The sequence below is a fragment of the Microcebus murinus genome, chromosome 25, assembly GCF_040939455.1.
Source record: "Microcebus murinus isolate Inina chromosome 25, M.murinus_Inina_mat1.0, whole genome shotgun sequence".
NCBI lineage: Eukaryota > Metazoa > Chordata > Mammalia > Primates > Cheirogaleidae > Microcebus > Microcebus murinus.
The window spans coordinates 13309233-13571311 of NC_134128.1; the positions used below are offsets into that span (position 1 = coordinate 13309233).

The window sequence follows — 262079 nt, forward strand, 5'->3', positions numbered from 1 at the left end:
TCTACCCCGGGTCACGAGAGTCCATGCTTGTGTTCACAGGACCATCCCCCTCGCCAAGTGAAGTTGAATTAATGTCCCATCATTTATTTTGTCAAAAAAGTGACCTTAGGCAAAGCCTTCGTCCTTGATGTTGTTCTTGAAGATGACAAGAATTTTTAAAAAGGAGATGACTTATTAGCTGAGACCTTATGGCTTATGCTGTCAAGAGCCAGGGACTTTCTTACCCCCCTCTCTGATAGCTGGTTCAAACCTAGCTCCTTCCACACTTGAGTCCTAGCCTATTTCGCCCTGTCAAACAACTCCTCCACACTGCCCTGCGTAAGTCCCCACAGAACTTCCAGGGAGCACGCAAGCCCACTGCAGCCAGGAATAAGGACAGCAACCCCTGTGTGAAGCCTGAACCCTCCCCTCCCCTATCACCCCCCATCCTACCCTTAGAAGCACCTGTACACACTGTGGCTGGGCTTTGTGTCGTGCTATTCTGCTATTGAAGCCATTATGAGCAAACCAGGTGGGCTGACTTTGGTAATCACATTTGTTCCTATCAGAAGATGTGTTCCAAGTTCCATTTAACTCATAAAAGCTGAGTTTTGGAGCACAACCCATTCGGAGCCTTGGATCTGCCTCCCTGTGACGTTATTTATTTGCACGCTTTGTATGAGTTTTATCCTCATTAGCTTTAATAGAATAGGGCAGAGATTCAGCCGTTATTTTATTCCCAAAGGAACGAATTTATGCCTATCCATGTCCTGAATGTCAGATACAATAATGTCAAAAGAAATAAAAATGCAAGGTAAAACTTCTAACCACCTCTGTTTTTACCACCGCCGGGAAGACTTAATGTTTTCTTAACAATTTGTTCCAGGAGCAGAGAGAAAAACTGCCATGTTCTGCTATCTTGGGTCAACCAAGCTAATAGGGAAGCTGAAAACATAATGGGATGTCTCAGATTAGAAAGCTAACTCCCCTCCAGACTCTAGCTCCCCATTGGGTAAAAGTTAAGTCTTATCTGCCACAACTCAACTAATTCTTGGTTAGTCTTGGCCGTCTGTCCTGCGTAGGCTAAGATCTCCACGGAATGTTAAATTCGACAGGGAAAGAATATCCTTGGATGTGCACACACACAGACTGCAACTTCCCATGCATTTGAAAGTTCTAATCTAATCACATTGCAGTTCTTTTCGCTCTTAGTGACTAGTTGAGAATGAAGCCATGCTTTTAAATCTTGAGAGTAACGTGTAATAAATTGAACGCACACAGGCTGATGCCTTCCTTCTCACATTATTATAATCTAGTGCTGTCCTGGGGGCCCGCGAAAAGAACAAATGTTCATCACAGCAGGTTCTCTGTGTTTGTGATGGCAAACCTCCAAAACAGTGCTGTTTGGCAAAAACAGGATTGTTTTTTAGCAACAGAATCCAAGACAACTGTACACTACAATCTGAAGCCGGTGGACCGGGGGCCAATTAAGTGAGCATCTGTTACATCTGGCCCCAAACTACTCACTCCCAATCTTGATTGTCTTCATATGTGAAACAAAGCAATCACCTGGGCTATGGGTATTTTATCTTGTGTTTTTCACGAGTCAGAGATCCAATTTTGTCTGCAAATGTTTTCTGGACGTTTGAAGTCCTCTGGATAATTTAGATTTTGTTACTTATAAAATTTGCTTTTAAAAAACCTTAAACATTTAGGGTTCATATGCCTAAAATATATCAAAGTATTTGTATCTGATGGCATGCTTTTGGTGACAGTATAAGAAACTCCAATTCAAAATGACTTATACAACAAAGAGTATTTGGGACTCACATCACTGTAAAGTCCAGAAGCGACTCGGATGGTAAGCGTGGTCCACTTGGAACTCTGGCTCCATTTATCTGGGCTTCTCGCAGTCCTCCTCCATCGTTCCTCCGGGATGGCCGCCAGCAGCTATCAGGAGTATATACGGCATCCCACAACCAGGAGGACAGAGTGTCTCTCCTCCACCATCTCTAGTTGCATAGCTATTTGAGCTTGAGCCAATCACTGGGGCGATTTGAATGCCAGGCACTGATTGGCTTATGCCCAAGGCACTAACCTCATCCCCATCAATCATTGTGGTCAGCAGGGTGGCACAGGTTGTTTGGCTTATGCCAGTCAGAGCCCATCCATAGAACTGATGGTGGATTCATCTCACCTGAGTCATCTCGATTCTTGCCCACAGCATGGGCAGGGAAGGGAGGAAGGACAGCTTCACCATAGAAATAAAAGAGGTAATGGGTGCTACATAAGCAATTAGTGAGTGCCAACTGCCTCATTCTCCTCAAAAAAGAACTGCTTTTCCTTTTTAGAATTTTAATAAGGACACATTACAAATATATTTTTAAAAAGTGGCATACAATTTTTTTTTTAGAGTGCAAAGAGAAAGAAATAGGACAGTATTTATCTGCCCTAAAAGAGCAATTATATCAGTATTATACTGGTTGGGAATCTGGATATTCTGGAACCTGAGTCCTTAGATCTAAATGGTATCTCGTCATCACTTACTAGAGGTGTGACTAAGTCGATAAGCATCACTGTGTCTCAGGAAATGAGAATAACCATAGTGCCTTCATCATAAGCACTGAATGAAATCACATACTTGAATAAATTTTATAAAATAAGTAATCCATGATTGTTACCCATCCATTAGATAGTGACCTTTCTGTGGAAAGAGACTCTGTCTGCCTCCTTTACTGCCAAAACGTCAAAGCCTGGCACTGTGACTGGCATATGGTCAACATTTGTGAGAAGAACGAATGAATCTCCTTTTCCTCCATTTCTGACTCTCAAAATGAGAGTTAAAAAAAGAGGAAAGAGTTAAAGAAAAATCAGAGGGCCAGAACAGCTGGAGCAAGTTCTTGGTGGAAAGCCAGCATTAAAATCCAGGAGGAATGGGGTTTGGAGTTGTAGATCTACTTTGAGTGCTGTTGGAACAGTACAGCTGACAAGGTCTGGAAGGGAAGAGGTAGAAGAAGTGTTTGTTAAATCCCACAGCATGAGCAGATTTTTTTTTAAGCCTCAGAAAAAGCACTGGCTCAAGAGGGATCATCTGGTTCAGTAACATAAAATGAAAAATCTGGGAGTTTCTCTGTGGGAAAAGAGAGAGGACGATTCAAAGGAAAAAGACAATAGGAGAAGTTAATCCAAAACATCTAAGAGCAAATATTGTTTTCAGGGAATTTTCAGAGATTCTCTACTAAGTGAGAACAAAATTTACTACCAAGGAAGAGAGGGATGGAACTATGGAGAAGTTTCACATATGGGGATTGCACCTGCATCTTTAAAGTCTGCCTACAGGACTTCCTCAATCATACAGATATATGAGCTCACTGTTCAGAGGATCCCGCCTGCCCCCAAGCCTTCCTATGTCCAGGGCTTCTGCCAACATGTGGCAGAATATTGACTATAAGAATGAGTCCTGCTCAGTGAGAGGAAAAAAAAAAAGAAAAGAAAAATCTGTTTCCAAGATAAAGCGATGAACTTTATCTTTAGAATATTCAAGAAACATCATAAAGGATAAGTCATCCTTAAGGCATAACAACTACACAATTTAACATGTTGTCTTTAAACATTTTATTTTAAAATATTTTTGGGTTTTCAGAAAACTTGCAAAACATATTATAAGTAGTTTCCATCTGTAGCCTGCCCTCAGTATCCCCTGTTGTTAAGACGGTACATGTGGATGATTCATTTGTCGTAGTGAACCGATATTGGCTCATTATAATCAACCTTATTCGGATGTCTTCAGTTCTGTCTGTGTTCTAGGATTGTATCCAGGCTACCACACAACATTTAGTCATTCATTGTGTCTGGACTGTGATAGTTTTCCAGACTTCGCTTCTTTTTGGTGACCTTAATACTTTTGAGAAATACCAGTCAGATATTGCATAGAGTGTCTCTCAATTTGTGTTTGTCTGATGTTTTTCTCTTGATGAGACTGGGGTTAAGATTTGGGGGAGGAAGGCCGCAGAAGCAAAAGTGCCATTCTTATCACATCATGTCAAAGTGTATGCTATCACTGATGATTCTAATCTTTACCACGTATAGCCCCTTCCACACTGTACTCTTTGGAAGGAAGACACTATGGTGGATAGCTCACACTTAAAAAGTGGGGAGTCATGTTCCATCTCCTTGCAATATCTACATACATTTTTTGAAATTCTTCATATGGGAATTTATATCTTCTCCCATTTATTTTTCAATGACTTATTTATATCAGTGTGGATTCATAGACATTTAATTTATATATTATATTATAATCCACTTCTACATGACTTTGTATTGTTCAAGTTGTTCCAGCTATAACCACTGAAAGCTCCTTCAGTGGATTTATATGTCCCTTTGAAACACCCCATTAGTACATTTCTTCAGCCCTCCCTTATATTATGCATTACAAGATACACCAAGTTAAACTTGTATATTACCTACCATAGCTCTAGAATAAGGGCCTCTGTTTAAGGGGCTCCTTTTTTTTTAAGAGAGAGAATGGTATGAGAAAGATCTGGGTCCTGGCTGTGCCTGTTGCTACTGGGGTGTTGACACTTGTAGGCCCACTCAGTGGTAGCACTTGTTTTAATGCTCCTTATTTTCACTTTTCAGAGTCCAATGGTAGTGTGCTTTGTCCCAAATTTAGGAAACAGAAATGTAGTAATGGAAAAAGTAGATAGACATGCTGTGATTTACCCTCAGGTTTTGCCACTTAACAGCCACATAATCTCCTGCAAGTCACTCAACTCCATCAAGCCAAGCTCTCATCATTTTAAAAATGAGAATATTAAAATTATATTAAAAGAAATTATACATCTAAAGGGTAAAATATAGCATCAAGCTTGTGACCAGTAAATATTAGTAACCTATTAGCAGGAAAGGGTCACCCAATCTCTCTGCATTTTGGATCTTTTAAGCCATAGATAATTGCCTTGGTAAATATTTTTCTACACATGTAAAATCCAATGCAAAAATTAACTTATTTATTGAGATTCATTCCTGTGTTTCAAACCAACTATAGGTTGAGCATCCCAAATCCAAAAATCTGAAATGTGAAATGCTCCAAACTGAATCTTTGTGAGCACCAACATAATGCCTAGAGGAAATGCTCATTGCAGCATTTTGGATTTTGGATTTTGGGGCTTGGGATGCTCAATTAGTAAGTAAAATGCAAATATTCCAAAATCTGAAAATCCCAAACACTTCTGGTCCCAAGCATTTTGGATAAGGACCACTCAACCTTTATTGGACAACTCTACATGGGTGTATGGATATTACTTCAAATTCAACATATCTACAGCTAAATTATTTTCCCTAAACCAAGTACCACATTAGAATTTTCTATTTCCAATAGAAGCCAAATAATTCATTCTAATTATTCAGATTCAAACTCTTTAGTTCCTGGTAATGCCAAACCAGATATTTCAGACTAACACTCTTACTAAGAACAACTTGAAAATACAAAGTATTTTTTCCATGTTCTTAAAGGCACTGGAGCATTTATAAGTCACTAAAGCATTACAAGTCCAATTTCCTTATAATTTCAATGACCAAAGGAAGAAGGAAATTCAGAGTTAGGAGCCAATATTTGTAGCTATTTTTCCTTATAAGAAGCTTCTATGCTTCTGCTGAAATGAAGTACTAGGAGGTGGGGGTGGGAAGGGCTTGTGGGATTAAAGGGAGAAAAATTGTAATCCATGGTCTTGTAAGGATTCAATGAAAACTAGCTCACATTTAAGTTTGAGACACAAAAGGTCTATACTCAAAGACTAAGGATGAATGGGGAAAAAACTGGCCCCTCCAGCAACTGAAGCTCAGGTTCAAACCATCTCAATTCCTGAAAACTGATTAAAGTGATTGAATAGTATTAGTGCTCATAGCAGACTGCCAGAAATAAGTGTTAAACCCTACCTAGAAAAAGAAGGCATCATTCTAAGACGAGGTGGTAAAACTAGGCTATGGACCCAGACATCTGGCTCTGGCATTCATGCTCTTGGGCCTGATACTATGTTGCCTCTGCACATATAAATAGCACTAGTTTCCAAACAGAATCATACCATAACTAAATCAAGCAGAATCTAGAGCTCAAGAGAGACATGTCACCTATGTTTAGGGCTCATCTCTTAGCTCCCATGGCTGAGATGCAAATGAGTAAGACCACACAGTGATTAAAGGCATAGACAAATAATCCTGACATTACTATAAAAAGAACCAAGATTTAGATCCCTACTCTCCCTGGGATTACCATTATTTCCCTGATTTGGTATGATAATAAGTAGTGGCAAATAGTTTTTCAGGGATTTTCTAGGAAGTCACTCTAACATCTACTTTAAACACATCCTCCTCGCAAACCAGTTGAAAAATGGGTTACGCTTAATCCATTTGGTTTATTTTTTCCTCCTTTCAGTAATGCTACTTGGCATCTTTCTTTTTTCTTTATGAGAGTATTTTAACTTTCATCTGCTGGTTTTAATTTAACTTGTCATATTCTTTTTTTTTTTTTTTTTTGTGCATGGGCCCAGAGGCCTTTGGGAAAAGGACACGGTTTTGAATAGGTCGAAACAGTAAAAACCAGAAAGTCCCATTTAAGTCAGTTAGTCACGTTTTCAAAAATCTAAGTAGAAGACAAGAAATTCACTTCCAACTTCCAAGCTGTTCTTCTTTTCCAAGACTCTTAATCCTGGAAACAGGCTGATCCATTCTCACACATCTAGACAGGATTAACATGATCGGGGCCATTATTGTAGATAACTTAGGCAAATGCCATTGTGGACGACTGTTCCGTGATAAATAGAAAGCCTTTTTATGTAAGTTACACACATGACAATATGATAGGTGATGTATGGCATTTTATAGGGGCTCTAAAGATCTTAACACAGTTTGGTGTGCACAGATGAATTCTGCTAAGCTTGGACTTTTCTAAATCAGTGTCTAAATCCCAGACAAGCCATAGAGTTCCTTATTTTCCAGATCTGGGTGAGGAGGGTTATAATCATATATTTTTTTAAATGTCATATCATGAAAAGTAATGTCATGAAAAGTCCATTTTATTCTTTGGCTTTTATCCTCTCTGCTGAAAAATATCTTATTCACAAAGACTTCCCAATCTCAGCTCTACCCCCATTATTTTCTGACACCCCACCGTATAGGTTCACTCTGATATTTATCCATTTACTTATATTTTTATCAGTTTGCTTATGTGTTTGCCACGCCACGCCTCACTAAATCATGGGCTACATGAAGGAAGGACCTACATCTCTTTAGCTCACCTCTGTATTTCATTGCTTGCAGGGTGCCTAGGACATAGTTGGTGTTCATATTTGTTGAAAGGATTAAAATCCTTTGTATAAATAAACCAACAAAATTATGAAGGCAAGTGAGGTTGAGTAGGACATAGTTTTTACATGGATGACAGAGAAATCTAATTTGGATTTTGTCTTTAGGGAAAATATTAAGTATTGTTTTTATGGGACACTTCCTCTCTCCTTCCTTCCCTTCCTTCCTTCTTTTCTTCCTTTCTTCTTCTCTGTCTCTTCCTTCTTCTTCTCCTTTTCACCTGATGATTTGCAAAGCTATAAAAAGGAAATAACCTTAATAAATGTGGGGGAGTTCCACTCAATATTTGGAAACTTTTTAATGAAATATATTTTAGAACTCCATTTGTAAGAATCATCAAAATTTCTGTGAGGCTACATCATTTTTCACAACGAAAACTTGTATAATTCATGGGAAAATCCCACACTTGATTAGGATCACAGACACTAGAGGGCAGTCCTAGACGTTCTTGTGGTTCTAAAGGCAAAACAAACACAGCAACCAAGCCTGGGGTTTTAAACACATTCAGATCAATATAACAGATGCTGGTGGCTTCCACGTGCTCCTGCAGTTGGAGGACTTCCTCCATGGCTGTCCCAACAATTTGTAGGAGACCTTAGGCATCACTCCTGGGTCCTGCAGCCTTTCCCATGAGCTAAAAGAAGGAGATTTAGAAGAGCTTCCTGATCTTCCAGGAACCAAATCCATTGCTGCTGTTGCCATTGTTCAGGGTCCATGAAGTTGTCTACAGCACTCTGTGCTCGCAGAAAGCCTCTGCTTCTGAGTCCGAGTGTGTGCAGGAGTGGGGAGAATGCCTCATTTTCCATCTTCACTGCTCTCTTTCCCAAGGACAGGAGTGGTATTGCTCTGAACCCTAGCACTTTATGACGACTTAAGGTTTTTTTTTTAAGCCTTTTAAATATATTCCTGCAGCCTCTCTTTGCACTGGACTCAAATGTGAGCCCTCGGGGAATTGGGCTCCTCAATTGCCAGACTCTAAATTTAAGACTAAGATGCTATGAGTCCCATTCCCTCCCCGAAATGCCCTGTAGTCATTTGGCCAGTAGTTACTAAAAGGTCCATCCAACTCAGCCACCAGGGGTGTGTAGGGTTTTCAGGATTCTGGAGTGAACTGGCCCTAATTGAAATCTGCAGATCATTCTAGATCCTAATTATAAGTTCAATTACCCTCAACCCCCTAAGGGCTTTGACCTTCAGGAAGATTTACCCCCACATGACAATACTTTGGAAGAGCATAGTTTTTCTCAGTTACCTTCCTTTTAGAGGAAGGATGCTTTGTTTATTTTTGTTTTTGTATAAAGCAGAGCTCTTTTTTAAAAGGCTTGCTCTAAAAAGGAAGTCTTGATTCCGACGAGTGGGAATTTTCCTTCAGCTAAACCAACTGTTGGCTGCACATGAACTTCTGCTAGCACAGAGGTCTCTGCTGCGGCACTTTTAAGTTACAAGTGGCTAATAAAATCATGAAGGGAAATCATAAAAAAGACTTACAAACAAAATCATCAAAAAGAAAAAAAAAAAGATTTTACAATGATGAAATTCATCCTCCAGGGACCAGAATAAAAAATTTGCAGACAAAAGCTTATGTCAGCAGAGACGCTTGATGAATTGAAAGGTCTCCTCCCCCCCAGTAAGTTTAACTAACCCCTATCAACTAATCAGTTGTTTCTAATATTGCAAGAAAGCTGAGTAGAGATGGGCCAAAGAAAAATCTGAGATCACTTCAATTACCCAAAATACAAGAAGAGATTGAAAAACAACCTTCTATTTCTGGTACATTCGTTTTTTTAAAGCTGGTGAACCCTCCAAGAACACATTGCTTTCACACTGGCTTATTTTTGGTAAATAGTTTAGTTAGCATATTGAAAGTGTGGTTAATATTAATGAAATAATCATAGCAGGACTCTCATACATCTTGATTTTAAGACATCATCACATTTCATCATATAAAGATTTAAATAGATTCAGAAATCATAGTTGGTCATTAAGTTATGAATACATTTGGTTAAAAAGTATGTACTAACTGGTTAAATGCTACAGCATCTCTATTTATAAGTGCTTTGTACATGGCTACAAGTCAGAGATCATTTTTTCCTGTGGTGCTCTTTACTTGTTTATTTTTAGAAAGTTTGGGCCCAATCTGTTCCTTCTTTGACCTTTGAGTTTTTTTTTTCTTTTCTTTTTAAGGAAACAACTATGTATACCTTTCCCAGTATTAAACATACACACATACTCACACGCATGATAAACAATTCCCAGGCTAGCTCTTCTGACAAATAAATCAGAGCTAGTAGATCTTTAAAATGTCAAACTTCTCATTCAGCATGAGACCTGTCACACTGTCCATGTGTTTCTTTGACGATTCCCCAGATCTTACCAACTGGCATGGTTCCCAAGTGTCAGAACAGTGAAGTGTACAAGACACCTATTCAGACTTATTCATTCCCTGCAATTATTGTAGGGTGTTTTTTTTTCTCGCTTCTTGGAAGGATCACTACTCTCCCAGGCTTTTGGCCTCCCATGGAGGTCAAAGAGCTTCGAGTTAGTTTGCTTTTCCACCACTCTTTGAACGCCAAGGTGCGACTAAGCCTTTTGCTAAGATCCCTTGGAAAAGTAAGAGTACACGGCCGCCTTGTGCCTTCTCTAAAGCACTACTCACCGGTGTACCCAAAGGGTCACCTGGGAATATCTTACTGCCTTTAGAAAGGTGACTTCTCATTATTATCATGGCTTTAGAAAAGTATTCCTTATTGACCTAACAGCATGAGGAACTAGTTTCGGCATCTGATAGACTTGGGTTCAAATCCTACCACCTACTTACTCTGTGAATATGTATATTATTGTACCTCCCCAGACCTTCATGTCCTCATCTGTAAAGTGGAAAGTGACAATATTAAGAATACAAATTTGAATAAGTCAAGAGTAAGTTGTGTTTTGGAAGAAAGAAACAAGAATATAACCAATGATGTGTCAATAAGTAGAATTTTTTTTCCTTATCTACACTATCTGGAACAAAAAGAATCAAGGTAAGGAATATGCCAGGGAACTAAGAAAGTGGGCACAATGGGGGATACCCTGGTGATATGTTGTCCTATTCAGATCAAAGCATTGTGTAACTAGTTCTGCCCAGTAAGTTGGTACATGGGTCAAGTGCACATCTAGGATCATGCTGTTACTTTCTACCTATTTAGACGTTTCACAGCAACCTAAGGCTTGCATGCAATATGACAAATTGCCAAATGTCAGCATGCCAGTGTCAGGAAATGATCTAGTACAGGTTCTCCTCTGCTTTCAGTGTCCAAGACAGCTCTGAATGTTCCCATGCATAGGCTGCATGTGAATCACTCATTGAAATTTACTGTGGGGAACATCACTTTTGTTAACAATAGTCACTTGACAAGAGTAGCAGACCCTGTGTCCAGTACAAGAAGATAGTCTTCTACCATCTATTCCCAAGTCATTATCTGGGAAAGGACTACCATTTAGGAAATTATCCAGACGTGATGATATACCAGGCAAACTGTCTGAGAGTTTAATATTTTTACAGGGACAAGTAAAGACATAAAATTCAAACCAATCTACCAAGTGGGTTCTGATGGAAGGGAGATGAGAAAGTCCAGCTTTCCAGTGGGCTCAACTATTTTTCTCTGGATAGATTCTCACATCAGCAGGACAGAAGAACCACTCCCCACACTGCAGTCTATGCTACTAATCCCAGGCTACTAACCCACGTTCCTTCTGTTAATGAGGTTGAAGTCCCCATCTCCCAGTGCAATTTGGGCAACAGCTCATTGCTTTCTCCTCCTTCCAACTACTACCCCGGACACACACACACACACACACACACACACACACACCCTCCTTGCCACTAAACTTTCTGAACCTCTGTGTGTACATCCTGTTTCTGCTCTAAACTGACAGATCTTTGCCTCAATAAATGGTCTTAGATCCGAGGCTTCCGGTGATCCATTCGGCCCTATTTCTCGCCACCCCCTAACCCCCCCCCCTTTTATTCCCACCCCTGGCACAACTATTTAATCCCAGACTCTGTGTCTTTAATACTTTCCTTCAATTTCTCCTCCCACAACACCCAAATCTAAGCCCCCTATTCAAATTCCTACCTAAGTCTACATCTGCCACCAAATCTTAAAATGCTTCAGAAACTACTTACCTCTTCTGTGGCTAAATTTCATTTCTACCTAACTCCAGGGCCCTCCAGTTTCATGCTGCCCAGTTTTGTCCAGTGCTAGTGGAAGACCAGCCACGTGTCATGGGAGGGCATCTAGACGACTCTTCTCTTCCCTTTCATCCCCAACACAGGGGATGTGGAAAGAGATCCATAATCCCTGTGGATGGGAACTGAAGTTGGAACTCCTGGAGATTCTAACCTACCCCTTCTCCCCCTGCTGAGGGTAAACTATAAATCCCAACTTTCCTAACTTTGCCAGTTTTCATCACAGTTGCACAGGGGCCAGAAGATGTACTACCAAGTCACTTAATACGCCCAAGGTGCCTTTGAGAAAGACCTAAATAAAATCTGGAGGCTTTCTTTATTAGTCAGCTTTGCGGGGAGGTGGGGTGGCTTCGGGGGCGGAGAGGATTGTTGCATTTCATGTTTGACTCTCAGCCACAGAGGAACAAACGCGTGGACCCCAGGGGTCGTCAGGCTGCGGAGGGGATGCGAACAGATTAACGGCTTTGTCCCCGCCTGCTGGCGGAGTTCGCTTTCCATTCTTGCACCCAAGCCGTGCATTTGGGAAAACTGGAGCAAAGCCTCGCTCCACGTGGGACATTGCTTCTCAAAGTAACGACTTGAGGTGACAGAGGCGAGACTTAGATTGTCCTTGTGATGGGACTGCAGTAGAGATCCGGGCGGCCCCAGCAGGCTCCTGGCGCCGGCCACCAACGGGACCAGGGCAGCCCGGGAGTCTCCGGCTCCGCACCCGCCTCTAGGAGGCGCCGCGAGCGCACGGGTCCCCGCCCGCCACCGGGGAGGGCGAGCGCGCCTGGGCCAGCCCCCGAGCCGGCCGGGCGGCGGGCGGGAGCAGGCGTGGGGACTGTCACCGCGGGCGCGCCAAGCGCATCGACCCGGGACACGGGCATCTGGGGACCGCCGGGCACCACCCCCGCCATTTGCCCCGCCGGGGTCCTCGGCTCCCGCTCCCCAGGGAGCAGCCGCCGGGGCGCAGGGCGATGTCTGCCGGGGCCCGCCGCGGTCCCCGGGGCAGCCGGGCACAGCCGCTCGCGCCCCTCTGGTGCGTCTCGGCCGCGCTGGGAATGATGCTGTGGTCCCCTGCCTCTCAAGCGTTCAACTTGGACGTGGACAAGCTCACGGTGTACAGCGGCCCCGAGGGCAGCTACTTCGGCTACGCTGTGGACTTCCACATTCCCGACGCCCGCACGTAAGTCGCCCCGCCGGGGAGGTGGCGCGCGCGGGCGAACCCGCACACCGGTCGGGTCCCTGGCGCTCTGTCGCGGACCCCGCGCAGGTTCCCGCAGCCTGGGGGACCAAGCCGCCTGGGATCCTGCCCCGCTGCCCCCTGGGGGTCCCGCCCCCTCCTCCGGCTCTCTACTTCCATGCTAGAAGTGCCTTGTGAACGTTGAACTAGAGACATGCCACTTGCCTAGAACACGCAAGTCCTGGGGAGTCCCCGGGACAAAGACTCGCACATCATACAAAGGAGAGAACGGGACCGAGCAGCCTCAAGCCAGTTAAAGCAAAGACCACAACAGGGTGTGTTTATACATACCCTGTAACAATTGTGTCTGGGCGCAAGTGCTGTCGCTACAAGCAGCTGGGCTCTGTCCTTGGCTTTTTCCCCCCACTCCTCTCTCATCTCACTGTATACACATAGCTCCACCTAGAGAGGAATTAGGACCGTTTGCACCCTCTTCCAAACCAGGTTTCTGGCGCCCGTAGGTTTCCAAGAGGAAATCAAGTTTGACAGTCGGTCCCCATCATAAATACATTATTGCCCTCTGTCCCTCCTCCAGTGCCCGCGGGCGTTGTGCTCCGAGGCCGCCCTGCATGCACGCACTTTCCTGATTCCCGAGGAGTGACTTTCTCCAACCCTGTCGCACGCAGAGCGAGTGTCTTGGTGGGCGCGCCCAAAGCCAACACCAGCCAGCCCGACATCCTGGAAGGGGGAGCCGTCTATTACTGTCCTTGGCCCGCGGAGGGGTCTGCGCAGTGCAAGCAGATCCCATTTGACACCACCAGTAAGTGATATTTGTCCTTCTGAACCGTGAGCGCTGGTGTGAAGGAACCAGAGCCACCCTGGAGTCTAAGTCCCGCTTTCTTTGTACCGTACTCATTTCGCCTGTCTGATGTGTCTGTGTTGTGGGTCGTGTAGGTCCCTAGAGAAATCAGCTTTTTCAAGCCTTAGTAAAGGCGAGGAACATGTTTACTGAACCCTAGAGCAGGGATGGTATTTTGATCTTGAGTGTTTGGAAGCATCCTTAGCAACTTCTGTTTCCTTACTGTTCTGAGATGAGCATTTTCAGGGTGAGTGGATACTTTGGAGAAATACAAAAGCTACAACCTAACCTTGAAGATGAAGAGAATTTGTTTGTTTCCCAAGGACAGATCTGGAAAAAGAGATCCCTCTCTAGTGCCCAAACTCCGGAGGCAAGTCTTAGTTGCTGTAGACCCAGACATCGCTCCATGTTGCCGTTTAATTCTTTACAGAAAGAAAAAAATTTCTTTCAAAATATTAGACATTGGATGCAAACTAGTACAGGCAGCGTGTGGATGGATTACATTCATTTCCAAAATCCCTAGACAGATGTTTCTTATTTAATTAAAGGGAAAATACGTTTTAAACAATCCAGTCTGGTTATGTTTCCTCTGGTGTTTTCTCTTTGGGTCCTGAGAAAATAATTTAAACGTAATGCTTTCAAAAACATTAACACTGAATGTTTTAATTTGTACCACCAAAACTTTATGAATTCAAAAGGTATACATTATCAGAAAGCAAATATCTCTTTCCAGAAAAATGTGGATATGTCAGATCAAATAAGTCTTTGATGAACGATCAGTTAAAATACCTTTTGCACTACACAGCTATTTTATGACATCATTCTTGATTTTTATTGTTATATTAGTATGCATATAGAATTTATGTAGAATATCCAGTTTCATGGAATTGTGATGAAATTGGCTAGGTGATATTTACCTGTTACTTTAGCTAATTTGTATCTTTTATGTTAAAGGAGAAAATAATTTCAATTCTATAAATATGGAAATCATTCCAAAGGGAAAAAAAATCCTATGCAAGCATTACCTTGAATTATGACCAAATTAGGAAAGTATTTTTATAAAAGCACTTTAAAATTGTATTTTTCATGCCTATCTATATATGGTCACAAGAGCTTATTTATCATTTTATTAAATGATTCAGTTATTTCATACCAATTTTTATAAGATTTTACTTTTAAAGATAAGTATTTAGCTACTAGAAAAATTAAGCCTTTTGATGTTAATTTGTGGCAGAAATCTTTTAGTTATTTTATCAGGACTTGCGGTCCCTTCTCCTAAATCAAAAGAATTAAGCATTTAAACATAAAATTAATACCATTTTAATTCATGCCCAAATCATTTGTATTTTTTAAAATATTTTAAACTGAGACCTTGACAAACAAAGACTTATTTGAATTTACATTAAGGAAAATGAGTACTTATATTTTGAGGCATGTTTTATGTGTTTTCACTAAGAAGCAATCTATAGTCATAGCAGTGAATTTAATAACCTTCTATGACATTCTGATACCATGTCAAATCAAGATCTGATTAGTGTATTTTTTCTTTGATAACAGAAGAATCAACATCTGCCCACATCGGTTACATCTGAATAACTTTCCAAATACTAATCCCAATAGATGTCATGGTTCAATAGATAAAAATCAGAGAATTCAGACATCAATATTAATTTTTTAAAATGTACCACTCTCAGCCTCAAATTTCCAATATTAAGTTATAATAGGTAATATTTTCCAAAGTTTATTCTGCAACAGTTGTTTGGAGCTTTGAATTTCCTTTTTCATAGAGAACTAATGCTGAAAGATCGTGTTTTGGTTTGAATAGCCCACAGGAATGCACTTAACCCTTATTGTAGCTGAATCACATTTGCAATGAAATAGGGACAAACCAGTAGAATACTGGCAATTAAATAAATAGGAAAGTAATGTCAAGAAAAGATCAGTGTTACTTAGAGAAAGATGATGTCCTCTTTCGTGCAGGTTAGGAAGAAATCTGGATGTCTCAGAGAATGTTAAAGATTAATGTTGTTGGTTCTACACTAAGTCTTATTTTACTTCCAAATGTACAGAGTTTTCTTGAAAGATAGACAAATGCACTCATCCTACCATTATACCTATCAACCATAATTGCAGTAATTTGAGGATTCATAAATGGAAAAAAAAGAGAAAGAGGGAAGGAAATAGATATCCCTGAAATAATTGAACAGGAAATTAAAAGGGGGAGGAAGCAAGGCAGGAAAGGCTACACAAAGTTTGTGAGTAATGAATGGTCCATGACAGAATGGACAAAGCGGTGATCTGTAAAAGACAGGGGAGTTCCACTAAGAGAGAAGACAGGAATAGTTGGGAAAAGAAAGTTCCCCATGTCAGCCATCAGGGGGTACTGTGGGCCCAGAAACCTTGATTGCTAGTGGGAATGGCTTAAAAATGGGTGTGGGGAAAGGAGCCGCAGGACCACAGCTCAGGTGGTTGCTACAGGTTGGTTGCCCATGCTCGCTACCTCATCTCTACCTACTGCTTTATCCATATGCCCTCAGACAATGGAACCGACAGTGGCTGCCATTGGCTGGAAGCTGCAAAAGTGAAGGTACAGCAGAAGCCAGTGTAGTTATTTCCAATCTGAGCATCACTTTTGTGGGCAGAGTAGAATCTTGGAACCAAAAATAAAAGGTGGAAACAGGCATTGCTCACTCTGGGTCTTGCAGTCAGTGTTGCCAGATGCATTTCCTTTCTTACCCTACTGGTCACTTTGTATCATTATTTCTAATCCGCAAACCAAACGAGTAAAAAACAACTAATATGTAAGATACATTTTAGCAATAAGGAAACTGACATCAAAGGTATGCCCAGGACCCACACAATGGTAAGCAGTAAAGACAGGATTGGAATAGGGGTCTGCCCATTCCAAAGCCTGCCTCTTCACCCCACCTTCTTTCCAGAAATGGGGAGAGGATTGGTCCTAATGAAGCACAAGTTCAGGATCACGACTGGGTCCCATGGAGCCCTGGAAGGCACTGTTTGCCTTTCCCCTTGGCTTTACAAAATCTAATTGAAATAATGCTCCAGAGAAGGGTTGAAAAGAAAAAGCAGTTTGGTAGAAACGTTGTAGAAAGCAGAGGTTTAGAAGCAGGCTTTGTCTTGGTAGGAATTATTGCAAGTGTTCCCCTGTAAGGACATCTGTGAATTTCTTGGTCTTTCACCCCATCTACTTTTACTATTACATCTGAATTCAACACATCCTAAGTAAATTTGACCTTTTGATAAAGTTGTTTCAATTTGTTCAGGCCCCTGCGGGTGTCTACAATTTAGTGTTCTGCTGTGGTAACCTACTAAATTCTCTCAGCCTAGACATTCAAGGAAACTGACCTATAATTTAGTCCCTGAATCTGGTTGTGATCCTGTATCTCAGTTTATTTAAGGTCAACTGCCTTTTTAAAAAACTGCCTTTTAGTTTAATTCTTTTCATTAAATAATCATTATTTATTTTTATCTTATCGTATAACTTGGATATTTTTTGTTCACTACTTCTCATGATAAATGCAAAAACAGAGGAAGCTTGGAATAGCCTAGCACTTCAAATGCATGAATACTATTAAATTCTGTGGGCCTTTCAAGTACAGAAAAAGGAAACTTTAAGGAAGCATATGGTGGTGGGGGAGGTGCAAAGAGTAGATAATTTTCCTGCTCTGTTCAAAATCAAGTGGTTCCAAAAAAGCACTTCTCTCATCTCCCTGCTGTCTTTCCCTCTTACTTCAATAGAAGAAAATTCCTCCCATCACCAAATTAATTTCTTTCACTTTTGTTTCAGGAACTCTGTAAAGTATGTCCCATGTCTTAAACAGCTTAAAACATCACATTTGCCAAATTCATGCTTCTCACTTCTAAGTCTACCCTACGGTTCATTTCTTCTTCCTACATTTTCCAAACCAACCAGTGGATTAAATAAGGATTGTTAGATTATAACCCTTCCAGCTACTTGGGGGAATGAAAGAAACAATGAAACAGACACCTTACCTTTCATAATGATGGAAGAACAAATTGCAACAATGCTAACAAAAGCACAGTCCACAAATATTTGTGTTAAATGCTCAAGGGAAACGTTTTGAGAAGAAAGATAACGGCATGTGATAATTAATGATGGCAGTCATCATAGCACTAATAATAACAGGCAATGCAGCTGGGAACCATTCACAATTAGGGAACCACATAAAAAGTGAGCAGGAAGAAGTGGGAGGTGCTACTGAGATTTAGAAGTCATCTGAAAAAGACTACTAGAATTTGCCTGGCCTCAATTTAATATCTTTGTGTTTTGCTTTTTGTTTTTTTTGTTTTTAAACTAAAAAACTTACAATGGAAGACAATTTGGTTAGGCTATTTCAAAGCTATAGAGCGGCAAGATTTTTGTTGGAATTGCATTTTAGGTTGGAGACTGGAAGCCTTTGTTTTGGGGGTCTGTTTTATTTTGTGTCGAGAGCGCCCACAATAAGAATCAGCTTACAGCATCTGGTTCTATGACTGACACAGGGTTGTTTGTTGATAGTGTTGGGTGCACCCTCTTTCTCGTGTGAGGGTTGGGAAACATATTGGTCACATAAGTCTTGTTTCTCTAGCCCCCCAGAAAGAAGTCAGTTTTTGTTTAGCAACGAAGAAAAGAAAAATATAGGTCAGAGCTACCCAAGTCAATGACAGAGGAAATAACAGAAATGTGACAGGACTCAGGGATAGCAGAAATCTGTGCTCTAATAAGTTCAATTGGAAAATAAAAAGGGGCAAAGAGAAGCCAAAGATAACCTACTCCTTTTAAGAATTAATAATGTCATATTTAGAGTAAGCTTTGCTACTCAGAAGTATACATACAGATGTACACACATACAATATATGCAGAAATATTCCTCTGCAAAGTACTGATCCAAATGAGTCCTCCAGAGAGGTTTGGCTGCATGTTTTCCTTATTCTAGAAGCAATTCATGATGGCTACTATGCCTGGATGTGCTAGCCTGACAGGGCGACCCTCGGCCCTAAACGTCTCTCAGTTGGCTTAGACTTCCATATCACAAAATGTAGCTGAATCTTTTTTTTAAGGGAACTTCTGTTTATTTTATTTTATTTATTATTTAAGAATATTATGGGGCACAAATGTTTTGGTTACATGGATTGCTTTTGTACCATTTGAGTCAAAGTTATAAGTGGGCCCATCCCCCAGATAGTGTGCATTGTACCCGTTAGGTGTGAATACACCTGTCCCCACCTCCCCTCCACCTGCTTGATTTCCTATGAATGTTATTTTCCTATGTGCTTATGGGTGTTGATCAATTAGTTCCAGTTTAATAATAAGTACATGTGGTGTTTGTTTTCCATTCTTGTGATACTTCCCTAAGAAGAATGGGCTCCAGGTCTTCAGTTCACCATCTTTTATAATGGCTAAGTAGAATTCCATGGTATACATAAACCATATTTTATCAATCCACTCATGAATTGATGGGCACTTGGGCTGTTTCCACATCTTTGCAATTGTGAATTGTACTGCTATAAACATTTGAGTGCAGGTGTCTTTTTTATAGAATATCTTTTTTTATCTCTGGGTTAATACCCAGTAGTGGGATTCCTGAATCAAATGGTAGTTCTACTTTTAGTTCTCCGAGGTATCTCCATACTACTTTCCATAGAGATTGTACTAGTTTGCAGTCCCACCAGCAATGTGTAAGTGTTCCTATCCACATCCATGGCAGCATTTGTTGTTTTGGGACTTTTTGATAAAAGCTGTTCTCACTGGAGTTAAGTGATATCTCATTGTGGTTTTGATTTCCATTTCCCTGATGATTAGAGATGTTCAGCATTTTTTCATATGCATCTTGGTCATTAGTCTATCTTCTTTTGAAAAGCTTCTGTTAATGTCTTGCTATGAGAGGGGAGGAGCCAGCAGCCCCTACAAGTGCATAGCAGAAAAACAACTAGAAAAAGGAAGTCCTTGAAACTCCAACTAGAAATGGGAAACAGATCTGCTCTACAGCTAGTTGAATCGTATGAGCATTAGACGCCTGTTGCTTAATCTGCAAAATTCTTTCAAGAAGCTGGAAGTCTGTGTAAGGGAACAGGCTTCCAGGTTCTTGGAAAGAATATTCCGTGTGGCAGCTACAGCATTCTAGGAGAAATGTCTTGAAATTATCTTGAAACGGTCTTGAAATTATTCTAAAAGAAGAAAAATACACTTTGACACTTAAACTGATGGGTTGAGATTCAAACTTGACCTGTTGTGTGTAAAGAATCCTGTATCTGTAGATTGTGTGGATGAAGAGAGCTACCAACGTTACTAAAATGTTCAGCTCAGGTGTGCCCTGATGGACACCATCCATGTCCATAAACATAGATTTTTGAGAACCATAGATAAAATACTAATTATTGGTAAAACACTCATTCAGGCCAGGCATGGTGGCTCACGCCTATAATCCTAGCACTCTGAGAGGCCGAGGCAGGAGGATCACTCAAGGTCAGAAGTTCAAAACCAGCCTGAGCAAGACCCTGTCTCTACTAAAAAATACAAATAAATTAATTGGCCAACTAAAAATATATAGAGAAAATTAGCTGGGCACGGTGGCACATGCCTGTAGTCCCAGCTACTTGGGAGGCTGAGGCAGGAGGATCGCTTGAGCCCAGGAGTTTGAAGTTGCTGTGAACTAGTCAACCTAGGTTGAGTTGATGCACTCTAGCCCAGGCAAGAGAGTAAGACTCTGACTCAATAAATAAATAAATAAATAAAAGCACTCATTCATCCTTTAACCAGCAAGCATGTTCAGGGCTTTTAAGAATAACAGTTAAATCTTCAAAATTAAGTTTAAATATACGTTTACAAAGAACATAATTATTGCATAAAGTGAGGTATGCCTCCATAATGAAATCCTAAAATAGATTTAAAATAATTTCAATTCTAGATTACATTATAAGGAGATTTAAGACATGCAAGCAAATTGCTATTCACTAAGTGATTTATACTCAAAACTGAATACACCTAATATACCAGCTGTGGATGCTGTGGAATTCAGGCAGGCAGCCATCAGATGAATGTCACTAGACGGGGAGGAACAGAGCTCAACCTTGACCTTGCAGAAAAACCAGAACTTGGGTCTCTGATATTTGGTGTATTGGCCCAAGTCTGTAAAATTAAGAAACTTTTCTAGATCCATAAGCATTGGTGAAAGTGATCCTTTACCCTTCTAAATATTTTAGTAAAAATAAGGCATAGATTACAAAAATACATCTTTATAGAAATCATTAATAGGCATTGGGAGTGGGGGGTTGCCTCCAGAGGGGCAACACAAAGGAGTTTTTTGGGGGGTTGGAACTTTCTGTATCTTGATTATGGTGGTGAATACATGACTGTATGTATTTGTCAAAACCCACAGAGCTGTATATCACCAAGAATAAATTTTATAAATATATAAATAAAATAAATTATATATAATATATTAATGTGATAATATATAAATAAAATAAATGTATATAAATAAAAACAAAAAAGATGAAGCCAGAAAACCTTTATGGCAAATGCACAGAAGTTACATATTTGATATGATAATTAAATTTGATTATGTGGCCATTGCTGTGAGCATGTGGACAATAAGCTCTTAGACCTAGAAGTATAAGGACACATCTCATCCCTAAGGAGCATAGGTCACTGCCCCCAAATAAAGGTGAACCATTAGTCAGAGCAGCATGTAGGAACTTCTTTAACTTTCTTTAAATAAAGGGTATGTTCAGAGTACCCTTGGTAAAAGAATTGCAAATGAAAACATGCTGAATTAGAAAGCATTTATGCAATGAAGTGTTATGTTTGTGTAATTCCTATATCTTTATGAAACTCATGCATGGGACACCCTCATTGGTAGTCTCTAACCTAAAGAGAGCTCATTTCAAACACACAATTGTAATTATCAAAATTGTTCATAGTATAACTGCACTGCAGGTCATTTACTCGGCAACATTCGGTCAAGTTTTATTCTTTAGCTCTGATATTTGAGATATGGACACGGATTTGCATATGATACTGCAAAGGCCTCTGTGTCAATCTACTCTGATTTCCAAGACATAACAACACTAGAGAGCAGGGCACACATCGTCCCTGCAGGAATAGGTTCATTCAAGGACCCTACAAGGGGGCCCACATTATACATCGCACTTCACCCCAGGTAGAGTGGGGAAAGCCAACCCTCTGTAGCAAGATGATGGGTCCATTCCAGCTACCTCAATTGTCATCTCCTACAATGTCTCCAGATGTCTCCAGCCTGAGCCAGCCCTCTCTTGCCACACTGCTTCCACGCTTACCTCTGCATCACAGCACAGTGCAGCTTCTCTCCCAAACATGGCAAACAACTATTATTAATCCATACATGTCCCCACTCACCCTGTGCTGTGTCCTGGGGCCTCTTTCTTAACCACTCAGAACACTTTTTCTGCCAGTAATGCTTTTTTGGTACTTCTGGCTTCTGTCTCCCTACAATTCCCAAAAGGAAACATGTTTTGGAAATTAATTCTAAAGTGGCTGCAAATACTTTTTTTTTTTTAAGACAGGACGCATAACACTAAAAAAGTAATGTTTTTGAATAGCCTATATATAGTCAATTAAATTATGGCATAAATAACACAATTACATATTTTGTATCCATAAAAAATGAACTCTACAAAGAATTAGTATTAATATGGGCAGATGGTTTTGTTTTAATGTTAAGTGAAAACTATAAAATTCAAAATTGTGTCTACAACTTTTTGAAGAGTACAAGAAAGGAAATGCAATAAGAGGCTGTCATGGGGAAATGTGAATAAAATTGAGTATTTTCTTTTTTTAATGTATTTTTTTCTTGTTTTCAAAACCATGAACAGGTATTTATTTATGATCAGAAAAAATAATGATAAAAATAAATATGCCAAAAATTCAAATTTAAATTACTGAGTTCACTGAAGTGCTGTAAAGATTAAAATAAAAGATCAAAATTAAAGCTATATATTGGAAGATGACAATCTTAGTAGCTCCTTCTTTTGTCTTGGGTGTCGATGGTAGTGTGGTTTAGAAATGTGTTCATTTACATCTAGATGCTTATATTCCAAAGGACTAAAGACCAAGGATATTTTCAGTAACAATGACATGTGTAAAAATAAGAAGATGCAGTGTGAGTCTTACCCACTTTCATTCTGATTGTCTCTAAATCGATAGAAACAGAGACTCAAGGGTCTGACATGGCAGTTTTTGCCGACTTTTAGAATAAAAGAAGCTATTTGTGAGTATAACAGCTTTTGAGTATGCCTGGATAAGGTGAGCATGCCAGAAGTTAATTCACAATCTGTTTATACTGCAATCAGTTTGCAAAACTTGTTAAAGGAGACCATCTGGGAAGACTGGGCAACCCTCATCCTTTCAGTCAGGCTCCTTGGGTGACATGTGATCAAATCATAATGCCTTTTGCCTCTGAAATAACTGTTGTGTTAATTTTAACACACTTTTACTTATAACAGTGTTATCTATGGGGAAAAGCAGAGTTGAAAATAAAGCTTAATATCAGCGAACGGCAAAGTGAAGTTGCAACGACTAGTGTTAGCAACATTCCACAAGCAGATGCTGTTCTAGACACTGGAGGATGACCAGGAGCAAAGCTCAACGTGTTGGCCTTGTGGGGCTCAAAGTGAATAGCCAGTGATGACTGGAGAAAAAGCTAGGTAAGGCCAACGGGACAGAGAGTGGTGGATATGTGGGGGTGTATATTCATTTTAGATTGGGCAGGGTATTTGTTTTCTACTGCTGCCATAACAAATTACTGCAGACATAGTGGCTTTCCACAACACAGATTGATTATCTTACAGTTCTGGAAGCCTAAGTCTAAAGTAGTTCTCCCTGGGCTAACATCAAGGTGTTGGCAGAGCTGCTTTCCTTCTGGAAGCTCTAGGGTGAATCTATTTCCTTGCCTTTTCCAGCCTCTATAGGCTGCCCACGTTCCTGGGCTCATGGCCCTTTTACATTTTCAAAGCCAGCAATGTCAGACTGAATTCTCCTCCCACTGCCCTCTCTCTGCATCTCCTTTTCTGTCTCCCTCTTTCACTTTGAGGTACCCTTGTTATTACATTGACCCACCCCATAATAATCCAGGATAACCTCTCTATTGTAAGGTCCACTGATTAGCTAAACATTAATTCCATCTGCAATCTTAATCCCCTTTGCCATGTAACCTAATATATTCCCTTGGGGGCTATTATTTTGCCTATCATATGTAGTAAAAAAGAGAGAGAGAGAGAGGAGATTCATTGAGGAGGCAATATTTGAGTAAGAGCCTAACTTTAGTAAGGGAAAGCACCAGGTCGTGTCTAGGGGAGAAGTGCTCCATGTCACTGGGAAGTCAGTGTTGGATTCTGGAAATGAGAGTGTGCTTGGGAAATGGAGAAAGGCCACTGGCTAGAGAGAAGCAAGCTGGGGAAAGAATGATAGAAAACTGGGCCAGAGAGCCCAGCATAAGCAAGATCGTATAGTGCCTTCAGGACCAGGCTCAGGATGTTGGATTTTATTCTAAGAGTGATGGGCAGACAATGGTGGATTTTGAGTAAGCAAGTAACATAGTATGAATTTCATTCTTAAAAGGATCAGTTTAGCTTCTATATGAAGGATATACTGTAGTGTAGGCAAAGCCAGAACAAAAGCAAATGTGGTTGGCCATTTTTTCAAGGAGTTTTGCTATGAATGGGACCAGAGAAATGTAATTGTCAAGAAGATATTTGTAGTTTGCAAGGAAACAATGATTAACTTGGAGGTAGGAGGAAGAAAGTGATCTTTTTCTATTGCTTGCATTTGCTCAATGAAATAAGAAGCAAATCCATCAGCTGAGAGTGAAAAAGAAATTCAAGGAGAAGGTTGGGAGAAGAAAATCTGAATAGTAGTAACAGAATGGTGAAATGAATTGAATAGTAAAATAATAGGATTACCAGGCAATGAGTTGAATGAAGACATTTTTGCCTCTGCTCACCCTATAGCATGGTCCTACCTTGTTTGGAGCAGGATTTAAGATCTTCCAAAGAACAATTCTGTCTTGAATGTTAATATTCCAAAAGGATAAATTGCAGACACAGGATTGAATTACGCAGCGCCTATTTTGTATGACATTGGGAAGGGTGATTTTTTTTTAACCACAATATGAAGTGTTTTGCTAGACCAGTGGTTAGCAGCCTTTACTGCAACATCTCTTGGCAGCAGGGGTAGGATCCCAAGGAATGTACAACCATGCAACAGGAGGTAGTGTAAATACATTTCCAAGTGCTATTGGGAGGCGCGTTTACTCAGCCTTCAACCTGAAACCCAACCGTATCCTGTTTTAAAAGCGCTCCTTTGAGGTCATCTTGAAGGAATTTATGTCAGTTATTTGGCTTCCTGAGATGCCCATGCTGAGGGGTTTTCATTACTTCTTGAAGCACATAAATGATGGGGCACTAAACAAAATCACGCTGTACTTCTGAAAATTGGAAGGTAACATCTAAGGCACATGGAGGTTCTCATTTCCCCAGATGTACCTGCAACCAAGATATGTGATCCTAGGTAATTATCCCACGTGGAAGAAAATCTGGGAATGAGAGAAAGTATGAAAAATTCAGGGAGCTGAAAGAAAACCACTATGGTTGAGAATGACAAGGATGATATTGGCAAGGTAAGGGTTTTAGAAACCCGGTTTTGATTTTGAGAAAGAACTCTGGCTTCAGGATAGAGAACGGATTTGAAGGTGGCAGTCCTGGAGGAAGGAAGAGCAGCCAGGACACTGACATGGTAACTGAGACTACAGAGAACAGGGGTCACCACTAGGGAAGTGGCAACAGGAATGGAATGACGTAGATGGACTTGAGGACTTAAGATATTTGAGAAGGAAGAATTAACAAGAATTGAGCCGAATGGAATTTGGGATTGCAGGATTGGTGATTATCAAGGATGCTTTCCAAGCGTCTGGCTTGGTTAATGAGGCTATCATGATATTAGGTAAAAATAACGAACAAGACACACATACTCTCTGACCTCGCAGCATTTAAGTTTGATGGAAGGCAGTTCTAATCTGGGCCTAAGCATTATAACAGCAGAAAGTAAAGAAGACTTTACGTGTGCAAAAGAACTCCTATTCTTGAATAAAGGGGGGGGTGCTTTTTGCGTTTCAGGGAAGTCTTTTCAGAGAGAGAAACACGAAAGGTCAGAACTGAAGAGCGATGTGTGTATGTCCATGTGTGTTTGTGTGTGTGTGTGTGTACATGTGCAGGTGTCTGTCTCTGGCATAGGCAGATGAGAGAGAAAACTGTTCCAGCCAGTGTGGGTGTAGTGAAATGAGTTGTTGAAGATGAGGTCAACATTGTAGTCTCAATCCATACAAGCCAACTGTAACCAGCTCTGCCTTTCTGGCCACTGCATCATAATTGGGAGTTTTGTTTTTGTTTTTAATCCAATCTGCCTCAAATGGCTTATCATTTCCCTTTGAAGAGATAATTCTTTGATCTCTTACCTCCTAATTTCTTGTCCCTCTGTAACACCCACCCACAAATCACTTATATTGTACCCACAGAAGTCCATTTGTATTTCCTGAACAAATCTTACATGTGACATTAGTCAAGGTACATGTGAAAAACATTTCAAATGATATTACATGATGTAAAAGTTCATTCATATCTATTACTGAACAAATGTCTGAAGAACACTGGCTAGGCACTATTGGTTTTTCAAGACAGGAAGTTGGAAACATGATCTCTATTCTCAGGGAAGACAGTCTAGACATGAAAATAATCATAGCAGAAAATTCATATTCTCATCCAGATCAGGAAAAGTATATAATAGGAAGATTGTAATATAATCTGTACTATTGCTATTCCAAACCCATATTTCTGAACATTATTATTACAACTTTAAAAGGATGCACGTAGAGCATGCACTTAACTTTATTACTATTTGGTTATATATGAAACCAAACATTTAAATAGTGATATGAACAAATAATTTAAAATAAATGTTTCATGATTTCCAGGAAAAACAATAGTTTATTTCTCAATAAACTAGAAAAATGATCTGGAAGGCACTTATATTCTGACTGGCTGGAGGAATTTACCAAACTTACCAGGTACTGTGTCCAGGAAGCTGGACTGTAATGGCCTTTCGCCTGCTCCTTGATAGAATTCTTTTTAAAAATTTTTTTAGAGACAAGGTCTCAACTCTGTCACCCAGGCTGCAGTGCAGTGGCATGATCATAGCTCACTGCAGCTGCAAATTCCTGGGCTCAAGCAATCCTCCTGCCTCACTCAGCCTTCCGAGTAGCTGGGACTACAGCCGTGTGCCACCATGCCTGGCTAATTTTTCTTATTTTTTATTTTGTAGAGACAAGGTCTTGCTATATTGTCCAGGTTGGTCTCAAACTCCTGGTGTCAAGTGATTCCCCTGCCTCGGCCTCCCAAAGTGCTGGTATTACACACTCAAGACACCAGGCCTTGCTTTATGTAATTCTTTATGCAAGTTTTGTTATTTATTACTCAGAAATTTTAAAACAACAATCTAAAATAATTTCAATTTGAAAAGAAAGAGTTTTGATCCCTACATTTTAAAAGAGGTTTTTAATGAAGTGATTTGAACAGGGAGGAGAGGAATTTTGCAAGAGAAACGTCCAAAAGAAGGCCTTGGAATGAAACTTAGCAAGGAACAGAAAAAAAAAGTTACCTGAATGGAAAGGAAGCTGCATTCCTAGAGAGTATGCTGCAAGATCAGGATCCTCAGGTGTGCAGGGACGTTATTTAGGTTTGATCTATTAAGTAAAGATAAGAAAATTAAGTATCATATATGCATGTAATTGTATGTAGTATGCATATATGCTATAAATCATAAACCTCAGTTATATGGAATATTAATTTAATCAGAATATTACATTTCTTAAATATCATAAGGAAAAATGAATTAGTGTAATGTTTCCTTAAATATTTGAAAATTCACAAAAGGTGACCAAGAGCATGAAGGCTAATGCTTTTTCGTAGTGGTTCTGGAGTATTGGGCATCATGCATTTGGAAGTTTCATTCTCTGTGACATAAAAATCAATCCAGGTTCTTTTCTTGAATTTGTTTCTTTTGGACAAGGAGTTCTCTAGCCACAGCTATTTTATTTTGAACTTTACATACGAGTATTTCCTGTTCTCAAACACATCATTTCAATTCAAATGAAACTTTTAAAGCATAAATTTGACAATGGTAAAGATTACAAATAAACGTTTAAAGATTGCGTCTCACCTTTTCCTGATTAAAAATGTCTGGGCAGCTCCTAGAACAGCTTTAAGAAAATCCCTAAGGAGACAGACTTAAAGTGATGACTGAAGGTTATACGAAAACCTACTGTTTTCCAGTACAAGGTCAAGGGCTTTATAAATAGTTTTCAAAAATTACCCCGTCTGCCAAAATGTTTGGTCACACCTGTGTCAGTTTTAGCTCTGGTCTTCCCTCTCCCGTGGTGATCTATCTTTACTTCTTGTAATTCCTCCCATGTCTCTAAGCTAAGAGATGAGAAAAATCTGCTGTAGCCCACATGTGCACCATATTCTATGTTGCCTCGCTCCTGCTCTGAAATGCATGTTCTCATGAATAAAGGAACCAAAAGCCAGCAGGTTTGCTACCCACTGGCATTGGTACCTAGACTGACCAGAGAACAAAGCTGCCAATTTCAGGGAGATTGCTTCAAAACCTAGAAATGTAGGGTGAGCTAAATCAATTGTATTGCTACCATCCATCTAAATTACCCAGGCTGGCTTGCAAATCTTCAGATTTTATGTTTAGATTTTCATTTTTTTTTCAGGTCATAGATGTAATAATGCTCACAGTAAAAACTCAAACAATATAGAAATATACTAAATGGAATTATAAAAGGCCATTGAAACATGCATACTCCCTGCCTTCAAGATAACCATCATTCATATGTTAATGTCTATACATAGACACATAGCACATGAGGTTTTATACAAAAAAAAAAAAAAAAAAAATATACATAGACACACACACGCGGAACATTTGATTTTTTTGTTTTTGGAGACAGGGTCTTGCTCTGTCACCCAGGCTAGAGTACAGTGGCATCATCGCAACTCATGGCAAACTCAAACTCCTAGGCTCAAGTGATCCTCCTGCCTTGGCCTCCCAAAGGTCTAGGATTACAGGCATGAGCCACTGTGCCCAGGCTGGAGCTTTTGATTTTTAAATAAAAGTGGGAACATACCGAACCTTGTAGTCTAAATAAACTTTTGAATGAATATATGGGAACTTGGTTGTTTATTCAACAAACACTGAGGGCCTACTATATATATGCCAGGCACTGTTCTAGAAGTGGGACGTGCAGAAGTGGAGCAGAGAATGTCTCTGTTCGTGGAATCTGTGTGTATTCTCAAGGGATGGATACTATCCATATGAATACATATAGATTTTTAACTCCTATATAGTGTTTTTTTTTAATTTCAGCATATTATGGGGGTACAAATGTTAAGGTTACATATATTTTCCATGCCCCCCTCCCCCCATGAGTCAGAGCTTCAAGCATGACCATCCCCTAAACGTTGTACATCTCACTCATTATGATTGTATATACCCATCCCCTCCTCCCCCTCCCACCTGCCCGACACCCAATAAATGTTATTCCTATATGTCCACTCTGGTGTTGATCTGTTAATACCAATTTACTGGTGAGTACATGTGGTGCTTGTTTTTCCATTCTTGAGATACTTCACTTAGTAGAATGGGTTCCAGCTCTATCCAGGAATATACAAGAGGTGCTATACACCATTGTTTCTTAAAGCTGAATAGTACTCTATGATATACATATGCCACATTTTATTAATCCACTCATATATTGATGGGCACTGGGGTTGTTTCCACAACTTTGCTATTGTGAATTGTGCTGCTATAACTATTCGAGTGCAGGTGTCTTTTTTGTAGAGTGTCATTTGATCTTATGGGTAGATGTCCAGTAGTGGAATTGCTGGATCAAATGGTAGATCTACTTGTATCGCTTTAAGGTATCTCCATATTGCTTTCCACAGAGGTTGAACTAGTTTGCAGTCCCCAAACTCCTATATAGTGTTGTATCCTATTGTAGTAAACATGCAAACTAACAAATAAGATCCACTTAGATAGTGGCAAGTGCTATGAAGAAAATTTAAAAGGGAGAGTGAATGAGAATGAATAGACAGAACTGGGGTCACAGGGAATATGTCTGAGGACATGGTATTGGACCAATGAGTTTGATATTGAGTAATAAGAAGGCAGCCTAGGCGAACAGCTGAGGGAAAGAGCACTCCAGGTGGTGGGAAGAGTAAATGCAATGGCAAGACCAAAAAAGCTGGGTGTGTTCAAAGCACAGGAAATCAGTATTATGTCTGCAGGTTGATGAGCATGGGAAAGTGGGAGGGGTTGAGATAAGAGAAGTAGGCAGGGGCCAGATCAAGTCAGCTCCTTAGGTCAAGTCAGGATTTATTATTGCAGAGGTGGAATTGCAAATCCCTGAGAAAAGAGTGCTGTGGGGGCAACTGGCTTTTCGTATTTAAGTAAGATACCTATGCCACTTTATAAATAAGAATAAATTCCAGATGGACAACACTCCCCATATACAAAGTTAAAAGAGTAGAACAAAATAGGGAAAGATACTTACAAGGTAGCTATGGGAAAGACAATCAATACCCAAAATGTAGGATGAATTCTTACTGATCAACAAAACTAATAACCAAACAAGAAAATGACCAAAGGATAGGAACTGGCGATGCATGGAAGAAAAAAGTGGAATGGCCCATAAACAGGAAAAGATGATTAGGCTTACTAAACACTGGGGAAATGCCATTGAAAACAAAATGAGGTGCCATTTCATAGTCATCCAGATTGGGAAAAACCTGGGGGTCCTACAATAACAAGAGCTGAAGATCCCTTGTTCATGAAGTGCTAGTGGGCATGGAAATTGTAGCCACTTTGGAGATAAGTTGGCATGTCTGAGAAAATGAATATGTCATTTCTGGTGTGGGCCGGGGAGAAACCCTTGTACATAGGCAGCTAGACATGAATATGAGGATGCTCAGAGCTCGTGTTGTTTGTAGTGGTGGAAAAACTAGGGAAAAGAAACTCAACTAAATTTGCATATATAAATGGAATGAATAAATAAAATGTAGACAATTATCCAGTGGGATACAATACTATACAGGAATTTAAAATAATGAGCTAGATTGATTGATTCATTGATCTCCCCATCTATGCATCTGTCTTTGTATCTATCTATGTCTTTTCTAACTAGTTAGCTACCTAGCTAGCTATACATGGATACTGACGACAAACACAAAACTGAACATAAAACACAAGTACAGACTGCTGCATACAGATAATATAGTGCTATTTGTTTTAGTTAACAAGAACACACAAAAGAATATTCTATCTATTCTTAGCAAACTACAACTACATCTTGCCCACCACCTGTTTTTGTACAGCCTATAAGGTAAGAATAGTTTTTACATTTTTAAATGGCTGGAAAACAATTTTTTAAAGAATAATATTTTATGATGCATGAAAATAATATAAAATTCAAATTTCTGTGTTCATATATGGAATTCTGTTGGAACACAGCCAAGCCCATTCTTTTACGTGTTGTCAATGAGCTGTTTTTGCTACAAGGGCAGGGTTGAGTAGTTGTGGCAAAGACCATAGGGATTGCAAAACCTAAATCATGCATTACTTGGTGCTTTACAGAAAAAAATTTGTAGATCCCAATTCCATATTATTCATGGACATTATTTTTTGGATAGCCAGAGGCAAATACATTGAATTCATGATGGTGGCAACCTGCAGAGCAGGAAGGAAGGGGAGTAGGACAGGGGATGGGTGTCAAAAGGTACCATAACGTCTGTGAATCTGAAAAAATTTCCCAATTGTCAATTCTGCCTCATGGGGATACAAGTGATTAATGTATTAAGTCCTTCTACTTTTCTGTACTTTTAAAAGCCTCAGAAAAGCTAAAAAGAAAAATATATGTTGTAGACATTATTCTGTATCAATGCATACAAATCTATTACATGTGATTTAGTAGCTGGATAGTAGTCAATTTTATAGATAAATGTCTAAGTCCCTTATTTATGAACATTTAAGTTTTTCCAGTTTCCAGTATCACAAACAGTACAGCAATATCTTCAGATTATATCTTCAAGTGTTTGTGTTATTATTTCCACTGAACAAAATCCTAAAAGTAAAATTTCTCAGCCAAAAGAAAATAAACTTTTAAAATTTTGATACATGATGCCAAATGGCTGTTCCAAAGTTATGCATCAAGTTGTTATGTTGAAAATACAGTAAATATTATTGTTATTATTGCCAGATTGGTAGGTGACAAGAGGTAAAAGTCATTCTTTGTTTTAATTTGAGGCTCAGGACATCTCCATGAATTTACAGGCTATCTGATTTATTTTTACTGCAATGCCTCTTCAGGTTCTTAGAGCTTTTTTCTATTGAATTTTAGTCTTTTACTCATTGATTTGGGGGCTCTTACATATTAAATATATTGATCCTTTTCTTGAAAAAATTTTTACTTGTATTTTCATTGATTAACTTTATTAATAATAGTCTGCCACTTAGAAAACTTTAAATTGGATGCAGTCACTGTAAAAGTTTTTCCTGGTTTTTTCTTTTCTTTTTTTTTTTTTTTTTTTGTCAGAGTCTCACTCTGTTGCCTGGGTTAGAGTGCCACGGCATCAGCCTAGCTCACAGCAACCTCAAACTCCTGGGCTCAAATGATCCTTCTGCCTCAGCCTCCCAAGTAGCTGGGACTACAGGCATGTGCCACCATGTCTGGCTAATTTTTTTCTATATATTTTTAGTTGGCCAATTAATTTCTTTCTATTTTTAGTAGAGACAGGGTATGGCTGTTGCACAGGCTGGTTTTGAACTCCTGACCTTGAGCGATCCGTCCACCTTAGCCTCCCAGAGTGCTAGGATTATAGGCATGAGCCACCGTGCCCGGCCTCCTGGCTTTTTCTTTACTTTCTGCATAGTGTGTGCTCTGCTGAGAGAGTTGCTTAGGTAACTATTGAGCTCTACCATGTCCCAGAACCACTGGTCCATTCTAGAGTTATGTGGGGTTGACAATGCTCTTGGGGTAACGAGATACCTTTCTTCTGCTCCAGAGGACATATGGCCCTACTCCAAATGTTTTGCCCCACGTCATTCAGTGGGTTAGGAAAACAGAAACCACTTTGAATACTACAAGTAGGGAGGAATTTTATACAGAGGCTGAGAGGTTTTCAGTGCCATTGGAAAGGCAGGGATGTAGAGGTCAGGAAAGTTACTGCCTGAGTATCAAGGAATCTGCAAGTTCAGGGATGACAAGACTTGATCTCAAAGCCCAAAGCACCAAGGAGCTGATTGTCAGGAGGCTATTTGGGAGCTGCTGGAAGAATATCACATCTGTCACTGCCGATACCCTTGTGCTGCCCACAGCTGAAAATGATGGCATGCTCTCTTTTCCTCTTCCCATATCTCTCCTGAGCCATTCATTCATCCAGAATCCTGCTCATAAGAGAGTTTGGGAAATGTATTTTCCAGGTTTTTGGCCCTTGCCATACAGAGGAGAGATTAGAAGGGCAGAAGTGGTGCTGAGCACCGACAGATATTTCCTGGAGGTTGTTTTCAGTGAAGGTCAGATCAAATTAAATCAAAAGCATTCTCCATGCATGGAAGGGTCATTGAGCACCCTTATGCCATAGATAGTACTAAGCACTGTTGGATTATTTGGCATGAAAGTATCTTGTTTAGAAAAGGAAAGTGAGAAATTAGGGAAAGGTCATCTTCACAATCAACCCAAATATATCTTACTTATTTAAAATTTTGTGAAATTGCAATGTTAGATTTAAAGTCAGAGAATTGATAAAAATAATAAAACAATTTTAAAAAGGTGATTGTTGACTTCGGAGATCAATGAAAGGATCACACACCTAAGTCAAAACTCATCTTAGTAAATAGAGCCTTGGAACAGTGGACATCTTCTCTATTAGGATCCTTGAGCTGGGTATGAAATTAATGAAGTCCATTCATTTGTATTCTTGGTCCAGAAGAGGTATGTTGCTGAAAAATAACCACAGTTCATCCTATTAATATAATAGCAGAAAAGATGCCTCAGGGACCACACAGGCAGAGTTGTATCATTTTATCTAGCAAAGGAAGGCCCAGCATGGAGCTGGTTTCTTTTTTTAAAATTTCCTCTATAATTTATTTCCTTCCTCACAGAAGACAGCTTTTCTTAAGTCCTTTTAAGATCTCATTTAATGTTTGAAGTTTTGAGGTGCCAATCTTCTTTTCACAGCTTTTTAACAGTTTAGAAATTTCACAACTGCAGTAGTACTTTGTCCCTGTACTTACCAAAGCCACATTGACAATCTCGTGAGGTGTCACTGATTTCATTCCTGAGTGCCACAAATCACTAATAATAACATATTATATGACTCTGTCTGCGAAATCCTTTCTGATTCTTGAGCTTAAGTTTCCAGGTTTATAATTAAGAGATTTTTTTTTTAAGTTATGGACTTTCAGCTGGATTGCTACAAGATTTCTGTAGTGTGTGACTTCCCAGCTTGTAAAGAACTTTCACGTTCATTAACCTCATGTGACCTTTGCAACTTTATGACCACCAGTGAAAGAAGAAGTATTCTCAGCTTCATTTTAGAAGACATTAAAACTCCAAAAGATTAAATGAATTGCCCAATGTTACCCAAGTGGTGGCAAGATTCTTCAGCTCTGAATTCTATAATCTTTCAAGTTGCCTGGACATAAATAGTAATGTTTATATTTTCCATTTTAGGCTATGAACTGTAAAATGGTCTAATTCTTTGCTAGTTGTGTGCACTTTAGGTGAGAATTTCCAGAGCTTGCTTCCTTTTAAAAAAAAAAGTCCAGAAACATCAAAAGCATAAGAGTTTTAAGAAAGAAATTTGTTACTTTATTACTAACATGTCAAAATGTAAATTTTACATTAAGAATGAGGGTATATAATTCGTTCTTTAAAAAAGTATGTAATTGTAACTAAACTCAATTGAAGGTTTAATTACATGTTTCTTTTGGCCTTACTTAATAGGAGTTAAAAGTTAGTTTTGTAATGTGTTTATTATAGAGTCAAGGAAGAAAAATAAAATGCATATCATAGGAAACACATACAAGTAAGATGCCCTAGTGCAAATGTCTTTAGAAATTCATTAGTTATGACTGATAAAGCTCCAGTTAAAACTGGACAGTTAGAACCATATGTGAAATAAGTTTACTGGGAAATCAAGAGTGGAAAAAAAAAGATATCTGCTTTTTATTAAGAGCTGAAGTGTGTTATAATTGTATGGAGTTCTACCCAGATGGTCTCCCTCATGCTGACATCTGCAAAGTATATGTAAGATTGTGTTGGGGTGTTATCTTCTGTGGCTGTGTAGACACATGTTACTCAGTTAAAAATCAATACCTTGAAGTCCTTCTTGCTGATTCGTGCTAATGCACGCTGAGAAGCCTGTGTGTTTCAGACCACAGGAAGTCTCGTGTTCGGGACCAGGGAGAATCTCATGAGTTTCACTATTGGAAAAAATTTGAAATTTTTTAGAAATCATAAATATTTGCTCTTTAATTTGAAACAAAGCAATAACTGAAGTGTAGATTCAAGATTATCAGTGTCTAAATTAAGTTTACAGTGTAGTTATCTCTGAAATGGGAAACTTAAAATCTTTGTTTTAAGTTGTGAAATGTCATGTTCATATACATATTTTAATTTCCTATTTATCTAATGAAAGTCATCTTTCAGCTTAGACTTAATCAAAGAGAAATCCCTCTTTGTGTGAATATTGATTTTCAAGAATGTTTTTAAATTGACAAATAAAAATTGGTCTATAGCCATGCCACCCTGGACGTGCTCAATCTCATCTCATCTCGGAAGCTAAGCAGGGTTGGGTATGGTTGGTAATTAAGTGGGAGACAAATAAAAATTGTATTAATATATATTTATGGTGTACAACGTGATGTTTTGATAAAGGTATATATTGTGGAATGATTAAATCAAGCTAATTAACAGCTCTATCACTGAACACAGTTACATTTTTTGCACGTGTGGGTTAAGAACATTTAAAATCTATTCTCTTAGCAATTTTCAAGTATACGATACATTATCGTTAATTATTGTCACCATGATATACAATAGATCTCCAGAATTTATTAATCCCTACTAAAACCTTGTACCCTTTGACAGACATCTCTTCCCCACATCCCCTGCAACCCTCCACCCCTGTGACTACCATTCTACTCTCTGCTTCTCTTTGACTGTTTTAGATTCTACATATAAGTGAGATCATGCAGCATTTGTCTTTTTGTGTCTGGCTTATTTCACTTAAAATAATATCCTCAGGTCATTCATGTTGTCGCAAACGACAGGATTTCTTTCTTTTTTAAGGCTAGTGTTAAGTGTTCCACAGCGTATACACCACATCTTCTTCTATATCCATTTGTTTGTTGATGGACACTTCAGAAGGTTCCATACCTTGGCTATTGAAAATAATGCAGTAATGAACATGGGAGTGCAGATATCTCCTCCACATACTGATTTCATTTCCTTTAGATATATACTCAGATGTGAGATTGCTGGATCATATAGTAATTCTATTTTTAATTTTTTGAGGAACCTCTATTTGGTTTTCCATAATGGCTGTACTAAATTATATTCTCACCAAGAGTATACTAGCATTCCGTTTCTCTACATCCTCCACAGTACTTGTTATCTTTTGTCTTTTTCATAATAGCCATTCTAACAGAGGTGAGGCGGTATCTCATAGTGGTTTTAATTTGCATATCCCTAATGGTTAGTGATTTTTTCATATATACTGGTTGGTCATTTATATGTCTTTTGTAAAATATCTATTCAGGTCCTTTGTCCAGTTTTTAATCAGATTATTTGATTTCTTGCTATTGAGTTGTTTCAGTTCCTTATATATTTTAGATATTAACCTGTTATCAGATATATGGTTTGCAAATATTTTCTCCCCTTCTGTATGTTGTCTCTTTACTTTGTTCATTGCTTCCTTTGCTGCACAGAAACTTTTCAGTTTGATGTAATCCCATTTGTCTATTTTTGCTTTTGTTGCCTGTACTCTGGAGGTCATAACCAAAAAACTTTGGCCAAGACCAAAGTCAAACAGCCTTTTCTCTTTGTTTTCTCCTATTAGCTTTATAATTTGGGATCTTACATTTAAGTCTTTACTCCATTTTGAGTTGAATTTTGTATAGGACAAGATAGGGTCTAATTTCATTGTTCTGCATGTAGATATTTCCAATTTGGATGCCTTCCATTTCTTTTTCTTGTCTAGTTGTTCTTGCTAGTACTTCCAATACTATGTTGACTAGACATAGCAAGAGTGGGCGTCCTTGCCTTATAGTGAGTCTTAGAAAAACTCTCAGTTGTTTCCCATTGATCATGATGCTATCTGTGGGTTTTTCATAAATGGCCTTTATTATGTTGAGGCACTTTTTTTCTATACCTAAGTGGTTAAGAGCTTTTATCAAGAAAGCATGGTAAACTTTGTCAAATGCTTTTTTTGCATCAATTGAGATGATCATGTGTTTTTTATCTTTCATTCTGTTAATGTGATGTGACACATTGATTGATTTGCATATGTTTAACTAGGCTTGCATGCCAGGGATAAATCACTCTTGGTTATGATATATAATCTTTTTGATGTGTCATTGAATTTGGTTTGCTTATATCTTATTGAGTAATTTTTGCATCAATGTTCATCAGAGATACTGGCCGGTAATTTTCTTTTCTTGTGGTTCCTGTGTCTGATTTAGGTATAAAGGTGATACTGACCTTGTAAAGTGTGTTTAAAAATATTCCCTCTAGCTCTATATTTTTGGGAAGAGTTTAAGAAATATAAGTAATAATTCTTTGAATGTCTGTTGGAATTAGCTGTGAAGCCATCTGGTCCTGGGATTTTCTTTGTTGAAACGTTTTTAATTACTTCTTCAATCTCTATTTGATATTGGTCTGTTCAAGCTCTCTATTTCTTCCTGATTCAATTGTGGTAGGTTATATTTTTGTAGGAATTTATCCATTTTTGCCAGGTTATCTACTTGGTGGGCTCATACAGCCATGCATTGCTTAATGATGGGGACATGTTCTGAGAAATGCATCTTTGGGTGATTTCATCATTGTGTGAACACAGTACTGTGTACCTGTCCCCACCTAGATGGTGTAGCCTACTACACACCTAGGCTATATGGTATAGCCTATTGCTCCTAGGCTACAAACCTATATAGCATGTTTACTGTACTAAGTACTGCAGGGAGTTGTAATACAATGGTACGTATTTGTGTATCTAAATATATGTAGACATAGAAAAGGTACAGTAAAAATAAAGTATAATCTTACAGGACCTCTGTAATATATGCAGTCTGCCATTGACTGAAATATCATCGTACAGCTCAGGATTGCAGTTGTTCATACTCGTCACTTATGATCCTTTTAATTTCAGAGACATTTGTTGTAATGTCTCTACATTCATTTCTGATTTTATTTATTTGAGTCTTTCATCTTTTTTTCTTAGTCTAGCTAGGAGTTTGTTGATTTTGTTTATTTTTTCAGAGAACCAACTCTTGATTTTATTGATTTTTTCCTATGGTTTTTCTGTGCTCCTATTTGATTTATTTCTGTTCTGATCTTTATTATTTCCTTCCTCCTGCTATCTTTGGATTTAGTTTGTTTTTCTTTTTCTAGCTCCTTGGGGCATAATGTTAGGCTATTTATTCAGGATCCTCATTCTTTTACAATGTAGGCATTTATTGCTGTAAACTTTCATTTTAGAACCACTTTTGCTGCTCCCATACATTTTGAAATTTTGTGGGTACATTATTGTTTATCTCAAGATATTTTTAAATTTCCCTTTTAATTTCTCCTTTGAACCATTGGTTGTTCAGGTATATGTTGTTTAATTTCCACATATGTGTGAATTTTTCAAGATTCTTCTTGTTATTGATTTCTAGTTTCATACCGTCATGGTAAGAAATAACACTGGATATGATTTTAATCTTCTTGGATTTGTTAAGACTTGTTTTGTGGCCTAACATATGGTCTATCCAGGAAAATGTTCTATGTTGTCTATAAAAGAATGTATATCCTGCTTCTGTTGAATGGAAAGGTGTGTGTATATATATATACACATTAGATCCATATATTATTAGATCTATATATAGATACTAAAGTGCAGTTCAAGTTCAATATATCCTTTTTAACTTTCCATCTGGGTGATCTATTCATTGTTGAAAGTGGGGTATTGAAATCCCCACACTATTATGGTATCATTATCTGTTTCTTCATTCATGCCCACTAATTGTTTTATATATTTACATGTTCCAACACTGAGTTCAAATATATTTATCATTGTTATATCCTCTTGACGAATTGATCCTTTTATAATATCATTAAATAATGACCATCTTTGACTCTTGTAATAGTTTTTTACTTAAATTCTATTTTATCTGATATAAATATAGCCACCCTTGCTCTCTTATGGTTACTATTTGCATGGAATATCTTCTTCCCTCCCTTCACTTTCAGCCTATTTGTGTCCTAAAAGCTAAACTGGGTTTCCTGTTGACAGCATAGCATTGGATATTATTTTTTTAAAAACTTATTCAGCTACTCTATGTCTTTTGATTAGAGTTTAATCCATTTACATTCAAGGTTGTAATTGATAGGTAAGGAATTAAATCACTTTGTTAATTTTTTCTGGTTGTTTCTACAACCTTTGATCTTTTTTTCCTCTCTTGTACAGTTTTGTTAAATGATTATATGGTTTTTGTCTTTCATCCTGTTAATGAGGTATAACATTTATTGATTTGCATATTTTGACCCACCCTTGCATCCCAGGAGTAAATCTCACTTGATCGTGGTAAATGATCCTTTCTGTGTGCTGTTGAATTTGTGTTGCTAGTATTTTGTTGAGGATTTTTGCATCCATGTTCATCAGGGATATTGGCCTATAATTTTCTTTTTTTTTGTAGTGTCCCTTTAGTGTATCAGGATAATGCTGGCCTTTGGAAGGATTCCCTCCTTAATAATGTTTTGCAAGAGTTTGAGAAGGATTAGTATTAGTCCTTCAAGTATTTTTAACATAAAAATTTATTATTACATGTTTTAATTGGCTGCCATGCTTTACAAATTATTAACAATTCATGTCTTCTTTGTTAGACAACAGAAAGATCAGAGTTAATGGAACCAAAGAACCTATAGAGTTCAAATCAAACCAGTGGTTTGGAGCAACAGTGAAAGCTCACAAAGGGAAAGTTGTGGTGAGTATGAATTGTGTGTTTGTGGTACTGCTTTGGAATACTATGTGCACTAAAATATTTTAAAGCTCATATTTATAAAAATTATTTCATATAAGAATGTGTTAGACTTCCAAAGATAAGCTTGTTGGCATTTAATGCTTAGAATTTAAGAATATGTTAGCATTTAAAGCTATAGGAAATAAAGCTTGTTTTCCAGAAGACCAGTTAGATATTGTCAAGTATTTTTTAAATGATTAATAAAGATAGAAAAATAAAAGCTAAATCTTAAAGAGTTATAGTAAATAATTTATTGCTTAAGATTATTACTGTAAGAATACTTAAAAAGTTAATCTACTGTGATAGCATGATCCTTTCAGAACTAAAGGAAAGTTTTCTTTAGTAATAATTAAATAATTATAACTGTATGATTTTCTGAGTTCATTAATACTTTTTAAAGTACCAAAAAAAAATCTCTCATTCCCAAAAAAGTATCTTTCAGCTTTAAAGTCTATGACTTTATGATTCTATTCTTTTGTTGCTCTAAGCAATGATACATGTCTAAGTTATCCAGAAATAAGTGACTATTGAAATAATCTGGAAGTTTTTTTTTAGTTAGGGAAATTTTTTAACCTATTGGCTTTAATTTCCTTATAACAACAAAGCAATAACTTTGGCTTTTAAGATTTGTTTCAAGCTATTTGAATTATGATTTAATAATAATAAGTATCTAAAGGAAATGCCTTGCTTTATTTAGTCTGTGGTTAACCCCCCAAAGATTTTGACATAAAACAGGTAATGTATAAAGTATACTCTGTTAAAAATCCAGCATTTACAATGTAGTCCCTGTAGAACTGTATTTGCATTAATATACAGTTTTCATATTTCGGAACTGGGAAGAACTATTTTATACTTTAGTGGTGTAGAACTTATTGAAAAACTAAGCTGGCAGTGGTGGCTTACACCTCTAGTCCCAGCTACTTGGGAGGCCAAGGCAGGAGGACTGCTTAAGCCCAAGAGTTTGAGACCAGCCTGGGCAGCATAGCAAGACCCTGTCTCTTAAGAAAAATAAGAAAAGAAAAGAAAAACTAATTCCATCTGATAACTGTTTGGTGTTAAAAACATCTTTTGAGTACTGTTTGATTATTTTTTGTAAGTCTTGAAATTTTATCTGTGACATATATGTAATTGTTATACTTTTATTCAATATTTGTAGAAACCTTCAAAACCATTGCAAATAAAATAATACATCATGTTCATAATAAAAATGGTTCATTTTTGGCATGTTTGCATTTTTTTCAATCATGTGATGGGAAATAGGATAATATAAGTTATATTTTGAGTTAACTTTTTCCTTCAAGTGCTGAACCTTCACAGAATGAATAATTAAATTCTCCCCCATGCAACATAATTATTAGAACTGCAAAATGCTGCCTACAGAAGGATCATTTTGAATATCCAGGTATCATGGGCGTACATGTAAGAATTGGGTCAAAGCCCAAACATATCACATCAGTGTGTTGCACATCATTGTGAAACCGAGCGGATATAAAATGGATAACATTTTAGAGCTGCCATCAGGCAAACACTGGACAGAATTTTCATGGTCAATTTAATTCAACATACATCTATGAAGCAAATTTTATATGCACAACTCTAGGTTAAGAGCTGTGTACGGTTAAATAAATTTGAACAGAGGCTTCCAAGTATGAGCAAATATTTGTACAGTATGTACCATTATTTAATTTGCCACTCTATATGGTAGCTGGAAATAACTATGGAACATTTTCATTCCTAACCCTTTGGGTTTTTGCCGCCTTAGAACTGAGAAGGCATTTATAGAATGATTTGGATAAACTCACCTCCCTCAAAAAGGTTGTCTGAGGTCCTTGGAGTTTATCTCAATAAATTTCTCCGTAACAAGCAGAGGCAGAGTCTTGGATGACTTCGCATTTAGTGTTCAATTCCTGGGAAATGTTTATAGGTCATTAACATGCTCTTTTAATGACTTCCTGATCATCTCTTATAAAATTGCTAAGATAGGCATAAAATGCAGTCTTTTCCCTTCAGCTTTGCCATGACTAAAAACCATGAAATTAAAAAATCAAGCCAAAAACACCATGGAAATGCGGTAGCATGTTCAGATGAAAGTCGTTTAAAGAATCATAAGATGCAACTTCAGTGATAAACTAGGAGCATCCACAAAACATGTTAACTCACTTGTCTACATCCTTTGATTTGAAAGTCACTTTTACTTTAGCAACAATTAGACAAAGAAAGGAAATATTTCTCACTTTAAGACATCACACTGATTCATTCACTGTTGGAATGATCATTTGCTTTTATGTAGGTCCAATTTAAAAAAAGAAAACAAAATATGAGTTCTTTGCTTTTAGAAACTATTTTCCTTTTCTTTGGCAAAAAATTTTGAGATTCTATGGGGGGAACTCATTTTTATGTACATATTTAACTTTTGCCAGTCTAAGGTGCATTAATATTAAAAATTGGCTTTGGAAGTTTAACTTAACTCTGTTGACCATGGTACTCATTAGCATGCTGAAGGCCAATTAATTCACCGAATAATTTAACTTGATTTATCATAAATTCATATACATGAATTAATAATTCAAATCAAACTGTAGTATAAGAAACCTACATCAAAAACACATTTTCTGTCCTTAATGTTTCATAGGCCTGTGCTCCTTTATATCACTGGAGAACTCTTAGACCGACACGAGCAAAGGATCCAGTTGGCACTTGCTATGTAGCAATTCAGAATTTCAGTGCCTATGCTGAGTACTCTCCTTGTCGCAACAGTAAGTTATTTTTATTCCTTGAAACTGAAATTCAGCTCAAGAGCTTTTCTATTATAGACAGGCGTGCAGGATGCTTGAACTCCCATTCATACATTGTAGGGTTACGAGGAAAAAAGCGTTGGAGGTAGGTAAAGATCGGTGACAGCTTTGCAGGTGTCTTGATATGACAGCAGGGCCAAGGCATGGAATTCTGCTCATTCTCCTGCATGTTTTAGAAAAGTTCTGGTTTTAGATGTTTTGCAGAATTGATTGGTTCCTTATTTTATGCTTTAAATCATCAGTCTATTCAAAATTCACACCCTGTGTTCTAAAGAATACTGACTGCCTACTTTACTTGTTTATTGCAGGAATGGTATTAGCATGTTTGGACCTAGGGATACATAATGCTTGAGGTTTCTGTTTAACCTGAAATCTGTGTTTTCAACAGCGGTTGCTTTCTTTGCCAGCTGTGTACTCAGGTTATCTGTACAATATGGTTTTCTGTTTAGGTGTTTAATCCCTTTTTCAAAAATACTCCGTACACTTAGAGTCCAAATCTCATCTGGCAGTTCTAGGAACTTTCCAGCAAAGCATCCTTTAAAGCAAGCCTGTGAGTGCCATCTGTGGGACACTGCTGTTCAATCACTTCATCTTTGTGGAATACCCAAGGACTTGGGGATAGCATGATGGATGGATGGATGGATGGATGGATGGATGGATGGATGGATGGATGGATGGACTGATTCATCTACTCAGAGCCCTTTTGTTAACTCCTCCAGTTTTCTATGTGCCAGATAGATCGTGGGGATTTGTCGATAAGCAACCAGTGGATTTTTATTCTTATTTCTGATAACTCACAAGACCACATTGGGGGGGAAATGTTATTAGAAAGAACATTCTAGTGACTGATTTCAGGATATTGATTTCTTTAAAAAGTTCACTCCCAAACTGGTTTGATCCCTGAGATTATAGGTAAATCTTTCCCATTGTGTGTGAATTATTATAAAATTCAAGATTAATTTAGGCAAGAAAATACCAGAAATATTCAGACAACTGACTTGTTTGGAATTAAAAAAGAAAAAAAAAAAAGAAAGAAAATACCAGAAATAAAACAATGAAGAAAGTGAATGGATCGGGGATATTGGAGGGTTAACAAAGAGGCCCTGAGAGTTAGAGATCTAAAGAACTGGAAGAGGAACATTTTAACTCTCATGAGTTTGAGTGAAGATTTTTACAAGGAGAAGATTATAACTTTTTGTTTAAAAATACTGACGTAAATCAGACACTTCTTCACATTAAGACAAATGTCATAATGAATAGTCTACGGAATAAGGATTTTATTTTAAATAGCTTTAACATGGAGGTTCTTTGCAGATAATGATTTATTCACTTGACACAGGTTTTTTTGAACACATTGAGCACTAACTATTCTAGTTTAGGGAATACAGCAAAAAACAAACCTGTGTATTCAAGGAACTGACATGCTAGTAGGGAAGACAGGCAACAAACATGTAAATAAATAAGTTTATAATATAATGTCAGGCAGTTAAAAGGGCTACATATAGTACTATAGCAAGGCAAGAGAGGACGCAGTGACTTATGTTGGGGGAGTGGGGAGAGGAGAAGCTTTTTAGACGGGATCATAGGAAGAGATTCTTCTAGCAATGACCTTTGGCGTAGGGAGAAGAGGCAGTTCCCAGGCACAGGCAGTAGCCAACAATAGGCAGTTTGTGCATGTTCCATCCAAAGTGCTGTGCTCTTGAGTTTGGTAAGGGGTCAGTACTATTGTGCTAATGACAAAATTCAGATAAAGAGGTAAACAAAATCCCAAATTTACTCAGAAAATGAATAGTAGATCGATTATAGAGTATAGAGATTCAATACTGAAATTGTTTCATCAATGTTAATACCCATCCATATCATATATTTCACAATTGGCTAATGATGCTTCCTTGTAACAGCAAACTATTGAAGCTAAAAATAAGAACCTTCCTTCACATGTCTTTTGCCTTGAATATATATATTCTACTCTTCAACTACCATCAAGGATGATCATTTATAAAACCTGTCACTGCTTCTGCTTCTGCCTTTTTGCTTGACTGCCTGTGGGATGTGAAAGCTCAGGTTAAAATGCAGCACATGGAATCTAGACTTGTGGGGAAAAATAGTTTCAGTGTGAATTTGAACCATTATCTAAAAATATAAATTATAGTACGCTCCCATCTTGAAGTTACGTGGATACATTATCATGGCAATTTGCTTACTCTTTATTTTCCTAAATAATAAGAATAGCTCAATACAGTTAAAGTGGAGCTCACGTTGAGTTGCAGACTAGCTCAATAAATGGCCAACCATTCTTTCAGCTCTGGTGTATAGCCACAGTTTTCACAGTCTCACCATCTCCCTATTCCTATTAATACTTCTCCCTCAAATCCTCTAAGAAGCAGACTTCCTGGCATGGCTGGGACATTCACACCTCATTAACACAAAGCCAGCTTGTTCATGAGCACATGCTCAATATCACACAACAGGGACATTAACAATATTACTTTCAAAACAAAATTTAAAGAAGCACCTCATGTTAATTCTACAAACCTATTCCACCGATACTGCTCATTCATGTTAATGACATGCCTGCAGCTCTTTTGGCCATTCATAATTTGGGTGGGGATCATTCATCCTCACCCTTCCTCTTTACTGTGGAAGCCAACAAATAATGGTTTGTGATCACATGTTTCCCTGGATTCCTGAGTTCACTCTGGGACATAATTGTAAAATTCACAGATGCTCTGAAGTTCCGAAAGAAAGATTCTTTCAGCTATCATAAATTATAGCTCAACAAGAAAAACAATAACTTTGTAAAGGAAAAAAACCTCATGCTCTTTTATAATTGCCACTTAAAATAAACACTTGAAGTTGATTATTTTCTCAATGAATTTTATGAAAAATTAGGATTTTCTCTTCACTTTTTTTCAGTTTCCTGTTTTAAAGCAAAATACTTTCAAAGCATGGTCATGTTTCCTTCCTTTTGAATAATTTACAATACTAAAAGTAAAAGGCTAGAGTTGATTTTAAAAAGGATATTTTAAAAAGGTTTATGCAATATCTTTCTTAAATATGCTCAAGGTAACAGATATATGCCCACATAGTAATATATCAGGTATTCACACATATTTCTGGATGCATATAAATATTTACACACATGAACTTCTAGAAAACTGGTACCAAGACATTGGAGCTTATACAGATGAGTTTTTTGAGAACTTTAGAGGAGTCATAACTATAAACCACAAAATGTAGTTGAAAAATAAGGAACAAATTTTAAAATATAGTATATGATGTATAAAAGTATTTTTAAAAACAAAGGGAACATCTGGAAAGAATTGATGGTGATAATGCTAAAATTAGCTAAGTGTTGACCAAAAAAAGAAAGAGAGAGAGAAAAAAAAAAACAAAAAAAACCCAGAAGACATTCTAAGGAAAGCTGGAAAGGCCAGATCTATTTCAAAAAGCTTCTGGAATGGGCACATGCCCAGCCTATAAATTTTTCTGGTGATGATGTGCATTTCCTTTCCTGCCTTCCTACTTTCATTTCCATTCAGGGATATCCTTGATAAGAAAAGAGTAATTATTTGCACGTCGATTTCTACCTATGTAATGGTTGAGATTACCCCTACTTGACCACATTTTGGCTATAATGTAAGCACTTTCGAAGAGGTAGAAACTCTTTTAAAAAGTACAAGTTACAAGTAGTAAATTCCTGATCCTAATGGCCTGGAGACTTTTTATAATAATATAAACACGTGGACTCCATGTGTCAGCCTCCCATAGTTCACGTTCAGTCAGATCTTATTGGACATCCCCTTAGTGAATTAAATTGGACAGAATATAAAACAAGCCATTGCTAGAGAGCTTTCCCTTCTGTGAACACTAGCATTGCAATGTCCCAGTGAGATTAATTGTGACCGGAAATGCAATTTCCCAATTGACCTAACATATCATAATAGAATACTTTAAAATTAACTTCCTATTTCTATGTTAAAGAACATAGAAATGGAAACCCTTGTGGGTGCCCCAGCAGAAAGCATGCACTCTGGTCCTCATGCGTAGGGCTTCCTTTCTCAGGGCATCACTGGTGGTTGGAAATGACAAATCCATCTGCCTTCACTCGGCATGAGTGGGCAATGAAGAGACACATTACTGCCACATGGGGAGTTCGTAACATAGTCTAATGATAAAGATTTTATTTCTTCAAATGAATGTGAGTTATAAAACCCACTATCATAACCCAAAGGAATGCTATTCTTACTCTAGAATCACAGTGACATATGTGATAAGAAAATAGATGAAAAAATGTCTAATAAGTTACTTGGAATGAATTTTAAAAATACACATACAACTACATATTGATCATTTTAAATTTAGAAGCCTCTGGAGAAAACAAAACATCCTGAATTGGTTATTAAACTATATCTTATGATGATGTGATAACATTTATATATTTTGATCATTCTAGGCAATGCTGATCCAGAAGGCCAGGGTTACTGCCAAGCAGGATTTAGTCTGGAGTTTTATAAGGTGAATTCTCTTGGTCTTGCAGCTTCTATTATTTAATCTGATTTTCTTTTACCTTCTACCTCTCACTTCCACACTGCCCAAATGACAATAACCAAAGAACCTTAAAGAACATATCTAGTAGATGCTGGCAACTTCTTAAAATATTTTGTTTTCTCTTTATTTTTATTAATCTATGCCCATAACAGCCTATTAAATAGTACAGAAGTATATGTGATGAGAAGCACAGCTTCCTTCCTTCCCACTCTGTGGCAATCACTTTTAAATGAAAATCTCAAAAATTCAGTGAAGAAATGTGATCTAAACAGATCACAAGAATCTATTAATTGTTTTCTCTCTTAGCTGTGCTTGATTAGATTTCATATTCATATTAAAATTCATATATCCTTTCACAAAATTCAACACAGAGATGTCCAGGAAGAATATCTGTTTACTACTTATCATTGTATTGTTTTTATCATTGCTTTTTTGTTTGGCTTTGTTTTGTTTTCCACTGAGAGTTAAAAAAATGTAGGCTGTAAATAAATGAGAAAAAAATCTTTATATTTGCTAGTGTGGAGTTTCTGCTCTCTCTCCTGAGAAGGAGGAGGGTTTGTGGATGTATGAAAAAAATAGGCATTACCATGGCCTTGTAATAAATTGGAACAGAATTTTCTTTTTATCACAAAGGCTCCAAAGACCGTGTCTGCTAAATTGCACGGCATTAAACATGTTGAGATATTTTGCTTACTAAAGGCAGTGCCAAAAAACTGAATTTATATATTCTCAAGGGAGAGCATTCAACTTACCTAATTGACTCAAATTAAAATTATTTAATATGATAACACACTAAATAATTGAAAGCAAAATAAGAAAGAAAATGACCTGTAGGCCTCAGATATAAGGGTCTCAATTGCTTTTTCGTGAGTAACAAATTGGGAGAGCAATGCTTATGAGCAATAATTTGTCACCCTTTAAAAACTGTCAGTGTTTCTTTTCCAATCATTGTTGCTGTTTCTGTCTTATAGAATGGAGACCTAATTGTAGGAGGACCTGGGAGTTTTTACTGGCAAGGTATGTTCTGTTAGAGGAGAAGAAAAGCATGTTTGTTGTTATGAACAAAAAGATAAAGCAGAAGTAATGTCCAATGTTGCCTTTCTAGTACGTTAATTTTATGTCCCCATTCATAGTTTCTCAAATGAAGCATCTTTTCTTCTCCTATTATTTTTAATTGACACAATAACTGTGCATATTTATAGGACACGTATTTTGGGACATGTATACAATGAGCAATGATCAAATCGGGGAAATTAGCATAGCCATCACCTCAACCATTTATCATCTGTGAGGGGAACATTCAAAATCTGCTCTTCTAGCTATTTGAAAATATGCAATAAATTGTTAACTATAGTCACCCTATAATGCTATAGAACATAATAACTTATTCCTCCATCTAGCTGTACTTTTGTGTCCACTAATCAACCTTTGACCATGCTCCCTGCCCTATCCCGTTCCCCACTTCTAGCAATCACTGTTCTATTCTCTGCTTCTGTGGAATCAACTTTACTAGCTTCCCCATATAAGTGAGAACAGAAGCATCATTTCAACTTGTATTTTGCTATATAAATAATATTTTAAAAAATACTCTTGCCACTTAACAATTCATTTATCCACCAAGAATTTATCAAGGCTCTGCAGGCTTTGTGCTAGATGCTAAGGATGCAATAATGGGTAAAAACAGACATATTCTCACCATTGTGGAAGTTAATATCTGGGGAATGATAATGGCATTAATTGAACATTCACACGAGGACCTGAGACACTCTAAGTGTGATAGACACTCTGAAGGAAAGGCATGTCGTGATGGGGCCATGAGAGCTTAGGAGGCCTCTCCAGGGGGGTTGCACACAGGTGTGTTTCATCCTCTGCCCATTGGCTGACAGGGAGCTGGGATACAACCTGTGCTCTGCTTAAGGACCTATGAACCCAGGTGCAGGACAGCATCTACCTAGAGGGGATGACTTCTGTTATTTCTTATAAAGGTGCTGCATAAGTCTGCTGACCAAAGTATGCAGCCCAAAGGTCAACTCATGTAGAAGCAGGCAACCCTGAACTAAGATCTGGACCTTGAGTAGCAGTTATCTAGGTGAAGAGAGGAGGGATTATGTGCAAATGTTTTATGGCATGCGGAGTGCAGAGTGGGTGAGAATGGAGCAAAGTCAGGGTGACCAGAGTTAAGAGAGTGAGGGAAGAGCAGCTTGAGTGGTGTGGAGTAGGCCCACCCACCCTACAGGACTTGCAGGCCATGGGAAGCAGTTTTGTCGTTATCCCACAAACAATGGAAAAACCACTTTAATAGACTGGAAGTTGGCCAAAGTGAAATATCAGCAAACTAGTGTTATAAGGATATAAACTAATTGAAGTTTTAAAGGTAAACTAGCTGTAAGTTTTAGGTAAAGATGTTTGCTTCTTACAGCAATGATGGTACTGACTGAGAAAGAGGAGAAAGTTGAGAGATACTTTGGGGGCAAAATCAACAGCCTAATGATGGACTGGTATTTTGGGGTGAGAAAAGGGAGGCTGTCGAGGATGTTTCTGACTTGTGCAATGTTTTGCAAGGTAGTAGGTGGGTACCACTCACTGAGATAGAGAACTCTGGAAGGAAACAGGCTTGGGGAAGGTTGGAGAGGGGAGATGATACATTTGCTTTTTGTTTAGTGAGTATGGAAATGTTTGAGATACCCAAACATGTTCACATAAGTAGTTAGGGCTTAAGCTCAGAGAAGACATCCAGGGTGAAATGTACATTTGTATCACTTGCATATTGTTGATAAGTGAAACCACAGGTGAGGATGGGATGCCTAAAGATAGAATATGGAGAATATTTTGTAATTTTGGTTATAAAGTTTAGAACAGAGATAAAGTAGAATCTGAGACAGATGAATAGTTGAGAGAGGATTTTTTTTTAAATAGATCTGATCATGTTTAAAAGCCAGTGGAAAATATCCATGAGTGATGAATTATGATTAAATTTTATATGACCTTACTGTTTAGCTTAATTCATGCATATCCAATTATGAACATCAAATAATTAACATTTTGATTTTAAAAATTACTTTGCAAACTGAAAAACAATATATTTCACACAGCAGATGGATATGAAATAAAAATTATGTTTATGTTTTCTTCTAACTCACTTGCTTAATTTCACATAATTCATTCTTCGCCTTGAGTTGAAACAATGTCTGACACAAATGATTTGTTGAAAGTTTGCCATGGCAATAGCATAGAGAAGCATTTGTCTGAGGTATATAATTTAAAATTGTATTCAGGCCTAAGGTTATAATGTTTATAGACTCAACTAAAGGAAATATGCAAAGGCAGTGTGTATGTGGGAAGGGTATTTAGCTCTCAGGGAAAATTGGCAAATTCTACAGATATTGTTCAGAAATTCATGTGTAAATACCATTATCTTAATATCAGAACAGTCATTTCAGTTCCAATCACTTGGAAATATTTATTACCTGGTTTGACAGTTTTATTCCTTTTTGGACATCAAACAGAAAGACTGTGGGAATTATGTGGGAATTCCTAAAGAATAATTTGGCTTTGAAATTCATGTTCAATGTTAGTCCTTTGAAAGCATTTCTTCAGTTTTCTCCCAAAGAGCATGAGATCATTATTTTTGCCTTAGATGTCCATAAAAAATATGGAAATGCATAGAAATTTTAGTGGAAATTGCTGGCTGTCTTTTAGACAATTGTTCACTCTAACACAATCATATTTCAAGATTTCTGAGAGTGAGTTTATTTGAGAGAGATTAGCCAAAGTTCTTATCGTATCAATGTTGGTGGCCATGGGTTTCTCTTTTATGAAATTCTGGATCTCGTTGCACCTGGCTTCTTTCTACTTTCATAATTTTATGTTCTATCTGTATTTTAGCATAAAAAGCAGATGGCTCAAAGATTATGCAATTCCTTGTTTAAGTAAGCTGATACATCTATTCACCAAGTAAATGATTTAGATTAAATATCACATTTATATTTTGCAAGAGCACAGAAAAGTTGTATTAGAATGCCAAAAGAGACCTTGATTATAAAGCCAAATGTCCTAGTGGCAAAACCATGGGACCTTAGCACTCAAGCTTTTTAGGTCTCAGTTTCCCCAACTATAAGACCCTATATTCGATGAAATGACCTCAAAGTTTCCTTCTAGTTAAAATATTCTAGTGTAAAAATTAGAATAAATATTAAAAATAAAAAATCTAGAATAAAAATTTAATTACAAAAATTTTGCCTGCAAGTGTCTTCACTCTTCAATCCTTTTATCATTTGGAGGTGGAGAGAATATATATGGTGAAAGCAGCAGGAAGATTGACAAAATATTGTAGCTCATCTTTGAACTTTTTTTTTTTTTTTTTTTTGAGACAGAGTCTCGCTTTGTTGTCCAGGCTAGAGTGAGTGCCGTGGCGTCAGCCTAGCTCACAGCAACCTCAAACTCCTGGGCTTGAGTGATCCTTCTGCCTCAGCCTCCCGAGTAGCTGGGACTACAGGCATGCGCCACCATGCCCGGCTAATTTTTTATATATATATATATCAGTTGGCCAATTAATTTCTTTCTATTTATAGTAGAGACGGGGTCTCGCTCTTGCTCAGGCTGGTTTTGAACTCCTGACCTTGAGCAATCCACCCGCCTCGGCCTCCCAAGAGCTAGGATTACAGGCGTGAGCCACAGCGCCCGGCCCCATCTTTGAACTTTTGTCAAAGAGGAAAGTTCTACCCAGCTGTAATCAAGTCTACCTTGTAGTTCTAGTTGCAGGCGGGAAAATGCATCATCAAAAATGCAAGCAGTTAGCTCCATGATAGCTTTCAAGGCAATGTGTGTCGTTCAAGCATCCTGTGTCTGCTGAGGGAAAGTCTGCCTCTTGCATTCATTCACTTAAGGTATTAATTTGTTTAAACGCAGGTCAGGTGATCACTGCCAGTATTGCAGATATCATTGCAAATTACTCATTCAAGGATATTCTAAGGAAACTGGCTGGTGAAAAGCAGACAGAAGTGGCTCCAGCTTCCTATGACGATACTTACCTTGGTAAGATCCATTGCTCAAAATGTTTGCGGTTTCTCAAAAGACAAGCATATTAAATGTAGGTGCAAATTTTATTCCTGACTTATCTGATGTTATTTGGCAACTTATGCAAATTTCCTTTTCCTTGTTAATTTAGAGTTGACTCTTTTTTCCTTTTTAAATATGACTATTATTTCAGCCATGATGTAAACCTACAGAATTGGAGCAGCTCTTCTGTAGGCTCTATAACAGTCTGTTGCACATAGAATATTTCCCCAGTAGCAGACATTATATGTTAGCATTGATGCTACCAATGCTAAAGGGACAGCATCACAGCACCCCTCTCCAGTTCCAGAGCAGCACAAGAGGTTTTCCTGTTGCTGGAATATTCTCAAAATTTATTATGTGCAAACCACACAATGTTATTTCACCACTACTCTTCCCCATCTTTGGTATCCTAGTGGGATTTGATTGCTTGATGAATTTGAAAACAAAAAAACAAACCATGTAGCTATGTTTGTTTCTATTGCTGGCACCTCACTTTAGAACTGAGTGAAATTTGTGGAAACCATCATTAAAAGAATTAGGAAGTAGACTTTGTTGGTGATCAGAACTAGCAAACTGAAAGAGTATCTTTCAGAGTAGCATGTCTGATCAAAATGAATCAGCAGCTCTTAAAATGCAATAGTTTCTATTTACACTTAAAGGTGGATTATTCAGTATTGATGCTTTTAAAATCGACCTCACAATCTGATTTTTTTTTTTTTGCCAAGCTCCTACTTAAGATCAGTAGTAGCAGATTTATTTATGAAAGTGTTTATATTGGTGTGATTAATTTTTCCCTTTATTAACTTTTATTTTATAATGTGTGTAGAGATTTCTAAATAAAGCAGTAGCATGGTTGTTTTTTCTAGATATAACTTATTTGTTAAGTTATCAAGCATAGTTAGCTTGTTTCATTTGTTGAAAACAGGATACTCAGTTGCTGCTGGCGAATTTACTGGAGATTTTCAGCAAGGTGAGAGACACATTGAATTTAAGTCATTTATAAAGCATGGGGGGGAAAGGTAAAATGACATAAAAAGTCCTTTTATCAATGTGGTTTTCTTTGCTAAACAAAATGTATATTCATGGAATCCCAATATGTCTATGAAAATATTTCATAGGGAAAATAAATACACTCTGGTGTAGCATTTTAAAGTCCCAAAGAATTTTAGAAGAATGAATCTTTATAAAGTCTAGTTAAGCAACAAGAATTAGAGCAGTAGTCCCATTTTATGAATGAAAAATAAGCAGATGATTGAATAACTTCGACAATAGCTATGCTGTTAGTGACAGATTGAATTTGAGAAATCAAGATCCTTCTTTTTACTTTAATTTCTAGTATATCATATAGGACATGTCCAAAACTATATTCCCCACCTGACTCCAATCTAACACCCAACATTATTTCCTTTTTTCCCCTTGGACATGTCCAAACTCAAAATAACAGAACCAACTAATCCCTATTCTCACATATGCCCCTCCATGTTTTGTCTTCTGCAGTTTGTTTTGGCTGTCCTCTTTTTTTTCAATCCTTTGATCCTGTACCCCACCTCCACCTTCCAGTGGCCAAATGTTATTTTTTAAAGCCAATTTCAAATTTCATCTTCTCCAGAAATCCTTCTTTAGCTTCCTTCTGTAAACTTTTATATCTTATTTTACTCTTTCCGAAGGCATTTACCATTCATTCATCAAACATTTTTTGTGCATGGTATTAAACATTGAGCATACAGATGTGAACAAATGATCCTTAATCTCAGAGTCTACAATTCCATGGAGCCGATAGACATTAAATAATGAACACAGAATACCTAATTAAATTGTAATAAGTGCTAGGATAAAGGTATCAACATAGAGTAAGGGAAGGTTTGGTGATGATGGAACATTTGAACAGAATCTGGAAGGATGGGGCAGGGGGCAGACATAGAGACCAATTTCTGTATTCTAAGCCATCGAAAAGATTGTAGTGGTCAAGGACCTCAGTCTGACTGGTCAGACTTTGATACTGATATTGCCAATTTTCAAATGTGTTCATGACTTGAAAAGTTTAAGAGCCTCCTTTCCCATTTTAGAGTCAGATGTGGTGAACTAAAACCCAAGAAAATGATCTGGTCTTAACGAATCCCAAGAAAGTGATTATTGGGGTGGGAAGAATGTTGATCTTGCTGTCACTTCTTGACTTCTACTAGCGACCAACTAGGAACTCGACAGTGACTGACCCTTTCTAAACTTCAATTTCCCCATATATCAAAATGGGATGTTAATGCCTCCCATTTTAGAGGTTACATGAAGGAAATACTATAAAGCACATGACACACTGTTTAGTGGACAGAAGACATTCAATAAATGCTAGTCTCCTTCTGCTCCTCGCAAGTCAGTCTGATACTTAAGTCATGTGTTTCCAGGGCAAGGATCTATGTTTTTCCTGACCATATTGGATATTAATAAACTTCTGAAGGTTTCACCAGGAGTTATTTGAATGGATCTAAGAAAAGTCTTGTATTTTCCCTTTTAGCTGAATATGTTTGTACTTGAGTGACAGTTCTAACTTGCCTTAGACCCTAAGCAATTAAACTGTCCTGATCAATTATAAATGATTATGATCATCTTTACTCAATAGCACATTTAATAACTCCTCAGCATTGTGGTCATGTGAGGTTGAAGGCTCCAAAATTACTGGGGGTGATGGCTGATTTTTTTATAGACAAAATTCTAAATGTTTGTTGGATGTGAGAAGTAGTAGTTGCCATGTTTCTCAAATAGTCTAATCCACTAGAATTTGTCCTAGCTACAGGCTTGGCCCTAAAACCAGTCAACTTCATTATATCTGAATGCAGTTTGTTTTTAGTGCCAGGAGAATTTCATTCACACCAAATAATACCAATCCGTCAGCTTCCCTGGCGATCTAGCCAGATGGCTTCATTTTTCTGAACCCTGTTTTATTCTCCAAGAACATGCTTTACCTGCCCTCCCATGTCTGCAGATGAACTATCTGCCCACGCTCCTAAGTCTCACCCTGTCCTTTATGCTCAATCCCATTTGTCCCGTGACTCAGAAATGGGACTCTAGTAATTCCTGCTTCTCTATCTCATATCATCCCTCTCTCCCTCTCCTGGATCATTAACACTAACATAAAAGCAGATTGTTATTTCTCTCTTTTTTAAAAAAACTTATCCCACTTCCCACTCCAGGTACTGCCTGTGTTTTTCTGTGTTGAAAGAGCTGTTGCTCCTCCCTCCCTGTGTGCTCTTTCTGAAAGTTCCTCACCTTCTCTTAAATCCACTTCTGTTGCCCTGTGCCTCTACTGCCCTACTGAAACTACTCTTGTCTAGCAAACCAGTGGCCTCCAGGTAGCTTATCTTCTTTGACTACTGGGAACAGTTGACAGATTTGATCACTCCCACCTTGTGTCTCCACACAGCCTCACAGACCCTGGCAGCTCCTTCTCTACCTCTTCTATGATTCCTTGTTATTCCTTCCCCTCACTGGAGTATCACAGGGCTAAATCCATGGGCTGTTTCTTTACTAGTTGAGTTCTATCTTGGTAATCTCACCCAGTCTCATTTATTTCTTCAGCTTAGACTGGATTCCAGGCTCATGCATCTCTACTCAAGGTCTCTATGTGACCAGCTACCCCAAACTTAATGTGCTGGTAACTGAACACCTGACCTTCCCCCTAGCCATGCTCTACCCTCTGCAGTTATCCTCCCCATTGCTCAAGCCAAAAGCCTGAGAAGTCAGTATTGGGTTGTGCTCTTCCTCTCATGTTCCATATCCAACCCATAAGCAAATCCTACAACTCTCAAAATACAACCAGAATCTGACTACCACTTGCCTCCATAGCCTCTACTCTGATCCAAGCTTCTTCCACCATCTCACACCTGTATTACTGCAATTGCTTCCTACCTGGTCTCCCTGCCTTCACTTTGCCTTCCCGTAGTCTGTCCTAAATCCAGCATCCTGGGTGCTCCTGTAGAAACAGAAGGCACATCGTGTAACTTCTTTGCTCCCAGTGATTTCCCAACTCCTTCAGCCTAAGATACAAGTCTTCCCTGTGGCCTAAAAGGCTCAATTCATTTGGCCTCTGATTGATTTGACCTCATCTCCTGCCCCTTTACCCCTTGCCCTTTCTACCCAAGCCACCCTGGCCTCTTTGATAGACCAATCCTACCTATCTCAGGGCCTCTGCACTGGTCATTCTCTGTGACTACAATATGCTTCCCTTAGATATCCTCAGTATTTGCTTTCTCCCTTTCTTCAATCTTTGCTCCAGTGTTACCTTCTCAATAAGGCCTTCCCTGACTACCCTAATAAATTGCGAGGGGTCTAACTTACCAGTGATATGCAGACCTGAGAAGCCAGGCTTGTCTTCTAGAAGCAGAAATGCATGGAGACTGGTGAAGAAGACTGGTACATCACAAAGTATAACTTTTGTTCTTCTGTTTTCTGTGATCTGTGGAAGAAGCAAAAGCCAATCCAACAGCAAATGCAAAGCCCTGACTTTAAGCCTCCCGCCTTCTACATCAGGGGTCCTCAAACTTTTTAAACAGGGGCCGGTTCACTGTCCCTCAGACCGTTGGAGGGCCATTGGAGAGTGCGGTGCACATTCCACACATGCGCACTGTGGGCCCTGGACAAGTTGGCTGCTAAGCAGGGCAGGCAGCGGTGGCAAAAACACCCGGCAGGCTGGATAAATGCCCTCAGCGGACCGCATGTGGCCCATGGGCAGTAGTTTGAGGACGCTTGTTCTACATGATGATCACTCATTTAAAAAGCACTGTCTATACCACTTCTTTGTTATTTGGCCTTAAAATATATATGTAATTTCCCTTCTAAATGACTATTTTTATCCCCAGAATTGGTTGCCGGGGTTCCAAGAGGAGCACAGAATTTTGGATATGTGAGTACCAAGAACACATTACAAGATATTTTCTTGTACACATGCTTCTCGATTTATGATAGGGTTATGTCCTGATAAACCCATCATGAGTTGAAAATATAGTAAGTTGAAATGCATGTAATACACCTAACTTACTGAACATCACAGCTTAGCCTAGCCTGACTTAATCATGCTCAGAACACTTACATTAGCCTACAGTTAGACAAAATCATCTAATGCAAAGCCTATTTTAAAATAACATGTTGAATATCTCAAGTAAGAGTATCATACTGCATATCACTAGCCTGGAAAAAGTTCAAAATTCAAAATTCAATGTACAGTTTCTACTGAATTTATGATTTCACACCATCATAAGGTCAAACTGTTGTAAGTTGAGGGCCATCTATGAGAAATGTTTTCTTTCGTGCAACTTTTAAGTCTTTTTAAGTTTCCTTTACTAATGACCTCCTTCTACTGATTCATGCTGTTTGCTTACTAACAAGGAAGGAAAACGAGTGAGGCTAGATTCATCTGATCTGCGTGCAGGAGCAGCTTCATAACTAGTGGGGCCTAGTGCAAAATGTAAACAGAGAGCCCCTTGTTCAAAAAATATTAAAAAATTCAGGATGGCCACAGCAGAGCATTAAGCCAAGGGTGGGACCCATCTAAGTACAGGGCCATGGGTGACTGCACAAGTCACACACCCATGAAGCCTGCACCACTCACAGGCATAATTTAGGAATAATTGCAGAGGGTGCCATTGTTATGATCAACACTCTAATCGGTCTCATACAGGAGAAGTAAAATCCATTGTTATTTCACTAGTATATTAATTCAAGTTGTGGACAGGGTCACGCTCCCTTCAAGGCATCTAGAGGAGGATCCTACTGTCCCCTTCCAGCTTCTGATGGCTCCTGGCATTGCTTGGCTTGTGGCAACATCACTCCACTCTCTGCCTCAGTCCTCCTGTGGCTTTCTGCCTTCTCTCCTGTGTATCTAGGAGTGTCCCCTCTTCTTTCTATAAGGACAACTGTCATTGGATTTAGAGTCTACCTGTGATGATTTCATCTCAAGATCCTTAACTAATTTCATCTGCAAAGATCCTATTTCCAAATAAGCTCACATTCTGAGGTGGCAGGTGGACATGAATTCTAGGGGGCACCAGTCAAACCCATTACAACCAGTTACCATGAAATTAGGAAAAGAAAATAAATAGACCTTATGAAAAGAAAAACTTATATTTTAAATGAAGTTTATCTTTTTAAAAAGTATCTAGAAAACATACTGGTTGACTGAGTAGAATTAAAAGGAATGTTTTTGCTATGTGGATAGCATTTTAAAATCTCATTTTTCTTGCAAAGAGCCATAGTTATAAATTTCTTATAGAGCATGAGAACAGAAATGGATTTAGACAAAAATCCTGATTAAACTAAATTAACCATCAGGTTACTTGCTCTCAGCATTATTGAATTCAGCTTTTATTTCCCCACCTGAAATTAATAAACATATATTTTGTCTGAAAGTAGCCTGGACTTAACTATAAACAAATGGTTCAATTGGCTTTTCTTTTAGATCATTCTTGTGGGCTTTTATTTTTGTTTTACATATTGATAACCATTTATCACTCTTCACAAAAACATTTATATGATTCAAATTGTAATCTTTTAAAAAATTTCTCCAATTCTATGTCAAATGCTGTAACCTATGTAATTTCTGTGATTTCAGGTTTCAATAATTAACTCTACAGATATGACCTTTATTCAGAATTTCACTGGTGAACAGGTACAGACATTTTAATAGCAAATAATTAATGTCACTCTGTGCCAATAGTACACTATAATATTTATATCATTTATTCATTAATTCAAAAAATATTTATTGAGCACCTACTACATGCTGGAAACTGTCCTAGGCCCTGGGGGTGCAATAGTGCATCAGATAGTAAGATTCCAGCTCTCAGGCAGCAGTGAAGTGGCAGGGAAAGGGTGGGGGTAGGACAGTTCATTAGGAAGAGAATATAAAGAAGAGAAATAAAGAATATAAAGAAGAGAAAACATAATATGGGAGGGAGGTGGCAAGGAAGCTCTTAAAGTGGGATTTCAGAGAGGCCTAATCTCAGCTGAGATGTGAATGACAAGAAAGAGGCAGCTATGCTATCTTGTCCAGGACACTCCAGGCAAGGGAACAGCTAGTAGGAATCTGACTTTTGAACAGGAACCACCTGGGTATGTCTGAGGAGCAGAGCAAAAGTCACTTTGTCTAGGGACATAGGAGTTTAGGATGGAGGTGGCAAGGGCTATTCACTCAATTTTAGTGGGACCAGGAATTTTGCTCTAAGTGCAGTGGGAAGCAGTCTAGAAATACATGAAAGTACTGGTCTAAGAAATGAGAAGGGACCCATTATGGAAAGAGCCTGGACTTCCACAGTTGATAGATCAGATTTCTAGTTCCCACTGTACCATTCCTGAGTTGTGTGACACCATAGGAAAACCATTCGATGTCTTTGAGCCTGATTCCCAAAACAAGACTATAGTGTCTACCTCCCAACCTCCTTTTGAGAATGAAATAAATCAAGCTTTGTAGATTAGAGGTTCCCTCCCACACAACTCCCTAAGAAATGTTAATTCCCTTCCACCCTGTGTCCTGGCCCCTTCCTTTAGATCTGAAGTCCCCAACTCCTGGCAGTGGACCAGTACCAGTCCATGGCCTAATAGGAACCAGACCTAATATTTACAGCCAAACCTAATCTTTACAGCCATTCCCCATTGCTTGCATCACCATGTAAGCTCCACCTCCTGTCAGATCAGCGGAGGCATTAGATTCTCATAGGAGTGCAAACCTACTGTAAACTGTGCATGGGAAGGATCTAGGTTGTGTTCCTTATGAGAATCTAATGTCTGATGATCTGAGATGGAGCTGAGGCAGTGATGCTAGCACTGGGGAGCGGCTTCAAATATAGATTATCATTAGCAGAGAGGTTTAACTGCACAGAGACCATAATAAATCAATTGCTTGCAGACTCATATCAAAACCCTATCAGTGAGTGGCAAGTGACAATATAATAATAATATAAATAAAGTGCATAATAAATGTAATGCACTTGAATCATCCTGAAACCATCCTCCCTCCTGGCCTGTGAAAAATTGTCTTGCAAGAAACTGGTCCCTGGTGCCCAAAAGCTTGGGGATTAAATGAAAACCACCAAATTTCCATGTGGCATTAAATCTTCTATAATTTGACATGCATGCAAATACATATGCTTACAATGATCATATACTATTGCATATCTATTTCTGTAATATATATATTCCTGGTCTCCATGTTTAAATATAAGACAAATCTAAACTCAATAAATTCCTTGTATTTGTAGCTCATATATGACTATTTACAAACAGAACTACAAATTTAATTTAAAATTAAATGCAAACAAAACTGGGAAAGCAATAAATCTAAAATTAATTGAATTGAAATTGAGGAAGAAAGAAGAGTGGTTGCCCAGACAAACAAATTCAACTCATAGTTGTCTTCCCTTATATGGCAGTACCAATTTAGTGTTTAATCCATTCACAACAGAATCCCAGCTAATGCAGTACGTAAGGAGCAATTTCTAGTCCCTTGGAGGAAGGGATGAGAAGGGATAGCTTGTCAAAATTCCACACATTGAGGATCAGGAGAGGGTTATAGTGACAGTAAGGGAGAGAGGTGGAAGCCCAGGCTTGCTGACTCTTGCCAATAGAGTGGAATCCAGGAGTAGCCAGTGACATCTTAGATGGAGGAAGGGCAGGGACCAAGAGCTCACCACAAGACACCATAAACAGGGCCTGCAATATAACAAGATTGTTCTCAGACCCTGGAACTCAGTGGCATTTTGCTTTTATGGAACGGAATGTAATCTACCTTGATGTGCCATGCTGGCTCATTGGCTAGCGCGTAGTCTCCGAAAGGGCTAGCTAAAAGTCCTAGGCATGGATCACAGGTTCTAGTCTGCCTTTCTGGCATTCTTTCTTTTCCAAAGCTCTGGCAATACACTTGTAGAAGAGTGGAAACCCTATCAGCATTTCTTGATATTTCAGTCTCCTGCTCTGAATTTTGGGGTTCTTAGAGATACATTTTATATGTTTTTCTCAACAAACACTACCCTGTGTTTTCCTGAGTATTGTGACATGTTGAAATTGGCAGACTGAAACTATGAGCCAAATCTGAAAAGATTATAAATCCTAAAAACATGGTTCAAAAACAAAAGCTTCAGAGATAAAATGTGGGGAGATAATGGTACACTACTTACATTCATAGAAAAGACTTAGGAGCTTTTGTTGAGTATGAGTTCAATATAAAGTGATACTGAGATGTGAGGTCCCCCAAAATTAAAACTGCTTTTATGCTTCAATAATATAAAGAGCCCGAAGCAGAGAGCTTAAGTCCTACCTTCCTCTCCTCCATCAGTGCATTCATGAGTATCATCTGTTCTTTGGGATCACATGTGGTTTCACTAAGAAAGAGGGGCTGGATAGTGAACCAAGTGAAAATATTTTCATAGGAGATCTCATGTGGAAATAGAATTAAATTTTTTCTGTGAGATTTAAGATTGCAGAACCAGGTGGGATTAAGAACTAGAAGGGCCTAATTTAGCAAAGAACATTCTAGTATTCGTGTCCACAAGTTGAATGGGCTGACTGTTGAGTATCTCCAGAGGATGTCCAAGCAGATGTCAGGGTTATTATGGGGAAAATTATTCATGGTGCCAGAGGTTAGACTAAATGACTCAAAGACTCTGTCCACATCCAAGAATCTATGAATTTAAATGCAAAAAAAGGTACCACAATGAGATAAATCTTTCAGGAATATTGAGAGGTGACTATAAAAATGACTGTTAAACACAAAATATGTCATCTTAAGGTTTTCTTTTGCAGATGGCATCTTATTTTGGATATACTGTTGTAGTATCAGATGTTAACAATGATGGGTAAGTTTATAAGATCTCTCTCATTCAATGTATATTATATACATCCATAAAAATGTCACATTTTTCATTTGTGCAACATATCCTTACATACTTTCTCAAGATAGAGGCTCTCTTGTTTTAATTTTTTGTTGTTGTTGTTCAGGACCAGACGATGTGTCTATTAAAGAATTCTTTGTCATCTTATTTTATGTCTTTACTGATATTTTCCACATCTGCCACTTTTAGTAGAGGACTATTTTATTTCATTATTTTTTAAATTTTATAAAGTGAATGGTCTTTGACCACTCAAAGTCCATAGCCATTGAGGACATTCATCTATTCCTTTTTTTTCCTCCTAGAATTTTCCCCTTAGCATTTGATATATTCATAAGACATGTTGTTATAAATAGATTATTATCTCTTGACCATTGCTTTAAACAATGTACTGGTAACACCCATGGTGAAGGTGAAATAATAATGTTATTTTTCAGATTGTGGTAGTAAGTTACAGTTGAGCTTGGACCAAATAGCATGGTGAATTATTGTCGTGTTTATGTCATTACTTCAGAAAAAAATTATTATTAAACACCCCTTTGATCCACTAAAAGCATCTGACAGGTAAATTAACAAATTATTAAATAAGAAAACTATTGTTCATCCAAAAAATATTGTTGGAGCACCTCCTATGTACCAAGCTTTGTTCTTGGTGCTCAGAATACAGAGGTGAATAAGATAGAATGTGTCTCTGTTCTCAGGGAGCTCACACTTTCATAGAAAGCAGATACCTAAAGAATCCTAATTATGTTCCAGAATCCAGGCTAAGCACTTTAGATACATCTTTGATAGATATTTTCTGTGACTTCAGTATAGCTATAAATGTACTTTATACATTTTATTACAGCATATGGTTAGAAATAAATTTATTAACTTTTGCACCTTTTGGAAATTTGCATTACTTTTTCATTGAACATAGACTTCTTGCGCATCTGATATGCACTAGCAAGCTCTGTTTAAGTGCTGAGATATAGCAGAGAAATCCTTAACTTTGGGAAGATTATCCTAGAGTTGGGAAGGTGGGAGCTACAAACAAAAATTAAGTTAATTAAGATTATGTTAGATGGTGATAAGAACTATGGAGGAAAAACAAAAACAAAAGGGCCAAAAGCAACCAAGGCGTCCTTCAGTGGGTGAATGGATAAATAAACTCTGGTACACCCAGATGATGGACTATTACTCAGTGCTAAGAAGAAATGAGCTGTCAGGTTATGAAAAGATGTGGAGGAACCTTAAATGCATGTGACTAAGCGAAAGAAGCCAATCTGAAAAGTCCACATACTGTATGAATCCAATTACAGAATATTCTGGAAAATGCAAAACTGTGAAAACAATACAAAGACAGTGCTTGCCAGGGGTTCTTGGGGGGAGGGGAAGGGATGAACAGGTAGAGCACAGAGGACTTTTAGGGCAGTGACACTGGTCTGTAAAACACTGTAATGGTGGATACATGTCATTATACATTTGTTCAAACACTGAGAGCAAACTCAATGTAAACTGTGGACTGATGTGTAATCATGTTTAAATGGAGGTTTACTGTGACAATGTACCACTCTGGTGTCGGATGTGATGGTGGGGAGGGGGAGGGGCATGGAAGAGAGTAACATGAGAACTCTGTACTTTCTGCTTAAATTCGCTTTGAATCTAAAACTGCTCTATAAAAATTAAGCTTATTCATTAAAATTTAAAAAATAAAAACAGAAGGCAGATAGGGGATATTGGGAGAAATGTAATTTTAAATTGAGTAGATCAAGAAGATCTCGGTGATGAGGTTACAGCCAAAGAAAGAGTTAAAGGAGGTGAGGAGCAGCTAGGATGCTCCATGGGGGTGGTGTGTTCCCAGGGAAGAACGAGGGCTACTGGCTCCCAGAGAGTTGACACAGGGGAGCCAGATCCTACAGGTGTGTAGGCCACTGCATTTGCTCCAAACTGCTGCATGCAGTGCCACACACTCTCTGCCACGGACCTCAATGAGTCTGTTTCCAGGAGGGATACAACATCCTGTGAGCCACAGAGATTCCAGGTGAGGCTCCAGGTGAAGCGTGGGCTGCTCACACTTCTGTTTTATCAGGTGTGCCCGCTCTACCTGGTCTAGAGAGTGTGAAGCCTTCTGCAAGCCTATTGCCACCTGCCAGGTAAGATAGGACAGTGACTTGGACTACAGCAAGAGCAGTGGAGGGAAACAGCAGTAGTTGCACTCTGTATGCATTCTGAAGTTATAGTTGAATGCAAATCTTATCTCCAAAGCAATCAATTTAAAACTAAAATTGCCTTGATCTGCAGCTGAGTTGTGAAAAGAAAGTGACCATCAGGACCACCATACAAGATTTCCAATTTAGGTAGACTCTAGTTGTTATCAAAGTCTTTTGGTAATTTAAAAAGAAAATAGCTGAAGAAGAACTTGACGTCAAAACATGGCATGCTATCCTGATTTAGGAAGTCTACTATATGGTGGAGACAAAAAAATCCCACTGTGGCCTCTCAGATAAGCATAGACACATTTCTCTTCACAGATAGTCACATGACAAACACAGGGCTAGTCACTCCCTGTGTTCCTGTGCTTAGGCTGCTCCTGTTTTGAACCCTTGAAATGCCCTGCAGGGGACTCTCTCCTTGCTGGAAACATGCTCAGAGTTTTGTGACAATGTTTATAGTAAATTTGTTTGCCAGTTAAGAACAACAAAAAAAAAGAAAACCTTGTGAGAAAAAAAAATCTCATTGGTTTCTTGCTGATCAAAACAACATGGTAGCAACAAACAGGAATTTTCAAGTGATAATTTGTTCTTTCTTGATGTTCTTAAAAAATGCACACCATTTTTTTCTGAGCTAGTATTTTCTGAATTCTATAGACTGCATTGAAGAATATGTCCATTAAGTTAACATTGCCATTCACAAAGGTAAAGTGCCCATGAATTCTCAGTCTGTATATAATTTTCTTTTTTTAATTACTTAGATGCTATGTAAATTCAAGGTCCTATTATTTGTAAGTATGCTCTGGAAGCAATTGAGATTGGTCAAAGAAAGATCCCATAGAGACATACAACTTCAGTGAAGTCTGAAATTACAATAATGATGATATATATATGTATATATAATAAATTTATAAGGTTCAGAAAATCACTTGGCTAGATTAATTGTTCATGGTTCAGAAGTGAGGACTCTCCCTGCACAAACACATTTATGGGATTGAACCAGACTTTCCTTTCTCTAACTAGGAGATAATTATTACTGTGCATGAGTCTATCCAATGAGCATTCTTTGAAAACATGTCTCTTCTATATCTACTATGCAACAAAAGCAAGACACCCACAGAAGCTCCAAAATCTCAACATCAGGGAAAAAAGACAGTGACAGTAAGTAAAGTGACCAAATCAGTAAATTGGTGGAAATTTTCCCCAATTTTTTTAAAGAAAAGATCTCCCAATATTATGAATGGGCTCCAGAAGTTTACAACAAGCAATTGTGTGCATGCTGGTTGGTGGCTGATACTGTGAAGCCTGTGACATATAAACAAGCTGGTAAAATTATCTTCAGTTTGGTTATCTTAAGACAGCCAGTACTACAAACTCTGTCAATGTAAACTTTGTTAGGAATTTCTGGACAAACTTGTTAACAACAAATGGAGATAGTATTTTTCATCTTGTGCCTAAGCAAGCAAATGTGTGTGTGTGTGTGTGTGTGTGTGTGTGTGTGTGTGTGTGTGTGTGTGCGCGCGCGCGTGCTCTTTCCGTTTTAGCTTTTGAGGCTTATAGTATTTATACTATTTCAGAAATTCACAGAATTACCATTGAATCCATTAGACATTTTCTACACTCCTATTGTTTCTGGCCACTGGAAGTCCAAAAGGAGCTAAATTTAAATAATTCTTAGCAGTTAACTTGAGGGCAATTTAGAGAGAAATATATTTCAAAGAAAACAGTTTTAGATGACTGTTTTTATGCTTGATTTAGTCCAAGTATGTCTATTCCTACAGGATATATCATTATGATTGAATTAGGTAGGAAATCTAGAAAATTAAAACATTAAGAGGTTGGAAATTGATTTCTGTAATGTAATTGGTTAAGTTATATTAGTTCTTACCTCTCACAAAACAATTAGGTTGATTAGGTATCTACTCTACAGTCTACTATTCTGCATTCTTTTAAGAAATAACTACATTCTGAATATTAGCTATGGGCATGAGCATACAATATGTACCACTGGGGAAAAAAAGAAACAGAAAACGTTAGATGTTAAATCAATACATAGCTTAGTCTGTTTTCTGTTGCTATAACTGAATACCTGAGACTGAGTAATTTATAAAGAAAAAAAACTTTATCCCTTACGGTTCTGGAGGCTAGGAAATCCAAGGTTGAAGGGGTACATCTGGTGAGGGTCTTCTTGCGGGAGGGGGAGGGGGGGAGAGGTTATGGGGGGGCACTCTGCACAGTCGGGGGGTGGTGCAGGGCATCACATGGTGAGGGGGCAAGACTCTGTTCCTCTTCTTATAAAGCCACCAGTCCCATCATAGGGGCCCCACTCTGATGATTTTATCTATCTATCCATGAACATATGAATTTAGAGATTAAGTTTCGAACACATAAAATTTGGGGGACACATTCAAAGCATAGCAATACATTAATAACATCCGGCTGCAGAAAACTTAAATTTGGATTCTTTATATTGCATAGTCTCATTGGTGGGTTCTCTCACACTTTGTCACTATATTGATGCTTTGCTTTTAAGGGAAATATTTGTAATGTTCTGTCTCCAACAACATGCTAAGAAAAGATATTGAATCTTGCATTGTATGAGATTATCAGAGTTAATTTAGACATAAAAAGAGACAAAGATAAAACCTGTGTGAATGCTACACAGAGATTTAAAGAAAACTGTGCTTAAACATTTGACATTTCAAATAAAATAAAGTTTAATATATACATTCTACTCCCATGAAATGCCTTTATGTAATAACTGAGATATTATCCAAACTACCAACAAGACCCAGACAGAGAAAACAGATTTTTACCAAACATCATATTGTTAACATTATTTCTCCATCGTTGATCTTTTTTTAGATTAAAATATATATATATATTTTTAATGTCTCTATGCATATAAACATATATTCTCTTAAAATGGCATCCAGCCTATGACACACAACTACTTACTAGGTCAGTGAAAAACATCTTTACTAATAAATATTTTAAAACTCTAAGTTTAAATTGGGTATATTCAAAAAAAGGATTTGACAAATAAATTTTGACATAGCTTAATGGAACACACAGGCTCCTAAAATGGTTCTTCAACCATTTGTTGCCTGTGGTCCATAATAAAAAATATTTTTGACATTGCAATTGAATACAAACACACAGACAACTAAAACAAGTTTCACAGGACAATATATACACTTATTATATATAATGCATTCATTTTATCTTCTATTATATTTTATTTCATCAAAAAATGTTGGTCAAGACCCATTAAATTGATTTCACAATCTATTAATGGGTTACATGTCAAGATTTTAAAACACCAACCTACGCAATAAAATATATTGTGACTCTTAAGTGGTATTACAAATATAAAATAATATTTACACTAAGTGCAAAATATTATGCAAGTATTGCTAATATAAAATAATATTTACACTAAGTGCAAAATACTCTACAAGACACATTATACAAATTGACCCAAGACAGTTAATGTCTCTCAACTCTATGAGAACATAATTGTAAATTAAGAACAAATGTCTCTTTCTCTTTCTGGCATTTAGAACATCTTAGGAGACTTACACTTAAGTATCTAGGGAAATGTATTGCTAAGCAAATAAATCAATGCTGTCATATGACTTCTAGAATCCAAGGATTCTAAGGATGTGCTTTCACAGTAATAGGTCTAACAATTTTTCATTTCTAGAACTCAGTGTTGGCAGCAAGAAATGCATTGAGCCAACTGTCAGTCCCCATGTATGTTCATACCCTCTGGGACCAATTATATCCTTTGTTCCTTCTCTATAGAATGAGAAAATGGCCCTGCTAAATCTCTATAATAGAGAACCAGTGACTTTAGATCTTTTACTTCGAGGCTGCAAGGCAGCCACAACTGGGTATTTAACAAATGCCTCTTCATACTGACAATAACTTTAGAAATAAAGGCAACAAGGGCTCCTCCAAGTTAAGCCAGGGGCTGGAAGAGCCAAATCCCTGCTCTCCTCCCAGCACGCAATGTGACTAGCAATGGGAGATTTTTTTTTTAAAAATAAATGTATTTACAAAACTTTTACAAAAACTTTTACCTAAGTTTAGCAATCTACTTTCTGTTTTGGCATCTGGGACCAAAATGATAGCCATTACTCAGGGCGGCCTTTCTGTGCCACAGTCCCTCGCTTCCTTGTTAAAGTGTGGTCAGTCAGAAATGGTAAAGGTGCTTGTCCATTTTGTGCACTGCTGTGGGAAACAAGTAAGAGCCTATTCTAGAAGCAGCTCTACGGCCCAGACTATCCCAGGGTTACTCTTCTCCTTGTTTCTGTTTTCTACGGACTAGGAGAAGAGAAGGCAAGTGCATTTTGCTTTTTTAACAGGAACTCTTTCTGTTTGCATTGTTATAACGTGTAAAAATATTGTGTATCCCTTTCAACATCTACTAGGACAGTGCCTTGGTAAAAACCTACCATTTATTAAATGCTACTGTGTAACATATGAGAGAGAGAGAAAGAGAGAGAGAGAGAGCGCTCAAGTGATACATCCAGTGAAGCAGCCTATTTCAATACTATTCACATTTTAAATAGGTAATGTAACTTCTTCAATATGACGTGCCTAATTACTAGAAGAGATTTAAAGTCCAGATCAGTATGACACTAAAACTCATTTTTCCCATATTATCTGGACTCAACTTACTTTTCCAGATATCTTTTATTATTAATAGACTTTATTTCTTAGAGCAGTTTTAGGTTTATAGAAAAATTGAGCAGGAAGTACCGAGTTTCCATAAACTTCCTTCTCCCGCTGCTTCAGTTTGCCCTATGAGCGTCATGCAATAGTGTGGTCCATTTGCTATAACTGACGAACCTATATTGATACACTATTAAGAAAAAGTGCATAGTTTACATCAGGGTTCATTCTTTGTGTGGTATAGTTTTAAGGGCTTTGCCAAATGCATATGATCATATTGTAGCATCATACAGAATAGTTTCACTATTCTAAAGTCCCCTGTGCTTGACCTCTTCTTCCCTTTCCCCTTCCCATCCCTTTCCCCTTCCCATCCCTTTCCCCTCCCCTTTCAACCTTGTCAGACTCTGGATCTGTTTACTGTCTCTGTAGTTTTACATTTTCCTGGATGTTACATAATTGGAATAATACAATATGTTGCCTTTTCAGGTGTCTTTCACTTAGCAACGTGCATTTAAAATTCCTCCATGTCTTGTAGCTTGATAGCTCATTTCTTCCAATTGCTAAATAATATTCCATTGGATAAATATTATACAGTTTGCTTATCCACTCACTTATTGAAGAGTTTCTTAGTTGTTTCCAAGTTTTGGCAACTATGCTATAAATGTTTGCATGCAGGCTTTTGTATGGCTATATGTTTTCAACACCATTGGGTAACTGCCAAGGAGCACAATTGTGGGATCAGATGGTAAGCCTATGTTTAGCTTTGTAAGAAACTGCTAGACTGTCTTCCACGTGGCTGTACCATTTTGCATTTCCACCAGCAATCAAGGAGAGTTCCTGTTGCTGTACATCCTTGCCAACATTTGGTGCTGTCAGTATCTTGAATTTTAGCCATTCTAAGAGATTTGTGGTGATATGATGTTTTAATTTGCAATTCCTAATGACATATTGAGCATCTTTCCATATGTTTGTTTGCCATCTGTATCTTTTTTGATGAGGTATCTATGTGGATCTTCTGTCTAATTTTTTAGTTTTCTTATTCTTATTGTATATTATATAATTATAGATTATATATAATATATAGTATATAATATATAATAATATGTTATTGTTATACATGACTTTGTATTGTTGGGTTTTAAGTCTTTGTACATTTTGGTTTTCCAATTAGATTTGTTGGAATCCCTCTGGTACCGAGCACATCTAGACCACTCACTATTCCCTGACTCCAAGGGCATTTGTCTTGGTTCATAATACCACCCCTTGGAAAGCCTACTTCTAGAACCACCTGTCAGAATCCCACTCAGGTCCAATGCCACCTGTTCCATGGAGCCTTCCTTGACTCCCTCCAAGTACCAAGCCTCTCCCCTATCTGGGATCTCTAGCATTAATCTGGATCTCTCATATGATATTTCCCAATCTTTCTTGTTTATAATTATATAAATAGCAATTTAATGTCACTTGTACATTAATTAGGGACCTCATTGGTTTAAATCACATAACACAGCACCTTAAACACAGTAGGCACACAGGATGTCTGTTGACTCACCCGAGAAATAGTAGATAAATACCATAGGAAAGGAGAGAAGTTAGAGGGTGGGACAACACAATGTCTAGAGTGTCTTGCAGACCACTCAGATCATAAAGTTTCTTGCTCTCAGTAACTGTTCCCACCTTATCACTGCATTTTGATATTAATGACATTCAAGATATATATGAGACTCATGATGTAGAATCTATTAATATTATTAATGTTTATGATATTTGTATATAATATATAATAGATTTATTATATTTATATATTATATAATATATGATCAATATATTATTTTATTCATTCTTTATATACTTAATATGTGTTATTAATATACTAATATACCATTGGCTTGTTATTATATATTATTTTCTAATATAAATTAATTTTATATATTGCATGAGTATATTATTAATAAACATTGATATTAATATATACTGATACATATAACTAAATCATATTAATGATAATATTTTAGTAATTAATTTACTTGGCAGACTTCAGTGCATTACTCAATCTACACAGACATAAAAGCCACATACAAATTTGTGTTCCTGCCTCAGGTCACCATTCAAATGATTGTATCTGCCAAAATGGGTGTTTGCAGACAAGCTTTAGTAGATGTCATTAGTATGGATCAAATTATGTAGTTTGGTTGGTGTGACTTTTCTTAAAAATTTTAAAGCAAAAATCATACATACATATTTTCAAAAAATCAAATACCTTAGAAGGCTCATGGTGCAGTTTTCTCCTTTATTCCTGTTCCTGCCCGTCTGGCTCTGTGAACAAAATACCTTTAACCACTTTTGGTTTTTATTCAGTTTGTGTTTATGTCTTTATCTCTAAATAATTTGCTTAGGTGTCTGTTTCTTGAATTTTTTTTTTACCTTTAAGGATTATTTAATTTTTTTCTGCCATAACCTACACATTCAGTGTAGATTATAAATTTTCATTTGGGATGATAATTTGTTTTCTAACTTTCTAGCCAACCATATACATCTCTCTGGCCTCTGTTTTTATTTAAATCAAGTTAACAAAAGAAAAGGGAAGGATAAAATTGATTTTAAACACTATTACTGCAAGAAAATGGCATTGTTTAAATGCACAGTTATATACATTGTAGAAAAGTCTAATTCACTTATAGAAAAACTTATTTAGGCCTTACTTGCTATGCTTTCTTTGTATAACTACAGTTTCTGGAATTTCATTAAAAAGCTGAAAAGGGTGAAATATGCGTGGTTTTCTTAAAATAGTCATTTTTAACATAGCTAAAAAGTTCAGAGTGATAATTTAACAACTCTTATTTTCTTACAGTGTTCTATGCTATAAACATAACAAAGTAGTGAAAGATGTACTATAATTATAAAATGACCCCCAGAAAAGGAAAAACACCAATGGAAATGTACTCATAGAATTGATCACAAATACACCATAACGACTCTCATGTCTGCCAGTATGCTGACTGCAATCTTTGCTCCCTACAGGATGGATGACATACTGGTTGGAGCACCTCTCTTTATGGAACGCGAATTTGAAAGCAACCCTCGAGAAGTAGGGCAAATCTACCTGTATTTGCAAGTGAGCTCTCTCTTCTTCAGAGACCCACAGGTACTCACGGGCACCGAGACTTTCGGGAGATTCGGTAGTGCTGTGGCGCACTTAGGGGACCTGAACCAAGATGGATACAATGGTAATTTAAACTAATGTGGGAAGTCATTTATGTATCATAATTTCATCTTACTATTGCATAAAGAAAATGACGGATATTTTAAAGTAATATTTACCATAGTGTAAATACTGTACACAGTACATAGTGTACCATATTTACCATAGTGTGTGTGGGTACGGTTATTGTTACCAATTTTCAATAAACTATGGAAAATTTCAAGGGAAACTCAAGTTTATAAGTCTTGACTAATATAATACATGGAAATTTTCTCATATTTGATTTGGGCTGTCCTATAACCACTTTCAATAGTGGCAGAAATTATTTTTAAAATTGATGTTTGGATTTGATTCTCCTAAAAAGAACCAGAGAATCTTTTCTATCAAGAGAGTCAAGACAAATAAATAACATGCTGATATATTAGCAAGTATCTGTTTTCTGATTAACTTACATGGGCTATGTGTAGGTTTTTGTAGAGTTTTTGTTGGTCTGTAAACTTCAGCTTAAAGGCACTTTCAATGTTTGCAAAAAAGTAGTGTTAAACTCTTAGCTTAGGCTTACAGTTTTCTAAGTTGGGAATTTATGAAGCCTTCTAAGTACCTCTCCTCAGAAAAACATGCACATTCAAAAAAATTTGAAATATGTTTTCAGGACCTTGAGTGAAGAACTGAAGCATAGTGGGTTTCTTGATTGAAGTCAAGGAGGGAACAAGAATTTGCACTAATAAAGTAGCCTCAGGAGAATTCACATGAGATCAGCATTCATTAGCACCTTTGGTAAATGCTATTGTAGACTTAGGAGTTCTTTGAAAAAACATTTCTCAGCAATGTACAGTTAGTAATTTTTAAAGTACCATAAAACCTAAGTACATATTAAAAGCTTATTTTCCAGAGAAATTGAGAAAAGACAAGGTCACCTTTTAAATGACCTGTTGCATTCCAAAACTGTCCTAGTCCTGATCACCCAAGTGAAATAATGCTAAATTATCTATGGAGTTGTCTTTTTAATCATGTTTTCTTCTATTTTTCTTTGCTCTCAAACCCTTAGTGGTATTTTAAAAAGCTAAGAGAAGCATTTTTAATGGCATAAGAGGGAATCTAAGCCTCTCTGAGCCTTGGCATCCTTGAGTATAAAGTAGGTTAAAATAAAATGCCAAGCTCACTAGGACTAAACAAGGGAACAGAGGCCAAGACAGTGACTTAGAGGAAGTGAAGAAAGTATTCCTTTTGACCCCACAACAGGACAGTATCTTTGTTTTCTACAACAATCTGAGTTTTTAAATCATCTTTACCTGTTAAATGAAAGTGGATTTATAATGCTTATTAACATAATGAAAATTGAATCCAAATTTATTCATTATTATCCATGCTTAGCTAGCAACAAAGAGAAATGACAGAATGACAAATGAGAACATACACTGTATTACACTGTGGGGGACTAGTATGGTAATTGTGTTATCAGAACTCCTCTTCAAGTACAGCTAAGTACTTATGTTTATTGTTCAGGACAAACCTGATACACAGAATATGTGCAAGGTAATAGCGTATTTAAGTGGGAGTCAGGTCGCATGGCTTTCTCTAGGTTTCCCGATATCATCAACTAGAGAATGGGTCTTGCCTACTTCATGGGACTAGGTAATCAGAAAATGATATAATCTTTGTGAATGAAGTTTTTCTTTTTTTTGAAACAAGACTCTCCTAAGTAGCCTGCAAAGGTTCCTAACCTGGCTCACCCAGCCCCATGATCTGTCCTTGCTATCTCAGTCACTCCCTGAGTTCCCACGCAGAGCATCCTCTCTGGCCACTTCTTAACAGGCCACCTTTGGGTCTTTGTACAGCAGTTGTTTCTGCTTAAAGTACTCTTCCCTCTGATTTTCACGTGGTTGGTTCCTTCTTGTCCTTAGATTTCAGTTTCTAAAACAACCACCTGACCGTTTTCCATCGTATCAGTATTTTTAAGATTCTCTACATAGCATTTATCACTTTTGATATTTTCTTGACTATTTCTCTATTCAAACTATTACCTGTACTACAATATCAGATTTCTGAAAGCATGGGCTTTGAATGCCTGTTTCACTGTTGTACCCACTGTATCTGGCACGTGATAGGCACTCGATAAATAATTTGTTGGATGGATAAAAAACAACAAATAATTTACTGTCGTTGCAGTGCTACAGAATTTCCATGAAAAAAGTAATAAGCCTTTTGGACTTAATGGTATTGCTCTTTGATTGTACTTTACTCTAAAACATTTCACTTTAAACAAATATGTTTCCATATCTCCGTTTGTAGACATTGCCATCGGTGTGCCCTTTGCAGGCAAGGATCAAAGAGGCAAAGTGCTCATTTACAACGGGAACAAAGATGGCCTAAACACCAAGCCTTCCCAAATTCTGCAAGGAGTGTGGGCCTCCCAGGCTGTCCCTTCTGGATTTGGCTTTACTTTAAGAGGAGATTCCGACATAGACAAGAACGATTACCCAGGTAAGGTTTTCTTTCTTTCCGCACTTAAGAGTCTACTTCCTGGAAATGGTCCACTGTCTGGAAAACACAGCACATGTAAGCAGTTCTCTCTTACTGATGAAGGCCAAGCTTAAAGATGGAACAGGGTTTTTGTGTATGATTCGGAGTGACTTTCACGAGAATTTGAAGGAAGACAAAATAAATACTCCCTTTCCTGTGGAGAGACTATGATAGAAAGGCAAGATGGCTTAAAAAGCTGCATTGAACATACTACTTCCCAACCCAAGTTTTTGTTTGAAACTCCCGAATCATTTGGCCTCCATTGACAAAAACAGCTTGCATCAGACACCTTTCCAGAGCAATTTATTTTAACCTTGTAATTCCCTTTTGAGCTTGTAGTTAATATTAATTAATGTATGAACCGCATTGTTTCTGTCAGGAAGCTCATGTTTTTTAAGCATAAATATTTTCCAGCCATATTTTGTGAGTTTTCAATGATACACTGGATATTTTAAAGTGGAGGAAAAAAGAACTGGTTCATGATAGGAATCATAAACTATTCTTGATTTCTTAATTCATATTGAAGGCTCATGGAAAGTCATAAAACACAGATAAGATGATTTATGTTTTGTGCATGCTAAATGAAAATATGGATTTGTCTTAAAGGATTATTTCAGTAATCACAGTTTTTAAGCAGAGAACATTAGACTTCTTGGTTTTATGGTTTGATTTTCACTTTTATGTTGGTTATTTTAAGATGGTTTCAATAAGTACTTGGAAATTATTAATAGTTAAATGACAGCTTCAACTGCTTGTAAAAACCTTGTCTCCACCAGCCCCTCCCCTAATTGGGAATTTTTCATATGTAGAGCTTTTTTTCTGGTTTAGGGTATTAGTCCAATAAGCTGACTGCCTAAATATACATCATTAATTTCAATCCTTGGCTTTCTCTTCTCCTCTGGGATTAGGCATAAAGGATACCGCAACATATTCTTTTAAATTTGCCAGAAACCCTTCATGATGCTAACATAGACATCATTATGGACTCAAAGCAGATTTGGTATTATACTGTATACTGTATACTGTATACCACTGTATGCTTTCTACCTGTGGCAATTTCAAGAGCGTTTAGTTAAATTTATTTTCTTAGTTTATATTATAGACATCAATGATGGTTAGTTGGTTTTGGGGGGAGGGGTTCTCATTACATAACACATGCTAATTTAAAATAATTCAAAAATCTAGGTCCCTTATGTGTGTCCTACCCAAAATATGTCAGAGTGATTAATGAAATTCAACTCCTGGTTTGCACTTTAGATAAACAGTTAATTAGAAAAGTTATTGCTATTCATTATGCTTGTCTGTCATAAGCTTCCTTTTCCAACTCTTAAGACCAGGGAACTTGAAAGACAGAAAGGCTATGCCTTCCACAAGGCAAAGGAAATAAAAGAGGTATCTATCAAATAGCCAGTCCATCAACTTCCTGCGAGGCTAAACATGTCCCAAATGAGAGCCAGGAAGGATATTCCCTTCAGTGAGAAAAAAAAATAGTAGGACAGGGAAGAGAAGCTAAATTTTGTGCAATGTTAGTATCGATCATTACTTAATTATGTCTTTTCATCCCTTCTTAATAATCAGAAAAAGTTCATTTGAAGCCATATGCTAATCAATAGATTCATCTGCTGAAGCTAGTCCAATTTATAATAATCAGTGGTGTCAATGCAGTGCATCCCTCTGTCACTGAAGTAAATGTCCTTTACTATGGCCCATCAATGCTGCTTGGTTTGAATTCTTATCCATAAAGAGAGTCGAGGTTTTCAGACTTCATCTGTGCATCTTAGTAGACCTGGGTTCTGGCCCCAATTTTGCCTCTCACGTAGGACTACAGATGTCTTATGATTCATAATTCTATAACATTTTCCCCTGATTTTCTTGGTCCAAAAAAAAAAACCGCCACTCAAAAAAGACTTTTTGTCTTGACACCAAAACTCCAGGGACCTATGGAGAAGAAAACTCCCTGATAGGCAGGTGACTAATATAATGGATTTCAAATCTGCAGGCGTAATTCAGGAATCAGACATGGAATTTTCCTCTTTTCTATAAATGAATTCCACTTAGCTCTCAAGCCTCCATTTCCAACATGGCAGAAAACATCAATCTTAGAGTCACTTCCAGCTTCAAACTTAGTCTTATTTGGGTAAACATTCATATTCAATATTCTCTTCCTCCTCCCTCTGCTGCCACTCTCCCAAGGAATGGAGTAGAAAGGGGTGTATCTGTTGGCCAGGGAGTGGCAAGGGACATCTGGCCCCAGTGCATCATCTGCTATTATTGGTCTCTGGCTGAAGGGCAGGTCTGTCCCTGGTGGTCCTTGAGGTGTTGCTCAAACTTCTGCAGCTACCTCTGTAGTCTGCATGGTGACCCTCTGCTCAAAAGCTTCCTGTTAAGCTGGGCACCTGTAATCCCAGCAACTCAGGAGGCTGAGGCAGGAGAATCACTTGAAGCCAGGAATTTGAGAACATCCTGGGAAATACAGCAAAACTCTGTCTCTAAAGAAAAAAGGAAAAGAAAAAGAAAATTAGCCATGCATGGTGGCATGCACCTGTAGTCCCCACTACTCGGGAGGCTGAGGCAGGGAGATCACTGGAGCTCAGAAGTGTAAGGCTGCAGTGAGCTATGATTGCACCACTGCACTCCAGCCTGACTGAACTCCAGCCTGACGAACAGAGCAAGACGTCATCTCTAAAAGTTCCCTGTGTCCTGCCTGGAGCTTCCTTTTGTTTTGGCTTCTTGTAGTCTACTGTCTCAGCAAGTGCTTCTGTGCGACTCTTGGGACTCAGATACTCACAGGTTGGGGTCTTCAGGTTTCTCAGATTGTCTTTAGGTTTATCCACCTGATTTCCTTTAGCTATTGCCAATTTTCCACCCAGGAATCTTGTTGCTCCAGCACTTAACTGGGTTGCAGTTTTCTGATGCTTTGCCTGGGAAGTAGTGAAAGCTATTTCCCTAATGGTCATTGAATGGAGCACTTTCTAAATGCTGTATTTCATTTCATAAACTGTATGTTCTCATCCTTCATGGTTTGTCTTGTGATTTTTCAAACCAGTCCTTTTTGGAACTGAAAAAGAAAAACAACTTTCTTTCCCTCTGGGGTCCTGCTCTTTTCAATCAAAAGAACTTTGCCTTTTAGATTATTGTGCTTTCTGAGTTTCACAATCCATTCGACAAATTGACTTCCTCCCCTAGGATATATCTAGTCATCCAGTATAAGTGGTTCTCAACCTTGGCTGCACAATAAAATTACTTGGGGAGCTTTAAAAACTCCATGTGCTCAGATCACCCTCCAGACCAATTAAATCAGAATTTCTGGGGATGGTACTTGGGCTATGGTGACATGTTTTAAGTGACCTGGGTGGTTCCAGTGTGTAACCAGGTTAGGAACTGGTCCTCTCTAGAGCAGTGTTTCGCCTGCTAATGGTGCATGCAGATCACCTGCCTCTTTATAAAATGCAGATCCTAGTTCAGCAGGTCAGGTGGGTGGAGCGAGATTCCTCATTTCCGACAAGCTCCCAGGCGCAGCCATTGCTGCTGGTTCTCATATCACACTCTGCAGCGAGTTGTAGAGTGACGAGCTTTACCCCAGCAGTTTTGAAATTTAGTGTGCATGCTACTTACCTGTTGAGCTTGCCATGGTGGCCCACAGGGAGGACACCTGTCCCCGTCTATAGGAAACCTCTGACTTGGACTCATGTGAAGGCTGAGGAGCAGACAGCAGTGGGGCAGAGGCCACAGAGGCAACAGCAGATGTGAAAGGAGCTAGTGAAAATACGCTCATAGGACAGCCAACAGACATTCAGAATCACCGGCGCAGAAACAGAGTATGAGGCCAGAGAGGTGAGCTGGGAGTCAGGTGGAGAAGCAATTTGTGGTTTAGACTTTATGATGAGTGGGCACTTCATAAGTGCACCCTGGCTCTGATGCAGAGAATGGATGGGAAGGAAGCCCTATTGGTGTCATTCAGTTGGAGATGACAGTGACCTGGATCTGGTAGTGGCAGTGAGGATGTAGGGAAGTGGATGGGCACAGGAGCTTTCTGGGAGTGGGATCAAAAGCATTTGGTGACTGTTATATGCAGGGGGTGAAGGAGAAGAAGGATTTTAAATGACTTCCAGTTTCCTGGCTTCAGTGATTAGCTAGAAGTGTCAGTGTCAGTTAGAATGGCAGTGTCATTCATTGAAACAGGAAATACAGGAGAATAGCAGAACTTTGGGGAAAATGAGCATTTTAAACACTGAGTCTGAGACACCTGTGCCTATCCAGGGGCAATGTAGGGTGGCATGGGAGGGCACTCCAAGAAATGGGGGCCCACGGCTCAGTCAAGGCTCTGGGCACTGAGCAGGTGGGCACTGAGGGGGTGGCTTTGTTTGGCACCAGCCTAGAGAGTGATTTGGATTCAGTAAAATTTTGTCGTTGGTGATGTGTCCATGGCACTGTGAACCCTCTTCACAAACTTGATGTCTTTCCCTCAGTTCTACAGAATTACATGTTCAAGAAATGAAGCTCAGGGCTGGTGCCTTCACACAGCATTGAAAAATCATTTTATAGCCTGACCATTTCCTTGGCTTTCTTCAGAGAATCCATAGGCTGTAGGGATCTCCAAATCTATGAAACATTTAATTAAGTCTTTAAAATGCAAGTGTTTTTTTGAAATAGAATAATAATAATACTTGAAAAAAATTCAAACATGGTTACTGAAGATTATGCTTGGGAATTTTAGAAATGTTTTATGAGGAAAACGTTGGCCTTTAGAAATTGTGTAATCATTTGGTCTTAATTAAACGCATTACCAGAAGAAAATGTACAGGCTCTGTAGCTCCATATACTGGCACCTCCAATTCCGCTGATTACTTCCAGAACCTCGGCTAATTCCAGGGTCGGGCTGCTGCAAATCATGTACATATTGTGCCCAGCTAAGGAGCAAATTCATATATCAGGGGGTTCCCTCCACTCGGGAAGGGGCAGGGAACCTTTTAAAATTCACACATGGGCAGGTGGGCTCTCAATGGCCCTATTCCTCCATTGTAAATAGAAACAAAATCCCAAACCTGGTCACCTTATCTACCTGGTCACCCAAAGAATTCATGAGAAAATAAATGCAAAGACAAACATTTGAAATTCTGAGTTGAAACAAGTCAAACTGCCCAGAGTTGTTATGGAACTGAATGTACCTGAAAAACTGTGCTTACCTACAGTGATGATTTCTGGTGAGGTGACACTGGGCCTGTTTTCCCATTCTTAAGATGAACACTTTTCCTTCATTTCAGGAGCAAACATGCTTAGCAGCTATAAGTATAGCAGTGTTGGCTTCCCCTGGTCTTCACTGCCGGATGCACACCCCTCTCTGGGCAGCCTATTATGAAAACTACTCACAATAATGGCAGGGCATACACACTGCCCCATACGTGAATAGCAGCAAGCTCCCTGGTTCCCAGACCCTGGGCTGTGGCCCATTGCCAGGCCATGGCCTATTAGGAAACTGGCCACTCCCGTGACCACCTGAGATCTGCATCACAAAACCTCCCACGACACCAACCCCATCCCTAGTCCATGCAAAAACTGTCTTCCATGAAAGTGCTCCCTGGTGACGCAAAGGTTGGGGACTTCATGCTCTTAATGCAACCTCACTGTTTTTCACACAGAGAAAGAGTAGGGCAATGTGATTGTCATGTTTTATATACACTTATTGTGCATTACAGCTGTTTCATCTTCCAAACTGACTCAAAATAAGTTCACATAGTACCTGGAATAATCCAAAGCACAGACATGTAAGAAGGTGGACTGATTTACATGTCCTCATTGTCACATGATCTGTTTTCCAAGTTACGGATGTTTCCTATGTGAGCAGGACCACTCAGTTTTCTTGTCTTTGGAAGGAAGAATGCTAGAAAAGAACAGGCATGGGATCAATTATATTGTTAACATTTTTGTAACTATAGCAGTTATTCCTACTGATAATTAAGAGTCCAAAGCATTCCAGCCATTGCATAAACCTGCAGTCCCCAAACCCTGGGCCATGGACCAGTACCTATCCATGGCCTTTAAGGGACCAGCCGCCCCTGCGCACCCCCACACCCATCTGTGGAAAAATTATCTTCCATGAAATCAGTCCCTGGTGCCAAAAAGGTTGAGGACTGCTGGTATAACAGACAGACATGGGGATAGTTAGTTACAGAAATATAGAGATTTGGCTATGGAGATGTGTGCAATAATTATCGTAACATGTAGCTTAACCTTACCCAGTATTTTCTTTAGACTTTTTATAATAAATATTGTCACTGGCACAAATACACAAATAGGAGTTATAAGTATTTTCATTTCTAGCACCAGAATTCATTTTCCTATTCAAAATGTAGATGTATTCAGGTTTCTATGTTGTTGCTCACTGGAAAACTGGGATTGACCACAGGAGTGTCTTGTATACATTAATTGAGTGAAAGCATTTCAGAGGAGAAACAGCTGTGACAGTCAGGAATCTTAAAATTCAATGATTTAGTCTAATCCAGTTAAACATGAGTGTATAACAACACCATCTGCTAAATGCATAGCCCAGACATTGCAGGGTGGAAGAGGGGAAGTGCAGATTTCGTCGAGAAGCAGAAATCTTACAGGCAATAAAAACTGGAGAAAAACATGGGCAGAATGCCAAGACTATCATTGTCTCCTTCAGGCCCCTAATATATGATTATATCATGCAGCCATTTCAGACCATTAAACTCAATGAAATAAAATGACCAGCACTCATCTGTCTCAATGAGTGTTCTGTGTGTGGAGGCGGGGGGGGGGGGGGGGGGGCGGATAAGCAAACAAGTGAGCAAGAGAGAAACTACACATGAGAAAAAATAAAGGGGTGGCTTTACCCAAAAAAAATAATGCATTTTAATTAAACTTTGAGCTCCTTGAAATTTGTTGATTTGAAGTTTAGTTGAACTAAGTTCAAATCTTACAGTCAAAGTTTATTTTTACAACTCAAACTGCTACTCAAGTTTGTAGGAAAAGCAAAACATTACATTCTTATGCAGCATGATTTTCATAATTTCATTATAAACACATTAGAAATTAGAATATTATATCTTTGTAAAAATATCTTATGAATTTAAATTGAATTAATTCAACTGAAAGAGTTCTTGGACTTGAATCAAGCAGCATCGTGAATTGGAAGTAAAAATGAATGAAGAGTGAAAGGACCTGGGTTCTGGAATCAGTTCTCCCAAATGTGATGTTAGTAACTCAACCTCTCTGGGTCTTGCTTTTCTCACCTGGAAGTGAGGCAGTATATGGACTGCTTTTCCCAGAATCTTTTTTAACTCTAACATTCTCTGATCCTAAAATCCCAGAGCTAGATTTACTGCCTTCCTAGACTACTCTGTAATATTAGGTAGATTATTAAGGTTCTTAGAAAAAAAGAAGATGGTGGTATTAGAAAAGACCTTCTAAAAATTTGTTTTAATGTTTATGAATATGTAATGGTTGTGCCTATTTATGAGCTACATGTGCTATTTTGATACAAGTGTACAATGTGCAATGATAATCTGCGTAATTGGAACATGCATCATCTCAAACATTTTTCAATACTTTGTACTGGGAACATTCCAGATCTACTTTGTTCTTAGCATTTTCATGAAATTAATTTTAGACTCTCAGAAAAGTTGCAAAAAATGGTAGCATCTCATAAATCCTTCACCCACCCTCCCCTAATGTTAACATTTTATATAACCATAGTACAAGAGTCATTGATAGACCTATTAGAAATCCTACAGAATTTCACCATTTGTCCCTCTACTATTCTTTCTGGTCCAGTATCCAATCCAAAATCCCATGTTGTATTTAGTTATCCTATTTCCTTACTTTTCCAATCTGTGACATCCTGTTGGTCTTTCTTTACTGTCATAATTTGATACTTTTGAAGAGTACTGGCCAGACATTTTGAAGAATGTCTCTGAATTTAAGTTCGTCAGATGTTCATTCACAATTAATTGAGGTATGTATTTTGGCAAGAATATCACACAAGTGATGCTGTGCCCTTCCCAGTACATCATATCAAGGGGTGCATGATGTCTGTTGTCTTTTTGCACTTTTATCACTTGCTTGATGTGATACCAGCCATGTTTCCCCACTGTAAAGTGACTGTTGTTCCCTTTGTGATAATAAATGTCTTTGGAGAAATATCAATAACAAATATCCTGTTTCTTATACATTTGCCCACTAACCTTAGATTTATTGAGTTTTGCCTGCAACAATTATCACTGCCTAATTGTGATTTCCTATTTCCATCATTTCTTTGACATTTATTAATTGCAATTCTAATGTAAGAAAAACATACCTCTTCTCCCCCATTTATTTATTTATATGGATATGGACTCATGGATGTATATTTAACTTTACGGGTTACATAACCCGTTATAGTATTTATTTTTGTTGCTGAAATTGTCCCATCTTTGGCAATTTGGAACTCCTTCTAGTTGGTTCCATTGTTCTTTTGACATTGTCCATGCTTTTATGAGCATTTCCTTACTTTCTAACACTCTTCATTTTTAAAGATGATAATGATGCCATCATAAAATATATATTGATTATATGATTTCAAGAGATTGTGTTTTTGGAAATGCAATTATTTCATTTATTCAACAAATATATATTTAGTGCCTTCCATGTGCCAGGGCACTGTTCTAGATGTTGAGAACACAGCATTCAATTAAACAAAGATCCTGATCTCATGGGTAAGAGTTCAGATTCTGGCTGTAACACTGGCTTAATGTGAAACCTTGACAAGTTACTCTGCTTTCTTGAGCTTCAGTCTTCTCATTGCTAAAATAGGTATTGTAACAATACCCAATAATAGTTTTTTCCCCCAAAGTGGTGTTTGGAGATTAAGTCAGGTAATATATATATATATATATAAAGCAGTTAGCACTGTGAATAGCATCTAGTAGTAGTCATTAAACATTATTTATAAATGACACATTGATACTATATTGACATAATCTTGGCCCGTAAGAAGCAATATAATCATGGATATAAAGCATTCAACAGTTAATTATACTACAAGGCAGCATGTGAGAAGAGTTTTAAGAAGGTTGAAAAAATAAGGAATGAGTTAAAAAGAGAGAATGCTTCTTCCTAAGGTGACAAGAGAAAGCCTCATGGGAGGAGTAAGTTAAGCAGGATCTTAAGACTTATGTGTAATTATAAGTGATCACATGAATAAGGCATTCCAGAAAAGGAACACAGCATGAGCAGACTCAGAGATGTCATGTTAAGTGTTCTTGATACAATAAGAATAATTTTAGAAAGACTTCCCAGATCAGGTAGCATTGAAGGAGTAAATAGAAGGAGTAGATGAGACACAGCATAGAACCATATGTATTCAACGTATTTCAATCACCGTCTGACCAAGGTAATGCCCTACTCTTGAGAATCCTTTATTGTATCAAAGTATACAACTTTGTGAATTGGTACTCAGTGATATACAAGACAGGAGAAAAGGTACCCACAAATTTCTATGACTACATAGTATAGGCAGATATTTTGAAGGAATTTTGCATAAAATAATTTTGACACTTTCAGTTTTATGCAATGAAAATATTGCCTAGTTTGTCTTTGTTAGCATGCATTGCAACATTTTTAAAACATATCTTATTGTATTTTTTGATCATGCAAAAAAAGAAGTGCTATACACAAAGGAAATATTTGCTATCTTTTAAAAAAGGCAATTTTAGAAGTGAATTGCTCTAAACAGATGGAAGCATGAGTGGAGAGAGGTAAAGGTGAAAGGTAAGTCCGGGACCAATAACAAAGGCCCTTGAATAGCATGTTAAATAATGAGGACTTTATTAGAAATATAGTGGGAAAAGATGACATTTCATATTTCAAAATGATGCTTTAAGGACCTCAATCTTTAGTAATGAGCAGGAGAAGCTATAATGAAAAAGAAACGAGGTCAAAAATCATTAAAGTATTCCAGGTGAGGATAATGAACTGACCCCAGATGAGTGCAGGAGCAACTCTGGGGAAAGTGGGAGTGTCTGGGGATTATGAGCCCCAGGGCCACCTTCAACTCCTAGGGCATGAGGACTACTAGCAGATAGCTATCCAGCCTCCTGTCCATCAGAGGAGAGTCTAGGAGCTATTCTGCACACTTCTCAAGAGATCTCACTGTCTATATCTTCAACTTTGAAATGTATCTTTATATTCAGAGATGTGTTGGTAAATGTTTAACAAGCACCTGTCCAGGGAAAAGAAAAGAAAAAGCCCAGATTTGTAGTATTTGCCAATTTCCATGGTGTAAATATCTTCAAAGTGATTGCTTTTAAGCTATAGTGACTCTTATATGGTAAGAGTTGTATGGTTGCTACATGCACTGCTGAGATGAACCTGACATATCTACCTGCCACTGCCCAGCCACTCACAAATACACTAACCTATTTGTGTGATGTTCTTTCCAAAGGGGATTTTCTATTCCTGTTCAGAAATTCACAGATCCAGGTTGAGAGTGACTGTTGGGTACACTCACAACTGCATCTATGAAGGACCAAAACCAATATTAGCTACAGTCATTTTCAAGTCCAATAATAATATAATGACTTTTCCCCCAGCCTTAGATTAAAACATGAAAGTTTGGGAACTTTTATGTCTCTAAAACAGAAATTTCTATTTTGCTTCTTCTGGCAATGAAGACCTATGAGTACCTCCATCTGCCTCTCTCCTGACTGAGCTTTGAAGAGGCAGCCCTATTGAAAAGTTGTGCCTTAGATACTGAGGCGAATCGATGACCTTAAAAATGAAGCTGTGACTCCCTCACACACCCAACTTGCATCCCTCCACATGCTTCACCCCAGATTCTGTCTCAAAGCAGGTTCAAATTATATCCCACCTGTAGGTAGTAAATATAGCACATTTCTCTCACAAGGTAGAAGAAATCTAACTATATGGCTATTACATTTATATGCTACACATCATCTGTCAGCTTAAGTTTGAATTAACTTCCTTCCAAATAGTCATAGATACTGGCTTCTTTCTGAAATCCAGGGCATCAGTGAATATGATTATATATCACTTATACTTGATCTTGCTTGTAAAGATATAGTTAATAAAATCTTGCTTCATGGCCCTGGTTTTTCTTAATGGGGGAGGAGTGAGGAATATGAATTAGTTGAATAAATGTCTCCTGTGCTTAGAACTGCACATTATTTCTGCCCTCCCTCTGCACATTCTTTCTATACATCCCTTTTAATTTATTAATATGCAAAATAAAAGCCATATTTTTATATAATTCACTTGATGCATGCCTTCTGCTTCAAAGTGTTTGTGCACCCTGGCCACTTTCCCAGGAGTTCACTTCCCACTTAGAAACTCAGGTCAGATGTCACTTCCTCAGGAAGCCTTCCCTGACTGTTGTCCTTCCCCTGAAAACAATTATCTCAGATGGAAATCACACATGTCCCTTGATAAATGTTCCTTCTGCCCCACCACACTGGACACTATATTTGTTGAGGCTGGGACTGGATTTAGTTTTGCTCACTTTGGAATCTTAGTGCCCAAGACAGTGGCTGGCACAAAACATACATGGTCAACATGTTTGTTAAGTGAATGAATAAATGTGAATAAATAGACCAATTACCAGCTGCATACCTTTGCATATAAACTGTCATTCTCATCTCTCTTTACCTCCAACTCTGCTTAAATCCAGTCAACTATTTTACACCCATATAGAATGAGTATGGAAACATAAGTAGAGACGATGGTGATGGTGGCCTTTGTTGGTGTGGATACAGAGAGATAAGAACACTCATACACTACTGGTGGGACTGCAAACTAGTGCAACCTCCGTGGAAAGGAGTATGGAGATACCTCAAAGAACTAAAAGTAGAACTACCATTTGATCCAGCAATCCCATTACTGGGCATCTACCCAAAGGAAAAAAAAAAAACACATTCTTTAAAAAAGACACCTGCATTTGAATGTTTATAGCAGCACAATTCACAATTGCAAAGATGTGGAAATAACCCAAGTGCTCATCAATACAAGTGGATTAACAAAATGTGGTATATGTATAAAATGGAGTATACAATATATACTCAGCCACAAAAACAAATGAACTACCTATTGTATTATCCTGGATGGAGCTGAAGCCCATTCTTCTAAGTGAAGTATCACAAGCATGGAAAAAAAACACCATATATACTTACCATTAAATTGGTGCTAACTGATCAACCTTAATGTGCACATATTGGAAGAAATGTTCATAGGATGTTGGGAAGGTGGGAGGGGGGAAAAGGGCATGAGTATTTACCATACCACATGGATGTGGTGTGTGCTATCTGTAGAATGGGTACACTTGTTGGGTGATGCAAAGGCAATTTATGTAACCAAAGTGTTTGTACCCCTGTAATACTCTGAAATAAAAAATAAAGTAAGCATTGGAATTCCTCTCCTGGGATAACAGGAGGCTCCACTCCAAGCAGCAGACCCATTTTTGGCAACCATTTGACATTTGACCTTAGGCATTTAGATGCCAATTGCTTGTCAAGCTGCTAGACCAGAACCAGTAGCCAGCACGAAGTACAGAGCACCAAAGTCAGAGTGAGGGGACCCGATTCTCCTTTATTCCCAGCTCTGCAGTCTTGGACATACATCCTTAACCTTCGAGTATCCAGCCACAGGAGAAAGGTGATCAAACTAATCCCTTCCACTCAGGACTGTTGTGGAGCCAATTTGCAAACTGTAAAGTACTTTGCACATCAATTGTTCCTTTTTTAGATATTTAAATTTTTTTATTGAGACATAATATTCATATGTATTTATTGGAGTACATGTGATATTTTGATACATATATGGAATGAGTGATGATGGAGTCAGAACATTTAGGACATCCATCACCTTGAGCACCTCACTGTTCTTATTTTTAAACTCCGCTGACCAAGTGGAGGTGAGAGGGAGTGAAACAAACTCCAAGGTTGAGGTCCAGGTTCTTTGCCCCAGACGCAGGCATGTGCCATAAGGTGATGACAGATGGGAGATTTTCAAAAGAACTAATATAGTGACAAAATCCTTTTCAGGACTTCTTATTTGCAAACATTGTTCTTAGGATGCTCTTCTTTCTATATGGTAATCATTTTAGATTTTCTTGCTGACACTTTCCTGTGATGATATTAATAGCTGGTTACCTAAAAACCATGAACCCTAAGAGAAGTTCATGGAGTGAGTGTGAAACAGAAAGCTGTCTAGCCAGACTTCAACTGAATTGTGAAGTAGTTGAAGCTCACTTTGGTGGATGTTCAGGCCTCTCATCCTCTGTCCCTGAGGATGGCTGCACAACAACTGCAGAAACTTAACACCATTTCTCAAACATGAGTTGGGGAAAGATCTAATCATCTTACTCTCATCAAGACATGAGTGATCCGGGGGAAGTGGGTCCCACCCAGGGAATCTGATTCAGTGGCTACTGGCCTGTGTTTATAACAAGCCTCCTTGGCAAGTTGAATGACAGACTCTCAGTAGCTGGAGGGCAAGGGAAGGTCTGTTTGCATGCCCAATGCCAAATTCTGGCCACTTAGGGCAGGACTTGGCTCATGGTGGATGATCAGTAAAGAGTTGTTGAATGAGGTAGCCATGTAGGGAACCATTCTCCCACACTGCCCTTGAACTCCATCCCCATTTGTATCTTAGTGTATTCGTTTGCTCATGCTGCCATAACACAGACTGGGTGGCACTGAAAAACAAAAATTTATTTCCTCACAGTTCTGTAGACTGAAAGTCCAAGGTCAAGGTGTCAGCAGGGTTTTTTTCTTCTAAGGTCTCTCTCCTTGGCTTGTAGATAGCTGTGTTCTACCCATGTCTTCACATTGCCTTTCCTCTGTATGCATCTGTGCCCTAATCTCTTCTTATAAGGATTCCAGTCCTATTGGATTAGGGACCACCCATATGACCTCTTCTTAATTACCTCTTACAAGACCCTGTCCCCTAATATGGATACATTAGGAGGTCCTGGGAGTTAGGACTTCAACACATGACTTTTGGGAGGCACAATTCAACCTGGAACACTTAGCAAATGTATAAAGTCCCATAAGGTCTTAATCAGAGCAGTTTGTCTATCAGGCTGGATGTGGGGGGACGTTTCTTGTGAAGTGTTAGCCTCTTCTGTTGACAGTGAAATCATTCCCAACAGGCAACCACTTACAAGTGGCACTGGTCCTGACTTTTCTCTAGGACTTTTAGCAACTGACTGGATAGCACACATACAGTGTGGCAAAGACAGGAATAAAGTTAAATGCCTTTGATCCCGTAACATGGAAAACAAGTGGATCATCAAACAATAGAACGGAGAGGGATTATCCCCACAGCCACAGGATGCTAATAACGTACAGAAAACTATTTTCATAAGGCAGACTCATCGTTTGATATTTCGCTCTTATTTTTTGTGGGCTTTTTTTAAAAAGGAAAATAAACCCTTAGTAAATTAGAATGTTGCAACCTAATACTATGTTCCAACTCATAAATGTTTTTCTTCAGAGTTCATTTGGAAGCATTTCAGACAGATTGTTAGGATTATTACTTTCTGGGATAAAATCATGCATTTTTTCCCCAAACATTTCTTCCTCAACCCATAACCTTCCTCTCAGGAATATTTTGCATGTTGCAATAAAAAAGCAAGGAAGAAAGGCAACTTCCATCTATTTTTAGATTAACAACAATTTGCCAAACTCAAGGAGACTTATCTCAATGCCTGCTTCCCACAGACATGAGCTGTTCTTCCAGTGCCAAATGCTTAAGCCAGTTTTATAACCCACTTATAAGTGGACGTTGCCAAATGCACATGCCATCTTTAACCTCACCATGTCATACATTATCTTGAATCCTATTGTTTCTCTTAATACCATCATCGTTTGAAAGTGAGCCGACCCTGGGTGTGTCCAGGTAAACAATTCTGCTTGAGAGGCTTCACTTGTCTTTAAAATGCTTGGGTGCTGCGGGAAGAGGCTTGGCAGGGGGAATGCCAAGACAGGAGCTGGACATCTGTGGAGCTGAGTCATGCAGGTGAACAAGCTGCAAAGCCAGAAACTGTCTATCTCTCAGTGGTGGCACAAGGAGACCCCAAACATGCAGGAGCAAGGCTGAGTCGAGAGGCAAATGAGAGTCCTGGTGGGAACATCAGAGCCCATACAGTGCAGTCATCTGACCCCAACCAGTGCTGCTGAGTGCTTGACTTTCTCATCTGGAGAACCTCAAAGACTTCACCAGAGATTTGGCAATGAATGGTGACTTGTTCAAGGTTGTTCAGAAGCCAGTGGCAAAGTGAACTGGAATTTAAGATTCTGAATTTCCCACCCTCCATTTGGTAATTTGCCACTTGAAATACAACACCATGTTTAAAAGAAGGCTTCAAAGGTTTTAGAGAGATTTGATGAGAGACAATGTACAAATCAAAATTGGCCTGTTAGATATACCAACACCTGTGCACAGAAGTTTAAAGTGACCTACCCCACAGTAAAAACAATTCAGAGGTCCCTTAGTCAGGGACGGGGAAACAAACTGTGCGCCATCCACCCAGTGGAATCTACTCAGCAATAAAAAGAAACAAACTACTGGTACATACAACATTGTGGATGAATCGCAAATGTACTAAGCTGAGAGCATTGCATGTGTTTATCAAAGCTCTTAGATCTATTATACAACAAAGGATGAAATTTACTGCATCCTTAATTTTTAAAAAATTTTAAAGAGAGGACAAAAATAGTATGTAGATATGCTCCTAGGAGGCAGTGTGGACAAAAGGGAACAGTGTGGGCTTAGTAGATGCCTGGGGTTAAAACTTGGTCTTGCCACTTAGTGTATACAGCCTCTCTATACCTCATTTTGGCATTGTAAAATGGGGATAGTAAAAGTGTCTACTTCATGGGATTTTTATAACAATTAAAGGAGGTAATTATATTTTAAATGTTTAGAATGTTAGCTTTTGATATGTCTTTGCATAATTGTCCAAAATATCCTCAGGATAAATTCCTAAAAGTACAAACACTATTTCAAAGGTATACACTATCATACACATACCAACAAACTACCTTTCATGAAAATTATGCCAATTTCTACTCCCACAGAATGTATGAGTTCTTGGTTCTCTGCTCTCTACCCAACACTGCCTAGTACTAATCTTTTCATCTTTTCCAATTTGGAAGCTTAAAAATGACAACTCATTGTTCCTTTCATTTGTATTCCTTCAATGACTAGTGAAGTTGAACATCCTTTCATGTATGTATAAGTCATAGTTATTTTTTATGTGAATTGCCTGTTTGTAATCTTATTAGAATGCTCGTAGTTTTATTATTAACTTGTATTAATTTGTTACAATTAGGCATCACAATAATTATTAAGGTTTACTTTTTCACTAGGTGCTAGACATTCTTTTAAGTGTTGCCAAATATTGACATTTGATCAGGCATATACATTATAAACATTTCCCCTTCTTTCTTTCATTCCTCTTTCAACCTTGCTTACATTTTTTTTTTTTTTGCTAAAAAAGTTTAAATTTTAAAATTCTTTTGTGATTTCTACATGCTTTAGTCATGTTTAAGGAGGTCTTCCCTTATAATTAATCATACTCTTTTCATACAACTGTGATATTTACATGCCCATGGTTCTCATTGATTTGGAAGTTCTTTATGGCAATTCTCATTGTCTAGAATTACTTTAAAACAGTAATATTTTTAAATTGTAAAATTAAAAAAAGGAGATATCTGATGGCATTTTCAGCAGCAGACTTCAACATTAGTATATTTCTCAACAAGATGAGAACTTGAGAGGTGAGAACAAGGTACCATTTAAGAAAGGCTGATGTAGTTTAGGAAAGGTTGGTGGTCACAGAGACCTCTCTCACGAAATGATTCTGGGTGATTCTTTGTTTTTTACAGAGATGGGGTCTTGCTATGTTGCCCAGGATGGGAGTGCACTGGCTATTCAAGAGCACAACCATAGCACAGTGCAGTCTTGAACTCACAGCCTCAAGTGATCCTCCCCCCTCAGTAAATGGAATTACAGGCACATGCCAACATACCCGGCTGACTCTTTAATCAATTACTGTCACATCTCTTCCTTTTGCTTTCCTCTTCTGTCTGCTTCTTCCCTCGGAAGTTTCCACTCTCTGTCCTCACTACACTCTGCCCACTGAACCCAGACCTCAAATCCACACTCAAAACAATGCTTATGTTTTCAAATAGAACTTCTTCCAGCTCTCAAATTTCCCTCATGGGTTAGTGAAATTACACTCTATAGTCCAAACACCACTTTTAAAGGCTTGGCTCTTTTCTTCATCCTCATTTAAAAATAACAATTTGTGAGAAATAAAATTCAAAGCATAGGTGTAATGCATCCCCTATGACCTCACATTTTTAGGGGTTTTTTTTCTTGCCAACTGATCCTGCATTCATGCTAATTTCCCCTTTTTGTTTCCTTAAAAGTACTTAGTTGTTCCATCAAAAGCCAAAAGAAAAATAAACGATGTTTCTCCTGCAGTGTGAGGCAATAATAACAAACTCCTCCAGCACTTTGAGAACATTTTTGGATTGAGGGGAAAGAAGTTGCCAGTTATTTCTTCAAGAAGAAAAAACCAAAATAGCTAAGTGTCTATGTATAGAGAATGACAAAGTTTTTCATTTGTTTGTTTTCAGCATCTGCCTTTTTTATAAGAAAAAAAAAGTAAGCATTAGATCTCAAAGTTAGGGAGAAAAAGTGTGCATGGTTATGAATCCATATATCAGCACCAGAATTATTTTGTCTCCAGATTACCATTTAAATTCCTAAGCATAGAATGATGTGATATTTTTAAGTATTATTTCTGAGTATTATTGAAGTATTGTTCCATACATACACATATGTACACACTCCAACATAAATGTGTATATAAATGGAACACATACGTAACATATATACTGTATACACACACATCTATATGTACGTATATATATGGAAACTAAATAGTGCTTATCAAAAACAATCTCATAATTTGGAAAGAGAAATTGGTTTAAAGCACAAATCAGCAAATCAATTCTCCTCCCCTAGAGAGATGTGATGATTTTAAGGTCCTGAGTATAAATGCTTCTGGCCTTTCCAGCAGGCACAATACCAAGGTAGTGTCTTAAAAGGAAATAGACTTTTGTGGTAGATAACTGTTTTCTTAGCTTCTGGATAACTGTGACCACATTCTTATGAAGAAAATTGTGGCCTATTTTGCTAGTTACTTTATTTTTCCAGAGTAGGAAAATCCCACTCTAACGCACAGGAATTAGGTTCCTAAAGGAAAGGCCTCTTCGTCATTGCCATTAGGAAGTCATCTCTCAAATTGCCACCTATAGTGGCAATCTAGCTGTGATCTCTATATTACTTTGTAGAATCCGGAACCTGTGTGTGTATGTCTGTCTGTCTGTCTGACAACAGCTTCAAGTGTATTTGCAAAAGCCCAGCAGAATTTAGCTGTGGTTTACCTTAGCCTGTCTTGTCTCGTCTTTTTCATCTCTCTCATCTTTAGTATATTATCACATTATTACTTATCCCCCTATTTAATTAGGCATTTATGAAGTCCCTATTCTGTGTCTGGCACTGTACCTAGTACTGTGGATGCAAAGATTCCTTCTTTATTTATTTCAATTCATACCATTCCATGAAGAATTTGGGATATGGAAACCTAAAGATTCCTGCCCTGGAAGGGCTTACAGTCTTATTTTCTTTGCCATTTCCAGAGAGGCAATTCTGAAAAGTCATCTGCTATTTATAAAATGTCTTATCTTGTTATATAAATATTTCACCTTATTTGGAGCCAAGAACAAAGCACATAAGTCCTCTTGAATCAGTTTTCATAACAGAGCTCTCCTACCAGGCATCATGTCACCAGATATGGATTCAGGCCAGGGCCACCTGTGTTACACTTGTCTAAATATTGGAGTTTGTAATTACACAGGAAGAACAGAGTTCATGTTTCTTCAAGTCAGTAGCTCTATTTCCTCTGACATACCAAAAACGTACTGGTATGTGAGAAGGGACCAATGTAACAGAAGTACATGTGAACAACACAGTTGGCAAAGTTGAAATTCTGATATAATTTATCATTATGATTTTAAAAATCAATAGACTTAGAAACTTTGCCTTCTAGCTTCAAAGACTTAAATGCTTGGAAAAGAAGGGTTTATTCCATAAGCCATGGTTGGCCAAGTTGTATCTCTTTTCTTAATATGATCTTTAATTTCACACATACAGAGCTCTTTAGATGACTTACGTGAACACTGGCATGCACATATTTTTAGATATGGAACACTGGAGTCAAATCCTGAGCTCATGGTCTGAACTGATTCTGTATTAATAAAACTGAAGACAAATGACTGGTCTTGATCCTGAAAATGTTTCAGTACATTTTTTTTAACAAAAATTTTAACAAGCATCATTGTGTCTTAGGTTGGGTCATCCCAGAACAGACATTAAGACAAAAATGATTAAAGAATTAGTTTGAAAAATGATCCTGAGAAATGCTAGTACAGGAATAGAGAAAAGAGACATGGAAAAGAATGATGCAGTAGAGATTGTCAGCAGGTCGTTGCCACCATAGGCAACTGGGGCTCCATGTGGCTGGGGAAGTAAACAGTCAAGAGAACGAACCATAGAGTTATCCCACTTGACTGATAAGGTAGCTGGGCTACTTTCCCATTCCCACCCATAATTGGCTAAAGGTTATTCCCAGGGGTACTGAGCCCTCAGAAGAAGAGTCCTAAGTGCCTGTAGTGTGACTCTGTTTGCCCATACTGGAAAGGTGGGTGCCCCGGGAATATGGCTATAAATCAGTTTTTCTGTGCAAACTCTATTATACTGATTTAATTCCTTAATAAGAATACTAATTCTTATTCATATAGAATAAAATCCTCCCTTTTCTTGTTGTTTTCCATTTTCACTTATGTGTTACTATTAATAGAATTAAGCATTTATAGTTTCAACTATTCTAAGTTTTCTTCCGTGGCTCTTGTTTCTACCAAATCTGATTTTCTTACATCTGAATGTTACTCTGCAGATTTAGGCATTGTCCTTTTTATTTCTGTTTGATTGCTTCCATCAGGAATAACCATTGTAAATTAGATTACAGAAAAGTCGGTATTTTGAGCTATATGTTAACAGTCACTGAGATCATTGGTAGCATTACCCTTCAACTAGTCCAAGATCACTCTATCACTATAACCCAGATCCACCATTTAATTAGTTGTGTGAACATTAGGGAATTTATTTATTATTGATCAATTGATTGAGACAGGATCACGGTCTGTCACCCAGGGTAAAATGCAGTGGCACGATCATAGCTCGCTGTAACATTGAACCCCTGGGCTCAAGCGATGCTCCTGCCTCAGCCTCTCAAGTGCTGGGATTATAGGCATGTGCCCAGCCAACATTAGGGAATTTATAATTTAGCCTTCTCAAGTCTCAATTTACTCATTTGCATAATTGTGCTCATAACAAACTTCCTAACTTCTTTTAGAAGTCAATTAAAGTAAATCCTTTGGAAGAATTTCTGACATAGAGTTAAGTGTTTAATATACTATTATTATTATTTAAGATCATTATAATGATATGTCGATTATTTTATATACTACTGGTTGCTCTGCTGAAAGTATACTCATCATCCATACTATTTGTAAAGAGCAAATGGTTGTGTCAAAATGACTATTAGAATGTCACACTGTAGGGCTAATTATCCTTGCTTGTAGGGTTGTTGCTGGTAAGGCAGTATGTGTGATAAGCCTGGTACCTGGTAGACAAGAAGCACATGCTTTTTCCCTGTTCCTTTCCTTGAGAGGTATACCTTGAGTTGGGAGGATAGGATAAATGATGTTATGATGAGTTTCTAGAGAGCTGGCCTTCCTAGAGGAAGGCCAGTGCATTCTGGCCTAGTGCAGAATGGCTTCAGGTCTACTGATTGACCTATTATATCGGTTGGATATAGTGAAGCATCAATATCCTTTCCAAAATGTCTTCAGAAAGGTGTGATTTCCTCTTCTTATTTTGTGGCTCTCATTCCACAACCAACACGGATACTCTATGTGTTACTTATGAATATGAGCTTAGTAAATTGTTTCTGTAAAGTCTGTGCCTTTGTTTTGTGTTTTTGCTTTTTAGATTTGATTGTGGGCGCATTTGGAACAGGAAAAGTAGCTGTTTACAGGTATGTGGTTGGTGGTATGCAAATATTCTCATTGTTTCAAATGCATTTTCTTTTTATGTTGTTAGTTTTGCCTTAAAAAGCATAGTCCAACTATTTATTCTGGAAAATATTTAGATGCTCTTTTTAAAGCCTAGAAGTATTTGTTGCTCTCAATGTTTAGACCTTTCTTTTCTCCCTTTGTATTTTTATTCTCATATTGCATGACCAAACTTCCAGATCTAATAAACATAACATTAAATAAGATATGAAATTCAGCAGATCTCACAAAATAACCATTTTTAAATGTTACTGTATTTGATTTCTTCTCTTTGCTTTGGAAATGCATTGAAATGTTCACTTGTAAGTAAGAGGTGCAAGATGGAAAAATGTTACTATTTACTCTGGTTTCTCTTATCAAATGGGACTCTAAATTAGGGAATAGAACATATGAAGAATGGGTAGCCTCCCAAAGCAAACATAATAGCTATGGATTCAAAGCCTGGCCATTCCATATACTCACTGATTGGTGATCTTGGGCAAGTTTACATAACTTTCTGAGCCTCAGATTTTTTATCTGCAAAACAGTATACCAATACTTACTTTATAAGGTTACTTTAGTTAATATTCAGTGACAATATTCACATAAGTACACAGAATAGTAACTGGTACATGGCACCCAAAATATTTGGTTCTTTTCCCTTCTAAAAAAAAACAAAAAATTTTTTTAAAACTTCAAGACACTACAAGGTCAGGATTTCCAGACAAAAGGCCAAGAGCATACCTGGATGTACCAGGCATTAATGCTAACCTAGTTAACTCCCAGAGAGATTCTAACGTTAGCTTTCCTCAAATAGATTTTCTTCTTCATCAAACTCAAAGGGGGCTGATTTATACCACCCCCTCCCCACTTCAGGTTCAGAAGAATCAGACAGTTGAAACTCTCAAAGTGTCTGAAGTATAGTGCTTGGATGTGTGGTAGTTAAGAAGGTGCACCACTCAGAGCTGCTTGAAGCAAGACTGACTCAGGATCCAGCTGCCACACTCTGAATCCACTACTATCTTTGTGCCAAGGACATATTTTCCATGAGCTGTGCCCAGCCAATTACTGGTCACAACAAGAACATAAATTGTAGGCCTATTTCTGCAAGACATGGAACTCCACTCAAGGGCAACTTGGGTTCAAAGTTTGAACTCCTTGCCCAGGCTAGTACTTTTGTACCCACCTTCTTTCCTGGCCTCTGTCCCTCTGGGGACCAGAACTTCCAGCCGTGTCTACTCTCTCCCCTTTTTCCTTATAGGCATTTGCCCTCAATAAATCTTTTGCATGTTTAATTCCATTTTATCATCTGTTTTTCCAAGGCCTAGAGCTAACACAGTATCAAACACAAAATTATGTAGCATAAAGGAGCTGAGGAAAAATCCCAGTGGGCCCCACTGTTTCAACTGTTTACAGCAGTGCCCTAAATGACATTCTGCCCCAAGACATATCCCTCCTTTCTGTCGGGAAAACTTGTTATCCAGCATGGTATCATTTCATGCTATCATTTGGGGACTTTGGCTTTCAGCTAAAATATCTTGGAACCAAGCTTTAAAAATTACTTTTTCCCTTTCCCTATGATTGACTCTCTTTTTTTTGTTATCTATACCTGGGTAGCTGGAATTGAGTTTATTCTGTATAATTCTCTCTCTTCAAAGTTAGCTAATTATAATAGAATCATCTGGAGAGTTTGTTTAAAGTGTCAATGCCTGGCCCTTACCATAGAGGTTCTGGTTCAGCTGGTCTGTGGTGGGGTCTGGACATAGAATTTGTTTTAAAGCTCCTTGGGTGATTATACCATGCAGTCAGGATTAAGAACCACTGCCCTGGGTGACATGCAGAATTATTCTGTAAGTCCACTTTCATGTGTTTGGCTCAACCTGCAAAGCTCAGGTAGAAAATTATCACTAGAAATAAAAAATTATCAATGAGGCAACAAAAATTGTGACATTCACGTACTTACAGACACAAGTGGCTGTTACGGGGATGTATCTCTTTAGCTGTGGACAGAGATATTGTAGCAGATTACAGAGCAGTATTTCACAGCAATATTGCCACAACACCCAGAGCCCACTCCATAAAGAAAGGTTTGTGAATGCAACTCTGTTTGGTGGTCCCCTAGCATGCTTTATTTGTACTCATGTGTTTCGAGGTAATTAGTTGATTGTGCCCACCTGTTCATGCAGTGAGTATAATTCTTGTCACAAAGGCTAGAAATGTTGGCAACGGCCTCCGGAGGTGGAGTTCTCCCTGTGGTGAAGTAGGCTTCTGCGCGTCACTCCTGTGCTTCGCAAACCCTGTGTTTTCTCCCTGCAGAGCAAGGCCAGTTGTGACTGTGGATGCAAAGCTTCTGCTGCATCCCATGATTATCAATCTTGAAAATAAAACTTGCCAGATTCCAGACTCTTTGACACCTGCGGCCTGGTGAGTTTGTCCAGCACTTCTCCAACTCTACTGTGAATTCATATCACCTGGTTACTTTGTGAAAAATGCAGACTTTGGGTTCAGTAAGTCTGAAGAGACTTTACACTTCTAGAAAAAAGTTTCATGAGGTTGCTGATGCTGCTGGTCTGTGAACCAAGTTTGAGTAGCAAGGGGTTAACTTTTTAAAAGGCTCTATGACATGATCTGCTCTTTGCCTACGGATGTATCATACAAAGATGACTTCTCCAATCTACAAGCTCTAGGTTAGATAAAGAGCATAAAAGGCATTTGGGAAAATTCCCAGTGAAACATACCTTGAAGATCCCTTTTAGATTCATAGTGTACTAAAATAAACATTAACCAAAGTCAAAATGCCTTGCCTCTTGCATTTGCATATGCTTATAGATACTGCTTTTCACATATGTAATGCCACTTCTTTAAACAGTCAAGGGTTAAATTACAGTTTCCTGTGCTGACAACATATGTCAGTTCTGTAACTTATCACCTACAACTAGACAGAAGAAAAACATTATAAAAGTAGAGATTTTTGTGCCCTCAACTGTATTTTGTAGCCATCATGAAGAATAGCAGAATTCTTCCTTTGCCTGGACCATAGAAGCTTTGCCTAGACTTTGAGAAGTCGCATAAGCCATATTCTTGTGAATCATGTCAGTCGCCTAAACAGAGTGCCACGTGGAACTTGACTGTAACACAGATGAAGAAAATACCTCTTTGTTTCTCAATATGTAGGACCTCAAAGGTCAGAAATCATTATGTTGGATAATATCATCAGGGTACATTCTCTGAAAATTTAACAAATCCTTGGGGTGTTTGAGATTTGCCTTTAATTTCCAGGAGATATGCTCTAACTCAGAAAGCATGGTTCCTGAGAATGTTAGAATTGCACAACAAACCAGTCTTGACCCAAAGAAGTTACTTCCAGCAAATTTTAGCATGTTGTTGATGGCCTTCTGACAGGAGTTCATTGTGAGTCAAAGCTTTTGAGGTGGTGGGTAGGAGAGGAGTAAGGATGACCCTGAAGGATTCTTTGAAAAATATATCCTACTGCTGGGAGATGGGGGTAGGAGGAGTTAGGAGGCATGTCCTGTCCTTTAACTGCTTTTGAAAGTAGTTGGGAAATGCCCCGGGGCACATTTTTAAATAGTTTAAAACCATAAAATAGTATAATGAAAACCTGATCTGAGAAAGTATGTGACAGAGCCAGCATTTTTCCTTACCCTGGCATGATTAAATGACTAGTAAATGAACTGTGAAAGCTGCTACTTGATCATGAGTATTAAAACTCCAGTATTTTCCGCCAAATAGTCTCGTGTTCACACCTACACAACTGAATGAACTTCTATGCTGCATTCTTTGATGCATGTGGCACACTCTGGTATAGAATGTTTTTGTTTTGAACTAGATAATTTTTTCTAAGTGTTTTTAGTTTGGATATTTTTATAAGATTGAAGTGGTTTTAACAGATTATGGGATATGTTTAGTTTTATGGAAAGAATATTACTTTTTAACAAGAAAATGTCTTTCATTTCACGAGCTATTCTCTTGTTGCATTAAATCATATTAAGATAAAATGCAATTTGTTATGTGGACAAATGTATAATATATCCCTTTACAATTATTTGTTTTATTATATTTCATGTATTTTCTGAAAGATGTTTTATTTTCACATGCAAAAGTTTTGAATAGTGCCTCAGAGTATCAGAAAATAGAAAGTTAACAGCTGGTTCAGTCTAGAATATGTCAAACATGTTTCTTTGATTCTTTTTTTTTATTCTAGGAATTTAGCTTAGTTTTTCTGAAATGATTGAAAGGCCTCTGTTGATTTTCTTTGCTGTTATTTCTGTCTATATTTGATATAACCTTGTATTGTACATCTGAAAACTATTATGTAAACTCTAATTGGAAAATAGTTCTTGACGTCCATCAATGTGGATTTCTGTGTCTTTCAAACAGCTGTGTAGTTTTATAAAGTATCTTCTTGGCATTTCTAAGTTAGAAAAAGAAAAAAAAAAGCCAGCTCAATAAATATTAACATAATTGGTTGCTAATCAATTAGAGAAAGAAAAATTATTTAGTGAAAATTTTCATTTTATAAATGTAAAAGTCAGTCACTATCCACTTGTCAAACCTGCTTAAAAAAACCTCTGTGGGTATGAGTGACTTTACATAAAATCTGATATTTTCTATCACTGAAATAGGATTGAATTGGTGAGAATGAAAATAAATTGCTTTGTACTTTTAAGTCATGTTTCACATTTAGCTCATTTCCCTCCTCATCATACTTGGCCATGAGCACACGCACATAACAGAATCATTATTCCAACTATGCTTCTATTAAGACTAGTGGTAGAGGTCACAAGTGTATTGTCTTGCCTTCTGACCATATCAGAAGCACTGACCACAAATAGTTTTATTTAGAATTTATGCAATGAGGGACTTTGATTTCATGTTTTTTGTTCCAATCAGATCTATTTAGACTAATGAGCTGAAGTGAATATGACCATACATTCTAGTTTGAAACTTTAAAATTTAAATACAGATTTATACTGACATACAATTCATAAAACAAGAGTAACCCATCAACTAGAAAATCATTAATCAATCAAATGCATTCTCACAAAGAGGAACTGATGTTTACTTTTATAGTTTGGATTTATTCCTTTTTTAAAAAATGTTATTGCTTTTGAATTGTGTTAAAAATACTCTATATAAAATGATTTTAATTGATATGTGTTAAGTTCATTACACATAGGAATTTATCTTATAAAAGGCAATGAGCTTTGTTTACTCAATGTAATGATAAATAGATTAGAAAGGTCAATGGATGATTTTAACACATAGCCAAGTACTTCCAAAGGAGTTGGATACAGAAAAATTCTAATTGTGAAAGCCAGACTTACTACAGAATTTAAAGATGTGATTAACTATTGGCCTTTCTTGAATAATTCTAATTGAAGGAGAAATAGGTTGGAATTTCCTATTTCTTTGGGGAAGTGGAATAAACACTTGTAATAGCATAGACATTTCAGGAAACTTTTGGCTTAATGGTATGTGGCAAATTATTTACCCTGAAGGGAGACATTGACTGAGGTCATGGTACATAGATGAATCCCAGATGTGACACTTTTTCATTATGGTTGACACAGGAAGCTGACACATAATTAAAGTATGATTAGGGATTATTTACTCCTTTGAATTCTGTAGAAATAGTCAAATCATACTATAATATTTTACTAGTAAAATTTTTAAGACTGTCATTAAATCATATGTAAGTATTTTTACTTTCTCAGAAATATGGAAAGGCCCCATCTCTAATGCCGCCTATTAGGGCTTGGAATTTTTCAGGAGGGAGGTAAGCACATTCATTCAGCAAACTCAGGCAGAGACAACTGGCCATTTCGCATTCCTTCCATGGCCATGGACCAAAGCTAAGTGCAGGTCATCCTGCAAGCTAATGTAGACATTTCCTTGGATTGTGGTCAGCCCATGTTCAAGGCAGAGCTGCAAAGTATATCTCATGGTCCTCTATTCTCTCTTTTTTGTCTTTATACCCATAGCATTCCACCCACCTAGCTTGACACAGATGCTTTAAAGCTCCTTATTTTCTCACTTTCTCCCATTCCTTTTATCCTCTCTCCCCCTACAGGCTTATACCACCCCTAGAGCAAATTTCCACCAAGCTCCATCTCCTTCCAAGCAGAGTGAATGACTGCAGTTAAGCATACCTTGGTGCTCTGTCCTTCTCAGAATTAAACCCACATTCTTTATCATAACTTTCAAAGCTCTCTTCCCACTGATTAACCAAGCCAGCCTTACCTCACACAACTTCCCCAACTTGTTCAGTGCTCCAACCACAATGATGTTCTTACTCACCTTGAGATATTCTCTAGCTATTCTCCTGCTGTGCTGCCTAATTCTTCTTTCCCTGTCAACATAGAAGATATTGATATGTATTTTATTGAATAAAGGCAAAATTAATTGATTAAATCAATTAATCTCTTATGTTTTTAGTTGTTAACTTTTCACATAATAATGTCACCTGTCTCAATTGTATTGGTGTTGTGAAAGATATATGTGTGTATATTAATAATCAGAAGTATAGAGGAAAAATGATGCATTCATTTCATCTGGGATGAAGTAAAGGAAAATTTTGACTTCAGATTCAAAACTTTATTAACTAATAAATTATTGACTATTATTTTCCATAGCTTTTCTTTAAGAGTATGTGCATCTGTAGCAGGCCAGAGCATTCCAAACACAATAGGTGAGCATGTTTTTACTTTTACACTCCTATACTGTACTAAGAAAATCGAACAGCAACCATTTCTCTGCATAGACCATTTAAAACTCAAGTGCTTTATCAATACCAGGATTCCTATTGCCTTTGTGGAAACTTCTACGTAAATGTTACTTCAATAGTTGGTGATATTGTCTATACAAACATAAGTATGAGGAAAATGACAATTTGTGTAAAACCATTATAAAAAATTTTTAGCTTAGAGAGTATTTTATAAAATTTTTTCAGTTCATGTATATTTGATTCTAACAATAAAAAAAAAATTTCCTGAATAAGAAACTTGAAATGAGAATTTATCTGACAGAGCACTGTATTCACTGAATACTCTTCCTCTCCTGATTATATTTAATTTCTTTCTGTTCTTTAGCTATGGTGGCTGAGGTGCAATTAGATTCCCTGAAACAAAAAGGGGCCATTAAACGAACACTCTTCCTTGACAACCATCAGTCCCATCGTGTCTTCCCTCTTGTGATAAAGAGGCAGAAACCCCTCCAGTGCCAGGATTTTATTGTTTACCTTCGAGTAAGTGTTCCAGAAATGACTTTTCTGGCCTTTCACATTCATATCCAAATTCCAACCATTTTTCTCCATTTAACCATCTTACATGTCTGCATAGATCCATCAGTTTATTTCCATTTTTGTAGGAGGAAACTTGATTTGAAGGTCAAATGCTCTCTTCATGACCCTGACTTCAACTAACCTAATGATGTGTTGCTATGAATTTCTAAGGCTTCTTTTTTGTTTTGAACAAAATCTTTGTAAGGGCACTCAACTCAGATGGTTTTCATTTCTAGCCACCTCCTCCCCACAAAACATAAAAGTTCAACATAATTTATTTGAATTTTTCTCCTATGTGAGTCTGTCTTGTTAGATTTTATCAATGTGCATTTCAGAACCAACTCAGGAAAATATTTAGGCACTCAAAGCTTTTATTAAAAGTAATTTACAATTATTTTTTAAAGTAATGTATTTTTCCAATAACTCTAAAACCTAGCATGAAATTTAAAAATTGAAAATATTGATAACATAATGATCTTTCTTCGCCTTGGCAGTTGTTAGGTTGTGATCTTCCATTCTCATTTGCTCTCCTCCTTTAAGGAACTTAGCAAGGGGAACCACAGGTTTACAATCACACTCAAGAATGAAGAATTGGGCACATGAACCTTATGTCTTACAATGGCCTTGATGGGCACGCAATTGAAGGATGACATATCTTCTGTGTCCCTTGTGCTTTCTGCTTGGTACTCAACCCTCTCCCCTGGAGGAGTTCTGTTACTTTTTCCAAGGGAACATCAAGTATACTGAAGGTGTTTTGAAGTTCATGCAAGTAAGAGCTTAAAAAACTGCTAAGAGAGGAAGGGAACCAAGATGTTTTCTTCCTCTGAGCCCAAGAGTCATACAATGTGACAACCTCATGAAAACAAAAATCCAAATTCATTATGGGTTTTGTGACACTTACGGTATATAAATGCAATCTTTTACTTTGCGAATTGACTGATTCTGTGTGAGTTGCTGAAGGTCTGGACAACCCAAAGATTACCTCTGGAAGCATCTTTCACTGAAGCCATGACTCTAAATGATTTCATTGCAAAATGTATATTAATTACGCTGGCTACTATATACCACATAAATCTGCATGCATCTAAGCCTGCTGCAAAGATAATTGCTTCATCATTCACTTTAACTGAGTAACAGCAAGTGTTGCCTACCTTTTCATAGACTGACATCTTGCAGCTATTTCGTGGAGCCTCTCTGGAGTTTGTGATTATTTTTTCTAGGATGAAACTGAATTCCGAGATAAATTATCTCCAATCAACATTAGTTTGAATTACAGTCTGAATGAATCCACCTTTAAAGAGGGCCTGGAAGTGAAACCAATATTGAACTACTACAGAGAAAATGCTGTTAGTGAACAGGTAAGTCATTGGTGATCTTTCTCAAGCAAGCTCTGGGGTGGGGGTGGGAGGATTGTTCCTGTGGTCTTAAGATGAAAGTCAGTTCCTTTTTATTCCTGCACACAGACATGTAACATTTGGGAGTTTTTCCTAACATATTTCCTGAAACACTGCATCATTGTGTTTTTCAGAAGCCCCTCCTCTTGTGCAACCAAGATTTAATTTGTTCAAAATGTGACTGTAATGGAAGCAACACAGCCTGTAATCCTCAAAACATTCCCAGAGTAGCATTCTTTGCAGACATTTCAGACTGCATTGAAATTGGGCTATTATGTAAACTAGCCTATATTGGGAGGTCACCATCTAACATAGGATATATTGCTGGGCAGAGTCATGCATAGTGAAATGAAAGCTTTGGTTTAATTTGTGGAATTGTTCAGATTTTTCAAGAGAAAGGATGTGATTCAGGTTTTCCCAGGTTGTTCCTGATGCATGTTTGCACAACACAGGCTCACATCCTGGTGGATTGTGGGGAAGACAACCTCTGTGTTCCTGACTTGAAGCTGTCGGCTAGACCGTAAGTCTAAATAAATAAACGTGTGCATTATATCTAATGGAATACAGGTGTTTATTTAAAGCTTGTTAAAGGAGACAGTATGCACTTCCAATGACTACAAAAAAATATGCTGCGTGAAATTCTTGAGCTTAGCTACGCTTTAGATTAGCCTGTGGTTTGGGTCAGTTCTTTTTCATTAGTGTCGAGTGACACACCCTAGGATTCTGCCTGGGCCGTTTCATCTTTCACCAAAAGTGGAAAAAAAATGTTTTTGTTAAAAGTAAACTCATCTATGGGTGGCTCGGGTTGTATTTACTTGCCTCAGTCAAGTAGGCAAAGGCTGGTTCCATCTACACCTTAATGAAACTGGTTTTTGCAGCATTCCTTGATTCAAAGTCATCCTTAAAATGGTCAAAATAAAATTTTAATTTACTCAAAAATAATAACTTACATGGCACTCTATGGAGTAAAGCAGAAAGGTGTCACAAAATCAAATAAGAATCAAAGGGCTTTACAGTTGCCAGTAATGGACAGCCTTACTCCAACACTGGAATTTATACTATGTTACATTAATAGAAAGATACAGAACTAAGAGGTAAAATATCCTATGATATAAAAAGCAGAATTGTGCTCCTTTCTTTCCCATGAACTATCTCACTAGCGTGTCTGGAATCTGCTTGGTAACCCCCCAGAGGGACTTTTCCCAAATTTCATTATTTATCAAATGTCATAAGGCAATGGCTTTGAGTAAGGTTCAAAAGTGGACGAGGCATTTCCAAATGCTGATTGGGTTTGTAGTTCAAAGTTAATTAAGTTTCCTCAGAAGACCTCAAAATGCTCTATCAGCTGTTTACGATTTAATTTTATCTATTTCTTCCCTCTTACTACCCACTTTGCATTAATCTCCTCCTCTTGCTTTCAAAACCATCTTTCTTCCTTTTTTTTTTTTTTCCATTGTTCATTTTCTTCTTAAGGTATGTTTCCAGGGATGTGCAGCAGGTGCCTCATTCCAGCTTGTAAGCCAAACGTAAAACTTGTAGGAAACTTGTTAGCAATTATTACACATGTTGGTAGCCTGAAATTGATCACAGTGGGTGGATTTACACCACTGGAATCTGAAAATGCCATATTATGAATCAATACTTTTGGTTTTTGAGAACTGGTTGTTAAAAATAAAACCAGCACACTGGGTGTTTTCCTGCCCTTATTATCCAGAAATGATTCTTTTGATTCTTCCCGTCATCTCTTCATGATAATCCAGCTTCTTTTTTGTCCTGTCTTGTATTTGCCATTTTCCTTCTTTTCCTCCCAGATATATTCTTAATAAAAATATTCAGGAAGCCAGAGAAGTAGAGTTATCTCATAAATCTTTTTTTTTTTTTTTTTTGAGACAGAGTCTCGCTCTTTCCCCCCGGGCTAGAGTGCCATGGCATCATCACAGCTCACAGCAACCTCCAACTCCTGGGCTCAACCTATCCTCCTGCCTCAGCCTCCCGAGTAGCTGGGACTACACGCATGCGCCACCATGCCCGGCTAATTTTTTTTCTATACATTTTTAGTTGTCCAGCTAATTTCTTTCTTTTTTTTTTTCTTGGTAGAGACGGCGCCTCGCTCTTGCAGAGCTGACCTAACAATTCTTTTGAAACTGCATTTTCAGAGATAAGCATCAGGTCATCATTGGAGATGAAAATCACCTCATGCTCATAATAAACGCAAGAAATGAAGGGGAAGGAGCCTACGAAGCAGAACTTCTCGCGATGATCCCGGAGGAGGCGGACTACGTGGGGATCGAACGCAACCACAAGGTAATGCCGGCCAGTTACCTGAAGTAAATAAAGAGCTAGGTACATCTGTGAAGTGAAATGAATGTGAAGTAGGGCCATTTTGACTGAAAGGTGCTTCCTGCATAAAACAGAGCAAAATGGTACCTGTTAGAATGCCGACGGGGAGCGCACGAGGCCCGGGAAGGTGGGGAAAAAAAGTTTACTTCAAGGCGCGCAAACAGACTAACCGAGGCAAAGATGGCGTCAGCTCCTAAAAGGCGGGGGCGGCTGGGGCTTTTGTAGTTGGGTTTGGGCGGGCTCTCAAAGGGGCGGGGTTTGGGCGGTCCCTCTAAGGGGGCGGGGCCAGTTTAAAGGGAAAGTTCCCCCCCATGGAACCTCCCACCAGCCTCTGGGTTCAGCCTAAGGGTACCTCACCTTGTTACATCGTCATAGCGGTGAACCAGGAAGGGGGATGGGCTTGCACAGTGATAATGTCTTTCTTGGCCACAGTGCAAAGATAAATTGGCCTGAGACTGAGAGCTGAAACAAGGAAGAGAACAAAACCGGCTAAAAGAAGCAGCTTACCAGTCAGTGCAATCCATCAGCTAAATTCCCTTCTCCTCCCTGGCTTTCCTAGCCTAGTGTTTTGAGTTCCTTTTCAGTTTCCAGCGGCGAATGGAGGCCTGGTTTTCAGTATTGGCTGGGGAAGAAGATCCAACCAGTCCTGTTGGGCCCTGGTAACAGCCTGGAAGGGAAACAAGTTCATTTTTCTTTCTTCTTGGTCCCCCTTGTCAGAATGGTGACCAGGAAGAGCCTGGCCTTCCTCATGTGCCAGTGCTCAGTGCCACTGTTTATTAGAATGACAGCAGGGCTATTTACAATCTTTGCTTTTATGACCGGAAGAGGAATCTTCCCGCTCAAAGTATATAGTCAGGTTCTGCAGTGTTCTTAATCGCTTGGTCTAGAAAACCATTATAAACACATCATGGAATAATAGAGAGAGTCCCTCAGTTTCAGAAATATGTATAATCACGATTAAGGGTAAAGAGCAAATTTTACCTTTCTTTCACAGGACTAAGAGCATCATACATGCTCCTTAAATATTTGCTGATAGATTTGTTCATTCAACTAAAATGTATTAAAGGACTCCTGGTTTCCAAATACTGCATCCTCTGAGGGCCTTGATGGAATATTAGAATATTAGACATTCTAATGATCGATTACCGTAACCAAATGTTAATTCCTCCAAAGAGATGTTAACTGTTGTGATGTTGGTGGTTTTTGAGGCATTTAACAACTTAGGGAATATAAAATTCTCTAGTCACACATCTAGTCCCATGGTTTTCTTGTTTTAGTTGAATTATCTTCTCAATAAAACAAAACCTAGATTAACAATCAAGTATCTGGACAATCACTTAAAATTATAAGTTTCTGTTGAAGAAATTTATAGAAAAAAAAATCTCCAAACTCATCCAGTTGTATACACTAAATAGGTAGAGCTTTATGTATGTCAGTCATATCTCAATAAAATGGTTTCAAATAAATCCAAAAATCTTCTAACTCTTCTATGTTAGCAGTGATCTTGAATATGGAGAAAAAATCATTCCACTTCTTTTCAAGAGTGCTTGCAACTCTCCATCCTGCTTTTATTTCTCTTCTATTTCAGACATGAAAATCAATTTAAACCCTAATTTCTCCAGTGAATGGTTTATAATCATCCGATTTTCATCTTTCTTTAATTATGTGATTTTATCCTCACTTCTCTATAAAGTTACTTCAAGATTAAAAACATGAGAATCAATGGAGCACTTACACATACAACTTACAAAGATGATGATTAATAATTATTTTGACTTTAGGATATTGTCTCATAATAATATCTCTACCAGCAAAAAAAAGAAAAGAAAAAGGGAAATATCACCTATAAGTACTTCCATGCAAATAATACATAAACAAATGCAAAAATAAAGCTCAAGTATGTAATTTTTAAAAAGTGTTTCAGGGTTCCACTTGTATTTTTATTTCAATTCCCTTCTTGTCATTCCAACCCTGACTTTGTTAAACAAAGCTTCTATTCTAAAATATTCTTCTTTCAGCAAAACATCCAGTTTACTGTTCACTTTTTTGCATGGAAAACATGGGAGAGTGCTTATCATTCTATCTTTGGCCGGAAACATTACAACAGACATTACCCATAATCTCAAACGAGCCCTTAACTATTTTTTTTCCTTCATCGATTTCCCTGGGGCAGAGACTTAGTCTTTGAATTTTACATGGCTAAGCCACATTCCAAGTTCTTCTTTGTTTTCAAGCAGTTTGAGGTTTGTGTACCTTTTTATTTAAACTCAGGTCAAGTTGGTTTTTTACAAACAATGTTTTTCTCAAGGGGAAAAGTCTTAGGAATTATCTGATTGTAAGTTGTGCTGTTCTTTGGTTGAGATTCATCTTTTAGAAAATGTCGATGTTAATCATCTCTTTAGAAACCATAATTGAGCCAGCCTTTATATTTCCCTTCAATGACCTTTCTCCTAAATTTTTTCTAGGAGTAAAAGTCTATGTGCTTTATCTTTATTATTAACATCATCATCATTATTATCTTGGTGACATAAAATGTATCATTTTAACCATTTTTATGGATGCTGTTTGGTGGCATTGCATTCACATTGTTGTGCAACCATTATCTATCCCCAGAACTGTTTTTTTATCATCCAAAACAGAAACTCTGTACTTCTTAAAAATAATTCCCCATTGCCCCCTGTCCCCAGGCCCTGGCAAGCACTCTTCTGCTTTCTGTCTTTATGAATTTGGCTATTCTAGGGACCTCATGCTCATCTCCCTTCAATCTCAAACAGCCACCTCTCTTCTAACACGTCCATAACTAGACTTTTGGTCTTCCCACGGTCACGCCCCTCTTCCCTGCATCTCCTATCTCCGAAAATGGCACCAGCATCCCATTGGTTTCTAAAGCCTAAAGTGAGTCCTAAATCTTTCTAGTTCTACCTTCTCTCCATCCACGTACCGCCATGCCACCTTCACCCAGGCTGGCATGATCCTTTGCCCAGATTGTTGCAAGTCTCCTGCTTTATCTCCCCATCTCTCTGCCTGCAGCCCCTTCCCTGCAGAGACAACCGTCTTTGCAAAATGCAAATCTGAGTATGTCACTCTCTTGTTGAAAGCCTCAATAGCTCCCCATTGCTTTTAGGATAAGATCCAAATCCTTCAGGTGCCTGGGAGACCATTAATGACATCACCCCTGCTCACCGCTTCAGCCTCATGGCTAGTTGTTGATCCTTTACCCCCACACCTTAAAGTCCAGCTGGACTGAATTTCTTTTCAGTGCCTGTAATGTCCCTCTGCTCTCACCACATTATCTTGTTCTGGCTGTTCCTTCTTCCCACCACACCAACTCTACTCCCTCATCCTCTTTATCTACCTTACTTCTTTCGACTTCTTTCTACTCACCTTTCAAATAATAATTGAGACTTAATAATAGTTGAAGATTAATAGTAGTCAAAAATGCTCACGTTTATTGAACAATTACTATGGGCTGGGTACTGTTCTAAGTTCTTGCATGTATTTAATTTATTTAATCCTTATAATGCCCTTTGAGAGAAACTTCTCTCATTATCCTTATTTTATGGATAAGAAGAAATTAAGTAACATGCCCAGAGTTGTATCATTAATATGTAGCAGAAACAAGATTCAAACATCAGCTGTTAGGTCCAGACCCCGTTTTTAACCACTGATCTACACTGCCACCAGCCAAGATGCTACTTCCTCCAAGATGCCTTCTCTGATTGCTTGAATCTATGCACATGTTTTCCTTTTCCTTTGTCATTATTTATTTCTCCTATCATAAAACGTACCAAACTCTACTGTAATTGCATGTTTCCATTGCTTGTTACAATTACTTATAATTACTTGTTACAATTGTTATAATCATTAAAAAACTCAGTGAAGAGAAGTGGTCTTATTTATCAGGGTCTGTAAATAGCAGGCCTGCAGTTGATATTTTCAGTGAATGAATAATACTCTGAGCTATAAATGGATTAGAACAAGAATGTCCCTGGAACTGCAGAAGAAAATAATCTAGAAATATCTAGAAAAACAGCCATTGTTTCACAAGAGAGAGGAAATAAAGGTTAAAAAAAGAAAAAGGCAGAGGGGGTGTGAGAAGGAGAAAAGAGCTTTGATTGATGGCAAAAAAAACTATTTCTATGAATAGAAAGCTGGAAAAAAATATACATTTAACTTTCAGCCTTTAGGTAAAATAAAAATATCTACTGTAGAAACTAAATCCTTGAATTATATTCAAAGGACACATGGGGACTTTTGAAAACTTTTGCTGGGTGATTCTTTTCTGTTTTTGTGATTGAATTAGTAATCCCAACACAAAACATCTCTGTATCGTTAAGGTTAGTTATGGGTTCTTAAGAAGTTGCATATATATGTTTTAAACCTCCCTTTGAGAAAAAAGAATATATTACTAGCTTTTTGAAAATATGCATCTTAGCTCCTTCAGTGTAACTAATATGACATGCAGGGTATTTGGAGAGAGTATTCTTCAGTGGGACCTCCAGACATCAGTGACTCACTCCTTTCCCATTAATTAAAAGAGAACTTGCGATGTGTGCGGCTACCCGGGTGATTCTGGGAGGAGGACTTTAAAGTTAGTCATGTGCTTGTCTGTTTCATTTTAGGCTCTTCTTTAGGGAGGAGTATGAGTTGGTTCTGGTTTGTGTCCCCTGATGTCATCAATTGCTTGGTGCCCAACACTGCTCTAGACACTGGGACTAGCGCAGATGCAAAAACCTCTGCCCTCCTGAATCTTATGTCCTCAAAAACGTGTGACTTACCTACAGAATTCTTTAGCCAGATGTCTGGGGTTTGTTTGGTCTTTGTCTGTTTTGGTTTTAGATCTGGACTTTTGTTAACAAAGTAGAAAGAAAGGGATGGAGGATCGTTTCTGAAACTTTTACTTGAGAAATTCACATTACTTTCTATCTGAAATTTTCAATAGAGCTGATAGGTGGATAGATGGTCATCAAATCGGGAACTCTCTTCCATGAACCTACCAGAGGAACAGAAATTGCCAAAAGGTTGCTCCTTTGTGAAAGTCCTCGTATTGCAAGCTTGTCTTTGGGAATGAGAGTGGCAGGTCGTATACTGATGGCATGTTACAAGTCATAGTGAAATAAGGAATGAGCATAAATAGCTACTACCCAAAGCAGAGCAGGGCCAGGCTTTGAAGTATGGAAAAAGAACCCAGGTGGAGAGTGAGGGGTGGATTTGTAGGCAGCTAGGAGTGCATGAGGACACAGGGTGGATCTGGGTGGGACCAGAGAGAGAACGGCACTTCAAGGACACACCCTGACTTCCCAATCTCTTCTACACAACCCTGAGACCTTATCCAGCATATAGTTCCAAGGACCTCTTCAAACTTGAGCTTTTACAAACTTCAATCAGAATAGATATCGGGGAAGTGGGAGAAGATCAGAAGTACTAGTTAAATATAAAGATGTTCTCTTTAAATATTTGAAGGATTGAACAAAATTGATTGTGTTATCTCACAATGGGACTGTGGCATGTAGAAATTTGTGTTCAAGGCAATTCTCTTGCAAATGGTCTTTGAGTGTTATAATAATCCATGCATATTACTGTCGTTTTGATTTTGCAAGACTAACCTAAAGAAACCATTTGTCTACTCATGTTTAATAATTTGTGGTCTTCATGCCCTGAATTTCATGTTAACACTGGTGAAAATAACGAATATAAATACTGTATTAAGCATTGTCATCCTCAGTGAAAAACTATGAATGTATTTACCATCCTAGTCCATTTCTTCCTAAAATTTAATTTCTACCTTTTCTTCTCAAGTTTCTCTTCTGAGAGAATGGTCTCAAAATAATGGTCACAGGTGTTTGACATCAAAAGGTTCCTTCCCAGGCCCCCAGCATTGCTTTTGTGACCGGATGTAATTGATTCTGGCCCCCTGAACTCCATGCTGGTGTTCTTTCCCCTTGTAGGAATTGCGACCACTGAGCTGTGAGTACAAGATGGAAAATGTAACCAGGATGGTGGTGTGTGACCTTGGGAACCCTATGGTGGCTGGAACAAATGTAAGAGAAAACCAGAAGTACTTGGTGATTTCCTTCTACCTGAATTTTGCAGAGAACTAATGGAAAGCTTCCAATTAACACTCAGCAACTCAGCACGTGGCAGCTAAAACAAATTAGGCAGGAAATTACCAGAGTAGTGGGATTTTGCATTCTAACCTACACAGAGCAAATAATCTCAGGTTAAAAACACAAAAAGATGCATGCTTTTACATGCTTTTCTCTTTAGACATTACCCTTATGTGTCTTTTAGTTGCAACAAATCTATGAAGACTTTCTTTTACTGTAGAATTTTTTTCTTCAAATATTTTTTCTTTGAATTTAGCTACAGATTCTTTCTTTGAATTTAAAAATAAATACAGTGGAAAGTAAATGACTTTTAAAATAACCTAATTAAAGCAAAGAGTCTAACAAAGACAATTAAATTAACTTTTATTTCCAACATACCTCCTATATGAATATCATTCACAGTATTTCCATGTTAAAAAATATTACCACAATCCACTTTTTAAATTAGCTTTATCTGGTTTATATTTTCCATTATCTTACTTGAAAAATAATACAGAAAATTGTTGGTAGCTTTGTAGCAAGGGAAAAAAATGTTAACAATGATCTCCAACATGCTTGTGAAAAAATGTGAGTTGTTTCTCTTCCTCCTCCTCCTTCTTTTTGTTTCCAGGTTTTAAAACTTTCCATTCTGGATTACTTGTGGACAGTAAATTTATTTTATGCAATTGCAGTTTAAATATACTCATGGTACCTTCTTGTATTAAATATGACAGTAGCAATTATTTTATGAAGTCATAAATCAGAAAAAAAAATCTGAAGTCTGAAAGTTCTAATAACTAAATGTTACATAAATTGAATATACATACTCTTTTACTTAAAATTAGGTATTTATTTATGGATGAAATGGCCTGTTTGAGAAAAAAATTCATGAAAAGTTATAATTGTATGCTTGTATTAAAACAACTTCTCAAAGCATATTCTAAAGAGCATTAGTCCTTTGAGTTAAGACTTTCAAAGTGAATTCTGTGGTCACTGCTGAGTATATATCCTTCTCTGGGAGATTCAAGTACACATTTGTTTTTTTAAAGGTGCTGATCAGTCTTCCAGTAAATAAATCTTTTAGCCCCATATTTTACACATTTACTTGAGCATTTGGAGCTTTTTTTCAAGTAATACCTGTTCCCAATTTATATCTTAGGATATTACACTAGAATAATAATTTTATTCTTTTACATTATAACATTACATCAATCTTGGGCATTTAAAAAATGTGCTAGATTGTAGTCCAGTAAACTTACTTCATAGGTCAAAAATAAGTAAATATTTAAATTAAAGGTAAATTCTTCTAACAGATTATAATTGATTACTATGGATTGACTGTGTTTTGTGTTATAAACCCATCACTGGAGGCCAGGAGGTCCCTTTTAATGTCAATTTATTGAATTTTCAAAACAACCCAATGAATCGAGTATTCCCCCCATTTTATAGATGAGAAAAACTGAGGCTAAGAGAAGCCAAATGAATTGCCAAAGTCATATAGGTGATGATGGTAGCAGCCAGAGTTCAAACCAGGCCTGACCACAAAGCCCATGTTCCATGCAGTCTGCAAAACTGTGAAAAGTACTCAGATGAAAACTAACGAATAACAGATGATACTTTAAAATGAAGCCATGAAAGATACAATGGGAGGTGTAAGCTGAGCTATTAGAACATTTTTTTATTAGACTCTTTTTTACCTGAGAGCTAATGAAGCCTTTTGCCAGTTTTCAAGAAGAATCTTACCACCTAATTTGATATGAGGAGGTCTACATAAGGCCAAAGAGGAAAAAAATGCATTGACATGCTAGCAACAAACAGTGTTAGCATCTGTAGGTGACAGGTCACTCCTTCCTTTCTCAGTATTAGAAGTGTAACATTTAGACCGGAGATCATCTAAGATCATCAATAACTAAGGGTAAACTTGAAGCAAAAAGTGGCCACCAGTGTCATTTAGAGTGGAGGAGAAGGGCAGTGTGGTCTTAACCACGAATGTGTTTATGTGAAAGGATGCCAATCCATTTTACCAGCAAATAATCTTTAGAAGTCAGAAAAGTAAATTGTTTATATTCATTTATCTCTGAGGTCTATAGTCGAAGAAACCTAATAGCTCTCTTATCTCACCCTTTAATGCCCTTAAACACATCAAATTTTATTGCATTCTGTTTTGTTATAAAACACTTTGATTTATTTACTTCTTCATTTTGTCCTTTAAAAAGAAGACTCTCAGTGGAGCATAGTAAAATTCCAACTGTAAAAGCAGTCCTCAATATTAAAAATGCCTCATAAATCACCAGGAATATCTATTCCTATTCCAATATCCTTAAAAAACAGTTTCCAAGCGACTTTTTATTAAACTTTCCAGGTAGTATTCAGAAGTTTTTCCTTCTGATTTTTAAATAGTAAAATCATTTTCAGATAGTAGCTATAGTCATATAAAATATTTATATGCCAATAAGATTCATAACAACTTGCAAATTTTCTTAAGCAGGAAAATGAAAGAAAATGATGGGTCTGACAAAGACTTTTTAGAATCTATGGCCCAGAGACTTGGCTTTTGGTACTAGTTAAGAACACATTCACCCATCTAGTATGAAATTGTCATGCCTTCCTTGTGTCTTCATCCCATGCTGAATGGCTCTGCAGTGAAGACGAACATTAACAGTAGTAAGACTCCCATCACTGGAAGTGTGCAAACAAGGGCACATGCTCATCATTCTTTTCACAATTTGTCTTGGACCCTTTCTATATGCCTGGTCCTACACTAGAGTCTGACAAGATAGAGATGAAACTAAACAATCCCCATTCAATAAGAAACTCACAATTAGCAATATCGTAGGTTCAGTGATGGAAGAGTAGCAAAGAAGGAAACCAAGAATAAAGAGGAAAAACATTCTGCCTGGCCCAGCCTGTAGGATCAGAGGATGCATTGCGGGAGATACCTCTTGTCCTGAGCTTTCAAGCATGAGTAGGAGTTCTTTAAATAGAAAAAGCAGGAAAATGCTGAAAGTCTTCTAAAGAAGAGAGAAGGGCACATGCAAAGGTCTGATAGAAAATTGCTTCTTTGGAATTATAAAAAAAAAAAAGTCATGATTGCAGGGGCATGAAGATGCACATGCTTTATAACTAAGACACATCTGGATGTAAACACCAGCCATGCCTTTTATCAGCTCAGATACCTTGAGCAAGTCATGTTGGAATGAGAAAACACCTACTTGTAGGAATATTTGGAGCAATGCAATGATATGAAAAATGCAAAGCCACTAAGGCAGTGCGTGGCTCGTAGCACATTCAGTAATGGCTGGTGAGATGCTGATGATGATTTATGATAAAGATGATCATTTATTATTAGTTCATATTATTACTGATTTATATCAATACAAGTGTTTGTTACTGATTTGATTCTCATACTGAAGGGGCTGTGGTTACAGATTCTGGACTCAACTTGCAGGGATTTAAATTCCAACTCGGTAGTTTATTTGCTCTATACCCAAGGCACTTAATCTCTCTAATCCTCAGATTGCTGCCTGATTGTATAGTGTCAACAATAACAGTACCTACCTCAGAGTGGGAGTCAGGGTTACATGAGATAATGCATGGAAGGTATAGTACAGAGCTCAGGAGAGAAAGCACATCATTTGATATACATGTTAGCTATTTCTTTTACTTCTTTATTTATATCATTGTTGGATTTAGTTCTCTCCCTGTTTTTATCTATTTTCAAATTATAAAGATAATAAGAGCAGTTTTAAAAATTTAGAATGTAAAGAAAGAAAAACTAATCTATATAACCATAAATTTTAACTTAACAATAACGTATTATCCTGGAATATTTTCTTATAGTACATCATCACTCCTGTACAGTAATTTTTCCATTTGTAGACTTTAAAAAATGTAGCTGAAACACATGGCACAAGAACATTGTAACCTTTATTTGTCATTGGTCATTATACATTGGAAGCATTTTCCATATTGTTGCATTGACTTCCCAGCTACAATGTCAATGACTACATGAACGTCCACTGAACAGAAGCATCTTAGTTTTCGAAATCAATCTCCTCTCATATATTTGGGTTGTTTTCAATTTAGCGCATAAGGAAGAGAACCGGAGAAGAGTTGGTACAGTACTAAATAGAGAGACAGAACAAAAATGTATAGCAACCTGAATCTTCTAGGCCCCACAGTGTCCTTGCATGACTTCCTCTCGACTCTCAGCCACCCGATAGAAGCAGAAAAAAAGCACAATCACAGCCATCCAGCGTGGGATTTTGCAGGAATGACTTAGAAAAGAATTTTATGCTGTGTCAAAGGTCCCTCCCATGTAATAACTTTGTGTCTTATGTGATTTTTTTTTTTTTTTTTTTTTTTTTAGTATTCTCTGGGCCTCCGATTTGCAGTTCCACGGCTTGAGAAAACAAATATGAGCATTAACTTCAATCTCCAAATCAGAAGGTTAGAGCGTTAAATGCCTACAGTCTCCACAGCGCTCGATGATGACATTGCGATCCAGAGTGAAATGATGTCATTTGTCAAGGTCCTTCCCCTTCAAAGCTCCTCTGAAATTAGAACCCAAATTTTCACAGCCCAGTTTTTTTTTCTTTGTTTTTCTCAGTCACTTTTGGTTGTTTCGATATGTTGGGTTTTGAAAAAGAGATTCCATTATGGAGGCCAAGTTATGAGATAGTAAAATTTTGTCCTGGGCATTCTCCTACCGGCTTCACCTCTGCTTTTGCTCATTCCAAGGCCCATAGCCTCCCCTAACCCAATACATCATGCCCTCAGCTGGGTGTCAGCCGATTCCTGAGAACAAAATCTCTGCATAGATTTTGCATTTGCAATCTTGGAGTCTCCCAGTTTTCAAAAATGAATGAGTCTCTGACGGTTTACTTGTGAGAACCATGGCAGGATGCAGGTGAGATGTTATATTTTACGGGCAGAACCTTCTCTAGCACCAATAAGCTGAGCATGCAGGTAGCCGCCTTCCTTTTCTGAAGCTGGCCATGTTCGAGGATTCACCCGTGACTTCACCCTCTCGCCATCTGTTCTGTCTGCTCCTTTGTGGCTGGGAATAATATTTCACGAATGCTAAGGCCCACAGAGTGCAGTGTGGCATGCAGGCTGGGATTCCCCAGCTGTGGACTTCAACCCATTAGCTGGTAAAGAAATCAATTGAACCGTTCTAGACCTGTATTAAAAGAAAAGCACAAGAGGCTAAGGCAGGAGGATCCCAGTGTATTGAACCCTTGTTTTGACTGTTAAAATGACTGTGAAGTTGATATCTATAATTTGGTTCTCAAATACTAGTGTACAATATGGCTAATCTCTAAATTTGCCTTGATATTTTTGCAGGAGGTGTCATTAGAGTGTGATAACTTTTAGATTAATTACTCTTTGCATCAAATTACTTTTTTTTTTTTTTGCAACAGAGTCTCACTGTGTTGCCCAGGCTAGAGTGCCGTGGCATGAGCCTAGCTCACAGCAACCTCAAACTCCTGGGCTCAAGCGATCCTTCTGCCTCGGCCTGCCGAGTAGCTGGGACAACAGGCATGCATGACCGTGCCTGGCTAGTTTTTTCTATATATTTTTAGTTGTCCAATTAATTTCTTTCTATTTTTAGTAGAGACGGAGTCTCGCTCTTGCTCAGGCTGGTCTCAAACTCCTGACCTTGAACGATCCTCCCGCCTCAGTCTTCCAGAGTGCTAGGATTACAGGCGTGAGCCGCTGCACCCAGCCAGATTACTTTTTAATAGCTACGTCTATGAAAGGTTAGAATGTTTAAAATATATATAAACTCTGTAAGAATGTAGCAGATTAAAAACCTGCAACCTTGTCACAAACCATTCCCTCTCACCAAACAGTGATAGATTTCTAGGGAGGAAGCTTTTCGAACTTACCTTGGGTGTTCTTTACTGGACTTTGTAAGGGCGGCCTTGCAAAAATAATCCATCCTAACAAACTTCATGAGGTATTTCCTGAAGTTAACATAATAGATATTTTCTGCTGAATCTTAGACATTTTAAAAAAAATTTTATCTGAATTAGCGATGGAGTGCAGATGGAATGAATTATTCTGTAATATTCCTTCATTTTACCAAAAGCTTACTAAATAACTTCTTTATATCTAAAAAATACATATATTTTCCCAAAAGGTTCAGGCAGTCCTAAATATTTTCTTTTTGGAGATCTTCTGTTTATATTTCTAAATTTCGAGGCAAAAAAAAAACCCAAAAAAAAACAAAACATGCCACAGTGAAGGAACATTGTCACTCCATTCAGGAGCCTGAAGTTTCTATTTGTCTCCATCATCATTTGTGCCACTGATGCTGCATGAAGCTTTGTGTCACTTGTGTGCATCTCTCATAAGACACACAGCCTTTATTTAGAAAGAAAGTCTAGTACAAAGGTACAAAGCAAATTCATTGGTATTTCCTCCTTACTCTTGATTGCAGTTACCAGGAAGAGAATGGGTACAATTAGCAGTTCGTTCAAGAAGCAAAAGATACTACCTGATGTTCTAAATGCCTTGCTTAGATCCATCCTATAAATCATCATTTAAATAATGAATTCAGTAATGAAGTGCTGAATTCAATATAAAATACAAATGGTCACATTTTAACATCCCCGTTCATCTAAAAAAATGGGTCATGATTATGTTTCATGTCTACTTATGACTATGTATAACATTATCCTGAAAAACATAAAAATGCAAAAATATAGAACGAACTGCAATATATGGAAAGCATCAAATTTCTAAAACACACATTATAGAGATAAAAGTGTTTGAGAATGCAGTATTTGAGTAGAACTGTTTATATTTATTTGAGTAGAACTCAAATACTAGGGTATTTGAGAAGTAAGCATTTATCTGCATGCTTTGCTGATAGACTCCAAAGATGTAAATAAGCATTTGTTTGCATTAAATGCCTGTTTCCACAAATAAAAGCCAAAAGAGAAATGGGCTTTATAAGTTAGTAAACTTAAAATATTTCCTGTTACCAAATATTTGCATTAAATTGTCTCTCCATGCCCTCACTCTATATGACATAAACATTTTCCTCCCTGTGTACAGCGGGTGTCAGATTGCAATTCCCACGTGCAAACAGATCTTTGCAAACATCCTCAAAGTTGCTTCCTTAGTAACAGTGAAATGAGCACTGTGTTATCTTTACTGGCGTTGCAAAGACCACAGAAAACATAAAGGGAATGTTCAAAACTAGGAAATAGGAAATAGAAAGGAAAAGGGAAATAGCATCGGAGGGATAAAGTGAAAAACATGTTTATCCTTGGTGTATGACATAGGGTTCAGTCGTATAGAGGAAATTCATTGTTTCTTGCATAGAACGAGCACCGACTGTATAAATAGCTCGGCGACCACAGCAGTGATGTATTGCTTGTTTGGATGAAGTGATGCTATCAGTGAGGGAGGTTTCCTTCCAGAAAAGAGGTCAAGGAAGCATTTAAGTTATATAGCAGGCCTGGTTCCTTTCTTACCAGGGGATTTTCTTGCCCCCACCGGTACGCAGTAGCAAGTGTCATGGAAATCTGCATGACAGAAAATGATTTTGATTAGCCAGCTGGAAGGTCTGGACTCCAAATCTGCCATTGTTCTTGCTGCGTTTCTAAACAGCCTCCAGAAGTCTCCTATTAGACTTATGTTCAAAGATCATCTCAATGTTTGACATCTATTTACATATTCAGGGCATTGTGAGTAATGAAAATTGTGTTATTTAAGCTTCTTGGAAACCAAACACAGTAGGATTATGCAATAATTGAAATGTAACTTTGGTGTTTCATAATTCTAATTGCCACTGCTGCAAAGCAGTCGTGAAATAGAAATAGAACAAAATTTGGTTAATCTGTAGAACAATTATATTTAAATTTCTGAATTAAAGAGTTACCTGTAACGTATTTGGAACCATAAACTCTGCAATAAGTAAAATTACTTAAGCACTGCTTAGTGGTTAGAATTCGGAATCCTGCCTTTAAAAAAACCAAACAAAAAAATAACTTTTTGGTTAACCACTGCTGCCCAGATGTGAAAATAAAATGCCCCGGATATCAAGGTTCAAATTTTGGTGAACAAGTCCTTCTAGGCTCAATCACAAGCTTACTGGTGATATCCCATTGCAGGAAATGAGCCTGACATTTGCCTGTTTATATCTTTTATGTATGCTTGCAGTTTAAGTTGCCTTATCAGTGTACACAATGGACTAGGACTTTTCAAAAGCATCGTGCGAACAAATCTGTCTCCTCCTCCTTTGAAAGCAGAACTTTAAAATATCCAACTCCCACATTTGGAAAACTTCAAAAGTTGGTCAGAATTAATTACCTAATTGGTAGGTTCTGACCAATTTAATGATGAAAAAAAAAAAGAGGTTTTCTTTTCTTAATGAGACCTGAAAATAAACATGACCTGCTATTGGTGATGTGGCCACATTTCAATTTTCTAAAAGCTGCCTAATGCTTTTGGTGACTTTGATGGAAGCACAGTAGGACAATAAATGCAGATGGCAGCTGCCTCCAAAGCTCAGTTACTTGGTTGAGCCTCTTGTGAGGCAGGTTAATTTTCCTTATAGCATGAACTGCTTAACACATGCATTTTTTTTAGAAGTTAAGCTCCATATCTAATTATATTTGTTTGAGAGGAAAAACAACCACCAAACTTAAAAAAATAATTTTGCCACTGTTCAAAGAAGTATTATTAGATGCACACCTTCTATCTTGAGACTCTTGATGCATTTCCCAAACTTCCACATCACCTCCTAATTGCCTGTTTATGAACTGCCCAGCTTCCTTGGGTCCTGCATCTAGCCATTGGCCATGTTTCTAATTCACTCTCCTCTCCTTGCCCTCATCAGCCAGGGAGTATGCAGTGAATGTACACTTATTTTAATATTAACTTAAGAAATCATAAGGAAGATAAAATTGCTGCCAAAACAATGTGTGGTATGATGCATTCCAGAGCCAAATGCAAATGCTGTTTCGATTATGGGCTATTCTGGATTATTCGTGCCAGTTCTCCTCTTATTAGCATGGAGAATCAGGAGTTGACTGTCCTGTCGTTCCCTATTTGATGGGCAATGAACATGATGCACAGAGATGTTAAGGAATTTGTCCAAGGCCTGGAAAATGAACTCAGTTTGATGCCTCTTTGGCTTAGCCATCGAAACAAAAAAAGTATTGGGTTCTCTAGATTTCTATTGTATTTCCAGATAAAGTGTCTTCCCATGGAAAGTTGCCACACTGCTGTTGATCATGAAGGATCTTAGCATCTCCCTCTACAAATGGTTATGATATTTGTAGAATGAATAGTCTTGTTTTCTGAATGATCAGGTTAGTAATGTGTGGTTACCCTTGTGCTATACAGAATGTTTTTCATGATCGTGTATTGTGGTAACACGTCAGAGAAAATATGTTGAAATCATTTGTCGCTGTGTTTTAGTTCCAACAAGGACAATCCAGACAGCAATTTTGTGAGTTTGCAAATCAACGTCACTGCTATAGCCCAAGTGGAAATAAGAGGGTAAGTATAATAATAAACAAGGCATTGCAGTAGTATAATACTAGTTTTCTGTACATAAAAAGTTATGATAAAATACTAGTGAAAACTACATGGAATTTTCTTAACGCACTAGAGATCATAGTTCACTCTGTTTTACAATTTTTATTCTTTTCTGCTCATCATTAGTCTTCCATTGGAAAGTAGAGTGAAGCCAGAATAATAATTAACTCTAAGCATATCAGAACAAGAGATCACTTTGTTCCCTAAACTGACAAGGTAATCAAACTATAAAAACAAGTTGATAAGCTGGATCAAATAGATAACCATGTGATTGTGTACAAAAATATTACTTCTTCAATAATTATTATAACATAATAATTTAGCCTCGCCACATCTTGAGTTTAATAAATGGCCCACTGTTAGATGAGAGGGACTATTGGATCTACACTTTATATCTTTCTGCTTCAGTCCTGTTCATTGAGGAGGATGCCAGTAAGAAATTGAATGACAGACAGGAGGGAAGGGTTCATGGAAAAAGGTTAGAATGCCTACCAGCTGGAAAATCTGTGCCTGGGGGGAAAAGGAAATCAGAAAGGGACTGCATGTTATTCTTATCTTGCACAAAGATGGACTCTATTGATTTTGTTCTTAACGATTCCATTTTCTTCAGAACAATCAAGAACTTGGCTAAAAATGTCAACTGGTATTTCGGACCAAATTGTCATTGGGGTTCCAGAATCCTGGATCCCTTCCTTTTCCATGGGTCCTCAGTGGTTCACACTCCTCCAGGGTGACAACTGGAATTTCCCAATGCAGAGCAAGCGTCACCATGGGACCTGCCACTGCTGTGTTGGTGCCGCTGAGCGCCCCCTAGTGGATCAGAGAATAATGATAACGCCAAACATTTTCTGATGCTTTCTAGATGCTACCCTCTAATGCCCACTCATTGTGCGAGTGAGGGAATTGTGGCACAAGGAAATGAAGGTTACACTAGAAAATTGGAAGCAAGAATGTAAACACAGGCAATGTATCTTTAGAACTCATGCTCAGAAATGAACATGCTAGCCTGCCTGGGATTTTTTGAAATCCTGCCTGAGTTTTTTGAAACTTATCTATATAAAACCTTATTTTATGTATGCATCTGTAAACATTTTTTTTATTCATACAAATTTTTCTGAGATTTTCTCATCTTAGTGCATGTGCTGGTAGTTCATTACTTCCATTGCATGAGAGTATTACGTTATAAAAATATACCATAATTTATTTATCCCGTTCTACTATTGATGAAAATGTGAGCTTTTGTTTTTTCCTTTTTACAAACTTTTTGTACATACCTTCTAGCACACATGTGGCAAAATGACAACAGGTCATATGCTTAGAAGTGGAAATTTGGGATCAGAGAGTGTATACTATTTAACTTTACTAAATAATACCAAACTTTTTTTCAAAATAGTTATACTAAATTACACTCCCATGAGAAGTGGGCAAAAGTTTCCGTTGCTTTACATTATCAACTAACTCTCAAAATGATCTGGTTTTTAATTTTGAGCCCGCCTGATGGATAAGAAATATTAATAGTATATTATAAAAGGCTTAATTTGCAGTTCCCCAATTCCTAAATGAGATTGAGCAGCATTTTTTAATGTGTTTGTTGTGTTTTTAATGTGTTTATTCTTCCTATGCAGGGAAATTCTTGTTCATTTTTGACACATATTTCTACTAAGACAGTTGACTTTTTCTTATTAGTATATAGAAATTCTTTTCTATTCCAGAATTTAGACTCTAATCCTATATCAGTTACACAGATTGCAAATAGCATTTCACAGTTTATGGGATTTGTGGGGCTTTTGAAAAGTCAGGTTTATTGACATAAATTACATAAAGTAAAATTCACCCTTTCTAGGTGTCCAGTTTGAACATTCAATATAGAACAGTACCATCATTCCACATAGTTCTTTTGGGCTCCTTTGGAGTCAACCCTTCTCCCGCCCCCAAACCTTGGTCTATTTTTTGTCACTACAGTTTTGTCTTTCCCAAAATGTCATATAAGTCACTGAGAATTAGTTTGGCTTCTTGCACTTAATGTAATGCACTTGAGAAGCAACTGTGTTCTTACATGTATCTGCAGTCTGCTTCTTTTTATTGCAGAGAAGTATTCCATTATCTGGATGTCCAATAACTTGTTCTTCCATGCACCAGTTGGTGAGCATTTGGGTTGCTTCGTTTAGGCTATTGCAAATAAATCTGCTATAAACATTCACATGGAGGTGTTGTTGAAACGTTTGTATTCACAAATGGAGTTACTGAGTTGTAGGATAAGTGTAACTACCAAACTGTCACTGAGCATTGTTGCCATCATCATCTCATTTTTGGTGAAGGGTATCTTCACATCTTTTACCTATATATTATTGGGCTGTCTGTCTTCTTGTTATTGAGTTGCAAAAGTTCTTTATATATTCTGGATACAAAAATCACTTATCAGATATGTGGTGTCCTGTGATTATTTTCTTCCAATCTATCGATTGGCTTTATACTTTCCTAATAGTGGTGTCGAAAGAGCAAAAGTGTACAATTTTGATGGAGTCCAATTGATTTAATTTTTTATGATTTGGGCTGTTTGTGTCCTATCTGAGAAATACATTTCCTTTCCAAAGTCACTTCTTCCAGAAGTTTTATAATTTTAGGTTTTATGTTTAGGTCTATGGTTCATTTTAAGTTAATTTTTGTATGCAGTGTGAGGGAAAGGGCCAAGGTTCATTTTTGCATGTGAATATTCAGTTATTCCTGTGCCATTTGTTGAAAAGACCATCCTTTCCCCATGAATTACTTTGGCACCTGTATTGAAAATCTGTGGCTCATATGTGAGAGTCTATTTCTGGATTTCCTCTTCTGTTTCATTGATCTATATGTATTAACATAATAAGTCTTGAAATGCAAGAGTGCACACTGAGATTTTGGCAAACTCACTTGTAAATTCTAGTAGCCTTTTTGTTCATTGATTTCCTAGGATTTTCTATAGAATTATCAAGTTGTCTGTAAATAAAGACAATTTCATTTCTTACTTTCCAATCCATGGGTACAAAAGTTTATCCAAATATAAAATTTAAGGGAACAGTCTCCACAAGAGATCACACTCACTTCTGACACCAACTTCAAATTCAGGTGGTTTCCAAAACCGCCTTCAGATTCAAAAATTCATTAAAAGTATTTGCAGAACTCATTGAAAGTTATTATATTGACAGTTACAGTTTATTACAGAGGAAAAGGTACAGATTAAAATCAGTCAAGGGAAGAAGTACCAAACACAGGGCTTACACTGTTCTCTCCTGTGGAGTTAGGACATGTTACTTTCCTGGATTGATGTATGTGTGTGGAGTAACACCTAGCAGGGAAGCTTACTCATGCCTCAATGTTCAGGATTTTCACTGGCCCTCCATTACATAGGCATGATTGATCGATTGCCTACATAATTGATCTCCATCTCCAAGTTGACTCATAAGATATAACCAAAGCTCCCACTCTAACTTATATTGTTAGAATATCCAGGGTGATCCAAGGTCTCAGACAAAAAAGACATTCCTATCATGCATAAAACTCCAAGAGCTTAGAAATTACTCCCCAGAAGCTGAATTCAAGGCCAGACAGACCTCTTATTGGGCAAGCTTAAATTATTTGTTGCATAGTTATACTTTTCATTTCATTTTCTCCCCTTACTGCATAGACTAGGACAACCAGTGCAAGACTGAACAGAACTGGTAAAAGGAGACATCCTTGCCTTCTCCTCAATCTTACGGGAAAACCAGTCTTTTACCATTGAGTTTTATTTGTTAAGACATAACTAAATTCAAGGCACCTAAGGGGTTAATGTAACTGTCTTTATTCTCTCTTTTTTCTTTTTTGAGACAGTGTCTTGCTTTGTTGCCCAGGCTAGAGTGAGTGCCGTGGCGTCAGCCTAGCTCACAGCAACCTCAAACTCCTGGGCTCAAGCAATCCTGCTGCCTCAGCCTACCGAGTGGCTGGGACTACAGGCATGTGCCACCATGCCCGGCTAATTTTTTCTATATATATATTAGTTGGCCAATTAATTTCTTTCTATTTATAGTAGAGACGGGGTCTCGCTCTTGCTCAGGCTGGTTTCCAACTCCTGACCTCGAGCAATCCGCCCGCCTTGGCCTCCCAGAGTGCTAGGATTACAGGCGTGAGCCACCGTGCCTGGCCTGTCTTTATACTCACATATACATTTTATGAGATTAATATTTTCAAATGTATTTCTGCCATCACTTACAGAAAAAAAGAAGGAAATTTCATTTTTGCCAATAATCAAAACAAATAATTAAAATTGGGTTTCTCATGTGGGTGCAATTATTTTAGTTGCTGGACTATTGTCCAACAATCGACCACAGTTTATCCTGTAAAAGAGTGTTGAGGTTCTTTTTAGCCATTTTATATAGTAAAACTCTTCGCTTCAAATATACAGCAGAAATATTGGTTCCAATGTTTAATTCTCCAAGGAACAAACAGCTACTGTGTTGAAAACCTTCCATGTTCAGTCTTTAGAAAAATCTAATTTTCTTCTTTGCCAATGGTATTTATTCCAATTTTTTTTACCACACACTATCTTAAACTATTTTTTAAAAAATTATTATTCTTTTTTAATTTAAGAAATAAACTAAAATGGATTTTTTTGAGTGGAGCAAAATACTGAGAATTGTTCCATTTGTTTCAAAGTTAGATAACATCAACATTGTCTTTAAGCAGATTTACATGCTATTTATTGGTACAAAGGATCAATTTAAATAGGTCTGTAAAAAGTAAATTTGGCCACAGGAAACAAGCAGTACCACATATATTGAGCTCACAAAAAGTAATAAAATTGCAGGCTTTGTAAAATAATCGGGATTGATGAGTTTGTACTAAAAGAGACTACAATGTGATAACCAAACATAGAATACTGTCCCAAGCAGATAGAGCCAACGTTCTTCCATACAATAAATGTTAAATTTTGCTGCTTGTGATTAATAGGGTTTCAAAACAAGGTTATGAAAATAGAGTTCACACCATACTACCAAATCCTCATATTTGAACTTCCTGGCAACATTGAAAACCTAATTCTTTTATTCCAGAACAAACTTTTATTCCACATAAATGAAAACTTAATGTTTACATAAAAACCTATACATAAATGTTTATAGGAGCTTTATTTATAATAGTCCAAAACTGCAAACAACCCAAATGTCCTTTGATGGTTGAATGGCTAAACAAACTATGTATACCTGTGCCATAGAATATCACTCTGCAATAGAAAGGAATGAACTATTGATAGACAGAACAACCTGGATGAATCTTCAAAGAATTATGCAGCCTGAAAAAAGCCAATCCCAAAGATTATGTACTATGTGATTCCATTTATATAACATTCTTGAAATGACAAAATTACAGAAATGGAGAACAGATTGGTGGTCGCCAAGAGATTAGGAAGGGGTGGGGCAGAGGGAAGTGGGTGTAGCTATTTAAAAGGGGATCTTTATGGTGATAGGAATGTTCTTGACCATATCAATGTCTATATTTTGGCTGTGATACTATATACAATATCACATTTTGGCTTTGCAAGATATTGCCACCAGGGGAACTGTTAAATGGTACCTAGAATATCTCTATATTGTTTCTTACAATTACATGTGAGTCTACAATTATCTCAGAATAAAATTTAATTTTAAAAAAAACTAATTCCTTGCTTTCCCCAAAATTCCTTCCTAGTGTTCATGGTTACCATTGACAGTACTCCAATCTTCTTATCCTAAGGTTCTCAGTGAAAGAATGTTCTACCCTTCATCATAGGCTGGAAGGCTACTTAGTAAAGTTGTTACATAGCTGCATTGGCTTTTCATCTGAGGCAAATTAGTTGATTATATTCTTCTTTCCTTCTTTCTAAAACGTTCACTTTGAAAACAATGAACAGTATTTCATTGATTTAATTGGGATCTGGAGAGAGCCATTCTTTGCCGTGGTTTCCCCAGATCTAAATCAGTCTTCAGTGGATAAATAACTGAGTTTTGTGAGCCACGCTTTTTGAATGACTTTGCCATGGCCTGTGATAGCTTATATATTCCTGTGTGGATTTCTATTTGATTTTGTTACAGAATTGCACCAGGAAGTATGTGTTCACTAAATATCTCTGCAATTTAGGGGCCCTTACTGTGTGTTGTATATTGCAAATAGAGTAGGTGGTACTTAGGCTGTCTGAGCTGGAGCAGACTTCTCCCCTCCAACTAACCCACTACTTCTCTGTGCATCAATCTTCTTTCATGTATTTAATGAGGGGTTTTGACCACATTGTCTCCACAGTACCTGTCAAAGTCGAAAGATTTGTGATTTTACGATCCTACAGGTTTTATGACCAGTCCTATAGAATTAATGACCATAAGAACAAAATTTTTCAAAGAAAATGTGTTCAGTTTCTGTTCTACATTTGTTCCTTGTGCTAAGGAAAAAAAAAAAAAGTTTCCCTAGAGCCTCACAATGGACAATGGATACTGAGCATGGACTCAACTCTCCGTTGCCAAGCTGAGAATGAATGGAGCTTTGGATGGCGAGGTTGTCCAAACCCCGTCGGATTGGAAGCCGAGCTCTCTGGGCTTCCTTCTGATACAAACAACCTGCCATACATGTCCTGTGCTCTTCTCCTTGCCACATCCTCTCCTATGTTTGATCCAACATGATTTAGTCAAATCAAGTAGGAAAAGGAACCATGGCGTAATGGCAAACCAATATAAAGGTAGACATTTTTGAGATATCAGCCCAGCAAAGTTGTGCCCTGCACATTTTATTTAACAGTTGCACATTCAGGACATATGCAAAGAGGTTCACATTTTAGCAACATTTCTGTGGGTTGTTCATTTCAAAAAAATATACTTACCCCTAGAAAACAGTTCGGTCAAATTAACTTCGACCCAAAGCATTTGAGATGCTTTCCAATCCTTCGTGGTATACAACCCAAAGGGTTTATCACCATTTTCCAGATGAGGAAATAGAGACATACATAAATTAAATTACTTGCCCTAGAGTTAGAATTTAACGCAATAAATTTTGCTTTCTGCTATATAGAAAGAGATTACTCAGATGAGGAGAAAAAAAGATAACATTTGAAGTTACTAGAGGCTGTGTTAATTACTGAATACCTTTAAAAGGGCACTTAAGACATCTGATTGCCAAAAGAGATAGTTTCTGTTGAAGTTCCTTTTAGCTGAATAGATCTAGGAATTCTTTTAAAGATACCTTTTACCAAGAAACTGCTAGAAAACGATATGGGGTATTTTTTTTGAGAATGATCCTTTTTAAGATTCCATAAAAACAGCAATTTGATTTGTAATCAGCTTTTAACATGGAATAATGCCATGTACTATATTTCATTCATCCAGTGCTCACTTTCAAGGTGTCAATTGTAGGAAAAAGTAATTGTATATCGAGTTAATACCCTGCTTACATGATTATAGCACTTAACTCTGTCTATCTCTCACTCTTAAATTATCTATAAGAAAATTCTAGAACTCAATCTCATTTATTTAGTTTTGGCTCTGGGCCTAGCTTTGTGAAAGATGTGACTATACCAAGAGAGAACTGAAAAAATGTGGGAAGAGGACTATACAATGGCCACTTTTCCACTTGAAGTCTTTAACCAGAAACTGTATTTCTTCGTGATTGGACATTTAGCATAACACAGAATCCAAAGATTTTTATCCACAAAAAAAAAAAAAAAAAAAGAATCCCATTTCTTGATATGGCTTAAAGCAGAGATTATATAACATGTACACACACACACACACACACACACACACACACACACCACTCTTACACTTGCACAGGCTAGATAAATAGATGTATATATTTACATACGTATCCATTCAATTATTCATCTTAACTCAGGAATGCTCTCCACTTCGCTCCCTGGTGTCCAAGAGACGAGATGCTGTAAAATAGTCTCTGGGCTCCAGACCAGTAAGTAAGGGCCTAAAGCAGATATTTCAGGTCCTTCACTGTCATTTTAGTCATTTAGCTGGACGTCACTTTCAATATTCTTTCCAAGTAGGCAGCTCCAATAAATTAAGAGCTGCTTTTTCCTTCTGCTGTCGGTGGACTGCCCACTAGTGAAACGTTCTGTACCCAGGCCGCCCTCGGTGGCTAACACAGCGTCCCATGTTTCAGAGTGTCGCACCCGCCTCAGATCGTTCTGCCCATTCACAACTGGGAACCGGAAGACGAGCCCCGCAGGGAGGAAGAAGTCGGACCGTTGGTGGAACATATCTATGAGGTAGTCGCTGCCTATGTTAGAGCTGTCGTTAGGGGTTTATGCTTAAGCTCTGTGCTAATAAACTCTGCATAGCGTTTTAAAAGACACCAATCCAAGGGCTGAGCTTTCTGTGCTGCCTGGATTTGTCCTTGTTCTGCTGTCCTGTCACCTGGTGGGGCAGGTGTCCTATTGGGTAACCCCCAGATTCGGTCACTTGCTTCTCAGTGTCGAGAAGTCATTACATGATGAGCAACATTTTATCTTGTTACTATTCTTTTTTAAAAATGTTCTTTACTTCCCCTCTTATTAATATGTGAATAGCCTAAGCATAAAAAGGGCTAGCTTTCTAGACTTCCATTTTTCCCCACATTTTCAGATATCTTTAAAACCCACACATCTCTTAAAATGAAGTTCACCAACTAGAAGGTACTGGAAAGAAAATGTTATGAATTATTCACTGTTATACTGAAAAAAAAATGCACATATATGAGATGGGTGGGTGGTAGATAGATAGGAATAATTTTACTATTCATTCAAATAACCCAAATTGGAAATGAATAACTTATTCTGAGATTTAAAATAGTCCATTGATTAGTAAAATATCTTCCAAAAGCATGGAAAAGATCTGATACTCTTTTCCCACTTCCAGTGTTGAATTAAAAATAAGGAAAAGATTTGTTGACGTATCACCTGAAACCTTAAAATTTTTACGGTTAGAAACCAGCATATAGTTAAAGGGTTAATTTAGGACTGGATCAGGTGTTTGTTTTGTTTTGTTTTTTGATAAAGTCAAGGCTATCAGTAGAGAGTCGTTATTCCTATTCATTTTCAAGGGACCAAGACTGGAATGTTGGTAAAATGATGTCCAAGACATTTGCTATTCCAGGTCCCTTCTTAATTAATGCTTTCTGATCTTTCCCTGTGACACTCATGCCACTGATTGGGTAATTCTGACCATGACTTTCATCTGAAGCTATAAGGGAGGTAAATAACAACCTCTGAGATTAACAATAAAGCCTTTCCAACACCGATGAGCTGTTTGCATACGTGGGGAAGAAGGCTCAACTCCTGGGCAGTGTCATCATGAAATCCTCTGTCATCTGCCCAACCTGTGGCGCACATTCAGAAGCCTGGTCCAAAGTGGATCAAAGCTTTGCCTTAAGCTCTCTTGATAGCAAAAGGATAATACAGTCTCCAAGGCCATTTGCATTAAGAACCTCACTGGGGTAAAAAAAAAAAAAAAAAGGCTGTCAAATAATTTATTAAAGCTGTGTGTACTGGTTTCCATGTAAGAATGGTGAAACTTTCAAGTTTGAAAACATATTCAGAATCAATCATTCTTAGGGCAGCCCTGCTTCTAACCTTAGCATAAATGGATCCTAAAAGTTTAGGGTAATTACATTAGAATAATCATAAAATGCTTCTTGCATGCTAATCTCACGTCTCACACTGCACTACATCAATGGATACCATGCTTCTTGGATAATGTGGATTAAATAGGTCACCTAATAAACAAACACAATTGCACATGTTTTATAAATCATTGTAATTGTCAGAACTGTGAGGAAAAAAAGAAAAAGAAGATCCCTGCTCAATCTGAAGTTGATTTTTAAAGCCATGGTAATTTTAAACATACTTAAGTGTTTGGAGGACACAACAATTTTGTGTTCTCCAAGAACAGGCTTCGTGTGTTAAAAAAAAAAAATGTTCATCTCTTTATGAGATATGGCCTTTCCTTCCTTGAGATTTGCTGATTGAAACAGACAGAGCTCAGCTTTGAAACGCACATGCAGAGTGAACTGTGGTGAGCAGGCACCAGGTTTGTCATTTGACGGATGGCCGTTTTTCCAGAGGGTGAAACAGAGTGCGTTGCATATGGTTGCAATTGACAAGTCAGTAGTCAGGAAAGAGGAGGCAGATTTCCATGTAAAGTAAGAATCCCTAAGTTTCAAAAGCATATCATTAACATTGCAATTCCAGCGCTGCGATTAAATTAATATAAAATCGAAGTAAGCATCACAGTTATCAGACATGGTTAATATGGTCTTTGCTGATGAAATCCATACTTTGCCTTTTGCTGCACCATTTTATAATATGCCACTTGCTTACAGCTGCACAACATTGGACCAAGTGCCATCAGTGACACCATTCTGGAGGTGGGCTGGCCGTTCTCTGCCCGGGGCGAATTTCTTCTCTATATTTTTCATATTCTAACTCTGGGACCTCTGCAGTGTCAAACAAATCCTGATGTCAACCCACAGGATATAAAGGTAGGAGTCTGCTCTAACCAGCATCTTTATTTGCTTTTTTACGGGATGGAAAATATAAAAATGGTGACTTTAAAAAAAAAAGTGAAGTAATTATAGTAATAAGTTTCTTCAGTGATCATTGGTCAGGCCTTTTCTTCTAGTTTTAGAGTTAAAATGTCAAACCTAATTTAAAATAATATCCCTTCAAGAAAACTTCAATTTCCTTTAGTTTTATATTGCTCATGGTGACTTGTCATTTATTTAGCCCTTTTTAATAGGCAGCTTTTTTATATGGTTTGATAGCAACACAACCAAAATGAAATCAGAAATAGATATGTTTGGGAGAATTGGTACAAAATGCAATTTTTAACATCATTTTTTTTGGTCTATTGCCAAAAGACAGGAGGATCTTTGCCAAAACAGGCTCTTCCAGCTGTTGCCAATAGCAAGTGGTGAAATGTGACAATTTGCCAAGGGCCATCTCGGTGCCCTGAGAACTCCCAGACTGGAATGTTCAGGACCTGATCATTCTTTATGGAAGCTTAAAGAGAAGCCTAGAGCAGAGCTACTCAAACTGCTCTCATTAACAAGGCCTTCAAGTGTCCAAAGAGCTGATCCCATGCAAATTAAGGTCCAAATTTGGCTTTAAGCTCTTTCTGGAAAGGAAATCGATTAATTAGCATAAGCCCTCGAAAATGTCACATTTGTATGAAAACAAAAACAAAACCTTGTTGATCAGATGTTGTCCTCGGAAGGGAACTTCATTTAAGAAGGGACATTCTCCTACTAGCTACGAGGACACAGTGTCTCTGTTAGAAATGGGGCAAGGACAGGCTTCATGGAATACTGACTCGACCGTCCAAGACACAGCAGGTCTGCCTCTACTCCCAGCCAGTGACATGGGGTCACTGCCCGTTATGAAAGGCTTTCTTTTTCAACCCAACATGACTCCTATTCAGACAGGAAGACTAAAAGGGGGTTCAATGGTAAAAGACTTAAGGGGTAACAAGCCTCCTTCTTTATGGGGAAATAATAAATAAGGCCACTTGTATTACATAAAATTATTTAAAATACTTCCTCCCTGGAATTCTTTTCCCATTTCCTCTCTGCTCTTCATTGAGATGATTGTAACATCTTCAAGGACAGTAGCTTATTATAAAATAACATCTTCAAATGTGCATGCATAATGTTTAATTAAAATGTTCGCATTTCCTGCTCTATATTTAACATACATTAATACTATATTTCAGTCTTAGAGTCTTGGAGGTCATGATTACCCAGAAGGCTTCCAACTCTCTTTGAGGGTAATATTTAGCTTATATCTGACACTATTTATGTATGTTTGTATATATTATGTGATTTGTTTAAAGTGCTCCATGTTGGTTGTAATTTATTTGTTTCTTTGTAGCAATTTAACAATTATCTGCAGTGACAGGGACAGCACTAAGATGACTTGCTTTCAATGTCAACAGATTCATGCAATCTCAGTAGTAGTATATACTAAGCACCTGGCATTCCCTGTTACCCAGTTATTTTTTAAAGTATAGACTTTGAAAATCTGTCTGAGCCTAGTGATTTTTAAAAAGCAGTTTAATTTTGATTATTTTCTAAAACTCTCAATCTATGGAAATAGAATATAAGATTTGATTACAATATGAAGTAATAGCTCCCTAAAATAACTAATTATAACAACTTTGTTGAATTCTTGAAATTCTGAATTTATTAAAAAAGTTGAAATATTATTTGCAGATTTTCAAATATTTTACTTTTACCTACATTGAATACATGCCCCAGAGTCTAAAAGGGTTTTTAGTCAATCAATAAATTTCAAAAATTAATAATCAGTATACTTTATCTCAGTGGCTATAAGCAATTGAGAATACTTGAAAGTTATTTTTCTCTTAAGATAGTTAATAATTTCTTGTTGAAGTTGCTATTAACTTACTTGGCAACTTATGAATATTTCTTCGTAGAGAACACAAAAATAAACACTATTCTCTGTCTTAAATACGAGTTAGAAATTAGTGAAAAACAAATTAGTTCTAATCTGATGCTCTCTTCAACAGAATAGTCGGAGAAATTTGTAATTTTAATATCAATTTCAGATTAAATTAGCACCACATCTTGTTGCTGTTTTTTTTTATTAAAAAATTATAGCATAGATAGTTTTATTTTTAGTAAGAAGCAGAGAGAGGCTAGGTTTAGTAAAACGAACAGGGAGGCAGAAATGTATTTGTAAAGGCAGGAATTAAATTCCTGTTTTCAATCTTACTTATCCAGGAGTGAACAAAGGTCCAATTCCTTACTGTTTGATTCTACAATGTCTCTGTAAGGAGATGGTAGGTACCAAGTGTCTCTTAAAACACCTGCAACCTGTGAACAGTTCATGTCTACAAGTCCTTCTACTTTTCTGAGGATGCTTCAGCCCCTACTGGACTAGCCCCCCAAATGTACCAGGCCAACCATGAACCTATCAGGGGAGAGCCCCCATCTCAGCTTTCTGAAGTAGATAAATCTACACAGTTTCCACACTATGTTAGCCTCTTCGACCATTCAGTTGATTTCCTTTTAGAAAAGTCCAGTTTCTTTTATGTTCAAATACACTTTTTTAGTCAACTTCTCCCTTCCTTGTATGTTCTCATGTTTGCCCCAGTTACCACTGGAAAAGCTGTCTTTCTTTCATTTCCTCTTTCCAATCCCTAAGGATCCCTATGGAAACTTGCTTGTGGAAAAGAAACCACCAAGATTTCCTTAGAAACATTTTCTAGGCCACTCATTCCAAGGAACCAGTGCCACCAACTCTAAAGCCTTTGAAATTTCTCAGATATCCCCTGAGAATCTCTACAACATTCCCACATACATTCTCATTCTCCCCTAATGAAATCTATTTCCACCTAAATATCATCATTTGATAAAATGCACTTAACACATTGATTTTTTGTTGTTGTTGCTATTTTTTAAATTACTCATATGGCAACAGTCTTGCGTATTATTATTTTTATTACAAATACACAATTTAACAACATCAAAGCCATATTGTGGATTAAGTAGATTTTCTGCGGACTGGCTTAAGATCTGAACCATCATTTAAAACGCCATTTCTAAAGAGAAATGCATTCTAAATGCCAAACATCTAGCCTAAAACCTTCTGAAATACCACCAGTCTATAAATTGAATATGTATTCCAAATACAACATAAGTCTCCAAGTCTTCCCACATTAGCCTCAGGGTCCAATAAGACCTTTCACACAAGGTTCAGTTTTCACAGTAGGAACTGGCCCACTTTGTCTATCCCACCAACTTACCCAAATGTCCCCCAAAGTTTGAGGAGGTGACACAAGTATATTGTGGTCTTAACATATGTTACATTTGAGCAACTTATTTGTCTTCCTGTCCTAAGTGCTGTCTCACCTTTGCATAGCGTTTTTCCTTGGCATCTCGCACTTGGCTGTTTATTACAAAATCTTGGCAATTTAAAAAAATCCTTTACTCCTTATGAAAATTTTGGCTCCTTAGGAGGGTTTCGTTTTTCAACCTCATCTTATCTAAAGATTGTAGGCTTTGGAGAGTTTGCAGGACTCTCCAAATGCTAGGATAAAGCCCACCAAAATAAGAAAATTGGTAGCCTGAAACAATTATCTTACTGTCCTTATCACACAACCTCTTGTGTTCCCATCTGAGGACACCAAGGCCCACCTGAAGTCAACACAGGGACATGAAAGTATCTGGGGCTTACTCCCATGCTCACTTTTGCCTCTCAGTGAGGCAAAAGTGTGCTGCCTTTTTGGGTTTCTGTTCCTCTCCCGATAGTTTCTGCTTCATCAAGTTCATTTCTGTCTTCTATAAACCTCCAGGCATAAGCAGATGTCCATGAAGGTTACTTCTCCAGGCTTCACGGTCTAGGTCAGAGGTAGACGATTTCAGTGTGGCAATGTCTTCACATCGTACCATCTAAAACATTTTGAAGCATTCAACCACCCGCACCATCCAAACCAACCCATTAAAGCTAATGTGTTCCAGATCCTTCTTGGAATAAAATTTTAGAGTTGAATAAAGTATTTCTCAACTATGCTAAAGGCAGTGAAATAATTGTGTCAAACTACTAGTTTTCTTATTTTGGTGGGCTCTAGCCTAGAGTTTGGAGAGTCCTGCAAACAGGCTACAATCTTTAGATAAGATGAGGTTGAAAAACGAAACCCTGCTAAGGAACCAAAATTTTCATAAAGAGTAAAGGATTTTTTTTTTAAATTGCCAAGATCTTGTAATAAACAGCCAAGTGTGAGATGCCAAGGAAAAATGCTATGGAGTGTGAGGCTGTACCTAGGAGAAGAAGACAAATCAGATGCTGAAATGTAACCCGTGATAAGACCACAATACACCATTCTGGGCCCAAGTTCAAGAAGGAAGAATCCAGAGCTAAAAATGGTCTGAAAGAGTCTATAGACAAGAAAGACTATAACATGAGAGAAAGCCAGTGCTTTTCATAAAAATCTGGCATTAGAGCCATGGAAATCGGGAGGTTGCCACTGAGATCTAGTCTCCTGAACAAGACCAATACCACAGGAAGTCCAAATCATAACCAGACAGTGTAACAGTACAAATATGGGAAGCAGAAGCACAGAAACAGTTCATTCACTGAGGATTATAGGCCAGCGTTTAGAATCAGTGTGCCCCCAGACAGTGGCTTAGCAAATTTGCATAGATTTGTCTTATCCTAAAGACTACTTTCTTCCTCCATAACTGCCTTCATTTATTGGTTTCCATTAATTCAGAATGTGGACATGCTTGTTAACTTCCTAGAACAACAGTTATCAGTCCTCTCTCTTTCTCTCTCATACACACACATATACCCCTTAAAAATCAAAGCACAAAAGGAAGAAGAGTATTTAGCATATCTTTACCATTAACTACTGACTTCTTTTTTGAATCATTTCGAGGCCCTTGAACATTGGAGCCATAATTTATTTCACAGTGAAAGCATTCTTTGATGTCTGTTACTTGCTCCTTTAATACTTGGGCTTCTACTCTAAACTCGCCATCAGGTGGGGGAGGACCTAGCTGTTTATTATTTCAGAAGATCTAATCAGAAGAACAGTATTCAATTTTAATATTCTTCCTCTGCAATTGTGCTGCACGAGTGGCAACTACAGCTTGCTCCTGGGTCTGACCCCCTCCCCCCTGCCAGAGGTCCTCTGCTTTCTCTGTCTTATGGGAATGCTCTTTGACATGGAGGCTTTCATTCACTTTCCACTCTTAATGGTGCTTGTAGACCACCAAAGACAGAAATATACACACTCTGGGGTCCGTTTCTTTTTACCTTGTCTTCTCTTTGAGATGGTCTTTGGGTTCACATGTCTATTTTAAAATGTGGAAACACCATATCTAAAGACTGAGAAAATCTTCAACATTGCTAACAGGAGGGAGTTGATTCTTTTGGTTATGCTTTGCATGAACTTTTCAGGAGGCAAAAGAAAAAAGTAGGGTTTTTCTTTTCCTACAAATTCTCGACATTTATGTCTTAAAGAAAATTACATGGTGGACTGACCTCCTAGGCTTGTCTCCACTTAGGTTTAATTATAGACGAAGAAGTACATGAGTGTAGTCTACCGTTACTTGTGTGCTAGGAATACCTGAAGTCCAAAGACAAATTAGAAACAAGAAAAGAATGGTATGCATTGCTTTTGTTTGGATTCGCAGTGCCCTTAATCTCATTTCATCTAAGCCTTTCCTTCAAATGCTACATTTCCAACTCTATAGCACATTCTGACTGCGCAGTATCCCTTTAATCCATAAATTTAAACCTAGACCAGAGTGAAGAGTTTGGTGAAGAATTATGAAAATAGAAAGCTCTTTTGGGGGTCAAATTCTAAGTACCAGCTGGAAAAAGAAATGTATTTCCCAACAAGTCTTTACTTATTGCAGAAAGAAGCCATTTTCATTTGTTCTAAAAAAGATACTTTAGTGTTTATCACCAGTTTCTGACAGCATTTAACAAACTATACTCAGAACTGAGTGTCTGCCCAATGTGGGTGCTAAGAGGTCAGCCTCCTTTGACCCTAAAGGAAAACTATGACCTGTGGGTTCACGGGCAGTTGTAAAAGAGGTTCCAAATGTTCATCTAGAAAATGGGCTTTAACTGTTGTTTACATTTCTTGGATAACTTCTTCAGTTATAATTGCTTTGTTTTGGTTTTTGGAATAATTTCTGGAATGCCATTTGAGAAAACTGGTTTACAAGCCAGTTGAAGGCCTTTTGACCATGGTGTTTAAGGGTAGCATTCCTCTCTTTTTGTAAAAGTGTTACAAAAAGAAAAGAGCATGTTCTATCAACCCTGACACCGGGACATGCTCATTTTCTGGCTCAAAATAAGCCCTGTGTTTTAGCAAGAAACCACTTATAAATATTTGTGAATGTTATACCCTAATAGGATTTCTTCTTTATTTGTACACAAGACACAGCCAATGAAAACACATAGGAAGTTTGAATTTTCCTCTTTTGGGGATATTGTTTTACTACTACTATTACTGCTGCTACTATAATACTAATAATAGGCTGAGACTGAGGAATAAAGAATCCTTCCCTAGTTCTTTCCAGCACCTCTTCTCTGTGATTAACTGCAAAGTTAACCTCTGTAACATAACTGTCAGCAACTTGTGAAGAAAAGAAAAAGGAGTTGCACATCTGAAAACAAACACTACACATGCACGCATGCTCCCACATGCACACGGATTATATAATAGAAAGCACATGAGAGGTTAGGGATTTTCACAATTCCCAATTTTCTAGACTCACATTTTATCTTTTTCTATAAAGGCTTTTCTATTAGACCCTCCATCATTGAGCATCTATGAGCAACTCTTGGGCTTACCCTCCTCCTCACAGTGCCAGGCTCCACCATGGTCCTGGAATGTTCCAGCACCTATGGAGCTGGCCGGCCCAAGGTGCCATCTCGCCCCCATGCACGCCATCATCCCAGGGCTTCAGCCACTGGTCTTCAACATCGCCTCAGGCTGCCCTGCCCCTGAGACATTCAACCCAACACCCTTTCCCCTCCAATTCAATCCCCTGTTTTTATGTTGTTTCACTTCCTCTCGCCACTGGGTTTTCCTGCCTTAGTTTTCCTTCCCGAATCTTCTTCATCTCCCTGTTTTCTGGTGTGTCCTGGGAGACTCTAAGTGACCCTATGCTTTGCATTTCATGTTTTCTCACTGGGCAGCTCAGCGCAGTTAGCAGGGGGTTTCGGCATAGCCCGATGGGCACAGGTGGGCACAGGGGTAGGCACACAGGACATCGGACAGAGGCTCAGGGCGTGTGCCTGGGCAGTCAGGAGAGGAGAGCAGTTCCGCACGCTGGGAAGCTGGACGTGAAGGCTCTCGGTGAGGGATGAGTCTACAAAAACAAGCAGAGGCCACATCCAGCACGTAAACAGGGGTCCTCAAACTTTTTAAACAGGGGGCCAGTTCACTGTCCCTCAGACTGTTGGAGGGCCAGACTATAGTTTAAAAAAAAACTATGAACAAATTCCTGTGCGCACTGCACATATCTTATTTTGAAGTAAAAATACAAACGGGCAAAAACACCCGCATGTGGCCCGTGGGCCATAGTTTGAGGACGCCTGACGTAAGACATGTGCGTGCCCAGCTCAGGGGTCTGGACTTTGTCTTTCTGTCTGTCCTGTTGAATTTTCCAGACCCTTATGACCCACTGTGCACTATTATTTCATCCTTTTGTGGTGCCTCCTACATCTGCAACGTAGGAATGTCTTTGTTCCATTCCACAGAGATGTGCTGCTACGATTGCTCCCTCGAATATAAAGAGAGCCTGTGAAAAGGAAGACATAAGTCTCAGGCGTGGCAATGAGGAGCAAAAAAATGAGGTTCCTGTATTCAGTGGGTGTAAAATACAGAAGGGTAATGGGAGAATTATGTGTGATTTATCGGAACTCTCAAAATGTTTATTCAGCCATCCGATGAACCCAGCACGGAACCTGAGATAAAATTGTTAAGTTCTAGAACACTTGCAAAACAAACTCAGAGCTGAGAAGGAGGTTCCTTCCAGCACAGTGGGCATGTAGTGTGCTTTGGAAAAGTTATTTTCATTAGGACACGGTTCTGTTTTGAAGGAGCGCTTCTCATGGGCACAGGAACACGGCGCTCAGCCATGGGGATGTCTCGTTTTGGGGCACATCAAGCTGTTTCCCCAAGTGACGCTGGCACCTCGATTTTCTCCCACCTCAGGATCCATGTCCCCACACAGAATGTTCCTCAGTTTACCCAACCCCACTATATAATGAGAGGAAAGTAAGGAGAGAATCATGACTCATGCCTGTCAAGTCGCCTCTATGTTTTCTGTCCTGAAGGGGAAATGACTTCTGCTTGCAAATAACTGAAGTGCCCTTCAACAGATGAAGAGACAAAAAAACTGTGATGCAGCTACAGAAAGGAAAATTACTCAGCAGTGAAGAGGAACAGACTATTGACACACAAGTGGGATGAATCTCAATATAATCATGCTTAGTAAAAGAAGCCAGTTTGAAAAGATGAGGCTCTATGTGACACCATTTATGTGACTTTCTTGGACAGAGACAAAACTAGTAATAGAAAATAGAGTAGCAGTTACCAGTGGACGGGGTGGGAAAGGGTCTGACTATAGCAGATAGCAGGACAGAGAATCTGGAGTTGAAGAAGGGCTTCTGTGTCTCAATAGTGGTAGTAATAACACAAATCTGTATATGTGTTAAAATCCATAGAACTAGACATGAAAAGGTCATTTTTTTCTGTATTTTAATTTGAAAAGTAAAATTAAACAAACAAAAAAAGAAAAAAAAAATCTTCCCCTTACAAGATAAACTCCTTAGGAATGCATTCTCCATGCTTCGTGAGTTCCCGTTCCTTCGAGAGCCTCATTCTTTGTCAGTGCAGGTCATTCTGCTGTTGAATCACACCATGTCTGAACTGTCACGTGAATCATACTTCATTGAGGAAAAAAAAATTGCCTGGAGTTCAAGGCCAATGAAAAGGTAGCCACTGTTAATGCAGTTGGATGCGACATCTCCTGCTTTTTGTCTGCAGCCCGCTGCGTCCCCGGAGGACACCCCCGAGCTGAGCGCCTTTCTGCGAAACTCTACCATTCCTCACCTCGTCCGGAAGAGGGACGCGCCCATGTTCGAGTTCCACAGACAGAGCCCTGCAAAAATACTGGTGAGTTCCCTCTGCGGGCACAGAACTGAGGCAAAGGATCCATCGGATCGGGCAGAACTCCCAAATGCAGATGGTTTTAACTTCGAGTATTGTTTTTAGTCTTCTCTGATGCTCAGATATGCCTAACATTTTTTGGCGGTACACATTGTGAGAAATGAGTGGCTTTTCTCGTGAGGACTAAGGAGCATTTGCAATATGACCTTTTCACTTTTCTGAACGTGCCATAGAAGCCACTTTAGGGAAATAATGGTGAAAACATCAAATGTGACCTTTAATCCATTTCGGGAACATGAAGGCTCAGTTGTTAGCCCATTCGCAGATGCTGAGCTGGTGAGAGTTTGAAGTGACCATTAAGAGGCACTGCCCATCTCGTGGGCCATTGGTGTGTTGCGCTTGTCCCAGAATCTCAGAGTGACCCTGCTTGTGTAGAAGAGGCAAGAATGGTGTGTGCATGTTTCCTGGGCCAAACCTGCTGTAGAGTCTTAGCATTGGGGTCTGTGTTCGTTTGAACTTGAGCTTAGCCCTCAAGTCAAGAACTTGACTTGACTTGACTTGAAGAACTTGAGTCATTATTGTTGATTCAGTTCTCCCCCTTGTCCCAGTGCCCCAGCTTCTAGAGCTTTATCTCCCCCTGTGAACATCCGTCCTCTTCCCTGAGCATGTGGCAAGGGCACGAAGCCAATGTCAAGGCTTTGTCTGTGTTCTCCAGACCATCTCTGTAAACAGTAGGTCGCTACAAGCGTGTTCTCCAGCTATGCAGAAAGAGTCAGAGACCACCTCAAAAAAACGATATCCTCTTCACAAGCAAGCAAACAAACACCCAGGGCTGGGGGCAGAGATGGGCTGGGAACACTGTGTCCCAGTGCCTAGGGTTGGGGCAAAGGCTGGGCAGAAGCTTCCTGCCCCAAAAACTGCAGCGCAGAAGCTCAGTCTAAGAGGCAGTGCTTTGTGGTGATGCCAAATCAAAAGTTGCAATGACAAGCCAAGGGCTGTCCATCCAAAGAAGCAAGAGAAAGGGAGAGACCGTTGGCAGAAGGCCTCAGGGCAAACGAGAAATAAGAGTGGAAAGGTGGAAATAGAACTCAGGAGACCCTGCACCAAGGAGGGTGCTATAGTTATTTCTACAGGGGCAACGGTCACTGCCCTGGCCAGGTTGAAAGCCAATGAACATCCAAGTGCACGCTGCTAACCTTCTCTAGAGGGTTCACCCCAGAAATTTGGAATAGCTCCTAGGCTCAGCCAAGGGCCACAGTGCTCTGGCTCCTTTCTCCTCCTGTCCACCCTATTGAAAGCCCACGAGGGTAGGTGACATGTTTGGTTTGCTCAGCATGGCTTCTCCAGGGTGTAGCATAGTGCCTGGCTCATTTGTTGAGCAAATGTATAAATGACATGGCAGATGAACTCATCACAGCTTTTTCCAAAATGCTCTTGGCATGCCATTCCACCTGTTTTTAATCTGACTCCCTGATCACAAATGCTTTTAACCCTAAATTAAATTTTAATTAATTGATATATCATGAGCAGTTTAAAAGATAATGTTGTCAGTGACTAAATTCACTAGCCACCCTACCTCCTAAATTCAAAATAAAGTGGCTGTTATGACAATGTATGAATATGCTTTGGGGAATATAATTGCTCCAGCCACTCACTAATCTGAAATAATTCAAAGTACCTTTATCACTTGAAAAAAGCAAATCTCTGCTCGAGAAATTGAATTCCCAACTTTTGCATTTGTATGACTGAAAGGGGTAATCATAAGCTTCATTTATAAAATTGGAAAATTGAAGGTCAAAAAAGGATTTGCAAGAGTTAAAATGTAGAATGACAATATGACATTTAGAATGTTAACAATCACTTGCCCCTTCAAGGAAATGTGAATGTCCTTAATGCCACTGAATTATACTCTTAAAAATGGTTAAAATGGTTTTTAAAAAGTGTGTCTTAAACATTCTTTGACATTCATTTACTTCATCTCGACTATAAAAGATGTTTCTAACCTGGAAATGGGCAGAAAAGTACAATGACCAAGTCTTACTTAAATAATCAGTTAAACTTCCAAATGAGGAGCATTTATTCTAATAGGAGTACCTGAAATTACATGGCAAAAAGCTATGACAATTGGAAGATTATGAATCAAGTACCGGTAAATTTTTTATGACACTATACCGTTTTTTGAAAACATAAAAGTAGGGAACTCATACACTACTTTTTTAAAATAAATTTTAAAAACTCCATATATTATCACTTAAAAAAAGGTTCCAGGGGGAACATTAGAACAGAAAACAAAAATTGACATCTGTAGAATTCTAACATGCTGCACCAACAGGGAAAACCCTCTGAAAGCCAGTGTCTAAACCTGTGTAGAACTAACAATTTGAAAAATGAAGATTCAAGTGTTTTTCAATTTCTACTTCATTGGACATTCATGGGTACACTGAGGCTGTGGAGAGCAATAACTAGAATTTTTTGGAAAATTCTATGCACTTGTGTTGCAGGGTCAAATATTTTTCTCCTTCTGTTGTTTCTCATTAAATATTTTTGATGTAAGATACTTTTTTAACTTCTGAATATCACCAAAACATATTTACTCACAGATGAGGGCCAAGGCAATCTTTGATTTCTGTATCTGATTTTAACTCCTATTTTATTTTCTCTCTTATTGGTTCAAATATTGCAAATCATTCACCTCCCCATGTCCTCAAGTCAAAACAGCTCTGGGGTGAGAGTGATTATGCAAAGTTTATTCTAAAATCAAAAGCTAAATAAGACCTCCTACGGTTTCTGTTTAGTTAAAAACAACTTACTGCATCACATTTCTGATTAGGAATCTGAAAGCTCCAAATGCCAACATCCTGTGCTGGGATCATAATTTCCAATTTGCATAAGAAAAATTCGTATCTATAATACTGGGAAATAATTTTTCCTCTGCCTGGGAAGGAAGGAAAGTATATTCTTTCCTCCATCTCCCTCTCTCCAAACTTTCCTGTCCTCCCTCTCACTGCTCAGCTTATAGCAACCCTACCTGTCTTGACTCCTTCTAGACTGAGACAATTGGCCACTTCCTGAAACTATGGCATCCCTTGAATTCCCCCCAAACCATTCTCTTCTGGTTCTGTCCCTACCTTTTGGCTGGCCCCTTCTTAGAATTTCTCTTCTAAGATTTCTCTCTCTGCCCCTTCTTCAATGCCCCTGTCCCTCAGGATAACATCTCTGGCCCTTTTCTATTCAAGGCTTGAAGGGGTCATCTGGATGTCTGATAGCCATCCCAGCCCCCATGCGTCCAAAGCTCGTGTGTCCATAGCTCCCCAAATGAGCCTCTTCTGGAGAATTCCTGGGCTCTGGAATACCATACCCACACCCCATGCAGTGCTAGTGCACAGAGCACCCTCCACCCCACCCCATCCTGACCTTCAGTTATTCACCAATGTCAATTCCACTTTCTATACCTGTGGTCCCCAAACCCCCATGCCATGGACCAGTACTAGACTGTGGCCTGTTAGGAACCAGGCTGCACAGCAAGAGGTGAGCAGTGAGTGAGCAAGCAAAGCTTCATCTGTGTTTACAGCCGCTCCCCATGGCTCACATCACTGACCTGTCAGATCAGCAGCGGCATTAGATTCTCAGGAACGTGAACCCTACTATAAACTGCACGTGTACAGGATCTAGGTTGCAAGCTCCTTATGAGAATCTAATGCCTGATGACCTGAGGCGGTGATTCTAGCACTGGGGAGTGTCTGCAAATGCGGATTATCAGAGAAGTCTGACTGTACAATAAATGTGATGTGCTTGAATCATCCTGAAACCATCTCCCCTCCTGCCCCCCAGCCTGTGGGAAAATTGTCTTCCGTGAAACCGGTCCCTGGTGCCAAAAAGCTTGGGGACTGCTGATCTATACTTTTCCAAAATTCATCTTCCTCTTTCTGGTCCCGCTGCCTCAGTTCAGGGCTTCAGCTTCCCCCACTTAGGCTCTTGCAACAGGCACTTGTCAACCTCCTGCCACCTGCTCTCCTCTCCCCTCTCTTTCGTTACACACAAGCTGTCCCTGTCCAATACAAACCTGATCCTACCTCTTTATTTAAAAGCATCGGGGCTCCCCAACGCCTTTTGAATAAAAGCTAAGCTCCATAGCAGGAGTAAGGAGATTCTTCGACACACAGACTTCCCCTCGTTGCTCTCTTATTTCCATCTGTCCGTCTCACCCCCATATACCCTGCCCTGCCCTCCCCTTTCTTGAGCACGCCTTGATCATGTATGACAGAACCTTGGGTCCATCATCGTATTCTGCTAGGTAACATGTTCAAATTCTTCAAGGTTCATTCCTAGCCTCGCCTTCCCCAGAATCCTCCAACAGAGCCAACTAACCTGGGTCCCCAACTAACTGGGTCCCCACCTACAGGGACTCATGACAACTATTAACCCTGGCTCTCTTCTTGCCTCCAGAGGGTGGGGTAAGCGTGTCAGTCGTGGAGTGCAGGTAAACATGACAGTCCTGCCAAGAGCCACCAACCACAGAGCTTTGAGAATTCTTGCTCCTGCTGTGGGTACAAGGGCAGCTCAGCCACTTGTCGTTGGAAACATCATGCATAATAAACAATCAGTTGCACTGGAATTTATCAGATATACATTATGAACCACTTTGTTTGCAGAGAATTTTGAGATCTCGAAAAAAGTTCTCATGGTAATATGTTCCTTGGGTTATTCTGTGGTTTATCAGTTTTGTTAAAGTGATACGCCTCAGCATTTCTGCTGCTTCCCAGAATATCCAGTAGATTGACCTTTATTGACCTGGTAGGCTAGTGCTCAGTGCTTGAGAGAAGAGAAATAAATAAGCACAGGCTACAAGAATGAATTCTAATCCACGAGGGAGCATAATTGGAGAAGTATTCTGTGCACAGCACATGGAAAATGGGCTGTGATGTCTCCATGATTATTAATGATGGACACACATTATTTTCATGCTGGGAGCTGATCAGAAAATCGAATCTATCTACGGCCACACCACCCTGAACGTGCCCAATCTCATCTGATCTTGGAATCTAAGCAGGGTCAGGCCTGGTTAGTACTTGGAAGGGAGAAAATCTGATCTGATGGATAGAATGTCTTCATGAATAAATGCCTTCCAAGAAGATGCATTTCATATGTTAAAGGTTACTCATTTTACATCAGGCAACTCTAGAAACTATTTTAAAACTGGTTTAGGCCGGGCGCAGTGGCTCACACCAATAATCCTAGCACTCTGGGAGGCCGAGGCAGGAGGATCACTCAAGGTCAGGAGTTCGAAACCAGCCTGAGCAAGAGCAAGACTCCATCCCTACTAAAAATAGAAAGAAATTAATTGGGCAACTCAAAATATATAGAAAAAAATTAGCCGGGCCTGGTGGCGCATGCCTGTAATCCCTGCTACTTGGGAGCCTGAGGCAGGAGGATCGCTTGAGCCCAGGAGTTGGAGGTTGCTGTGAGCCAGGCTGATGCCATGACACTCTATCCCGGGCAACAGAGTGAGACTCTGTCTCAAAAATGAAAAGATAAAACTGGTTTAAAAAACAGCCTAATAAGCATGATTGGCAGAAGGATCTCCTTTACAACTGGATGTAATTTAGACAGAGAGAAGAATGTCATGGAACAAATGCTTGTTAGTGGGTCAGTCACTTTGAGTCTAATACAGACTCAGGGCCTTGCTCTGAAACCCCCCTGGACTTGCCTAATCCAACATCAGGTGCTGTGACTATCTGTAAGAAATGTCTCCCCAGTTCTGAGAAAATGAAATAGAACAATTTAATCACTGCTACAGGAAGATTGTTTTAAAATCCTTGGAAAAGAGCTTAAATTTTGTGTTGTATTTTGTGTTCCATTTTCTCTCTACATTACCGGTATACTTGACGTGTCCTTAGTACCTGTGTTTTCTTGGTTGTTTCAAGTGTATTTTTCTTTATTTAAATCAATATTTTATGAATAAGGTGATGGCCTCTGAAGAAATAAAATGCAAATGAACTGACTTCATTGTTGACTCTGCCACTATTTAAAGACATTGATGCACTCCCGCTGTTGTTGTTTTTTGCAGAATTGTACAAATATCGAGTGTTTACAAATCTCCTGTGCAGTGGGACGATTAGAAGGAGGAGAGAGTGCAGTCCTGAAAGTCAGATCACGGTTATGGGCACAGACATTCCTCAAGGTAATAAAAAAAACAAACAATGAAGCACCTACACACCCTTCCCAGGGAACCGTTTCTCTTCTCAAAAGCCAGCAAGGGCCGGGCGCGGTGGCTCACGCCTGTAATCGTAGCAGTCTGGGAGGCCGAGGCGGGAGGATTGCTTGAGCTCAGGAGTTCGAGACCAGCCTGAGCAAGAGTGAGACCCTGTCTCTACTAAAAATAGAAACAAATTAGCTGGACAACTAAAAATATATAGAAAAAATTATCTGGGCATGATGGCACATGCCTGTAGTCCCAGCTACTCAGGAGGCTGAGGCAGGAGGATCGCTTGAGCCCAGGAGTTTGAGGTTGCTGTGAGCTAGGCTGATGCCATGACACTCTAGCCCAGGCAACAGAGTGAGACTCTGTCTCAAAAAGAAAAAAAAAAAAAGCCCAGCAGGAAGCCTTCTTTATAAAAGACTTTCAATTTTTTGAAAAATTATTTAAATTTTAACTTTAAATCTAAATTTTTAAATTTTTCTATCTTTTTTAAAATTTGAGATTTTTAGAATTTTTTAAACTTTAAAATTGTTTTATATTTTTTAATTGGAAAGATTTAATTTTTTAATATTTTAAAGGAAATTTCTATGGAGGCGCTGAGCCAAGATGTGCTGGCCCTCCTTTCCATGGCGGAAGACGATTTAAATATCCTGAGTCCCTATGACCTTTAGATAATAGATTTAAGCCGGGCATGGTAGATTTTGCCTGTAATCCCAGCTACTCAGGAGGCTGAGGCAGGAGGATCACGTGAGCCCAGGAGTTCAAGACCAGCTTGGGCAACATAGTGAGATCCTGTCTCTTTAAAAAGAAAGAAAAAAAAAAAAGAGATAGTAGGTTTTAAAAATGTATGCTCAGCTCACTACTATATATACCCAGCGCCGGCAACTATTAGTCAATGAAAGGGGAGTGCATGTGAGAACACAGTACAAGCCATGTGTCCAAAAAAGTAAAAATAGAAATCGATTTAGAAAGAAAAAGGAAGATTGTTCTAGAAAGTTCATCTTATCAGGTGGTTCTGCCACCTGGGCTCTAATGGGGACAGCGTGTCTCAGCAAAGTTCTAGGTGCACATGATTGCTCACTGCTGCAGTTTATCAATACTATTGCTTCCTGCACAGCCAGGAATAATTCTACTAATTGTGTAAGTTTAAAATCTTTCTTATATTAAGAAAATGAAAATTTTCCTTTCAGAAAGTGCTGTTTATTTAAATGATACAACTGTGTTATGACCTTGTTGTTTGGGGGGAATATTTAAAAGAAAACACAATGTAAATGAAATCTCCATTCATTCATTACTGCTCATATTTGAACCACTAAAAAAGCTCATCTGGGCGGGTCGTGGTGGCTCACGCCTGTAATCCTAGCACTCTGGGAGGCTGAGGCGGGCGGATTGTTTGAGCTCAGGAGTTCAAGACCAGCCTGAGCAAGAGTGAGATCCCCTCCCTCCCCCCATCTCTACTAAAAAAATAGAAAGAAATTAGCTGGAAAACTAATATATATATTATATATAACTAACTATAAATATATATAGTTATATATATATAAATATAAACTATATATATATGTATATGTATGTATATAATTAGCCGGGCATGGTGGTGCATGCCTATAGTCCCAGCTACTCAGGAGGCTGAGGCAGGAGGATCACTGGAGCCCAGGAGTAGTCCATGAGGAAATGATGGGGGATTAAACTGGAGAAGAACAGTAGAGCAAGCGAGATGACGCATGCGTCAAGATTTGTTTTGGAGGAAAACCTAGCAGCACTTGTTGAATTTGTTGTGAGAGAATAAGAGAAAGGAATCAAGAATGACTCCAACCTTTTTCACTTCAGCCAAATGGTGAGGAAGGCTTGAGGGAAAACCTGTTTTAGGAGAGGAAACCAAGAGTTCTGTTTTAGACACCGTGTCAGTTACCTATTGCCGAGTAACAAATTTCCCCAAAAGCTAGCAGCTTCAACTAATAGACATGCAGCCTCTCACTCTGAGTCAGGGATCTGGGTACAGCTTATCTGGGTCATTCTGGTTTCAGTGTCGCTCGTGAGGTTACAGTCGAGATGTCAGCTGGGGCTGCAGTCACCTGAAGGCTCGACTGGGACTGGAGGCTCCATTCACAAGGTGGCTTAGGGATATGCATGGGACATTAGTGCCGTTGTCCATAGGCGGCCGCAGGGCCTTACTATGTGGGCCTTTCATTGATGCTGCTTGGGTACCCTCCTACCATGGAAACTGGCTTCCCCCAAGCAGATGCGCCAGGAGAGAGCACAGCTTTTATGTTTCTTATGGCCTATCCTCGGAAGTCACGCTCTGTCATTTCCACAGTGTCCTACTGTTGGCACGTATCAGCCATATTCATTCAGCATGAGGGGCCCACATGAAATGTGAGTGCCAGGAGGCGTGAACCCTTGCGGGCCATCTCGAAGGCTGGCTACCACAGATACATTAACCAACTCTTGAATTTCCTCCTTTTGGAGGAAAATTGTCCGAAAGCGCAAACTATAAATCCTCTCTGTTTTTCTCTAAGCTGGGGATAACTTACATTATCACGATCGATAGATTAGTTTCCTAGGGCTGATAGAACGAATGACTACGAACAGAGTGACGGAAAACAACCGAAATTACTCGCTCACTGTTCAAAAAGCCAGAAGTTCAAGACCAAGGTGTCAGCGGGGTTGGTTCCTTCTGGAGGCTCAGTGGATCAACCCACCCCCTGACTCCCTCCTGGCTTCTGGTGGCTGGCGGTAATCCTGGGCATTTGTTGCCTTGTAGACACATCATTCTAATCTCTCTCCTTCTCATCACCTTCTGCCCTGTGTCCTTGCCATATCCTTTTCTGTCTCTTATAAGGACCCTCTTATTGGATTCAGAGTCCACCCTAATCTCCATATAATCTCATCAAACCTTATCTCATTTGTATCTCAAAGACCCTTATTCCAGGTAAAATCATGAGATTCTGTGTGGACGTGAATTTTTAAGGGACCTTATTCAGCCCACTTCAGTCCACAATCTTACAGCCCCACTAGCAAAGCCTGACTCCATTTTGCCACAGTATTGTAATAATTTTTCTTTAATCTAAATAAGCTTCTTAAAATACTTCACTGGCCTCACTAGCATGGTGGGAAGTAATTAATTAGGATTTGACTCATTTTTGTTATGACTCTGTTTTCCTTCTGTTGTCTACACAGTTTTCCCACCTATGTGCAGAAACATCATCACTAATCTTGGGCAAAATTTTGAATCAGAGCAAAGTCAGGGTAGATGCTATTGAATTTTTTGGTAAACATTGGCAAAAGTTTATGTGTGAACATATGGGTGAGCATGTCTTTGAATTTTATATACGTATATCCATGTGTGAAAACTGCCTATTAGAAAAGTGATGTGTAAACTATGGCCACATATTAAAATCAAGTTCTAGGAGCAATGGTCCTGATTGAAATTAAACAGAATCCGTTTTCTCTGCCTTTGGTGGATCAATTCCATTCTTGCCTGGTTGTGTTCAAGGACAGTGAAGTTTCATGGGCTCAGTTTCCTCATTTGTGAAATGAAGAGATTGGATGATAAAGCTCCTTTCATTCCTAAAACTTCACTGATTCTATGGGCAGCTTGCATGGAACCACTTATAATAAATTATTTATGGTGTTTATTCTGCTTAGCCTGTCAGCAATATGCTTTATTAATAGCCTGCTTTTGTATTGTGTCGACACTTCGGTTGACTCAGAACAGACTATGTTCTCAGTGGTTCTCTAAACTTAAGGAACAGCCAGCCAATCTTTCCAAAGAGGTCTGTTTGTCTGCAAATAGCCAGGTTTCTATTGAGTGATTGCCATGGAGCTAGGCACCATGATGAATGCTTGCCTATGAAGGACTCATTTAATTCTTACAGCTATCCCCTGTGATATGTAGTATTATTGTCACCTGCATTTTACAGATGACCAAAACTGAGACATAGAGATTAAGCGGCCTTCCTAAAATGACATAGCTAGTAAGAGAGAGAATCTTGAGCTTTTGTCCTGTGTTTATTACTATGTTATACCATAGCTGGAGATTACTATATTATAACTGCCTTCTGTAGATTTCATACCATGATTACTCTACTACAGATTGCTCAATGGTAACTCCTATATTATAGATTATTGTACTATAACTACTACATAAAAATTGTTTAAATATCATGCATTAAAGATTTATAGTTTTTTCAAGGATTTATAAATTGCATAGCATGCTATTTCAGAACCCAGTAAAGAAAACATCATATAGTTCTTGAATTGGACTGTGTAAAACAGTAGTAGCAGCCACATATGGCTATTTAAACTTCAAGTATTTCAATTTAAATAAAATTAAAAATTCATTTCCTCAGTCTCTCTAATCACATCTCAAGTGTTCAAGAGTCAGTACACTCATGGCTACTGTATTGATTTATGTAGATTAAGAGCATTTCCATCATTGAAGGAAGTTCTATGGGACAGCACTGTGTTGGAATGTTAGAGAAGTATATTTCCCTTCAAAATTGCAGGATTAGATCATATAGTCAATTGTCATATCTATGAATGTAGACATGGATTGTGTTTAATATTAGCTTCATGATTTTCCTCATAGCCCCTCATAAAGTAAAAATGAGCCCCACTTTTGCCTCATGACAGCGTCATCTACCATCTCAAAGGTAAAACCTTTATCAAGAATCCACTTTTTCCTAAGTGCAACTGATGCAGGGGGTGTCCCGATGAAAAGAGGAAAGCCCCCTGAATTTGCCAAGTGGGTCCTTGGCTTCATGCAGGAAAGAATTTAAGTGCAAGCTAACTGTCTGCAGGAAAGGTTTATTGAGACAGACAGATAACAGATCCTACCCTGCAGACAGAGTGGGAGTCCTCTCTCAAGCAGGAGGGGGATTCCTTATGGGACAATGGTAGTGTTTTTAAATGTTCAAAAAAACCCATTGTTTAAACAGCTGTCCCCAACCAGCGTTGTCTTGTGATCAGGCCATAGAGGTTAATCATAAATGCTGTCACAGAATGGTAAGTGCAGTTCGTAAGGCTTCTGGTTTAGTAATTCATCTATCTTTGGGTGGTCACGGGCTGGTGATTTGCTGGCAACTTCCCTGTTCAGGGTGGTCAGGGTCTGGTGTCAGCCAAAATGGCCGCACTCAGGCTCTCTCGACCTGCCCTCTCTGCCTTATCCCTACGTTACGGTGTCACAGGTTTGAACAAACACAACAGCCTCCTGCTTTCCCAAGTAGCCAGCAAAGACAACAAAACAACGTGATATGCAGACCAAGGGGCCAAACGTGTTGACTTTACTTCAAAGCTTAGATAGGAGCATGAATCATACAAGTAAGCTTTTGGATTCAGAACTGCTAAGCAAATAAAAACACTGCAATTCTCGTATATGACATGGAAAAAAAAAAAAAAACTTGTGGTAGTATGTTAAGAAGTTTTTGAGGGGAGAGAAAGGGAGGAAGCTTTCCAGAAAACATATCTATAGTTGACAGCAGAGTGTGAGCTTCTCAAAGGCAGGAGGAATGTTTTCTCTGTCTTTGAATCTTCTGCCCAGCTCCTGTAGCACCTGGCCCAGGGTAGCTAATCATATTGTTTATGAATATCACATATTTAATGAATATAATATCTAATGTCAAGTGCTAGGCTTGGCTGGCCCACAAGTCCTTGTCTATTCAGAATGAAACCAATCAAGCTAACCAACAAACAAAATCATAAGAAATTATCCTTCTTGGCCTAAGCCATATAGCCCTAAAAACAGTAGATATTCTGCAAATGTAAAAAAAAGTACGATACCCAATAACAGGAACAAGAAGTGACTTTTGATACCTTTCTCTGGAGTCTCTGGAAATGCCACCTTGATTGGTCACTTTGAGATGCAAAAGCACAGTGGACTCCAAGGTCGTACCTGCGTGGACATCTGTGTCTAGCCAGCCAGTCTCCTGCAAGGGTCTTCCACGAGGAGCTTCAGCTCATGCTTGTTGTGACGTTTGGCTTTTCTCCCAAGTCCCTGCCACCTCATCCTGCTCTCAAACCACACGCTGTTCTGGTTTAGTGAGTCTGGCAAAGACTTTTGGCATTTCGGGCAGAGGAGAGCATTTCATTTTCTTACTTCTGTCCAACTGAAGCCTTCCAGGTGGAGAGGACAAGATATCCAAACTGAGGAGGGACCATGGATGGAATTGGATGGAAGTCATTATGTTAAGTGACATAAGCCAGGCACAGAAAGACACTGTTTGTTCTCACTCACATGTGGGAGCTAAGAAAGTGGACCTTATTTGGATAGAGAGTAGACTGGTGATTCCCAGAGGCTGAGAAGGGAAGTGGGGAGAAAAGAGAAGTTGGTTAATGAGCACAAAAATGCAGGTAGATAGAAGGGGTACATTCTAGTATTCAATAGCACAGTAGGGAGTTTATAGCTAACAATAATTTATTGTGTATTTCAAAATAGCTAGAAGAGAAGATGTGTAGGGTTCCCAAAACAAAGGTAAATGTTTGAGGGGCTGGATAGCCCCGTTACCCTGATTTGATCGTTACACATTGTATACAAGTATCAAAATATCACATGTACCCCCAAAATATGTGTAACCTTCCTATATCAATAAAAAAATAAGTAAAAAAAATTAGGCTGCCCCGTCTTCTCTGAGCTGCATCCTAACTGGATTCTTTTTAGTTCAATAAAGCAGACAATTCGGGATCCCAGTGCACAGAGACAAAGTCCACGGGGTCATTGTTGTCCCTTTATTTCCTGCCTCAAATGATGGCCAGCACTATCGGGTCTTGCTGGATCTGTTCCCAGCCCTCTTGCAAAGGTGAAAGAGTGTCAAATGTCTGAGCAATGCAAGATCCCTTCCCACGAAGCTGGCGTAATCTATTTAGACTTAACTGGGCAGGGGGTGTGGTCATAAAAAATGTTGCCTGAAAACTGTCAGCTGCAGTCCTTCCAACCAAGTAGGGACAGAGTCCAAGTGAGGAGGTGTTTGATCGCCTTTGTTTCATTTGCTGGGACAGAGACTAGAGACCCTCAGTGACATCCGATCAGAGCCCTGTTACCTTCTTTGAGGCAGTTTCCATGATCGTGGCCAATCATAAATTCCCTCCCACTCTGCAAAAATAAGAAGTAAGTTTCTCTCTATTCTGTAGTTGAAATGTACAGGAAGAGCACGCATGTACTCCAAAGAGGCTTTGAAAAATATTCTGCAGATGTAGTGTAATTTATCTTCCAGGAAAGCTACACATTGATTGTTGTATAATTTATTTCATAACTAGTCTGTTCATTCCCTTATCTTCTTAAGAAAAAGGCGGAAAAATGTTACAAAGAAATAGCAGATGGTTTCTTGAACTGTCTTTCATCAAATTGAGAACTTCAGGTAAAAAAAAAACTTTAGAGTTCAAGAAAAAGCTTATTTTAACAATATAATAATTCAGAGAATCCAGTTATTAGCTTCCTAATGATAAATTACCATCTGAGTGTCTTATCAATTATCTTATTGCATGCATTTATTGGCACTACAGTTTCTTCAAAGACTGAACAATAACAAAAATTATGAATTATGTCATTGTAACACATTAACAATATCATAAATTTGAAAATTGTAATTGGCCTTTTTCAAATTAAATCCTACTTTTCAAGGCCGGGCGTGGCGGCTCACGCTTGTAATCCTAGCACTCTGGGAGGCCGAGGCGGGCGGATTGCTCAAGGTCAGGAGTTCAAAACCAGCCTGAGCGAGACCTCGTCTCTACTATAAAAAATAGAAAGAAATTAATTGGCCAACTTATATGTATAAAAAATTAGCCGGGCATGGTGGCTCGTGCCTGTAGTCCCAGCAACTCGGGAGGCTGAGGCAGTAGGATTGCTTAAGCCCAGGAGTTTGAGGTTGCTGTGAGCTAGGCTGACGCCATGGCACTCACTCTAACCTAGGCAAGAAAGCGAGACTCTGTCTCAAAAAAAAAAAAAAAAAAAAAATCCTACTTTTCATAAAAAACATAGGCGTCTCCTGAATGCCAATTTTCTAACTACACGACTTTTTTTGTTGTTGTTGTTGTGACAGTGTCTCAGTTTGTTGCCTGGGGTTGGGGTGCTGTGGCATCAGCCTAGCTCACAGCAACCTCAAACTCCTGGGCTCAGGCGATCCTCCTGCCCCAGCCTCCCAAGTAGCTACACAGGCATGAGTCCCTGTACAGGGACTACAGGCATGAGCCACCATGCCCAGCTAATTTTTTTTCCTGTATATTTTTAGTTGTCCAACTAATTTGTTTCTATTTTTAGTAGAGACAGAGTCTCGCTTTTGCTCAGGCTGGTCTTGAACTCCTGACCTCGAGCAATCCACCCGCCTCGGCCTCCCAGAGTGCTAGGATTACAGGCATGAACCACCACACCTGACCTACACAACTTTTTAACAGAATAGCCAGAAGGATGACTGAACCACTTGCATGTCATCAATTTGCTGATGGTCACTACTTTTTGGCTGTTACTTCTTACCTAAGAGAGAGAAGAGGAGTGTCCTAATGAATTCCCAAGCCCTTACATTCTGCATGACAACCATAATGAGGAAGAACAACTTTTCAATGAGGCAGGATTCCCATCATGACAACACTACAGTCGAGGGAAGAATGATTATTCTAACCTGCAGGCTTCAGTTCTATGCATAACATTCTATTCCAGTAGGAGGCTGATACAGTGAAAATTACATCTTCACTTTCCTGTTTAAGAAGACTCAATGTCTGGAAAAAGTCAATAGTAATGGAGGAATTTTGGAACAATGAATATTTAGCACAAGTAGAGTCAGACCAGAACAATCTATAGGGACACACTGAAGTCATTCCAAGAAAAAGAGTCACTTCCAGAGATATAGAAGAATGCACGAGTCACTGTGGGCTTAGCCACATCCTCAGGCCAAATTTCTGTAATTCCACAGTTTCTGTTTATTTTAGCCTTGAAAGCCAAATGCCAAAGGGGAATGCATTATTGCAATCTCTCTCTCTCTCTCCTCCTCTCTCTCTGAATATACTATATATTGGGGTCTTTTAACAGCTCTGTCATACAACCCAGAAAAGCATAAACATTTTCTGTCTTTCTAATCCAAGCTAGAAAGGTTACAATTCTTGGTTGACATGACTCCCTTCACGATGTTTGTTTCTGTCCATGTGCTGACCATGCAAACCAGCATGAAAAAAAGTTGGGTAGTCAGAAAAATTGGCATTCAGGAGAAGCCTATGTTTTTTTATGAAAAGTAGAATTTAATCTGAAAAGGCCAATTACAATTTTCAAATTTATGACATTGTTGCAGTGTTAAAGTGACATAATTTTTGTTTTTCAGTCTTTGAAGAAACTGTAGTGCCAATAAATGCATGCCAATAAGATAATTGATAAGAGACTCAGATGGTAATTTATCATTAGGAAGCTAATAACTGGATTCTCGAATTATTATATTGTTAAAATAAGCTTTTTCTTGAACTCAAAAGCTTTTATTTTACCTGAAGTTCTCAATTTGATGAAAGACAGTTCAAGAAACCATCTGCCATTTCTCTGTAACATTTTCCCCCCTTTTCTTAAGAAGATAAGGGAATGAACAGACCAGAAAAAAAAAAAAAGATTTTTATTTAGTTTTATCCTAAATGATCCCCTGTGCTGTGATTATTGCTTGAAACCAAAACCTCCTTTCCAGCTGAAAAGTTGACCAGTTATTGCTTAGGTTTTGTCACCTCCAAAGACTTGGTTTCTGGTAAGCGTTGAGTATTTAAGTATGGGCTACATAAAATGGATTTTTTGCTTAGGAAATAATTACTGAGAAGGAAATAAGCAGCTAGCAGGTGGGACAGTGAGAGCTGTTGACATTGCCAGCCACAATAGGCATGTCACCAACTCAAAAGCCTCATTTCCTTTCCATTGATTGACAGCCCTCACTTTTATTTAGTACCATGACCACAAGAAAATCATTGTGCAAGAAAATCAAGTACAGCATCGAGGCAGCCAATGGGCTACAAACCACGGTTTAAATGGTGCAGAAATGGCAGAAAAACAGGGCATTTTCTGAGGATTACTAGCTAGCTGGGGCAAAATGAAAGTTCAAGATGTTGTCAAGGGATATTAACCCCAGTTGGTTTTTCAGTCCTAAATTGCCTATAATATGCCGGTGATTGCTATTACATGAGTTGATTGCTGTATGGAAGAGGAGATTATTTTTAACGTAAGAATAATACAGTTGTTATATAAAGAGCACAACTGGAAGCATTCAGCTTTGGACAGGGGATTCATATCATGGCTCTGCCCATAATTGTTTTTCTTGAATTAAACACTCACCTATGCCATGCCTTTGACCTACCGTGCAAAACCAGCACAGCCCTGATGCCAACTCAGCTGATCATAGTCTAGTAACCCAGGTTTCCCATTCCTTAGAGCTCCAGGGCACTGTATTTTTTAATGAAAAATATGCTTTTTTTTCTTTTCTTTTCTTTTTTTCTTGATCTGCTGAAAGAATGGTAAAAACCTTGCCTTTTGAGATTTGACTTTGGAAATGGAAAACAATTGGGTGGTTGCCAGTATAGCTGTTAAAAGCTTTATAAGGAATACATTTAAGTAATTTTTTTTTCTTTTTACTTTCAGAGAAAAAATGATCCCTATGCTCTTGTGTCACTGGTGTCCTTCGAGGTTAAGAAGATGCCTTATAAAGACCAGCCAGCAAAGCTCCCCGAAGGAAGCATAGCAGTGAGTATCTTTACAAATATATATGGGCACGAATAATTTAATTGGAATAATTTCTTAAAAATCACTGTCCAACTTGTGTTAGGTTTGAGTGTTTACAATGACTTGAGAAACGTGTCTGTCTTCAGCTCACTCTTTTCTTACTGGAAATTTCCTAGTGCCTTTTGGTCTGGTTTTTTAAATTTCCATATAAATTTCTACCCCAAAAAATTACGGGGCAGGACGAGTACCACTTTTAATCAAGACATTTTATTTCAGAGAAATGCCAGATAGATAGCAATTGTCGTTAGAACAAAATCGTACATTTTAAACACAGCATGATGAGTCAGGTGGGGAGGGAAGAGACTTCTCCTTAAGAAGAGGGTTGCAGACCAACTTCGTGACTTTGGACGGTCATTGTTAATTTCTACAAGAAGATTCCTAACTATGATGGGGGGAGTACATTATGGGTTTCAGTTGAATGAAATGTCATTTTTAAAAATTGAGGCTATTAAATGTTACTGGCAGCCAAATATCTGTCACAGAACAACTTCTCACATCTTCGGCAACCTGGCACGGCCACACAGAGAGGAGGGAGGAATGGGATGAGGGGGTTCAGCAGTCACCGTTACCAAAACTATGCCTTTTCGGTTATTTCTGAAGGTGGTCAGAGACTTCTGAAAAACAGAATGCTCTGAAAAAAAAAAAAATTAAAGATTTCAGCCTTTATCTCTTGGTCGTTCGGTGGATATTTACAACACCCAACTTGAACTCTTGGTCCCCTGGTCCTTGGAACTCAAAGCGTGGTTGTGACCAGTAGCATAAGCATCACCCGGGGGACTGTTAGAAACACAGAACCAGGCCTCTCTCCATTCCTGCCAAGTCAGAATCCAAATCATCAGTGCATTTGCATACGCAGTAAAGTTCGAGAAGCTCTGTTGCTTTAGATGGTATGTGAATTCATATTGTACTCATCCGCGTCTAGCCTCCACCTTAAGACTTAATTGTAATATTTAATCTTTCTAGCCTAATCTACTTGGAGTAGTTTAAATTAATCCACTGATTCGTGATTCTCAACCTGAGTGTGCAGTAGAACCATCACGCACACAACTTTAGAAATAGGTACCTGCTAAGACCTCCCCCCTGATCCTAGGATTAAATAGGTCCAGGGTGGGGCCCTGGTGCTGTGCTTTGAATGTTCCCCAAGTGACAGTTGTGCAGGGGAGCTAGGGCTGAGGACTTCTAGCACAGGCAGGTGGCCTAGAGGAAATCCAAGGTTTTGAAGATACAGTCACCTGGGCTTAACCCTGGCTTCACCTTGCTCTAATTAGGAAACCCAGGAGAAGTCACGTTATTTCTCTCAGGCTGTTAGCCACATCCAACTGATGGAATTGTTAAGAAAATTAAGAGTATTGTGTATATAAAGCAGCTAGCATTGTGTAATACCTAGAACAAGTTAAGAGTCTAGTCTCAAAAAACGTTAGTAACCTTCCCAAAATGTGTCACCTTCTCTGGCCACGTCCAGTAAGCCCAAATTGGAAATGGCCATTAAGATTCACCCAAATGATTTCAGTAAACTTTGGTGATGTTTTAAAGCAAGCCCTGCTGCATCTTTCTTCATTTAGACCACCCCTCTTACCCTCCAGAGACGTCTGCTGTAGGTTGGATTTATGTTCAACCTAGAAAACAGAGGCTTTGGGTTTTTAGTACAGAGAGTTCATCCAAGGAGGTTCAAAGGCTTGTATCTCTAAGGGAAATAAATCTGGGCCCTTTTGTTTTCTCCGAGCACGTGTTCCCTAACAGAAACACATGTTCCAGTCCATTCCATCAACAGGGCTGCATCTTGCTGGGCTGGCCGCAGGTGACAGCCTGCTGTTCTCAACTCATCTCAAAAGAGCCTCAAAACGATCTGATACATGCTTCCCCCAGGCCTGCCTCCCCCGTTACTAAATTGCAAGAAGAAGAAGGAAAAAAAACAGACTTTTTATTTGATGTAGATGATTTACCATGTCAATTATGTAAAGGTTATTGGAAAAACATTCAATGGAGGTGCTTTCAAGTCTCCCCGTATTTGACTCACTGGAGTAGATCTTTCTAGTACAAAGTTAGTTATGTCGTGCGGGAACAGCCTTTCTGCAGCTTGATTCGAGAGAACTCATCAGAGCTCCCTTTTGTCCCTAGAGAAAGTCTCTCATTTCGTTCTTTCACATTGAGATTAAATATTAATACTGTTTGCTTGTTTTCCTCGACTCTTGTGTGGAATGATTAGTTTGTTTGTATGCCTTTTCCAAAATGATCAGAATTCAACCATTTCTTGAGACCTGCATTAGTTTTACACACGGAAGAAAATCATGATCCCCATCTGCTATTTGCATAGTGTCTGTGTTTGTAACAAACTCCTCGTGCATCGTGACTCTTGTCATGTTCAGAGTCGATGGAAAGGTTGCATGATTCGAGGACCTATGACTGAACACTGAGTCACTACAATGCAATAGAAAAAAAAATCATTCAATATTTTGAATACCTTCTTGGCTTACCAATGAACTTTGACATTTGCATGTCATGCAACTAATGCCCGATTCTATAACTTACATCCGTAAGAGAGTAGTATTTCGTAGTATAATTCCAAAGGTGGTTATTGTAAAATAGTTTTTTTTTTTACTATTAGTTTTTTCTAATAGTTTTTTTTACAATATTTACTATTGTAAAATAGTTCGTGGAAATCCTTATTTAAAAACTCATACATAAATGGTGAATCTGATTTTCAGAATTGTTAGCAAAACTTCAGCACCTTAAAATGGAACTCTTATATTAAATAAGGGTTTGGAGCACAAACTTATGATGGATACTACCATTTCCATAGAGGCTACTAAATGTTGTTAAAACGTGTGCTTAGCTGGTCCACTTTATGTTATTATTTTGTTGTAAATGACACTCTAGGTAGGATGTCTTGGTACATTTATTTAAAACATTCTTCTGACCCCACTGAAGTATGTTTACACAAGATTTTGTGATACATAAATACAGATGTCAACATTAATTACTGTTGCAAATACAAGAGAGCTTTTTCCTTCTACCTTGGCATTTTTTGTCAAAATATACAAAAACATATCATAAATGTCAATGATAAAATGTAGGCATATTAAAAGTTTATTTATGGTCTCTCAACCATAATGAAGAACAACAAGATTTATGACATGATGGAGGTAAAGATTAAATGTTCCCTACTTAGGATCACTTTAAAAAATCTAAACCTCTTAAAATTTATAGATCCCACTTCCTAAGATTGTAGATAATTATAATACATGAATTGTTAAAGTTTTATGCCATTACTTTAAATAGTTTCAAGTTCTTGATAAATAAAAATGTGTTAAAACAGTTTGTTGGTGAGTTGGCACACAGTTGGATTTTTCTCCTTTGATTTTAAGTATTTCAGTTACTCAACTTCTTTCTTAAAGCAGTTGAAATATCTAATCACAAGCCCATGTTCTAGAAATAAACCTTTAGTCCTAAATGCACTCCATCTTTTGCCCTAAGACAAGCATTCTTCCTTGGCGATAGAATCTTATAATGAAAGACTTGAGTAATTCAGCTAATTTCACCATTTTGTGAGATTATGCAAAATGCTCTAAATCCACGCAGTCCAATATGGCAGCTACTATTTATGCGGATAATGAGTGCCTGAAATATGGCTGGTGAAAAGGAAGAAAACTAAACTTCTAGTTTTATTTCATTTTCACTCATTTAAATGTCAACTTAGAAATGGAGGAGGCAGCATAAAATATTTTTTTTCTATCAAACACAGCTTTATTGTTTTCATAGGACTACATTTCACTTTAACCATTGAAAATTCAGCAATTGTTACTGCTGCAAGTGTGAAATACGCACTAGATTTTGGAAACTTAGCAAAAAAAAAAAGCAATATATGAATCTTTATGTCATCAATTGCATGTTGAAATAATAGTTTTATCATTAAGAAATAATAGTTGATTAATAATAAGTAATCAGTTACATATTAAAATGATAATAGTCTTACCATTAATGGATAATAGCTGGTAGTTAAGGTTAAATAAAATATATTACTAAAAGGAAATGTCTCCTGTTTCTTTTCACTCCTTTTTATGTGGCTGTTAGAAAATGTTCAATGACACATGTGGCTTGCATTATATTTCTTTTAGGCAGCACTGATCAAGAATAAGTTTGCAACTTGGAGTTGATAATAGCACCCACAGAACTTCAGAGATTGTGTTTAATAAATATTATTTTAAATGAATAAAAGACTCTTACTATAAATCAGCATTTAGTCATAAGAAACTCTAAGATTTAGGACCCATTTTTTTTGTTATTTATTATCCAATGGATCCTAAGCTTCCTGTGGGCTTGTCAAAATGAGCTGTAAGACAAATATAAATATTAGAAGTAATAAAGTTTTGGTATCTGTCAACATTTTATTTCTTGCCCATGCTTTGCCAGACCTAGCCTGCAGTTCCACAACACTAATGTATATCGAAATAACCTTTGGTCCTATAAGAGTGATCATTTAAGTCCTTTCCTTTTAAGCTTGCCTGTGCAGCTCAAGGCTCTAGTTTATCTGTACAGAGCATTGAGTTTCAGAACAAGCTTTGCTTTACCCCCTTCCACCTGCAGGTGGAATACGCCATCACCATTTACAGATTCAGAGACACAGCTATGTCACATGACTCTCCAATCTATTCCCAAAGGATCTCTTTTTCTGAGACATGCATGTGACTCTTGCAGTGACCTGTCACATTCAACCATTTGTTCACCTCTTTCCAGCAACTGTCTGCTATCTTCCCTGCACTAGGCATCTGAAGAAGTGTTCTTGTTGGTTTTCTATATTTCCACTGTCCTCAGTGTAGTGGCTTTTTGACTATGCAGCAAAAAGCCTAGATAGGTTTAAGAAAACACCAGGGGCAAAGGAAGGTCCCTGCAGCTGCACCCATTGTACATCTTTTCTTTTTGAGACAGAGTCTCGCATTGATGCCCAGGCTACAGTGAATGCTGTGGCGTCAGCCTAGCTCACAGCAACCTCAAACTCCTGGGCTCAAGTGATCCTCCTGCCTTAGCCTCCCGAGTAGCCATAACTACAGGTGGGAACCACCATGCCCGGCTAATTTTTTGTTTCTACTTTTAGTTGACTGGCTAATTTTTTCTATTTTTTAGTAGAGACAGGGTCTCACTCTTGCTCAGGCTGGTCTCAAACTCATGAGCTTAAGCGATCCTCCTACCTCAGCCTCCCAGAGTGCTAGGATTACAGGTGTGAACCACCGCGCCCAGCCTGCACCCATTGTAGAGTGAGAAGATCAGGCAGCCTCAGTGCCACGTGGACGCCCTACCGTCAGAGGGCCCAGAAAGCAGAATGCAGGTGCAAGAGGAGGGTCACTCAGGGATCGTCCTCTTTGAAGAGTGTGTGTCACTCCCCCTTGTGAGTTTCCGAGGATGACATGTAGCATATATATATATGACAAGCGCATAATCCTAGCATTTAAAGTACTCAGAGGGTATAAAGTGGTATTTTTTTTAAAGGCACCTAATGTTACTGGAAGCAGACCTGCAACCGTTTAATAATGAGAATTTCAGAATTTTGGAACTGAAAGGAGAATTTCAGAATCTTGGATCACTGCCTGGAGATTTTCTCCTCAGAGACTTTTTAAAGACCTGCTGTCAAAATCTTTGGAAGCAAATGTAAACAAAGAGTCAATAGGTTTTGTAACTATCCCTATAAAGTTGTTCCCTGCTTCCAGGAACCCTAATAAGCATATCCTGGTGCATTTCATGTTTTATTTGTACTCTTTCATCACTGCTTCAAAAACTTTCAAATATCTTTATTAGCTCTTTGTAAGTGACCTTCTGTGCTTATTTCTACAGATAAGTTTTATAGATAATACCTCAAAACCCTGCAACGGCCAAGTAGCAAAGACATAGAGCAAAGCATTCAGTGGGTATCCACTCCTTCCGTCCCATTTCTTTTTATTAAACTAACAATTGGAAGAGTCTATGGTCCCTGTTTCAACACTTTTCAGCATGCTTGGTGTTTGTTTTAACTTAACAAACTAGGACTATGTCCTATGTCTGACACGAAATAGTAGGAGGTGACTTTAGATAGTAATTAGGTAAATCAGGAGAGAGAAGATTCAGCCAACTAAAAATATATCTATATAGAGGTCCCGTCTCTACTAAAAATAGAAACAAATTAATTGGCCAACTAAAAATATATATAAAAAATTAGCCGGGCATGGTGGCGCATGCCTGTAGTCACAGCCACTTGGGAGGCTGAGGCAGGAGGATTGCTTGAGGCCAGGAGTTTGAGGTTGCTGTGAGCTAGGCTGACACCATGGCACTCTAGCCCGGGCAACAGAGTGAGACTCTGTCTCAAAAAAAAAAAAAAAAAGGAGAGAGAAGATTCAGAATCAATGGTTGCCCGTCTTACCACAAACCACCTATTAACAAATTTTGGTGAACTCTGACACACGCACAAAATATGGACGAATGTTACATTGTTTCCTCAGTGGATTTAGATCTTAGGGGTAAGAAACATTTATAGGAAACCTCAGAATTGTGCATGGTTCCAGATTTTCTCTTTCCTGGGTCCCTGTAACTGGTCTGTGAAAAGGTGATCACTTTTGTCCCTTTCTATTGCAAAATTCTGGAATTCTCATTACCAAAACTGTGTCTGTCTGCTTTCAGTAACACCGCATTCATCATGCTATGCTACTTCAGGCCCTTTCGCTTAGTACCTTAAAATGTTAGGGTTGAGCGCTGACTTCATCCATGTCATCAGGTATCATTAACTAAGGGTAGAGGATTTAAAGAGACATAATCTAGTTCCTGATTTGGTCATGTAGCCATCTATGTGCAAAGGATCATTTTTAATTGATACATAATAATTGTACATATTTATAGAGTACATGTGATATTATTTACTTCCATATTGCATACAATGTGTAACGATCAAATCAGGGTATTTAGAATAGCCATCACCTCAAGTATTTAGCATTTCTTTGGATCTCTCTTTGGTTTATTTTGGTGATCTGTAGCTTTTTAGCTTTCTGGGCCTCCAGAGGCACGAGGTCCCAGCACAGGAGTGCTTTTTCCCACGTGGAGTGGAGGGGTCGGTTCATAGACACTGAGCATGCAGTCTGGTTGGGAAGGTCTTATTTTTTTCCAAACTCCCCTGCCACAGTGGGGGGTGAAATAGACTCCAACCCCCAGATGCCTTAATTCTGCATCTGAACATCAGATCTAGGATTGAGGGCAGCTCCAACACATCAGCACAATTACACACTCATTTTTCACATTGCAGTGACTTCCATAAAATACAAGATGACTAACCTCTTGCTCTGGGCTCTCCCTCATTGAGAGAGCACAGAATCTAATACTAAAGACGCTGATTCAATATGTGAATCACTTAGTCCCTCTGGGACTCAATTTTCTCATCTGTAAGACGAAAGGTTTGGATTACGTGATTTCTACCCTTGTGGCACGTAAAACCATTCACGATTGTTCACAAGCTCACCTCTCACTGAGGTTAGCTGAGAAGCACATGTGGAGAGACTCAGTGTTCTGTGGAATCCACTTTTGGATATTGCTGCCATAAAAGGTCCAGCCCAATTTAAGCTCATTCCTTTCTACCTTGTTCATTTCCTACCCACCTCATTTCTATCCTAGGGTTTCTGTGGCTATGAGCCAACCACCCACCAAGCATCTGTAATTATTAGATTATCACGTGACCTGGCAGACCTGGGAATGTGCTAGCTTTTTAGAGTTCATGTTCAAGTGCTAATGACCTCTCAAATCTCCCCTAGGATTATTTCAGTGATTCTATGGATCCTTTCAAAACTACTCCCAATATTGTACTGGTAATTACTGGTTTATTTCACCAAGTAGGTTTCAAATCAGAGCTCATTTGCTTTGTTTTCCATTTCAGATAAAGACATCAGTTATTTGGGCAACCCCAAATGTTTCCTTCTCAATTCCACTATGGGTAATAATACTAGCAATACTTCTTGGATTGTTGGTTCTGGCCCTTTTAACTTTAGCTCTATGGAAGGTAAGTTGATTTACTTTATTTTCCTTTTGGACTAGAGAGCCCATTAAGGGGGTTTAGAAGGATATTGCAAGGGATTTTAAAAGACAATACTGGAGGCATTGTTGGAGATTTTGAACAGTCTAAAGGGCATAAATGGAAAATTGTGTTTGCTTTGGCATACTTAATATGCTCACGTAGCTGACATTTAAGATGACTGGGGGTGTTTAATGTTGCTTTCATCTTGAGATTTCTTGTAAATAAACATATAGAGAGTTAAGCTTTATTAACTGAGACCTGTGATCTTCTTTCCAATATGTTTCGAGTGGTGATGTTATTATGAGGGTTTCTTTTTCTTGTTTAATTAGCCAAGACGTTAAGCTTTTTATTGACATGGTTCTATCATCAACCCCCTGGGATTTTTCTTTATAAGCGCTACACAGATGTAATTGACATAGGTCAGTTCTGATTCCTTATTTCAACTATGAATTAGGTCAAGTATATCATGTATCTTAGAAGATGCTTGGACTTATTTTTAATCTTGCCAATTAGTCTGTCTCCATTAGGAAACCTGAACTTAGTCTTTGATCTGTTTTACCAAGGTTTGGTCTAAAAGTCTACAATAGGAACTAATTTCTGGCCCGACAACCTACACAACTGCCAAGTTTCACAGACCTTTCCATTCCAAAATAGAAACATCACAATTACATGACTATAAGTGACCCAGTCACATCTTAGTTAACTGCTGTTACTGTGGTTCCCTAAAAACATTGTTTATTTTTATTCTGAAACAATATGCAGCATGCCTACTAGACCTATAAACTGAGAAAACCTTGATTTTGAGTTAAAGGCAGACTTTATGATCATTATCAGCTATTTTGTGTCATCCTGAGCCCACAAAATCTATGACACACCCTTGGAATGGACTTTTGTGTTATTCTGTTATTTGTAGTAACTGTATTTCCAGGGAATATGAGATACGATCATATGTGCCAATTGATAGAGTATTCCACTAACCCTGGGAAAGAAAGACAACCTGTTAGTTATAAGCCAAACCCAGTGCATTGGGCTTCCAACATGAAAAACCATAAAAATCGAGGTTCTGGGTTTGTAGGAAAAGAGATATTCTACTTGGCAAAGTACTAAGTTGAAATTCAGGAGGAGGAAGATTCTAGAATCACCACTTCCCTGGGTTGCTGGAAAGTCACTAAGATGTCTGTGCCTGCCTGGTTTTGGCATTGAAATAAATGACAAATGGATTCTTCCTCCATATATTATATATCCAGATCTATATCGTATATATTCCACCAAGTGCAGAGGGTGCACAGTCTCGCTTCTTCCTATGATGCATCTTAAGTAGCCTACAGTACACCTCAAAAGGAGAAATGTCCTTTCCCTGGTCAGCAGTTAGCATTGCTGCTGCTTCCAGCAAACATGCAGAAAACCAGAGAAGGAATCCTTGGGACATGTTGCTGTAACCCCAGAAAAGTATCCAAGGTCCAGAGACATCTGTCACTACCATACATGGCAGGAGGAAGGACATGAACACTCTGCCCTTACGCCCACCTTGCCCTATGCAGCAAAGTCTTCTCCATAGGTAGCAAACACGCCACTTTTACCTCCTAATAGGGAGAATCAGGCTGATTATATTTGCAGAACTCCAAGCTCCTTAGAAAATATATACGGTGAAAACTCTTTAAATGAGAGGTTTCGTGATTTCCCAGAATGACTTGATTCGATAGCCCTTTTTTCTTTTTTGCAGTGCGGATTCTTCGACAGAGCAAGACCGCCCCAGGATGAGACGACTGACCGAGAACAGCTGACAAGTACCAAGACCCCTGATGCATGACAAGGAAATGCAAAAGACCAAAAAGAAAAAAAAAAAAAAAAAAAACTCAAATATTGGTCCTGTTCAAAGAAAAGAAAGAACGTAAGGGTTAAATGAAGGCTTTCCTGTACTTGCAGGGACAGCTCCTGAAACATCACTTCATCTGCACTGTGCTTTGGAGAAGTTGTGATGGGAGCCCACTGAACACTTGGAAAGGGAAACACCAACACTGCAGAAACAATCAGAGACTGTGCAAGATTTTCTTTTGCTTGAGTCATCCTGCATCTGGCAGACGCTTCGAAATGGGTATGGGAACTCGGGTTGTTGTCCAGGCAGGCCAATCCAACTTAAGTCGCTGAGATGAAATGTCTGAATCGCCATAGAAGTTAGAAGGTGAACTGAGACCAAACCGTCCAACACTACTGTATCCCACGGAATATATGACACCTCCCTAGGGAAAATGAAACATTTCTAGTGACATTGTGGCTCAGGGAGACAGGCGATATGTCAATGGGTACTGTGAAAGTACTTTGGAAGGGACAAAAGATAACCTTGGAAGTGAGGAATTAGAGTTTATTTATTTATTTTCCATTCCTCTAGCTTGAAAAATCCGGTCATCTAGAGGATTTGGAAACTAAGATTTGGTTAGCTAGTTTTTGAAATCGCTCACTCAGTTTCCTCCTAAGGTAACCACTGTGTGCAGATAACACTTCAAAGAGCATCTTCAGGAGGTAGACGGTGTTAAGGACAAGTAAATTGGTATTAGGAGACAGCTTCACTTAATACCGTGCTGCCTTCAATCTGAAATTACTTTTATTCACACTGTGCAGGGACTCACAGCTGCTTAATTCAGCTTTGCAAAATGCAAAATATAAATTTCCTTTTATATATATATAAATGTAAAATCTTTCCACTGACTTAGCTAACACATCAATTTCAAGGTACTCTCTACCCTGTCGGGTGTTTAAAAGTAATGGTAAAAATGCCTAAAGCCCATTAATAAAAGAAATTTAATAATAGGAGTAAACATTATTTTTAATAGCTATAAAAAGCAATGCCAATATTTAGCTTGAAATTAAATACCTATTTTCCCTGCTAGAGCTCATACTGGTATATACAGAGAAAGCATTTTGAACCTAAGTAAGATGGGAATATAAATTTATACAGGTGTGAGACAAACCAAGAAAACTGATTTCTAAAGATTTTATTTAAAGTTGTTTATTCTAACTTTATTATTCATTTTTACTGCTAATCTTTATAGCACCTAACTTTGGCAAGAATAATCTTTTATTTAAGCTATTTTCCCCATCACCTTGAATTTAACCATCAGAAATTTTTGATGTCGAAAACTCTTGTAAATAATCCATAATCATGCGTAATCTTATCATTTTTGAAGTAAAATAGAGCAGCCAAATCCATAGATAGCCTGCACAACTTTGTATCCTTTTTATAATGAAAAGTTACTATGAAGAAATGCTGAATACATTTTTATGTGCAATATTTTATAGACCTCTGTATCTGAAGCATGTTTACACTGGCATTAGTTACGTTTTTAATTAATATCCTAAATAGTAAGTAGGATAGTACAAGCCGACCAAACTCCTTAAGTTTACAAAGCCATTGGGGAAAAAAAAAATGTGTGTTCCAATTTCAACAATTACACTTTATTTGAAAGGTGAACCAAACTCACAGACACTAAATTTTAAGTCACGCGGGAACCTGGAGGGAAGCCATTTGGCTGCAGCTGCAGAACTTCCTTGGGAAGCAAATGAAAAGGCACATGGAGGAACACACTGTTGCTGTTCCTATTCTTCCTGCATGGGGATTAAATCCTGCCCTGGTAGTGGTTTCATGTCTGTCAGGAGCTGAAGTCTGGCTCCCAGTTTGTGTCGCTGATTGCAAATGAGGATCGAACTTGCCTCACCAAGTTTGAGGGGCCCCACGCCAGCCTTGGGGGTCTTTGATGTTAGTCCTCTAGGTAGAACCGGTTTGACAGGTAGGTGGCCAGTCTGTAAGACGTGGTGCGCCAGACAAGACGCCAGGCAGTTCTCTCTGCCCTCCGATACTTACTGCCTAACTCCAGTTGTCCTGCCTGACTTGTGACTCATAGAGATTGGCTCCTGAGGAGTTCGAGTCATAAAAAGTCCCTTGAGAAAATGCACCCGTGCCTTTAAGCTAACAACAATCTGGGACAGCATTGAGAACTCTTGGAGCCTGATCAACACAGTTTGCTGTAGAGATGGTTCATTCACATACCAGGGGGGTGCCAGGAGGAAGATGGGGACCCAGAACACAGCATGGCATTAGCATGGTGGCTTCGGAGGTGACCTGTGCCTTCCCAGAGCCTCAGCCAAGAGTGGCCCCCTCCTAGTGGGGTGGACACCTTGCACCTGCCCACAGTTGGCCTGTGGCCTACCTGTGGCCATTGCAGACAGGCCCTCTCTGCCCCTTAGAATATGGAAACAAATGGAGAAAGGGAGGAAACTGAGGTCAGGTGAACTTTCCAGCAATCAGTTCTTCACCCGGAGAGCACTCCAACAACGCACTGGGTGTATCTGCTTCTCGTTAGGGCATTGCCAATCGCTTTCAGAATTCACGATGTGCCGTGCGCCTCTTACAGTCTATCTGTATTTCTCTTCAAAGAATTCTCTTTTTAAATTCTTGCAGCTGGTTTTTTAAGACACAGGAAAATGGGCAAATTAAGTTTTATAAACTTGGAAGTTTTTATGCAGTAAATAAATAACGTACTCGTCACCACCGAAACCCCATTCTTAGAACTCAATTCTTGTTTTATTTAAATACCTGTGTAGATATCTGTGAAGATTTTCGTGTACCTATTTAGCTTGTCACTAATAAAATTAAAACTGAAAGACACGATGGCATGCTTTGGGTTTATTTCACGTGCAACACAAAGCTTTCCCCGTAATGGTCATCATCAAAGGTTTCTGTCTTTACACCTTGATATCTTATTATAAAAATGCTCAACATTGAAAGAAATTTGAAAGGGCAAAAATACAACGTTCTTTGGGATGGTGAAAATGCTCTACATTTAGATTGTGTTGATGGTTGCACAACTCTGTGAGTCTGCTAAAAATGATCAAATTGTGCACTTTAAATGAGTTTTGTGCTACGTGAATCATATCTCAATAAAGACATTAAAAATTCTTAAGTAACTTCTAATACCTCCAGCCTTACATAACTGATTAGTTTTCTCCACATTGACTTTCCAATTTTGTTCATATATACATCTCGGCTCTTTTATGAAGCCTTGCCTTGAATCTTAAGCCAACTTCCAGGCTATTCCTGTCCTCCAACAGCATTTGGTGAATTACCACACTTTTCCATGTGTTCACATAACTGTCTTCCACCTAGACTGGCTCTCAATGAGCACAGAAACCATTTTCTTTTATTTGTATATTTCCTACACCTAGCACCGACACCTGGTATATAGTCAGTGATCAATAAAATTTCTGGAATGAATGAATATATGTATGTGCATGGTAATAATCGTGGTGAACGTGTACTTTTGTAATCTGCTTCAATTGCTAAGCACCAGACAAATGTGTATACACCTATTTACAATGTCCATACAATGTTATTATAATAGTTACCGAATGTTCTATCCAATTAGTAAACCATCGTTTGTTCAGTCATTCCCATCTTATTGGAAATAGCTGTTCACAATTTCATATATTAAGAATAGTATTAAATGGAATGCTACCATAGTCAGCAGAGTGTAAGATTTATTATAAAAACTTCTTTTAACTGAATGCTTTCATACTTGGGACTTCTTTTTGTTTATTTCAATGAATGAACTTCACGGGAGTGAGATTGCTTGGTCAAAGCATATGAAGAGTTTTGTGGCTCTTGATAACATAGTGCTCTTAAGAGAACTAAATCAACTTGCATTAACCTAAATGTACCATTTCCTTCACAACTCTGTCGGCATAGTTTAAATAATTTGGTCATTGTTTTCAAATATAACCTTATCTTAATTTGTATTTCATTAAAATTCAGTAAACTTAATGTACACATTTAATTATGAGTTCTAATATTTACCAGTCACTCAATATAAACCAATCTATTCATCATACCCCATAAGATATTTAAATACTTGTCACTTCTCTGTCTGGCATTCATGAATCCCAGTGAGAAGAACTTATGTCTGGGTTCTTTCCCTGTAGCCTACAGCAAGCAGAAGGATGACCCCTTCTCTTCATATTGTATATCACTCACACTTCAAAACCCATACCTACCTAAAGGCTTATAGTAGTCCAGAGGTGCCTGTGTATCCCAGATGAAAATATGCAAAAGCAAATCTAAGATTCAATAATATTGATGCTGAATATCAAAGCACCCAACCTAGTGCAAAGTTGCCTTAGGCACAGATGCTATCATACATATATCATACATATCACACATATACTATCATAGTGAGGAAGAAGAGGTACTCTTACGAGGTCTTTCATAGAAGCAAAATGCTCTGTAGTTGGACGTACCAAGTGGTAGCTTAGTATGCTTCACAAATTCTGATGATATCTTTGCCTCTTCCTGCCATTTTATATGTACACACTTAACTGCATCAATACTTTCTTTTTTTAAATTCAGGACATTATGGGGGTACTGCCAATTAGTACAACCCCTGTGGAAAGTAATTTGGAGATACCCCAAAGAGCTAAAAATAGAAATACCATTTGATCCAGCAATCCAACTACTAGGCATCTATCCAAAGGAAAAAAAAGACATTCTATAATAAAGACATCTGCATCAATACTTTCTAAACATTGAGTTGAGATTTGGATGCCTAGACTGGGGCAAAATGAGATAAGAATTCTCTGACAAGGTAGAATTCCCTCATGCATTGCGCATTTCCTCTGTTAAATTTGTACCACCTTCCCAGGTTACCCATATCGAAAAGAGCATTCTGTCATCCTCAGAAAGAGCTAAAACATGAAAACCCTTGGTTGATATCTGTGAATGCTAAGACAGTGCTTCCCTAGGGTCCAATGTTCTTTTTCCCAAATACAGCAGATTTTCTTTTTCAGAACTCTGATGACATTAAAATGTTGATTTCTTTAACATGAGAAGTTTTAAAGCATTGAAACTTTAGACTCATTTGGGAGCTGAGTAAAACTATAATTCCTCCCTGTGATGCGTAACTCAGTGGTGCATTCAGACTAACCAACATGCATAAGGTACAACTCTATTGCCATTTTAAACTCTCCTACCCCAACCCCCAAATACCATCTGCCTGACACACTGCATTTTTTACGAGCAAGTTCTCTTGTTATTTATGATTGTTGGCCAAAATCCCTATGGAAGTACAGCCTGATATGAGGGCCTCTTAATAATAAAAAGTCTTGGATTTGACTTCTATTGGTGCCACGATATGATACAGGTAGGAATGTTCTTAATATTCAATAGCTCTGCGCTGTGGCTTATTTTGATCATGGGCTGCTTTGTGGAAACAACTCAGTCATCAGCAAATTGTCCTGCTCTCCAAACTTTAGGCGGGATTTATTGGTAAACAGTAACAGTGGACCTTCCTGGTTTCAAAGTTTTAGATTTCCACTTCCAGTCATTCATTATAATTGATGGTAGGGTACATATATGTTTACAATTTTTATTTCTATAAGGATTTTTAACTTTTAAAAACTCCATGTTTCTCCTTCCATACTAGCTTCCTAGGGCTACCATACAAAGCAAACTCAATGGCTTAAAATGACAGAAATGTACTGTCTTACAGTTCTAGAGGTCAAAATCAAGGTGTTGGCAAGGCCATGCTCCCTCTGAAGGTGCCAGAGAAGCTCCTGTTTTCATGCCTCTCACCTGGCTGCTGGTGGTCTCAGGTGTTCCTTGGCTGGTAAAAACATCACACCTGTACTCTCTCTCTACATGGTGTTCTCATGTGTCCTCACACCATCTTCCCTGTGTGTGTGTCTGTGTCTATGTTTCCCCTTTTTATAGGGACACCAGTTATATTGAACTATGGTCTTCCCCAGTTTTCTCATTTTAACTTGATTACTTCCATAAAGACCCTCCTTCCAAAGGAGGTCCCATTCTGAGATACTGGGGGTGAAGACTTCAACATATCCTTTTGGGGGAACACAGTTCAACTCCTAATCCCTCCTTCAGAAGTATCTGTCCTATGAGACAATTTGACAATGAACCCAAGATGAAAAAGCACTTGAATTAAGAATAGCCCAAAGAGTTTAAACGGAGTATCTTTTATCTATTATTTAGATAATATTTATTATATTATATTTATTATAATTATATTATTATATTATATATTGTTATCAATATTGTATATATTAACTATATATAATTAATTATTATATATTATATATTATAAATGTAATATATAATATATAATAATTAATTATATATTTATATATAATTAATTATATATTATTATAATTATATGATAATTATAATATAATTATATTATATTACAATATAATATATTATATTATATTATGTTATTGTATTATTATATTATATATTATAATATATTATATATTATAATATATTATAATAAGTATAATATTTATCTAATATTTAGATAATATCTAGTATCTAGTATCAGTCTTTTTGATTTCTACTTACCCAGGTAATATGCTAGTGTAGCCAAGTATACAATAGATTTATAAATATTTATGTTTTCTCTTCCCTTACTGCCTCTATGCACGTAGTAGAAGAATAAGATAATTACATGTTTCATATAATTTACTCATCTACTTTGCTCTACTTTTGCGATTTCTTATTATCTAACAGCCACATTCTCATTCTCCATTTTTCTTTTCCCTTCAAATAATCATCCCATTCTCATGGACAAAGGAGATAAATGCGAGTTTTGTGATCTAAGCAAGTAGATTCCTTGCTGGTTAGAAACCAAAGGATGCTGATTACAGAGTGAATAGGAAGCAGAAAGGGCGTCCTTGCCTTAGGGCTATAGGGTTTGGTCCCAAGCCCCACAGCTCAACACAGAGAAGGCATTGCTCAAATCTGCAAAGACCCACAACTGGGAAAAACAGCCACCACCATGGATGGCGGAGCCAGGAAAACAAAGATAACACTGTCATCCTCGGGGCACATATTGTATGTGGCAGTGGGCCACATACAATAGGAGAGAGTTCACCAAACAAAAGAAGGCAGGTCCCTCGGTGCCACTGATGGGAGTGGGACTTGTCTGCCCACAGACATCCATCTGGTCTCACGGGCTGGGCAATAGATGACAGTCACTCTCACTTCCACTCCACTCATCGGCTCTTCTCACCGTCTTTCCCCCTGTCGTTACTGGGAAATTTCCATCAGTTTATACGTAGGGGGTGGCTCCAGCTCCAGGTGGAAGGCACTGAATGTCTATTTCCCTTATAGCCTCTTAGCCACACTCAGGTGGAGGAATCGGTCGGAACCCGTGGGCCCAGGCACCAGCTGCACTGCAGGCTCTCGTTATGGAGGGACAAGCAGCATGAGCAGGAGACACCTCCACCACCCCACATGATGAACTGTTGAGAGACCTGGGGTTGCTTAACCCAGGGAGAAGAGAATGTCTGTGAGGAGTATTGGCCACCGCAAATATCTGTAGACTGTTATGAGGCAGAGGAAGTAAAAGTAGGAAGGTGCAGAGAGGGGAATAAAAACAGCAATACAAATGGAAATGCATGGTGCATTTGCTCTGTGCCAGGCCCTCTGCTAAATGCTAGACGTGCATTTTTTTCATTTATTCCTCGCTACAACCATACGAGGCAGATATTGTAAAAGGAAACACTATTCTGATACCTATGAAAATGGTAAAGCAGCCTTTATTCGGGCCACCATTACAGGTGCAGGGCCCACTGCAATGGGGTTTTGCAGTAGGGGAGAGAGATTTGGCTCCACTTTGAGTACAGCAAAGAAAAGTGGATATTTATAGCCAAGGAGCCAAGGGTGAGGGTCAGTGGATGGAAAACTACTAAGAGGAAACCTCAGAGGTAAGGGGGATTCTGGCTAAGTTGGAGGGATTGAGGAATTCGGTCAAATATGGAGGATGGAAGTTCTTTCTGAACAGACTTAGGATTCTTGCTAGAACTAGACTCTTACAAAATAGAGATAAAAGCCTAAATTCAGCTCTAACTAAGAGCTGCAGGAGAGCCTGACTAAAGTTTGGACAAGGAGAGCATCTTTATCAATACTAGAATTATCCCTGTTTTATTGATGCATTGAGGTCTATAGGGAGTAGGCATCTTGCCGGTTTACACCAGAGTAAGCGGCAGAACTGACATTCAAATCCAGGTCTTCCCTATTCCAGAGACCGGGATCATACAAGCTGCCATCAGCAACAAATACTGAGAGTTCCTGCTGCTTTCCATGCCGAAAGCAGAGAAGGAACCATTTAAAACAATGGGTTTGACGTGGCTTTTCACAACCTCAATGATCCCTTCGAAATTCTCCCAGAATTTGAGAATCGAAAGAGCTGAGATCTGCGAGGGGATTCCAGACACAAAAGCACAAAGCAGAAGCCTTCCTGCAGTTTACAAAGTGTTGGGAGTTAGAACCACAGAACTTTTATTCTCTTCTACTTTCAGAATTCTATGTAGATTCGTGCACATGATGAAGCATTCTCAGCAAGAGGAACCTGAGTCTGCTCTTAACCATTACACTATGCTCTTAACCATTCCCCTGTAGGCTGCCAGTGCAGGGCAAGTAAAGGGAGAGTGGCATGCCCTGAAATCTCAACCCAATGCAGCTTATGTGGAGGGAACAGCATGTCATTGAGGGTCCCCAAAGGAAGAAAGGGCCTGTGGTGACCTGGGAGCTGGAGAGATGCATCCTCCCCTGCCCTCCACCCACCTGTTCATAGGCAGGGTCTTAGGATACTCATGAGAAAATTCTCCCTAACATACACTAGAGGAGGATTCCCTTATAAAAAAGGAAAAAAAAAATCCTTCTTGGGTTATATGTCATGATTGAAGTACAATGAAGTATGTGTGTGTATATATATATATTTTTTTTAATTTTGTGGGGACGTGTATAGGTGTATGGGAATCCATCCATTCATTCAGTCAATTATATCCCACTAGGCTTCCTGTTCTTGAACAATTATCACCCCTGAATAAGCCCATGCATATATTATTTTCTTGGCCATCGAACCAAAGCATCTCATTCTCTTTCATCTTTAATATTACTGTCTGCAAGAGAACCGTTACAAGTAAGCAGTCCTTTATAGTGTAGAACCAAGATTTTCCTTTGGTATGAGTTATCATAGTCTTTAAAAATCTAGTTCTTTTGATCCATCTCTGTTAAGTATTCTTTTTCCCTAGTAATACCATCATCTTTCTACCGTGTTTCCCTGAAGATAAGACAGGGTCTTATATTTATTTTTCCTCAAGAAGACACCCTAAGGCTTATTTTCAGGGGATGTGTTTTTTTAAAGTAGGGTACAACAATCTACATTTATTCAAATATAGTTAACTCGTCTTCTTCTGGAACATCACCATAACTCTCAAAACCCCAAATTCCATCCTGAATTTCTTGTGACTCTATTTCCTTTAGAACCATTGGCCCCAATCTCTCATGTCGAGCAATAGAGCTCTCATGGGGCAGATGAGAAGGGCTCTTCTTTACCACTCTGCGATGAAATGCATGGGTTGTGCAGATGCGCTGGGTAGCTACGCCCATCACTAGGGCTTATTTTCCAGGTAAGGCTTCTATTGTACAAATGCTTGGAAATCCTACTAGGGCTTATTTTATAGGTAGGTCTTATTTTGGAGGATACACTATATATATATATATATATATATATATATATATATATATATACACACATATATATATAATCTCCAAGGAGTAAGAGATAAACACTCTCCTAAGTATCACTGACATTGCAATTCAGTGTCTCCTACTTTTGAGTTTATAGGAGAAAAAAGAATTCTCCTCCAGTGGTTTTACTCAAGACAAAAGTGATGAGGAGGGGGAAGGAGTGAATGGTTCCATCTGGAGAGAGTTAACTTGTGCGGCTGCAGAAGCAGCTCCAAGGAGGCAATGCGACAGCTTCCCTCCGCGACTATTTTGTTTTAGCTTGGAAGTGCGGGTGATACTGGCTTCAGAGAATGACTTGGGTGAATGCCTGCTCACCACGTTCAATCCTCTCCATGACAGTGGCATGTGTGAGCTGCTTCTAGTCTGACAACTTGGCCTCTACCCAAGGTTATTATTTTGCCTACCACAAGGTACAAACTGCATTATCTTCCGCAGTCTCAAGGTGATCTAATGAACCCCACTCTATGTGCCCAGGATTTCTTCATTGTTCATAGTCCTAAGTCCTTATTCATGGATTTGTTCACTCATTCATTTGATAATTAGCTATGGAGTAACTACCACGGGCCAAGCACTACTATTTAGGCACTGGCTACATAATGGAACAGTTAAATACTTAATCATCATTCATTTATTTCTATGGGGGCTTTACTTTTCTCCAAGTTGGCTTGAAAAATATCGATTGTGTCTTGGAAATTCTACTGTTCTGTTTTTCTAACTGTTTTTTTTTTCTCTGTGTCTACGTTCCCTCTAGGTGATCAAAACACTGCAGAGAGGAGATGACCTTCGAGAAAACATGGTGGATGGAAGTGGCACCTCCTGCCCACACAGAGTCTGGAGCTGAAACAGATCGCCACGGCCCAGAAACGGGTGGCCCACGACTCTTCGTGTAAATCTTTAAACTACAAAACCTCCCCCTTTCGTGCCAGAGCAGTAGTTCAAGGATATTTGCAATTGAATAACTTCACATGGGCTGGGTGCGGTGGCTCACGCCTGTAATCCTAGCACTCTGGGAGGCCAAGGCGGGCAGATTGCTCGAGGTCAGGAGTTCGAAACCAGCCTGAGCAAGAGCGAGACCCCGTCTCTACTATAAATAGAAAGAAATTAATGGGCCAACTAATACATATAGAAAAACTAGCCAGGCATGGTGGCACATGCCTGTAGTCCCAGCTACTTGGAAGGCTGAGGCAGGAGGATTGCTTAAGCCCAGGAGTTTGAGGTTGCTGTGAGCTAGGCTGATGACATGGCACTCACTCTAGCGTGGGTAACAAAGTGACACTCTGTCTCAAAAAAAAAATAATAATAATAATAATAATAACTTCACATGTAATATCACGGTGGTTGAATGAGTAGAAAATACCAAACTGCTCAAACCAGGTTAGACAAGATCAAAGGGACAGGTTCCATAAGTCAGTTCAATGAGAAATAAGGAGATAATCACAATTATGTAGCATAGATTTTTGCTCTTTAAATGTTATCTGTCTACAATGAATACACCCTTACATCAGGAGCCTTATGTTTTTAATTCAGTCTTTCTTACTGTATCATCTTGACCAAGTCAATGGCACAGCGTCCTTATTTGCAAGAGGTGGGTAACAATATGGCAATACTCCACACAGCTAGAATGAGGCTATTTTTAAAGGAGTTCACAGCACAGAGCAAGTCTTAGGACACAGGTCAAAGGGTTTTGTACACAATCACTAAAAATTCTTTCAATGCTTCTGTAGCTCAAGCCACATTTTATCCTGGTTATCTCACAAGAATCATAGGTCCCTTACAAACATGACCTTGAAAAAAATCCTTTTAATTATGTGTTGACAGCAGTCCCATCTACTCCCTCCTTCTCCGAACACTTTCCTCCCCCCACAGAAATAACACAAATATTCCTCTTAGAAGAAAATGTTGTGCTACAACACGTAATCACCAACTTCAAATCTCAACTGAATACCTCATATTGCTGAAACAAATAGTTGACATTCTCCCACAATGGGCAAGAAAATGAGTGGCCACCAACTATAGACTTTACACATTCTATTTCCTTATAATCCACGGATTTTTTTTTTTTTTTGGCTGCATTACTAGAAAATTCTATTGTATGTGTCAGTCCTGCATGTTTTCCTCCTATCTAAACCTTTGTCTTTGTAGTTTCACATTTTCATTCATTTCATTTCTATTGCTCTAAGAATCAAAGTCCCTGCAGGACACCTATATAGAGTATTCAGAGGATTGAACTGAAGAGTGTTGAAAGGTGGATTATTTACGGAGGACAAATCTGTGGCCAGTTAGGGAAAGAGCAAAGAGAACAAACACTCTGACGTCTCTTTCATCCCGTTTTCTGGTCTCCCACCAATACCCGTCATCGGCCGGCCCCAAACAGATGACGGAAGACAACACAGGCCATAGTCGCCAGCCTCCTGGGGCACAGGACAGGGCATGTGTGACAGACAATGGGCCATGGGCTGGAGGCCACTCATAGTCTCGACAACGTTGAATTTCCCTCCCCAGGACTGAGTGGGCTCCCACCACTGCAGGGGACCTACCTAGCCGACAGTGGAGACCACGCTGAGCCTCCCAGAGGGCGACATTCCTGAGGAGCTGACCAGCCTGCCAGTGAACACATCATACCAGATGCTTCTCTCATGGAGCAGGCAGACCACTCTCCCACACTGCACACAAAAATAAAATCCACATGGATTAAATAGGGGAGGGGGGGTGAGTGCTACACGAGTATTAAAAGGGAGGCCGAGGCAGGCAGATCGCTCAAGGTCAGGAGTTCAAAATCAGCCTGAGCAAGAGCGAGACCCCATCTCTACTAAAAATAGAAAGAAATTAGTTGATCAATTAAAAATATATATACAGAAAATTGGCCAGGCATGGTGGCGCATGCCTGTAGTCCCAGCTACTCGGGGAGGCTGAGGCAGGAGGATTGCTTGAGCCCAGGAGTTGGAGGTTGCTGTGAGCTAGGCTGATGCCACGGCACTCTAGCCTGGGCAACAGAGTGAGACTCTGATTCAAAATTAATTAATTAATTAATTAATTAATTAAATATACAGAATTTGTTAATAAACTTCACAACACCGGCACTGCCTGTGTTCCTTCCTACTCCCCTTCCCGCCAGCTCCCAGCCGTCCCCCCACACTGGGTGACTTACCCCGCTACCATGACTTTGCCAACGCCATTCCCTGCCTGGAACACCTTTCTCATTCTCCCCCTTCCTCTACTTCTACTTCTCCATCGGAATCAGTTCAGACATCATCGGTTCCTGAAAGGCTCTGGTCATCCCCCCAGCCCCATTCCTAAGATGGGTGAGTTGGCCCTCCTGTGTCACAGGATTGTTGCGGCAAGTGTTACAGCTAGTGTTAACAGCCACTGTGTACAGCGCTTGACCGGGGAAAAGAACCTACCGGCACACGAAGAGTAGAATAGTCTTTATTCTTCCAGCAGGCTCAGCCGACTTCTGACCCCCTTCCTTGTTCTCCTCCTGCTTTTATACCCTTGGTAGGACTCAAAAAGCGTCCAATCAGCAACAAGCTTTAACATCCAATCAGCAACAAGCTTTAACATCCAATCAAGATCGCAGCGGGCTTCGCCTAGGGAGGCCTGGCCCCAGCAGTGAGCACCCACCATGGTCTCCAGTGGGCCACACACAGCGCCAGCCCACGGGGATGCAGAGCAGCCATGTCCGGGCGCCTGAGGGTTTTGCCCTGTCAGTATCACACAAGTTCCTTCCATGTTCATTTCACCATCTCCCCAGTGGTCAGCTCTGGGGACAGAGACTCTGTGTCACTAGACCCTGTCACTGTGTCTTGGCACGTCTAGGCATTCAATGAATGTCTTGTGTTCAGCACTAAGGTAGTGTCTTGTTTTCCTGGGATTTGTACTAAAGACAAGCTCCCAATCAAAGAACAAAACAAACAGAAACACCCAATACACATGGATGCATTCATTGCACACTCAGTCTCATTCCGATTTGGGAAGATTCATTGTTTGGACTATTGATAAGCAAGTTATTTTCCCATACTGGAAGGGTTAAACTGAAAGATCCATTTGTTCCCCTTCCCAGAGGACCAATTGTATCTGAGAATGCAGACACATAATAAAATACAATTGGAAGCTAATGAATTACTCATTTTTATGTGCCTTGGCCGTGCTTCTACATGGGAGTAATTCTGTTTACATCTCCAGAAGGAAATCTGGGTTTCATTTTGTAAACTCGGAGCAGAGATCAGCTGCCTGAAGACATCCTTAAACACTGTTGCAGCATTTTATGGAAATTCCGTGTATTGCCCAGTTTCTGATGACGACACCACTCAAAAATGTGTCATTTCCCAATGGAGGAAGGAGAAACTGAGCCTTATCCATCATCTGACAAATCACCTATGAAAGTTTAGGCCTGATAAGCGCCTAATTCCCGGAAGGACATAGTCATGCAAGTTCTATTTATAGGTTAACTCTGGTCACCACAAAAATGCATAATAACAAAAGATAGCTGCTCCCCAAGGGGATAAGCTATTAAAAGGAAAACCATTGATCGCTAAGAAAAAACACAGACCACAGTAGACTTAGACCAAGTCTTGCTTCAGTGGAATTTGACCTGTGTAACCATTTTCACCTCCTCATTTGACAATTCTGCAACAGGCTTCTTCACGGGCTTAATCTGAACCTCACTTGTTGCTTTTCTAGATCTATGTCCAGTGGATGGACATATTTGGGGGCCTGGGTTGAGTTAAGATAGCTAGACAGACGGTTTCGGTGGCTGGAACACGAAGCTATGAGTGAAGGCGTGGTGAATTCAAGTGCTCTTTTCGTGAATGGGCAGGAACAGGACCCATATAAGGTGCTGGGGTAGAGTCTCTCTTCTCTTGGCCTTAAAAATATTAAAAGAATTTCATGGCCTGAATAAACACCACTTCGTTTCTTCTGGAAATGAACATTTCACACAGTGTTCCGGTCACCCGCGTTCACGTTTGCAATCCGTCATTTCCCACATTCGTATTTTAAGAAGAGCAGAACAGCTTAGGTATCCCAATTTTAGGATTGTGGGATTTTTTCCTTTTATAGGAAAATGCTCAGAAGGTGCATGCCTAATCCCTAGAAACTTCGCTGTTATGGAATATTCCAAACATGCACAGGTCTTCCAGAAGTCTGGCCCAGCACCGAGACCCGGGGACCCTGAAAGTTTCCTGAAATCTGAAGCCATCCTCCAATCTTGAGGATTTCCAAAAGCTCACACCAACCCAGCACATTCAGGCAAATGACACCCCCGGAGGCCCAAGCATCGTCTGGGACTGCGGATGGCTGTGAATCCTTTTCTCACCCCTGGTAGTAAGAGAAAGGTTATTGGAAAAGACTATATAGAAAATAAGACTGGTTTGTTTTTTTTTTTTGAGACAGAGTCTCACTTTGTTGCCCAGGCTAGAGTGAGTGCCGTGGCATCAGCCTAGCTCACAACAACCTCAAACTCCTGGGCTCAAGCGATCCTCCTGCCTCAGCCTCCCGAGTAACTGGGACTACAGGCATGTGCCACCATGCCCGGCTGATTTTTTATATATATATTAGTTGGCCAATTAATTTCTTTCTATTTATAGTAGAGACAGGGGTCTCGCTCTTGCTCAGGCTGGTTTAGAACTCCTGACCTGGAGCAATCCTCCCGCCTCGGCCTCCCAGAGTGCTAGGATTACAGGCATGAGCCACAGCGCCCGGCCTAGAAAATAAGACCGTTGAAGGCTGACTCAATAGATATCAGAATATACCATCATGCCACATTAACTAAAATAGTATAGACCTCTATAGGAATAGAAAGACCAATGGAAAAGAATAAAGAGTCCAGGAACTAGGGACACACACACACTGTATGATGCAAATATTTTAAATTCGTGGTTCATGGGAAAGGACTGTTATCCAACACTATTGAAACAATGAGCTATGAATTTGGGGGAATGGGGTGTGAAATTGACCTTTATCATCTATCCTGTTAAATGTTTTTTAAAAATAATAACAATCCCATAAAAACATTTGTGGAAAATTGAGTAGACTATTTTTTTTATAATCCTACCATGAGGAATGCATTTTTTTTTTTTTTTTTTTTTTTTTTGAGACAGAGTCTCACTTTGTTGCCCAGGCTAGAATGAGTGCCGTGGCGTCAGCCTAGCTCACAGCGACCTCAAACTCCTGGGCTCAAGCGATCCTTCTGCCTCAGCCTCCCGAGTAGCTGGGACTACAGGCATGCACCACCACGCCCGGCTAATTTTTTTGTATATATATTAGTTGGCCAATTAATTTGTTTCTATTTATAGTAGAGACGGGGTCTCGCTCTTGCTCAGGCTGGTTTCGAACTCCTGAACTCAAAGGATCCGCCCGTCTCGGCCTCCCAGAGAGCTAGGATTACAGGCGTGAGCCACCGCGCCCGGCCAGGAATGCATTTTTAAGCATGAAAAAAACAGTCCGATTTTAAAAAGGAAACTGTGGAGATGTGTGACAACACAAAAAGTTTAAACTTCCCTGAGGCAAAAATAAATAAAAGACATGTGACATAACCTAAGCTTAAAGGTAAATAACAAGTTAGGGGAAATACTTGTGGTGCATCTTTTTAAAGGAGAATGTGGAAGAGTAGTTTACAAATCAGAAACTACCCACTACAAATACGGGACAAAAACAGAGGTAGAAATACTGACACCAAGAAGCACTGTTAGAGATCAAAGGAAGTCAATCCCAACAACAATGATATATCATATTTCACCTATCAGATTGGCATAGACTAAAAAGAATGATACTATCCAAGGCTAGCAAGATAGAAGACAACAAGGTCCTTTTATATACTGCTTTTGGGAGTGGAAATTGATACCCCTTTTTAGGGGGCAATCTGGCACTAGGTGTATAAATTCAAAATACACGTGTCATTTGACCAGCAATTCCACTTCTGGGAATTTATCCTAGAGAAATAGCCAGGCATGGAAAGATGAAGGCACACAACATAGCAAGGTATGTACAGGGTAAGATGGGACACACAGATGCCCTGGGGGCCAGGGAGTATGGAGAGGGGGATTCCAGCAGACCCCCAAAAGGCAGGGATGCTGAAGAGCCCACCAGTCTTGAGAGATGGGTGGAAGGGGAAATGGAAAAGGATGAGAGGTTAAGGTAAGGCCAAGAGAGCATTCTGCAGTTGCAGACCTGGGGCTGGCATCATGGGAGAATGGGGCAGGGGAGGAATTGGAGAGAAAACAGGAATGTTTATGATGGCTATTAGTAATGATGCCCACTTTATGGATGAGGAAACTGAGGCTTGCTTGTCCAGCTGAAGCTAACGCAGCTGGTCTCCTAACTTGTAACGAATGGGAGCCCAGGTCCATCTAACTATGGAGCCCGGGCCACGGTAAGGAATCCGGACTCTATCCTGATGGCCCTGGGCCATCACGGAGGGCATGTGACACGGCCAGCTTTGCCCTTTGGGAAGTTTTCTCTGGCAGCGGTGTGTGCAGAGTAGATCAGAGGCAGCCCGGGCAGGAAAAGAGGGAAACCAGTCAGGAGTCAACTACAGGAAGACGGGCTAGGAAAGACGACGTGGGAACAGATGGGTGGTGGGTTTGAGGGCCACTCAGGAGATAACGACAGGGACAACCATCTGGCACCAGGACCCGGCCACTCGCAGCCTTCCTACCGCTCCTCATTAGGTGGCACCTGTGGTCTCCTTGGGCTGCACTGCTCGCGCAATCTTGATTGGATACTTTTTGAATCCCTCTGCTGATTGGATGTTAAAGCTCGTTGCTGATTGGATGTTAAAGCTTGTTGCTGATTGGATGTTAAACCTTGTTGCTGATTGGATGTTAATGCTCGTTGCTGATTGGACACTTTCTGAATCCTACCAAGGGTATAAAAACTGGAGGAGAACAAGGAAAGGGGGTCAGATCCTCTCTGAGCCCGCTGGCGGAATAAAGGCTGTTCTCTGACTCTCCATGGAACTCGGTTCTTTCCCTGGTCAAGCGCTGTAGCACTAGCTGTACCACTTGCCAGAAAAATAAAACCCGCAGGACTTGGGGACTCTTTGAGTGAAGCTTGCAGGTGGTGGAGGAGGAGTCAGGATAACTCTGGATTTCTAGTGCTAATATATATATATATTAGCCATATATATATATATATATGCCTCTTGCTTCTTGAACACATCTTCTGTTCTCATCTTTGCTCCCATTTCTTCCCTCCCCGGGTATCTTCAAGGTGCCATCTCATCCTCAGAGCGTATATCAAGTGCCACCTCTCCCATGAAGTCTTCACGGAAATCTCTGCCTCCACCCAGAGTATGAATCTCAGGGCATTTTGCTGTTATCTCGCACTGGCCCTTATCTGCCTCATAGTTCATCTATCATACAGATCGGTTGTTTTCCTCCCCTGTCAGCCGCCAGATGACACGAGTCACCTCTCCACGTCATCTGCCTTTCCACATTTTCTACAGCACCCCGCAGCGCTTCATATGCACAGCAGACGTCTAAATAGTTGAAACAAAGAAAACAAATAGCTCTCCCCTGCTTTCCCCTCCGAGATTCTGCCCTCTCAGTTTTTAGCACAGACATATCCTAAATGTGTCTTGCTCCAGAAGAAAACCAAAAAAGAGTTGGAAGGAGGTTTTGGAATGCCTGCAGGGGATTTTCTTAATCCTTCACTGGCTGATAACACCACAGGAAACTATCTTAAGGAAAACACAGTGATGAAACAGTAGGCTCTGATTACCTCTTCCTTGCTGGACTGAACATTTTGAGAGTTAATTTCCAACGGAATGTCTTCCAAGTATATATAAATAGTCACGGTCAGCTTGGTGAGAGTGTGTTTCCAAGATGAACCGATAAACTAAGCGAGATAAAGGAGGGTCAAGTGGACAAGATGGATTGCCTGGTACTTTTTACAGATGTGGTTTGCACACTTTGCTGGGATGCAGCGTTTGCACGAGAGCTCAGACACTCTACGGGGCTACTTCATTTTAAGGGAAGTAATGGAAAACTTTACAGAAATAATAAATCAGAAAAAAATAAGGAAAGAAATTAGGGGAGGATTGTTTACTGAACTAAAATATCCCTAACGCTGCAGTAGGTTAAGTACAAGCATATATTCATGCAAGACATTAAGGCTGAGCCCTGCTGAGAACGAGTCCACCCAAAACCCTCTACCACATAACGCTTTGGCCACTGCAGTGACATCGTGGGACTCCTCCTGCAGTTGTCTGTCTTTTCAATCACTCCATGGACCAAACCAGAATTTTCCAAAGTGCATTGCCTGAAACGCTAATCCCAGAAAAGAGATCTGGAGGTCAAGTCCATTTAGGAAATGTTTAATATCATAACATCCCTGGAAGAACCACAATGCACCTTGGCATAGTCACAGCTCTGAAAATTCCCACTATAAATAAACTTTCATTTTCTTTAAACATGTGTTTATACAATGTATTTGATCACGGGATGTTTTGAGAGGAGTAAAAGTAAGACCCAGTAACACCAGGTCGAAATAGCTTTCCAAAACCCCATACCCTCCCCATCTCTGTTTTTTCTTCCTTTCTCGGAACTTCACTTCTTCCCTTCAAAATTCAACAGCCTCATTGCCCATGTCCTCCAAGACCAGAGAGATGACTAGGAAACATGAAGACATAATTTAACTTGTTTGAAATTGCTGATGACTTTGGTATCGCCTCTCCCTGAGAGCATCTACATTTTTACTGATGCCTTCTGGAATAGATTGGCTTAATTCAAAGGAATGGTGCAAATGCCAGGAAGCACACGCTTATATATAGCAGAGGAAAAGTCACTTCCCCTTTTCATGCCTAAGGTCACCACTAGGAAAATCATGAGAAATTACTTCCTCTCTCCTTACTATCAAAGCAATGCAATGACAATGAAACCCCATGCTCAACTCCTCCGTAAACTACATGCTAAGAATCACCTGACTCACTACTTCTTATACTTTAGGAATCAGTCTAAACCCAAGACTAGAATAAAAAATCAGCTAGCCACTTTCATAAAACCCAGTAGTCCTCATCCTTGCTCCTATAGCATTTACTTCTTTGTGTGCAGCAGCTGCCTACTTCTCTGTCTCTATCTCCAGAGCTTGAAGGTTGTAGAGCCAGAAATGCTGTCTACCTTATCAATGTCTGTGCACCCAATACCTGGTCCAAGTTGGAGCACAGAATAGGAAATGAAACAAAAAAATAGAGAAAGTTATTTGCTTGTTTTCAATGCTGTAGAACTAATAACCCCATTTTCGAGAGAAGATGAACGTATGAAAATGGATAAGTTGGGGGGAGTCCAATGGTCCTATTCAGCCCTACACACGAATTGAGCATTGCCATATACGGCAACATAGGAGAAACTGCAGGAAAATAAAAGACATGTTAAGATTCAATTCCCACTTTCAAAGAACTTCAAAATAATGAAGTGACAATAATGACTCTTCCATTGGTCATCAAACATGGCTGACCCAGGAAAGCATTTTGGGGATCCGAGCGTGTCCTGGATGCTGGGTAAGTTGGCCAACGCCCTCTCAATTCTTTAATGAAGGAAACAAATGTTTATTCCATTGAACATTTCACCCTGGCCCCCAGAAATAGGGTAGTTTTCTGTTGCAAGGAGGGTTGCCCAGAGAATTCTAACCGAATGAGTGTGTTTCTGGTACTAAATACGGTCTAGGCATGAACACAGCAGCCCCAAATGCAAGAGACAAGGCTTAAAGAAGGCTGAGAAAGTCGGGGGTGAGAGCCACGCAGCCTCTTCTGTTGTGTGATATCAGCCCAACAGAGAACATCTGGGACCTGTCAGAGCTTCCCAGAGATCTTCTCTGTCTAACTGCAGTGCGAGCAAATTAAGATTGATAAATCGTGTAGCTCTTCCTGGCTTTAAAGATCCCAGATGCTCTGCTAAATTAATGTTCACTCTATCTCTGCTCAATCTAACACCAAAACAGACCCTTGAAAACATACCAGACCCCCACTCCCCCAACTGTCTGAGCGCACCCAGGGCAGTACAACTTTTTTCAGCCTAAATTCCAATGTGCAGACTCATGGATTTAGTTGGTGCCTCTGAGTGTGTGTGTGTGTGTGTGTGTGTGTGTGTGTGTGTGTGTGTGTGTGTGTGATGTATATACACACATGCATTTGCAGACTGGAACTTAGCTTTGCAGTGAGGCATGTGTACACATAGCCCCGACCCACAAATGTGCATCTGGAAACGCAAATTGCTCAACTTACCCAAAGTTCCTTAAACACCAAATTGTCCACTGCAGAATAATTCCAAGAAAGATGAGATCATTTGTATCATTTGGAAACTATCGTTGCACACAAATAGACCACCCTGCTAATAAGGATACCTATGATTCTTCTGTTCTTATTCTCTGGCACTCTGTTCAATAACCCAGTTCTCTACATGGTGGAAAGCATGTTTTGCTTATATCAGAAAATAATCAAAAGTATTTGGGCCATGAGATGCTATGCTAAAGATTAAATGCGATTAGAGAATTGTGTCTTGATGTTCACCAAGGTACCCCATAACCACGCAGCTCCAAATGAAGTATCTCTTAAAAGGGTGCCTCCTTTAGAATGGAAAGAAAATTAGATAGAGTTTTTCCTCTATAATATCATCCTCAAAAGCTTCAAATGTTTCTAAACACCCCTAAATTCCTTTTCAAGCATTGTTAATTATTTAAAACAAAGACTCTGCGTACACAAACTCTTCCTTGCAAAGCATGCAGGATCCCAAGTCAGAAGGCTCCAGCGTGGGAGCCACAATTGCTTCCCTCCGTGGCTTGTCATTTGGTTTTCAAAGTTCACCCATTTCCAGGGCCCAAGGATAACATCAGTGAGCTGGCTTTCACCCATTCATTCATTCACTCATTCATTCATTCATCCATTCATCCACTCATTCATTTATCCATTCAGCAAGTACCTATGGAGAACTTACTATTCTACAAGCTGGAAGACATTTAGATGTACGGCTCTCAAAATGTGGGGCCCAGACCAGAAGGATCGATTTCATCTGGATCTTACTAGAAATGCAAATTCTTGAGTTCCACCCTAGGAGTTTCTCTCCTTTTTTTTTTTTCCTTTTATTTCATTATATTATGGGGGTACAAATATTGTTAGGGTTACATGTATTGCCCTTGCTGCCCCTTCCCCCCCACCATGCCAGAGCTTCAAGCGTGTCCAACCCCCAGGTGGTGTACGCCACACCCATTATGTAAGTATACACCCTTCCCCTCCTCCCTCCCCGACCTGCCCACCTCCTGATAAAAGTTGGGTTTTTTTTTAATATTTGGGCTACATTGTATATCATTGCCTCTCCGTATCAAGGGTTAGAGGTATTCCCTTCCCCCCACAATGCTCACCACATCCCTAGGATGTGGGTCTCCCCCCCACACACACAAATCCCTGGTGAATACTACTGCCATTTGAGCACCATAGTTTTAATCATTCAGTACCAATTTTGATGGCGAGTACATGTGGAGCCCATTTTCCTGATCTTGTGTCGCCTCACTTAGGATAACGGGCTTAAGCTTAATCCAGGATAGCATAAACAGTGCTAGCTCACTGTCATTTCTTAGAATTGAGTAATATTCCATTGTGAGCACATACAAAATTTTAATTATCCACTCCTAAATTGACGGGCACTTGGGTTGTTTCCATGTCCTAGCAATAGTGAATTGTGCTGCCATAAACATTCAGGTGCAGATGTCTTTATAATAGAGAGACTTATGTTCTTTTGGGTAGATGCCCAACAATGCTATTGCTATGTCGAATGGTATTTCTTTTCTAGCTGTTTGAGGTATCTCCAAATTCTTTTCCACAAAGGTTGCACTAATTTGTAGTCCCACCAGCAGTGTAAGAGACTTGCTGTGTCTCCACATCATCGCCAGCATTTGTTGTTTTGGGATTTCTTGATACAGGCATTCTCACTGGGGTTAGGTGGCATCTCATTCTGGTTTTGATTTGCATTTCTCTGATGATTAGAGATGTTGAACATTTTTATATGTTTGCAGGCCATTATTCTGTCTTCTTTGGAGAAGTTTCTGTTCATTTCTGTTGCCTATTTCTTGATGGGGTTGTTTGATTTTTTCTTGTTAATTCTTTTGAGTTCTAGATAAATTCTTGTTATTAGACCTTTATCAGCATCCAAGTTGGGGCAGATGAGAGCAAACTCTTGCTCTTCACCAATGATATGATATTATACCTAGAAAACTCCATGGATTCATCCAAGAGACTCCTAGATTTAATAAATGAATTTGGTAAACTTTTAGGATATAAAACCAATCTACACAAATCAGAAGCATTCATATATGCCAAGAACCATCAAGCAGAAACTCAAATCAAAAATGCAATACCCTTTACTATAGCCCGAAAGAAAATTAAATATCTAGGAGTAAACTCAATGAAAGATATGAAAGATTTATACAAGAAGAACTGCGAAACACTAAAAAAAGAAATTGCAGATGATTTAAACAGATGGAAAAATCTACCTTGTTCATGGATTGGTAGAATCAATATCGTTAAAATGTCAATACTACCTAAAGTGATCTACAGAATTCATGCAATCCCCATCAAAATACCTCCAGGAGTTTCTGATGCACATTGAAGCTGGAAAATCACTAACACAAAGCAAACACACCCACACAGTGTACATTCTAGCAGAAGAGGCAGGCAATAAATACCAAATGCATAATATAATGTCAGGCAATGATCAATGATAAGTTTCTTTAAAATAAATCAAGGGAACAGAGTGAGAGAGAGTAATGGGGTGCTCTTTTAGACAGGGCTTTCAGGGAAGGAACCAAATGAAGTTGGGTGGTGCATATGGCTGTCTGGCTCAGTGTCCTAGTTCTGTATCCTGTTTCCTCTCAGAGTTTCTGGCTAAATATCAGACCTCACTAGAGAGAGGTCTGCCTTACCAGCCATTCCAGAATGCCAGTAGGAATTTGAATCCTGAAGAAAAGTCAAAATCTAATACCTTCTCCAAACCCTCAACTACGTTATGAAATCAGAAGATACCAAAATAGCCTTGAGCCTCGACTAGTTCCGTTACCATTTGAAATAGACATAAGAAAAAAACATCTTGACTGAAGATTATGAAACTTCTTCAATACTCATGATTCAAGGGCAATTCTAGTGGAAGGCAAGCCTGAATAAGATGACACTTTGGGATCACATTTGTCCCCAGAACTAGACACATATGCTGTATCACTTTTTTGGATTTTTTTTTTTTTTTTTTTTTTTTTTTGAGACAGAGTCTTGCTCTGTTGCCTGGGCTAGAGTGCTGTGGCATCAGCCTAGCTCACAGCAACCTCAAACTCCTGGGCTCAATCAATCCTCCTGCCTCAGCCTCTCAAGTAGCTGCGACTACAGGCATGCTCCACCTTGCCCAGCTAATTTTTTCTATTTTTAGTTGTCTGGTTAATTTATTTCTATTTTTAGTAGAGATGGGGTCTCACTCTTGTTCAGGCTGGTCTTGAACACCTGATGTTGAGCGATCCTCCCGCCTTGGCCTCCCAGAGTGCTAGGATCATAGGCGTGAGCCACCACGCCAGGCTTTTCGGATGCTTTTATAACAATTCACAAGCATATTAACCTATCATCAAGAATCCAAATTTGTTAATATTTTGCCAAATTTGTTTTATCTAGAATAATGGGTAAATAGATAAATAGATAATAAATAGATATTGCAAGTCACTTAAAAATAAATCAGACATCATGAAACTTACTCCATCATATTATACTTATGCATTGTCTAAAAATAAAGACATTTCCCCATGTAATCACAATATTATTACTACTAAGAAAATTATCAATACTTTCCTGATAGCTAGTCCATATTCAAATTTCCCTGTTTCAAAGACATCCACTAATGACTTATTTGGGTAATAGCTGCTCTATGTTTGCCTTGTTTGAGTAGAGATTTGAATTCCATTGGATTTTAAATTTAGCTATAGATGCTGACATTGAAATGAAACCAAAATTTAACACAGTAATGATTACAAAACTCAATGGTTATGACTAATACACAGTTTACGAATGTAGACACACATAGAAATGTGAGAAAAGGAAAGAAAAATAAGACTAAGCCTGAAGATGTGGGGATGTGTAGGACAGACACGGGTTCGGGGGTCCACTCAGCCAGAAGATGAGTCTGAAGGAAAGAGAAATTGCTAACGAGGAATGAGAATTGTTTTCATTGGCTCTGCACATGAAAAGACATCGCCCCACAGGCACAACCCAGCAAGCGTTCCAGCTCTCTTCCAGCCTTCTGATCTTCTGAACCCCCTTTCTTCTCCTCCTCCTACTTTTATACCTTTGGTAGGACTCAAAAAGCGTCCAATCAACAACAAGCTTTAACATCCAATCAGCAACAAGCTCTAACATCCAATCAATAACGAGCTTTAACATCCAATCAGCAACAAGCTCTAACATTCAATCAACAACAAGCTGTAATATCCAATCGGTAACAGTGGGATTCAAAAAGTACCCAATCAGGATTGTGCAGCCAGCGCAGCCGGATGACAGGGGCAGGCAGTGAGCACTATGGCAGCCCAGACACAGGAAGTCAGCGTGGGGGGCCGGAAGTGGTGCGTGGGGGCGGCGACATTCCCACATCCAGGGCCCCAGCTGCACGCAGGGTCCTGTTGGCTCAAGGGCCGAGGCTCTACCAGGACCGGACCCCAGCAGCGCGCCACCAACAGGCCCCATGCAGCGCCAGCCCTCCGGGATGTGGAGTGACAGAGACGCAGCTGCCCTGTATGGTGGCCCAGCGTTTTCCAGTCAACAAGACAAAGTACTCAAAGGGGTGAGAATGATGATTTCAATAGTTAGGAATACTTTATTTTTCTCAGAGCTGATCTTTCTTTTCAGAAGTGACTTTATTATAATTTTAGTCTAAAATAATGAAAAGCATATAAGCGGAAGATATTTGATCCTAATCTAATCTTTGGCAGGAAAAAAAAAACACCATTGGAATGGCTGTAACTTCTATAGTAATTCATTGACACTCTTCCCACTTAAGAAAGCAGAAAGAGCCACTTTGGAGATTTTCTATGGCTCAACGAGAAACCAAAGCTCTGTATAGATGATTTAATGGTTCATGTATCACTTGGACAGTTAGCCTAATTGGTATTTAACCCAAAGTAGTATTCTCAATGACAAATACAATTCAGAGACATAATTTCCATTGCTGCTTAAAGCCTTTGGCAACTTCTCTAACTGCTCCTCAACAGACAGTGGGCTTAATTTTTAACTCTGAATTCCCCAAGACACTGAATGGCTTTTCAGTTTTCTCTCAGTTAGAAATAAGCCAGGTATTTGGGATAAACAGTTAATAATTATCAGGACTTTGGAATGCCTCATAGACTGGGAGATAATTTTTATAAGTCTAATAATCATGCAGACATCTCCCATCAATGTTTTTAGTGCTTTGCAATAATTAGAGACATTCTCCGAAGCCCACCGCTTGCTTTAAAAAAAATTATATTTGCAAATATTCAAACACTTTATGGAGATGTTAAGCATCTTTCTGTGCACGTGGAATATCTACCAACAGTGGCCAAAATCTTATACCTGATGTTCCTCAGGGTCTGGTAGAAGACTCCAGCTGAGCTCCTGCCCCTGGCTAGGATCAGTAGAGCTGCTTCCCATGGTGCCATTTTATTAACTCACTCCAGGAAACAGGGAAGGGAACAAGGAGACTTTGTACCTCTGAGAGTGATGCCTTGGCTTTGGTTTACTGGGGCTTGTCCTTTCTCAGCCTCTTTGCTCAAGTCATCACAAATAACCTTTCCTATTTGCCTTTGTGAAGAGTGTGAATGGACTAGAAGGGATTAGTGAGAGCCCAGATCCTCAATCGCTAGACTGGGTCCACTAAGATACCTGGTTCTTTCTCTACACTCCGCTCCTGATCTACCAGTGGAAGTCACTGGCTTTGCTGTCTCAGCGTCAAAGATCCCACAGATCAGTTACCTCTCAGTGTCACGTGGTTTTTAAGAATAAGCAAAGAAGGGGACAGAATTTACAAAAAGACACTATCTGAAAAGCGCAGGAGGCCAAGCGTGATGGCTCACGCCTGTAATCCTAGCAGTTTGGGAGACTGAGGCAGGAAGATCTCTTGAGGCCAGGAGTTAGAGACTAGCCTGAGGTTCACACTCAGATCCACATCTCATGCCCACTAGACCATGCTGAGGTTCACACTCAGCTCTGTCTGATTTCCCGAAACCCATGCTTTTAACCAGTTTTAATTCATCCTTTCCTGAAATTCAGAGTTATTAGGAAAGTCTGGCGTAGGAAGGAGCCAGGGAAGGAAGGTTGGGTGCAAGTGTGATTAACCAAGAGGTCTAGATAGACATGTCTGCATCAAGGTCACTCTTCTCATGAGCTGATCCCAATGACTTAGTCAAAGACTAGGCACAGTAGAACACCCCTGAGAGACACAGCACTTCTGGGAGACATGAGACCCGACTTTGCCTCAAGGACCCTACAGTGGCCTCATTGAGCCTTCCTTGAACTGCAAAGCAGTCTTGGAGGTTTGCACCCAACCTTCCTTCCCCAGCTCCTAGTCCCTGGATCATATCCACAAAAGGGTCTGATGGCTCTCTAGCCTTTCCTGCCTCCCTCTTCATTTTCTCTCTACACAGATATTTCTCCTATACAAGTCACCCCACACTGATCTCATCCTGGCATCTATTTCTCAGAGGACCCAGACTAACCCAGCGCGTTGGTGGTTCCACAAAGTACACCTGTGGATAGAAAGATCAAGAAGGAACCTCCCATGGGACACAGCTCCTCAGAGAACTTGGGCGCTTGGAGTGTATTTTCTTTCTTGTTTTGTTGTTTTCTTCCATTTGAAACAAATGTCAATTACCAGTCCAAACAGGGCCATATTCAATTTGCTTTTAGACCTAAATAAACAAAGAAACAAACAAGCCTTTCCTGGGCTTATTTGAAACTTGCTTGTTTCTTCCTCTCTGTCAGCCATATGTATCTCTTCAGCAAATTCCGACTCCCCACTTCAGATCAGATAATAAAAAGTTCAGTCTTCATTTCTGTCATCTACAAGATGAGGGGAACTTCCTCTGAGATTTAAATCCCTTTCATCTCAGTGTGACACCCCCACACACACACTTCAGATGGCTAGGGAGCCCTTTCTTGTTAAAGCCCTCTATTTTTAACGGGATGGCTTGTGCCTTTCATGGTTATTCGTCAGTCTTTGTCCACCTGAATACTCTCTTTGAAAGTGTCAGCAGTTCAGCATTCCCGGCCTCTCCCACCCACCTCTTCCACATTAAGGATTTTGGAAGCCAGAGATCTTCCAGCCCACCCGTTTAGGTTCTAACTCTTTTGCAAGCTAAATGAAGACAGCCTTGCAAATGTATGTTCATTTATGAATGAACTAATAAATAAATGAACATTTATTTATAAATCTCTGAATCAACATTTCAGAAAAGATACCTTAAACTTTTTGGTAATTAGGGAGGAAAATAAACAACTCTGCAGGGAAGTCGAGTCCTTTCTTTGATGAGCTCTGAGTAATTCAGGAACTCCTCGGGCAGTATTTCCTCCTTTGGGTGAGGGGCAGGGGTCCTGGGGAAGGTTGCTGCCTAGGATGCAGCCAGCACCCCATTTTCCCCCCAAGCACCCTGTGGCTGCAGGTCTCACACAGGGGATGTTACATCTTCCTGGTGACCTAAGACTTGGCTGTGGTTCATGGATTCTTGTGGCGGTGTTTGCATGTGTGCCAAACCACTTAGAGAGCCATGCTCAAAGAGATTGGGAAGGGGAGAGTCCTCTGCATGTGCACAAACAACATCATGCCATCATGGGGAGAGATACTTGGATCTTTACCTTTTCTCCTCCTTAGCCACAGCTGCAAACCTGTCTCCAACCTCACTCTACAGGAGAAATTCTCAGGTTGTAGCAGACAAGGTGGACCAGAGATCTAGGAAATGCAGAACAGCCCTGCCATGTCCCCCAAGGAGCTGGCACAGTCGTGGAGCATGAGAGTGGGTCTCACCCCACCAGATCTAACTCTTAGGCTTTCCAGCAGGTCCTGTCAGTCATCTCAGGGCACTGACTCAGCTCAGGATCAAGTGTCTTTATTCCCTTGTTTAACCAAAATGACTAAAATAGAAGGCTTTACTAGGCGAACAAATAACAGATTTTTTTTTTCTCTACCACCTGTTCCTGTTTCTATTTTACTGTCCATAGGGAAGGTAGAAAAAGCAAATATTATCTATGGCGATTTCCTCTTATCAGAGACCACATGCATGAGGCTTCATGTCCCTAAAGAATTTGTATCCTTTCCCAAGGAGGCCTTCTCTAATATCCTCTCTTGGGTTGTTTATTATGACATTTCCAAAATAAACAACCATACAACCAAAACACAGTCTTGGACAGAGATGCCAAGAGCACAGGGCTGTTGGCCTTAGGCAGCCGCAGGATGTCTGCATGTGGAATGGAGGAGCCCGTCTCTCTAGCCTGCTGAACTCTCTTGAGGTTTTCCAGTCACCCATGAATGACTCAACAATATGCACTACCTCACTTCCCGCCCTACCAAGGGGAGGCCATTGTGCTCCTATTCCAAAGCATAATAGGAGAGAAGCTCCTATTCCAAAGTGTAAATCTCTTGCTAATACCTGCATTCCTCATGCACCATCCAGGCAAGATTTGGAATTTTCTTAGTAAACTTAAACTGAAACTTCAACACTTATTAAGCAAGTTTAATCCTGGGTCATGCATAGCTTCTCCAAGAAGTAAGGGATTCTATCCTCAATCGTACGGGCACAATCCCTTCCTTCCAAAAGTATTCTTTCTAAATCTAAATTCTATGACAAATCCCCTAAAATGGAAGAAATCAAGTGGTGGATGTGGGGGAAAGGGAAATTATGGAGTTAGTGACTAAAAAGGTAGTAAAGCAGACCAAGGCTTTGGGGACTATGAAATTGCCTGAATTTTGCAAAAAAAATGATGAAGGAGAAACAAGATATTCCTAGCCAACTTTGAGGCTTTGGGATACATCACATATTCTGTATTACGGATGGCTCCTCCAAAAAGCAATCTCTTAAATCCTTTTATCACACCCATTTCCACCTCCAGAAAATATTTTGGAAATGATTTGCTGCTTTGTAGATGAACTAAAAGCAATACTCATCTCTGAGAAATCAATGTTAGGTTAAATTCTTTAACCTGGATGATACAATGAAATCAGGTACGATACAGGTTAGTGTGAAATTATGGTATCAATAATTCAATCTTTGGCCAGGCATAGTGGCTCACGCCTGTAATCGTAGCACTCTGGGAGGCCGAGGCGGGAGGATTGCTCCAGGTCAGGAATTCGAAACCAGCCTGAGCAAGAGCGAAACCCTGTCTCTACTATAAATAGAAAGAAATTAATTGGCCAACTAATATATATAGAAAAAATTAGCCAGGCATGGTGGTGCATGCATGTAGTCCCAGCTACTCGGGAGGCTGAGGCAGTAGGATTGCTTGAGCCCAGGAGTTTGAGGTTGCTGTGAGCTAGGCTGACGCCACGGCACTCACTTTAGCCTGGGCAACAAATCGAGACTGTCTCAAAAAAAAAAAAAAAAAAAAGATAATTCAATCTTTTTAAAAAATGTTAAAGGACAATAAAATGGATGAGAAAATACATCACGTAGTAAATCAACCATAAACTCTTTTGAGAAAAGTGTTGGAGTTGACCATTGGGCATCTTTGTTAATGATCTGGAAGATGAAAAATGGAGAAAATAAACAAAATTTGAAAAAAACCCAGACAGAAACAAAATGGAATTAAAGGCATGAAGTTTTAACCCAGGAAAAGTTCTCCATCTGATTGAAAATTACCCAAAATGCAGATCTCTAAAAGTATGAGCCAAACTGAAACGGAGTCAAGACACCTGAGAAGTGTGTTGGGCACTAACAGTGAGTTCTTTCTGTGTAATCGAGGACCAACGACCAGTGTTCTTTGGGGATTCATGACAATGCTCCTCCTAACAAGGTATGATTTTCATACGCTCTACAAGTTAATTCTCACCTCCTATTTAATAAAACAGAAAAACTAAATCCCAGTGACCTGAAGACAATGGATATTTGGGATTTGTTTAGTGTGACAGGTATTGCCTCTGGAATGCTAACCGTATGACACAAACTCGAATGCTACAGTTGTGTTTCAGAGTTTGTGTTTAGATCCTGTTGCATACTCCAGGGTAAGGAAGAAGCAGCCTAGTACTCTAGCTCCTCTGCCTTTAACCAATTACAACAAGTTGAGGGGAGGCTGGGTAGGACATCGTGCACATTTTAAAATTACCCATTGTCTCTGCTTTAATGGCTTCCTGATGATCTGTTCTAGAACATTAAGCAGAAAGCAATAAATGTTATTTTAAGTGCAGTCAGATGACTAATAGAGACAGAGAAGAAGCCATAATTGGATGACAACTGCAGTACCCAACTTCTCTAACACTCAACCCTTGCTTGTAGCCAGGCTGGTTTTGCAATGATTCAGTGGGCTCTTGGAGTATAATTCCTCATTTAATCAAAGTTCACCAGACTGCTCTCAACACACTTCCCTATATTTCCTATTTTTATTACCTATTTTCATGGTCAACTGTGTCAGTAAAATCTCATCTAAATGTAGGACAATTCATTGGGACAAACAAAACAAAGCAAAAACACTATATATGGCATCATGTAGGAAATGGTGGAGAAATCATCTCTACAAATAAATGCATGTTCAATAGAGATTTCATAATAAAATGTCAATGCAAGCATCATTCAAATATCCCTGTGGATTATTCTTCTAGAATATTATCTGTGGACATTTCAACCTTAGGCTGACTGACCTTGGCATATAGGCTATCTGGGGGCCTCATTCCTTCACACTCAGTTGCTATGTGCTCAAAGCTAATTATCAGATTGAACTAAAAAAACATAATTCTGAAGATTAATGTTGAAAAGCAATTATGTGGTGGATTGTTCCTTGCAACTCTCTGCTCATTCTGCTTGAAATATCCTACCCCTCACTCCCCACCAAACCCAGCAAATCCCTGCCAAACCTCTAGAATTCACACCATGTTTGACTTCCTTGGAAACACCTCTCTTGATCCCTGCCCACCTCCTTCCTCCAAGAAGAACACATCAAGCCTCCTTCTGTGAGCCACCATAGACCTTTCTGCCCATTCTCATGATGGTACCTTTCCCTGGCTCTCTCCTGTTCTTCCAATGCCTTTGCCACTCAGAAAACAGATGAGTTCTTATTCTTTGCAGGGAACATTGACCAGCATCTAAGCATCCTTTCTGTTACCTGTGATCTTTCAGCTTCTCTTTTGTCTCTCTGATTATTCTATTAATCTTTCCATTAGTGTGTCCACATCATTTTATCTGTCTTTATAGCAAACATCCGTTACAACCTAAATTGGTGAGATGTGGATTGGTTTATATGCTAGAGATGGATGTTAAGAAAGGAGAAGATGAGATAAAAGAAAGAGAACAGCAAGCTCAGAGGAGGGTAGTGTCCCCACCATTTCTGTAATAAATATTATACCTAAACATGCTCAAGTGGACTAATGGTCTCCTGCATCTTGTTATCAATCATTAATGCAGCACAAGTTCTCTGTCCCTTGGTGCATCCACTCTTGCCTCATGCTTGAGAAAAAGGCTCCTACTTTTTATGAAGACATTTGAGCTTCAATTGTAAGACTGGACATTCTATGCAAACATTTTCAGAGCAAGAAAAAGAAAACTGAGTTTCAAGCATGCATGGAGAAGAGACACAGATGTAGAGGATAAAGTTCAACTTCATTGTCAACTCATTCTTTCAACAAATGCTTGTGGAGATGTGCTATATGTCGGGAATTGATCCAGGTGCTGGGGATACACTGCAAACATGACAAAATCCCTGCCCTTAGGAGCGTGAAGGAAAAGATGTTAAAAATAATAACATAATATTGGTGATTCCTATGAGGAAAACAAAGCAAGAGTCAGACTCTGAAGAGAGAGTAGAAGGCTATTTTAAGATGGGCAAGAAAGGCCTTTCTGAAAAGATGACATTTGAGCATAAATTTGAATAATGAGGAGAAGGAAATAATTAGGTGAGATGGGATGGTTGTGTTAGTCAGGGTTCTCCAGAGAAACACAACCAATAGGATATAAACAGTCAAATGGACATTTACTATGGGAATTGGCTCATGACATTGGGACACTGAGAAGTCCCACAACATGCCACCATGGAAGCTGGACACCCAGGAAAGCCGATAGCATAATTCAGTCCTATTCTGAAGGTCTGAGGACAGGGAGCCCATGGTGTAACCCCTACTCTGAGGCTGAAGGTCTGAGAACTGGGGGGCTGGTGGGCAATAGGCCACTGGTCTAAGTCTCGGAGTTGGAAAGCCCAAGACCAGCATGCCAATGTCCAAGGTCAGGGGAAGATGGATGGCCCAGCTTAGGGAGAGAGAGAATTCTCTCTTTCTCCACTTTTTGTTCTGTTCAGGCCCACCCCCACCCCCCACCCCCACAGACTGGATGATACCAAGATCTACATTGGTGAGAATGGATCTTCTTTATTTAGTCTGCTGGTTCACATGCTGATCTTTTCTGGAGACACCCTCACAAACATTCCTGAAAATAATATTTTACCAGCTATCTGGGCATCTCTTAGCCCAGGCAAGTTGGTACATGAAATTAACCATCACAAAGGCCAAGCTGGAGAAATTGACTTCAAAAAACAACAAAAAGGTAGGTGGGACCAGAGCACAGTGAATGAGGGTAGAGTGGTAAAAACGAAGCCAGAGGCCAGGCACGGTAGCTCACATCTGTAATCCCAGTACTTTGGGAGGCCAAGGTGGGAGGATTGCTTGAGGCCAGGAGTTCAAGACCAGCCTGAGCAACATAGTGAGATCCTATCTCTATAAAACATTTTTAAAAATTAGTTGGGTGTAGTGGGTGCACTTGTCGTCCCAGCTACTCAGGAGTTTGAGGCAGGAGGATCACTTAAGCCCAGGAGTTCAAGGCTGCAGTGAGCTATGATGACACCACTGCACTCTAGCCTGAGTGACAGAGTGAGACCGCACAAAAAAAAAAAAACAACAACAACAAAAAACCATGAAGTCAGAGAGAGGCATCTGAACACCACAATCACAGAATGAGTAAGTCAACAAATCCTTCCCCAGAAAGCAATCATAAAACTGGATAAGATTGCCAGAAACAACCAATCCCAGCATTCTGAAATTTAACCAAAGGCACACAGCACATTGAGAAGCATTTATTTGTGAAAAATATTGAACTTTGGATAAGAACAGTGGAGTTCTTGCCCAGGGCTGCTCCTATCTCTCCCCATTCCCCTCCTCTCAAACTCTTTAGGTGTAGTAGTTCCACCAGGATGGACTAAAGCATGGAAAGTAGCAGCTTCACAATTGCCTTCAGAGTGAGCTTACTTGACCTGAAGCATTGCAAGTTAGAGCGGTCATCATTCACATTGGCCAGTGCAAGGAAAATCAGCCACTGCTGGAGACTGAGGTTGAGGTCTGGCTTGGGGACAGCCACAGGTTGGCAGACTAGCTTGAAATTTAACAGAGAGTTACAAGAGATGATTCAGCTCCTGGGGGTTTGGCAAGTTTTCCATGTATCCCAGGTTGGCTAGAGGCTGTTTGAGTAGAGAATGGAGCCACCCACACATCTCTGGCTAACAGATTCTGTGTACAGGCACAAAGGAGACTTTATAAAAGAGCATGGAGGCCGGGCGCGGTGGCTCACGCCTGTAATCCTAGCACTCTGGGAGGCCGAGGCGGGCGGATTGCTCAAGGTCAGGAGTTCAAAACCAGCCTGAGCGAGACCCCGTCTCTACCATAAAAATAGAAAGAAATTAATTGGCCAACTAATATATATAATATAAAAATCAGCCGGGCATGGTGGCTTGTGCCTGTAGTCCCAGCTAGTCGGGAGGCTGAGGCAGGAGGATCGCTTGAGCCCAGGAGTTTGAGGTTGCTGTGAGCTAGGCTGACGCCACGGCACTCACTCTAGCCTGGGCAAGAAAGCGAGACTCTGTCTCAAAAAAAAAAAAAAAAAAAAAAAAGAGCATGGAGAAATAAAATCCCAGACAGACTTAAGCACAGCCCGAAGTTTGAATTTGCTGCGTAGCCCCACGCAGATCCAACGGTAGAGTGGATGGAAGCCTCATAGTCCTCAGATATTGCAGCAAAACCACTGGCGAATCTTTAGCTGAACGATAAACTGGGCAAACACAGGAGAAATTCCTCAAGAACCAGACTTAGAAATAAAAGCATGAAAAAAAGTAATGTCTGCACAATGCAGGGGAGACAGAATTCACAGATTCCTTCAAAGCAAATTACTAAAGAAAACAATAACAACACCATAATCCTCAGAAAAAGAAAAGTCAAAATAGAGAGTTGCTAAAATATACCATCTAAACTATCAAATATTCAACAAAAAAATATGAGACATGCAAAGAAACAAAAAGGCATGACCTATACTCAGAAAAAAACAGCAGTCAAAAGAAACTATTTCTGAGCACCCCTAAATGTTGGACTTGGAGAAAGATTTCAAAACAGCTGGCATAAATATATTCAAAGAACTAAAAAGAAAATCATGGTTACATAATCAAAGGAAAGTATGGTAACAATGACTTGGTGCATAGGAAATCTCAATAAAGATATTTAAGCACTTATATGACAGAACCAAACGGAAACTGTGAAGATGAAAAGTACAATAACTGAAATAAAAATGTTACCCAAGAGTTTCAGCAGCATATTTAAGATGGCAGAAGAAAGAATCAATGAATTTGAAGACAGAACAATAGAAATTATCCCATCTGAAGGACAGAAAAAAAAATTGAAGAAAAATATTCAGAGGCTCAGAGACTTCATCGATAATGTCAAGTATCAGTATACATGCAGTCGGAGTCCAAGAAGAAAAAGACAGAAGAAAGGGTAAAAAAATATATTTGAAGAAATGATGACCAAAAAAACTTCATAAATTCAATGAAAAACATTAATCTACACATCCAACAAGCTCAGCAAACCCAAGTAACATAAATATAAAGACATCCACATGTATACCTATTATAGCCAAACTGTTGAAAAACAAAAACAAAGAGAATATCTGAAAAGTAGCAAGAGAAAATCAACTTATATACAAGGGTACAACCATGTTATTAATGACTTATTTCTCAATATACACATAACAAATAAAAATAGGAGGTGCGGTGGCTCATGCCTATAATCCTAGCACTCTGGGAGGCCGAGGCAGGCAAATCGTTTGAGCCCAGGAGTTCAAGACCAGCCTGAGCAAGAGCAAGACGCCAACTCTACCAAAAATAAAAAAATTAGCCAAGCATGGTGGCGCATGCCTGTAGTCCCAGCTACTCGGGAGGCTGAGACAGGAGGATCGCTTGAGCCCAGGAGTTTGAGGTTGCTGTGAGCTAGGCTGACGCCATGGCACTCTAGCTGGGGCAACAGAGTGAGACTGTGTCTCAAAAAAAATAATAACAATAAAAACAAGAGACTTTGAGATTCAAGTAAAGTCCTTTTATTCACAGATCACTTCATGTCAGTTTCCTGTGACATAGGACAGTTTCCTCCCCGTAGGACAATGTAATGAAAGCCAGATGTTACCTGCAAAGAGATTTATACCTCAGGAGAAAAATCCCAAAATTATGAAACTTGGAGCTTATATAGAAGCCAGGTTTGAAAGACTGCCTATTGTTTGAGCCCACGTATAAGAAATGTGCAGAAAAGGTAAATTTATAGAGATAAAAAGCAGATACATGCTTGTCTTGGAAACTGGAGTAGAGATTGACCAGCAACTGGTCTTATGATCATTTTGTAAGATGATGAAAGTGTTCTAAAATTGTATTGTGGTGATGGTTGCAAAACTGATAAATTTATAAGAGTTATACATTTATAAAAACTCAAAACACAAAATATTTTTTAAAAGTAAAGCCAGAGAGACAAGCAGGGGTTGGATCAGATAAGAGTTAGCAAGCCATGGTAAAACAAAAATTTGAATTAAAGTATGGTGGAGAGCCATGGGAGAGTTTTAAGAAAGGGAATTACATAATCCAGTTTTCTATTTATTTATTTATTTTTTTACTCCTTCTAAAAAATTCTCATCCTACTATGTAAAGAATAGACTATTGGCAAAAAGAGTAAATATAATGAGACTGTAATAAAGACTCTTACTCATTTGGGCAAGAAATAATGATAGCTTGGATAAAGCCAGAATACCCCTAAGGAATTTAAACTCATGAGGAATCATTACCATTTAGTACAGGTAAATGAACCAGGAGACCAGAGGTTGAACAATACCCAATTTTCCCACCTCTGGACACACACATTTAGTGAAAAAGAAAAAAAAAATCACATAGATGACTCTCAAAGAGAAGTCTAAGGAAGTAGATAACTTATTCTTAATCTCCAGGTTCAGTGGTTTCTAAAGTAATGAGTTTAGAGTAAACAGAAAACAGAATGATTTTTAATCATGCAGCAGCCAGACTGGTATTCAAAATGTTATTTACATTTTCAGAACATTTTTTCTTTTCTCCAAGCATTTTGTGTTTGTTTGTTCTAAAGAAATCATCATCATCAAAAATCTGGGGATCTGTATATAGTTAGAAGTCGCATATTTTAGCAGTGCACGCATGCCTGCAGACATATGCAGCCATCGATGGAGTGCTTGAGTTGGGAAAACAGAACAGAGGCATTGCTGATGAGAGACGCCAACTTCACATTTCTGCACTGGCATTCAGAAGTCTCGATATTTCTGCGTGTGTTTGAATCTCCTGCTTGTTTTAATTACGTTCATCCAATTCTAAGTGATGCGTGATATCAAGCATGACCAAGAGTGGAAATATTTCTTTGTGGAATTTCTAAAATCTTGATTGCTGCAAGGAAAAGACCTTCAAGAACACACAGTATCTTTCCAAGCACAGAAAAGATTCCTGTAACTTAGACCATTCCCAAAATGGAATAGCGTTAACATTATGGCCTATTTACCCCATCCCATTAGTCACGATGATACACCCCAAAAGGACAGAAGTCAGAAGGGATGTATGAACACAGCACAGGAAACAGGAACGGCAGAGCAACGAGGGGGACCCCAGAAGTATTCTTAATGTCTTGGTTTACGAGAGGAAAGAGCTGTTTATTCCAAATGCTGCTCCAGGGGACAGGAAAATAGAGGAGAACAATGACCCAGTGACCTCCGTGAATTGCTGGCGATAGCTCAGCCTCTCAGCTTCGTCTGCAGGAAGCCAGCCATCCAGACTCCAAACTTCCAACGCTAATCAGAAGAGGTGATGGGGCAGGCCTCGAGCGAGAAGGCCATGAGAATGCTATTAGGCACGTTCAAAGTTCAGGCCACTGTTTCCTCCCAGAACATTCAGAGAGCGCCGTGCAGAAGCTCTGAGGCCAAGAGGCCAGGGCTGCTGCTTCCAGGGTTGGGAGGCAGAGACTGTTGCTTCTGTCCCCAAGGGAGTTGATGAGAGTGGGTGGTCAGCTTTGGCTCGGAGTCCTGGTTTTACAGGAAATCCTTGTTGTATCTGGGTCACTAAGTCACTGAGTCACTGTGTCTTGGAATCGTAAGCCAAACAGCAACCTTACAGGGTCTCTGAGTCCATCCTTCGGCCCTCAGGTTAAGATCACCTTGACCAGTCAGTGACATTAGTGTGACATCAAAGCCTCCACAAACTGTGCTGTGTCACCCCCTGCTGCCCAGCCCAGTGACACACCCAGGAAAATGGCATGGACAACACACAATCTGTCCTGACCTTAGTAGGATGTCGAGCCACCATCAATAGGACGTTGGTTTCTTTAGCTATTCCTGGGACTGAGGCTATATTGCCCTTTTCCATTAGTACTTTCTTTTTATTTTTTTTTAATTTCATCATATTATGGGGGTACAAATATTGTTAGGGTTACATATATTGCTCTTGCCACCCCTCCCCCACCACAGAGTCAGAGCTTCAAGTGTGTCCATCCCCCAGGTGGTACACATCGCACTCTTACATAAGTATACACCCATCCCCTCCTCCCCCCCTCACCTGCCCGACACCTGATAAATGTTTGGGTTTTTTTGACATCTTGGTTACATTTTATATCTTTGCCTCTCCCTAAGAAGGGTTAGAGGTATGCCCTTCCCCCAAACAATGCTCACCACATCCCTAAGATGTGGGTCTACCCCACCCCAAATCCCTGGCGAGCACTACCACCGTTTGAGCACTATAGTTTTAATCAGTCAGTACCAATTTGATGGCGAGTACATGTGGAGCTCATTTTCCTGATCTTGTGTCGCCTCACTTTGGATAATGGGCTTAAGCTTAATCCAGGATAACATAAACGGTGCTAGCTCGCTGTCATTTCTCAGAATTGAGTAATATTCCATTGTGAACATATACCAAATTTTAATTATCCACTCATGAATTGACGGGCACTTGGGTTGTTTCCATGTCCTTGCAATAGTGAATTGTGCTGCCATAAACATTCGGGTGCAGATGTCTTTATAGTAGAATGTCTTATGCTCTTTTGGGTAGATGCCTAACAATGCTATTTGCCCCTGAGTAAAGTACCTGATCAGTGAATTTGGAAGACGAATCAAATGGTATTTCTATTTTTAGCTGTTTGAGGTATCTCCAAATTCTTTTCCACAAAGGTTGCACTAATTGGCAGTCCATCATTAGAGAAACACAAATCAAAACCACAATGAGATACCACCTAACCCCAGTGAGAATGGCCTGTATCAAGAAATCCGAAAATAACAAATGCTGGCGAGGATTTGGAGAGACAGGGACACTCTTACAATGTTTGTGGGGCAGCACTTTCTTTTAATACCCATGGTGACCTGCCCCTGAGAACGTGGCTGGGTGTTTTTGTCAAGCTATATTTGGGAACTGCAGACATATCTCATCCAATCAAGCCTTTGGCTCCAGTAAAAACCACAGATTCTAAGGATTTTTAAAAACTTCAAAGGACATCGAATTCCAATATGTATCCAGTACTCACATTCCCTCTAGACCTTCCCTGGGAAGTATCCAGTCCACCTGCGTTCAATTATCTCCAGGGTAGGAAGCAGTCCTTTTCCTTCTGGGGCGTTTGCTTCTGCCTGAAGAGTCTTAATGTTAAGCTAAAATAGGTTTTCCTATGACTTCTGCTTGACTGTGAGTTGTACAGTGTAGAAACCATATCCCTCTTATATTTTGCCATGTCCCTCCATTTCATCCATGAGGATATTATGAGCAATGCCATCAAATACCTCGTTGAAATCCGGAAATCCGGTGTCATGCCCCGAGCTGGCAGCCTACAACCACTGCCACTGAGAGATGTTAGTGTGACCAACTTGTTCTTAGGGAACTGAGGCTGGTAAGCACTACTTTCTTCTTTGGGAACTTATAAGTCATCCCTTTAATAACCCACTTCCAAATCTTACCCAGGGTTGACATAAAACTCTCTGGCTATAGTCTCAGGATATTTGAGAATGATGACTATTCCCTAATATATACCTCCAAACCATCCTTTTATTGAGGAGCTGATTACACCTTTGGTACTCATAAGCATGATCAATCAGTGTTCATTCTTCTAGATCATAAAATCCTTTCTTTTTTTCATTTGACAGTGTACTGCATAACAAGTTCCGAAAGAAATATACTCTGGAAGATTTTCCACATTCTACCCAGAAACAATCCATTTCTTTATTTATTTCTCTCCTATTTGTTGTGGTTTAACAAGCCACCCAAAAACGTAATGGAGTAAAACCACCATTTTATGATGCTTACAAATTCTGGGAGTCAGGAATTCAACAAGAGCACATGGCTGATCTCCGCTCCGTGATATCTGTGGTGGCTTCAACTGTGAAGACTCACGGATTAGGGATGACTGGACGGCTCGAGGCTGGAACCAACTGTGGCATCTTCAGTCACCCTAAAATTTAGGTTTGACACTTGTGCTCTGTTGGGGCTCAGCTGGGGCTGTTGACTGGGACACCAGTCAGGGCCTCCCCCTCTGGCTTGGGCTTCCTCACAACATGGCGGCCTCTGGGCAGTTACACTTTCTACATGGCGGCTCAGAGCTCCAAAAGCAGATGTCCCGGCAGACAAAGTGAAATATGCATTTCCTCTTATGACCAAGCCTCAGAAGTTACAAGCATCATCTCCACTGAATTCTATGGATTGTAAACAAGTCATGAGGTCTGCCCAGAATCCAAGGCAGGGGACAGAGACCTTCCCACTCCCACCCCTCAATGGGAGGAGTGTCAAAGAATTTGTGGACGTATTCAAAAACTACCACAACTTCTTTCTGTTTGATTTCTGTTTTCTATGTTCTCTTCCTCTCTGTGATTTCTCTGTTCATTTCTACAAGGATTCCCTTAACATCTATAAGCCCAACAAGCTATTCAGTCATTCCACACACATTCCTTGAGCTCCTATGATGGACCAGATATTAGAGCCCTTTTCTCAAAGAGTTTAAATAGGGTCTTGGAACCCTAATAGAGGTCTCCCCTCAACCAGAAGGCAATTGGGGTGGCAGGATTTTAGACAGACTATTAAGCATAAACTTCAGACGTTGAGGCATTATTTCTTAAACTCCATTTTGAAAAATACATGTTTCAGAACAGGAACAAATGAGTTCATATGACTCCAGTGAGTGCCTCTTAAGAATTTTGAGTTTAAAGGTTAAATTAAATGACTTTTAGGAAAAAAATAAAATAAAGTCACAGAAAAGGCATTGGATCTCCGTATAACTATTGTTTGATTAAGGAAATTACAGCAAGGGAGGCTTCCTTCATAAAACACAGAATTATGAACTTCCTTTAGTTTAACAAATATAAATCCAATGGCCTGAGAGACTCCAGACATCATCTATCATCTTATCTCATACCACTCACTCCTGGTGACGCTAGACGCCCTCACAACATTAAATGCTAATTTAGAAAGTGACATAAAAAGATTCCTGCTAAGACTTTATAAAGATAATTCTTTTTCTTAGCTAAATGAAGATAGGGAAATGTTTTCCTTCATGAGGTCAGTCAGAAACCTAATAATACAATTTATGAAAAGTGAAAATTAGCTAAGGAAAGAATCACCATTCATCTCAAGGTGTCCTTCTAGCCCTAGTGGCTTAATGGTGAATCTAGGATGATGACCCAAGAGTCACTCAAAGTATTGAGGCACCACCAAGACCACTCTTAGATGGAACCCTTTTCCCTCACTCTACATGTTTCCTTGTGGAGGGACCTCTATCAGAGGAGCACTCCTGGCCACTTGCCCCCAACCTTTGTTCATTTCTCTCCATGGAAAGAGGGTACATACTTGTGGGTGGCACCCATTGGTCCACACTCCTCATCTGGAAAAAGTTTTCTACTAGAAACACTGGGGATTCCATCTCTTTTCTTCTCTCTCTGTCTCTCACTCACTTTGCCCCTGAGTAAAGTACTGATCAGTGAATTTGGAAAACGAAACTAAGCATTCCATCCTATGCCCTTCCCTTCCTCTCTAGAGACTTGTGTTCTGACCTGCTCTCTGCTAAGGGGCGGCAGTCTACCCTGTGTGGGAGTTCTACCATTGTTGAGAAATTGGACCCCTTCTACAGGTGGGGATGTTAAAAGGTACAACCACTCTGCAAAACATTTTCACAGCTCCTCAAAAAGCTAAACATAGAAGCATAGAAACAAAGAAGTCCTCAAAAAGCTATACATAAAAGCAAAAACCTAAACATAGAAGAAATATATGACCCAGAAATTTCACTTCTAAGTATATGCACAAGAAAACTGAAAATCTATGCTCACACAAAAACTTGTACATGAATGTTCTTCACCCTGGTCTTATTTATAATAGCCAAAAAGTGGAAACAATCCAACGTCAGCCAACGGATGAATGAATAAACATATGTAAAAGTCAAATATGCCAAACACAAATAGCCACATATTCCTTGATTCCATTTGTATGAAATATTAAATGTACTTATATTTCTGAAATTCATGTATTACTCAAAAAATGCAATGTTAGGAGGCTTTGCATAACAGGGAATATTTTCCAATTTTAACAAAATGACAAAATTTCACCAATAGTCTTCCGGAAACTCCTCATAGGAATTTTGGGAAGGAATTTGACTCATAGGAATTATGTGCTTAATGATTGAACAGTCCTTTTCATTGCAACTAAGTCCAGCTTACTCTAGGGTTAGCAATTCACATCTTCTTCCTTCAGGATAGAGAATCATTGGGGGGAAAAAACTATTTAGCTATCTTTGCAGTGAACCAACCTGTCCAGACAGAGCAAATGACCACCCAACCAAATCAAAGATCTTTGAAGAGTCTCTAAATTCCAAATCGGAGGTAAGTGATGAGATGAATGAAGCCCTCACAGCACCCTCCCATGATAGCAACAATTTTCCAAATAAAGAGTTTCTTAACTAGAGTCAGGTGTCTGTCATTGGATTAGTCACAGAGAAAACAAACAAAACAACTCTAAAATCACAACTGTAAAAAATCAGACCCATGGCTCAATACAGTCTCTACAAGCTACCAAGACTATTTCACTAAAGTTCAAAAATGGCCGGGCGTGGTGGCTCATGCCTGTAGTCCTGGCACTCTGGGAGGCCGAGGCGGGTGGATCACTCAAGGTCAGGAGTTCAAAACCAGCCTGAGCAAGAGCAAGACCCCATCTTTACTAAAAATAGAAAGAAATTAATTGGCCAACTAAAAATATATAGAAAAAATTAGCCGGGCATGGTGGCGCATGCCTGTAGTCCCAGCTACTCGGGAGGCTGAGACAGGAGGATCGCCTGAGCCCAGGAGTTTGAGGTTGCCATGAGCTAAGCTGATGCCATGGCACTCTAGCCTGGGTAACAGAGTGAGACTCTGTCTCAGAGAAAGAAAGAAAGAGAGAGAGATAGAGAGAAAGAGAGAGAGAGAGAGAGAGAGAAAGAGAGAGAGAGAAAGAGAGAGAAAGAGAGAAAAAGAGAAAGAAAGAAAAAGAAAGAAAGAAAAGAAAGAAAGAAAGAAAGAAAGAAAGAAAGAAAGAAAGAAAGAAAGAAAGAAAGAAAGAAAGAAAGAAAGAAAGAAAGAGAGAGAAAGAAAGAAAGAAGAAAACAAACTTAGTGACCCGACCTGGTCTAAAAGCCAAATGCTCGCCCATCTGTGTCCCCCAAAGAAAAGGCCACCCTGTCCTCTAAGGGACAGTTGCCAGAGCTGGGTGCTTCAGGGCACGTGCAGATGACTTCAGTTCCACTTCATGAAAAGGAGGTTACAGGGCTACTCTTCACCGCAGGAGACAGGCAGGGAGATTTTCCTGTTGATTTACACGAGGTTATGCTCTCAAAACAAGACATGAGGCAGCTGGTTGGGAGAAAACCCTATCTGCAGCGTGTCCCTAATGCACGGCGTGTGTTGGTGTTGGCACTGCAAGGAATAAAACAAGAGTCCAGTTATCATAACAAGTAGGGAACTGGGGACTGGGAAATCAGGCCAGAGAGGGAAGCAAAGCCTTTGATTTCTGGCTCCCTCTCCCAGAGGGTTGTGCTTCTTTCCTGCTAGTGTTTCTAGTCCCCACGACCAATGAAACTTTTCCAACTTTGCAAGTGTGTCTTTTTGTCTTACATTTTCCATGTTCCTGTCCCGTTCTGCCCCCTAACATACATGTTCATCTGCTGAAAATCCTCCCTGCCTCTTTTGCTTCCTCTAAAATAAATATGACCTGCCCTAACTCCATCCTGTTCCTTCCGGGATGTGGCCAGCTGCCATAAAGTCAAGGGTTGAGATCAAAGGGAGATTGCTCCCACACAAGAGAAAACATAGACTGTCAGCTGTACTCTCGTCTCTACCAGACAAAGTGACTCAGAAGAAGGGGGCAGTAAAGATCTGGGGGCATCCCACCTCTTAATGGTCTGCATAAATGAAGCTGGCTGCCAACAGAGGGAAGGAAACCATTTCTTATTGAGATTTATAACCGGAGTCTAATGTCATCTGCTGGAAAATTACTAAACACTGGGTGTGAATCTCCAGCTCAGAGATTTCTCTGTTCCCTTTTGATTAAACAAACAAAAAAAAAAATCAGAAATTCAACCACCCAGGATTCCCCTCATCACACCTCTGTACCAAAACAAGAAGAAATAAAGTCACTTCAAAAGAATCTTTCCCAAAGCCACTGAGATTCTCAAACCTGTGTTTGTTTATCTACAGGATATCCACACTCTATAAAATGACCTCACCCAAGGTCTCTTCTAAATTGCATGTGCCTTAATTTTATAGGCTGGGAGACCAATCCCTTTACAGGGAAATTTGTATCAGAATAGTTTCCTCTGACTCGCAGCTAAGGCAAAATATTTATATCATCCCTTCTACGCTTCTTCGGTTGAACAAATCTGGAAAGAGAGTGAGAGAAAGAGAAAATTGAATCAATACACAAAAAACTCAGTAAAAATGACCTACATCCACCAAAAGCGATCCACATTTAGAAAGTCCTACAACACAACACCTCCAAGAAAGGTGCTAAAACCACGCAGCATACATACTTGAGGATATAAAATAAAAGCTACTCATGTTTCCAGCCCAATTTGGAAGACCAAGTCCTCTAAGCAGCTTCCAATCTCTTATTGATGGACATTAAGTCAATTTTCGATTGTGTTCCTAAAGAAAGGTTTTCAAGAAATAAAAATATTAATCCTCATTGGAAAATAAGTAACAGTAACTGCTTTAAATATATAATTTGTCTCACTTAAATAAATTAATGATATCTTAGCCTTTTCAACAATTAAGTTGATGACCCCAATCTTCATTTAATCAGGGATATTGCTGCCGTTACGTATTTGTGAAAGAATAGTTTGTTTTCAGCTAAGCATATATCGAATGACCATATTGAACTGGAATTTGAGACAGAGCTTTACCCAGACAGACTGCCTAAAATATTGGCAACATCAATCCCCGCTTTCCTAGAGTTTGAATGTACCCATCAAAATTTCATATTTACTTCCAATTAGAGCTAAGTATTTTACCTTGTTCCATCGTGAGCAGATAAATCTTCATATTTGTGTAAGAATGGCTTTTCTCCATGAAACAGATTCTCATATAGAATCAAAATTTTCATTTTCATACAAGGTTTTTTTTTTCTTTTAACAACTCAAGGGCTTCATATTTTCAGTGCCAAGGTCAATCCTGGTACATATAGGAATGTAATAAATGTTTCGTAACAGATTATAGCCCAGACGATTGCCAAAAACAAGTGGTATTTTTGTCGACTTTAGAAAATTTATTTCAGTAAAAACTTTTTTAAATTAAAAATCATCAATTCACTGACAACATATTTTATAAGTAGCCACCATTGCATTTATCTTAACATAGGGGGGGGAAAAGCAACAATTTTAAAATTAAAAAATAAAAGGTTTCAATGACTTAATGATGACTTCAGTCCATGACAAGGAATGCTTCTCCCTATAGTGTTGTTGTCACACTATGCTTATTTCAGTTTTTTTTAATTGTGCTAAAATACACATAATCTAACATTTACCATTCAACTATTTTAAGTGTATGAGTCAGCGGCACTAAGTACATTCGCAATGTTGTACAATCATCACCACTATCTAGTTCCAGAACATTTTCATCACTCCAAAAGGAAACTTCCTACCCATTAAGCAGTCACTCCCATTCCCCCACCCCCAAGGCCAGCTAATCTACTAAACCCTAATCTACTTTCTGTCTCTAGGGATTTGCCCATTCTGGACATTTCACATAGATGTAATCATGCAATATGTGGCCTTTTATGTCTGGCCTCCTTCACTTTGCATTACGTGTGTGCCTTATTTCAGCCTGGTAGAGGAGCATCAATATCATTTTTGCCCTCACATTAATTTTTAGATTGGATTTCCATTGTGAATTTGAGAATCTTTCCCCCAATTTCTAATATTTAGTCTAGAAATTATTTTTTTTTCTTTGATGAAGCTTCAAATCATACTAGAGCTAAGAAGACCAGTTTGCTCAAGTTTTTAGGGCATAGGACTTCTGTGTGTAACACCACATTGGTTTCGTGCTTGTATCTGTTAGGATGCTTCTTCTCAGCTGCAAGTTGCAGAAAGCTCGACTAAGGGTACATTAAACAATAAGAGGTTTGTTATCCTTTATAAAGAAAAATCCAAAGGTGACATGGTTCCAGCATAATTCAGTGGTATCTTCAAGGGTGTGGGTTTCTTTTCACTTTCCCTTCTGTCATCCTCAGCTTGTTGGAACCCCCACCCTGCCAATGTTCTCCTTGATCAATTTTTATTAGGACAGAAAAACATCCTCAAAATCTTCCCAGCAGATTCTCTCTCTTAGTCTCACTGACTAAAGTGGTGTCCCAAGCCCGTACCTCAACCTGGGTGAGCAAGGGAAATGGACCTGTCATGACAACATTCACTCCTGAAACCACAGGGAACCCACCAGGTACATCGCTGTCCCATGCCTTGACATTCTGGGATTTTGTCATAAAGATGGCCAAGGCAATGGTAAGCTGATAGGCTACCTACAGTGTCTGCTATGGTGCTCATATTGGCTTTTAAATCAATTGCTTTTCCAATCCAATGGTTCCCTAGAGTTTGACAGTCTATAAACTAAACCCAAAGAATATGGTTGACCAGGCATTCATTATAAGAGGTTGTTATGATTGAGCTCTCCAAACTCACATTTTAATTAGCCTGAAAGTTAGTTCACAGAAAATAGTGGGCAGGTGAAAGAACACCTGACGTGGCAGAAAGAAGACAAGAGTGGCTAAGCCGTAGGGGTATATGTGAAGAAGGCATTGTGTCAAGGAGATAGTTTGAAAAAGTTCCAGATTTCCTTTCTGTAACTCTGTAGTAGCATGTTCCTTGTGTTACGTACTCATGGTTCAGGGGCTACACTAATGGGTTCTATTCAATCAACCAGCAATTGGATTGATGTTTTTCCCCACAGAATTAACTACTTTTTTTCATGGTTGATTTGGTCCCAAATCCATCAGTTGGTGTCATGTGGACAGAGTCTTAATTGAACCAGTAAATCTAGAAGCCCATTAATTATGATGACGGCTAAAGAGGAGGAGGAGCATGGATCACTCACAATTCAAAGAGAAAAAACAAAGCAGGACTCAGAATGGGAGTTGTCCCCTCCCTCCTCCTCCTCCTTGTTAGAAGAGGAAAACCTTACGAAATTTGAGGAACCCTTTCGCCAAGAGAATAATGAGGTATAAATTTTGCTGATAGTGAGAAGTCTGGCCCAGGAAGTAGCACCACCAACCAAAAGACCATCCAGTGCTAGGGACAGTGATTAATGGTCTAAACATGACACTGCTATGTGGCTTGGAATGAGTTTGGGACGGTTGGTTTTCACTCTTAGGGAGAGTGATTTGCAGAGACTGGGGATGATTTCAGTGACCACTGTCATCGTGTTTGCCAGTCCCCTTTGCACAGCAGTGAGCTCAAGGAGAAAGAGGGGAGTATGGATAGCCATTCCTCTCCTACTTGAAAACCTGTTATCTGTGCAATTGGTGGAAGCTGGCTTTCCTCTAAAACCAGAGAGTGGGTTGTTCATGTTACAATTTATGGGGTGCTTATCAACAAGCTTCAGCTTGCGGATGGCTACACACTGCATTCTTATAGGAGACCATTCTCTTCGGCCATCCTTCCGTTGGTCTTGGATGTCAACGTGGGTGCAACACCGTTGTCACGCGGTTGGAATGAGAACGACAGAAGTCTCCAGACTGCTCCTTGGAAACTGAGCTTTGTCACCTCTTCAGAAGTCTGTCACGTCTCTTTATCACTAGGTTTTTAAATCTCACATAGTTTCCAGAACATAGGGAGGAATACTGGGATATTTTTTTTAAGTCTAAAGTAGAGAAGTAGAGAAAGGGAAGGAATTCCTATGATTATCCAGTGACCAAGTGCGACCCAAATAGATAAGCAATTTGGTTGCTGGAAGACTTTTAGCCGGAGAGGAAGCTGTCAGTTTCTCCAGTTACACCATCTATGAACTCATTTTCTGCATCTTGTTACTTTTTTAAGATAAGCACTCCAGAGGTCCATTTTATCCCAATGCTTCCTGTAGAGTTGATATCAGAAAAATACAGTTATTCCAATATTACTCTCATGCTTAAAATATTTTTCAGAACTGTGTCCTCAGAGCCACTTGCAACACAAGAAAATTCATGTCATTACACCTAGGTTTCATTCCAGGAATCAGAATTCTTTAGCTTACACACTCACTTCATTTGCTAGTCTTGTTTCTAAATGCATTTAGCCAAAAGGGTACCTTCAAAGGGCCAATACGGTATTTGATCTGTAAAGAGCATTTGACCCGTTTCTCAAAGAACTAAAAACATATCTATCATTCAATCCAGCAATCTCACCACTGGGTATCCTTACCCAAAGGAAAAGAAGTCATTATATCAAAAAGATATCTGCAATAGTGTGTTTATCACAGCACAATTCACAATTGTAAGGACACTGAATCATATGGAATCTATCAAATTACCCATCAGCCAAAGAATACATAAAGAAAATATGGTATGTATACACTGTGGAATACTACTCAGCCATAAAAAAAGAATGAAATAATGTCTTTTGCAGCAACTTGGATGGAACTGGAGGCCATTATCTTAAGTGAGGTCATACAGAAATGGAAAATCAAATATCCCATGTTCTCACTTACAAATGGGAGCTAAGTATTCAGGGGCATGAAGAATGGTACAATGAACACTGGAGATTCATAAGGGGGGAGTTTGGAAGAGAGGGTGAAGGAAGAAAAACTTACCTGTCAGGTGCAATGTATACTATTTGAGGACAGGTACACTAAAAATCCAGACATCACCACTATACAATCCATCTATACAACCACAAACCACTTGTACCCCTAAATCTATCAAAATTTTTAAAACAAAAAATACTAAAATCACCTAAAAACAAAGAACATTTGATTGGCATGGACTTTGAAGGCTCTTTTTAAATGAGTCCTAAAGGTGTTCTGCTCCGTAGAAGGGATACAGTAATAAAAACACAAAGTTCATCTGTGAATATATCTGTAGCAAAATTTAACATAGCAAAAATTAACATCATTGCTATGTTAGAATGTCATTCAGTTATATTAAAAGGCTAATTGAGATTAAAATCTTCACTGTTAGCAACTACCCTCCACTGTTAGAATCAAACCAGAGTTTCTATGTGTTGACGATATTGATGTAACCATTTTACTCTTAGCATTTTTTTCTAGCTTCTTCTCTGTGAACCCCTTTACAGTAACAATAAGACACGAGTGCAAGGCAAAAATAGTGTAGTAATAGCTGGACCAGAGAAAAATGCCATTGTTAGAAACACCACAAAAAAATCCATTGGTTTTACATATGCATGCAAAATAGAGTTGGGGTAAGAGTTTGGGAACTAGAAGTCAGGCTGGAATTCAAGTCACAATTGTGCCAATACTAGAGGTGTAAACTTTGCCAGTTATGAACACTCCATAAGTGTCACTTTCCTTATCAGCAAAATGTAGATAATAGTGATACTACCTATCTTGTATTCTGAGGATTATAATGCATGTAGCCCTTAGCAGCACTGTAGACACATAAACATTCAGGAAATCTTAATTATTTTTCTAATAGCTCACATAAAGCTGAAATTCTGAGTGGAACTTCCTTCTGATAGAGAAGGAACTTCTATTTTCCTTACTTGCCTATGAGCTGTAAGCTGGGTTAGAAAACTGAAATTTAAGAAATTTGTAAGGGATCCGGGCATGGTGGCTCATGCTAGTAATCCCATCACTTTGGGAGACTGAGGCAGGAGAATCACTTGAAGCCAGTTCGAGCAACATAGCGAGACCCTATCTCTGCAAAATATAAAAAATTAAAATTAGCCGGCCATGGTGGCGCACACCTGTAGTCCCAGCTACTTGAGAGGCTAAGGTAGAAGGATTACTTGAGCCCAGGAGTTTGAGGTTGCTATAACTTGATAATGCCACTCCACTCTAGCGCAGGCAACAGAACAAGACCCTTTCTCAGAAGAAAGAAATTTGGAAAGGGATTTTTAAATCTTGCTTAACACTCATTCTATCTTTTCCTCCTAGCGATTCCCTCTCAACCAACTAAAGTAGTTACCAATATAGAATAGCATACTCTTTGCACATGATACTTTTTGTCTCATCATGTCCATTAAATTCAAGAGTAAACCTAGTTTGGAACATGGACTTACCAACAACTGAAGTTGAATCTGCAGGGTCATCTACCTAATTCATCACAGAGGAATAGAAATATTGCTTTCTATTGGCAGCTAGCTGCCTAGATACTACAGAAATCAAACTACACTGAAACAGTACACTAACTAAATCAACTGAAATAGCATAACATTTAAATCTACTATTTTTGTTCAAATTACCATAGGGCTACACATGGAATATGTGTTACAAAAGAAAAGCAGAAAGGACACTCTCTTCTCATGAGTAAAAGAAATACCCATAGTGCCCAACCATATTAAAGCTAAGATGTGGGTGTATGAGTTAGGATGTGGGTTCAGTTGCTATAAGAGAAATCCAACCCCACTGTGGTTTTATAAAGCTAGTGTATTATTCCTCTCTCATATAAAAATCTGAGAAGACAATTCAGGGATACTACGGAGCCTACATAGTCATCAAGGATTCAAATTACTTTTTTTGTGTCCTACCATCCTCAAAACACAGTTTCTGTGTCCCAGTTCGAGTTGACTTCTCCACCATGTCTGCATTCTAGCTGGCAGAAAAGACAACACGGGGAAGGGCAGGTCGTGCCTTTACCTGTTAAGAGAAAAACCAGGAGGTACAACCCAAGGAGCCGTACAGCTCACACCCATTTGAAAACCATCAGCCTGTATTGATCACTGGCACACCTAGCTACAAAGGAAGGAGTCTTGTGTTGTGCTCAGCCAGTAACTTCATTAGCATGTGAGAAGGGAAGTGTAGATAGTACGAGACAACTAGCAGTCTCTGCCTACAGTTGGGCACATTGATTTAGTTCAGGTTGGTTGGAAATTGACCATTCTTTAATGATACCATGAGTGATTGGTTCAAATGTGCTTCAACATAGTAGTAAGTCCTGTGCACAAAAGTAGCTGGCATCATTGTTTTTATGCACCCCATAGTTTATCAAGTCAGCATTAAACCTGAAGTCCTCTCTTATTATAGAATGATCCAGTTGTTGCAGACAGGCTGTTCCTACCCATTTAGATGCTCTCTCTGCAAGTACTTTGACCAGAGCTTAATTTCCTCTGTCTTCTCGGGATCAGATGTTTCCTGGGCTGTTGTTATAGACAACTCAGCCTTGCTGGGAGCAATTCTCTGCAGTTCATCTTCATTTTGCATAGCAATCATCGGGTCCTCCGTAAAGGTGTTTCCATCATGGAATCAGCCAAACACGCAAACACTCCTCCAGTCTTTAAAATCAACATTGAAATTTGAAAGAAATAACATGGGAAAAGGAGCAGAAAGTTACGTGAAACTTACATGGAGTTTAGCACTCATTCTTAAAAAAAAAAAAAAAGGTAACATTCTGGTTTCGTTTTGTATTTAAATGCCTTCATCTTTTAAAACTTTGACACCAGTGTCCCCAAACCGTGCTGAAGTCACGGGCGCCCTGGGAAAGCGCTTTGTGAGGGCTGCACTCCGTTTTAGCTCTTTTGCTGTACTGTGTGTCACGGTCACGCCTTGTCCTGTTTCCTATTTAATTTACTGTCCTATCCACAGTGCATCTCCAGAGCTTGGATGTCGTCAGCCCTGAATGTAGAAAGAAAGGAGAGTTGTTTCTGCAAGCTGAGTGCAGAGCCACTGGCTAACTCTCATGCTTGGGGTGACCTGGCATTTGTGCAGCAGATTTTGAATAGTGTCACGCCGGGAGTGTGTGCAGTCATGCCACGCTCAAAATGGGCTCAACATTGATCTCTTCTTCCTAAGGGAGGGGAGAAACTGACAGCATTTCAGTCATCTTTTTCTGTGCCAATCCCTTAAGAAAAGGGATTCAAATCTAAATATGAGAGGTAAGCAAGAGTCTAGTGGCTTTTGGGGGGCGTTGGCAAGAGCCTTGGGGGTGTGCAGCCTAATATTCAAGAAGGACTGCCTTTTCTCCTAGTTCTTTAGGTGGGCTGGGTTTCAAACACAGAAACACATTTCCAGGGAGGATTGACCCCCACGTTGACCTCCATTTCTCACACCTCACGTCTGCACTTTGATCACCCAAGGAAATCCAGAAAGCTCGTAACCTCAGTGGAGGGTCGATGGCTGGCGGTGGCAGTCATAACAGCGCGCCTCACACCGCCCCCACCTCCACCCCGTGGGCCTGGAAGGAGGAAGAAGGGAACAGTTGCACAAGCCCAAATGCCCACCCTCAAATAGGGCACAGAAAAATGCATGAAATTTGGTCTTTTAGCTCAAACTTAAAGTGCATTTTAACCTATTATGGTCCACAAGGGGAGAGAGGGATCGAAGAGGAGCTCTTTGACCCTGTCACTAAAGCTTTCCCTCGCTCCCACTTTTCACTGTCGTGTGCGTGTGTGTGCACATGCATGCACGTGCATGCTTGCGTGTGTGCCAGCAGTGTTGGGGACAGAGGTGGCTGACCGTAGAAGCCTCTTTCCCCCTGGACCTGCAGTCTCTTCCAGCTGCCCCCGCCCTCCCCAGGGTTCTTCCATCTTCTTCTCCCCTTTCCCCGTGGTGTCCAGACCCCACTTCTTGTCCTTCAGCTCCGTGGGGTCCCTGCTGAATGGCTGTCCATCCTGGGCGGTGACAGAGCAAGCAGGACAGCAGAGGAGACTTCCCAACCGTCTGCCCTTGCGACAGCGAGTGTTACAGCCGGCTGACCGGGGAAAGAACCGAGCTGCACACAGAGAGTCAGAGAATCAGCCTTTATTTCCCTGGCAGGCTCAGAGGGGCAGGCCACCACATTCTGAGCAGGCTTCCTCCTTCTCCTCCAGTTTTATACACTCCGTGGGGTTACACATAACCAATCAGCTTTCAGCATGAGGTTTGTCCAATCAGCGATGGGATTCAAAAGCGACCAATCAGTAGCAGGACTGAAAGAGCACCCAACCAGCAATGAGCATATATGTATATATCCAATCAGCAGCGGGCTATGCATATGTCCCGCCTCCTCTGGGGCCCCAGGGACTTTTCCCCATCACCCTCAGGAAATGGCACGTGCACAAGACACACTCTGCAGGTAGCAATCCTGGAGGCAGCTCCTGTATGCTCTCACCTTGGAAGGGTACCTGGACCACTGCTGCTGTCACTACTGTTCCTTCCACTCCTACCGACTACTGCCATTAGCATTTCCTTTTATGTTCTGTTCCAGTCACTGTGTATCTCTTTTGATTTGCACAAATCTCTATAAAGTAGGTTCTAGTGTTTTTCCTGTTAGTCCTACGAGGATATCGCTGCTCAGTGATCCTAACTGACTTGCACGAGGTCACGCAGCTGACAAAGGGCAGAGCTGGGGTGGGACAAATCTAAATGTAAGTCAGAAAGCGCTGAGGCTCCCAATACCCACTGGGGAAAGAAGCCAGTTAGGGCTGGACTCTGCGGATGAGCTGCGTGTCATTGCTTTGTCATGGTTAGCTTCAAGGATGGCCCGTTTCCCTCGCTGAAAACGCCCCCTGTCTTCTCACCGTCCTCTGGTGGCCTCCCAACTGTCATCTGGCACACGGAGGCCACATCACATCACAGCCCCACCTCATCTGGCGAACCCCCCTGCCCGATCCGTCTGGCTTCCAGGCTCCGGCTACATTTGGGCAAAGCCTTCAGAGAGACCTACGCCCTGGAGGAACTCGCTGAGGGGTTTGCTTGGCAGTTCTGTGTGTGTTTCCTGTCACTTTCACCTGTCTCGTGGAACACATTGTAAACTAGAAAGCAAAGAACATGCTCAGTCGAGAAACTCATCAGTTATGACTCTGGTTGCCTTGGCGGGTGCAGCCGGGTGAGGCACCTGTGACAAGATACTCAGACCTCCCTGAGTGTCACTTGGGCACCATCTGCGGTGGAGGCGTGAGCTTGCAGGGCAGCACCTGAGAGGAGCGCCCAGGAGGCCTGCCTGAGGGAGGAATGCCTCAGCTGAGCACGTGAGGATGAATCAGAGGGGGTAGGTAGAAGACAGCAGGGGCCAGGGGACAGGAGCAGTGTTCCAGGCCGAGGAGACAGCACACAGCAAAGCCAGAAAGAGCTCGGGGGCTGCAGGAACTGAAAGAAATCTGCTGAGGCTGGAATCACCAGGCGCAACAAAGGGAGTGTGGAGGGATGAATCTAGAAGGGTAAGTAGAGGCAGAGCAGGAAAGTTCTTCTGGAGCCAGATTTGGGGCTTCACTCAGTGGGCAATGGGCCACTTTTAATACTAAAACGCCTTACTTACGTGGAGGAGTGTCATGACCGGATCAGTGTTTCTGAACAATCACTGTTCTCCATTTCTTTTGGTCATTTTTTTTTAAATCTTTTTTAAAACTTTTTGTTTCCTTTCTATTATTATTTCAAGTGGATTTTTGATACATGGATGAATCGTATAGTGGTGAAGTCAGGGTTTTAGCTAGCCTGTCACTTGAATCGTGCACATTGTGTCCAATAGGGTAATTTTTGATCCCTTACCTACCCCCTGCCATGTTGCCCCCTTAGAAGTCTCCTAAGTCCATTATACCACTCTGTAGGACCTTGTGAACACGTTGTTTAGCTCCCACTACAAGTAAGAACACGTGGTATTTGTTTTTCTGTTCCTGAGATACTTCATTGAGGATAATGGCCTCCAGTTCCATCCAAGTTGCTGCAAAAGACATTGTTTCATTCTTTTTTATGGCTGAGTAGTACTCCATGGTATCTCTATACCACATTTTCATATATACACATTTGATGGGCACATAGGTTGATTCCAATTCTCTTTGCAATTGTGAATTGTGCTGCAATAAACATACAGGTGCAAGTGTTCTTTAGATAAAATGACTTCTTTTCCTTTGGGTAGATACCCAGTAGTGGGACTGCTGGATCAAATGGTAGGTCTACTTTTAGTTCTTTGCGGAATCTCCATACTGTTTTCCATGGAGGTTGTACTAATTTACTTCCCATCTTTTGGGTTTTTTAAAGTCAGTGTTTTTTTTTTATAATTTTACTTTTTTATTGATGCATAATAGTTGTATGTATTTTCAGGGTACATGTGATAATTTAATACAATCATATTATTTTTTGTAAAGATCAAATCACTATAAATGGGATATCCACCACCTTAAATATTTGTCTTTTCTTTATACTAGTAATGCCTGAATTCTTCCCTTTTAGCTATTTTTAAATAATAGATCATTGTAAACTATAGTCACCCTACTGATCTGTCAAACACTAGGTCTTATTTCTTCTATCAAACACTATCTCCATTTCTTTTATCCTTTCCTGCGTGCTATTCACCACAGTTCTCCATATGAAGATTTAAAGACACAGGTGCTTCATGTAGCTAGGTTTCCCAATTGGAATTTTTTTTCTCCTCGACTTTAGGTAGAAAGAGGCCAGAAAGTCTCATCCAATGCTACGGAAGAAATCCTCTCCAAATGTCAGGAAAGGCCACTGGAAGGCATCCATGGCATGTGCCCTTAGGGTGCCATGCTGACCTGGTGGTGAAAACAACCAGCTCTTTGTGTTTAGGTTCAGTAAAGAAAGACGCAGGGGCCAGGGGTAGGCCCTGTCCAAGTGGCTTCCAGTGGGAAGAAGAATGGCTCTATTGTAAAGGGTCCCATCAACCTTCTGAAAAGTAGGTGGGAGAATGGGGAGAGCGGAGGGGTCCCTACCGTGGGACATGTGTTAGTAGCAGCCAGCACTTAGGTAAAACTGACTATGTGCCAGGCACTCTCCTAAGGACCCTGCATGTCAATTAGCTCTGTTAATCCCAACAATGACCCTGTGACAGAGGACCTCTGTTAACCCATTCTCCAGATAAAGAAACTAACACCCAGAGAGGTTAAGTAATTCACCCAAAGTACCGAGCTGATGAGTAGCCTGCTAAGGTTCAAACCCTGTACTTCCAGAGCCGACTATGCCCTGTCCCCACCCCAGCCCAGTCCATAGCCTGTGACAGTCAAAGGCTCTGCCAGTCCCTTTGCCCCATCACCCCTATCTCATATCCAATCTCCTGAGCCCGGCCACAGCTCTGGCATTGGTCCCTCCACTGGGCTGCAGTGGAAGTTGCCACTCTCTAGGTCCCTGGACTCTCTCTGTGATTCAGGAAGTAGGGCTGTGGTCCCACACTCTGGGGACAAGCTGCACACAAGTACATCCTGCTGAGAAAGAGGAAAGTACGCCCCAGTGTTACCAATGAATCGTTCCCATGGCCTGTTTGCCCTTCATTACAGGTTCTCTGTTCCAATGTCACCTCCTTGGAGAAGTCTTCCTTGACTGCTCATCTAAAATTCACACCCACACACAAACACAAGGCATTAGGTTATCAAGTATCAAATGTCCTATTTCCTTAAGTACTAAGTTTGACAGTTGATATCTCTGACATTTCACTTTGACACTTCTTGTTTTATTTTTATTGTGAAGGTGCATCCTCACGATGCATTTTGGCTTGTGATGATCTTTCAGATTTTTTTAGAGCAATATTTGTGACATCATGGGTAAGTCAAAAATCCGCGTTATTTTCTAATGTGAGTTCCTTCATGGAACCAATGCAGCACAGACAGCTGGAAATATCAGCCAAGTGTTTGGGAAGGGTGTGGCTAATGAACACAGTACTTCAATGGTTTGAGAAGTTCTCTTCTGGTGATCTTGAAAATGAGCCATGTGGGCAACCCAAGACCAAGGTGGATAAGCCGTAGTGGAAATAAATCCATCTCAATCTATATGTGAATTGGCAGCTAGGTTTGACGTCAGTTACTATTCCAACAACATTGAACCCTTTGAAACAAATGAGCAAAGTAAAGAAGCTGGATAGATGGGGTCCCCATGAATTAAACCAGTGTCAGAAGAGACCTCGTCTCAAAGCTTGCCTTTCTTTGCTGTCACAACATAAAGGTGAACCATTTCTACACCATATTGTTACATGTGATGAAAAATTGATTCTTTTTTGACAATCACAAGCGTCCAGCACAATGGTTGGATAAAGATGAAGTGTCTAAACACAGCTCCACACTGAACATTCATCAAAAAGAAAGCTAACAGTGTCTGTTTAGTGGTCCAGTGCTGGTATCATCCACTATAGCTTCATGAAACCTGGTCAATTGATGACAGTGGATGTCTACTGCAACCAATTGGATGGAATGATGAGGATCCTTGTGATCAAGCAGCTGAGATTGGTAATAGAGACAGGCCAGTCCTCTTGCAAAACAACACTCAGCCACATGTCGCACAAACAGCGCTGCTCAAACTACAGAGGCTGGACTTGGAAACTCTCTGTCATCCGCCGTATTCACCAGACCTTGCACCAACTGACTCCCACTTCTTCCAGGCTTTGGGCTACTTCTTGCAAGGAAAAATGTTCCATTCGCAACAAGCTGTGGAAAATGCCTTTCGCGCTTTCATTACTACTCACTTTTCCAGGTTTCTTCACTGCTGGATTAAAAAGGCTACCGTGAAGATTGCAAAACTGTGTCTATGGTTTAGGTGCATGCTTTGATTAATTGCACTGCTTCTTGTTTGAGATATAATAAACCACACTTTTGAATCGAAATTGGACATGTCATATTTAATGACCTAAATAGTTATTCCCTGGCTGGACCCGGTGGCTCATGCCTGTAATCCTGGCACTCTGGGAGGCCGAGGTGGGTGGATCGCTCGAGGTCAGGAGTTTGAAACCAGCCTGAGCAGGAGTGAGACCCGCCATCTCTACTAAAAATAGAAAGAAATTAATTGGCCAACTAAAAATATATAGAAAAAATTAGCTGGGCATGGTGGTGCATGCCTGTAGTCCCAGCTACTCGGGAGGCTGAGGCAGGAGGATCCCTTGAGCCCAGGAGTTTGAGGTTGCTGTGAGCTAGGCTGACGCTACAGCACTCTAGCCCAGGCAACAGAGTGAGGCTCCGTCTCAAAAAAAAAAAAAAATACTTATTCCCTGACCTTGCTTGATTTGTCTTCACAGCACTAATCACTTGATGAAATGACACAGTCTATTTGTGTACTTGGCTACTGTTTGCCTTCATTCCTGGGATGTAATCGATATTCTATATAACACAATATAAATTCCACAATGCCAGGGCCTTGATCTTTCACTACTGTAGTCCTAGCCCCTAGAACATCGTCTGGCAATAAAAGACGGCCACTCAAGGAACATTTTTTCAATTAATTAATTGAAGAGCAAGCAACAGTTGACCACTTCCAAATGCCTTCTTTACTGGGACCTCTTTAGCCCCAGAAGCATGGAGTCTCTCACGTCTCCCCTCTTTTTCTCCTGCACCCACTTTTGCAGGCTCAACCGTGCAAAAGAGAACCAAAAACTGGAGCTGGGAAACTCCAGCTTGTAGCTTGAGCTCACCTTCTCTTTCTAGGAGTCTGCGCTGGCTCCCCGAGACCTGCTTCTTTCTGTGCACGGGGAGGAGAGCTGAGTGTGTCTGTTTTGGCATGAGCTGCCTCCCCGTGAGGTCCCGCATGTCACTGTGGAACTTGCTAAACATCACCCAGGTTTTCCTCCCTTGCCAAAGTGAGCTACGTAATCCCGCCACACAGCGTGGGTCCGGAACGCGTTCATTCATTTGGAGTTCTGTCCAACTGATGGTCGGGAGTTTGTGTAAAGATAAGTAGGGAGATTTGGAGAGGACACAAATGAATGTAAACCCCAAGGGATAGGAATTCTTCTGCAATCAGTGAAAACTAAAACAAACCAGCGTGGGATTTCCATTTCCTGCAGTGAAGGGAAAGAGGACCCCTCTCTCTCTCTCTCTCCCCCTCTCTCTCAATCTCCTTGTCCTGCTGCTGGCTTCAAATTCGGCTCCCTGTCAACTAACTCTCTCCTCCTCCATTCCCCCATCCCAAACAGAATCACAGAAGGCAGAACAGGGTAAGAAAGGTCGGCCACTCTGTGGAAAGCAATATGGAGATACCTTAAAGCGATACAAGTGAATCTACCATTTGATCCAGCAATTCCATTGCTGGGCATCTACCCAAATGATCCAGTGACACTCTACAAAAAAGACACCTGCACTCGAATGTTTATAGCAGCACAATTCATAATTGCAAGGCTGTGGAAACAGCCCAAGTGCCCATCAATCAAAGAATGGATTAATAAAATGTGGTATATGTACACCATGGAGTACTATTCAGCTCTAAGAAACAATGGTGATATAGCACACCTTATATTTTCCTGGTTAGAGCTGGAACCCATACTACTAAGTGAAGTATCCCAAGAATGGAAAAACAAGCACCAGATATATTCTCCAGCAAACTGGTACTAACTGAGTAGCACCTAAGTGGACACATAGGTGCTACAGTAATAGGGTATTGGGCAGGTGGGAGGGGGGAGGGGGGGCGGGTATATACATACATAGTGAGTGAGATGTGCACCATCTGGGGGATTGTCATGATGGAGACTCAGACTTTTGGGGGGAGGGGGGGAAATGGGCATTTATTGAAACCTTAAAATCTGTACCCCATAATATACCAAAATAAAAAAAATAATTAAAAAAAAAAAAAAAAAAAAAAAAGAAAGGTCGGCCAGTGAGATTTGGGCCATCAAAGAAAATCTAATGGAAAGTTCTAGAATAAGGGAGGAGGTATACTTTTCAAATTGTCATTGTTTTTCTCATTCTGGAATCTCCTACAACCATTTCTGCTCACTTAAAATGGAAAAACAGCAAGCATTATCTTCATGTAAATACTGGAGCAAAAGAGATGCCGCCTAGACTAAAAGAATACCAGATGAAGAAACCAACTTAGCCATGTCTCTTCAAGAATATTCAACTTGTGAGTGTTCAGAAAACACAGTTAATACTCAGTACCAAGTCTGAGTAATTATTAATACCATATGCTTTTACTAGGTTTACGTGAACCACTGAACATCTCACGTAAATAAAATTTTAATTAAGGTACATTGTTATTTCTGCTTGGAATGTTTCAGGCAAGAATTAATTAAACTATTTTCTCAGATTCTCACTTTAAGTTCTTATTGTATACTGGAAGAAAATGTTTTATTCTGTTATCTATATTTCAAAACATGTTCTGAAGTCACTGAAGATATTTAGACACGTTGCCTCACAATTTTACTTTTCTTCATCTACAAACTTCCCCCTTTCTCCATAATAAACTTTTCATCACCAACAACAATATTTACAGAGCCCCATATTAAACACTTTCTTCTTGGACCACAACCATTTAGGTCAATGTGCGGTAGAAGCCTCAAATTGTCATAAAAATCCCTTTATATACATTGGGTTCTCTTGGTCTGTATCTCCAAATATTTTCTTTTGATTCATTTTATCACACGCCTTTGAAACACTGGATTCCCCAGCCAGAGTGTCTCTCTTCTGAACTCCATTTTCCATTTCAACAGCTTTTTCTATAATGTAATAGAGACCACATTAAGAAATATTTAATTGTCAACACCCTTTAAGAATTTATAGCCTCAAAATGGAGTAAATAGTAAGTGATCACACTCATTCAAATCCACAACATAAAAGTCTCCTCATGTTACCTCTTTGAAATATCAACATGCCATGAGCATTTTTTGTCTTCAATCTTTTCCAACTGGGACTTATTTAGCTATCGCAATAACTTTCACCTTTTCTTCTAAACTCAAAGGAGTCTAGGGCAGGCGTTCCACGTCTAGACAAAACAGAATAAGCATCTTGTTCGATCCCAGATCTTTTTCATGTTGAATATTACTTGCCAGCAAGATATAAAAAGGAAAAAATTTTGCAGGCTCAGATGAACCATTCTGAGAGCTTTAATCCATCTTTGCGTTTTGCAACCAGAAACTAGCAGGCATCTGATTCACCTGCCACATTAATTTTGGCACACACCCTGTACCAGCTGCTCACTGCTGATTTTGGTAAACACGCTGAGGGGTTGTCTCTACCCGACTTGAGAAGGAGAAGTATAAACATGAATGGCTGCAGACCCACACTTCATATATAGCCTCTTCAACACTCCGATCAGCAATGTTCTAAAAAAAAAAAATATGATGGCTGTAGACCAATCTTTTTGAAAATAAAATTATTGCAGGCTTTGGGGAGGCATTTTATTTTATTTATTTTTGAGACAGAGTCTCACTCTGTTGCCTTAGCTAGAGTGCTGTGGCGTCAGCCTAGCTCACAGCAACCTCAAACTCCTCGTCTCAAGCAATCCTCCTGCCTCGGCCTCCCAGGTAGCTGGGACTACAGGCACGCACCACTGTGCCCGGCTAATTTTTTCTATTTTTAGTTGTTTTGCTAATTTCTTTCTATTTATAGTAGAAATGGGGTCTCGCTCTTGCTCAGGCTGGTCTAGAACTCATGAGCTCAAGCAATCCTCCCGCCTCGGCCTCCCAGTGTGCTAGGATTACATGGGGGGGGGGGGATTTTAAATGAGAAAAAAGAAAAACTAAGCAAGATGAAATAGACACATTAAAACAAGAGATATTTTGATTGCCATTTTAAAAAAAACCTTTTATTTCACCCTTTTTGTAGTGTTTGGGTTTCTTTTTACCATGTGCATGTGTTGCCAGGTTAAAAAAAAAAAAAGAATTAGACCTAAAAATACCTGATTTAAAAAAAAATCAACCATTTATTTTAATTGCCTTATTCAAGGGTTACCAAAACTCTTTTGACCAGGCGTCAAAATTGGTTGATGAGATGTTGCTAATGGAGAAATCAAGCCCAGCACTTTGTTGGTTGCAAGGTTTAAATATTTCCTTGGAAGTCTCCCTTTTTCACTGGGTATCTTGCTCCCCACCCACCCACCTCCAAGACACAACCCATTCCTCACCCTCCCCGTCTCTAACCTAGATCTCCTTCTCAACTATTCCCTGCGAAGGTGATCAACTTTCAAAATATATAAATGTATGTTTAAAGAAATGGTTAACTCTAGAGGCTTCTGTGAATTAATATAACAAGCAGTGACACAGGGATTCAGGCACCCCAATGACCTCATGCCGTGTGAACCAGATGCAAGGCAAAGGGAGCAAGTGAACCCCTATATATTTGTCAACATGCAACAGGGTCAATAAATAGAGTCCCTCGACTACCAATATGATCGGTTGATCTCTTAAGTGGTGAACAGCATGCTATGAGTTAGGTATCACACTAGGAGTTAAGGCTACCAAAAAAACTTTTTTTGAGGCAAGATCCCTGTTCTAGAGTTCATACACTAGCATGAAAAGTAGGCACATAAATAAACAATGGCAGTTCCATGTGATAAATGGCTATATCGAAACGCCACTGAATCCCAGAAGAGACTCTGTCCTTGGGAGATCTTAAACAGGAAAGATATGTAATCATAAATACCTCTCTTGGCAGCAACCTGGAAGACTGGAATCTGGGAGACCAGAGAGAATCCTCTGACAACAGCCCGGACCAGGGCAGATGAAGGTAGGGGCTTCAGGAACAGGACAGAACAATCGTCCTGTGGAATGTTGTCGCCATAAAGTATGAGATCATATTCATTCACTGGAGAAAGAAAAAGAGAGAGTGCATGTCACCCTCTGTTGGCTGACCCACAAAACGGAAGGAAGACTTAGCAATGCAATGAGTGTGTGTGTTTGTATATTTCTCACCTGCATCTAAAGGACGATTCTGATGATGATGTTGTTAGTCTTCAAGTGTATAATTGGAAAAGCTTGAAAAAACTGGGTTTTCCTACATTCTTACTTCTGAAATCTGTGTTCTGGTCTGTGGCCATAAACATATAGTAGCATTCACTCTTTATCTCCTTACATCTGTTAGTTGTGTGTAATATGGATTTCTTACCTGTTAGTGAAGTGTTTGTGTTCAAGGATGGTTTATAATTACAATCAATGAACCCTTTCACAAATGTAGCTAGTATAACTTCAGAAAGTGCAACATTTAATCACAAAGTAAGTTAGTTAATATCAGCACCCTGCAAAATACTTCCTTGGTGTACTTTGATCAGTCTCAAAGTTAAAAACAGTTTCTTTTAGTCGCTCAATCATCTAACTAGCCACTTTTCAATATTTAGATTTTGTTTTGAAAGGATATTTTGCCGAACCAAATTTAAGCCAGAGCAATAAAAACAATTGAAAATGATTTTTTGAAAGACTGTAATGAGCTATGATTCAAATAATGCTCTTCATGCCACAAAAAAGTATTTGCACATGAGAAAACTTGCCATAATATGATAAAATGCAAGAAGGATGCTGGTATTAACACACACCTACCCTAGTCAACCAAGTCCAGATTTGCAAAGGGACCCTGTAATGCATGTGTGTTATTAGTTCCCAGACACCAGCCCAAGGCTTAGAAAATAACAGAGAGCTTTTCCCCTATTCTGTTTCTGTTTGTGGTCATCATTTGAAATCTCATAGGTACCTAGACCAAGATGAGAATGCCACATTCCATTCTAGCTTTATAAACTTTGCATCAAATTAAACCAGAATGCTCTACTTTTCTCTTTTAGGTTTCTTCCGTTTGTCAAGGCAATTGTCAATTCTCCGTCCAGAATCTAAAGACAAAAGGAGATAAATAAGAAATTAAATTTCAACAATATTACAGATCTCCATTTTTTTTCTGTAACCGATTGTTCACCAAGACTGAATAATTTAACCAAGAATGGAGTGAGAAAATCCCATATCGCTTTTCTCTGGGATTTTTTTTTTTTTCGGAGTAATTAGCTTTCACTGTATTTATTCTGCTTTTTCCTAACTTAGCCAAATAGCCTGGAAACCTGGAAGGATGTCTGGTTTATTTTTTATTAATTAAAGAGAACAATAAAAGAGAATTTTTAAGTTTCCTGGACTCCAATCCTGAATCCACTGGATGGAGCTAAAGTAAAATTAGATTACCATTGGAGAAGAAGGGACCTGCCAGACCCTAAGCACACAGGGAGTTGTTTTTGGCAAAGAAATTATTATTTTGTGCAGTAAATGTTTCAATCCAAAAACTCCCCTCCAAGATTGTCATCAGACCTAGGTAAAGAGAGAACTGAAAAATCACGGTGAACATAAGACATGTGTAACTGGGAATGTTGCCTCTCCTTGTCTGAAATCTGACCTTTGTCCTTGCAGCGAAGCCCAATTCCTGGACTAGAAAGAAGTCTTGAAAGGATGTACCAGAGCACTTGGCAAATTATGGGACCAAAAAAAAAAAAATCTGAACGTCAATCTGATCAAAATCTGACACCAGTGTTCAGAACACACACAGAGGAGCATGTTGTACAATGTGCACTCGCTAGAATCCAGGCTGTGAAAGTCTATAGGACAAACAATCTGAGTTTTTCAATAAATAAACACCAAGGGAAAAAGAGAGAGATGGGGGAGAAGAGCCTACAGATTAAGAGATATTGAAGAGACACAGCAACAAGTGCAATCGATGAATCTTATTTTGCGTGGGTGTCAACACCACCATAAAAATGTTATGAGACCATTTGAACCATGGCCGGTTATTTTATGTTAACAAGGAAGGATTGTTGGTTATTTTGAAGCATGACTGTGGTATTGTGGCTGTGTTTGAAAGAAAGAGTCCTTATCTTTTAAAATAATATCCTGGAATGATAAGATTTGCTTCAAATAACCTCGAGGAGTCTGCAGGGGGTTGAATACCTAAGATGCAAGATTGGCCGTGAATTTTAATAATTGTTAAGGTCGAATGACGGGAACACAAAAGGTCATTATTCTATTCTATCTTTGTATACATTTGAAATTTTCAGTAAGAAGAAGTAAAAAATGGGAGGAATTGGGAGGATGATGAGAAACAGGAGCTCTCATACCCAGGAGGTAGGAATAGGAATTTTTGCTACCACTTTGAAGAGCTACTTGGCATTTTCAAGTGGAATATGAGCATGTCTAAGATCCTACCATTCCATTTGTAGGTTTTTAGAAAACTTAGAACTTCTAAGAGGCTGAATTACCCTTTACATAGCTTTTTTTTTTTTTTTTTGAGACAGAGTCTCACTTTGTTGCCCAGGCTAGAGTGAGTGCCGTGGCGTCAGCCTAGCTCACAGCAACCTCAAACTCCTGGGCTCAAGCAATCCTCCTGCCTCAGCCTCCCGAGTAGCTGGGACTACAGGCACGAGCCACCATGCCCGGCTAATTTTTTCTATATATGTATTAGTTGGCCAATTAATTTCTTTCTATTTATAGTAAAGACGGGGTCTCGCTCTTGCTCAGGCTGGTTTCGAACTCCTGACCTCGAGCAATCCGCCCCCCTCAACCTCCCAGAGTGCTAGGATTACAGGCATTAGCCACCACTGCGCCCGGCCATAGCTTTTTAACTCCACATCTATCACCTCTAATATTTTAAAATCATTGATTCCAATAAGAAATAACATGAGCTCCATTTAACGAGAGAATCTGAAGATAAACTGGTCACAAAGACTGTGAATATCATTTTTTTAAATGATTTGTTATTGTTATGAAATACTTCAGGCATATAAAATATATAGGTTTACAGGACTATCTTCCATAAGCAAAGGACAAATTCAGTATGAGAGATGACAGAGACATGAATGAAAACAATCAAAGTCTAAACCCTAGGGAGGAAGGGCAGTGAGTGCAAATGTCGCTAATCCTCAGGGTGCTGAAATGTACTCATCGTATTTGCTTATGCTGGGTGGTGGGTACGTGTATTTTTACGTTATTTTCCATTTCACTTTGTATCCCTGAAATATTGAATAATAAAAAAAAAGAGCCTGTAATCCTAGCACTCTGGAAGGCCGAGGCAGGAGGACCACTCAAGGTCAGGAGTTCGAAACTAGCCTAAGCAAGAGTGAGACCCCATCTCTACTAAAAATAGAAAGAAATTAATTGGCCAACTAAAAATATGTAGAAAAAATTAGCCAGGCATGGTGGCACATGCCTGTAGTCCCAGCTACTTGGGAGGCTGAGGCAGGAGGATCTCTTGAGCCCAAGAGTTTGAGGTTGCTGTGAGCTAGGCTTATGCCACAGCACTCACTCTAGCCTGGGCAACAGAGTGAGACTCTGTCTCAAAAAAAAAAAAAAAAAATAGAAAAGAAAAAGGTGAACACAGTGGCAACTAACCAGCTTCAGTGATGGGTTTGGATGTAGCAAAAGAGTGCTGCAATCAGTCATCTTGTCATAGTCACCCATCAAATGGAGCTTATCTTCTTGTTTATAGCATTAGTGGTTGTTTTTCCCCCTTAAACTGAAAGGCACTTTTTTGGGGTGTAAAAATTCAATTTGCAGACTAACATGACTGCTCAGGACTTTATTGTTTTATGTGCAAAAAGTATAGCACAGGATTTGTGAGCAAATCCATCTACCCATCTAAACCGTAAGACCTGGACAGAATGTATTAGCAGAACACTCTCAGATTCTTAGATGAGAGATATAAAAGATCAATGTCCCATAGATAGATGTTTTCACAATACCTCTATTTACCCCTGGCACAGAATTTTAAAGAGCTTGAAAAAAAAATGAGCCTTAGAATCCTAGTTGTAACCTGCCCAGGACTAGATAAAAAGGGCTGTTTCCCTCCCCACTCCTGTTTTATGTCTGTTACAAGTTTCTGATTGGTGTCCCTGAAGGCCACAGTGCTGACATCTGTCTTAAAAGACAGTGTAGCAGCGCCATCTAGTGTACTGCAACGAATACTACACAAAACTTGGAAATGTCCTAAAGTCTTGAAAAAGTAAGCAGAAGAAAAGCATAAAATAGAAACACAGCGCTTCAAGAGAACTTTTGCAATTTATTTTATTCTTTTTTTTTTTTTGAGACAGAATATCACTTTGTTGCCCAGGCTAGAGTGAGTGCCGTGGCGTCAGCCTAGCTCGCAGCAACTTCAAACTCCTGGGCTCAAGCTATCCTCCTGCCTCAGCCTCCCGAATAGCTGGGACTACAGGCATGAACCACCATGCCTGGCTAATCTTTTCTATATATATTAGTTGGCCAATTAATTTGTTTCTATTTTTAGTAGAGACAGGGTCTCGCTCTTGCTCAGGCTGGTTTTGAACTCCTGACCTTGAGTGATCCTCCTGCCTCGGCCTCCCAGAGTGCCAGGATTGCAGGCGTGAGCCACCGCACCCAGCCTATTTTATTCTTTAACACTAATTCAAGTATTACAGAGAACCATGTAACCTAGCAATACTGTAAAAGTTGTATTTCAATTCCTGAGGTTATCTTTCGTTTAACAAACTACTCCACTTGTACAAACTGCCACGCTGCTATAATATTACTCAGAGAAAGAGTAATAAAATATCTTTTACCTTAGAGTGGTGTGGCTTAAAGAGTAATTTAGGGTTTCAGGAAGGGTGGGTGGAAAATGCTTAACAACCAGCTTTCAGGGGGAGGGACCATTGGTTTGTAGCTTTTGCCTATTTCTATGGTGTAAATATTCCCACCATGGTCAATTTCAACGTGGCAAACATGGAGCTCTTGCAGGTGCCCCAGGTCAGCACGCCTCTTGGTCCTGACTTTACCACTGTTAAAGTGGCACTGAGACAGCAGGTCACTTCACCTCTTCAAACAGTAATTTTTGCACCTCGGCCGGGCGCTGTGGCTCAAGCCTGTAATCCTAGCTCTTGGGAGGCCGAGGCGGGCAGATTTCTCAAGGTCAGGAGTTCAAAACCAGCCTGAGCAAGAGCGAGACCCCGTCTCTACTATAAATAGAAAGAAATTAATTGGCCAACTGATATATATATAAAAAATTAGCCGGGCATGGTGGTGCATGCCTGTAGTCCCAGCTACCCGGGAGGCTGAGGCAGAAGGATCACTGGAGCCCAGGAGTTTGAGGTTGCTGTGAGCTAGGCTGACGCCACGGCACTCACTCTAGCCTGGGCAACAAAGCGAGACTCTGTCTCAAAAAAAAAAAAAAAAAAATTTTTGCACCTCTAAAAAGGATGGTAAATCGTCACTAAAATGTTTTTCAACTTAAATTACACAATGCAAGGAAAGAAAAAATTTCCTTGGTAAATGAAGACTGAGAGAGCAGCTGCAGCACTTCTTAAGGTTAAGCTGCCTGCATTTAAGAAGAGTCATGGTATGTCCCGGAAGCCCCACCTGTTCTATTCCAGAGCCAAGTTTGGAAATGACCCTCTGTCTCTGCCCGGGAAGGCTAACAGGCTACAGATGTTGCTGATTTGGGTACTAATAGCTGTAAGGGAAGGAGTCCGGTCCAAAGCTGGAAAACAAGGTGCAGTCATTTGGTGAGGAAAATTTAAATTTTTCCTTGCAAGACTGTCGCAATCCTACTTACTGAGCTAATTCATAAGGACATCAGGATGATCAAGGCACAATCCCAGCCCTCAGAGAACTGAAGTGGACTCTGGCCTGGCCATGTGGCTCACTGCTAAACTGCACCTCCATTAGCAGGATGGGGGAAGGACCCAGGGAAAGAAAGGAAACCACAGCAGCGATTGATCGCTCAGATTCACAGGGTATGTCTAGAACTGGCTGTACTTAGCACAGTCTTGACCTGGAAGATAGTCAAGGCATGGACTTCAGGATTCCCCTAACTTCCAAAGGAAGGTATCAGCAGGGTGTCTCAAAGACCGAGGGAAGTATCCTTGGAATTGTGATTTGAAAGGCCACCAGATGATTCTGATGTGCAGCTACAGGTGAGACCACAATCTGCTTACCCATTCCCCCTTTTAAAATGATTATTTGCTTGTTTCTGGTTTGGAGTTATTACAAATAATCTGCTATGAACATTCTTATGCATGTCTTCTGTTGCTTGTATATGTGCATAGTAGCTGAGCCTTTACCTAACAGAATTGCTGTATCGTGGATAAAAATGAGCATATATTAATATTTAAATTATCCAAACTGGGACACTTTTAAGAATAAAGGGTGATTTTTAAAATAATTAGCATTTATCTTTTGACCATCAAATGCCCTTAATAAATTGCTTAGACCTATAAAAGACATGCCGATTTTCAAAAATTAAATCCCTTCTAAAATATTAAAATCATATATACATATGTGCATTAAAGTAAAAATGTTAGAAACCATCTATATTGAAGATCTGGATTTTTCTGAAAAAGACAGAATAACTTTTTGATACATATTCACATACAGAAATTAGTTTTTTAGCCACATCTAGTATTGTTTCTAAAGAATATATTTTTACTTTTGTCTTATTAATACTTTTTGTAAAATGCTAGCAATATTTTATTGAAGTTACATCTATGATTATTAGATTGTTGACACCTTCAACTGACTCTTCTCCATAGAAAATATTTTTAATTCAGAAAATTCTCTCTCTGGGGAACAAAACCACCTTGAATTGAGAACCACTACACTCAGAATGAATTTAAAAGCTTACTTTGATTGTATGAATTAGAGATATAAATATATCCATTATTAAAATTATTTTCTATTTGAGATATTGATGACACCACTATAAAACAGGCATTGTTTAGCTGTTTGCAAAGTTCTTGTTCTGCTAATGGAGCCATTGACAGCTATCACTTTATTTTTTGTGTTTGCAGAAGAAAATTTGAAATTTCAAAATGAGTAAAACTCATTTTCCATGGTCATTTGATCTTAATGAAAACTCATGTCTTACGGAGTAATACGTAAACTCACATTTGTGTCTTCCTATATCCTTCTTAAAATAGCTACTCCCTTAATGTATATGTAGATACTTTTTCAGTCCATTTGTGTCTTCAGGTTTTCTTTGTGTTCATTGTGCCCCATGATGGATAGTTGAGGCCAACAAATATTTTGTGAAAATATAGTAAGTCCTCACTTAACGTCGTCAATAGGTTCTTGGAAATGTCAACTTTAAGTGAAACGACTTATAACAAAACCAATTTTATCATAGGCTAATGGATATAAACAGAGTTAAGTACCTATAGCATATTTCTGATCACAAAAAAAAAAATTACCAAACTTCTAAATAAAGACCCAAAACACTTCTAATATTAAACATTGAAATAAATGGGAGCTATCCATACATTTAAGACAGATTTATAAGAACAAACAGGATAATTATTTACCCAGTTATTCCAGTTAAGGGTCACAGGTGGCTGGCGCCTATCCTGTCAGCTCAGGCCACCAGACCTAGACAGTACCCGTCTCGGGGACATCACACACACCCACTCACACTAGTACCATTCAGACAGGCCAATGAACAAAACATGCACATTTGGGGATGTGGGAAGATGCAGGGATACCTGGAGAAAACCCAAACACATGGGAAGGCCGTGCAAATTCCACACACTCGCATACACACACACACACACACACACACACACACACACAGCTGGCCCCAGCTGAGAATTGACATTTTTTTTTTCTCATCAATATTATAATGAAACGACCTTGAACAGAATGATGTTATTCAAGGACTTACTGTAATACATTTATCATCAGCTTCCTCGAGAAACTGAAACATGGTACTTAATTTTTTATTAAATATGCACTTCCACTCATTTGAGTTCATGGCTCCCAAGAGAATTTATTGTGAAATGAAAAAGTATTGCCAAAGCACGACATAAAGTAACGAACAGTTGTAGATTTACACCGTGCAAAAATATGTAACAAAACCACTATAGCGAGATCATTCAGACTACTCTTGATTCACTGTTTAACAGGAAATCTCAGCCTCTATTTTCTGCTCATATCTGAATTACATTTAACTTCTAGTTTCTCAGCTTTCCTGTTGACTAGTCCAACAGGGAGTTTATTGACGTGGTTTTTCTTGCAAGCCAACGCAAGCATAGTGGCCATGGCACAGTTGGCTGTTATTATATCACATGGCCAGCAGGTGGCAGCATTGTCAAGCACTTCCACTACAATTCAAGGCTGAAAGAAGAGCTATTCTTAAACTTTTCTGTCCTAGAATTTTGTGTGTTTTTTTTTCAGTGAGCATTCTTCATGCTGTCCATCAAAGGGACATTTTAATTACATGGCATCAGCAGAGAGTTGGAGAAGGAAAGGCATGTTATCTCTAGTTGCCTTTAAGAGTTACCAATGTATTATGAAAGTACTGTCTCTAAACTTCACCAGTGTCTCCCACTACTAGACAAGATCATGGCAGAAGCTAGAAGAATAAAGTCAGAGTCCACCAAACCTCTCCTGGCTTATTTTAAGGCAACTCTTAATGACAGAGTTTATTTAAAAATTAAAAATTCCGGGACAAATGCTAACCTGATCGGCATTTTGTAAAAGTATACATAAACCAAAACTGTTCAGAGAAAACTTGAACAAGGTAATCTAGTCATGGAGAAGGCACATGTTCAACTTTAGAGGGTATTGACAGTTTCACAAAGGGATTCTTGGAATTTCCATCCCAACCAACAGCGTATAAGACATGCTTCACTTCCTGGCCAACATTGATATCATTTGTCTTTTTAATTTTGACCAGTCTGGTATATATACAATGGGACCACGTTGTGGTTTTAATTTTACTTTACCTGCTTAATAATGAGATGAACACCTGTTGATAATTGTATTTAACCATTTGGATATACTCTTTTTTGAGGCACTTATTCAAGACCATTTTCTCTATTGGGTTGTGTATATATGTCTGTATTTTTCTTAATGATTTGTACGAGTTCTTTATATATTTGACAAATAAGTCGCTCATTAGTTATATGTGTTATAAATACTCTAGGGTTGTCTTTTTGCTCATGAACTGGTTTCTTTTGGTGAACAAAAGTTCTTCATTTTAATGTAGTCCGATTTCTTGTTTAAGACTCTTTCCTTATTCTAAGATCGTGAAGATATTATCCCATTGTTGTCTTAGGCTTTTTTGTTTACCTTTAATATTCACATATGCAATCCACCTGGAATTAATGTTAGGATATTTTGAGAGGAATATAGCAAGAAAAATGCTGTGTTTTGACCCATGTTGCTATCCACATGATGGTGTAGCATCATGTTTTCAAAAGTTGTCCTTATCTACTGTATTTCAGTGGAAGTGCTATCATATATCAGGTAACTCTATATGTTTGGGTCTATTTCTGGATTCTATTCAGTTCCATTAATCAGTATGACTATCCCTATGCCAATACCACCCCTCATCTGAGTACTATAACCTTATAATCAATTGGCTTTGATGGTATAACCCATTCATTTTTGTATCTCCTCTTAAATACTGACTTAGCTATTCTCGGTTCTTTGTATTTCCATGTGTATTTTAGAATCAGCTTGTCAATTTTCACCAAAAATAATCTGCTCACATTTCAATTAGAATTGTGTTGCATTTCTGGATAAATCTGGGATGAATTGACAGCAATATTAAGTCTTCAAGCAATGAACGCGGCATATTCCTTTAGGTCCTCTGTAATTTCTCTTAGCAATACTTCATGGGTTTCAGCGCAGAAATCATGTCCACCTTTTAGATTTATTCCTTCATGTTTTAAGTTTTTTGGTGCTGTTGTATATATTCTATTTTAAATTTCATTTTCTAATTGTTTATTGCTAGCATGTAGAAATACAATAGATATTCATATTTTGAATTTGTGTGCAACAAACCTGTTAAATTCACATAGTTAAGTCCAATAGTTTGTTTATACATTCTTCTAGATTTTTTAACACATATAACCATGTAATATGTAAAAATGGCAGTTTACTTCCTTTTTTATGATCTTTATACCTTTTATTTCATTTTTTATACTATATATATATATACCTTATTGCATTGCTATGAGCTCCAATTTAATGTTGATTAGAAATAGTGTTGGTGGAGGTGCCCCTGACAGGGGAAAACAAGTCATGATTTCACCATTAAGTATAATGTTACCTGTAGGGTTGTTTGTAGATGTTTCCAGAATAAGGAAATCTCTTTCTCTTTTTATTTGACTGAGAGATTTTTTATCGTAAAGTCTACCAAATGCTTTTTCTGTACATATTAAGATAATCATATGGGTTTTTTTCTGTATTGCGTTAATTCAGGGAATCATACAGTTTGATTTTTTAATTATAAGCTAATTTTCCATGCCAGGAATAAGCCTTACTTGGCCAAGATTTATTCTCCTACTTTATACAAATGAATTCATTTGCTATAGTTTTCTTTTGGATTTTTGCTTCTATGTTCACAAAAGGGATTGGCCTGTAATTGTCTTTCTTCTAACCATTCTTGTTGGATTTTGTATTAAGGATATACCAGACTCGTTTTTAAAAAGTTGAAAAACATCTTCACATTTTCTGTTCTCTGATAGAGTTTGTACAAGATTGGTATTGCCTTTTTCTTAAGGGTTTGGAATAATCCACTAGTAAGACAACAGGGCTTGAATTTTTCTTTGCTGGAAGGTTTTAAATTATAGATTCCATTATTTAACATATTTACCCCCATTTAATTTTTCTATTGCTTATTCGGTATTTGTTTCTTCTACTTTGTCTAATTTATTGGTAGAAAGTTTTTCATAAGGTTCTCTCAACATATTTTTAATATCTATAAGATCTATAGTGATGTTCCCTTTTTATTCCTGATATTTGTCATATCTTCTCCTTGTCTGTCTGACTGTCCGTCTCTCTCCCTTCCATTTTTTTTTCCTGATCTGTCTTGCCAGAGATTAACTCATTTTATTAGTCTTTTTTCTTTTAGTGTAGACTTGCTGGGAATAAATTGTCTCTGAAAATATCTTTATTTCATAATAACTTTGAAAGGATAATTTTACTGGCTATAGAATTCTAGGTTTTCAGTTATTTTCCTTTATTGCTAAGAAGGTATCATTGCATTGAATTATGGCTTCATTGTTTCTGTTTTGAGTTCAGCTGTTTTTCAGTCTCATTGTAACTTCTTTGTTGTATGTTTTTTCATCCTCTGTGGATGCTTTTTTAGGACTTTGTTTTTGGCTTTGTTCTGAGTTGGTTTGGTTTTTGTTAAGCAGTTTTACTCTGCTGTGCCTAAGGATGGTTTCCTTTGTGTTTACCCTAATAGAGGATTAGAATGCTCTGGAGCCCGATGTCTTTTTTCCATAGAAACATAAAAATTTATTTTGCTCCGTTTTAAACTGTTCTGAATTTAAAGGGTGGAATGAATCAAACATTTTTTTTCTCACATATGAGATCAGGAAAAACAATGAGAATGTATTCAGTGACTAGAGAAATAGAGATCAAAGTAGTAATTTTATTTCTGATAAGCCTGAGTTTGAGGGGGAAAAAACTAATCTCAGATTACAAACAACTTTCTAGTATTCCACCTGAAGTCTAGACCATGGGACAAGTTTCCCAAGGAAGAATTTTCATCTGCAGAGCAGGCACTATTTCTCCAATAATTGCCTAACACTTACCGGACCATAGAGAGAACAAAGAGAGAAATGATCCCATAATCTAGGAGGTAGATTGTGTGTGTCTACCTCATAGAAATCTTGAGCAGAAACCAATAAACTTTTGATCAAGTAAGCCAGAGAAAAAAGAAAGAGTTAAGTTATTCATGTTCCATTCCTATTTCCAGTCCCAGTGATTAGAGAAGTCACTTCCTCCCTCAGGTAAAAGGGCAGAGAGAGTATATCCTCCTACGTTTTTCCCTCCTGAAAACTTAAAATCTCCACCTCCCCACTTCTTGGGAATAAACAGCATGAGATAAACATTTTCTCTAAATAAATAATATGGACACAAAGAAGCATATTTTTTTCCTATCTGGTCTGCAATCCAAAAGTTTGGTGAATTTCTTTTTTTTTTTTTTCTGTGGCTGGGTTACAGTTTAGTGAATTTCTTAGTGTATGGCTTAGATTGTCTAGAAATTCTTGAAGACTTGATCCAAAATTCTTCAGCTTATACAGAAATAATGATACAACTCACCCTGGATTGGGGACCCCTGTTCTACACCTATCTTCCATTAGCACAACAAAAAAACACTACCTAATCCAAGCAATCCATAGGTCCTTTCTCCTTAAAAGCCAGGAAAGAATGGAGAGTTTCCAATATTGTATAAGTTAACAGCTTTGATGTGATTCCTTTTAGGGTAACACCATATTATTCCTTTAGGGTAACACCATATTATTCCTTTTAGGGTAATACCATATTATTTGGAAAGTGAAAACTTTAAGATTTGGAGAGATGGCTGTCTAAATTGCCAAAGCAACAACCTTGTATTTTTTAGCTTGTGTTTTAAATGTTGCTTTCTTTTATTCACAAATTGCCATTTGTTTGAGTGATTCAAAATAGTTGCTTTGACTTCATATAGAAAGAGCTTAAATATTGAATCATTCAACAGCAGCACTGAAGCAACATTATGTTTTATAATTAAACTATTCAATGAAAATAAATTATTGGTTTAAGAGGAAAACTCATGTTTTAATTTAGGAAATAACAGGAAATTCCTGTGATGAAAATGGTGTTTTCGAGAGCATGCTGAACTCCCATGAGTGGCTAAAGATGAAGTCCACAATTCTAGGGCAGGCCTTGTACTCATACTTAACACTTAAATGCCAAAAAAAAAAAAAAAAAAAGATCCCCAGTTGGTTCCCTGCCAGCTGGAATAAGAATTTATTCTAATATTAACAAGTAATTTTACTTTGGATAGACTCTCCAATGAAAATAAAGATGGTTTATATAAGGAGAGCCATCAAAATAAAAGGATCCTTTCAAAAGAAATCAGCAAGAATTTCAGTAGCAATAGATGCTATCAGCCAATTCCAGTAGAAAGTCTAAACAATATTTTCCATTTCAGAGAAATACATCATATCTCAATGATGATTCATCAAAACAAGCCAAGCCAAGCCAAGGCAATGGTTAAATATTCTGTTTTATAGAGGATCACACAAGGGAAATTCCAGCTACAAACCTGGCCTAAAGACAAGTAATACCTGGTCTTAGCCATTCAGTTGTTTTAAGCCAAACCAGGAATAATTAGAGATAGTAGAAAGAGGAAGGTTATGCACCTGGAAAAGACTAAATGAAACCTGGCAAGTATAACAATCCTGTGTGTGGCATCCTAAATTCCTTAAATTTTGTTGAATCAAGAACCCTGCCAAAATACCGGTGGGGCAGGAGCTTGGCTGGGTGTGCAGGGAAATCTAAGTCCAACCTTCCAGATTCCTTAAGAAAAGGGACATCGTGTTATTCATCCGCAAAGATTGACCCTAGTAGGCCTTCAAAACATGCTTGTTTAATTAAATTACATTAAATCCAATGGTATTTACCAAGGCTAAGTTTTCATATAGAAAAGGACAGAAGAATGACAATCTTCCTGTGCTTTTTTGTCAAACGGGGACACTGGTTTGGCACATCGTCTATTCCTTTCCTCTACTGGACACCAAGCATCTTGATGAAAGTTAACCTGTGTTAGGTGTTTTCCTGCTCCTCGTCTAGCAGAGTATGAGACCTGTAACTCCCTTGCCAGTGAATGAATGAATGATTCTATAAATTCCCTTTTCTTGGAAATTGCAACTCTCTACTCCTGCAGAGAGCCTGATTCAAGAGCATGACTCAGGAACACTGGGAAATAACGCCCAGTACAGGAGATAGAATAACAATTAGTACGCAATAAAAATGAAGCAGGCATGCTTTGTCTCTCCCCAGTAGAAAGTTTAAAATCTAAAGCATGCATTCTAGGAATAACAAAAAATGCAAAGGACAGATGCGATGGTGTCAATAATCAATGCATCAATGTAGGGGCCACACTTTACCCATTTCAGCATTGGGAGAAATCATAAACCAGATCAGAAAGGGGTTTTAATTCTGAGTGCAGAGAATTGTGGACTTCCACAATTGTGCCCTAGAATTGTGGACTTCATTCTTGTGGCAAGAATACACAATGGCAAGGGGGACTGTAATCCAGGTGACGATCATCGGATTATAGCTGCCAATCTGCTGCCACTAATTCTCATTTTTATCATCGATTCCTAAATTTCCATCAAATTAGAAAAAATAATGATAAATGCTTTCCTTTGATTTATTAACAATTTAGTAGTTATTGAGCCAATCCTTACAATACCCTAAGAGGAGATGCCATTAAGCGTGTTTTGTAGATAAGGAAGTCAACTCGGGAATTGGGGAACTTGAACCCACCTCTACCTGACTCCAAAATCCACGCTCTCAATCACCATCCTAGATTGCCCTGTAGGCCTGGTTGCTTGTTGACATCTCAAGCTCAATGTGGCCAATCTCATGAAACTAACAAAGTCCTAAGAGTCGAGAGATGGGCCCATCATCTGATACTAACCCGTCGCCTTATCCTTGGTTCACTGCCGGCTGTAAGGACAGAAGATGCTATCAGTTGTCTTTCACCAAGGAGTTGTGAGATGAAAATGAAATAATATGTGTATTTCCACCAGCCTGAGTTTTACAGACACTAGTGTCTCATCACCGTGGTTCAAGACACAAGACAGAAGTATAAACCATGGCCCCTAATTTTAAAGACACTTTCAGTCTAGCTCAGGCAGCCAGGGAGAGAGAACATCACATGAATAAATGCTAAACCATTCGACAGCCTGTAAATTCTGCACCCTCCTGATAGAAATAAGAGCATGTTTACAGCTTATCTGCAGCAGCTAGCACCGGGCCAGGCACATAATCGAGCCTGTGAACATATTTGTTAAATGAATAATAATGTTGAATTAATCAATTCAGACTTGAGTCAATGCACTTAGAGAGCAAAAATACTTTTAAAATTTATTTTTAGAATCTAAAAAAAAAAGTCTCTTTCTGTGATCTTCCATATAATTTCTCACCTATACTCCTACATGTAAAAATAATATAAATTCTGGGGGGAAAAGTGAAGATGGGTGTGTTAAGGAAGTGATAGCTAAGGCCAGCTTACAGTCCTGGATGGATTCAATCCATCGCTAATCTGGGTATTGCTGCGAAGGTGTTTGGCAGATGTGATTACAGTGCATAATCAGTTGACTCTAAGTAAGAGAGACTAATCCTTGATAATTGGGGTCTGATTCACCCAGCTGAAAGACTCTAAGAGCAGACCCGGGCTTCCCTAGAGAAGAAGAAAGCCTGCCTGCTCTCCCTGGTGGCCTGCAGTGTGGCTTCCAAATCTCCTTGCAAGGCAGACTCAGGTGGAGATGACAATGCAGAAATTGCATCAGGGAGCGTCACTGGGCCTAACACCTGCTACGAAGGACAGAGAGCAAGACCGGGGAGAAAGTGTGAGTCCACCAGACTCACGTTGTGCCCCTCTCTCTCTCAGAAAAGTGGGTTTTTGGAGAGAATTTAGACAGTAGAATGCTTTGAGGTAGTGGCAGGCATGTGTATGCAAAATAATAAATCATACAAGAGAAGAAATGAAATAGGACACCTAAGTGAGTTCAAGATGATTTAGGATGACTAAGTAAGTGCCTGTACATGAACTTCTATTCTCCCCTTAGAACTTAATTCCCAAGGGCAATATTACCTCCAAGAGAGGGAAATTGGTTCTTGGGGAACAAAAAGTCTTACTCCTTTTATGTATAAAGCAGATGCATGTACAGTGCATAAGCAGATACACAATATATCTGTGATATTAAAATTTCATGGAGGGGGGGTGATTTGAGAAACAAAATATTTACAAAAGCTTCTTACAGGAATGGCAATGAAAAAAAGATTGAGAAACAGTACTTTAGAATGACTTCTTACAGGTTGTTATCGTATGATGCTCTAAAAATCATGGAAATGGCACTGTTGTATTTTGTTACCATAAAAATAATATATTCCTATTATAAAAACAAAAAGAAAAAGTTGCTAAAAATCACATGTTCCAGAGATAACTACTATTACACATTTAGGAGTGTGTGTGCGTGTTTACATCTGTGCTTTTTTTTATAGGTTTTTCTCAAAGATGGAATCATCCAGTAACTATTAATATTATTTTGTAAGTGCTGTTTTTCCACTTAGCAATATCACGGTTAGCTTTCTATGTAACAAAGAGAAATGATAGCATAATATTTAATGCCTGCGTGATATTACATTATAATTATATCAGGATATATTTAGCCAATCTCAATTCATAGACTCTCACATCACTGCAGTATTTGCTGTAGTTAAGCATTGCTATGCCAAACATCCTGGACTTGTCTGATTTTTATTTAGGAATAAATTTCTAAGAGAGGAAGACTTAAAGGATATAAACTTTCTTTGAAATAATGATACATGTTGCCAAGTTATCTTTTATGATCTTATGTATCTTTTCATGTCACTAAATACCAATTTCCACCATCATATTAATGCCTTTATCATATTCTGTTGTGCAGGAATATCATTTATTTAATCAATACAATATTTATGTTATTGCCAATTTTTTTTCTTTGCTAATATAAACAATGCTATTAAAAAAAAAAAAAAAAAAAAACACAACCTGGGCTTAACGGATTGTTCTCGCAGGGAGAATTCCTGAGTGGAATTGCTGGACCAGGAGTTATACAATTTTTCTTTTTTTGAGACAGTGTCACTCTGTTGCCCGGGCTAGAGTGCCGTGGTGTCAGCCTAGCTCCCAGCAACCTCAAACTCCTGGGCTCAAGCGATCCTCCTGCCTCAGCCTCCAGAGCAGCTGGGACTACGGGCATGTGCCACCATGCCTGGGTAACTTTCTCTATATATTTTTAGTTAGCCAATTAATTACTTTCTATTTTTTTAGTAGAGACAGGGGTCTCGCTCTTGCTCAGGCTGGTTTCGAACTCCTGACCTTGAGCGATCCTCCTGCCTTGGCCTCCCAGAGTGCTAGGATTACAGGCATGAGCCACTGCACCCAGCCTAAACAATTTTTAAAACATACACATGCATGACTTTAAGGTTATTGAAGTGTTCCAATTTACACTCCCTTCGAGGGTAAGTAAGTCATCATTTGCAAATCTCAGCATTTCTGGCCTCATGGCGTTGCATGTCTCTGGTAGGACCCGCCTCTTGGGCTGTGTGTACCGTGACCTTCACTTCATGGCTCTGCTTAGTTATGGAACGTCAGGAAAGACAAAGTCCCTTCCCCAGGCTATGCCGGAGGACTCTCAGTGCCCAGAGTTAGAGACAGGCAGCAAAGTGGAAGATTCTAGCTTCTCCCTAGAGACCTGCCTTTTAAAAACTAAAGTCACGGAAGTTTTCTTACTGGCTTCCTGGTCTGCTGTTAACTTAGGTTTATTTTGTTTGTGTTTTTAGCCGTGGGTCTTCCAGGGTGAGAATTTTGCATTATACGTTGCCTGTTGGCACAGGACTGGGGAGATTATTTCTGGCCAAGATCCTGTCAGGGTGCTTGCTCCCTGCTTATTTTTGCTGCTGTTTAAAAGTGAAGCCGTGGGGGCAGGATATCTAACATAGGAGGCTCCAGCCTCTTTACAGAATCATGTCTTCCTGTTATTCAGAAATGCATGGAAAATTGCTGTGAGTCACATCATTCTGCTGCAGAAGCTAATGCCGAGTTGTCTGCCTTTTATTTTAAATTTCTAAATGGCTTTCTTCTCTATTTCCTTTGCTCCTTATCAGCAGCCGACCTGAAGGAAGATTCGATGTTTATTTTAATCCCTTATTACAAATGTGGTCAGGAGGGGCCACACGTCGTTATTTACATGTGACATCCCCCTGTAGACGACCCACAGGGATTCATTCAAGGCCCAAATTTTCCCAGTGGAGTGTTATAATCGCTTCCTTGGAAAGTAATTCTCAGTATACCGACAAGTTCAGCTCTGGCTGCTGTTTTGATTTGGTTGGGGAAGGTTTAGACCTCAATTTCTCATTTCGATTTTCTTTCCTTGGTTATTTGAATTATTGCAATCCTCAACCTTGCTTCAATGTTCTTATTTCTTTTTTTTTTTTAAATTGTTTTCATTCTCTGACCCTAACTCAATATGTCTTCGTCTTCATTGCTATGCATACGTGGAGCTACATGCTGGTCGACTATAGAAAACTGGATGTTCTTTTCCCCACTAAATGGTCCCAGCTCTTGTAAGGTGCTGGCCAGCTCACCTGCATTTTTCTGCATTTCTGGTGCAGCAATGAATAAATATTCCCTGGGTTGCAGTGGTGAAATCTCATTCTGCCCTTTTTCCTTTTCAGATTTTCCTTCAACCTTCTTGTCTGCAGAACTACTGCTCCCCTTCCAGCTCAAGTGGTTATTTTAGAGATTAGTTTCAAAATCACAAGAAAGATTTTTTGTTTCTATCTCTTAGCATTGGCCCACTTAGCACGAGTTGACTAGGGTCTCCTCCCTCTAAGCAGGACCCTGGAGTCCACCGCGGGGCTCTGTGTGGCTGTCCCCCTCTGCCTTTCCCTCTGGCTTCTCTTGTCTTGGCAGGGACAGATGGCACACTCCGCGGGGGAGGCACAGAGAGCAGATGTGAGCAGCTATCTTCAGGTTGTGGGGGAGAGGGACAAGGCCTGGCCCCGGGAAACGCATGCTGTGACCTGTTTCCTCGTCCCAGCAGCCTCGAGTTTAGCAAAGGGCGATGTCTTCCTTGCTACAGCCACTCTTACCATGTCACATGCTGGGTGGCCTTCTCCACACTCGTGGAAACAGGTGATTCCCTCCTCGTTTCATGTTCATCGCACCAGTATTGACTTCATGAGATTCTGTGTTTGGGAGAAGGCCATTGGATCTTTGTAAAATCATGCAGAAATAGTCTGTCCACTTTCATATTGAGGCTTTTGAAGTTATTCCAGTCCCCAGTCCTGTTTCGATTTTGCAGTGGGGTGCATTACTTTTTGGTTTCTTTAATGAACTGTTTTTAAGTTTCCATATTTCAACACTAGGAAGACTTCTCTTTCTTTTTCCTTTTCTTTTTTTTTTTTTTTTTTTTTTTTTGAGACAGAGTCTCACTCTGTTTCCCGGGCTAGAGTGCCATGGTGTCAGCCTAGCTCACTGCAACCTCAAACTCCTGAGCTCAAGCAATCCTCCTGCCTCAGCCTCCCCAGTAGCTGGGACTACAGGCATGCGCCACCATGTCCAGCTAATTTTTCTATATATATTTTTAGTTGACCAATTAATTTCTTTCTAATTTTTTAGAGAGACGGGGCCTCGCTCTTGCTCAGGCTGGTTTCAAACTCCTGACCTTGAGCAATCCTCCTGCCTCGGCCTCCCAGAGTGCAAAGATTACAGGCGTGAGCCACCTTACCCGGCCAAGACTTCTCTTCCCAATCCTTCATTCTCATTCTCCCCTCTCCCCTGCCTGTATCTTCTTTCTCCACTTAATATCCTTCTCTGCATTTATTTTTTTCAATCTTCTAAGCTTTTTAAAATGTATTATGTGGTTCCCCAAAGCTATTTGGGGACACCTGCCCACAAACCCCAGCGTAGTGTTGTAACCATAAACTTTGCCATTTTACACCGCGAATTCTGTAGATAACTGATCTGCACGAGCACTTTTGTTTTACCTGCCCCTTCCCCCAAGGGTGGGCTGAAACCCCCACGGAGGTTGAAATCCGTGACTTTGCTTTTCTTCTCTGCCAAACACTCAGTCCCTGCTGTCAAACCTTCCATTCTTCTCATGTTCCTGGTTCTTTGTGGATTAGCCCTTCCTTCCTCCGTAATAGAATCTTTGGAGACAGGAAAAATAGCAGCTTCCTGTCCTGCCTGTTTATTATGTTTAATTAACTCCTCTATGGCATTCTCTATTTTTATTGGCCAGGATAACATTCATATTTGAAAGCTTAGTTTTTCAGCTAAGGTCGAATTCTAAAATATTTATCATATTAGGGTCTGGTTTTTGCAATTTAACCCCCACACACAAAAAAGACTCTTTTCTGTGACGCAGAAGGTAGCTCACAGGTGGTGGCGGATAGCAAAGACTGACATATGAAGGACATTGAGGTTCCCGCTATGGAAGGGAGAAGCCAGACAGGTCACCGTTGGTGTCTGTGACTCACGTGTGTGTGACAAGCGAAAAGAGAAACTGATGTCAGGCAGATTAAGTTTCAAATTATATAAAAACGTAGACTTGCATGCACAAAGAATCACCAAGGACCCTTTGCTAGGGAGAGGCAAAGGTATAAAATGCAACCAAAATGTTCGTACTTTCATATTTTCTTGAAATAAAACAAAATAAAAGAAACCTTCTTTACCTGGTAGAAAGTAGGAATGAGAAGTCACTGGCCAGCACATCCAGAGTTGCTGGTTTCGCTGCTGTGTGTCCGTCACTTGCTTACCCACGTGGGAAATGGCCTCAAGGTGCCTCACCCAAAAGAGTCTAGGCTTCTGGAAAGTTCTTCTTCACTGTGATAACAACCACAGTCGATGAGCATCGGAAAGTTAACGTAGGTGCCACCTCACCCTGCAAGCAGCATGCAGAGACAGCAAACTGTGACGCCCACCATCTCTGCTCTCTAACTGTACGGCCAGATTCTTTCTGTTGTAGGAACAGAAAGCCCAATCCAAAATGGCTTACAGGAAAAAGAAGACGAGTTTATTAACAATCGAAGACCCAAGGGAGGGTTAGCTTCGGATACTGGCTGAATTCAGGGGCTCATCTTCCTCTTTACAACTCCTACTTCTGTTTTCCTGTTTGGGGTCCATTCTTATGTTCTTACCTCATGGTGCCAAAAGGGCTGCCAACATTTGCCAGCTTTTATCCACTCCTCTCATTCATTCCTGTTGGAAAAGTCTGCCTTGATTTTAAGAGTTTAAAAAAACAAAAAAGTTCTGGAATTGAGTCTGATTGTGACCTATTGGATCATGCTCTCACCTGTGAGATGTGTCTAGACACAGGGATGTACAGGCTACTTAGCCAGATCTGGAATAAAATGTCCACCCTTGGCGCCAGCTCTAAATCACCTGGGTAGATCCTTTAGGAAAATATGTGTTTCATTACCAAATGAAAGAGAATTGGATGCTTCACCAGCCAAACAATAAATGTACACTGTATTCCACATCACAACTGCAGCTGTCTTCATGGAGTGCTAGTTGAATGGTTTGCTCTAATATCTGAAGATTTAGTCTACAACTTCTGCAGCAGATTTGACATTCAGCTCCTCCAGTTAAAGTCTCTCCCATCCTCCCTCCTGGATGGCTCAGCCCATTTGGTTTGTGACTCATATATTACTTCTCTCCAAGTACTATTCCTATCATGCTGAGTGGGATTGCCACCTCTCCCCAGGTTTTAAAATATTTTCTACTTAATGCAAGCTTTTTTTCTTAAAAAAGCTAGACCATCAATTTATTTGGTGAGTGGGTGTGAGTGTCTAGAGGACAAAGGTTGACAGTACTCTTTGGAAGCTCATCGTTAGATACAGTGAATTAATCACATTCAAGTTTCAGCTAGCCACCAGACTCCACTCTAGACTTCAGGCCTTAGCCAAGACTTCAAATAAACTTTCATGGGCAGCAAAAAAAAAATAAATAAATAAAATGCTTTATTTTTTTCCCCCTATGTTCCAGTCTTAATGTGTAAAACATTTTGGGCAATGATATTTGTAAAAGAACCAATTCCAGATTACATTTCACTCTTCGTGGTCCTGTTATAATCATTCTCGTGTTTTGACGAGTTAGCTATTTTGGAAAACGTGCATTGGTAAATAAATTCACATTCAAGACTCCAGATTGTGGTGCAAATGCCTTGATCCCTCCTGATTTTCCTGCCTTCACCTTGCACCTTGCTCACAAAACCCAACAACAACGAATTCTGGCTCCCCTCTCAGTCCTGTTGTCCCTACCTGGCACTCTCCCCCATTCCTGAAAACATACAACCACTTCATAAACCCAGGAAAGGATCTCAGAGACTTCTGATTTCCACCCTCCTGTGGTCAAGGAGTCATCAGCTTCCTTCATTCCTGGCAGCCAGGAATTTCAGGAATAATAAGTTTAGGAGTCATATGCTTTCATGCTACTATGTGAGGCTTCCCCACCAATTCCTGGGAGCCAACTATTGGTAGTTGCAAAGTCAGGACTTGGGCTCCATTCTTTCAGGGACTTCTGCCTCGGACTACATTATTCTAGAACCCTCTCTCCTATCATCCTTTCTAGGAGAAACCAAGCCTCCCAGGGTTGGTTTATACCCAGGACCACCACTGACAGGTGTGTGGATACCTCACCCCAGGTAAGGGTGGATTCTTGGGAGGAGGGGCTGGGCAGAGAGAGCAGGGGAGGCCATGCCTAAGTCTTAGAGAGATGGTGACTCAAGAAATATTTATTTGAAAATCAAATATTTTTAATTAGACAAAAATCTGGCTGTTACATAACACCTTTCTTTAAATATCATTGAAAAAAATAATCCTTGAATAAAATCTTATGTGCACCAAAATCTCGTTTTCCATGCAACAATGTACATTTAATCTGAATTATTTCTTATCAATCAGATCTATTGATACCAGCCAGTGGCTAAGTCAATGGCATTACTGAAAGTCAACTCTGGACAGCGCATTGTTGGGATCGAGAGGGACCCACAGAGATTGTAGAAGAGAAGGTCTCTTCCATGAGCTTGGCAGCTGGGAAGAAAAGCCATTGTTGTGGAAGAAACATCAAGGTGGGATTTTCAGATATACCATTTTGAGTTAATTTTTAATATGCCTGAGCGATGCCTTCTTTTAAGGAGAAGATTCTAGAGAGTTATTGCATACATTAACCTTTACCCTAAATACTGATGTCAGAACCCAAAAATAGTGTACTTCCAGAGGTCAAAAGTTTACACAAACATGCCCAGATTAGCAGTGCCACATGTTATGGTTTTGAGCATTAGAGGCAGATCGACTGCATTTTAGGCAGTGTGGACCCCAACTCGGTTTAGGATCTGTCTAGGTTTCTTGTCTATACGTGGTCTAATCTATATGTATAACGCAGTATCTCCAACACGTAGCAGCGTGTCATTGCAGTAACTAACTACACAAAGCGGTCAACGAATGCAAGGGACCTTACCTGCCAGAGGGCATGGAGAAGTATGGAGGTCACAGCACAGGTGTGACTTGAAGGGTGAGAAGGAATGGGGAGGGCACGCAGGAGAGTGTCAACTTCAGCAAAGGTGCCAAGGTGGGGAGGTCAAAGTTCAGTTCAGAGTCTGGAAAGTGCCACTTGCTTTCCTGAAGTGGGGTCTCCAAAGAGTAAGTGGGAGAGGGAAGTTCAGAAAGATGCAATGAGCTCAGTCTAGAGAGAGGGTCACAAATGCAGAAAAGGGGCCACTGGGTACTTGTGTGAATGTTTTTCCTCGTGCCTGGAGCTGGGGTGACAGACACAGTAGAACGTGCAACCCAGAGGCTCGAGGGATCCTGGGGGATTTGATAAGCTGGCATTCCAGCATCACCACCCCCTCCTTTCTGTGTGCTGGCTTGTCCTCCAGAAGATGGATTTCTTTTTTTTTTTCCTTTTAAAATGACATTTCCAGACTTCCTCCCAACTAGGCTTGTGGATGGGAGTTAGGCTCTGCCAAGAAGATGCTCTTGGTAGAGATTTGGAAGGCAAAAGAGACCAGGCTGTCTCCTTGTGGCCGGAGGAGCTGGATTTTCTGCAGGGGTGACATCCTTGTGTCTAGTTTTTAGCAGGGCGGGTGGCAGGGGTGTGGCTTCTAATCCTGCACTCAGCAAGAAGGAAGGTTCCTAAATGCAAGCTTTCAGGCTTTCCTGCCTTCCTGACCTGGGGCAGGGGACAGCTCTCTAGACAGCAGGGCTGTTCTGGAAGGCTCTTCTAGAACCCTCTGGCCCTTCCTCCGATTTTGTAAGCACTTAATTCCCTGTAGAACGTCTCCAAAAAAAAAAAAAAAAAAAACCCAGGGAGGTTTCTCTTTCCATCCCATGAGACCTTGCTGATGAAGGCTCTAATCTATGTTCAGAAAAAGGAAAAGCTCTTTCAAACTGTGGTTATTAAAGTTTTAAACGTATTACTTACATCTTTATTTCTAATCCCTGGTATCTACAGCTCCCTACAAAAAGAACCTTGCTTCCCTGCCCAACCTGTGACTCTCAGCAATACGTTATCCTGTAGCAAAACTATAACAAGGTTCAGGAATATTTAGGTTGGAACTATTTGCCCTACTTTCAGACATGTTATTGGGCAGAGGGGTTAACAACAAGAATTTATAACATTAAGCGAGAAATGCCACCGACTTACTAATAAACACTTGAGACATAAAATCTGCTTGTAAAAAGCTGGGTATGATGGTGCACACCTGTAATCCCAACTGCTCAGGAGGCTGAGGCAGGAGGATCGCTTGAGACCTGGAGTTCAACACCAGCCTGGGCAATAGAACAAGACTCCATTTCTAAAAAATAAAAAATGAAAACATTTTTACAAATTCATTTGTAAAACCAAGGACTCATATTTGTACATAAAACCAGACCTTTCAAAGATTAGGAAGGAATGATTATTTTTCCTTTCTGTTTTCCTTTTTTGATGAATACCATTGTTTTTTCACTGAGTACTTCCCAATTGGGAAAGTAGGGAGTTTGGGCCAATTTGTATTCTTTTTTTTTTTTTTTGGGGGGGGGGTCTCTTTTTTGGCTTACTTTATGGAGATTTTAGAAGAATACATTTATAAAAAATTAACTAAAATTTTCGTGGAACTTTAAAATATGTATCAATGAAGTTCCCTCTGTCCACCAAAGTCTCAGTCTAAAGAGAAGACAGTAGAAGGAATAGCAGTAGCCAAAACAGTCCCAGCTAAGCCTCATTTTATACAGATACGGATCTCCTAAGACTGTATTCAAAGCAAGTGCTTCTTAACCTACTGTATTATTTGCTCAGAAAAATCACTTCTTCACCCTCATTCCCTTGTTTATGGACCCTCTAATGAAGGAGACCTTTTGTTTAATAATTAAACAGGACTAGGGCATTAAGAAAAAGGTTCTAACAGCAGGTAGCTTTGGGTCAAGAGCCTCAAAATTCAACAGAGAGCAAATAAAGGGAAAGGAAAAGAAAAGAATAAGAGAGTACCACTCCAAGACTGAACCTGAAAATTGGTGATTAGGGAAATTCACTGAAACTTTTTCCCTGTTTCAGCTACAGAATCAGCCACACAGCAAGAGTTCAATTAACCCTTTGCACTCGATTGCTTTTTTTTTCTGTTATCTTCCTCTCTTTTCTCTAACTCTTTTCAGTTTTTTATGACAATAAAAAAAAAAACAACAGTAACTCTTTTTTTAGAGACTAATATTAGTTTATTATACAGACCATGGAAGAACGGCAATATGAACTTGACTATACAACCAAAAATCTTTCTGTATAAGCAGATCACCTTTCATCGTGCACAGGTAAAACAAGGGCTTGGTGTAAGGTGATTTCTTTGGTTTTCCATCAACTCTGTTACCCACTTTGTTACTGTTTATTAAAATTTGGGTGGCTGTATGGTAGTTAGAACGGAAGCTATCACCCTAAATTACATACACTTACTAAAAAGCAGAAATTGAGGTTGGCAAAGCTAAAGATGAGGTTTATGACCCTTCAGTGGGCTATTATCTGAAACCATCCAGACTTGGCATCCTCTCTGTATAGAAATTAAAATCTGGCTCCACGACTATGAAATGATAGAATTTTGGCCGGGCACAGTGGCTCACGCCTGTAATCCTAGCACTCTGGGAGGCCGAGGCAGGCGGATTGCTCAACGTCAGGAGTTCGAAACCAGCCTGAGCAAGAGTGAGACCCTGTCTCTACTATAAATAGAAAGAAATTAATTGGCCAACTAATATATATAGAAAAAATGAGCCGGGCATGGTGGCACATGCCTGTAGTCCCAGCTACTCGGGAGGCTGAGGCAGGAGGATTGCTTGAGCCCAGGAGTTTGAGGTTGCTGTGAGCTAGGCTGACGCCATGGCACTCACTCTAGCCTGGGCAACAAAGTGAGACTCTGTCTCAAAAAAAAAAAAGAAAGAAAAAAAGAAAAAAAAGAAATGCTAGAATTTTGATAATTATTCAACCTCACTTTTTCCCTTTAACCAGGATGATTTAAACAAGGTTAAAATGTGAAATCAAGAGTTAGGGAATACAGAAAGGTCATGGTGACAGAGAGAGGACAGGAGGGTCCCTTCCAATTCCAGGAAGGCAGAGTGGCTGGTTCCCAAGTTTTGCCTTCATCACCCTCGCCCACGAGGCCGGCCAGGAGGAAGAGAGTGTTAATTGACACCTTCTGACGCTGCCGTCTACAATGACAACGACTTTCTATTAATATTTTCTGCCTTGCTTCATGTCCTTTCTACATTTCTGAAGGCAGATGTAGTAGTCACACAGGTAGACATCTTGCAGCCAGAACGTGGAAGCTTGCTTTCTTGCTTGCCTCAAGCCTTCCTTGTCTGTATGACAGTAATTCAATGAATCCGCAAAGAGTGGAGCTGGAAAACTTCTTGCTTTACTGGAACAGACTCACAGAAGAGAACATGGACCTAAAGTGAATTGCTGAGCAACTTGATCCTTCATTTGTCACTAGCCTCTGGTCACTCTTTCCAACAGCTAAACCTGTTGATGGAGTGGCTGGGATATGTCCCAGTGGGGAATCTGAAATCACACAACCAAATCACATGATCTGAAATTCACTTCTGCAGGCTCATGGACGGAGAGGTGCAGCTTCTCCCATGAAACTGGCATCTGACACTCATCACTGAATGATTTGCTGAATAAGATGCCCTTCCTGGCTGAGAACCGGCCTGAGGGAAGGGAGGCTGTGGGAAAAAAACAAATGATGACTTTGAAAGAAAGATCTTGTTGGAAAGTCACAGGAGCTGACCCTTGGGTGCTAAGCCTCGCAGAGGAGAAACTGGGAGGGTGAGTTCCCTTAAACATCAGTCCCTTGGCGGTAATTTCTTTACCTTTTTTTGTGTGTTTTTTCTTTTCTTAGTGGGTTCAGAAAAAATGCTGAGCCGTTACAATTTCTCTCTATGGCTACATTTTATCTAACTTTAATAAAAGCGCCGGCAAGCAGAAGTAGGAATGTCTGTCACACATACTTCCTGACGTGTACAATGCTCATAAAAAATGTGTTGTTTACTGGAAGCTTCTAACTCAGGGGTGGATGGTGGGCTGGGGGGAAGGGTCTGGGTAGAGAGTAGGAAAAAGGAAGAACAATGCCTCTCCAAGTCAATTCAGACAATTAACATTCCACCACAGGGACACCAACTGTCAGGAAAGATTTCAATAGAATGAATAATCTTGGGCTAAGAAACCTTGACACAGAGCCTCTGAAATCAAGGTCTCTCTGGAAAATTCAGACAGGAAAAGTTCTGTACATGGCATGACTTTTTTTTTTTTTTTTTTTGGCACAGGCCTGGAAAATTGAAATCAAATGCTGCATAGCCAAGCAACTTCTAAGCAATTTCAAATAAGTACAGTCATAATTCATCTCCAGTCAAACAATGTGAGATTTTAGTAAGAGCAACAGGAAAAGTTCTAGAGGGAAAGAACACGTCTAACTTCCATTGTTCTGCAAACACTCCCCCTCAAGTCAGTTCTCCCCCTGCAGTTAGTGAGTGGGTGTTTGATGATCATGATTGGAACATGAGAAAAAGCAAACCCTATTCTTTTATCCCAGTAAAGGAGAAGTATGACTATTTAATTCTTACATAATGCTGGGCATATGATATGCAAACGCATTTGCTGGTGTGATGTAGCAGAATTTGTGCTCACTTAGCTTCCCACCCAAGTCACTGGAAAATATCCATGCAGTGACAGAATGCTCCTCCGGCCCCAGCCCTGTTCTTGGCTTTGAGACTAGCCAGCAGAATGCACTTTGCAAATTATTTAACCTCTTGTTTCACAAGGACATCTGCAAAATGGGATGGGAGCTGGGCTTTTGAAACTATTTAGACAAATTTCCATCCATGTTGCTATGAAGGCACATAAACTTCCTCTAAGGTGCTAAGCTGTTCCTAGAAATTTTGTTACATACACAATAAAGAACGCCTACCATCAAGAACTGAGCACTTACAGTCAGGACTGTGACCCAAACTTGATTCAGTGTTTATTATAACTTTTTCTGCCCTTTAAGTTCTAGAACTTTATACTGGGATTGCAAATACCAGTGTTCTGCGTGAATAATGAGGCTTAGAAAAATGGTATAGAATGGTTTTTTTTTCTATTTTAGGTGAAATAATTATAAATTCATGAGAAGTTACAAAAATAGTACAGAGAGGTCACATATACCCTTTCCCCCACTTCCCCTGATTGTAACATCTTATATAACTATAGTACAGGATCAAATCCAGGAAACTGACATTGGCACCATACTGTTCACTAGATTCAACCTCACTGGGATTAGAATAGGTTGTTCCAATAATTTGGACATTGCTGGAGGTAATTTGAATTGTTTGCATGAAATTTATTCTCCCAGGTAACATGGTATAGGGAATTTGAGCTTGCTGTCATCAGATCTTATATATTTTGGGCAAATTGTTTATTGTCACTAAGCCTCAGGTTGTTCATCCGTAAAATAGAACTAATAATACCAGCCAAGTAAGCTGTTATGAGAAAATATTTCCAGTCCTGTGAATGGCATATAATTAGCAACCCCCAAAATACTAGATTGCTTCATCCTCTTGTAAGACATGACACTTGGGGTTCTTAGAGTTTTGTAGGAGACTGAGGTGGCCTCCTGATAGTCAACTTGGTTCTTGATCATGATGACGATGATGATTTTGCTCAGGCTGGTACTGTCTCTTATAACCAACATTCCCTGTCAAAGACACTTCCTCAATGGATTTGAAGTGAGAAGTGTCAACTCTGGGATGGGTTTAATGCCACATCTTTTAGAAGCACTCTTCTACCTCCAAGAAAGTGGCTTAAAAACTTCAGGGTGCCCCATCACTCCATAGAGCCATCCCTCACCCAGCAATCTCTCCAGCCTGGACTCTTTGTGTCCCTGTCTGCTGGTGCCCAAGCTGGAGTTGGGGGCCCGGCTAGACTGTCATCCCATTCATTTCCTTCCCCTGGCTCTGAGGCGAACCCTGGAATGACAAGAAGGCTTTGACACAGGAGTCACAAGGAGGAGGGAATCAGGCAGTTCCTAATTCTGGAGTTTGTTTGTCCCTTCCTCACTACCTGCCACCCTGTGCAGGCGCACAATTTGCACAGATTATAGCATTGTTCCTGGGGGTGACTCTAAAACCCACATGGGCTTCTCTATCTTTGAGTTTTCTTGTGCATCACAGTAATTTGTTTATTATAAGCCAACTGGGCAAGTGCCATCCTTCATTCTCGTTTTGGTACAGTGCCTGCCATGCCTTAATGCTCAATTAATAAAATTACAGTAATAACCCTCCTTTTGGCCTAGTGTTCTGGAAGCAGCACTGGGCGGACAGTGGGCCTGGAATGGATTTTCTCAGAGCCTGGGTCCCAGCCGGGGTCAGGGGGTCACTGCAG

At 39.3% G+C, this 262079-nt stretch overlaps 1 protein-coding gene and 1 long non-coding RNA gene across 3 annotated transcripts; one reads left to right on the top strand and one right to left on the bottom strand.

Moving 5' to 3' along the window:
* The first annotated feature begins 12363 nt into the window (after positions 1-12363).
* ITGA8 (integrin subunit alpha 8) lies at positions 12364-173141 on the top strand. Its single transcript, XM_075997658.1, has 30 exons — positions 12364-12743; positions 13427-13560; positions 39852-39952; positions 42621-42744; positions 47240-47301; positions 48306-48351; positions 52243-52368; positions 53318-53362; positions 57243-57286; positions 58991-59047; positions 62176-62228; positions 72152-72357; positions 74625-74816; positions 95997-96042; positions 98375-98482; positions 102712-102767; positions 103168-103322; positions 104579-104716; positions 105205-105272; positions 106909-107056; positions 113041-113133; positions 117548-117627; positions 122617-122697; positions 130879-130984; positions 133075-133233; positions 142284-142412; positions 148474-148587; positions 159197-159298; positions 167223-167345; positions 169084-173141. The coding sequence occupies exons 1-30, from the start codon at positions 12535-12537 to the stop codon at positions 169168-169170; spliced, it is 3192 nt and encodes a 1063-aa protein (XP_075853773.1). The 5' UTR covers positions 12364-12534; the 3' UTR covers positions 169171-173141.
* LOC142864366 (uncharacterized) lies at positions 80647-107284 on the bottom strand. 2 transcript variants are annotated; one of them, XR_012914920.1, is made up of 7 exons: positions 107180-107284; positions 102377-102428; positions 98233-98368; positions 98022-98058; positions 96542-96595; positions 94117-94191; positions 80652-80736 (listed from the first exon to the last, which is right to left on the bottom strand). It is a non-coding gene; the product is annotated as an uncharacterized LOC142864366 (long non-coding RNA). The 2 variants fall into 2 exon arrangements; XR_012914919.1 differs by lacking the exon at positions 94117-94191 and having other exon boundaries at positions 80647-80736.
* Positions 173142-262079: the final 88938 nt, after the last annotated feature.

Bases quoted from the DNA above. Each gene is read 5' to 3' on its own strand.
- ITGA8 (XM_075997658.1), top strand. From the start codon at position 12,535: ATGTCTGCCGGGGCCCGCCGCGGTCCCCGGGGCAGCCGGGCACAGCCG. The intron at 104,717-105,204 runs GTAAGTCATTGG...TGCACAACACAG, and splicing joins AAAATGCTGTTAGTGAACAG to GCTCACATCCTGGTGGATTG. The intron at 130,985-133,074 runs GTAGTCGCTGCC...ACTTGCTTACAG, and splicing joins TGGTGGAACATATCTATGAG to CTGCACAACATTGGACCAAG.